Source organism: Scyliorhinus torazame, chromosome 2, assembly GCF_047496885.1.
Source record: "Scyliorhinus torazame isolate Kashiwa2021f chromosome 2, sScyTor2.1, whole genome shotgun sequence".
In the NCBI taxonomy this organism is placed as follows: domain Eukaryota; kingdom Metazoa; phylum Chordata; class Chondrichthyes; order Carcharhiniformes; family Scyliorhinidae; genus Scyliorhinus; species Scyliorhinus torazame.
In genome coordinates, this window is record NC_092708.1 from 358,699,838 (window position 1) to 358,903,382 (window position 203,545).

The 203,545-nt window shown below is 48.9% G+C and overlaps 2 protein-coding genes across 2 annotated transcripts; both read right to left on the reverse strand.

The window, feature by feature from the left end:
* Positions 1 to 2,494: 2,494 nt before the first annotated feature.
* Positions 2,495 to 138,468, reverse strand: gphb5 (glycoprotein hormone subunit beta 5). Its single transcript, XM_072494957.1, has 3 exons — positions 138,340 to 138,468; positions 4,724 to 5,020; positions 2,495 to 2,683 (listed from the first exon to the last, which is right to left on the reverse strand). The coding sequence occupies exons 1-3, from the start codon at positions 138,466 to 138,468 to the stop codon at positions 2,495 to 2,497; spliced, it is 615 nt and encodes a 204-aa protein (XP_072351058.1).
* A 14,075-nt stretch (positions 138,469 to 152,543) lies between these two features.
* On the reverse strand, positions 152,544 to 202,674 carry LOC140403900 (serine/threonine-protein phosphatase 2A 56 kDa regulatory subunit epsilon isoform). The gene is made up of 12 exons (XM_072492124.1): positions 202,457 to 202,674; positions 188,352 to 188,453; positions 187,076 to 187,158; positions 183,075 to 183,215; positions 178,472 to 178,531; positions 175,961 to 176,069; positions 173,367 to 173,420; positions 173,219 to 173,269; positions 167,789 to 167,908; positions 160,765 to 160,892; positions 155,457 to 155,558; positions 152,544 to 154,708 (listed from the first exon to the last, which is right to left on the reverse strand). Exons 1-12 carry the CDS (start codon positions 202,580 to 202,582, stop codon positions 154,615 to 154,617), a joined length of 1,170 nt encoding a protein of 389 aa, XP_072348225.1. The 5' UTR covers positions 202,583 to 202,674; the 3' UTR covers positions 152,544 to 154,614.
* Positions 202,675 to 203,545: the final 871 nt, after the last annotated feature.

The window sequence follows — 203,545 nt, forward strand, 5'->3', positions numbered from 1 at the left end:
TGTATCTCAATACATAGAATCCAAGAGCAAGGACATAACAGTGAACTTGTTCAAGATATTAGCTAGCTCCCACCTGGAATATTGTGTGTGATTTTTGTCACACCAGTATTGGAAGGGTATAAAAGTAGTGTGACATAGATTCACCACTAGGCTGTTACTGTGGAGGGGCTAGAGCACAGTTGGCTAAACAGCTGGCTTGTAATGCAGAACAAGGTCAGCAGCGCAGGTTCAATTCCCGTTCCGGCCTCGCCGAACAGGCACTGGAATGTGGTGACTTGGGGCTTTTCACAGTAACTTCACTGAAGCCTACTTGTGACACTAAGCAATTATTATTATTATTAGAGATATGGAATGTGAAGAGGGATGTGAGGGGGGTGGTCGAGGAAGAATTTTAAAAAATAAAGCAGAGAAAACTAAGGAGATACTTTAAGATCATTAAGGGTTAAATAAATAGACAAAATGAAAGATAGTTTCCACTGGTTGATGCCTTCTCATTACCAACTTGTCAATCTATGATATCTTTAAACAAGAAAACCTGTTCAACATTCCATGTAAAACTCGTTACAAGGTAAGTACCAACTGAGAGGGCTTCTAAAGATTGAAATGTAGCATTATAACCAGAAACAAATATTGCACTTCAATCCAGTCATTGAAAAATTCATGCATTTGCACATCCTGACCAGTAGGTGATGCTGGTGCATACATATACAGATACCTCGAGCAGAATATCTCAGGATGGCCCCGGGCTCTAGTTATTTCTCAGAAAGACACTTATCCCCTCAATATCATTTCCTCTTCCTAATTCAACATTAGCAACCATCAAATTTGAATAGTGCCAGCCGAGCTTACATCCAGACCTGGCAGTAGTGCCCCTGGCTTCAATGAAAAGTGGTGGCAGAGTCTGACACACTTAACTCTTTTTCTCAGCTTTTGCTTTCTTATTCATGCTCCATCCCATTTTCTCTTCTCTCCACCCCTCACTTTTCCCCATTCCTGCCCACTTCACCATCCATCTTCCTCACTTGCCTCCCTCTTCTCCTCCTGCCCCACTTTATCCCTATTCTCTCTCTCTTTTCTTCTTCAGACTTTCTTTCCGTGCTCTGAACCCATTTGATTGGAATATAGCACTTGGTCTGGGTTGAATGAGTGAGTGGGATTAAACTAGGTGGCTCGTTGAGAAAAATCTAAATGTTGTTCTGATGAATGAACTCTGTTTTTCTCTCCCTAGATTATTTTAAAATTTGTTTATGGGATGTGGGTGTCGCTCGTTAGGCCAGCATTTATCCCTAGTTGCCTTCAGAAGATGGTGGTGAGTTGCCTTCTTGAAACGCTGCAGTCCTTGAGGTGTAGGTACACCCACTGTGCTAATAGGGAGGGCGTTCCAGGATGTTGCCCCAGCGACAGTGAAGGAGCAGCGATATATTTCCAAGTCAGGGTGGTGAGTGACTTGGAGGGAAACCTCCAGCTGGTGGCTTTCCCAGGCATCTGTTGCCCTTGTCCTTCTAGATGGTAGTGGTTGTGGGTTTGGGAGGTGCTGCCTATGAAAGCTTGGTGAGTTACTGCAGTGCATCTTGTAGATGATACACATGGCTGCCACTGTTTGTCAGTGGTGGAAGGGTTTGAATGTTTGTGGAAGGGGGAGCAATCAAGCGGGCTGCTTTGACGTGGATGGTGTCGAGCTTTTTTTTCATAAATTTAAAATACCTAATTATGTTTTTTTTCAATTAAGGTGCAATTTAGCGTGGCCAATCCACCTACCCCGCACATCTTTGGGTTGTGGGGGTGAAACCCACGCAGACACGGGGAGAATGTGCAAACTCCACATGGACAGTGACCCAGGGCCGGGATTTGAACCGGGGTCCTCACCGCCGTAGGTGGCAATGCTAACAATTGTGGTGTTGAGCTTCTTGAGTGTTGTTGGAGCTGCACTCATCCAGGCAAGTGGAGAGTATTCCGTTACACTCCTGACTTGTCCCTCGTAGATGGTGGACAGGCTTTGGGGGGGGGGGGGGGGGGGGGGTCAGGAGGTGAGTTATTCTCCATAGGATTCCGAGCCTTTGACCTGCCCTGGTAGCCACAGTATTAACGTGACTATTCCAGTTCAGTTTCTGACCAATGGTAACCCCCAGGATGTTTCCTCACCTGCATATTTTCAGCATTTTCTATCTTTTATCTAAGTGTAGATGTAATTGGGCAACTGGCCTGTTTCTGTGTTTTCTCTTTCTACTGTGTTCATTACAAAATGCTAAAAATAATGGATACTTTTTAAAGTAGATCTTTGCAATTTTTTTGAACTGGTGCCCATGTAATTTTCAAATATTTTTCTTTTGCTTCCAATAAAATAATCTTTCTTCTTCCCATGGGAAAAATTATCACTGTGTAAGGTTAATTAAGGATATATATGATTTCAGCTTTTAATAAATCAGAATACTTTTAAAAAATGGCTATTTTCTGTCAAGTTTGCTTTTGAGCTTCAAGTAAAGGTGGCGGAGTGTTATAGAGTCTCACACTCAGTAGTTGCAGTTGAGCAAACGCCACAGTCACATCGGACTGCCACAGGGTAGGTGTAGTATGGATCAATCCCCGGTCGACAATTGGGTAGTTTCACTGTGATGAACCTGGTTTCGTTATAGGTACAGACTCGATGGTGACCGTCGATATACGGAGGGTCGAGAACCGGTTTCTGTGAGCAAAAGCATAGAACAACACTTACAAAATAATTCTGGGGACAGTAGGAGGAGGAACAATGTACTATCCGGATGCATTTATACAAAACAAAGGCAAACTAACATTAAAACCCCTTCTGCCCTGAAGCTGTTTGGTCTGCCTTTTGTTGCCAGGGTCAACAAATCCCTCTGTAAGGGGTGAAAAGTTCATTGATACACTCGGAATATTGCTAATACCAGCTGGGTTATAACGCATTTCCCCAATTCATACACGTGCCAGTGCTGTTGGTGAGGATTAGTAAACTGAAAAAGATACCCGCAGAATTTAGCCATGATGGTTTTACGTATGGGCGTTGTTACGGAGGAGAAAGTGATTCTTATTTAAATCAAGATGGAAATGAGAAAGATTACAGCAAGAAAGGAAAACAGATTGTGATTTTTCACTCACAGCTGTCACTTGGGAATTGAAAGTCATCAAAGAAAGCGAGTGAAGTAGACTATATATCTGGAGAAACAAACCATAACACGCCTGGAGGGAGGTGGATTTAGTGATTTGGTGAGAGGCGGATAGCAAATGCTCTTTTCTTGTTCCCCATAATCTCGTGTTCTAATGTGAGCTGCAGTCATTTCATGCATTTTACATGTGGTGGAAATCAGCTGTACATAAGAAGGTGATAAACAGGAGCCAGCGGCTTAACCTCCCCTCACAATTGTGTCTTGTTCATTGAAGTCACAGCTAAGCTTCTGCATCAAGTCCACTTCCCTGGCCCATCGTTACATCCTAAATTTGCTGAGTGCCTACAAATTAATCTCGAGTCATCAATATGCTGAGTGACTGAGCCTCCAAAATCCAAAGATTCACAACCCTCTGAATGAAGAAACGTCTCCTCATCACAATCTTTTTTTGTAAATTTAGAGTACCCATTCTTTTCCAATTAAAGGGCAATTTAGCGTGGCCAACCCACCTACCCTGCACATCTTTTGGTTGTGGAAGCGAAACCCACACAAACACGGAGAGAATGTGCAAACTGCACACGGACAGTGACGCAGAGCCGGGATCGAACCTGGGGTCTCGGCACCGTGAGGCAGCAGGGCTAACCCACTGCGCCACCGTGCTGCCCTCCTCATCACCATCCTAATAGATGAGCTATGAGCTGCCGGTTGTAAATTCTCTAGCCAACGTAAACAGCAGCAGCTGCCCTGTAAGAATGTTGCACACTTCAAAGAGATCACCTCTCATTTGTCTAAACTCCGAGAACACATTCAACGCGAACTCTACCAGGCTTGGCAAGCTTCTCGTCCTGGTGAATTTCTGCTTCACCCTCTCTGAGGCAAGTATCTCCTTCGTTAGATGAGGAAGCCCAAACTGTACACAATGCACAGGTGAAGCCTCAGCAAAATTCTCAACAACTGCAATAAGACTTCCTTATTCTTGTACTCCAAAACCCTAGTAATGAAGGTAACGTATTATTTGCCTTCCTAATTGCTTGCTGTGCTTGCATGTTAACTTTCTGCACATCATGTACAAGATCACCCCAATTCCTCTGAAAACCTAGTCCCTCGCTACTTTAAAAACATTTTTTTTTAAAGCGGCATTTTATGAGGTTGCTTTCATAATCACCACCAATAGAAATAAAGTTATGACTTTGTTCAGATTGAAATAATAGTGCTGGTTATTATTAATATTATGCATTGCATATTAAAGTAAAGTTTGTGAAATGTTAGAGCAGCTGCTGGCAGCTGTAATAACATCAAAAATGATCGATTGTTGAAAACCTCTCATTTCAAGCATTATTGCAGTGTTTATAAAATAATACCTCTCACGTCTATTTTCACAGGATCTGCCATGACGTAAATTTACATCAGTGGTGCCAAACATGTTAAATATTGTGTTAATATTGTAATCATTTTTTTAAAAACCTATTTCTAGTTTTTAGAAAATGCCATTGCGCATCAAGAACATTACGGAGAAGAGTTCACATCTTTATTCATTTTTACATTTGTCTCCAGCTGAGTAAAACAAATTGGGTTTATGAGCAAAATGTTCCCTGGCTCACCTCCCAGGTCTCACATCGTCCCCAGCAGGCATCTGTGCTGACTCGTAACCCTTTACAGCCAGGTTTCTTGGCCAGGAATGTAAACTCTCTTACAGCACAACCGATGAAGGTCCGCAAGCTGATGTTGGAGGCTGGAAGGATATTCACATAAACAACCAGCAGCTGAAGAATGAGGCTCCCCCAGATTATGTGGTGAAGATTCAGTCTAAAACAAACCAAACATTTTTGTCTGTTAATACTAATGAGGTTAAAATTGATAAAATAGAAATGATAGCTTATGACCAAAATGGCACCAATCTAGTCTCTCATGTGATTCTCAGTCTAAGAGAGAAAGAGATAGGAACAAGGTAAATAAACAATATTGCAATGATGCACTTTCAAATACTTCATTCGTGAACAAAGGGCGGGATGTTGCAGCCGCACCCGCCCGGTAACTGGAAATTCCCGTCCAAAGACAACGGACCATAACATGGTCCCCGTCCCGTCCGTGGCGACGTTGCGGCGGGCATAGCCGAAAAATCCAGCCCAAAAAAGGAATTTATTTAATGATCTTCAAGAGTAGCAGAATATTTGCAGCTAGTTCTAAAATACCTCTGCCTAGGGGAAATCCTCCCCACTGGGGCGATTCTCCACTCTGAATCCTGATTGGTCACCCAGGGCAGGTGACCCTTACTCTGCTGTGTTGCCCTTAAAGGGACAATCACCACAATATTATTATGATTATTGGAAAAAAACTTGGTGATCTTAATTATTGCTGTACAATGTACTGCAGATATGTCACTTGTGCTCCTCTGGTAACCTTAAGGGACAACTGAGGTTGGTCCTTAAGTGAATACCATACAAACTGTAGACCTGGGGTAGAGTGTAATTTTTACCTTGAAAATTGGCCCTGTGTACATTTTGAATCTATGCCCCATGGCCTCATTGTGTATTTGTGGTGAATGTAAATACAGTTAATTCACCAGTTATGTTCTATGTTATTAACCCTGTGGGTTTTATCTGTGGGCCATTGTATGGCTTCACCCACAGGGGGAGATGTTGGAGGATGTTGGAGCATGTACGGGCTCAGCCCATGGCTCCCCCCTTTGAAGGAGTATAAGAGTAGCTGGCCTGTGGGACTGTCCTCAGTATGTACCAGTCGCAGGCAGGCAAAGTTAATACTTAATTAAAACCACTGTTTTACTCCGACACGAGTCCTTGAGTGAATTGATGTTCGCATCAGTATTTCTAATTGATTCAATATATGGATAAACGCCAGCCTGCCACACTTAAAGCTAAACTGCTAATATGAATTTAATTACAAGAAATAAATTCATACATAAGCGAAATCAATACAGTGCGAGTAAGTTAAATTTGCCCATTCCTAACTTGAAAAGTAACAGAAAAGCCTAGAAATTTCTTTATGCTCAACTTCAGGCACAAGTGACAAGCTGTCACACCGAAACCAATATGTAAGGTGATCATGTGCAATAAACCATCTTGCGCCATCTGGTTATGACTGAAGAAGATGGGCAGCATGGTGGCGCAGTGGGTTAGCCCTGCTGCCTCACGGCGCCAAGGTCCCATGTTCGATCCGGCTCTGGGTCACTGTCCATGTGGAGTTTGCACATTCTCCCTGTGTCTGCGTGGGTTCTACCCCCACAACCCAAAGATGTGCAGGGTAGGTGGATTGGCCACACTAAATTGTCCTTTATTTGGATAAAATGAATTGGGTACTCTAAATTCATTTTTTTTTTTAATGACTGAAGAAGATAACCAACTAGCTGGCAGAGACATTGGCACAGGATCGACAGTGGATCCAGAGGGGGTGGGGGGAGGAGATCAACAGCCGGGTGGGCGGTGACCTGAGCAATTCACAGGTTTAACAGCGCACCTGCCCTTCCTCCGACATTTAGGTCAGTAACTGTCATCATTCCTTACAGGCAGTGTGCGAGTGTAAGCTGGGAGGCAGGAGCCGAGTGTGACTCTCATGTGCAGTGTAAAGTGAGCTGGTTGCCACGTGCAGAAAGGGAGCACGCCTGTTGGAGCATTGAGAACAGCACGAAAGTAAATACCTGTTTTCGTAAAAGTATCATTAAAAACATCTATTTCATATTGTAAGTATTACATAATATTAGAATTTAGATTGGGGAGGCTGTGGTTATTAATCAGCTAGAAAAGGGTCCTTGAACCTTCAAATAGTTTGAGATCCATTGTGCTTTTTGCCTGAGTAAATTGTCCACAACTTGCACAGTGCAAACTGCAGCCAGTCAGGAACCAAATCCGTAAACGGCCCTGAGGTTTGCACATTGCACACGCAATGGGCCTAATGCCAATTTCTAGGTGTCCTGGGCAATTACAGGGCACATAATCTATGTGTTGTGGTTTTGAATGAGGGCCTGCACACTGTGCACTTGTGACCTCTTCATCACCTGCTTATCCAATGACTGGAGCACAAGGTTTAGGCTGATATCTTAGTGTGGTACCTTTTGAAATGCTGGGTTAGAAATACAACAGCACCAATTCTGCCATACATGAGGGCTGCAGTTCACAGTTTTCCTGTCCCTTTCACGTTCCAGTGGCTGAGACATAAAATTGGTCGACACACTTCATCTGTGTAATTTCAATGCTTTTATTTTCACCTGCAGTTCTGTGGCGGAATTCTCCCCCCACCACGCTGGATGGGAGAATCGCTGGGGTGCCGTGCGTGTCCCGCCATGCCGCCCCGACACCCGCACGCGATTCCCCCACCCCCCCAAACCGGAGCGGCCAGAGTCACGGCTGGCCGCTCGGAGAATCGGCGCTCGCCGTTTGCAACGGGCAAGCAGCGATTCTCCGGCCCGGATGGGTCGTGTGGCCTGCCCAACACGACGGGTTCCCGCCGGTGCCATCCACACCTGGTCGCTGACGTCAGGAACAGCGCGGGAACTGTGGGGGGCGGCCTGTGGTGGGGGGGAGGGGGGAGGGGGTTCCTGCACCGGAGGGGGCCTCAAATGGGGTCTGGCCCGCAATCGGTCCCCACCAATCGGCGGGCCGGCTTCTCTGAAGGAGGACCTCCTTTCCTCCGCCGCCCCGCAAGATCCATCCAACATCATCTTGCGGGGCGGCCTCGGGGAGGACGGCAACCGTGCATGCGCGGGTGACGTCATTTACGCGGCGCCGCTTTTACGTGGCACCCACGTCCAGCGCGCGTAAATGACGTGACGCCGCTCTAGGCCCCCGGGGGCAGGAGAATAAGGGGCTGGGGGCGGGCTCCGCGCCGGAGTGAAACTCCGGCGTCAGCACTTAGACACCCGATGGAAGAATTGCGCCCCCCGATGGAAGAATTGCGCCCAGAGTCTTTTCTCAATACTGCCGGCGAGCTCTAAACCTGGTAGGAGATGTTGATCGCATTGTTTACAGATCACGTGAGAAGGCCAGCTAGCTATTTTTTTTAAAGGCATGGTGCCCCTTAAAGTGAAGGGGGAAAAAAGATTGTTGCAATGGAAATTATTATGAAGTGAAGACCAGGGAATACACAGAGATCCAGACTGACAGGTGTGATGATGGAGTGGTGCAGGTGGGCAGGAGGAAAGATGTCATGATCCCGCAGTAGGCCTCGAGACCCTGAAGGAGCGGGAGCAAGTGGCCAGGAATCTGGACCTGGGAATGGGCCAGCCACGCAAGAAGAGGTTTAATGGCCTCACAGAGGTGGTCAATGACAGTAAATGCATTTTCACATGTAACTCCCACTCACTGGACCACTGACTCTTACACTGCTCAATGCACCTCAACCCATCTGTCCTTTCTGGCACTCGAACTCATGCCTAACAACCAAATAGCTCACCTTGCCCTCACATACCAACTAATGCTGCCATTCTCATAACCACCTCACTTTCTACACATGCCTCCAGTTAGTGAGCTATGACAGGCATGTTATCACAATTCCAGGAAATAGTGGAAGGAGCAGTGCCAGCTGGGGACGGGGACTCCAACATCTCCTGAGCCCTACTGAGGGGTTGGTTCTCTGCATCGCGGTGCTGGCTGCGATGTGGCCTGTGGCACTCGACATTACTCAAAGCATTGATGATGATGGCACCTTCCTACTTTATGCCCTTTCTCAACACCCAGCTCTCCCTCATTCTGTTGTGGGCATAATGAGCAAGCTGCTGCTGGTGTCACCATGGATCTCCTGCTTTCCACCTCAACCCCTTTTCCCTCACTCCAACCTGACACTCCAGACAGCAACGAGCCTTCACCTGCCCAGCCACAGGAGCCGAAGAAAGAGGAGAGGGAGAGCAGCAGCTGAACAGCAATGAAGAGACACTGCCATTCACTCTGACCCCCACAGCCACCAGCTCAGGTGTGGGGCTGCACATGCAGTATCATAGAATTTACAGTGCAGAAGGAGGCCATTCGGCCCATCGAGTCTGCACCGGCTCCTGGAAAGAGCACCCTACCCAAGGTCAACACCTCCACCCTATCCCCATATCCTAGTAACCCCACCCAACACTAAGGGCAATTTTGGACACCAAGGGCAATTTATCATGGCCAATCCACCTAACCTGCACATCTTTGGACTATGGGAGGAAACCGGAGCACCCGGAAGATGTGCAGACTCCGCACAGACAGTGACCCAAGCCAGAATCGAACCTGGGACCACTGGAGCTGTGAAGCAGTTGTGCTATCCACAATGCTACCGTGCTGCCCAGGGGAGTATAGAGATCCGATCTGCATGCGGTGACTCACTGGGAGAAAATGGATGGTAAGCATGCCAGGATGATGGAGTGATTTGTTTGCCAACTCAAAGGAGGGCCAAGTGACAAATACTGCTGCAGAGGACTCAGATGAATACCTCAAAGGGACACTTTGCAGGACAGCACTAAATGGGCATGCACACCGAGGCGCTTAGCATAGCCAATCCACCTAACCTGCACATCTCTTTGGGTTGTGGGGGTAAAACCCACGCAGGCACAGGGAGAATGTTCAATCTCCACACAGACAGTAACCAGGAGCCGGGATCGAACCCGGGTCCTCAACGCCGTAGGCAGCATGCCAACCACTGCGCCACCGTGCCGCCCTGTCTATTGGCTGGTTCACCAGGCAGCATCCTGTCACTGTGATGAAGCATGCAGGAGTCTGACTCCTAGTTGGTAAAGGATATCATGTGGAGCCTGCTTTCTCCGCAGCCTCTGTTCCATCTCCATGTTGCAAATCCAGAGGCATCGCCACGGCTTCGCCCATCCCTGGAGCAGCCTTAACTTGCACAGGCCACGGGCCACCTCTTACTCTGCCATTCCTGAAGATAGGGCAATGATTTCTGGTAAATTGATCAAAACACCTCCAAAGTACATTCAGACACACTCCAATCAAGAAAGTTCCATAAACTTAACTTATCCGTAGTCAGGATGCCTGGCCCTTTAAGGAATGCTACTGCTTCATTCTTCAGTAGCAAAAATAGGAGAGCAGATTATTATTTTAATGGGTGTAAATTGAAAGAGGTGGATACATAGTAAGACCTTGGTGTCCTCGTTCATCAGTCACTGAAAGTAAGCGCGCAGGTACAGCAGGCAGCAAAAAAGGGAAATGGTATGTTGGCCTTCACAGCAAGAGGATTTGAGTATAGGAATAGAGATGTTTTACTGCTGTTATATAGGGCATTGGTGAGGCCACAAGCTGGATTCTCTATTTTTGGGACTATGTCCCCACGCCGTCGTAAAAACTGTGGACTTTCATGCCAGAAAAACTGACGTGAAAGGGCCACATATTCCTAGCCCTGCAGGGGGCTAGCAGGAAACCAGAGTAAATCTAGCAGCTTTTGCTGCAGATTCGGGCCCCCCGCACTTCTGGGTCGGAGGCCGTGCTTGCGCACAGCGGCGACCTCCAGTGGCCGCGCTGTGCTCCATGGTGGTCTTGAACCGTGGGACTGGACCCTAAAAATAGACCCCCCCGATCGGCCGGGCGCCCGACCCTGACTGAGTCCGCAGCCGCCACGCTGGTATCCCGACCAGCTGGCCCATGTTCGATCTGGGACATCGGCCGGTTGGGGGCGTAAAATGGCAGGGCAGGCCTCCAGCAAGGCCGCAGGTAAGTGATGTGCGGCTAAAAGGATCAAGGGATATGGGGAGAAGGCGGGATCAGGGTATTGAACTTGATGATCAGCCATGATCAGAATGAATGGCAGAGCAGGCTCGCAGGCCCTCCACCTGCTTCTATTTTCTATGTTTCTATGTTTAATTTTTAATTTCTGGACAATACAGGCATTGTCAAAATATGTGTAAAAATAATTTTGGTATCCTGACATCACATCAAATTTTTGCACTGTCTGAAATTAAAATATCACCATTTCCAAGACAGATACATCCGTCACTATCCATATCAAAGATGGATGTTGCCTGTTGGACTGGGTGCTCCGCAAATTAATTTAGCAGATGCTGTCTATTGAATGACGCATTAAACCAACCCCTCTCAGGTGGATGTGAAGACACTATCAAAGAAGAGCGGAGGAGTTCTCCACAGGGCCCTGGCCATTTATCCCTTAACTAACATCACTAAAATGGATTATCTGGTCATCATTCCTGTCATAATATACACCAGTATATCATGGTGCAGACACACACTGATGGACACACAGTGGGACCAATCAACACACACAACACCGCAGCCAATCACCAGTGAGAGCACACGCACTATAAAGACAGGGGGCATCAGAGTTCCCGCTCATTCGAGTAGCAGCTAGCTAGGAGCACAGAGCTCACAACCTGCAACACAGACATCCACCATGTGCTGAGTGCATCGACTGGTTAGGACAAGGCAAGGGTCTTTAGTTAAAGCTGGTATCGTATTTACCCACAGTTCAAGTATGTTTCAATAGTTAACCTTTTAATAAAATAATGTTGCACTACTTCAAGTGTTGGTGACCTGTATGTGATCCAGAACACCCAACACATCATGATACCAGGAGTGGTCGCATACTAGCTCTTCTTAGACCTACCTGCAAGTGATCTGCCTTCTGCCAGCATTCCGTCATTCTGCAACATGGACAACATCAGCCCGCCGCTGCCGCTCCGCGTCGCCGGCAACCTCGGAGCCAACTGGAAGATTTACAAACAGCGCTTCTAGCTCTACCTCGAAGCCACGGACAGGGAGAGCGCCTCGGACACCAGAAAGATTGCTCTTCTGCTCTCCACGTCCGGGGACCATGCCATCCACATTTTGAACTCTCTCACCTTTGCAGATGACGAAGACAAGACGAAGTTCAAGACGGTTCTCCTCAAATTTGACACTCACTGCAGCTTAGAGGTGAATGAAAGTTTTGAACGCTAGGTGTTCCAGCAGCGTTTGCAGGGTAAGGACGAACCTTTCCAATCCTTTTTAACGCACCTCTGCATCCTTGCGCAATCTTGCAGCTACGGGCCCACCTCCGACTCCATGATACGTGACCAGATCGTTTTCGGTGTTCAGTCGGACCCCCTACGTCAGCAGCTCCACAAAGTAAAGCAACTCACCCTAGCGACCGCCATCGAGACCTGTGTCCTACATGAAAATGCCACCAGTCGGTATTCCCACATATAAGTGGCTGAAACGGCGCGGCAAGGTCCCCACGAGGCGGAACGGGTCCAAGTGATTGAACACCTCCAGGGCCTCAGCCTGGATGAGGGCAGCCATTTCGCGCGCTTATCGCAGACTCCCACGCTTGTACGCACCAAACGAGGGGACGGCGACATGAAGGAACATAATGCGCAGGCGCACACCACGCAGGACCGCACCGTGCATGCGCGGTGGCACAGCGAACGTGCTGACGTCACGACGAGCAGCAACTGTGGCTCCACTAGGTTCCTGGATGGTCTAACCGTCCCAAAATTAGGCAGGGGACTAGTAGACGGGCTGGGAGCCCCGATTAGAGTGGAGGAGGTATTGGGGGGCCTAAAGGCCATGCAGTCGGGAAAAGCCCCGGGACCGGATGGATACCCAGTTGAGTTTTACAAGATGTTCTCGGAGATAGTGGGACCGGTCCTGACAAGGGTTTTTAATGAGGCAAGGGACAGAGGGACCCTGCCTCCGACGATGTTGCAAGCCACCATCTCGCTGATACTAAAGCGGGACAAGGACCCGGAATCCTACGGGTCATACAGGCCAATTTCCCTGATCAATGTGGATGCCAAGCTCCTGGCCAAGGTCCTGGCGATTAGAATTGAGGACTGCGTACCGGAGGTGATTGGGGACGATCAGACAGGGTTTGTGAAAGGCAGGCAGCTGACAGCTAACTTGAGAAGATTGCTTAATGTGATCATAATGCCCCCGATGGGCAAGGAGATGGAGGTAGTGGTGGCAATGGACGCTGAGAAGGCCTTCGACCGGGTGGAGTGGGGCTATTTGTTGGAGGTGCTTGGACGGTTTGGGTTCGGAGAGGGACTGGTTAATTGGGTCAGACTATTGTACCAGGCCCCAAAAGCTAGCGTTAGAACGAACAGGATAATGTCAGATTATTTCAGACTACACCACGGGACCAGACAGGGGTGCCAACTCTCCCCGTTGCTGTTCGCGCTGGCCATAGAGACGTTGGTGATTGCGTTGACATTTGCGAAGGGGTGGAAGGGAATGACTAAGGAGGGGGGTGGGGCATAGGGTCTCTCACTATGCGGACGACCTGCTCCTGTACGTGTCGGACCCACTGGCCGGGATGGAAAATATACCGGAGACATTGAGGAAGTTTGGCCGGTTCTCAGAGTACAAATTGAATATGGCCAAGAGTGAGATGTTTGTGGTGCAGGCAACTGGCCAGGAGAATAGACTGAAGGAGCTGCCATTTAGGCTGGTGGAGGAAAGTTTCCGGTACTTGGGGATACAGGTGGCACAAGACTGGGGCAGGTTACACAAGTTGAATTTGACTAGAGTGGTGGAACAAATGAAGAGGGAGTTTCGGAGATGGGATGGACTCCCGCTGTCACTGGCGGGGAGGGTGCAGACTGTAAAGATGACAATCCTCCCTAGATTCCTGTTCATCTTCCAGTGCCTCCTGATCTTTATCCCACGGTCCTTCTTCAAAAGGACCGGCAAAATCATCATAGCTTTGTCTGGGCGGGAAAATCCCCGCGGGTGAAGAAGGCAATGCTTGAAAGGAGCCGTAGCGAGGGGGGACTGGCATTGCCGAGTCTGATCAACTACTACTGTGTGGCTAACATAGCCATGATATGGAAGTGGATGGTGGGTACGGGGTCTATCTGGGACCGAGTGGAGGCGGCTTCGTGCAGGGGCACCAGTTTGGCAGCCCTGGTCACGGCTTCCCTACCGCTCCCGCCGGCCAGGTACTCCACCAGCCCGGTAGTGGGGGCAGCCCTGCGGATATGGGGCCAGTAGAGGTGGCATGTGGGGGGGAAGGGGGGGGGAGCGTCTGCGTGGGCTCCAATATATGATAAACATCGATTCGCCCCTGGGAACATGGATGGAAGGTTTCAAACATGGCGGCGGGCGGGGGTGGGGAGGGTGGGCGATATGTTTCTGGAGGGGAACTTTGCAAGTTTGAGGGGCTTGGAGGAGAAATTTGGGCTGGTAAGGGGAAATGACTTTAGGTACATACAGATGCGGGACTTTGTGCGCAGACAGATCCCATCCTTCCCACGCCTCCCGCCAATAGGGATCCAGGACAGGATAGTCTCTAGAGGAGAAGGAAGCGAGGGTAGAGTCTCGGATATCTACAAGGTGCTCATGAAGGGGGAAGAGTCCCAGACGGAGGAACTGAAACTCAAATGGGAGGAGGAGCTCGGCGGGGAGATGGAGGACGGGGTATGGGCGGAAGCCCTGAGTAGGGTAAACTCAACTGCAACATGTGCCAGGCTCGGCCTGATTCAATTTAAGGTCATTCACCGGGCCCACATGACGGTGGCTCGGATGAGTGGATTCTTTGGGGTAGAGGACAAGTGCGCTAGATGCGCGGGAGGACCAGCGAACCATGTTCACATGTTTTGGGCATGTCCTACGCTTAGGGGGTACTGGGAGGGATTTGTGGGGGTCATGTCCCGGGTGCTGAAAACAAGGGTGGTGATGAGTCCAGAGGTGGCAATGTTCGGGGTTTCGGAAGACCCGGGAGTCCAGGGAGAGAAAGAGGCCGATGTTCTGACCTTTGCTTCCCTAATAGCCCGGCGGCGAATACTGCTGGCATGGAGGGACTCAAAACCTCCAAAGACCGGACTATGGCTTTCGGACATGTCAAGTTTTTTGGGTATGGAAAAAATTAAGTTTGCCTTGAGGGGATCTGTACTGGGGTTCGCCCGAAGGTGGCAACCATTCATCGACTTCTTCGCGGGAGAGTGAACGTCAGCAGGGAGGGGGGGGGGGGGCGGGGGGGGGAGGAAGAGGGGGAGAAGGGGGAGATTAGGGTAGAGTAGGAGGGATAAATAGGCGGGTAGTGTCTAGGGGAGAGGAGCGGGCATGTGCAGTATGGTTTGATTGAAATAGTGGTCTTATATTGATGGTTTTATATTGATGTTTGCACATTTCTGTTAGCTGTAACTGTTTACAATGCCAAAAAAATACCTCAATAAAATTGTTTGTTGAAAAAAACTGTGGCTACACCCATTTAAAGCGACAACGCCCTGCAAAATCTTGACAATGCCTACGATGTGGAAGACTTGACCACTATGCTGCCTGCTGTCGAGCAGCTCAGCCTTCCAATACATATCGCTTCAGCCAGCCTCGCAGGAATGTTCGGGCAATTCAACTCACGGTCACCGAGTCCGATTCCGACCTCCCACACAGCAGTGACACCGAGGACCCGAAGGCGCCTTTTCGAGTCAGTGTCGGAACGAAAAACAGGCTGTCCCCGAAACAAAGACACCAGCCGCTGTCGGTATACAGCATCGATCCAGACAATGAGTGGTGTGCCACCCTGACGGTGAACCGGTCCCAAATACGATTCTGCCTGGACACTGGTGCCTCCGCCAATCTCATAGCGTGGTCTGCTTTCCAAAGCCTTCGTGTCAAACCAACCATTCTCCCTTCGGCCTGCCAGCTATTGGACTACAATGGCAACATTATTCCTGCTACCGGCTCATGCCAACTCGAAGTGACGCACAAGTCACGAAAAGCCATCCTTCCCTTCGAGATCGTGGGCTCCTCGAAGGACTCTCTGCTTGGCGCACAGGCGTGCAAATTGCTAAACCTCGTTCAAAGAGTTCACTCTCTCTCTCCTGATGACATGTCTGCATTCCAGGATGCTAACTTCAGGGCGCAACTCAACGCCATCATCAACCAGCACCGCGACGTCTTCGAAAGCATGGGCATGCTCCCATATACATACAAGATCATACTCAAACAGAATGCCACGCCTGTGGTGCATGCACCTCGTAGAGTCCCAGCACCCCTCAAGTACCGCCTCAAGCAGCAGCTGCAGGACCTCCAAGTCCAAGGAGTGATCTCCAGAGCTACGGAACTAACCGACTGGGTCAGTTCCATGATGTGCGTAAAGAAGCCTTCCGGCGAGCTCAGAATATGCATTGATACAAAGAATCTGAATCGCAACATAATGAGGGAGCATTACCCAATCCCCAAGCGCGAAGAGATCACATGCGAGATGGTTCGGGCCAAGCTCTTCACCAAACTTGATGCCTCGAAAGGATTCTGGCAAATTCAACCAGACAGATCCAGCAGGAAACTGTGTACCTTTAACACCCCTTTTGGCAGATATTGTTACAACACGATGCCGTTTGGGATCATATCGGCTTCAGAAGTATTCCACAGGATCATGGAACAAATGATGGAGAGCATTGAAGGTGTTCGCGTCTATGTCGACGACATAATCATTTGGTCCACCACCCCGCAGGAGCATATCAGTCGCCTCCAGCGCGTGTTCAAACGCATACGGGAGCAGGGCCTACGCCTCAACAGAGCCAAATGCTCCTTCGGCCAGACGGAACTCAAGTTCCTAGGGGACCACATCTCCCAGTCGGGTGTGCGGCAGGATGCGGACAAGGTAGCTGCTATCACAGCTATGAAAAAGCCAGAGGACAAGAAGGTGGTCCTCCGATTTCTGGGCATGGTCAACTTCCTAGGGAAGTTCATCCCTAACCTCAGCTCTCATATCACAGCTCTCAGGAACCTGGTCAGGAAGACGACAGACTTCCAATGGCTTCCTGCCCACGAGCACGAATGGACAGAACTCAAAACCAAACTTACCACGGCCCTGGTATTGGCCTTTTTTGATCCAGCGAAAGAGACAACAATTTTGACCGATGCCAGCCAATCTGGCATTGGGGCAGTGCTCCTGCAACGCGATGAGGCCTCATCATGGGCCCCCGTTGCATATGCGTCACGCGCCATGACCCCCACGGAACAGCGCTACGCGCAGATAGAAAAGGAGTGCCTGGGCCTGTTGACCGGTGTCGTCAAATTTCATGATTATGTGCACGGCCTTCCCCAATTCACCGTCGAGACCGACCATCGCCCGCTGGTCAATATAATACAAAAAGACTTGAACGACATGGCGCCTCGCCTCTAGCGCATTCTGCTCAAACTCCGGCGATACGACTTTCAGCTCGTATACATCCCGGGCAAAGACCTGATCATAGCCGACGCTCTGTCCAGGGCCGTCAACACCCCATGTGACCCAGCGGGATTCGTCTGCCAGGTTGACGCCCATGTGGCCTTCGTGGCATAAAATCTACCGGCCACGGATGAAAGCCTCGCCCAAATTCGACGCGAGACTGCGGCTGACCCCCTGCTACAGCGTGTCATGCGCCACCTAACAGACGGGTGGCTCAAGGGCCAATGCCCGCAGTTCTACAACATCAGAGACGATCTGGCGGTAGTCGATGGTGTCCTCCTGAAGCTGGACCGTATTGTTATCCCGCACAGCATGCGCCAGCTCATCTTGGAACAGCCACACGAGGGCCATCTTGGCATGGAGAAGTGCCGCCGACGGGCCCGAGAGGCAGTGTACTGGCCCGGCATCAATGACAACATCGCCAACACAGTGCTCAACTGCCCCACCTGTCAGCGGTTCCAGCCAGCCCAACCACGTGAGACCCTACAGCCCCATGAGTTGCTCACGTCCCCTTGGTCCAAGGTCGGCATCGACCTGTTCCACGCGCTGGGCAGGGACTATGTTCTGATTGTAGACTATTTTTCAAACTACTCGGAGGTGGTACGTTTGCACGACATCACATTGTCTGCAGTCATCCGTGCCTGTAAGGATACCTTTGCTCGTCACGGCATCCCACGCACTGTGATGTCGGACAATGGCCCCTGCTTCGCAAGCCAGGAATGGTCCAACTTTGCCAGGAGGTACAACTTTGTGCATGTGACATCCAGTGCCCTGTACCCCCAATCCAATGGCAAAGCGGAGAAGGGCGTCCACATAGTCAAACGGCCGATGCGGGATCCAACTTCTACCTCACCTTGCTGGCCTATCGTTCGGCCCCACTCTCCACGGGCCTGTCGCCAGCCCAGCTGCTCATGGGTCGCACCCTGAGGACGACGGTGCCGTCCATTCACGTCCCAGACCTCAACCACGTTCCTGTCCTTCAACGAATGCAACTGTCTCGTGCACAGCACAAGGCGGCTCATGACACCCGTGCAGCTGATCTCCCTGCTCTGGCTCCAGATGAAAACGTCCGTATCCATCTTCCGGATGGTGGCTGGTCTGCAACTGCTGTGGTTCTTCGGCAGGTGGCTCCCCACTCGTTCCTGTTTCGTTTACCGGATGGTTCCATTCTGCGCCATAATCGGCGTGTCCTTCGTCTCGTTCCACGCTCGCTACGTGATCCTCCGCCATTGCCACCCCCTCCTGTTGTCCCTGACGTGGACTATGCAGAGATTCCGGTTACTCTGCATCCTCCTTACTCTGACGCAGTCCAGCCCGCTCCTCAGCTGGTGGCTCCTGACCCACCCAGAATTTGTCGCCCACCTCAGAAACTTGATTTGTGAACTTTGCACTAATGGACTCTCTGGTCTGTTCTGTTCTTCCGTTTAATCGTTCAAGTGGTTTGTATATAGTTGTCATCTCGTTATTTGTGTGACACACTGTTTTTTTCTGCACCAGGCACCTTCCCATGTAAATAGCTTAGTTTTATGTACATAGTCCTGTAAATATTTCGCACACACGTAGTCAGGAACATTCACCACACACTATTTATTGTCACGCATGCACATTTTTTTATATAAAAGGGGGGATGTCATAATATACACCAGTATATCATGGTGCAGACACACACTGATGGACACACAGTGGGACCAATCAACATACACAACACCGCAGCCAATCACCAGTGAGAGCACACACACTATAAAGACAGGGGGCATCAGAGTTCCTGCTCATTCGAACAGCAGCTAGCTAGGAGCACAGAGCTCACAGCCTGCAACACAGACATTCGCCATGTGCTGAGTGCATCAACTGGTTAGGGAAAGGCAAGGGTCAACAGTTAAAGCTGGTATCGTATTTACCCACAGTTCAAATATGTTTAAATAGTTAACCTTTTAATAAAATAGTGTTGCACTACTTCAAGTGTTGGTGACCTGTATGTGATCCAGAACACCCAACACATCAATCACATTTGTGGGAACTTGCTGTGAACAAAATGGTTGTTGTGTATCCTACATTACAACAGTGACTACATTTCAAAAGTATTTCATTGTTAAGCACTTTGAAACATTCTGAGGTGACAAACGGGGCCATGTAAGTGCAAAGCACGCTTACTTTCTTCTGTGGGCAAGTTGTTTGTCGAAGATGAGCATCACAAACAAGCTGGATGTGGTGCTTATTCCCATCTGTGCATTTGCAGACTTGATGAGCGAGTCACTGGGTAGTGATTGGGAATAGAAATTAGGACTGATTTAATATTTATTTGCCCTGGAGTCTCCTCAGCCGTGGTCTGACAGGGAGAAGACACAAAAATCAAGCATCCTGCTCTTAGAATTTAGACTTAGACCAGCAGCACGGTGGTGCAGTGGTTAGCACTGCTGCCTCACGGTACCGAGGTCCCAGGTTTGATCATGGTTCTGGGTCACTGTCCATGTGGAGTTTGCACATTCTCCCCGTGTTTGCGTGGGTTTCGGCCCCACAACCCACAGATGTGCCGGGTAGGTGCTTTGGCCATGCTAAATTGCCCCTTGATTGGAAAAAATGAATTGGGAACTCTAAATTATTATTTTTTGAACTTAGACTTAGAATCCCTACAGTGCAGAAGGAGGCCATTCGACCCATTGGGCCTGCACCGAACCTACCAAGCGCACCCTACCTCAACACACTCCCCCACTCTATCCCCGTAACCCCACCTAACCCGCACATCTTTGGACACTAAGGGGCAATTTAGCATGGTCAATTCACCTAACCTGCACATCTTTGGACTGTGGGAGGAAACCGGAGCACCCGGAAGAAATCCACGCAGACTGAGGGAGTACATGCAAACTCCACATGGTCACCCAAGGCCGGAATTGAACCCAGATTCCTGGTGCCATGAGGGAGCCGTGCTAACCACTGTGCCACATTGCCATATGCTCTGCAGGACTCAATCCCACATCAACTAGTGAATCTGACCACAAGGTTTTTGGGCAATGTTAAAAGGTTGCTCAACAAATGCATCTGTGTGAAATGTGATTGTACACAAATGACTTGTAATTAAATATTTGTTTTAAGTTTACCCCCTATTAAAGAAAGCATCTATTTGTTGCACTCAATTTAAAAGTCTGGAGTGATTTAAGACTCTTACAATAAAATAAACATTTGCTGAAATCATAGTTTCAACTTTAAAACCAGCAGCTAATTGTGTTTGTCAAAACATTTTAAGCGATGGTTATAATACAATCGTGATGAGCACTTTAATTTTAATGAACATACATTGACTTGGCATGTTTCCTCAAGGACGTAGTCTTGCATTTTGGTTTCACACCAACTTACAGCATAACTGGAACTAGTGGCTTTTGAAGCTTAAACCTTAAAAGCAAGTCAGTGGGCCCAATGAATCCTCTTTAAACAGCTTATAATAATACAACAAAGTAGCTCTTTCGCAACATTAAAGTTGATGAATGTTAAGCGAAGTTCTGTGTGCACATATACAGAGTGGCTTCCCTTCAACTACTGCACGAGCACCCAATGCTATTCATTTGTGTTGTTCCAAAATGGTAACCTTAGCCCACACTACCAAATGTAAAATTGCATTATTGGGCATCACTTGGTCACTGTAAAAGTTTTAAAAAAACATGAGCACCGAAGGTTAAGTAATGTTTATTTAACTTTGCAAAATCAAAATATCCCAAACTAGGGAGAGTGTCACTTACCTGTAACTCCACATCTTTTGATCTTTATCCTGCTTTTCCTTCTCTTCGAAGAGTTGAGATTCTTCAAGTTATTTCTCAGTCTTCGCGATACACAAAAGCTTCACCTTTTACACTCACTCATACAAACACAGGCGACCCTTTATCTACAGATTGATCAACATTATCGGCACCCCGACGCTATGTCTCTCGCTGCGGGTTCTGAAGCTCTCGCAGTTTTGAAATATATGGAGAAAGCAACTGTCAATCAGTCTCAGCGACCTACAGTTCCTCCCTCCAACCTGTCACAGGTATCACCCTGCTCAGATCAACAGTTACCTGACCTGCCATGTTACAGCCAAAGACAAAATTGAGACGGCACGGGCTCAGTAAAGATAACGAGCATTAGGTTCCGTCTTACTGTGGGCGCAGTATTTTTGGAAGTATAGTTTTGGAGGAAATAGAGCAGGTATCAAGTACTGTAATAAAATGTTAAACATAACTCAAAAGTTCTGTTCATATAAGCAAGGTTTGTAATCCATAGTAGTTAGTAGCCCTAAGCTACTAAAGGTTTTGTCAGGTTGCTACATTTTAAATGTCAGAGGGGCTGGAGCTTACCCGTTTTTACCAAATTAAGCTCAATATAACTGTGAATGTCTGCCCTGATCTCTACAATGGCTAAATTTGATGCAATCTGTAACTCTCTTTGTCATGTGATGATTAATGATGGCTTAAAGCCGCAGTCAGAGAGAGCAAAGGAAAGGGTTGAATGGGCTTATTTAAGTCAGGCAACTGCCGTTTTAGTGGGATTCCAAATCCATGTTTGTTTCTTTAACAACGTCATCAGATAATTTTTAAAAAACAATAAAGATGAGATTTGCTGTCAATGTTTATTTTCTTTGGTAATAAGGAATTGAGCCAGCAGGGGAACATCGTTAACAAGATGAGTGGCATTGACAGGATAGATGAAGCAAGCACACAAGGTAAGCATAGACATTCAAGAATTCAAATACCAATCAGCTGAAAAGAGTAATGATTGAGATAAACATTTTCCCCCTCACAACATAAAGGATATGTGAAACAGGGTTCAAAGCTTTTCCATAGCCACTCTTGTGGGCTCTCACACACTTGACTTGCCGTTCTTCCTATATATAGACTGCCTGACATATTTACAGGGCTTAGATCTTCTCATAAAAAGAGCAACTAAACTCTGCAGCTGACAGCAACATTGACAACAAAGCTTTGAAATGTCATTTTCGCTCCAGGCACTTGGTTGCTGACTGCGAACCTAGTTCAGTTTGAGGTAAAAACAAGTGCGCTTAGGATCTGAAGACTGTGGCTGGTCTGCGTGGTAACGATTGGGATGTGTACAAACCAGATTTCCTTTACACACCATCCACCCTTCTCCTTCAGGTACCACACCCTAAAAAAGTACTGGTACCATGGGCTTCTATGGATTGGTCTGTGTTGATGCTGGGCAAAGCACCACAGTGATTTGCATTGCCTTCGCCAGTGTGGCTGACCAGGAAACTCTCCTGTTCTTGTCACCTGCCATCAGGAGCATTGATAATCAACCTGTCTGGCCTTATTATAAACACATCTCCCGTGGCCATCAAGTACTGAAATCCTGAAAGCCACTGCGCAAGAAGACCTCCAGTGCTTATACGCTATAAAGAACCTAGAAATTGGAGCTGAATACATCTGCGTCAAAAATTCAACTGCTGATTAGATAAAAGCATTACTCTTCAAAAGCAAATGAGAAATAGACAAATCAAAGTAGCGGCGAAGCGTATGTAACAGTTACATTTTGAATCTTCTCGCTTGTGAGTTTAGCTTAAGGCCAAAAGATCGGCTTTATAAAAGTTAGAGCAACACTTTATGTGCCACATTTTATCTGCTGCTCACTTTGTACAATAATGAAACTAACCCAGAGAATATATTACCTGTGTCTCAGTTCTATGGAATCTATTGTAATTATCCATCACAAACATGGATTTATCACTCACAATCTAATAGCTAGAAGGTGATTTTACCAGGCCTGAGTAAGGTGCCAATGGCTATTTGGAACAAGGTACCCATTCCAGCCGGCTGATCTAATCTTACCAATCTATACATTTTGAAACACAAAAGGCGGTGAGGCAGAGTTTCTGCTTCGGGTGCTGTTGGTGATTTGTCTGCAAGTTGCATCCAAAATGTTGCTCATTTTGTGAAGTGTTTTTTTTCCTCTTAGAGTTTCCATTCAAGCTCATTAGCATATCACAGATCACAAAAATCTGCAAAGAATCAGCACAGCTGGGCAGCATTTTATAACTTTAAAAAAATTAAGGTATTCCTCATCTGCTTTATAGTGGGAACTTGATGCAATTTGACTAATATAACTGAAAATGGGTTCTTCACAAAAAATACATTTTTTAAAATCAGTGTCGATCCATCACCCGTGAGTAAGCTGATCTTAAATGATTGAACGTGACACACCACAGAATCACATCATTTTTATTTTTCCTTTTGCACCATCTGGTGGGTCTGGGAAATGCGATTTGCTCCCTTTCTTCCATAAGTGGAAGCAGACATTCTGAGTAATAATACCAGGTTAACTAGCGGGGGCGTAAACCTCAAAATCATTTTAAAAAAATGATTGAATGAATGCAACAATGGTGGAATTGGTGGGATGACTTAACATGGGTGTAGTGATACAATGGTTGTGTTGTAATTCACCGACTGACCACTAGGAGTCCCATTAGTATATAAGTGAACGTTAGAGTCAGGTGACCTCAGGCTGACTAAGGAGTTGGGAAAGAATCAAGAATCATAGAATTTACAGTGCCGAATGCGGCCACTCGGCCCATCGAGCCTGCTCCTTGGAAAGAGCACCCTACTTAAGTCCCATGCCTCCACCCTATCCCCTTTCTCCCCGTAACTCAGCAACCACACCTAAACATTTTGGACACTAAGGGCAATTTATCATGGCCAATCCACCTAACCTGCACATCTTTGGGCTGTGGGAGGAAACCGGAGCACCCGGAGGAAACCCAAGCAGACACGGGGAGAACGTGCAGACTCCGCACAGACAGTGACCCAAGCCGAGAATCAAACCTGGGACCCTGGAGCTGTGTAGCAACTGTGCTAACCACTGTGCTACCGTGCTGCCCTGCATTACTTGTGCATGTTATTACTGTTATTCATCTGTTGTTTTGTATATTTTTGACCCACAGTTAATGTTAATAAATCATTAAAGCTTTAGCTACAAGTGTTCTTGTAATATAAATCAGGCCATCCGAGAAGAACATGACAATGGAGAATTATAGATGGAACCCCATCTCCTAACTGTCTAAAATTATTCCTATTTTATGGAAGAATCATATGGATTGAGGGTTGGTGTTTATGGGTGACTGCTTGTGCTGGATTACCTCTGAACATTTAACAATAGAAGTTTTTTTAATGATGAGTTCTAACAATAACCGTATGCAAAATGCTTACAGGTGGCTGTGAATTAAAGTTGCATGTGTTTCCAAGTTAGTTTGACATTCAAGCAAGCCCAATAAAACAGAATTCATCTCTAATTGATCCTTTCTACATCATTGCCTTATGTAAAGTAAATAAATTCCTTCTATTCTGCAAAAAGTAGCTGTCATTTATTCAGTATATGTGTTTTTCACATGAGGTAATTAGAATGAACAACATGACATCTCAGCTGTATCTGACAAGAGTAAGTCCACGGGTGGGTGCGCGGAACCGGGACGTGGGACTGGCCTAGAGAGGGTGATGGCTAGTCGACAGGGGAGGGGGGCAGGCAGCCCCCCAGTTCGGCTGATCACGTGGAACGTGAGAGGCCTAAATGGGCCGATTAAAAGGGGCCGAGTGTTTGCGCACTTGAAAGGACTGAGGGCAGACGTGGCCATGCTTCAGGAGACGCACCTGAAGGTGGCGGACCAAGTTAGGTTAAGGAAAGGATGGGTGGGACAGGTGTTCCACTCAGGGTTGGATGCAAAGAACAGAGGGGTGGCCATACTGGTGGGGAAATGGGTGTCATTCGAAGCTAGGAACATTGTAGCAGACAGCGGAGGCAGATATGTGATGGTGAGTGGCAGACTGGAGGGAATGGAGGTCGTGTTGGTTAACGTATATGCCCCGAATTGGGATGATGCGGGATTTATGAAGCGGATGCTGGGACGTATCCCGGACCTGGAGGTAGGAAACCTGATAATGGGAGGGGACTTCAACACCGTGTTGGACCCAGGGTTAGATAGATCTAGATTTAGGACCGGAAGAAGGCCGGCAGCGGCTAAGGTGCTTAGGGGGTTTATGGACCAAATGGGGGGAGTGGATCCGTGGCGATTTGTTAGGCCGATGGCCAAATAGTTCTCCTTCTTCTCCCATGTTCACAAGGTGTACTCCCGGATAGATTTCTTTGTTTTGGGAAGGTCACTGATCTCGAGGGTGGAAGAAACTGAGTACTCAGCCATAGCTGTTTCAGATCATGCCCCACACTGGGTGGAACTGGAACTAGGAGAGGAGAGGGAGCAGCGTTCACTCTGGCGACTGGATGTGGGATTACTGGCGGATGAGGGAGTCTGCGGAAGGGTGTGGGGATGTATCGAACGGTACCTGGAGGCCAATGACGATGGGGAGGTCCGAGTGGGAGTAGTATGGGAAGCACGAAAGGCGGTGGTCAGAGGAGAGCTGATCTCCATCAGGGCCCACAAGGGGAAAATAGAGGCCAAGGAAAGGGAAAGACTACTGGGGGAGATTTTGAGGGTAGATAAAGAATACGCGGAGGCCCCGGAGGAAGGACTATACAGGGAGAGGCGACGACTCCAGACGGAGTTCGACCTGTTGACCACAAGGAGGGCGGAGGCACAGTGGAGGAAGGCACAGGGGATGAGATATGAATGTGGGGAAAAGGCGAGTCGCCTGTTGGCCCATCAGCTGCGAAAGAGGACAGCGGCGAGGGAGATAGGAGGAATTAGGGATGAAAAGGGAGCTACGGTGCGGAGAGCAGGGAAGATAAACGAGGTGTTTAAGACCTTTTATGAGAGACTATATAGGTCCCAATCCCCAGAGGGAAAAGAGGAGATGCGGCAGTTTTTGGACCAATTAAGGTTCCCAAGGGTGGAGGAGCAGGAGGTGGAAGGCCTGGGGGCGCCGATTGGGGTGGACGAGGTTACCAAGGGGCTGGGGAACATGCAGGCCGGGAAGGCCCCGGGACCAGATGGGTTCCCGGTGGAATTCTATAGAAAATATGTGGACTTGTTGGCCCCGCTGCTGGTAAGGATCTTTAACGAGGCCAGAGAAGGGGGGACCCTACCCCGACAATGTCGGAGGCGACGATATCGCTAATCTTGAAGCGGGATAAAGATCCGCTGCAGTGCGGGTCCTATAGGCCTATCTCACTGCCAAATGTGGATGCCAAGTTGCTAACAAAGGTGCTGGCAACGAGGATAGAGGATTGTGTCCCGGGGGTGGTGCACGAAGACCAGACAGGGTTTGTAAAGGGAAGACAACTAAATGTCAATGTGCGACGGCTATTAGGGGTGATAATGATGCCCCCAGCAGAGGGGGAGGCAGAGATAGTGGCGGCAATGGATGCAGAGAAGGCATTTGATAGGGTGGAGTGGGAGTATCTATGGGAGGTGCTGAGGAGGTTCGGGTTCGGGGACGGGTTTGTCAGCTGGGTTAAACTCCTCTATGGGGCCCCAACGGCAAGTGTGGTCACAGGTCGGCAAAGGTCGGAGTATTTTCGACTACACAGGGGAACAAGACAGGGATGCCCGTTGTCCCCATTACTGTTCACGTTGGCAATTGAACCACTGGCCATAGCGCTGAGAGACTCCAGAAAATGGAGAGGGGTGATTAGAGGGGGAGAGGAACACCGAGTGTCACTCTACGTGGATGACCTACTGCTGTATGTGACGGACCCAGTGGGGGGGATGACAGAGGTCATGCAGATATTGAGGGAGTTTGGAGATTTCTCGGGATTTAGGCTTAACATGGGAAAGAGTGAGCTTTTTGTGATACACCCTGGGGACCAGAGTAGAGGGATAGATGGCCTGCCTTTAAGGAGAATGGAAAGAAACTTCCGATACCTGGGGATTCAGATAGCCAGGAGCTGGGGAACCTTACACAAACTCAATCTGACTCGACTGGTGGAACAAATGGAAGAGGATTTCAAAAGGTGGGACATGCAGCCGCTGTCACTGGCGGGCAGAGTGCAGGCAATTAAGATGATGGTCCTCCCGAGGTTCCTATTTGTGTTCCAATGTCTCCCTATACTGATCACTAAGGCCTTCTTTAAAAAAATAGATAGGAGCATCCTGAGGGTAAGGAGGGGGTTCCTACAACGTAGCAGAGACAGAGGGGGACTGGCGTTGCCGAATTTGGGCGACTACTACTGGGCCGCCAATGTGGCGATGATTCGTAAATGGATGATAGAGGGAGAGGGAGCGGCGTGGAAAAGGTTGGAGATGAAGTCCTGCAAATGGACGAGTTTAAAAGCGCTGGTGACGGCGTCACTACCGCTCTCCCCAAAAAAATTTACCACGAACCCAGTGGTGGCGGCAACATTAAGTATCTGGGGGCAATGGAGGCGACAGAGGGGTGTGCTGGGAGCCTCGGTGTGGTCCCCGATCAGGAACAACCATAGGTTTGCCCCAGGGAGGCTGGACGGAGGATTCCAGAGCTGGCACCGGGTAGGAATCAGGAGAGTGGGAGATTTATTTATAGACGGGACGTTTGCGAGCTTGGGAGCGCTTGAGGAAAAGTATGAGCTGCCCCGGGGAAATTTCTCAGCAGGTGAGAGCGTTCACGAAACAACTGGTGAGGAAATTTCCGCTGCTCCCGACACAAGGGATCCAGGACAGGGTGCTTTCGGGGGTGTGGGTCGGGGAGGGCAAAGTGTCAGAGATATACCGGGAGATGAGAGAAGAGGGGGAGGAGTTGGTGGGCGAACTGAAGGGAAAATGGGAAGAAGAGCTCGGGGAGGAGATTGAGGAGGGTTTGTGGGCTGATGCCCTAAGCAGGGTAAATTCCTCTTCCTCGTGTGCCAGGCTTAGCCTGATCCAATTTAAGGTGCTGCATAGAGCACACATAACGGGAGCAAGATTGAGCAGGTTCTTTGGAGTGGAGGACAAGTGTGGGAGGTGCAGGGGAAGCCCGGCGAACCACACACATATGTTTTGATTGTGTCCGGCACTGGAGGGGTATTGGAGGGAAGTGACGGGAGTGATCTCGAAGGTGGTGAAGGTCCGGGTCAAGCCAGGCTGGGGGTTAGCCATATTTGGAGTAGCGGATGAGCCGGGAGTGCAGGAGGCGAAAGAGGCCGATGTCGTGGCCTTTGCGTCCCTAGTAGCCCGGCGTAGGATTTTACTCATGTGGAGGGAGGCGAAAACCCCCGGACTGGAGGCCTGGATAAACGATATGGCGGGGTTCATAAAACTAGAGCAGATGAAGTTTGCGCTGAGAGGATCGGCTCAAGGGTTCACCAGACGGTGGCAACCGTTCCTCGACTACCTAGCGGAACATTAGAGGGAAGATAGACGGCCAGCAGCAGCAACCCAGGGGGAGGGGGGGTGGGTAAATTGTTTGGGTTTTTGGAGGGGGAGAGGGGGCGGGGGGGAGTATTACTTCGTGTTATTTGGTTAGTTTACCATGTTAGTTACACAATGTTATATTGCAGTTATCATGTTACCTTTATTTTTATTTCTTTGATTTGTAAGGGAAAAAATTGTGTTTGAAAACTTTAATAAAATATATATTTTTTTAAAAAAGAGTAAGTCCATAGTTACAGAAATATAAAAATGGACATTTTTGCATAAAATTCACAGGTTACATCATTCTTAAGCAATACAAGTATGTAAAGTTGTTTACACGTATACAAGCTTTTGCCTGGTTGAATGGAAAATGGGGACAGATCTAAAACAGTCTGCCGACTCACTATCATCCACTTAGTCTATTGCAGAAAATCAAAATGACCCCCAATTCCTGGCATATTGGTGCAACCACATGATTGTGCATTTCCACTTATCTGATCAAACATTTTAACCAGGGTAATAATCTCCCGATGAAATTAAAACAGCAAACACTAGAAACATGCAGCAAGGTCTTGCAGCTTCTGTAGAGGGAGAAACAGAGTTACTGTAGCGCAACAATTACTCACTCAAGTTGAGAAGAGATGAAATCAATCGAGGCTTTATTAAGCAAGACTTGTTCCCCAGCAGCTCAGTTACAGAATGCGGCTGCTGGGAGAACTCGAGCTCTTATACTCCATCTTCAGGGCGGAGCCAGAAGGCGGCAGATCCAACCAGGACCCGGGACCTGTCAGCCAATAGCCTCTTGGCTTCACAGGTACCGTATTACCCCTAATACATACCACCACATCCACCCCTTGTTAAAAAAGAACCCGGCGGGGTGGTGGTTCGCATGGTGGTAGGGGTTTACAAAGGCTGGTCCTGGAACAAATTTCGAACAGTGGATATGCATTTAGCCCAACCGTTAACTATGTACAAGTTCTGTCAGAATTATTATGCACATGTTTGTCAGAATCATTATGTACAGGTGTTGTCAGAGTTATTTACAAGTTTTTCTGGTGTCACGCGGATTCCACGAGTCGAGCGGGTGCCCTGGTCATCCTTGTCGATTGCCTCAGCCCCGGTGGTGGTGCAGGTGCTGGCTCTGGCACTGACGTCTCTGGGAGCGTTGCGCTGTTCGTTCCTGTTTCTTTACTCCTCGGCGGGCACGGGAGGAGGACCGATCCACCCGGGAAGGGGGCGGTCGTGGGGTGCGCCGGGGGCAGGGAGGGGGTGATCGGTGTTGGGAGTGTGTGTGTGTTTCCGGCGGGCACCAGGTCCCGCAGGGAGACCGTGTCCTGTCGGCCGTCGGGGTATGCCACATAGGCGTACTGGGGGTTTGCGTGGAGAAGGTGAACCCTCTCGACCAACGGGTCCGATTTGTGCGCCCGCACATGCTTTCGGAGCAAGATGGGTCCTGGGGCTGCCAGCCAGGTCAGCAGCGACGTTCCGGAGGAGGACTTCCTAGGGAAGACAAGAAGGCGCTCGTGAGGCGTTTGGTTAATATAGAAAATACAGCACAGAACAGGCCCTTCGGCCCACGATGTTGCGCCGAACCTTTGTCCTAGATTAATCATAGATTATCATTGAATTTACAGTGCAGAAGGAGGCCATTCGGCCCTTTGTGTCTGCACCGGCTCTTGGAAAGAGCACCCTACCCAAACTCAACACTTCCACCCAACACCAAGGGCAATTTTGGACACTAAGGGCAATTTATCATGGCCAATCCACCTAACCTGCACATCTTTGGACTGTGGGAGGAAACCGGAGCACCCGGAGGGAACCCACGCAAACACGGGGAGGATGTGCAGACTCCGCACCGACAGTGACCCAAGCCGGAATCGAACCTGGGACCCTGGAGCTGTGAAGCAATTGTGCTATCCACAATGCTACCGTGCTGCCCTTAAGAACAAATAAATCTACACTATATCATTTTACCGTAATCCATGTACCTATCCAATAGCTGCTTGAAGGTCCCTAATGTTTCCGACTCAACTACTTCCACAGGCAGTGCATTCCATGCCCCCACTATTCTCTGGGTAAAGAATCTACCTCTGACACCCCCCCTATATCTTCCACCTTTCACCTTAAATTTATGTTCCCTTGTAATGGTTTGTTCCACCCGGGGAAAAGTCTCTGACTGTCTACTCTATCTATTCCCCTGATCATCTTATAAACCTCTATCAAGTCGCCCCTCATCCTTCTCCGTTCTAATGAGAAAAGGCCTAGCACCCTCAACCTTTCCTCGTAAGACCTACTCTCCATTCCAGGCAACATCTGGTAAATCTCCTTTGCACCTTTTCCAAAGCTTCCACATCCTTCCTAAAATGAGGCGACCAGAACTGTACACAGTACTCCAAATGTGGCCTTACCAAAGTTTTGTACAGCTGCATCATCACCTCACGGCTCTTAAATTCAATCCCTCTGTTAATGAACCCGAGCACACCATAGGCCTTCATAGGTTCGTGGTGGTTCACAACAGCGACCGGATGGAGTGGAGCGCATCTGGGAAGACTTCCTGCCACCGGGAAACTGGGAGATTTCTGGACCGTAGGGCCAGTAGGACGGTCTTCCAGACCATACCGTTCTCCCTCTCTACCTGACCGTTCCCCCGGGGGCTGTAGCTGGTCGTCCTGCTCGAGTCAATGCCCTTGCTGAGCAGGAACTGATGCAGCTCGTCGCTCATGAAGGAGGACCCATTGTCGCTATGGATGTACGCGGGGAAACCAAACAGTGTAAAGATGGTGCCGAGGGCTTTAATGACTGTGGTCGCTGTCATGTCGGGGCAGGGGATGGCGAAGGGGAAACGGGAGTACTCGTCCACCACGTTCAGGAAGTATGCGTTGCGGTCGGTGGAGGGGAGGGAGCCTTTGAAATCCAAACTGAGGCGTTCAAACGGACGGGAAGCCTTTATCAGGTGCGCTCTATCTGGCCTGAAAAAGTGCGGTTTGCACTCTGCATAGATTTGGCAGTTCCTGGTGACTGTACGGACCTCCTCCACAGAGTTGGGGAGGTTGCGGGACTTCACAGAATGGTAGAATCGAGTAACCCCCGGGTGGCAGAGGTCTTCGTGGAGGGCTTGGAGGCGGTTTACTTGGGTGTTGGCACATGTGCCGCGGGATAGGGCATCGGACGGCTCGTTCAGCTTTCCGGTACGATACAAGATCTCATAGTTATAGGTGGAGAGCTCAATCCTCCACCTCAAGATCTTGTCATTCTTCATTTTGCCCCGCTGTGCATTATCAAACATAAAGGCTACCGACCGTTGGTCAGTGAGGAGAGTGAATCTCCTGCCGGCTAGGTAATGCCTCCAATGTTGCACAGCTTCCACTATGGCTTGGGCTTCCTTTTCCACTGAGGAGTGGCGGATTTCTGAGGCGTGGAGGGTCCGGGAGAAAAAGGCCACGGGTCTGCCCGCTATGTTGAGAGTGGCTGCCAGAGCTACGTCGGATGCGTCGCTCTCGACCTGGAAGGGGAGGGACTCATCGGTGGCGCGCATCGTGGCCTTTGCGATATCCACTTTGATGTGGCTGAAGGCCTGGCGAGCCTCTGTCGACAGGGGGAAGGTATTGGACTGGATTAACGGGCGGACCTTGTCTGCGTACTGGGGAACCAACTGGGCGTAATATGAAAAGAAGCCCAGGCAGCGTTTCAGGGCTTTGGAGCAGTGGGGAAGGGGAAATTCCATGAGGGGGCGCATGCGTTCGGGGTCGGGGCCTATCACTCCATTGCGCACTACGTATCCCAGGATGGCCAGACGGTTGGTGCTAAAAACGCATTTTTCCTCATTATAGGTGAGGCTCAGGGCGTTAGCGGTCTGGAGGAATTTGCGGAGGTTGGCGTCGTGGTCCTGCTGGTCATGGCCGCAGATGGTTACGTTGTCGAGGTATGGGACCATGGCCTGCAAACCGTGCTGGTCAACCATTCGGTCCATCTCCCGTTGGAAGACCGAGACTCCGTTCGTGACGCCAAATGGGACCCTTAGAAAATGGTAGAGCCGCCCGTCTGCCTCGAAGGCCGTGTACTTGCGGTCACTCGGGCGGATGGGGAGCTGGTGGTATGCAGACTTGAGGCCCACGGTGGAAAAGACCTTGTACTGTGCAATCCGATTGACCATGTCGGATATGCGGGGGAGAGGGTACGCATCTAGCTGCATGTACCTATTGATGGTCTGACTATAGTCTACGACCATCCTCTGCCTCTCCCCGGTCTTCACAACTACCACCTGGGCTCTCCAGGGACTATTGCTGGCCTGGATTATGCCTTCCTTCAGCAGCCGCTGGACTTCGGACCGGATAAACGTCCGGACCTGGGCGCTGTATCGTCTGCTCCTAGTGGCGACGGGCTTGCAATCCGGGATGAGGTTCGCAAACAAGGAAGGCGGTTCAACCTTGAGGGTTGCGAGGCTGCAGATAGTGAGTGGGGGTATTGGGCCGCCAAATTGGAACGTTAGGCTCTGGAGGTTACACTGGAAGTCTAACCCCAATAGAGTGGGAGCGCAGAGTTGGGGGAGGACGTAAAGCCTATAGTTTTTAAACTCTCTCCCTTGCACCGTTAGGTTCGCGATGCAGGACCCTTGGATCTCTACTGAATGGGACCCCGCAGCCAGGAAAATCTTTTGAGTGCTCAGACGAATGGAAAGAAAACAGCGTCTTACCGTATCCGGGTGGATTAAACTTTCCATGCTCCCAGAGTCGATCAAGCATGGCGTCTCGTACCCATTGATCAGCACTGTTGTTGTTGCCATCTGGAGCGTCCGGGGCCGCGATTGGTCCAGGGTCATCGAAGCCAGTCGTGGTTGTTGCATCACAGCGTTTTCTTCAGACCCCGTGGAGCCATCTATGCTGGGGTCCTTGGCTATCAGCCAAGATGGCGGCGTCCATGGATCGCATGCGGTCGGGGGTGGACAAAATGGCCACCCGCATGAATCGCACGTGGCCGGGGGGTCACAAGATGGCGACGCCCATCCTCCCCTCGTGGTGTCCAGGACCCAAAATAGCAGCGTCCGCGGGCCGCACATGGATTGTTGGGGGGGCTGAGTCTGCTGTCCCCGTTCTCCCCCAGGGATTGCGGCGACCCCCCGGGACTGGCACACCGCTGCGTAATGCCCCTTTTTGCTGCAGCTCTTACAAATCGCTGAGCGGGCCGGGCAGCACTGCCGGGGGTGTTTCGCCTGCCCGCAAAAATAGCAGCGGGGCCCACCGGGATGGTCTGGTGCTCTCGCCGCGCAGGCTTGCGGGCGGGGGGAGGTGCCGGGGAGTCGGTCACAACGGGGGGTCCACGGAGCCCAAGGGGCAGCCGCGCGGTCGGGGCCGTAGGCGCTGGTGTTTTGTGAGGCGACGTCGAGGGAGGCCGCAACGGCCCGTGCCTCTGTGAGTCCTAACGAGTCTTTCTCTAACAGTCTTTGGCGAATTTGAGAGGAGGTCATACCTGCCACAAACGCAACTCTGATTAGTAGCTCCGTGTGCTCGGCCTCGCTCACCGATGGGCAGTTGCAGTTCCTCCCCAAAATCAAGAGTGCGCTGCAGAATTTGTCGAGCGATTCTCCGGGGATTTGCTGTCTCGTCGCGAGTTGGTGGCGTGCATAGACCTGGTTTATGGGTCGAATGTAGACTCCTTTCAGCATGGCGAGCGCCGTCGGGAAATCCTCCGCGTCTTCGATGAGCAAGTAGATCTCTGGGCTCACCCTGGAATGCAGGACTTGCATTTTCTGATCTTCCGTGGTCCGGCCGGGGGCCGATCGAAGGTAACCTTCGAAGCATGCTAGTCAGTGTTTAAACACGGCTGCCGAGTTTGCTGCATGGGGGCTGATTCGCAGACACTCCGGGGCGATCCGGAGCTCCATAGTCTTTTAAGCTTGCTTAATAAATTGTAGCGCAACAATTACTCACTCAAGTCGAGAAGAGATTAAATCAATCGAGGCTTTATTAAGCCAGACTTGTTCCCCAGCAGCTCAGTTACAGAATGCGGCTGCTGGGAGAACTCGAGCTCTTATACTCCACCTTCAGGGCGGAGCCAGAAGGCGGCAGATTCAACCAGGACCCGGGACCTGTCAGCCAATAGCCTCTCGGCTTCACAGGTACCGTATTACCCCTAATACATACCACCACAGTTAACCTTCCCGATCTGTGAGGGACGATCTAATGGCCTCGTCGCACCCGACTCGGTGATGCGGCAATGTTCTTAAATCCCTCGAGAGTATTGAAAGTCAGAGAGATCTAGGTGTACAGGTCCACAGGTCACTGAAAGGGGCAACACAGGTGCAGAAGGTAGTCAAGAAGGCATACGGCATGCTTGCCTTCATTGACCGGGGCATTGAGTATAAGAATTGGCAAGTCATGTTGCAGCTGTATAGAACCTTAGTTAGGCCACACTTGGAGTATAGTGTTCAATTCTGGTCGCCACACTGCCAGAAGGATGTGGAGGCTTTAGAGAGGGTGCAGAAGAGATTTACCAGAATGTTGCCTGGTATGGAGGGCATTAGCTATGAGGAGCGGTTGAATAAACTTGGTTTGTTCTCACTGGAACGACGGAGATTGAGGGGCGACCTGATCGAGGTCTACAAAATTATGAGGGGCATAGACATAGTGGATAGTCAGAGGCTTTTCCCCAGGGTAGAGGGGTCAATTACTTGGGGGTATAGGTTTAAGGTGAGAGGGGCAAGGTTTAGAGTAGATGTACGAGGCAAGTTTTTACACAGAGGGTAGTGGGTGCCTGGAACTCGCTACCGGAGGAGGTGGTGGAACCAGGGACGATAGTGACATTTAAGGGGCATCTTGACAAATACATGACTAGGATGGGAATAGAGGGATACGGACCCAGGAAGTGTAGAAGATTGTAGTTTAGTCGGGCAGCATGGTCGGCACGGGCTTGGAGGGCCGAAGGGCCTGTTCCTGTGCTGTACATTTCTTTGTTCTTTGTTTGTTCTTTGAGAGGCCTCTTGCGAGTTAGTGATGTTCGGAACGCCACGCGACTTCTACCGAGATCTGGTGAAACGTCGTGGTCTGGATCTCACCCTTGCTGAGCGAGATCCAGATTAACATACTTAAGTGAGCTGTTAGGCTCAGTTAAATATATCTATGCTGGATTCTCCCGGGGCCCGGGAAATAACGACCACGCCTGGCAGACGTCGCCAGGGTGATGTTTAACGCTCGTCCACACAAACGTGAACCAAGTGTATTGGCACCTAGGGGAGTCTCCCAGGCCATTTGAGGCCCCTGAGTGATCGGGCTCTGGGCAGGGTGGTACTCTGGCACTCCTGCTGACACCCAGGCACCTTGGTACTGCTATTCTGGCACCTTGGCACTGTCACCAGGCCCCCTGGCAATGCCTGTGTGGCACTGCCAAGCTGGCAGAGGCACTTCCAGGGTGCCAGGCTGGCAGTGCCACATTGTGCCCAGGTGCCCAGATGCCTGGTTGCCCATGCCAGGGATCGGGCCTGGGGTGCCCTGCCCTTAAGAGGTGGGGTGAGGGGGGGGGGGTGGCTTGCGGACCCCCTATGAGGTACATTAGTGCAGTGGGGGGGGGGGGGGGGGGGGGAGGCTCAGAGACTGCGGTGGGATCCCTGAGGGGAGGGGGGTCAAAATATCAGGGTGCCATTTTTAAATGGCGCCCCGATCCATGAGCCAAATGATGTAAGCGTGGCCTCGGTGGGGAGTTCCTGACCCAGGTATGGAAGAAAACAGAGTGCCATTAGACAGGAGGGCATTCTCGGTGCTGCAGGTGCCGATGAACACCCTGCCATATGAGCCCAAAATGGGACTGTGTTTGCTCATTAAATTACACCTGTGACCTTTCATCAGATGGGTATTTCCATCATTTTTCATTTCCGCTTTCCAGTATCTGGGCTGTTTTGCTTTTGGAGTAATATCCCTTTGTTGTGGAACTTTACTCGTGCCTTATAAAGAAGCAAATAATGCAACAATACAAAAATTAACAGCTGCCCTAGATCAGACCTATAGTCCTCTTACTCATCCTGAATATTAGCGTGCTTTTTTAAAAATACAGAATAATTTATGAATTTTGAATATTTTAGAATGGAATATAAATCACTAATGGTAAACGTCAACTTGGACATTCTTGCTGTAAATTCTTGTGAAAATAAATGGATTTATCACAAATGCCACAATAAGTAAAAAGACTGGTGCAATGTGCCAATTGGAGTGGCTTATTTCTGCAACGGCCAATTAAGAAGCTTCCCTATCTTGGTTCGCCTCACGAGGTTGAGCTATTGAGTCCAGTTATTCTTTCCCACTTCCACATGATGAGGTGGAACTTTGAAAGAATCATTGAGCTATTTTCACACATCACAAAGAAGCTGGTTACAGAGTAATACTGCCAGAGGATTGGAGAAGGCTTCCTGGATATACTTTTGGCATGGAGGTCCGAGACAGGAAGAGAAAAATTTAATTATGCTTAAACATCCAATAACATTTGCATAAAATAACGACCTTGGATTAAAATTGCTGTTAGGGTGCATTTGTATACAAACAGTCACTGAGTAATACAGAACATAGAACATGGAACATAGAACATTACAATGCAGTACAGGCTCTTCGGCCCTCGATGTTGCGCCGACCTGTGAAACCACTCTAAAGCCCATCTACACTATTCCCTTATCGTCCATATGTCTATCCAATGACCATTTGAATGCCCTTAGTGTTGGTGAGTCCACTACTGTTGCAGGCAGGGCATTCCACACCCTTACTACTCTCTGAGTAAAGAACCTACCTCTGACATCTGTCCTATATCTATCACCCCTCAATTTAAAGGTATGTCTCCTCGTGCTAGACATGACCATCCGAGGAAAAAGGCTCTCACTGTCCACCCTATCCAATCCTCTGATCATCTTGTATGCCCCAATTAGGTCATCTCTTAACCTTCTTCTCTCTAATGAAAACAGCCTCAAGTCCCTCAGCCGTCCCTCATAAGATCATCCCTCCATACCAGGCAACATTCTGGTAAATCTCCTCTGCACCCTTTCCAATGCTTCCACATTCTTCCTATAATGCGGCGACCAGAATTGCACGCAATACTCCAAAGTTTGAACATTGTTGAAAATAGAGGCATATTGCTGAAGCTTTTTGGCTCGTACTCATCAGGACAAATACAAGAATGCCAAATTTCAAACTAATAATAATAATCGCTTATTGTCACAAGTAGGCTTCAATGAAGTTACTGTGAAAAGCCCCTAGTCGTCATATTCCGGTACCTGTTTGGGGAGGCTGGTACGGGCATTGAACCCGCGCTGCTGGCCTTGTTCTGCACTACAAGCCAGCTGTGCTAAACCGACCCCCGTGTACTATCACAACAATTTATATTAGAGGAGAAAAGCGTACTGATTGGTTGACAAGGCGACACTGATTGGTCAAAACATTGCGATGGGGCAAGCAACAGGGAAACATCAGCTCCCCAAACATTTCTGATGGAATGAAGCAGATTCCTTACCTCATTCAGCCTCTGAAACCTCCTCGGGAGTATTTCCCACCCAACAGGGAGCCAAGTCAGTTAATCAGACTGACTTCTGGGTGGGACAATAAAGGGCACACTGAGGGGATAAACCTCCACTCAGTGTGTAGGCAAATCGACAGAAGCTGAGCAACCGTCCCCCACCCCACCACCACTGCCCCCGTCACCACCACCAGGGTTACACAGCTGACCTGGGCCAACGTCAGGGCCACCTGCACAGATTCTGCCCGGCCTGTTGAGTATTTCCAGCATTTGCAGTTTTTATTCTGCAAAGTACTTGTTAAACTCCATCTTATTCTGGAGTGGAAGATTCAGGACGAGCACAGACAGTCAGCCAAATGTTGAAATTTGTGAAATGTAATGAAATGAAAAAATGAAAATGTTCATGATCGATAGCAATACACAGCTGTTTGGGGTATGTACCAAGTAAGTCATTTGCATGGATTCTTACGCAGTAATATTATGCAGGGAAATCCGGTGGCGGCTACGAGCGAAGTGGCCACACAAAGGTTTGCTCCAGCATGGAAACCTGTTTTTTGGACCTTTTTAACTCGATGAACGAGTCGCAAAATTGAAAAAAATCTGACAAAACATATCCTCGTCAATATCTCTGCTGGTTGGGAATGCCAGCAGGCGAGCAAATGAGACGCAAAGGGAATAAAAATAAGCAGAGCGAAACCCCCGCGTCGGAGACAGTGGATCCACGGGACAGCGCAATGAAGAATACGGCGGACTCTACAGAGCCGTCGATGCCATGCCAGTCCTCAACGGAGAGGCTGATGGAGTTAATCACAGTAGAACTCCAAAAACACAGAAAAGCAGGGAAGGAGGACCTGTTGTTGGCAATGGAGGCTCCCCTCTGTAGGCCAATGGACAGGGTGGAGCGGCGGCTGGAGTCGCATGGAGTGACGATCCTGGAAATGGAGAGGATGATCACGGAGCATGATGGACGAATTGCCCCGTTAGAGGCTTAAATAACGATATTGGTGGTGGCCAAAAAATCTGGGGGTTGATTCTCCAATATTGGGCCCAAGAGTTCGCGCCATCGTGAACGCCGTCGCGTTTCATGACGGCGCGAACCGGGCCCGGTTATGTACGATTCTGGCCCCCACAGGGGGCCAGCACAGCGCTGGAGTGGTTCACGCCGCTCCACCCTCCTTTCGTGGCGCCAAATGGGCGCCGCGCCAACCCACGCATGCGCAGTTGGGCCGCGCCATTCTGCGCATGCGCGGGGGACTTCTTTAGCAAGCTGGCCCCGACTCAAGATGGAGTCGGTGTTCAGGGGCCGGCCGCGCCAGAAAGTAGGCCCGGGGGGGGAGAGGCCGGCCCACTGTTCGGTGGGCCCCGATCGTGGGCCAGACCCCATCGGAGGCCCCCCCCCCCGTTGAAGGAGCCCCCCCCCCCCGATGAAGGAGTCCCCCCCCATACAGGCCACCCCCCGACCGTTCCTGCAGAGTTCCCGCCAGCAGTGACCAGGGGTGAACGACGCCGGCGAGACTCTGTTGTATCAGCGCAGCCGCTCGGCCCATCTGGGCTGGTTAATCGGTGGTCCCGCCGATTCCAGTGGCCCATGGCCGGCGCCGCACCAAACGTGCCAGCGCAAATGGCGCCGATTCTCCGCACCTCAGAGAATCGTGCACCGGCGTCGGGGCGCGGTTGTGGCGATTCTCCGGCCTGGCACGGGGCTGGGAGAATCGCCCCCCTGAAGTCCAGAATTGATGGCCAGGAGAACCGATTCCAATGGCAGAACCTTCGGGTCGTCGGACTACCACGGGGCACAGAAGGTAAGAGCCAAACCAAGAGCACACCTCAAAGATGCTCAGGAAGCTGGTCGGAGAGGGGGAGCGAGATTCTCCGACCCCCCAGCGGGTCGGAGAATGGCCGTTGGCCGCCGTGAATTCCGCCCCCGCCGTCCGCCGAAGTCTCCGAAGGGAGAAAAGTCGGGGGGGGGGGGGGGGTCAATGGCGCCGCACACCTCAGAGAATGGCACAGGTGGGCACAAGGCAATGGATTTTGGGGCTGCCGATATCCTCCCATCCGGATGGGCCGAAGTCCTGCCGACGTGATGACGGGTCACGTCGGCGTAAATTAAACCACCTTTCAATCGGCGTCAACCAGTCCTCAAGGTTTACGCCGACCAGCGTGGAGGTGGGTGACGGCCTGGGGGGTTGGCCGCTGGAGAGGCGATGGCGTGGCCGCAGTCTGAATGTGTGGGCGAGAGGTGTGTGTCGGGTTTTGTGTGTGTGTGTGTGGCGGGGGGGCTGGTTAGAGTGGGCTGGGCTCCGGTGGAGTGCTGGGAGGGGGGGGTGAGTGCCGGTGAGGAGGATGGGGTCCGTGCCGGGGAGGAGGATGGGGTCCGTGCCGGGGAGGGGGATGAGGGGGGGTCCGTGCCGGTGAGGGGGATGGGTTCCGTGCCGGGGAGGGGGATGGGGTCCGTGCCGGGGAGGAGGATGGGGTCCGTGGCGGGGAGGAGGATGGGGGGGGGGGGTCCGTGCCGGGGAGGAGGATGGGGTCCGTGCCGGGGATGGGGTCCGTGCCGGGGAGGGAGATGTGGTCCGTGCCGGGGAGGAGGATGGGGTCCGTGCCGGGGAGGGGGATGGGGTCCGTGCCGGGGAGGGGGATGGGGTCCGTGCCGGGGAGGGGGATGGGGTCCGTGCCGGGGAGGGGGATGGGGTCCGTGCCGGGGAGGAGGATGGGGTCCGTGCCAGGGAGGAGGATGGGGGGGGGGGGTCCGTGCCGGGGAGGAGGATGGGGTCCGTGCCGGGGATGGGGTCCGTGCCGGTGAGGGGGATGGGTTCCGTGCCGGGGAGGGGGATGGGGTCCGTGCCGGGGAGGAGGATGGGGTCCGTGGCGGGGAGGAGGATGGGGGGGGGGGGTCCGTGCCGGGGAGGAGGATGGGGTCCGTGCCGGGGATGGGGTCCGTGCCGGGGAGGGAGATGTGGTCCGTGCCGGGGAGGAGGATGGGGTCCGTGCCGGGGAGGGGGATGGGGTCCGTGCCGGGGAGGGGGATGGGGTCCGTGCCGGGGAGGGGGATGGGGTCCGTGCCGGGGAGGAGGATGGGGTCCGTGCCGGGGAGGAGGATGGGGTCCGTGCCAGGGAGGAGGATGGGGGGGGGGGTCCGTGCCGGGGAGGAGGATGGGGTCCGTGCCGGGGATGGGGTCCGTGCCGGGGAGGGGGATGTGGTCCGTGCCGGGGAGGAGGATGGGGTCCGTGCCGGGGAGGGGGATGGGGTCCGTGCCGGGAAGGAGGATGGGGTCCGTGCCGGGGAGGAGGATGGGGTCCATGCCGGGGAGGAGGATGGGGTCCGTGCCGGGGAGGTGGATGGGGTCCGTGCCGGGGAGGAGGATGGGGTCCGTGCCGGGGAGGAGGATGGGGTCCGTGCCGGGGAGGAGGATGGGGTCCGTGCCGGGGAGGGGGATGGGGGTGGGGTCCGTGCCGGTGAGGGGGATGGGTTCCGTGCCGGGGAGGGGGATGGGGTCCGTGCCGGGGAGGAGGATGGGGTCCGTGACGGGGAGGAGGATGGGGGGGGGGTGGGTCCGTGCCGGGGAGGAGGATGGGGTCCGTGCCGGGGAGGGGGATTGGGTCCGTGCCGGGGAGGGCGATGGGGGGATGGGGTCCGTGCCGGGAAGGGATGTGGGGGGGGGGGGGGGACAAGTGAGTTGGTCCACCTGGCCAGGTGCCAGCCTCCAACAGTCGGACCCATGCGGTCCATGCCACCTGACTGGGGGGATGAGCAATGATGACATGCCATCGTTTCCCCCCCGCCCCCCCCCCCCCCCCCCCCCCCCCCCACCCCCCCAGGCCGTCGTGTTTTCCGATCAGCCAGCGATGTTGGCCGCCGTGGCGGCAGCCGCTCATGTCTATGTTGCCCTGGATGAGGAGGAGGAGGAGGAGGAGGAGGAGCGTGCCAGATAGGCGGCGCAGGCTGCCGCAGAGGGGCTGGCGGCAGCCGACCAGGCTGGAGGGACACCTGACTGACAGGACGAGGAGGGGGAGGAGTATGTCGCGGCCCCACGGCAACGGAGGCACCCGAGGGCGCCCCGTGTGTACCGGCCCCGGCAGTCATACCAGGACCTCACGGACCGGGAATGCAGGAGGAGACTCCGGATGAGCCGGGAAACCGTGGCACACATCTGCCACCTGCTGGCGCACCTGTCACCGCGTGGCACTGGCGGGGGACACCCTCTCCCCGTGTCCGTCAAGGTTACGGTGGCCCTGAACCTTTATGCAACGGGGTCATTCCAGGCACCGAGTGGGGACCTGTCCGGCATATCGCAGACATCGGTGCATCGGTGCATCCGGGCAGTGACAGATGCCCTATATGCCATGGCGCACCGCTACATCCGCTTCCCTGTGGACCAGGCCAGCCAAGATGCCCGGGCCGTGGGCTTGTCTGCCGTGGCCGGGTTCCCCATGGTCCAGGGCGCGATCGATGGGATGCACGTCGCCGTGCGGCTACCTGCAGATAACAGGGCCGTGTTCACCAATAGGAAGGGGACCTATTCGATGAACATACAGGTGGTCTGCGACCACCGCATGATGATCCTGCACGTCTGCGCCCGTTACCCGGGCAGTGTACACGACTCATACGTGTTGTCGCGGTCATACATCACCGGCATGTACGAGGGACGCCATCCCCGGCTGATGGGCTGGTTGCTGGGCAACAGGGGCTACCCATTGCGATCGTGGCTGATGACGCCTATACGGGGGCCACGCAATGAGGCGGAGAACCGCTACAATGATGCCCATGTAACGACAAGGGGAGTGATCGAGGGGTGCTTTGGCGTGCTGAAGATGCGTTTCAGGTGCCTGGACCTCTCTGGGGGCGCCCTCCAGTATCGGTCAGATAGGGTCGGCCGCATCATTGTGGTGTGCTGCGTCCTGCACAATATAGCCCAGCAGAGGGGCGATGTGCCGCAGGCAGAGGACGGCGGAGTGGAGGAGCAGCAGGAAGAGGCCCAGTCCTCCCCAGATGAGGGGGATGGGAGCAATGGTCAGGGCAGACGGGCTAGACACGGGTGGGTGGCTGTCCACCGTTACCGGCTGGCCCAGCGGGCACGGGACAGGCTGATAGCCGCCCGCTTCACTGACTAGATGGGCGTGGGAATCGGAGTAGTATGGCCACAGACCGCACACCATGGCAACAGCCGACCACCCACACCCCACTCCCATCCACCCACCAGCACCCTCACCCCCCGTGCTGGTATCGACAGGGGTCTGCAGGTTTGCAGCCATGGAGCTCAGGGGATTGGCAAACCATGTCTGTGACTGTGCGACGCCGGCTCGCACATGGGCAATGGCGCTGATGCCCTCAGCGATGGCCTGCAGAGACTGGGCCATGGACTGCAGAGACTGGGCTATGGCCTGCAGAGACTGGGCCATGGACTGCAGAACTGGGCCATGGCCTGCTGAGACTGGGCCATGGCATTGAGTGCCTCTGCCATCTGCCGCTGGCGCTGGCTCATGGCCTCCTGTGAGAGGGCAGCCATGTCCTCGGCCACAGACACCGCCTGCACGGAAAGCCCCAGGCCTCGCAAACCGTTCCCCATGTCTGACACCGTCGCACCCATTGCCTCCACTGCGGACGCCACCCGTGCGGTGTCGGCCTGGGTGGCACGCATGACCGGCACCACTCCCAGCTCCTGGACGCGGGTGGACTCCTCCCGCAAGCTGGCCGTCACCTTCTTCGCTCGTCTCTGGTTCGGTGGTTGCATCGGATCTATGGGTGGGTGTGGTAACTCCAGGAGCCCGGGATCCATCTGGGCGGCAGATGTTCGCTTGGGCTGGGCTGCCCTCCGACCGCCCAGCCCCTCTGCTGCTCCTACCTCCACCTGCTGTACCGGGACGGCTGTGTTGTGCGCACCAGTGAGTGTACCAGACGCCTCATCACTAAAGTGCCCAACCGAAGTGAGCGTCTCTGCGATGGTGGAGGGTGTTGGTGACAGCAGTGGCGTTGTGTCGTGCGCATCGTCCCACTCTGAGTCCATGGCACTTTGGGGTGGAGGTTCGTCTCCGCCCATCCAATCTGTGTCACTGTCCTGTATTTCAGTTTCCTGGGTAGGGGTGTCCTGGGTAGGGGTGTCCTGGGTAGTGGTTTCGTGGCTCGGCTGTGACGGGGGCCTGTGGCTGCCCCTCTCGTCGCTGGGTGGCACACGCCTGCGTCGTCACACCCGCACGAGACGGGGGTGTCGTCTCCCTGTTGCTCCAGGTCTCTCCATCTCCAGTGGTCTCCGAGGGGCATCCTGCGGGCATCGCATGCCAGAGGGTCCGGGTCTCTCCATCTCCAGTGGTCTCCAAGGGGCATCCTGCGGGCGTCGCATGCCAGAGGGTCCGGGTCTCTCCGTCCCCCGTGGTCTCCGAGGGGCATCATGCGGGCGGTCTGCATCTGCGGGGTTGGGTGCCTGGACGTTTGGTCCTGCGATACACAATGAAGCATGCATGGTTAGACATGCAGGCAGTGATCAGGTGATATGGGGGAGGGGGATATAGGGGAGGGGGGATATGGGAGGGGGATATGGGGGAGGGGGGATATGGGGACGGGCTGTCGGTGGCTCACTTGCTGGTGGGCCCCCGACCTCTGCATCAGCAACCACCCGGTCCTCAGGTCCGCCAGCCAGTTCCGGGGCCCTTCCCTCATGTTCGGTCAGTGGCCTCTCATCAGCGGGGCCTCCTCCAGTCCTCACATGCTCCCTGGTGTTGTGTGCACGTTTCTCCTGTGGGGGGCGGGGGTGGTGGTGGCAGGGGTAAAAGGCAACAGTGTTAGACAGGTATATGAATGCACGCCATCGGTTGCGCGTGCATTGCAGAGGTTAAGGTTAGGGCTGGATTCACTTGGGGAAATGGGGAAAGGCGGATATGGGGGAGGGGGGATATGGGGGATATGGGGGAGGGGGGATATGGGGGATATGGGGGAGGGGGGATATGGGGGAGGAGGGATATCGGGGATATGGGGAGGGGGGATATGGGGAGGGGGATATGGGGGATATGGGGGAGGGGGGATATGGGGGATATGGGGGAGGGTGGATATGGGGGACATGGGGGAGGGGGGATATGGGGAGGGGGATATGGGTGAGGGGGGATATGGGAGATATGGGGGAGGGGGGATATGGGGAGGGGGGATATGGGGGATATGGGGGAGGGGGGATACGGGGGATATGGGGGAGGGGGATAAGGGGGATATAGGGGAGGGGGGATATGGGGGATATGGGGGAGGGGGGATATGGGGGATATGGATATCGGGCGGGGGGTAGGCTCACCCTGGCTGCTCTGACGAGGTCGTTCACCTTCTTGTGGCACTGGATGCCTGTCCGTGGTGTCAGGGCCACAGCGGTGACGGCCTCTGCCACCTCCCTCCACAGACGCCGGCTGTGGCGTGGTGCAACTCTGCGGCCGTGCCCGGGATACAGGGCCTCCCTCCTCTGCTCCACTGCGTCCAGGAGCGCCTCAATGTCACGAGACTGGAACCTCGGGGCTGAGCGGCGGGCGGCCATCCGGTCGGGCGTTCTGGTCGGGTGGGGGGAGCAGCGCGTCCTTAATGAGCCATCACGCCGTGCGGCGTGTATGACGCCACACGGCGTGAACCACGTGAGCCAGCGCGGATAGCGTCACGTCGCTGCTAGCGCATTCCGGGCAGGAGACTTTGTGACGTTTTTGGCGGCGTGATGCAGGTGGGATTTGCGCCGTTTTTGCCGCCAGTCGGCGGACTTTGCGCCGATAATGGAGAATTTCGCCCAGGGTCTTCATTAAACACCCCCCCCCCCCCCCCCGAGGTGGACTGGGCCCATAGGTTGCTTCACCAGAAGCCCAAGACCCGGGGAATCACTGCAGACTGTAATCATCAGACTCCACAAGTTTCAGGACAAGGTACATATCCTAAGATGGGCGAAGACCAAGCGGACCTGTGACTGGGAGGGACACTCCACTCTTATATGCCAGGGCATTGGGCCCAACTGGCTAAACCCTGATCAGAATTTAATAAGGCCAAAGCGGCACTATTCAAAAGTAAAGTCCGATTTGGCATGTTGTACTCAGCGAAACTTTGGGACCACTTCTTTAACACGCCTGAGGAGACAAACAACTTTGTACAGAAGAATGGACTGGAAAAGAACTGAGTGAGGGGGCCCAATGTATTGGACGTTTTGTGTTTGGGCATTTATACATGTGTTTGTTTCGTTAATTCTCCTGTTGGTCTTGGCGGTTGTTGCTGTTTGGTGGTCTTGGCGGTTGTTGCTGTTTGGTGGTCTTGGCGGTTGTTGCTGTTTGGTGGTCTTGGCGGTTGTTGCTGTTTGGGGTTACATGGCTGGACCTTGCAGGTATTGATGTGCATCCACCTGGGCGAAGGGGAGTCTGGACCTCCTCTTTGAGCTTCTATTCCGTTCCTCTTCCAACTCGGCAACTTAAAATGGGGAGAGTGGGAGTACAGGGCTGCTGGGGATCATTCACATCGGGGTTTTTGGGCTTCGTTTCCGAGTTGGGGGACACCATGCCAGCAAGCTAGTAAATGGGAGTATTGTGAAGGGGGCGCCACGGCAGGTATCGCGAGAGGGGATGGCATCTGGCAGGTTGGGGGGTAAACCAATGTGCTGGGGCTGGCTTGTTCCTTGGGGTACTGGGAGGACGGGAGGGTAGGAAGGGTGGGGCCTGTAGAAAAGGGGCTTGGCAAAGACAAGCCCGGGCATGCACTGGCATGTCCAAGAGAAGGGGTGCAGAGAACCGCCATTAGGATGGTCACCTGGAACGTGAGGGGGCTTAACAGTCAAAAGGTCCCGAGTCTTCTCCCACTTAAAAAGCCGGAAGGCTGATGTAATCGTTTTACAAGAGACACATTGGAGGGCCAAGGATCAGATGAGACTAAGGAAGAATTGGGTGGAACAAGCGTATCAATCATATTTTGACATGAGGGCAAGAGAGGTGGCCATCCTGGTTAATAAGTAGGTAATGTCTACGGCAACCAACACGGTCACGGACCCGGGGGGCATTACGTAATGGTGAGTGAAGCTATGAAGGGTGCTGTGCTGGTACTGATGGAATGTGCGTGCCCCAAACTGGGATCATGCTGAATTTATCAAGAAAACATTGGCGGCGATCCCCGACCTCGACTCCCACCAACTGATCAGGGGGTGACTTCAACAGTGTCCTGGACCCGAGGGTGGACAGGTCAAGTCCCAGGTCATGTGCAGGGTCGGGAATGGTGAAAGAGCTGACTGTTTTCATGGAACAGAGAGGGGAGGTAGACACTTGGAGGTTCAGCCACCCAAGAGAGAGGGAGTTCACCTCTTGCTCACATGTTCATGGGGCATACTTCCGAATGGTCACGGCTCCAGAAGAGATCAATGGTGCCTTTGGAGTCTCCTACAGAGGGCTGTACACACCTGAGCCATCGGAGGGGGACGCCGAGATGAAACAATTTCTGGACAGGCCAGACTTTCCGGTGGAGGAGGAAAGAAGGAGCAGGGACTGGAAGCACAGTCGGGTCTGGAGGAGGTCATGGGAGTGTATCAACTACATGCAAACCAATACGGCGTCGGGTCCAGATTGTTTCCCGGTGGACTTCGACAAAATGTTTACAGCGGTGCTGGCTCCACACTTGCTGGATGTTCAACGACTCGCTGTCGATGGAGGCCTTGCCGCCCACATTGGCACAGGCTTCGATCTCATTGAATCTGAAGAAAGACAGAGACACGGTGGAGTGTGGGTCATACAGACCTATATCACTTCTGAATACTGATGCAAGAGTTTTAGCTAAGGTTCTGGCTAGTCACTTTGAGAGTTGCTTGTCAGAGGTAATCGCAAAGGACCAAACCGGGTTAGTCAAAGGCCGACAGGTGTTGGCTAACATCAGGCGACTGCTGAATGCTGTCCCCAGCCCATGTCCCATCAATGGTGAATACACCTGAAGTGATCATATCTAAGGACGCAGTGAAGGTCTTTGAACGGGTGGAATGGAAGTACCTTTTTGAGGTACTGGAATGGTTTGAGCTTGGGCCAATATTCAACTCGTGGGTAAAACTGTTGTACTGTGCTTCCATGGTGAGTGTCTGGATGAATGCCATGAACTCAGACTACCTTCATTTGTACAGGGAGGCGAGCCAGGGATGCCCACTGTACCCGCTGTTGTTCGCTCTGGCAATTGAGCCACTGGAGATTGTGCTCAGGTCATCAGGTGGGTGGAGAGGCATTGAGAGAGGAAGCTGGGAGCATAGATGTCCCTCTCTGCGAATGATCTGCTGCTCTACGTCTCGGACCCCTTAGCCAGCATGGAAAAGATAATGGAGCTCCGGAGGGAGTTCAGAGCCTTCTCAGGATACAAACTAACCTGAGTAAGAGTGAAATCTTCTTGATTAACCCCCGGGGAGGGGAGGCGGAGCTGGGAGTGTTACTGTTTAAGTTGGCCCAAATGAAGTTTAGGTCCCTGGGGATCCAAGACTGGAACCCTCGCCACAATCTGAATCTGACTAGTTTGGTGGAAGGTGTGAAAGGAGATTTGCGAAGGTGGGACTCACTCCCGCTCTCCCTGCCGGGGAGAGTGCAGACAATAAAAATGAACATCTTACCGAGGTTCCTGTTTGTGTTTTGGTCGTTGACGATTTCCCTTCCCAAATCATTCTTCACTAGTTTGGATAACCAGATCTCAGCCTTTGTATGGACGGGCAAGAATCCCAGGATGAGTAGAGGGGACGGTGCTCAGGAGGTCTGGCACTGCCAAACCTTATGTAATGCTACTGAGCAGTGAAGGTGGAAAGGGTGTGGGGTTGGCTTGGAGAGCCAGGGGCCGAGTGGGTACAGATGGAGGACGCATCATGAGTAGGGACGCGTTGTGGGCACTGGTTGTTGCCCCTCTCTCATTCTACCTGAAAGGTTCTCGATGAGCGCGGTGATGGTAGCATCATTGAAAGTCTGGAACAAATTCAGGCACAATTTCAGGTTGATGGGGCAAGTCCATCTCGGCACCCATTTGTGACAACCATAGATTCATTCCAACGGGAATGGACCCTACCTACAAAACATGGAATAGGGAGCAGGAGGTTCCGGGACATGTATGTAGGTGGTAGGTTCGTAAGTCTGGAGGAGCTGGCAGAGAAATTTCAACTCCCTAGGGGGACATCCAGATACAGGACTTTCTCCACAAGGAGGCACCATTATTCCCTCAGTTGTCAAAGCACACCTTACTAGACAGAATGCTATCGCAGGATGAGTTGGGAGATTGGAAGGTCTCAAACATGTAGAGACAGCTGCAGGAGCAAGTAAAGGCCCCACTGAATGAGACAGGGAGAGGTGGGTGGACAAATTGGGCCTCGAGCTGGAAGGAGGGCTTTGGTGTGAGATTCCGCACAGAGTTAATCCCACTTTGTCTTGTGCTAGACTGATGCAATTAAAGGTGGTACATTTGACAAATGTGCGCATGAGTGGGTTCTTCCCTGGGGTGGAGGGTAGATACGAGCAATGCCAGAGCGGGGGGATGGGTGAACCACTCCCACATGTTCTGGTTCTGTCCAAAGCTGGTCGAATTCTGGACCTCGTTCTTTGAGACCATGTCGGGAATCGTAGGTGTCAGAATGGAGCCCTGTCCACTGGTGGCAATCTTTGTGATGTCGGACTTGCCGGAGATGCTTGAAGGGAAGAGGACCGGCATTTTGAGCTTTGCCTCTCCGGTAGCCCAGCGACAAATCCTGCTTGGGTGGAGATCAGCGGTGCCACCAAGGGCCTCGGACTGGCTGGCAGACTTGGCAGAACTCCAAAGATTGGAGAAAATCAAGTTTGCTAACAGAGGGTTGGAGGAAGAGTTCCACTCCAGGTGGAAGCAGTTCATCGCCATCTTTAAGGATCGTAACCAGCAATTGGGGGGGGTGCGGGAGGGGGGGGGGGGGGGGGGGGGGGAGGAAACAACACAAACTGTTGCGCTACATTTACCCATTATATTGTTAATTGTGAGTTTTATTTTGTCTTTGTTTTGTTTTTGTTACTTTTGGAAAAAAAAAATTTAATATTATAAAATAAATCTTAAAACTCTAGTATGCAATATAATGATAATGGTTTGAAATATAGGTTATGTTTAATTTCATCCAGTAATTGCTTTGAAGCAGTTAAAACCCTGAGTAGCAGATGATACTGGAGGAGTTCCTGTCATCCCATTCTCCCTTTCACACATAGCATTCCCAAATGTGTAACTGTTTGATGGAACCATTTTTTAATGGGAAAACTCCAATAAAAGGCCTGCTTGTCTGAGCTTCTGCTCTAACTGAGCAGTGGCCACCAGTGTGACAGTACCTACAGTGAAATAAGTCATTGTCAGACGAGAGGTGTTTGGAAGAACTGTCATTCAGAGTCTCTAAGGATAATCCTGGCATTTTCCACACATTCATGCAAGCATGAGTTATTATTAACACTTGCGCAGCATGTTATCCATATACGGGTTTGCCTTCTGGGAACCTATCGTGCACAAACCACCATTTATTCCTAAACTGTATTAAAGAACATCTTACATGGCAAGCTAGGAATAACAATTTCGACCCTTACGTTTTATTAGGGAAGAAACACAGTTGATTTTAGACATTATACATCCATATTTTTGGGTACTACTTACAAAGATGCATCAAAGCTCTGTACCCAAAACAAGTTTTACGAGGTATTTCCATCAGTATTGAAGTCCAAAATTATGGTGGTACAAATGTATTTTTTAAGAGTTTATTCCATTAGATTTCAATCTCAAGAAACCTGTGAAATTTAGATGTCTCGGGTCTCAGCCTAGCATACATAATAAGGCTTGGCTGCGAGCCCAGAAAAGCATTCGAGTTCCAAAACACCTGCTCCCCTCCCCCCAGAGGAAAACATTATTTGATTGACAGCTCTGGTTCCCTGATCTCTGGTGTCAATTTCACAATGTTTGTTTACAAGGTTAATTGGTTTCAAAGATTTGTGGTTTTTGCTATTGATACTTTAGAGGGTCTGGATAATGGACACTTTTATTAGCTTGTATTGAGATTTTTTTTCAACATACGAGAAAGTTATGAATTAATTACTTTTTTAAAGCTTTTTTCCCACATTCCACAGTACACAGTCGGGTTCATTTGTTATAGATTGTGGATAGTGTGTCAATGGGCATATAAGTGCCACAGCATGGCACAGGGGTTTGATGAGCCATAGAGGATGATTGGAAGGGCATAGATTGGCATAGGGACATGTGGGGTCATAGAGGGTCAATGGGGGTCCTTAACTTGGCAGAGGAGACATGGAACAGATCTTCTGAGCTTACTTTTTAAAAGGTGCCCTCATTCCGATTAAGGCACACAACGTCTCTCGACAAAGATCGGAGTATTTCCGACTATATAGGGGAACAAGACAGGGATGCCCGCTGTCTCCATTGTTGTTCGCGTTGGCAATTGAACCTCTGGCCATGGCGTTGAGAGACTCCAGGAAATGGAGAGGTGTGATTAGAGGGGGAGAAGAACACCGAGTCTCGTTATACGCGGATGACCTATTGTTATACATGTCGGACCCAGCGGGGGGGATGATAGAGGTTATGCAAATTTTGAGGGGGTTCGGGGATTTCTCGGGGTATAGGCTAAACATGGGGAAGAGTGAATTATTTGTGATACATCCAGGGGACCAGAGTAGAGAGATAGAAGGCTTGCCTCTAAGGAAAGTGGAAAGAAACTTCCGATACCTGGGGATTCAGATTGCTCGGAGCTGGGGAACCTTGCACAGACTTAATCTGACACGGTTGGTAGAACAAATGGAGGAGGACTTCAAGAGGTGGGACATGCAGCCTCTATCGCTGGCGGGCAGGATGCAAGCAATTAAGATGATGGTCCTCCCGAGGTTCTTATTTGTATTTCAATGTCTCCCTATACTAATCACCAAGACCTTTTTTTAATAAAATAGACAGGAGCATCACGAGCTTCGTGTGGGCAGGGAAAGTTCCGAGAGTAAGGTGGGGGTTCCTTCAGCGTAGTAGGGACAGAGGAGGATTGGCACTACCGAACTTGGGCGATTACTATTGGGCCGCCAATGTGGCAATGATACGTAAATGGATGATGGAGGGTGAGGGAGCGGCGTGGAAAAGACTGGAGAGAAAGTCCTGTAAAGGGACGAGTTTAGAGGCGCTGGTGACGGCGCCGCTACCGATCTCACCTAAAAAGTTTACCACGAACCCGGTGGTGGCGGCAACATTGAATATCTGGGGACAGTGGAGGCAACAGAAAGGGGTGTGGGGAGCCCTGGTGGGGTCCCCAATCAGGAACAACCATAGGTTCGCCCCAGGAAGAATGGATGGAGGATTTCAGAGCTGGTACCAGTTGGGAATTAGGAGGGTGGGAGATTTATTTATAGATGGGACTTTTGCGAGCTTGGGAGCATTGGAGGAAAAGTATAAGTTGCCCCGGGGAAATTTCTTGAGATACATGCAGGTGAGGGCGTTTACCAGACAACAGGTGAGGGAATTTCCGTTGCTCCCGACACAGGGGATACAGGACAGGGTGCTTTCAGGGGTGTGGGTCGGAGAGGGCAAGGTGTCAGAGATTTACCGAGAGATGAGGGAAGAGGGGGAGGAGTCGGTGGGCGAACTAAAAGGAAAGTGGGAAGAAGAACTAGGGGAGGAGATAGAGGAGGGTATGTGGGCTGATGCCCTAAGCAGGGTAAATTCCTCTTCCTCATGCGCCAGGCTTAGCCTGATTCAATTTAAGGTGCTACATAGAGCACACATAACGGGAGCAAGATTGAGCAGGTTCTTTGGAGTGGAGGACAAATGTGGGAGGTGTGGCGGGAGCCCGGCAAACCACGCACATATGTTTTGGGCGTGCCCGGCACTGGAAGGGTATTGGAAGGGAGTGACGGGAGTGATTTCGCGGGTGGTGAAGGCCCGGGTCAAACCAGGCTGGGGGTTAGCTCTATTTGGAGTTGCGGAAGAGCCGGGAGTGCAGGAGGCGAAAGAGGCCGACGTTGTGGCCTTTGCGTCCCTAGTAGCCCGGCGCAGGATCCTACTCATGTGGAAGGAGGCGAAACCCCCCGGACTGGAGGCCTGGGTAAATGATATGGCGGGGTTCATTAAGCTGGAGCAGATAAAGTTTGCCCTGAGAGGATCGGCTCAAGGGTTCACCAAGCGGTGGCAGCCATTTCTCGACTACCTAGGGGAACGTTAGAGGGAAGACAGATGACCAGCAGCAGCAACCCGGGGGAAGGGGGGGGGGTTTAGTTTAGTTTAGGTCAAAGATAAAGGGGTTTTGTTACTTGTGTATTGTTAAAACTTTCTGTATTGTTATTGTTGCGTTTGCTTTGTAAGAGGGGAAAAATTGTTGTTTGGGAAAAAAAATTCAATAAAACATATATTTTTTTTAAAAGGCACACAACCTCTCTTAGGGGCCATGAACCATGGCTCTTCAAAAACTTGGCCCAATTCCATGAAAATTATGCAAGAGTAGGAAATGCCTATTTCTGCAATGGAGCTGGTCAGGTCAGGACTGCGGGTGTGGGCATTTGACGGCAACAGGCTGCACCTTTTAAAGGCACTCCCAAAAATCAGGCCAACTGGGAATGGGGCCGGACATCTCAGAATTGGGACCTGCCTGCCATTTTTAAAAGGACTCCCAACAAGTCATCCCGACACTGTGAAAATCCAGGCCGCAAACTCGGTTTCTCTCCACACAGATACTACTGGATGAATTGGTTCATTTTGTGGGTTAGTTATGGATAAGAAAGCCTGCATGTGACAGCTTATGAGTTCCACCTGCAATGTTAACTCTTCACCTGAAGGATTCAATATCAGATTGTGGTCTTGCCTGACACTTGAACTTATTATCATCAACAGTGTCATTGCAGAGAAAGGACTTGCATTTACAAAGGACATAGCATTGGCAAAACAGCATGTCCCAAAGTGCCGCAGCCAATGAAGTAGATGTATGGAATGTAGGAAACACAGCAGTTACTGTGCACATAGCAAACAAAAATGCGGTAGTGATCTGTTTTTGTGATGTTGATTGAAGCATAAATATTGGCCAGGACTCTGGGGATAACTCTCCCTCTCTTCTTCAAAGTGCCGTGAGATCCTGAAGGGTTTTAACAACTCATCTGCAAGGTGGCAGTGCCAAAAATGCACTGCACTGGAGTGTTAGCTTTGAATCCAAATGGGCTCAGTTTGAAATCAATTCAGACCTCTGTTTACCTGTTTTTCTCAGAGAAATACAGTAATAGATAACCTTGTGCCACACTCCCAAATTTTCATTTGTACTTCCAATAAATAAAGAGCAAGGGCATAAATTCACAGTTTAACACCACTTATCACTGTGGCCGTACTCAAGCCCTGGTTGGTGAGAAAACATGAATAATACATAAATACTGCAGTTCTTATTCTGTTAGTTACTCTGAAGAAAATTATTCTATGCTTTGTGCTCTTGAATATGCAAGTTAAACTTCCTTTCTGAGAAAATTACATTCAAATCAATTATTCATTCAAATAGATCTAGATGTTAATTTGAACAGATCTGTCCTTAGGCTTATCCTTATTGGAGCATATATATATAAAAGAGCGTCTCTCAGGACATTGCAAAGAACTTCACAGCAATGCCACCAGTTTAACATCTCCTCCAAATGATGGTATCTGTGGCAGTGCAGCACTCCCAAATGAGAGTGTCAGCAAAGCAACCAGATTCTTCTTTCATTATGATGCCTTTACTTCACCCGCTCTTATTGTCCCGCTGGGATCAATCCTAGTGCAGGAGTCCGACTTCTGAATTCCTCCTTCACCTTTTGGAGTGGAGCTCTGCTTGCACTGGGTAACTTCCTTTTACTTACAGTCCAAGTCATATTGGGAGTCATTGGTACAGCAAACCACAAGTTTAAACCATGTCCTCTCAGTTTTTAGCACAACGCATCGATCACGTTGCTGGAAAATACTATCAACTGCAGCAAACTTAACATTACCACACAGCTGGATGCAGTAAAGATTTGGTCGCGGAAGATCATAGGATTAAATTTCCATTACACAAGCCTATAATTCTCAGTATTGTTCCATCCATGAGATGCTATCCGTTGAGAGCACCTTTGGGTGTAAATAACCTGTTCAGTGCTGCACTATCAACCTTCCGATTCCCTTTGATGTATAGGTGAGGGCCAGCATACGTGTCAAATGAAAGCTTATCATAGAATTATCATAGGATTTACAGTGCCGAAGGAGGCCATTCGGCCCATCAAGTCTGCACCGGAAAGAGCACCCTACCCAAGGTCCACACCTCCACCCTATCCTCATAACCCAGTAACCCCACCCAACACTAAGGGCAATTTTGGACACTAAGGGCAATTTAGCATGGCCAATCCACCTAACCTGCACATCTTTGGACTGTGGGAGGAAACCGGAGCACCCAGAGGAAACCCACGCACACACGGGGAGAATGTGCAGACTCCGCACAGACAGTGACCCAAGCCGGGAATCGAACCTGGGACCCTGGAGCTGTGAAGCAATTGTGCTATCCACAATGCTACCGTGCTGCCCTGTTGTAAAACAAAGTGAAGCGTCTGTTATAGCAGGTGGAGGTCTCCAGATACTCCCTCCTTGCAGTCTAAATGTGTGATTTATCATGAACAAACGGTCTGACAACCTGTCAAGTCAGTAATTAATATCACTGTACTTCACTGTTAATAGTCGATGCTTAATTCTCAGTACGAAATGCCATTATGTAAGTGTTGCCATACAAAAGAAGAGTATTAGACCATATACCATAAGACATAGTAGAAGAAATAGGCCATTCGGCCCATTGAGTCTGCTCCACCATTCAATCATAGCTGATATGTTTCTCATCCCCATTCTCCTGTCTTCTCCTCATAACCCCTGATCCCTTTATTAATCAAGAACCTATCTATCTCTGCCTTCAAGACACTCAGTGACTTGGCCTCTGCAACCTTCTGCCCCAAAGAGTTCCACAGATTCACCACCCTCTGTCTGGAAAGATTCCTCCTCATCTCTATTTTAAAGGATCGACCATTCAGTTTGAGGCTGTGCCCTCGGGTTCTAGTCTCTCCCACTAGTGGCAACATCCTCTCCACATTAATTCTATCCAGGCCTCTCAGTATCCTGTAAGTTTCAATAAGATCTCCTCTCATCTTTCTAAACTCCATTGAGTACAGACCCAGAGTCCTCAACCACTCTCAAATATTGGTTTTTATCAATTAACTTATGCTTATACTTTATTTACAACTTTTGGAAAAACCCCTTAGTTAACAATTTCGAAATATTTTAAGGCTGGACCTCTTTTATATATTGTAAAAGCTTTAAAAGATGCATTTAATGGCATTCAGAGAGCAGAGCTCTTTTCTGCGAGCTGACAGAATGTGAAGCCAACAATATAACTTGGATCAGATATACTTATCTGAAATGGCCAAAATGTGTGGCATTAAAACTGACTTAATCCAAGCAGTTCATTTGATAAGAAGACTAACCATGACCTGGTGCTAACCTCTCTGATAATCTCAGTTCCACTTTATCCCCTTGTATGTATGTATGGATCGACGGATAGATAGATAGACAGACGGATAGATAGAGACAGGCAGGCAGGCAGACAGATAGACAGACACAGATAGATAGATAGATACATACGCGTACGATTAATACCACCGGGAACCCAGCTGACAATACCACTCCAACGCCACATCCCCAAACTAACCTTTACTTGTGGCTAACACATTAAAATATTCTTTTTACTGCCCTAGTTGAAAAGTGGCCAAAGTCTCACTGACAAGAGAGCAGACAAATTGAAATATCATGTGCCTGGGATCCATTAAGAAGTTTCCATTTGGAGTGACACAACTTTATCATAATTTCTCTTTTTAAGTTGAGGAACTCTTTGGATTTATGCTGCTGTGTGTATCCAATTAACCTGGCTATAGAGAGACGGTTCGACAAAAATAACACACTTGACTATCTGAACTGCTTTTAGCTAATGGAAACTTGATAAAAGCGGATGCCTTTGTGACAGTATGATCAGCTATGAGATAACCCCATAATCCCCTCCTGCAGGCTGTGCAGCTACTTATGGAACTTCATAATTAGGCTGCATCATTATGTGGAGAACATTTGTCTAATTGTGAAACATTTTGTGTTGTTAGCGGTCAGATCTCAGAAGCATTCTTTCACCGTGCGTCATCTTTGTTTAGCGGTGATATTTTGCGATTACCTAGGTGACACGGAAAATTGAAGTTATGTTATGGCGAACTGGGATTGATTGTGTTTTAGGAGTTTTGAGTCATTCCACCGTTTGCACGGAAGGGCATAATTATGTGGCAGGTTTTGTTAAAATGCACCACTGCTTTTGCAGTCCAGTCGGCCAAACGACAATCAAGATGTACCTGGATGTAGTGCAATTTTTCACCTTGACATTTTAAGAGCAAACGCTTTACCTCCATCAACCCTAACATTACTTAGAAAAAGTGACATAGACTAAAACTCTTCTCTATTCACTACAGCAGAAACCACAAAGTCAATGAACGTGTTTCTTTCATCTCAAGGATCTGACTTTGCCTGTAATCCCCTACTTGGACAGTTTTATCCAGGTAGGGTGTGAAAAAGCTGAAATGATACAGTAATGCAGCACAGTATGTCCTTTTCTAAGACGGTGGCACAGTGGTTAGCACTGTTGCTTCACAGCACCAGGGACCCGGTTTGATTCCTGGCTTGGGTCACTGTCTGTGCGGAGTCTGCACATTCTCCCTGTGTCTGTGTGGGTTTCCTCCGGGTGCTCCGTTTCCTCCCACAAGTCCCGAAAGACATGCTTGTTAGGTGAACTGAACATTCTGAATTCTCCCTCAGTGTACTCAAACAGTACTGTGCTGACCAGTAACTTCATTGCAGCCTACGTGTGACACTAATAAAGATTACATTATTATTATTATTTTACAGCCACTCTGGAAGCGCTTAATAATCAAATTGGGCACCAACAGAAAAATATTTCTTCTTTCTCCCAGTTGCCTTTCTCTTGCTTTGATGAGCAAGACATTTATAAAGCAGAAATACTTAAAAAGCTATTAAAGTACTAAATTTGTTATATGCAACTTCAAACTGCAGGATACCCATTTAGATATTAACTGCAAACATAAGGCATGACATCACTGACTACTGTCAGTGTGGATTGGCAACACTGTAATATTATTGGCTTGAGGCATCAGAACTTGTTGGACCCTTATTGTTTTAGATTCTATTTGGAAACAAACTGAATGACAGATCGGCTTCAATCAATGAATGAAGTTGGGTTCAATGGTTTTCGCAGTGATCATGTGGGCAATATGTTAGCTTAGTAGCAACAGTATACGTGAGGTGAAGAGAGGGGAAGAGAAATACACAAGGAACAATGGCCCAAAAAGGGTTGGTTAAATAGGCCAATGACATAGCTTGCGCCAAATGTCAAACAATTTTTGAAAATACTACTGAAATGCTTTGAATAGAAATGTTTTTAATTGAGACAAATATTAGATCAGAAGTTGCAGCTGAGACCATGATATGTCACAGAATAGGTTTTAATTGCTTCAGAATGGGAGTCTTTTTTTTGTTTATTAAAATGTGAAGCCTGAACAAAGTAAATTACAGCACAAGATCAATTGCCTGTTATATTGACCTAGGTAGGCAAAATGTGTGTGTTAATAAAAGTAGTACCGAGCATTGGTGAATATGCAAAATAGAGGAGACATCGATGATTGACTGGTTTATTTATTTTAGTTGAATAGTCCATAAGCTGTTTCTTTCTTTCCAAAGCCCAAAGAACAAAACTTGTTCCAAAATGGTAAACTTATCCGTGCTCTCTACATCTCAATTGACTGAATTGCATCATTATACTGTTAGAATGTGAGAATATTGAAATCACATCAAATGCCACTGGAAGCAGAAAGCAAACTTAGAAAGAGGCACAAAGGAGTTCAATGATCCAAAGTCAAATCGAGCAAGCTCCATCCCATAAAAAAAAAGATTAAAAACCAGAGGAAATGAGAAAATGTATCTAAATTTGTCCATGAAATGAAATATGAAATGAAAATCACTTATTGTCACAAGTAGGCTTCAAATGAAGTTACTGTGAAAGAATGGGGCTACCTCATGGGGCAGCACGGTAGCACAGTGGTTAGCACTTGCTTCACAACTCCAGGTCCCAGGACGATTCCCGGCTTGGGTCACTGTCTGTGCAGAGTCTGCACGGCCTTCCCGTGCCTGCGTGGGTTTCCCCCGGGTGCTCCAGTTTTCTCCCACAGTCCAAAGATGTGCTGGTTAGGTGGATTGGCCATGATAAATTGCCCTTAGTGTTCAAAAAGGACACTTTTTGGGGTTACTGGGTTATGGGGATAGGGTGGAGGTGTGGGCTTGGGTAGGGTGCTCTTTCCAAGGGCCGGTGCAGACTTGATGTGCCGAATGGCCTCCTTCTGCACTGTAAATTCTATGATTCTATAATCTAGACCCCTCTACAGAGCTGATATTCCAATCGGGTTTGCACCTCATGAGGGGCAAAGGTCACAAGGAGTGCTACTGAGGAACTCATGGGTCCATGGGATCTTATTCTTGAGGCACGATCAATTTGGCTGGAGACAAAGTTGAATTCAAACTGAGGCTTTATTAGTATCTGAAGTGTGGCCTCCTACAGCAGCTGACGAAATGGCTGCGAGCTGAAGGCCACGCATATTTATAACCCGGATTCAGGGCGGAGCTAGCATGCAGGGGCCCAGGTGAACCTGTAGTGCAGGTTCTACCGTACAACCCTTAATATAGGAACACAGTGGTTTACCACATTCACCCCCTGTTAAAATTGAGTCCGGCGGGGGTGGTGGATAACTATATACAATCCACAATCTTTAATATTTACAGAACAGTGAAAAGAAATGTCTCTGGTCATCCGGTGGGCCGGTCAGAGGTTCAGCCGGTCCAGCGCCTTGATCGTCCTCTGGGATCGACGAAGTCGAGCCGGCGATGTTGGTGCTGTCATGGTCGAAGTTGACTCCGGGAGCGTGCCAAAATCCTCTTCATCAACGGTGGTGGGCAGGGGGAGGACGGACAGTCTTAGGTGGGGTGATGGGGGTGGCGGGGGAGGGGAGGGTGGCGCCCGGGGCAACAGGGGTGGTGTGGGGGCGGAACCTGCTGGTGCCAGGTCCCTGAGGGAGACGGTATCCTGGCGGCCGTCGGGGAACGCAACGTAGGCGTATTGTGGGTTTACGTGGAGCAGGTCCACCCTTTCCACCAACGGGTCCGCCTTGTGGAGCCGCACATGTTTACGGAGAAGCACAGTTCCCGGAGCTGTGAGCCAAGTTGGGAGTGATACCCTGGATGTGGACTTCCTGGGGAAGGCAAAAAGACGTTCATGCGGTGTACTGTTAGTCGCAGTGCAGAGTAATGAGCGAATGGAATGTAGTGCATCAGGGAGGACCTCTTGCCAGCGGGAGGCCGGGAGATTTCTGGACCGTAGGGCCAGCTGGACGGCCCTCCATACCGTCCCATTCTCCCTTTCTACCTGTCCGTTTCCCCGGGGCTGATAGCTCGTCATTCTGATGGAGGCGATCCCCCTGCTGAACAGGAACTGGTGTAGCTCATCACTCATGAATGAGGATCCCCTGTCACTGTGGATGTAGGCGGGGAAGCCGAACAGAGTGAAGATAGAATTAAGGGCTTTAATGACGGTGGCAGACGTCATGTCGGGGCATGGGATGGCGAAGGGAAAACGGGAGTATTCATCGATCACACTGAGGAAATACGTGTGTCGGTCGGAGGAGGGGAGGGGGCCTTTGAAATCCACGCTGAGGCATTCAAAGGGGGGGGAGGCCTTCACCAGGTGCGCGCGGTCCGGCCGGTAGAAGTGCGATTTGTACTCCGCACAGACCTGGCAGTCCTTGGTGATCGTCCTTACTTCCTCGACGGAAATTTTGTGCCTTAATGAAGTGGTACAACCGAGTGACCCCGGGTGACAAAGGCTGTTGTGCAGGGTCCGTTGTCGGTCTACCTGTGCGCTGGCACATGTACCTCGGGATAGGGCGTCTGGGGGCTCGTTGAGTTTGCCAGGGCGATACTTAATCTCGTAGTTATAGGTGGAGAGCTCAATTCTCCACCGCAAGATTTTGTCATTTTTGATCTTGCCCCGTTGTGTGTTGTTGAACATGAAGGCTACCGACCGTTGGTCAGTGAGGAGAGTGAATCCCCAGCCAGCCAGGTAATGCCTCCAATGTCGCACAGCCTCAACGATAGCCTGGGCCTCCTTTTTGACGGATGAGTGCCGGATTTCGGAGGCATGGAGTGTGCGGGAAAAGAATGCCATGGGTCTGCCTGCCTGGTTGAGGGTGGCAGCAAGGGCGACGTCCGATGCGTCGCTTTCTACTTGGAAAGGAAGTGTTTCATCTACAGCGTGCATTCCAGTTTTGGCAATATCAGCTCTGATCCGGGCGAATGTCTGTTGGGCCTCTGCCGTCAGGGGGAAATGAGTGGACTGTATGAGTGGGCGGGTCTTGTCCGCATAGTTTGGTACCCACTGAGCGCAATACGAGAAGAACCCCAGGCAGCGTTTGAGGGCTTTGGGGCAGTGGGGGAGGGGGAGCTCCATGAGGGGGCGCATGCGGTCAGGATTGGGCCCCAGAACTCCGTTCTGGACCATGTAGCCGAGGATGGCTAAGCGGTTTGTACGAACACACACTTCTCCTTGTTATACGCGAGGTTGAGGAGAGTGGTGGTGCGGAGAAATTTAGCGAGGTTGGCGTCACGGTCCCGCTGATCATGGCCGCAGATGGTGACATTGTCTAGGTACGGAAACGTGGCCCGCATGCCGTACCAGTCGACCATTCAGTCCATCTTCCTTTGGAAGACCGAAACCCCATTGGTGACGCCAAAGGGGACCCTAAGGAAGTGATATAGCCGGCCGTCTGCCTCGAAGGCGGTGTATGGCCGGTCCGATTTACGGATGGGGAGCTGGTAGTAAGCGGATTTCAGGTCCGCTGTTGAGAAGACTCTGTATTGTGCAATCTGGTTAACCATGTCAGATATGCGTGGGAGGGGGTACGCATCGAGCTGCGTGTACCTGTTGATGGTCTGGCTGTAGTCCACGACCATTCGATTTTTCTCCCCAGACTTAACCACTACCACTTGAGCTCTCCAGGGTCTGTTGCTGGCCTCGATGACTCCCTCCTGAAGCAACCGCTGGACCTCGGACCTGATGAAGGTCTTATCCTGGGTGCTGTACCGTCTGCTCCTGGTGGCGATGGGTTTGCAATCTGGAGTTAGATTGGCAAAGAGAGAAGGAGGATCAACCTTTAGGGTCGCGAGGCCGCGCACAGTGAGGGGTGGTAAGGGTCCGCCGAATTTAAGTGTCAGGCTCTGGAGGTTGCACTGGAAATCCAGGCCAAGGATAAGTGCAGCGCAGAGGTTAGGGAGGGCGTAGAGGCGAAAACCGTGGAACTCTACGCCTTGGACTGTGAGCGTGACCATGCAGTACCCCCGGATCGCTACGCGATGGGATCCGGAGGCCAGGGAGATACTTTGATTGGTAGGGTGTACCTTAAGGGAGCAGAGCCTTACCATATTTGGACGTACAAAGCTCTCGGTGCTTCCGGAGTCCAGTAGGCAGAAGGTCACATGGCCATTGACATTCATGCTGGTGGATGCGTTGGTTAGAGTGTGTGGTCTGGACTGGTCGATTACCATGGATGCGAGTCGTGGCTGATCGTCGGGTAGTGAGGCGGCCGCTGCGTCGTGGTCCTGAAACGCCATTGGTCTCCATGTGCTGCGGGGTAGACAAGATGGCGGTGCCCGGAGGTCCTGGGGGGGTCACAAAATGGCGGCGCCCATGAAACGCACGTTGCGGGGGTGGAGCAAGATGGCGGCACCCATGAAACGCACGTGTGATGCGGGGGAGAAGATGGCAGCGCCCATTGCTCGCACATGGCCTAGGGAGGAGGGGAGGATAGCGGCGCCCATTGTCCGTGACCGGGGGGGTGGGGGCGACCGCTGCCGCTGAGCGGGCCTGGCACACCGCTGCGTAGTGGCCCTTCTTCCCGCAGGCCTTACAAAAGGCAGCGCGGGCCGGGCAGCGTTGGCGGAGATGTCTTTGTTGGCTGAAAAAATAGCATCAGGGCCCCCCGGAGATCACTGGGCTATTGCGTAGCGCAGGTGTATTGAGTGGGTAGCTCCCCCGCTGTGGCAGCTACCTGTGGGGCCCATGAAGTGTAGGAGGAGTGGGCCGCGCGGTTTGGGGCGTAGGACTGGACATTGCGCAGGACGACCGTCATGGAAAGCGCTAGTGTTTTAGTCTCTGCGAGGTCGCGTGTGGCCCGTTCTAGGAGCCGCTGCCTGATGACATCAGACCCAATCCTAGTTACAAAAGCGTCCCTCATAAGGAGATCTGAGTGCTCCTTAGCTGTAACGTCCTGGCAGTCACAGTCCCGAACTAGTGGGATTAGGGCCCTCCAGAAGTCCTCGATTGACTCGCGTTGCGAGCGTGTGTCTGGCGAAGAGCGTGTTCATCTTCTGCTCATAACTCTCTTTGAGTCGAGTCGTAGCATCAGCGTAATTGGGCGCATCCTGGAGCAGCGGGAAGATTTTAGAACTGAGTCTGGAGTACAAGATTTGAATCTTCTGAGCCTCTGGAACAGGGGTCGGCCCCGCGTTGATATACGCTTCAAAACAAGCTAGCCAGTGCTGGAAGTCCTTTCTGGCGTCGCTTGCGTGTGGATCCAGCTGCAGGCGATCTGGTTTAATCCGGAGATCCATCTTCTGAATCAGATACTAATAAATTGAGTCACGATCAATTTGGCTGGAGACGAAGTTGAATTCAAACTGAGGCTTTATTAGTATCTGAAGTGTGGCCTCCTACAGCAGCTGACGAAGTGGCTGTGTAGCCACCTGGGTTGGCCACTTCCCGAATTAAAATGGAGAACCGCAAAGGCTGAAGGGAAATTCAGCCAACACTAGCAAGTGCAGAAATCATGGGCGTCATTCTCCGACCACCCGCCGGGTCGGAGAATGGCTGTTGGCCGCCGTGAATCCCGCCCCCACCCCCGCCGAAGTCTCCGGTACCGGAGATTGGGCGGGGGCGGGAATCGGGCCGCGCCGGTTGGCGGGACCCCCCGCTCAATTCTCCGGCCCGAATGGGCCGAAGTCCCGGCCAGAAATTGCCTGTCCCGCCGGCGTAAATCAAAGCTGGTATTTACCGGCGGGACCAGGCGGCGTGGGCGGGCTCCGGGGTGCGGGGTGATCTGACCCCGGGGGGTGCCCCCACGGTGGCCTGGCCCGCGATCGGGGCCCACCGATCCGCGGGCGGGCCTGTGCCGTGGGGGCAATCTTTCCCTTCCGCCTCCGCCACGGCCTCCACCATGGCGGAGGCGGAAGAGACTCTCCCCACTGCGCATGCGCCGCATTTCCGCGCCAGCTGGCGGGGCACCAAACGCCATTTCAGCCAGCTGGCGGGGCAACAAACGCCATTTCCTCCAGCTGGCGGGGCGGAAATCCCTCCAGCGCCGGCCTAGCCCCTCAATGTTGGGGTTCGGCCCCCAAAGATGCGGAGCATTCCGCACCTTTGGGCTGGCGCGATGCCCGTTTGATTGGCGCCGTTTTTGGCACCAGTCGGCGGACATCACGCCGTTGGGGGAGAATTTCGCACCATGTATATTGAAACCTGCAAAACAACCAGACAGCACTGAAACCAGCAGCCATCTGCATAGTAATGTGCGATTCCCAGGCACAATGGCAACAGTTAAGGTGAATAAAGCCAAGCCAGACTCCTCGGCGCCAGCAGGAGCCAAGACAAAGGAAGGCCAACGGACACTCAGGGACCACCCAGCGATCAGGGAACAACTCCAGAAATGAAAAAATCAATCCAAGTGATCGGAACGCAGTCCAATCACTTGGAACCAGGTACGGGTTCCGCCCTGAAGGGCGGGAAGTCCCTGGGGACCATAAAGTAAAGCCCCCAAGTTCAAATCGTCCTTCTTTAGCAGGGTCACTCAGTAGCTCGAACCAACCCTTGACAGTGACCTGCCTCGCTACCGCCAACCAAGTAAGTCTCAAGTCAACGCTCGCTACGAGATAGGCGCTCCTAGTTACCAGTCCATACCAGCTTTTGAATCCTGCAGACTCAGGACCTGAATGAAAGGCCATTTGTTCCCCTGACAGGTGGGCCAGTCCGAAGCTAAGTATTGGCCTTTTAGTGATAGGAATAGTCTAGAAAGAGAGTTTATGCATGAGTAGTGATTTACTGTGTATGATAAATGTGTTTTGATTTGAATCTTACTAATTGGTGTGTTGAGTTATTGATCATTACTTGAACTTGAACCTCGTGGCGGTATCATAAAGATACCTAGCGACTCTAGAGCAAAGGTTAAACAAACAGAGCAAATTACGAATTAAGAGCCAACCAAAAGTTAGCAACATATTACTGGCGACTCCGCCGGGACACATCACCGCCCCCGTACCCATTCAAATCGGCAACATCACCACCAAGCATGCCAGTCTTAGTCGACCTGCCCCACACAGCAGAACACATTTTGGGCATCGATTTTATGAATTCCCACAACCTGTCCTTTGATCCAGTCAACCAATGTGTTTGGAAAATGGCAAAACCCGCAAGAGCCTCCGCAACGCTTACAATAGGAGAATAAGCAAACAAGATTAGCGCAGTCGGCGAATTCTGGTTTGACCCGACCACAATTAGCACAGACAAGCAGGTTAGGGCAGTTCTGCAGAAACACAGGACAGCATTCGCGACCCACAAACACGACTGTGGCCGGATGACTGGTTCCGTTCAATCACAGGACCTGACCCTAGACCCCAAAAGCAATACGGATTTCCCCAAAAGGCAGAGGGAGAAATCGCAAAAGTTATCGACAGCTTATTAGAGCAGGGCGTACTCAGATCAGTAGCCTCCACTAATAATGCCCCGATTTGGCCAGTGAAAAAGCCCGATGGATCATGGCGACTGACCATCTCTTACCGAGAACTCAACAAAGTCACCCCCGCAGCAGCCCCCACGGCAGCCACAAGTCCCGAAACCATGCTCAAACAGGGACTCAACTCACGATATTTTACGGTTTTGGACATCAGTAATGGATTCTGGTCCATTCCATTGGCAAAAGCGTGCCAATACAAATTTGCCTTCACTTTTAAAAATCAGCAGTACACGTGGAGATGCCTTCCACAAGGATTCCACAACTCCCCCTCTATTTTCCACCGACAGCTGGTAAATTGTTTGTCAAAATGTTCTCACCCCGAATGTCTGGTCCGGTATGTGGACGACCTATTACTGCAGACAGACACCAAGGCAGAGCACATCGAGCTTCTGTCCGAACTGCTGGAACTCCTACAGAAAATTGGTTGTAAAGTAAACCCCAAAAAGGCCCAGATTTTGGAAAACAAAGTGATATATTTCGGTACGATTATCATGCATGGTAAACGCGAGATCGAGCACAAAAGAATTGACTCGATTGCCAAATTGCCCCTTCCCCAGAATGTTTCAGCCCTCGGTCGTTTTTAGGACTGGTTGGCTACTGCCGAAACCATATTGATGGTTTCGCCAACAAGGCAGCACCTCTCTCGGAACTCCTAAAGAAAGGAGCCCCCTGGGAATGGCTTCCGCAGCATAGGGATGCTGTGGATGATTTGAAAAGAGCCCTCATTGCAGCCCCCGCACTCCAATTTCCAGACCCACTTTCCCCTTATGCTATAGAGATAGCTAGCACAGACCGCACCCTTTCGGCCGTGCTCCTCCAGGAACGGCACGGACAGTTAAGGCCCATGGCTTACACCTCCAGACTTTTCGATCCTGTGGAGCTGGGATTTTCGGCCTGTGAAAGGCACCTGCTCGCAGTTTTCTGGGCAGTTCAGTATTTTTCTTACATAACCAGACAAAACCCCATCACAATCCTCACAGAACACACCCCCACCCAACTTTTACTTGACGGACGACTCAAGGACGGTACAGTTAGTCAGATTAGAACAGCTAGATGTACCCTTCTTTTGCAGGGATGGGACATTACTGTTAAAAGGACCAAGACCCACACTTTCTTAGCCCATAACCTTCAGTACCCAGGCACCCCCCACGAATGTGAAATCATCTCACTGCACCACAACACAGGCCCCTTTATTGCGAAAACACCCCCCAGAAAGATAGGTAGTTCACCCCAGAGCCCCCAGCACAGACATGTGCGCACCTTTAAGGATATATGTGGATGGTTCTTCCACAGTATTAGAGGGAAGCACATTACAGGATGCGGCATTTATGTCGAGGACGCGTAGGGACGCGCCCTAGAAGAAATATCACTAAAGCTACCAGGCCGCTTAAGCTCGCAGGCGGCAGAACTAGCAGCCGTGCGTACATTGTGGATCACCCAGATTCCTTCCCCAGAGCAGCAGACATATACTCGGACAGCCTCTATGTCTGCAATAGCCTTACAGAATTCCTACCCCTGTGGAAAGCAAGAGGATTTGTTTCCGCAGACGGAAAACCCCTCCCTCAGCCGCATTGCTCCACCACATTTCAGAAAAAGCACAGACAGGACATTCGTAATCGTTAAAGTTCACAGTGACCACCGTTCCTCCCCCCCTGGAAATGTAAAAGCCGACGCACTGGCCAAAGCAGGTTCCAGGCACGGATATTTTTGGACACCCCCCCAAAAGCGCACCAGTGAATGCAGTTCAGGTCTCGCAGGCTAATATCGAGGATTTAGTGCAGGCCCAGAAGCAGGATAGCAATCTCAGGGAGATTTTGAAAGGACAATTTCCAGCACCTTACGTTAGATTTAAAAATGCACTGACCACACACAACGGTGTGGTGTTAAAAGACACCCTTTATGTGGTTCCTGAACAGGACAGGAATCAACTTATTTATTTATTCCATGACAGTCATGGACATCAGGGAATTGATCCCACTACAGCCCACCTCAGGCAGCTCTGTTGGCGGCCAAGTTTAAAAGAAGACGTAACGCACTACGTTGAGAATTGCCTTATCCGTGCCCAGAACAATCCGGACAGATACGCAAAGAAAGCTCAACTTAGTCACACCCGCCCCGTTAATGGCCCCTGGACTAACCTCCAGATTGATTTTATAGGACCATTGCCCCCTTGCAGGAATGGTTACAAGTACGTATTAGTCGTCATAGACACTTTTACGAAATGGGTAGAGGCATTCCCATCCAGACCTAACACGGCAAAGACCACAGCCAAGATCTTAACCCACCACATCTTTACAAGATGGGGACTCCTCCGCAGCATTGAATCCGACGAGGGTTCCCATTTTACGGGATGTGTCATGAAGAACGTCCTCACGATATTTGGCATTACCCAAAAATTCCACATCGCATACCACCCCCAGTCGAGTGGTATCGTGGAACGCATGAATCGGACCCTAAAATCAACCCTCAGAAAAATGGTCCAACAAAACAACACCACTTGGGATTCAGTTCTCCCTTTTGCGCTGATGTTTTTGAGAAATACTGTCTCAACTTCCACAGGATACACCCCACACACTCTCATGTCCGGACGCCCCATGAAAGGCACAGAATTATTATTAGGATTGGACTTGACCAGCCCCGAAGTGACGGCCCTCACACATGAGAACGCAGTAAAGTAGTTAGTGGAAAATGTAAAAACGGCCCAGCTAGCAGCCGCAGTAAGATTAGGCACACGGAAGAAACAGAGCAAGGCCTGTTTCGACAAAACAGTGCATGCGACTGAGTTTGAGGTAGGACAGCAGGTCATGCTCTCCATCTATAACCCCAGCACATTCCTGTCACCTAAGTAGTCGGGTCCGTACTCCATTGCGGACAAAGTCAGCCCCTCCGTCTATAAAATTAAGTACCCCAACGGAAAGACTGCGTGGTTCCATATTAACCAGCTTAAGGCATATGGCCCACAGTCTAACCACGCACATCATGTCATGCTCGACGCAGCAGACCACGCCCCGCCCACAGCCAACGTATCCGTACCCTCCCCCAACATGCCCACCACATCCACGGACTCGCCCTCGACTCCACCCCCGACCTCTAGACTCCGCCCCGAATGCCCACAGACAGCAGCAGCAGCAACAGCGACTGTGACTCAGACAATAGCCACAGCACGCCTCCCTACTATCCCCATGCAACAGGACCCACACCCAGCGAATCTCACCACGATTCCAGTGATCCCTTCCTTATCACTTTCCTCAACAAACCCCACCAAAGATCCCCGCCCTACGATGACGAATCCGTCCCCACAGAATTAGACACCACCTTTTGGCACCGCGACAACTCATACAGGCTCGTCTGGAACGACGAGATGGACCCCAAATCATACCATGCAGCCCTATCAGCCCTTATACATTCGAGAGTATGGCATCCGGGAGAAGATGACGACTTTGAGTCTGACTCCCAAAGCGAGAACCCCTTTGCGACCCTGTTCGCAACCGATAACTGAGATGTCCAGATGATGTTTTAACAAGGAACCGCTTGGGCAAAAACGGTATCCTTTCTGATGGAACCTGCAGCATGTTGTTTAATATTGTTTGTTACTGTTAGTGTTACATGTTGTTTGTAAGATCGGAATTTTTTTCCACGGCCCCACGCCTTATTTGTCTGCAGAAACCTATGAGAACTTGCCCGCACGCTCATCGGCCGAAACCGCTGAGAGGCTTGCCAGCCCCCGTTTATAACTGCTCTTCTGGTTCGAAGGAAGAACCAATACGGCAACCCCCCCCCCACGATTACTACATTTTTGACAGTTCTTGCCGGTTGCTCAGGCAGTGGAGAAACGGCATTGGTCTCCGTCCTGCCTGAGGAACCCCCCCTCTGGTCAGCTACGCTCGGGTAGAGCACATACGGCACTGATCACCGTCCTACCCAGGGATTCCATCCAAATCTTACCCGCCGCGGCCCATACGCACCTCATTTCGGCACTCTTGGTTCAAAAAGTTTGTTTTGTTTTACGACAACCCTTAGGTTGCCATCCCTATCCTATTTACATCCTCAAACATTTGGATGGTAAATCGCACAGCCTGCGAGACAGCTCGCACTCTTTCAGTATTTTTAAGCGTGTCTTGTCCTGAATATTCGGTTTTAAAAAATATTAAAAATGAGGGAGTCACACATGGTGACAAATTGTAAAGGGAGAATTGGCACTGAAGGACAGACATACTAACGCACAAGATATTAACCAAGATAGTAACAGACACTATGCTTGATCCCACAGAACCCCAGAAGCTCCAGGAATAGAGACAAAATGGAAAAGAAGAGAAGAGAAGAGAACGAAGAAGACAACAATGAAGACGGCATACGTGTTTTTCATTATTGCAATGTGTACCCGGTTGCGCGCGAACACGAACCCCCTGACCCCAACCACCCCCAGCCGTTAATGATTCACTTCCCCATAGCACACAGAACCCCGAGATAGTCTCTGATACACCATCATGGTGTGATAAGCTCATAACGTGGTACTCCCTTTCCTATGTAGTCAAAACCCTATTAGCATTGGTGATACTCTGCAGCATCGTGCAGACTATCCGCATGAGGAAATGGAGAAGGAAAGCCTACCGCGCTCGAACCCCGGTATACAGAATAAGATCCCCTATGTTCAGTTATCCCCAGGACCCAAACCCCTCGTTCTATAATAAAGGACATTCGTTTGCGTTCTTCTGTAAATAAAGAAATGGAAAGATTGTACAACCCTGTGCTTGACTGCCAAGCCAGGAAAAATGTAAATGCTGCTATCATTTTGTATTGTTTAGGAAGTTAATATGATATAATGTTTAGTGAGTGTAGTTTATTGAAGGCAGTTAGAGGTACCGTTTTTTAAATTTTGTAATGCATGTCCCTGTTTTGACATAGCGCCACTTAGAATGTTAGTTAAAATTTTTCTTGCATAGCCATGGTCAGTGTAGAGGCCATTGAAGAGTGCTCGCCGGGTCAGGGAATGAAGACAACGCAGTTATGTGATCCTTCACGCTTCTCGTTAGGGATCACAAGGAGGGAGTGTAGCCACCTGGGTTGGCCACTTCCCGACTTAAAATGGAGAACCGCAAAGGCTGAAGGGAAATTGAGCCAACACAGGCAAAGACTAGCAAGTGCAGAAATCATGTATATTGAAACCTGCAAAACAACCAGACATCACTGAATCCAGCAGCCATCTGCATAGTAATGAGCGATTCCAAGGCACAACGGCAACAGTTAATGTGAATAAAGCCAAGCCAGACTCCTCGGCGCCAGCAGGAGCCAAGACAAAGGAAGGCCAACGGACATTTAGGGACTGCCCAACAATCAGGGAACAACTCCAGTATTGGAGAAATCGATCCAAGTGATCGGAACGCAGTCCAATCACTTGGAACCAGGTACGGGTTCCGCCCTGAAGGGTGGGAAGCCCCTGGGGACTATAAAGTAAAGCCCCCAAGTTCAAATCGTCCTTCTTTGGCAGGGTCACTCAGCAGCTCGAACCAACCCTTGACAGTGACCTGCCTCGCTGCCGCCAACCAAGTAAGTATCAAGTCAACGCTCGCTACAAGATAGGCGCTCCTAGTTACCAGTCCATACCAGCTTTGAATCCTGCAGACTCAGGACCTGGATGAAAGGCCATTTGTTCCCCTGACCTGGTGGGCCAGTCCAAAGCTAGTATAGGCCTTTTAGTGATAGGAATAGTCTAGAAAGTAGAGTTTATGCATGAGTAGTGATTTACTGTGTATAATAAATGTGTTTTGATTTGAATCTTACTAATTGGTGTGTTGAGTTATTGATCATTACTTGAACTTGAACCTCGTGGTGGTATCAGAAAGATACCTGGCGACTCTAGAGCAAAGGTTAAACAAACAGAGCAAATTACGAATTAAGAGCCAACCAAAAGTTAGCAACAGCTGCGAGCTGGAGGCCATGCATATTTATAACTTGGCTCCTGGGCGGAGCGAGCATGCAGGGGCCCAGGTGAACCTGTAGTGCAGGTTCTACCGTACAACCCTTAATATAGGAACACAGTGGTTTACCACAACTCTGTATCCATTCCGTAGAACGGCCTTTCTACTTGCTGCACCCTGCAGTGGGGCAGGCTGCTCACACCCAGAAGGGAAGTGGGACAGATGCCGACACATGTCAAGGAAGTCTGTCCTGCAGCCATACCATACAGTGATGTGGAGATGCCGGCGTTGGACTGGGGTGAGCACAGTACGAAGTCTTACAACACCAGATTAAAGTCCAACAGGTTTGTTTCGATGTCACTAGCTCATGTGAATGAAGAGGTCTGTTCCAGAAACACATATATAGACAAATTCAAAGATGCCAGACAATGCTTGGAATGCGAGCATTAGCAGGTGATTAAATCTTTACAGATCCAGAGATGGGGTAACCCCAGGTTAAAGAGGTGTGAATTGTACCAAGCCAGGACAGTTGGTAGGATTTCGCAGGCCAGATGGTGGGGGATGAATGTAATGCGACATGAATCCCAGGTCCCGGTTGAGGCCGCACTCATGTGTGCGGAACTTGGCTATAATCAGTTGCATTCTTGGACACACTCGTCTCCATCAAGGACGGTCACCTCAGCACTTCGCTTTACCGCAAACCTACGGATAACCTCATGATGCTCCACTTCTCCAGCTTCCACCCTAAACACATTAAAGAAGCCATTCCCTATGGACAAGCGCTCCGTATACACAGGATCTGCTCAGACGAGGAGGAGCGTAACAGACATCTACAGACGTTGAAAGATGCCCTCGTACGAACTCGACTCATCGATCGACAGTTCCAACGCGCCACAGCGAAAAACCGGACCGACCTCCTCAGAAGACAAACATGGGACACAACCGACAGAATACCCTTCGTCGTCCAGTACTTCCCCGGAGCGGAGAAACTACGTCATCTTCTTCACAGCCTTCAACACGTCATTGATGACGATGAACATCTTGCCAAGGTCATCCCCACACCCCCACTACTTGCCTTCAAACAACCGCGCAACCTCAAACGAACCATTGTTTGCAGCAAACTACCCAGTCTTCAGAACAGTGACCACGACACCACACAACCCTGTCATGGCAATCTCTGCAAGACGTGCCAGATCATCGACATGGATACCACTATTACACGTGAGAACACCACCCACCAGGTACGCGGTACATACTCGTGCGACTCGGCCAACGTTGTCTACCTCATACGCTGCAGGAAAGGATGTCCCGAAGCGTGGTACATTGGCGAGACCATGCAGACGCTGCGACAACGAATGAACGGACATCGCGCAACAATCACCAGGCAGGAATGTTCCCTTCCAGTCGGGGAACACTTCAGCAGTCAAGGGCATTCAGCCTCTGATCTCCGGGTAAGCGTTCTCCAAGGCGGCCTTCAGGACCCGCGACAACGCAGAATCGCCGAGCAGAAACTTATAGCCAAGTTCCGCACACATGAGTGCGGCCTCAACCGGGACCTGGGATTCATGTCGCATTACATTCATCCCCCACCATCTGGCCTGCGAAATCCTACCAACTGTCCTGGCTTGGTACAATTCACACCTCTTTAACCTGGGGTTACCCCATCTCTGGATCTGTAAAGATTTAATCACCTGCTAATGCTCGCATTCCAAGCATTGTTTGGCATCTTTGAATTTGTCTATATATGTGTTTCTGGAACATACCTCTTCATTCACCTGAGGAAGGAGCAGCGCTCCGAAAGCTAGTGACATTGAAACAAACCTGTTGGACTTTAACCTGGTGTTGTAAGACTTCATACCATACAGTGGGCAGGCTAAATTGTTTAATAGTGTGGCTTCCGTCCTTCAGTTTCAGAAGGTCCCGCCCTCGAGAACTGCCAGCCAATCTTGGCCAGTAGTTCCATCAGTCCACCAGTGCCAGAGCTCAACAGTGGGAACTTCCAGAACTGAAAGAAGAAATCCGATGAGGATCATGGCTTCCCAGCATAGATAAATCCAGGGATGTCAGGGTTCACCCGAATGAGGTGTTTCCCCACCACCCCACCACCCCACACACTTTCTCTCCACCTTTTCTCATGTTGGTCTTAGAAAATGGCCCCTGCCCACTGCCACCGGTCTGTGCGGGGCCGTGTATTATTCAAGTCAATAATCTTGCTATTAATCCTGTCTGACTTTTAATTATTCCTTTAAATATGGGTAGGCTGTCGATTAAGTCGCCCACCCATCTAAAGTATTATGGGGACCGTGTCAGCTAGTGGGCAAGATTGTGGTGGGCTAGCCACCTATTTTACCTGTCCCACCCCTCCAATGCCCCCCCCCCCCCCGTGCCCCTCCCCCAGCCAAAAACACACCCAACAGGGCCACGTAAAATCCAGCCCCATGTGTCTAATTCCATGGGCTGGATTCTCCGATTGTGAGGCGATGTCCTCATGCCGGCGTGGGAACGGTGGCGTATTACACCCGAAAATTCAGCGCAAAGTGGCCACCGATCCTCCATGTAGCTGGGGGCTAGCATGCCGGCAGTATAGAGCACCCGGCTCTAGCTGCCGATACGGCCCGGAGAATTGCCGGGTCCGTGGCCGCGCATGCGCAAGGAGGCGGCGGCCGCTCGCAGACCCGGCCTGCAAAATAGTGACCCCACTTTGGCCGGCTTGCGACCCCGGGCCATGCCCCCACAGTGCCCGCAGCCCCTGACGAAGTCCCCCCCTGCCCACGGATAGGCCCTCCCCTGACTGTGGCGGTGCTGGACTGAGTCTGCAGCCGCCACACCGAGTTCCCAATGAGACCATGACCCTTTCGCATCCTCTCGCTGGCATGTAGCTCGCTGCCGGTAAGGGAATGGAGCATCGGAACAGGGTCAGTGCCAGGCTGATGCACGATCAATTACAATTAAAGACGAGGTAGTAACATAACTGAAGGCTTTAATAGACTAGAACTGTTCCCCAGCAGCTTCTGTACAGAATGAGGGCTGCTAGGGCGGCACCGGTTCTTATACGCTGCCTTTCAGGGCGGAGCTACATACCAAACAGCCAATGGTAAACTCCTAGGTTTAACCAATGGTCTTCAGCCTCTCGGGTACTGCAATACCTGATAATACCACATTCACCCCCTGTTAAAAAAAAGAGTCCGGTGGGGGTGGTGGCCAGTGGTTACAATTGCAATTAACATGGTATGATCAGGTATGGAGGTACCGTGATAACTCCATGGCAGCTTCGGCACCCCTAGACGGCGCTGGTGGGGCAAATGGTTGACACGAGAGGGGGTGCCTCTAGGGGGCGTCGGTGGGTGGGAGGGCCGAGGCAGGAGCGGCAGGATGACTGATCCTCCTGTGAGGTGCTGTGGAGGAGGGGGGTGGGGGTAATGGTTCGGGTGCGCGTGGGGTTCTGGCGGGCGCCAGGTATCGAAGGGAGACTGTATCTTGTTGGCCGTCAGGGAATGCCACGTAGGCGAACTGGGGGTTAGTGTGCGGCAGGTGGACCCTCTCGACCAACGGGTCCGACTTGTGCGCCCGCACGTGCTTCCGGAGCAGGATGGGTCTGGGTGTTGCTAGCCAGGTTGGTAGCGAGGTCCCGGAGGAGGTCTTCCTGGGGAAAACAAGCAGACGTTCATGAGGTGTCTGGTTTGTGGTTGTACAGAGCAGTGACCGGATGGCGTGGAGGGCCTCCGGGAGGACTTCTTGCCAGCAGGAGACTGGTAGGGCCCTGGACCGAAGGGTCAGTAGGACGGTCTCCTAGACCGTTCCGTTCTCCCTCTCTACCTGCCCATTTCCCCGGGGGTTGTAAGTGGTCGTCCTGCTCGAGGCGATGCCCCTGTTGAGCAGGAATTGACGCAGTTCATCGCTCATGAAGGAGGACCCCCTATCACTGTGTATGTACGCGGGGAAACCGAACAGTGTAAAGATACCCTGGAGGGCCTTGATGACGGTGGTTGTGGTCATATCTGGGCAGGGGATGGCGAATGGGAACCGGGAGTACTCGTCAATCACGTTCAGGAAGTACGTGTTGCGGTCGGTGGAGGGGAGGGGGCCTTTGAAGTCCATGCTGAGGCGTTCAAAAGGACGGGAAGCCTTTATCAGGTGCGCGCTCTCTGGCCGGTAGAAGTGCGGTTTGCACTCCGCGCAGATTTGGCAGTCCCTGGTGACCATCCTGACCTCCACGATGGAGTAGGGCAGGTTGCAGATCTTAATGAAGTGGAAAAAACGAGTGAACCCCAGGTGGTAGAGGTCCTCGTGGAGGGCTCAGAGGCGGTCCACTTGTGCAGTGGTACATGTGCCGCGGAACAGGGCATCAGGAGGCTCGTTTAGCTTCCCAGGACGGTGCAAGATCTCGTAGTTGTAGGTGGAGAGTTCTATCCTCCACCGCAAGATCTTGTCGATTTTTATCTTGCCCCGCTGTGCATTATCGAACACGAACGCCACCGACTGTTGGTCAGTGAGGAGAGTGAATCTCCTGCTAGCCAGGTAATGCCTCCAATGTCGCCACCTTCTACTATGGCTTGTGCCTCTTTTTCGACCGAGGAATGGCGAATTTCGGAAGCATGGAAGGTACGGGAGAAGAAGGCCACGGGTCTGTCCGCTTGGTTGAGGGTGGAGGCCAGAGCTACGTCGGACGCATCGCTCTCGACCTGGAAGGGGAGGGACTCATCGATGGCGCGCATCGTGGCCTTTGCAATGTCTGTTTTGATGCGGCTGAAGGCCCGGCGAGCCTCCATCGACAGGGGGAAGGTTGTGGACTGGATTAGGGGTCGGGCTTTGTCTGCGTAGTTAGGGACCTACTGGGCGTAATAACTGAAAAACCCGAGGCAGCACTTCAGGGCCTTGGGGCAGTGAGGGAGGGGGAACTACAGAAGGGGACGCATGCGTTCAGGGTCGGGGCCTTTCACTCCATTTCGCACTACGTAGCCGAGGATGGCTAGGCGGTCGGTGCTAAATACTCATTTATCCTTGGAATGCGAGCATTAGCAGGTGATTAAATCTTTACAGATCCAGAGATGGGGTAACCCCAGGTTAAAGAGGTGTGAATTGTACCAAGCCAGGACAGTTGGTCGGATTTCGCAGGCCAGATGGTGGGGGATGAATGTAATGCGACATGAAGGACGGTCACCTCAGCACTTCGCTTTACCGCAAACCTACGGATAACCTCATGATGCTCCACTTCTCCAGCTTCCACCCTAAACACATTAAAGAAGCCATCCCCTATGGACAAGCGCTCCGTATTCACAGGATCTGCTCAGACGAGGAGGAGCGTAACAGACATCTACAGACATTGAAAGATGCCCTCGTACGAACGGGATATGGCACTCGACTCATCGATCGACAGTTCCAACGCGCCACAGTGAAAAACCGGACCGACCTCCTCAGAAGACAAACATGGGACACAACCGACAGAATACCCTTCGTCGTCCAGTACTTCCCCGGAGCGGAGAAACTACGTCATCTTCTTCACAGCCTTCAACACGTCATTGATGACGATGAAAATCTTCCCAAGGTCATCCCCACACCCCCACTACTTGCCTTCAAACAACCGCGCAACCTCAAACGAACCATTGTTTGCAGCAAACTACCCAGTCTTCAAAACAGCGACCACGACACCACACAACCCTGTCATGGCAATCTCTGCAAGACGTGCCAGATCATCGACATGGATACCACTATTACACGTGAGAACACCACCCACCAGGTACGCGGTACATACTCGTGCGACTCGGCCAACGTTGTCTACCTCATACGCTGCAGGAAAGGATGTCCCGAAGCGTGGTACATTGGCGAGACCATGCAGACGCTGCGACAACGAATGAACGGACATCGCGCAACAATCACCAGGCAGGATTGTTCCCTTCCAGTCGGGGAACACTTCAGCAGTCAAGGGCATTCAGCCTCTGATCTCCGGGTAAGCGTTCTCCAAGGCGGCCTTCAGGACCCGCGACAACGCAGAATCGCCGAGCAGAAACTTATAGCCAAGTTCCGCACACATGAGTGCGGCCTCAACCGGGACCTGGGATTCATGTCGCATTACATTCATCCCCCACCATCTGGCCTGCGAAATCCTACCAACTGTCCTGGCTTGGTACAATTCACACCTCTTTAACCTGGGGTTACCCCATCTCTGGATGTGTAAAGATTTAATCACCTGCTAATGCTCGCATTCCAAGCATTGTTTGGCATCTTTGAATTTGTCTATATATGTGTTTCTGGAACAGACCTCTTCATTCACCTGAGGAAGGAGCAGCGCTCCGAAAGCTAGTGACATCGAAACAAACCTGTTGGACTTTAACCTGGTGTTGTAAGACTTCGTACTGTGCTCACCCCAGTCCAACGCCGGCATCTCCACATCACATTTATCCTTATTATACATTAAGTTAAGGATTTTCACGGTCTGGAGAAATTTTCGGAGGTTGTTGTCGTGGTCCTGCTGGTCATGGCCGCAGATGGTGACGTTATCAAGATACGGGAACGTTGCGCGTAAGCCGTACCGGTCAACCATTCGGTACATCTCGCGTTGGAAGACCGAGACCCCGTTAGTGACACCAAAGGGAACCCTTAAAAATTGATAGAGCCGCCCATCTGCTTCGAAAGCAGTGTATTTGCGGTCACTAGTACGGAGGGGTAGCTGAAGGTATGCGGACTTGAGCTCCATCGTGGAAAAGACCTTGTATTGCGCGATCCTGTTTACCAGGTCAGATATGCGGGGAGAGGGTACGCATCCAGCTGCGTAAACCTGTTGATGGTCTGACTGTAGTCAATGACCATCCTATGTTTCTCCCCGGTCTTTACCACCACTACCTGAGCTCTCCAGGGACTGTTGCTAGCTTCAATGACCCCTTCCCTCAGTATCCTTTGGACCTCTGACCTGATGAAGGTCCGGTCCTGGGCAATGTACCGTCTGCTCCTGGTGGCGACGGGTTTGCAATCCGGGGTGAGGTTCGCAAACAGGGAAGGCGGGTCGACCTTAAGGGTCGCGAGGCCGCAGACAGTAAGGGGGGGTATAGGGTCGCCGAATTTGAAGGTCAGGCTTTGCAAGTTACATTGGAAATCCAACCCCAGGAGTGTAGCCGCGCAGAGGTGCGGCAGGACATAAAGGCGGAACTTGTTGAATTTCCTGCCTTGGACAGTGAGGTTTGCTAAGCAGAACCCCTTTATCTCCACCAAGTGTGACCCGGAGACCAGGGAGATTCTTTGGTTTACAGGGTGGGTAACAAGTGAACAGTGCCTTACCGTGTTGGGGTGTATAAAGCTTTCCGTGCTCCCAGAGTCGATCAGGCAGGATGTCTTGTGGCCGTTGATGAAAACCATCGTCGTTGCTGTTGCGAGTGTCCAAGGTCGATTTTGGTCCAGAGTCGCCGAGGCCAGATGAAGTAGTTGCGGGTTTTGATCGGGCAGCGTGTAGTCGGCCGAGCTGGGGGCCTGGGGCCCCATCCAAGATGGGGTCTCCCATGGGTCGCACATGGTGGTCGGTTATGGACAAAATGGCGGCGGGGTTGGACAAAATGGCGCGCCCATCCGTCCAACGTGGTGTCCGAGGGGCCAGTTGGCCACGCCCGTGGGTCGCACGTGGCCCTAGGATAGGGGGGTGGCGGTGAGCGCTGGCCGTCTGGGGCCCGAAGGGAAGGTTGCCGCGGCGGTCTGGAGTCGCTGCAGACCGTGGCCACGGCTTGTGCCTGGCAGACCCCCGCAAAATGGCCCTTCTTGCCGCACCCTTTGCAGGTGGAGGTGCATGCCAGGCAGCGCTGGCGGGGGTGCTTTGCCTGCCCGCAGAAGAAACAGCGGGGCCCGAAGGAGTTAGCGGGCTGTCTTACAGCGCAGGCCTGCGGGGACCCGGGGAAGGTCTGTGGGGCTGCCGCTGCGGGATGCCACGCAGCCCAGGGGGCCACCACGCGGTCAGGTGCATAGGACTGCGCGTTTCTGGAGGCAATGTCCATGGACCCTGCCAGGGCCCGTGCCTCTCTAAGTCCCAGGGTGGCTTTCTCTCAGAATCTTTGGCGGGTCTCTGAGGAGCTCATACCTGCTACGAAGGCATCCCGGATTAGGAGTTCCATGTGCTTGCTCCCCGAAACTTGCTGGCAGCCACAGTTTCTGCCCAGCACCAGTAGCGCACAGTAGAACTCCCCGGGACTTTGCCACCTAGTTGCAAGTAGGTGACATGCGTAGACCTGATTTACAGGGCAGATATAATGTCCTTTTAACAGTTCGATCACAGCATCGAAGTCCTCCGCCTCCTCGATGAGGGTGTAGATCCCAGGGCTTACCCTTGAGTGCAGGAGATGCAGTTTCTGTTCTCCTGAGGGGGTGCCTCCGGCCGTCTCGAGATAGCCTTTAAAGCACGCCAGCCAGTGCTTAAATATCGCCGCCGAGTTCTCCGCATGGGGGCTGAGTCTAGACACTCCGGCTTGATTCGGAAATCCATCCTTTCAGCTTAAGTGTAGTCTATTAAATTGATGCACGATCAATTACAATTAAAAATGAGGTAGTAACATAACTGAAGGCTTTAATAGACTAGAACTGTTCCCCAGCAGCTTCGGTACAGAATGAGGGCTGCTGGGATGGCACCGGTTCTTATACCCCGCCTGTCAGGGCGGAGCTACATACCAAACAGCCAATGGTAAACTCCTAGGTTTAACCAATGGTCTTCAGCCTCTCGGGTACTGCAATACCTGATAATACCACACAGGCACCGATCCCATTTTTAGGCCAACACTCCATGCTCCACCACATTGGGAACCCTGCTAATGGCGGCAGGTGGCTGAGAATCCAACCCATAGTGCGGGCAATGAGAAACAGAAGCTACAGCAGGGGAACAATGGAGAAGGCACGTTTACATGGAGCTACAGGTGTATAATAAAATCAAAATGGATAGGTATGCAGCAGAGATTATGATTTGGAAAATGCCACAGCTATGTTTCAATTTTGCCAGTTCTGACCAGATCGTTTAACAAGGTTTATTAAAGAAGTCGGGCAAAGGAGTCTCTGAAGAACCTGCCAATAAGACCATTGTGAACCTAGCTAAGGAGATTCTGCAGAAGTGTGCCATTTGGTTAATGACTATCTCCGTGGGAGACTCAGATGGTAGGAAACCACCATTGAGTGTGATTCAAGGACCAAATCCTTTGCATTAGAAAATTGAGAGGTTCTACATTCTGGAAGTCAAGTTGGAAAGTCTGTGAGGCTACATGGTTGTATCATATCTGTGTGGGGAGTGATACAAATGCTTGTAATTGTGTGTAATAGTCTTTGTTGTATATGCTTTATTCCATGTGTAATGAAAATGGCTTATTGTCACGAGTAGGCTTCAATGAAGTTACTGTGAAAAGTCCCTAGTCGCCACATTCCGGCGACTGTTCAGGGAGGCTGGTACGGGAATTGAACCGTGCTGCTGGCCTGCCTTGGTCTGCTTTAAAAGCCAGCTATTTAGCCCAGTGAGCTAAACCAGCCCCAGTGAGCTAAACCAATGAAAAGTTTGACTATAATTTTCCTGTTAATTTCTTGTTGATTTACATGAATTCTGATTTGTGTTAAAGTAAAAGCTATATTAGTGACGATTTCTTCATTTGGTGGTCATTCAGTAAATGTGGTTATTTTAATTTACAGTTTGCCATTTGGATCATAACAACAGCATGTAGGCAATGAGGCTGTTCTGTTACAACTATCCATTACATTTAACCTGAGGGTCCACCCCATCTCCTGCGATGGGCAAGATTGAGAAGGAAGGGCTTTCACGGACAACATCTGCCGGTATGGGAATTTAACCCGGGCTGTTGACACCACGAGCTAGCCCTCCAGTGAACTGCGATAACTGAGCCCCATGACCACACACTATGAAGCAAATACTATCCTTTTTAACAATCTGCATCTCAACACTTGCTTAAACAGGCCATTGTAACAGTCTATGCCTGTACGCAGTCTAGGAACACCCTGACACAGTGAGAATTCTGTTTGACTGGATACCAACAAGCAAAGCAGATAGGTTTCTTGTCAACTGTTTGCTACATTGATACCAAGTCAGACAACCTTCCTCCATGTTGCCCTTGTATCTGATTAAAAGCTCCATGCCCAGGGCAGCAGAGTGGCGCAGTGGTTAGTACTGCTGCCTCAGGGCACTGAGGACCCGGGTTCGATCTGGGTCACTGTCCTGTATTTTGCACATTCTCCCCATGTCTGTTTTTGGTCTCGCCCCCACGATCCAGGGATGTGCAGGGGAGGTGGATTGGCCACGCTAAATTGCCCCTTAATTGGAAATGTTTTTTTTAAAAAGCTCCATGCCTTTTCCCAACTCTATCCTTTTCCTTGTCAACTTGTTCTAGATGAACACAGTTTCAACTTGGTTAATAATTAAGATAATTTTCATACATCTTGTGATTCACACTTATCACTATAACTCAAGTGAAATTTTCTCTGAATAATGCAGTTTGTAGGTGATATCACATTAAAAAGAAAGAAAAGATTTTCACAAATTTCTTGGGACAGTAGCCTGATTTTAAAATAATTTTCTGGTCGATGATTTGAAACATAACCAGTTTGAAATAAGTGAGAAAAAACATTGATTGTTAAATTCAAATTAGCAAGTAACTGAAATTGAGTGAGTTGCACCCAAATTTAATCAGTCTAAACGTGCTAAAATTGTTTATTATTAACTACTTCTACAAGAATTTTTTTCCCCTCCTGCTTGAGGATTGTGCCATATTTTTAGTTTTCATATACCTTGGCTGTTGTATGCAAGATGACCATATTTACAGATGAGGAAAGTTATTGGACAATCTTAGTTCACCAATCCAGAAAGATTTCAGCTTTCAATATCCTGCGCCTTCTACTGTTTTGACAATCCAGTTTAACATTCTGCTGATGTTGTTGACTGCTACTTTTGTTGGTTGGACATGTTGAGAATCAGATCCACTAAATCTACTGAGCCTCTTTTGGTTTCAACCTTGGCTATTATTGCCTATGTATCCCAAGTTTATTTTTTAAAAATTCTGATCATTCAGGTAGAAGATTGATTAGCACATGAGGAGGAAGGGAATGGACGAGTATTCTGATAGTTAGATAAGGGAAGGATGAGAGGAGCCTTGAGTAGAACATAAATGCTTGCATGGATGGGATGGGCCAATGGCCTTACTCTGCTGTATAATTTTTTTTTAAATTTTAGAGTACCCAATTATTTTTTTCCAATTAAGGGGCAATTTAGCTACCTTAAGTAGCCAATCCACCCACCTGCACATCTTTGGGTTGTGCGGATGAGGCCCATGGAGACACGGGAGAATGTGCAAACTCCACACAGACAGTGACCTGGGCCCAGGATCGAACCCGCGTCCTCGGCGCCATGGGGCAACAGTGCTAACCTCTGCACCTCCATGCTGCATATTCTATGTAGTTTTTAGATTGCTAGACAGAGAACCATCCTGGATTTTGGAAGAAATGTAAATGTGTAGCACAGTAGGTAGCACTGTTGCTTCACAGCTCCAGGGTCCCAGTTTTGATTCCTGGCTTGGGTCATTGTCTGTGCAGAGTCTGCACATTCCTCCTATGTCTGCATGGGTTTCCTCCGGGTGCTCCCACAGTCCTGAAAGACGTGCTGATAGGTAATTTGGACATTCTGAATTCTCCCTCTGTGTACCCGAACAGGCGCCGGAATGTGGCGACTAGGGGATTTTCACAGTAGCTTAATTGCAGTGTTAATGTAAGCCTACGTGTGACAATAAAGATTATTATTAATTGCTCAGGACTCCTTTAAGTGTGCCAAAGCTATTTTGCGTGAGCCAACATCCCAATGTGACTTCTGTCCAGATTACCATATTGTGAAGCTGTGTTCAATCATTCCAACCTCACAAACTAGTTTCTCTAGATGTAATGCAGTATCCATGGGACTGTTGCAGAGAAATGTTTGATAGGCTTGTACAGGCGATCTCTGAGTTCAACTAACTACTGTGGATCGCAATAGAGGCAAGTAACTATTAGAGATAATGGCTGGAATTCTCTGGTTGTCAGCATTCACTTTTCCTGCTGGCAGTGCCCCCCTGCCAGTGGGTTTGTGGTGGCCAGGGGTGGTTTCAATGGGAAATCCCACTAACAAGCAGCGGGAGGATAGAATCCCACCATCAGCGAATGGTGCGCTGGCAAGCAACACATGGCTCTGAGTTTGAGCTAAGTGCAGGGGCTAGGAGTTCACTGTTTTGGGAAGACCAGAAAACCCCGCTCAGTATTTCTAACTATGCCCAATATTAGCATTCTGAATAGATTTTTTTTTAAATTACTTTAATTGCAATAACTTTCCCAAAACAGTGAACTCCCAGCCCCTGCACTTAGCCCAGACTCATAGAATTCAGACCAACCTCATATGAAGAAAAATAAAGCCAGCTTCTGAGGATTTAATTTGTGTTTTTTGAAATCACGGTGAGCATTTTTGCCAGATTTGAATTGGCCGTCTTTTTTCTAGATTTCGGAAACAGTGAGCTAATCGCAAGTTTAAGGTGCAGCTTGTTAACCTGCAGCTGTAAAATGATACAAATAAAAGAACTGGCACCACATAGAGTGAAAGTAAATGTGATTTAATAGCAAATAGAAGGATATAGATTTGGCAGGAGAGTTGAGTCTGTCTGAATAGATCCAGAACATGAAGCAATTGTAATGCAAAAGAATAAGTAAATTGCTTTTTTTTCATTATCACTTTTCTAATGCTCTTATGGGATTACAAAGATTATAGGATTCTCTGCAAAATATGCCAATTTTGTTCTCAATTTAATTTTTCCATTATTATCTCCAATCATTTCCCTGTGTAAAACCAAACTGATTTTTAAAAGGTAGCGATAAAAATGGGATAAAACGGCTTTGGATAACTAATACATATGTTCAGAAATTTTAAAATCTTTCCAACCCTAACATAGCTGCATGTTAAAATATTTACGCAATTTAATCAGGAGGGAAATTATGGTTCAAACTGATCTGAACCTTGCCCAGATGAACACACATTTTCCAGCAAGAGTCAATGGATAATTGTCAGGTTTGGAAATGTGGCTGACTTTTATCTGTACTTGTTCTGAGATATTAAGAGCAGCTTAGTGCCACCAGAAAACATGTTCATCAGCAATCAGAAACTAATTAATATGGAGTCCTTCTTATTTGCATGCCTCAACATTACATCAGGCAGTGTGTGTTGACATCCAAATGCAAAAATAACATTTCCGCCTGGAACATCTGTTTAGAATGCCCTCTTTCTAATCACCAATCTCGAAGGTAAAGATCAAAAGGCACTATGCTCCGGAAGTCTTAGAAGAGAGTAGAATTTACAGTGCAGAAAGAGGCCATTCGGCCCATTGAGTCTGCACCGGCCCTTGGAAAGAGCACCCTACTTATGCCCAAACCTCCCCCTATCCCCGTAACCCAGTAACCCCACCCAACCTTGGACACTAAGGGCAATTTAGAATGGCCAATCCACTTAACCTGCAAATCTTTGGACTGTGGGAGGAAACCGGAGCACCCGGAGGAAACCCATGCAGACATGGGGAGAAAGTGCAGACTCCACACAGATAGTCACCCGAGACTGGAATTGAACCCAGGTCCCTGGAGCTGTGAAGCAGCAGGCTAACCTCTGTGCCACCGTGCCGCCCTATAGTTTTTCAATGTATGAACCTCTCTGGAAGATTACGTAGGCTGCGTAAAGGATTCAGAAGCAATGCCAGATTTGGGACTACCATCCTTTCTTTCAAGCGCAGGTGATTATTAACACTGAACGAGTTCTCCTTTAATCTGAACCAGATCGATCTAAGAATATAAGAACATTAGAACTAGATGCAGGAGTAGACAATTCGTCCCCGCAAGTTAGCTCCGCTCTTCAATTAGATCATGGCTGATCTATTTCCTGCAGTGGCAATGTTATTAACAAACAGATAAAGGAATTGATGTGTTGGGTGTTCTGGATCACATACAGGTCACCAACACTTGAAGTAGTGCAACACTATTTTATTAAAAGGTTAACTATTTAAACACACTTGAACTGTGGGTAAATACGATACCAGCTTTAACTAAAGACCCTTGCCTTGCCCTAACCAGTTGATGCACTCAGGACATGGTGAATGTCTGTGTTGCAGGCTGTGAGCTCTGTGCTCCTAGCTAGCTGCTACTCGAATGAGCGGGAACTCTGATGTCCCCTGTCTTTATAGTGCGTATGCTCTCACTGGTGATTGGCTGCGCTGTTGTGTACGTTGATTGGTCCCACTGTGTGTCCATCAGTGTGTGTCTGCACCATGATATACTGATGTATATTATGACATCTCTCCCTTTTATATGAAAAAATGTGCCTGCGTGACAATAAATAGTGTGTGGTGAATGTTCCTGACTACGTGTGTGCGAAATATTTACAGGACTATGTACATAAAACTAAGCTATTTACATGGGAAGGTGCCTGGTGCAGAAAAAAACAGTGTGTCACACAAATAACGAGATGAACACTATATACAAACCACTTGAACGATTAAACGGAAGAAACAGAACAGACCAGAAAGTCCATTAATGCAAAGTTCACAAATCAAGTTTCTGAGGTGGGCAACAAATTCTGATTGACCGCCTCAAGGGTGGGTCAGGAGCCACCAGCTGAGGAGCGGGCTGGACTGCGTCAGAGTGAGGAGGATGCAGAGTAACCGGAATCTCTGCATAGTCCAGGTCAGGGACAACAGGAGGGCGTGCCACTGGCAGAGGATCACGTAGCGAGCGCGGAACGAGACGAAGGGCATGCCGATTACAGAATGGAACCATCCGGTAGACGAAACAGGAACGAGCGGGGAGCCACCTGCCGAAGAACCACAGCAGTTGCAGACCAGCCACCATCCGGAAGATGGATGCGGACGTTGTCATCTGGAGCCAGAGCAGGGAGATCAGCTGCACGGGTGTCATGAGCCGCCGTGTGCTGTGCACGAGACAGTTGCATTCATTGAACGACCGGAACGTGGTCGAGATCTGGGATCATGAATGGACGGCACCGTCGTCCTCAGGGTGCGACCCATGAGCATCTGGGCTGGCAACAGGCCAGTGGACAGTGGGGCCGAGCGATAGGCCAACAGGGCGAGGTAGAAGTTGGATCCTGCATCGGCAGCCTTGCAGAGGAGCCATTTGACTATGTGGGCGCCCTTCTCCGCTTTGCCATTGGATTGGGGGTACAGGGGACTGGATGTCACATGCACAAAATTGTACCTCCTGGCAAAGTTGGGCCATTCCTGGCTTGCGAAGCAGGGGCCATTGTCCGACATCACAGTGCGTGGGATGCCGTGACGAGCAAAGGTATCCTTACAGGCACGGATGACTACAGACGATGTGATGTCGTGCAAACGTACCACCTCCGGGTAGTTTGAAATATAGTCTACAATCAGAACATAGTCCCTGCCCAGCGCGTGGAACAGGTCGATGCCGACCTTGGACCAAGGGGACGTGACCAACTCATGGGGCTGTAGGGTCTCACGTGGTTGGGCTGGCTGGAACCGCTGACAGGTGGGGCAGTTGAGCACTGTGTTGGCGATGTCGTCATTGATGCCGGGCCAGTACACTGCCTCTCGGGCCCGTCGGCGGCACTTCTCCACGCCAAGATGGCCCTCGTGTAGCTGTTCCAAGACGAGCTGGCGCATGCTGTGCGGGATAACAATGCGGTCCAGCTTCAGGAGGACACCATCGACTACCGCCAGATCGTCTCTGATGTTGTAGAACTGCAGGCATTGGCCCTTGAGCCACCGGTCCGTCAGGTGGCGCATGACTCGCTGTAGCAGGGGGTCAGCCGCAGTCTCGCGTCGAATTTGGACGAGGCGTTCATCCATGGCAGGTAGATTGGAGGCCACGAAGGCCACATAGGCGTCAACCTGGCAGACGAATCCCGCTGGGTCACACGGGGTGTTGACTGCCCTGGACAGAGCGTCGGCTATGATCAGGTCTTTGCCCGGGGTGTATACGAGCTGAAAGTCGTATCGCCGGAGTTTGAGCAGAATGCGCTGGAGGCGAGGCGTCATGTCGTTCAAGTCTTTTTGTATTATATTGACCAGCGGGCGATGGTCGGTCTCGACGGTGAATTGGGGAAGGCCGTGCACATAATCATGAAATTTGACGACACCGGTCAACAGGCCCAGGCACTCCTTTTCTATCTGCGCGTAGCGCTGTTCCGTGGGCGTCATGGCGCGTGACGCATATGCAACGGGGGCCCATGATGAGGCCTCCTCGCCTTGCAGGAGCACTGCCCCAATGCCAGATTGGCTGGCATCGGTCGAAGTTTTTGTCTCTTTCGCTGGATCAAAAAAGGCCAATACCAGGGCCGTGGTAAGTTTGGTTTTAAGTTCTGTCCATTCGCTCTCGTGTACAGGAAGCCATTGGATGTCTGTCGTCTTCCTGACCAGGTTCCTGAGAGCTGTGGTATGAGAGGCGAGGTTAGGGATGAACTTCCCTAGGAAGTTGACCATGCCCAGAAATCGGAGGACTGCATTCTTGTCCTCTGGCTTTTTCATGGCTGTGATAGCAGCTACCTTGTCTGCATCCGGCCGCACACCCAACTGGGAGATGTGGTCCCCTAGGGACTTGAGTTCCGTCTGGCCGAAGGAGCATTTGGCTCTGTTGAGGCATAGGCCCTGCTCCCGTATGCATTTGAACACGCGCTGGAGGCGACTGATATGCTCCTGCGGGGTGGTGGACCAAATGATTATGTCGTCGACACAGACGCGAACACCTTCAATGCTCTCCATCATTTGTTCCATGATCCTGTGGAATACTTCTGAAGCCGATATGATCCCAAACGGCATCCTGTTGTAACAATATCTGCCAAAAGGGGTGTTAAAGGTAAACAGCTTTCTGCTGGACCTGTCTAGTTGAATTTTCCAGAATACTGTTGAGGCGTCAAGTTTGGTAAAGAGTTTGGCCCGAGACATCTCGCATGAGATCTCTTCTTGCTTGGGGATTGGGCAATGCTCCTTCATTATGTTACGATCAGATCCTTTGGATCAATGCAGATTTTCATAGAATTTACAGTGCAGAAGGAGGTATTCGGCCCATCGAGTCTGCACCGGCTCTTGGAAAGAGCACCCTACCCAAGGTCAACACCTCCACCCTATCCCCATTACCCAGTAACCCCACCCAACACTAAGGCAATTTTGGACACTAAGGGCAATTTATCATGGCCAATCCACCTAACCTGCACATCTTTGGACTGTGGGAGGAAACCGGAGTACCTGGAGGAAACCCACGCTCTCACGGGGAGGATGTGCAGACACCGCACAGACAAAGACCCAAGCCGGAATCGAACCTGGGACCCTGGAGCTGTGAAGCAATTGTACTATCCACAATGCTACCGTGCTGCCCCTCTGAGCTCGCCAGAAGGCTTCTTTACGCATACCATGTAACTGACCCAGTCGGTTGGTTCCGTAACTCTGGAGATCACTCCTTGGTCTTGAAGGTCCTGCAGTGGCTGCTTGAGGCGGTCCTTGAGGGGTGCTGGGACTCTGCGAGGTGCATGCACCACAGGCGTGGCATTCTGTTTGAGTATGATCTTGTAAATATATGGGAGCGTGCCCATGCCTTCGAAGACGTCGCGGTGCTGGTCGATGATGGCGTTGAGTTGCGCCCTGAAGTCAGCATCCTGGAATGTAGACATGTCATCAGGAGCGAGAGAGAGTGAACTCTTTGAACGAGGTTTCGCAATTTGCACGCCTGTGCGCCAAACAGAGAGTCCTTCGAGGAGCCCACGATCTCGAAAGGAAGGATGGCTTTTCGTGACTTGTGCGTCACTTCGAGTTGGCATGAGCCGGTAGCAGGAATGATGTTGCCATTGTAGTCCAATAGCTGGCAGGCCGATGGGAGAATGGTTGGTTTGACACAAATGCTTTGGAAAGCAGACCACGCTATGAGATTGGCGGAGGCACCAGTGTCCAGGCAGAATCGTATTTGGGACCGGTTCACCGTCAGGGTGGCACACCACTCATTGTCTGGATCGATGCTGTAAACCGACAGCGGCTGGTGTCTTTGCTTCGGGGACAACCTGTTTTTCGTTACGACACCGACTCGAAAAGGCGCCTTCGGGTCCTCGGTGTCACTGCTGTGTGGGAGGTCGGAATCGGACTCGGTGACCGTGGGTTGAATTGCCCGAACATTCCTGCGAGGCTGGCTGAAGCGATATGAATTGGAAGGCTGAGCTGCTCGACAGCAGGCAGCATAGTGGCCAAGTCTTCCACATCGTAGGCATTGTCAAGATTTTGCGGGGCATTGCCGCTTTAAATGGGCGGAGCCTCAGTTGCCGCACATCGTGATGTCAGCACGTTCGCTGCGCCACCGCGCATGCACGGTGGGGTCCTGCGTGGTGCGTGCCTGCGCATTACGTTCCTTCATGTCGCTGTCCCCTCGTTTGGTGTGTACAAGCGTGGGAGTCTGCGAAAAGCGCGCGAAATGGCCGCTACCATCCAGGCTGAGGCCCTGGAGGTGTTCAATCACTTGGACCCGTTCCACCTCGTGCGGACGATGGCGCGCCATTTCAGCCGCTTGTATATGGGAGTACCGACTGGTGGCATTTTCATGTAGGACACAGGTCTCGATGGCGGTCGCTATGGTGAGATCCTTTACTTTGAGGAGCTGCTGACGTAGGGGGTCCGACTGAACACCGAAAACGATCTGGTCGCGTATCATGGAGTCGGAGGTGGGCCCATAACTGGAAGATTGCGCAAGGATGCGGAGGTGCGTTAAAAAGGATTGGAAAGGTTCATCTTTACCCTGCAAACGCTGCTGGAACACGTAGCGTTCAAAACTTTCATTCACCTCTATGCTGCAGTGAGTGTCAAATTTGAGGAGAACTGTCTTGAACTTCGTCTTGCCTTCATCATCTGCAAAGGTGAGAGAGTTGAAAATATGGATGGCATGGTCCCCGGCCGTGGAGAGGAGAAGAGCAATCTTTCTGGTGTCCGAGGCACCCTCCCTGTCCGTGGCTTCGAGGTAGAGCTGGAAGCGCTGTTTGAAAATCTTCCAGTTGGCCCCGAAGTTGCCGGCAATGCGGAGCGGCGGCGGCGGGCTGATGTTCTCCATGTTGCCGAATGACGGAATGCTGGCAGAAGGCAGATCACTTGCAGGTAGGTCGAAGAAGTGCTAGTAAGCGACCATTCCTGGTATCATGATGTGTTGGGTGTTCTGGATCACATACAGGTCACCAATGCTTGAAGTAGTGCAACACTATTTTATTAAAAGGTTAACTATTTAAACATACTTGAACTGTGGGTAAATACGATACCAGCTTTAACTAAAGACCTTTGCCTTGGCCTAACCAGTTGATGCACTGAGCACATGGTGAATGTCTGTGTTGCAGGCTGTGAGCTCTGTGCTCCTAGCTAGCTGCTACTCGAATGAGCGAGAACTCTGATGTCCCCTGTCTTTATAGTGCGTGTGCTCTCACTGGTGATTGGCTGCGGTGTTGTGTATGTTGATTGGTCCCACTGTGTGTCCATCAGTGTGTGTCTGCACCATGATGTACTGGTGTATATTATGACAGGAATGACAGGGCAGCACAGTGCCACAGTGGTTATCATCATTGTCTCACAATGCCAGGGACCCGGGTTTGATTCCAGTCTTGGGTGACTGTGTTGAATTTGCATATTCTCCCCTTGTCTACGTGGGTTTCCTCCGGGTGCTCCGGTTTCCTCCCACAATCCAAAGATGTGCAGGTTAGGTGGATTGGCCATGATAAAATTTCCCCTCTGTGTCCAAAAGATTAGGTGGGGTTACTGGGTTGCGGGGATAGCGTTGGGGCGTGGGTCTAGGTAGGGTGCTCTTTCGGGAGGTCGGTGCAGACTCAATAGGCTGAGTAGTCTCCTTCTGCACTGTTGTGATTCCATGATTCTATGACAGGGTTGCTCCAACCACTAGAGTGCACATCTTGTGCTACGTGGGAACTCCAGGATGCTTCCCATGTCTTGGATAATCATTTGTGCAGAAAGTGACATCAGTAGGAGCAACTTGAGCTCTAGGTTTTAGAACATGAGCAGCAGCTGTCCTCATTGCAGTGCATCATGAGGATGAGGTTTATAGCATGTCTATAGATGTGATCACACTGCAGCTTAGGAATGTGCAGGGAGAGAAAATGGGAGACAACCAGACAGTCAAAAATAACAGGCAGGTAGTACAAGAGTCTCTGAATGCATCTCACTCTCCAACTAGTATTCAATTCTGAATACTGATGAGAATGATGCTTTATCTGTGGAGTACAGATGGCTCACCATGGATGGCTCAACTGTACAGAGTGATACAAAAAAGACCGGAAGAGAAATAGTATTAGGTGATTCGACGCTTAGGAGAACAGATAGGTGTTTCTGCCACGGCAGATATGAATTCAGGATGGTGTGTTGCCCCCCTGGTGCCAGGGTCAAGCATGTCACTGAACATATGCAGAGCACCCTGAGGGCGTAGGGTAGTACACATTAGTATGAATGACATAGGCAAACAAGGAGTGTGGTCCTGCAGTCAGAGTTTAGGGAGCTGGGTAAGAAATTAGCAAGCATAATGTCGAACATAATATTACGCCCAGTACCAAGTATGAGCATAAAATTTGGAGAATAAAGCAGATGAATGCATGGCTGGAGAGATGGTGAAGGAGGGAGGGTTTTCAATTCTTGGGACATTAGCATAAGGGGAAGATGGGAATTGTATAGGCTGGTCGTGGTTGCACCTAAACAGAGCTGGAACTAAATTCCCAGTGAAGCTAGTGCTATTGAGGAGGGTTTAGGCTAACTTGGCAATGGTGTGGAAACCATGAGAAATAATCAGAGAGGAATACCAAGGTGCACAGAATACGTGGAGGGATAGAGTAGGGAATAGAAAGTTATTAGGTGGGGTCAGAGGAAGGGAGAAAGTATCAAAGTGCAAAGCAGGGCTAATGTCATCATAGAATCCCAGTGCAGAAAAGGCCATTCGGCCCATCGTGTCTGTACTGACCCTCTGATAGAGCACCATAGCTAGGCCCACTCCCCCACTCTATCTCCGCAACCCCACCTAATCTACACATCCCTGGACACTAAGGGGCAATTTAGCATGGCCAATCCACCTAATCTGCATATCTTTGAACTGTGGGAGGAAACTGGGGCACCCGGAGGAAGCCCACGTAGACACAGCGAGAAAGTGCAAACTCCACACAGGCACTCACCCAAGGCCGTAATTGAACCCAGGTCCCTGGCGCTGTGAAGCGGCTGTGCTAACCCTTGTGCCACCCAATGTGCATGTATGTGAATGTTTATTCCTTAGCTCAAGCCACATTTGTTTTGTTCTTGACCCTCCGGCACATCTTCCTTCTCCAGCACTGCAATGCATATGATCTTCCCTTAATAAATCCATATTGACTTGCCTTAATTTATCTGCAAGCGTCCATGTGACTATTCATTTTGTCCCAAATTATTGTTTCTCCACTACCAAAGTTACACTGATTGATCTGTAGTTGCTGGACTTATCCTTACACGCTTTTTTGAACAAGGGTGTCAATTTTGAAATTCTCCAGACCTCTGACATCACCACCAAATCTAAGGAAGGCTGGAAAATTATGGCCAGTGCCTCTGCAATTTCCACTCTCACTTCCCTCAGTGTCCTTGGTTAATAAGATTAGTGCGTCATAGGCATGGATTGACATGTGGAACTATGATCTTTTGGCTACAACAGAGACCTGGAAGGGGAGCACTGGATATTAAATATTGCTGAATTCAAGGTGTTTAGGAACGATGGGAAATAAAGAAACAGAGGAGGTGGGGGGGGGGGGGGGGGGTTATTGATTAAGGAGAACATTGCAGTGCTGGAGAAGGAGGATGTGCCGGAGGGTCAAGGCCAGAACAATTTTGACTTAAGCTAAGGAATAAAAAAGGTGCAATTGCATTGCTCGGTGTAGTTTGTAGGCCACCAAGTAGTGAGTAGAATGTAGAAGAACAAATCTGCAAGTGAATTCCAGAGAGGTACAATAGGTATAGAGTAGTTAGAATGGGAGACTTTAATTATCTGAATACAGGCTGTAATAGTAACAGTGTAACAGGATAGCGAAGGGCAAGAGTTGCTAGCGTGTGGTCAGGAAAATGTTCTAAGGATGTGGACAAGTCAATAGAGAAAGCCAGGAGGATAACTGAAGGAGGAGGACTTAATCTTAAAAGACTAAGATTGCCAAACAGAATTTCAGTTGTATGTGCCAATACTTAAATACACAAAGTATTCTGAATAAAGCTGGAATGATTGAGGCATAAGTTGCCATGGGATACAAATACAAATTGCCATGGCGCATGATATTTCGCATGTCGATTTCGGCGGGAGAACAGCTGGTGAGTCAGTTTCAGCGGGAGCAGTGCGGAAGTGGTTGCTGGGAGGTAAGTCTGTCCTTTAAAAGCACTTGTCTTTGAAGGGGCAGGCCAGTCGATTTCGGCGGGAGAACAGCTGGTGAGTCAGTTTCAGCGGGAGCAGTGCGGAAGTGGTTGCTGGGAGGTAAGTCTGTCCTTTAAAAGCACTTGTCTTTGCAGGGGCAGGCCAGTCGATTTTGGCGGGAGTGGAGCTGGCTGGTTAGTCAATTTCAGCAGGAGCTGAGAATTTTTTTTTTTTAATTAGTGTTTTAGGCGGGAACAGGAAGTCGACCAGCGGACGTCTGGGAAGACCCTCACCAATAAATTCTGGTGGAGAGGAAACCCGAGACACCCGCCCTCCTCCTCTAACCTAATAATAAAACCCATTGGTCTGAGGTAAGTACCATATTTTATTATATTATTATTATTTTTTATAAAAAATTTAATTTAGTTGTTAGCCAGATCTTGGTAGAAAGTTAGAGGAATGGCAGGGAAGGGAGTGCAATGTTCCTCCTGCAGGATGTTTGAGGTGAGGGATGCAGTTAGTGTCCCTGCTGATTTTACCTGCAGGAAGTGCTGCCATCTCCAGCTCCTCCAAGACCGAGTTAGGGAACTGGAGCTGGAGTTGGAAGAACTTCGGATCATTCGGGAGGCAGAAGGGGTCATAGATAGCAGCTTCAGGGAATTAGTTACACCAAAGATTGGAGATAGGTGGGTAACTGTAAGAGGGACTGGGAAAAAGCAGTCAGTGCAGGGATCCCCTGCGGTCGTTCCCCTGAGAAACAAGTATACCGCTTTGGATACTTGTGGGGGGGGGGACTTACCAGGGGTAAGCCATGGGGTACGGGCCTCTGGCACGGAGTCTGTCCCTGTTGCTCAGAAGGGAAGGGGGGAGAGGAGCAGAGCATTAGTAATTGGGGACTCTATAGTCAGGGGCACAGATAGGAGATTTTGTGGGAGCGTGAGAGGCTCATGTTTGGTATGTTGCCTCCCAGGTGCAAGGGTACGTGATGTCTCGGATCGTGTTTTCCGGGTCCTTAGGTGGGAGGGGGAGCAGCCCCAAGTCGTGGCATTGGCACTAACGACATAGGTAGGAAAGGGGACAAGGATGTCAGGCAGGCTTTCAGGGAGCTAGGATGGAAGCTCAGAACTAGAACAAACAGAGTTGTTATCTCTGGGTTGTTGCCCGTGCCACGTGATAGTGAGATGAGGAATAGGGAGAGAGAGCATTTAAACACGTGGCTACAGGGATGGTGCAGGCGGGAGGGATTCAGATTTCTGGATAACTGGGGCTCTTTCTGGGGAAGGTGGGACCTCTACAGACAGGATGGTCTACATCTGAACCTGAGGGGCACAAATATCCTGGGGGGGAGATTTGTTAGTGCTCTTTGGGGGGGTTTAAACTAATGTAGCAGGGGCATGGGAACCTGGATTGTAGTTTTAGGGTAAGGGAGAATGAGAGTATAGAGGTCAGGAGCACAGATTTGACGTCGCAGGAGGGGGCCAGTGTTCAGGTAGGTGGTTTGAAGTGTGTCTACTTCAATGCCAGGAGTATACGAAACAAGGTAGGGGAACTGGCAGCATGGGTTGGTACCTGGGACTTCGATGTTGTGGCCATTTCGGAGACATGGATAGAGCAGGGACAGGAATGGATGTTGCAGGTTCCGGGGTTTAGGTGTTTTAGTAAGCTCAGAGAAGGAGGCAAAAGAGGGGGAGGTGTGGCGCTGCTAGTCAAGAGCAGTATTACGGTGGCGGAGAGGATGCTAGATGGGGACTCTTCTTCTGAGGTAGTATGGGCTGAAGTTAGAAACAGGAAAGGAGAGGTCACCCTGTTGGGAGTTTTTTATAGGCCTCCTAATAGTTCTAGGGATGTAGAGGAAAGGATGGCGAAGATGATTCTGGATAAGAGCGAAAGTAACAGGGTAGTTCTTATGGGAGACTTTAACTTTCCAAATATTGACTGGAAAAGATATAGTTCGAGTACAATAGATGGGTCGTTTTTTGTACAGTGTGTGCAGGAGGGTTTCCTGAAACAATATGTTGACAGGCCAACAAGAGGCGAGGCCACGTTGGATTTGGTTTTGGGTAATGAACCAGGCCAGGTGTTGGATTTGGAGGTAGGAGAGCACTTTGGGGACAGTGACCACAATTCGGTGACGTTTACGTTAATGATGGAAAGGGATAAGTATACACCGCAGGGCAAGAGTTATAGCTGGGGGAAGGGCAATTATGATGCCATTAGACGTGACTTGGGGGGGGATAAGGTGGAGAAGTAGGCTGCAAGTGTTGGGCACACTGGATAAGTGGGGCTTGTTCAAGGATCAGCTACTGCGTGTTCTTGATAAGTATGTACCGGTCAGACAGGGAGGAAGGCGTCGAGCGAGGGAACCGTGGTTTACCAAGGAAGTGGAATCTCTTGTTAAGAGGAAGAAGGAGGCCTATGTGAAGATGAGGTGTGAAGTTTCGGTTGGGGCGATGGATAGTTACAACGTAGTGAGGAAGGATCTAAAGAGAGAGCTAAGACGAGCAAGGAGGGGACATGAGAAGTATTTGGCAGGAAGGATCAAGGAAAACCCAAAAGCTTTCTATAGGTATGTCAGGAATAAGCGAATGACGAGGGAAAGAGTAGGACCAGTCAAGGACAGGGATGGGAAATTGTGTGTGGAGTCTGAAGAGATAGGTGAGATACTAAATGAATATTTTTCGTCAGTATTCACTCAGGAAAAAGATAATGTTGTGGAGGAGAATGCTGAGCCCCAGGCTAATAGAATAGATGGCATTGAGGTACGTAGGGAAGAGGTGTTGGCAATTCTGGACAGGCTGAAAATAGATAAGTCCCCGGGACCTGATGGGATTTATCCTAGGATTCTCTGGGAGGCCAGGGAAGAGATTGCTGGACCTTTGGCTTTGATTTTTATGTCATCATTGGCTACAGGAATAGTGCCAGAGGACTGGAGGACAGCAAATGTGGTCCCTTTGTTCAAAAAGGGGAGCAGAGACAACCCCGGCAACTATAGACCGGTGAGCCTCACGTCTGTAGTGGGTAAAGTCTTGGAGGGGATTATAAGAGACAAGATTTATAATCATCTAGATAGGAATAATATGATCAGGGATAGTCAGCATGGCTTTGTGAAGGGTAGGTCATGCCTCACAAACCTTATTGAGTTCTTTGAGAAGGTGACTGAACAGGTAGACGAGGGTAGAGCAGTTGATGTGGTGTATATGGATTTCAGCAAAGCGTTTGATAAGGTTCCCCACGGTAGGCTATTGCAAAAAATACGGAGGCTGGGGATTGAGGGTGATTTAGAGATGTGGATCAGAAATTGGCTAGCTGAAAGAAGACAGAGGGTGGTGGTTGATGGGAAATGTTCAGAATGGAGTACAGTCACAAGTGGAGTACCACAAGGATCTGTTCTGGGGCCGTTGCTGTTTGTCATTTTTATCAATGACCTAGAGGAAGGCGCAGAAGGGTGGGTGAGTAAATTTGCAGACGATACTAAAGTCGGTGGTGTTGTCGATAGTGTGGAAGGATGTAGCAGGTTACAGAGGGATATAGATAAGCTGCAGAGCTGGGCTGAGAGGTGGCAAATGGAGTTTAATGTAGAGAAGTGTGAGGTGATTCACTTTGGAAGGAATAACAGGAATGCGGAATATTTGGCTAATGGTAAAGTTCTTGAAAGTGTGGATGAGCAGAGGGATCTAGGTGTCCATGTACATAGATCCCTGAAAGTTGCCACCCAGGTTGATAGGGTTGTGAAGAAGGCCTATGGAGTGTTGGCCTTTATTGGTAGAGGGATTGAGTTCCGGAGTCGGGAGGTCATGTTGCAGCTGTACAGAACTCTGGTACGGCCGCATTTGGAGTATTGCGTACAGTTCTGGTCACCGCATTATAGGAAGGACGTGGAGGCTTTGGAGCGGGTGCAGAGGAGATTTACCAGGATGTTGCCTGGTATGGAGGGAAAATCTTATGAGGAAAGGCTGATGGACTTGAGGTTGTTTTCGTTGGAGAGAAGAAGGTTAAGAGGAGACTTAATAGAGGCATACAAAATGATCAGGGGGTTGGATAGGGTGGACAGTGAGAGCCTTCTCCCGCGGATGGATATGGCTGGCACGAGGGGACATAACTTTAAACTGAGGGGTAATAGATATAGGACAGAGGTCAGAGGTAGGTTCTTTACGCAAAGAGTAGTGAGGCCGTGGAATGCCCTACCTGCTACAGTAGTGAACTCGCCAACATTGAGGGCATTAAAAAATTTATTGGATAAACATATGGATGATAATGGCATAGTGATGGCTTTTGTTTCGGTGCAACATTGTGGGCCGAAGGGCCTGTACTGCGCTGTATTGTTCTGTGTTCTATGTTCTATATAAAAGCATTATCAACTAGGGAAATAAAAGAAGGGACAGCAGTATTAATTAATGTTGCCTTCACAGCACTGGAATCCAAGGATGATGTAGCAGCTGTGCAAAAGCTAAATTTATCTGGTTAAAGTTAATGAATAATGGAACTGTTCATCTCCATGTAGATCAAACAATGAACTGAGGGAGAGATATGCACAAAACTAAGGAACAATAGGGCTATAATAATGGGTGACTTTAATTCTCCAGAAATCGACTCTGTATAAGTAATGCGAGTGCCAACGCGTGGAGTGTTCAGTATAACTTTCTTGTTCAGTATATTTCAATCCAATAAAGGAACAAACAATGCTGGATGGCAGCCCTGGAAAAATAAGCAGAGTTAAGGGTGGGAATGTCAGGATACAGAACAAACCGACTGTCAGCTAGTTGTAAAAATGTTAAAGGACAATTTTGAGCAGTTCTCTCTGAAAATGTTGAAGAACACTGAACAGTACAAGGTGAAGATACTTGACTTTAAAAAGTAAATTTCAACAGAACGGAAGAACTCTGGTCATTTCTGGTGGCGGCAAGTAGGAGGAGGTCGCATGCTGGGTGGCGCCTGCTCAAGGCTTGATTTTTAGGAATTTAATGGCAAGTCTCAGGAGCAATTTTTCATTAAATAAGTGCTGGAAGACATAAGGAAGGAGGAGGATGTCCAAGAACCAAAAGAAAGCCGCCGTGAAGAAGGGGGTGAGTGAAGGTCCACCATCGAGCGAAAGGGTTGGCTCGGCAACTGGAAAGGTGGCGGAGGCTGGGTCGTTGGGTGGGCTGCATTGCTTCCTGCAGGAAAGATGACCGAGGTGATGGCTTCGGAATTTGAAAAACAGTTCGCTAAGCACATGGAGGTGATGAGGAAGGAGATGATGGCGGCGCTGAAGTTGCTGGTGGAGGAGGCGATTGCCCCGGTGAAGGCGGCGGTGTTGAAGGCATCGGTCGAAGTGCGGGAGCAGGGTGAGAAATTGAAGGGAGTGGAGGAGGCCTTGTCGCAGCACAGCGATCAGCTCACCTTGATGGGTGAGGAGCTGCAGAGGGTGGCGGAGGCCAACAAGGGTCTGCGAGCCAAAGTGGAGGACCTGGAAAACAGATCTAGGTAACAAAATCTGAGAATCATGGGCCTGCCCAAAGGCGTGGAGGGTCCGAGGCTGATGGAGTACTTTGCCAAGATGTTGGCGGAGCTGTTGGGAGAGGGGGAGATCCCTCCCGGTACGAACTGGATAGGACTCATAGGTCGTGGAGGCCTAAACCAAAGGCGAATGAGCCGCCAAAGGCGGTGATTATTTAATTCCGTAGGTACCACGTGAAGGAGAAGGTCCTGAGTTGGGTGAAGCAGAAGCGGGAGGTGCAGTGGGCAGGAGCAGGTACACACATATACCAGGACTTAACCATGGAGTTGGCGAGGAGGCGGGCGGCGTTTGGCCGAGTGAAGACGGCATGTATAACAGCATTGTGAGGTCCGGCATAGTGTACCCAGCTAAGTTGAGGGTGACCTACAACTCCAGAGACTTATTTTTTTTTTACAAAACATTTTATTGAGGTATTTGTGATTTTTGTAACCATTGTTTTTTAAATTTAGAGTACCCAATTCATTTTTTCCAATCAAGGGGCAATTTAGCGTGGCCAATCCACCTAGCCTGCACATCTTTGGGTTGTGGGGGCAAAACCCACGCAAACACGGGGAGAATGTGCAAACTCCACACGGACAGTGACCCAGAGCCGGGATCGAACCTGGGACCTCGGCGCCACGAGGCAACAGGGCTAACCCACTGCGCCACCGTGCTGCCCCTCATGATTTTGTAACAATAACAGAAGAAACAGTGTACATACAAATATAAACATAGTGCAAAGGCCGTTTTCCTCCCTCACAGGTCCCACCTTTCTTACACACTAATCTAAGCTAACTCCCCCCCCACCCCCCTTTGCTGACGGTTAATTTTCTCTAAGGAAGTCGAGGAACGGCTGCCACTTCCGGACGAACCCTGACATTGACCCCCTCAGGACGAACTTGATTTTCTCATGACAGAGAAAGCCAGACATGTCAGTGAGCCAGGTCTCTGACTTCGGGGGCTTTGAGTCCCTCCAAGCTAATAGTATTCGTCTCTGGGCTACCAGGGAGGCAAAAGCCAGAACGTCTGCCTCTTTCTCCTCCTGGATACCCGGATCCTCCCACACCCCGAAAATCGCTACCTCTGGACTCGGTGCCACCCTTGTTTTTAACACCTTGGACATGACAGCCGCAAACACCTGCCAGAATCCACTAAGCTTCGGGCATGCCCAGAACATGTGGACATGGTTTGCTGATCTTCCCACACACCTTGCACACCTGTCTTCTATTCCAAAGAACCTGCTCGTCCGGGCCACTGTCATGTGTGCCCAGTGAACGACCTTAAATTGTATCAGGCTGAGCGCATGATGTAGACGCTTTGACTCTACACAACGCATCCGCCCAGAGGCCAGTCTCTATCTCTCCTCCTAACTCCTCTTCCCATTTGTATTTCAGCTCCTCGGTCTGCGATTCCTCTGACCCCATGAGTTCTTTATAGATGTTCGAAACCCTCCTCTCTCCCACCCACACTCTGGAAACTACCCTGTCCTGTATCGCCCTTGGTGATAGGAGCGGGAAGGTTGAGACCTGCCTGCGTAGGAAGTCCCGTGCCTGCAGGTACCTAAACTTATTCCCTCCCGTCAATTCAAATTTCTCCTCCAACTCCATCAAGCTGGGAAAGCTCCACTCTATGAATAGATCTCCCACCCTCTCGATCCCTGCTCTTTGCCATCTCTGAAACCCTCCATCCAACCTCCCCGGGGCAAACCGATGATTCTTGCAGATTACAAATCAAACCGATGCTCCCTCTGCTCCCACTTGTTTCCTCCATTGCCCCCAGACTCTCAGGGCCGCCACCACCACGGGGCTGGTGGATTACAGTGCCGGCGGGAACAGCAGAGGCGCCGTTACCAATGCCCCCAAACTCATACCCTTACATGAAGCCGCCTCTACTCACTCCCACACCGACCCCTCCCCACCCCCACCCCCACCTGCTCTACCCCCCCTCCCCCATATGATTGTTGGAGGGAGGTGGGTCATCTCGGGGGTAGTGCTCGTGAACTTGGAACTTGGAACCAGGACCTCTAGAAGCCATTTTCGGGGTGGCGGACCGGCAGGGGCGGCAGGCGGGTGCAGGAGCAGATGTTGTTAGCCTTTGCCTCAGTGATTGCCCGGATCCGGGCAGGGCCTGTCGGGGTGAAGGTCAGCTTCTCCGCCCTCTGCCTCGGCTTGGCAGGGGGACCTAATTGAATTTTTTTCTGTACTCTCGAGAAGGAAAAGTTCGAGTTGAGGGCGATGAGGGAAGGATCTATAATTCATGGGGACTGTTTATTGTACACATTCGAGAATTGGTTGCCATTGAACATTACGGGAGGACGGGGGGGGTTGAGTATTGTTGTCTTTGATTACACTGTTTACTGATTGACTGTTAATTGTTGTTTTAACCTGGAATGTAGGGGTAGATGTTTTGGTCTGTATATTGAGCAAGGTGCTGTTTGTGTGTTGGGATTGTTCTTATATTTGTTTCTTTTTATTTTTTTCCCTTTGGTTGTTTATTTGATGACACTGTTGAAAATGAGGAGAATAAAGATTTTTTTTTAAATGGAAGAACTCTGTAAAATGAATAAAAATAGTTGCCATTACTCAATGGGTAAATACAGGAATCTTTCAAACAAGGATATATGATCAGCAAGGGTAGAAGATGAGAAGGTGGAGCTATTAAATAGGATCAGTATAGCTAAGGAAAAAGGCAGCATGGTGGCACAGTGGTTAGCACTGCTGCCTATGGCGCCGAGGACCCGGGTTCAATCCTGGCCCCGGGTCACTGCCCATGTGAAGTTTGCACATTCTCCCTGTATCTGCATGGGTCTCACCCCCACAACCCAAAGATGTGCAGGGTAGGTGGATTGGCCACGCTAAATTGCCCCTTAATTGGAAAAATAAAAAGATAAATAAAAATTATAGCTGAGGAAATAGCCTTGAAAATAGATTGGAGAAACTCAAAAGCAAAACAATGCCAGTTCCTAATGCCATGTGTTCTAGAAGACTGAGGGAAGTTGGAGGAAGTTGCTGAGGTTCTGGCTACTATCCTTCAAGCATTTCTTTGTTGATCCAGGAAAGGAGTGAAGGATGATAAATTTGTATCAAACGAGGAGAAAGAGATACAGCGGGAAACTACAGATCAATGAGCCCAACTTGTCCAGAAGACATGGGTTAATAAAGGACAGCAGCAAGCATTTACAAATGGTAAACTGTGCCTGACAAATGCAATGAAGCCCTTGAGAAAGAAATGAAATGAGGTGGATGTTTGTGTTGGGAATTTTCAAAATAATTATTGCGGCGCAGAAGGCTTGTTGATAAAATGAGGTTGCATGGAAACGTGGCAACATGGATAGAAAATTAGCTAGAAAGTGGAGACTACTGGTCAATTACTTTGATTTTTTTGGACAAGAGGGGTTTAAGCAGTGATGCTCCACTGGGCTCAGTGTTAGGACTGTTCCCTCAGTATAAATAAATGATACGGACTTTGGTTGTTGTAGACAGGACAACAAATGAGACTAACTTAACATCTCTTTAACAGGGCCAGGGTGGGTGAAATGTCTTCTTTCTCTGCTATGGTTATATTCGCCAAACAATACTGCACAAGTAAACTAGTTCAAGACTGTACAGTTTGGCAGAGTTGTGCTTTGAATCCCAGAGAGATGATTCCATCCTAAGAGTTGCTGCTTTTGGAAATGACTCATGCTATGGATTAGGACAGATGAAGGGTCTGGATTACTCACATTTAGATTTAGTACCATTAGTTTTGCAATGGCTATACCCTACACACCTTAACTCCCACTCTAATCCCTCTTTGAAATAGGCCGAAATTCTTCAAGTTCACGGGTAGAATTAACACCTCTTCAATAGTTAGTTGTTAATGTATAGCTACAGATAGCCATTTAATTCACAAATGCAAGTCCAGAATTTTCATAGTCCACTTTACTCTGCATCAAACTGTTGCTTCATTGTATGTTTGAACCCCTGCATGCAAGAAATAGAATTTCAGACAATGGGTTCTGCAAGATCATATCAGATATTGCTGTATATAAACGTCTTTTCTTCTTTTTGTTGTTGTTTTTCAGCCTGTTCAAGCTAAATTAAAACAAAGATTATGTTCCATTTTAACAGGTAGGATTTCTTTTTTTTTCATCCATTTCTGGGAGGTGAGCTATGGTTGCATGACCTACTATTGTTTCCCATCTCTAATGTTGCCCTTGGATAGGTAATGATGAGTTGCCTCCTTGAACCTCTGCAGTTCCATCTCCTAAAGGTATACACACATTGCTGTAGGAAGGAAGTTCCAGGATATTGACACAGCGACAATGAAGGAACAGTGATATCATTCCAGGTCAAGTTGGTGTGTGGCTTGGAGGGGAAACTGCAGGTGGTGGGGTATTCGCATGCATCTGATGTTCTATGTTCTATGTTCTATGATGTCCTTGTCCTTCTAGGTGGTAGAGGCTGCAGTTGTGGAAGGTGCTGTTGAAGGAAGCTTGGCAAGTTGCTTCAGTGCATCTTGTAGATGGTACACACCACTACCACTTTGTGCCAATGATAGAGGGAATTAATGTTTAAGGTGGTGAATAAGGGGTGCCATTCAAGCAAACTGCTTTGTCCTGGTTGGTGTTGACTTACACTAATCCAGATAAATGCAGACTACTTGATTAAACTCTTGATTTGTCCCTTGTAGATAGTGGACATGCTTTGGTGAGTTGAGGTGAGTTACTTGCTGCAGACTTCCTAGTCTCGGAACTGCTCTTGCAGCCACAGTATAATGGCTGGTCCACTTAAGATTCTCATCAATGGTAACCCCCAGTTATGGTATTGAATGCCAAGGGGAGGGAGATAATCATTGTCTGCCACTTGTGTGGTGTGGATGCTACATGTTACTCATCAGCCCAATCTGAAAGTTGTCCAGGTCTTACTGCAGATAGGTGCAACCTGCTTCAGTAACTGAGGAGTCATGAATGGTACTGAACACTTTGCAATCATCAATGAACATCCCCATTTCAGACTTTATGCTGGAAGGAAGCATCTGAAGATTGTTGGGCCTAGGAGACTACCCTGGGGAATTCCAGCTGTGATGCCATGGGGCTGAGGTGATTGGCCTACAACAACCAAAATCAAATTCATTTGTGCTAGGTATGACTCCAACCAGTGGAGATTCCCCCCCCAATTGCCATTGACATCAATTTTCCTTAGACTCCTTACTGACACACTCAATTAAATGCTCGCTTGATATCAAGGTCACTCTCATCTGACATTTGGAATTCAGTTCTTTTGTCTTTATTTGGACCAAGTCTGTAATGGGATCTGGAGTATATTGGACCGTGTGGAACTCAAACTGAGTATCAGTTGGCAGGTTATTGCTGAGGAGGTGCCGTGATAGCACTGTCAATGACACCTTCTAACAATTTGCTGATGATTCAGAGTAGACTAATGGGACGGTAATTGGCTGGATTGAATTTGTCCAACTTGTTGTGGACAGGACATACCTGGGCAAGTTTCCCCACTATTGGATATATGTCAGTACTGTAGCTGTACTGGAGAAACTTCATTAAGGAACTCTGGAATTACGCCCCCTAGTATCTAAAATCCAAAACAGAGTTATTGAGCCAGAGCTATTGAAGCAAATGATCTGTCTGTTTGCATCTTGGTATGATTTATTGGTCACAAGGATTATATTTATAAGATACCTTGTTATAATTACCTGAGCTGAGTTGATTGATTCAGGACAAGGTAATACTTCCCTGGTGGTTCTGCTGATGATAAGAAAACATTGACATTTTGTTTGAGCTATTTAGGGTTGAATGTGGCTCACTGTCAGCAGTGTATTATCCTAGGTGTTACGTGGCATTATTTTGATTTAATGATAAAATGCTTCCGTGGGCCACATATAGTGAAGAAGAAACTTTTATGTATTAAGGTGCCATGTGGTTAGAAAGCATTGCGTTTTAAGGGCAATAAAAGGGCAAACCCATTTAGCATGTTCAAGTGTCATTAGGCTATAGATTTTCCAGCTAAAGTTTACAAATTATCCAAAGGATCCACAAAGTCTTTGTCTGCTCGATCAAATTTCTATTTTGCTTATGCATTGACTGATTGGTATTTTTGACTGCTGTACGCCAATTAAAATATTTTCTGCATGGTGACACCACTTTCCTTTCGATAACTATTACTATATTTCAAAGATTCAATGGGGAATGGATGGGGGGCGGTTGTGCTCCCTGCGTGATGTGAACTATTTTGAGTATCGTCCATACAATGCAATTTAAGAATCACTAATATAGGCAAGTATCCAAAGTAAACCTCCACAATATACTCATACATATTGGCTTTGGAAATGTTTACAATATGTGGAATTGTTGATATCTGCCCCTCATCATAACAGCCAAAGCATTTTAATACATCAAGAGTAACACCTCCCATTGATGCTGGTGCTAACATAATTGCGCTGTTCAAAAGTAAGTTGTGTCTGGTACATGATCCACTCTTTACCTAAAACACCACTTATCAGCTCAACATCACCTTCTCAAGGGCAACTAGGGATGGGCAATAAATGCTGGCCTAGCCAGCGACAGCAATATCCTGTCAAATGAATTTTAAGAAAAGGAGGATTGACCGATTTTAGTCATACTGAGTGAATTCTTCTCACCGTACTCTTGCAGGTTGGTTTAAATGGTCTATCAGCTCTTCTTTTATTGCTGTCAGGATGTAACCCAAGTGATGCAAGGGTTAATTAGTAAATTACTTGCTCACTGGTTATAAAGCCAAATGGTAAACTCCCTTTTAAAACCATGTTAATACCTGTATCTATTCAATCCTATTAATGTCACAGGTATTTTTCCATTAAACTAGCAATCTTTTCTGATGTCAAAGGAGTTCACATTTGTTTGTTGCGTTTTTCGTAGATAGGGAGTTTGAAAATGGTTGTTAGGGACTAAAGTCTTTCGAGGTGAATAGAAAAGATATTTACAAAGCATTTTGATCCCGCTGGAAATTTCTTTTCAAACACAGGAAGCATTGGCTTAGAGTTTACTGCAGCAGGACATCTAATGGTGCCTGCTGTTAATTAGACTTGCCCTTGCACATTTTGGATTTTGTGGGGCAATGTGTTGAATGTGTGAGCTGCCAATGATGCAGCCAGCGAAATGGAGCCTCTGGTACTTGAGCAAAGAGGGCAAGTAACCATGTAGCTCCATACCCAGTCAGACTGAAGATATAAGAAATAAACAGCACGAGGACTCAAAAGGAAGGTGAATTAAAGAGGATAATTCAATGTGAAATCAGGTCTGGAGGAAAGAGACAAAGGAAAGTTAAAAAGGCCTGAAAATTTTAACATTTTACATTTTTGAAATCTCCAACCACATTAAAAGCTAAAAGAATGTGACTCCACACCATTAATAAATAATAGCAATGCATTTTCTTCATAGTAATTAATGCTCAGCAAATTTTTAAACAAGGGTGCTTGAATTGGAAAAGATGAGGCTTTACTTTGTTTCTGCTAATCAAATATAGCAACTTTCTGGAATTTGATGTATTCAGTGGTGAGGCAGGCAGTGAGATGTTGTTTTCTTGAAGCTAACAGTGGAGTGGTGCAGCGTGGACAGCAACGCTGGCGTTTAGATGTGCATCTGCTCCTCACCTGAAGGTGCTGTACCATTTGCACATCAATATCAGGTAAGTATCATGAGCCCAACTATTAATATGACAGTCAAATCTGCCCCATTAATCGTACCATATCTTTGTAGTGTTACCGATAATTCAAAGCATGCTGGTAGCAAGTGAAATTAGCAGCTGCCTCTCAAATGTTCAAGTCACAGAGCCAACTGTCAACTGGACCCTTTTGCAACTAATAGGAACAATGTTTGGCGGAGGTGTTAGCTGATCGAATAAGCATAACACCATGATATGATTTTCCACATTGACCAGTCAGACATAACTGATGGTCACTTGATCCTGATGTAAATGCATCTGTGAACATGGGCTGCACTGAGTTTCTGAGTGTCAGTGATGGCTCAGTTAGTGCCTCTTGGCTCTGGGTTCAGGCTTTGAGCATAAAGAAAATCGAGACTGACACTGCAGTGCAGTACTGAGGGAGTGCCGACTGTCAAATTAGCTATTTCTCAGGCTAGACATGAAACTGAGGCCTCATTCCCCTCTCATAAGTAAATATAAAGTATCTCACTGCACTATTTTGAAAAAGGACAGGAGAAATAACTCTTGTGTCCTGGCCAGAGCACATCCCTCAATATATAATATAAAAGTGGATTGTCTGGTCACTATCACATTGCTGTTTGTGGGAGCTTGCTGTGCACAAATTGGCTGCTGCATTGCCTCCATTGCAAAAGTGAGTACACTTGAAAAGTACTTCATTGGCTGTGAAGTCCTTTGGAATGGGCCTGTGGTTGTGAAAAATGCGATATAAATACAAGTTTTTCTTTCTTTTTCCGAGCCAAAAGGACTTTTTTGGTGACAACTTGGTTTAATAAAAGGGTACACGGAGCAAAATCGGAAATATAAAATTAAAAGAAAGCTTGAAAACATTTTTGAATACAATTTTAAAAATTCAAAAAAGCATCTATTAATCCTGACTCACTTTACAGCTATGAATGGGCTGAATGGTATTTACCTTTGTTTAGATTAAGACTGGCCCATTAATATAATAATAATCTTTATTATTGTCACAAGTAGGCTTACATTAACACTGCAATGAAATTACTGTGAAAATCCCCTAGTCGCCACACTCCGGCGCCTGTTTGGGTACACAGAAGGAGAATTCAAAATGTCCAATTCACCTAACAAGCACGTCTTTCCGGACTTGTGGGAGGAAACCGGAGCACCCGGAGGAAACCCATGCAGCCACGGGGAGAACGCGCAGACTCTGCACAGTGACCCAAGCCGGAAATCGAACCCAGATCCCGAGCACTGTGAAGCAATAGTGCTATCCACTGTGCCAACCGTATACTTGCCCATTCATCTATTAAATGTGAATGCCATTCTGTGAATTAAATCTAGGGAGTATAAAAATTTTGTTTTGGTTTGTACCGTAAAATTTGTGTCAACAAACGAGTGTTTGCACTGGCTCGGTGCTAGCGCCATTGCCTCTCGGGCACAGATTCAAATCACACTCCAGATAGTTGAGCAAATAATCTCGGCTGACATTTCTGGAGGAGTGCTGCGCTGTCAGAGGTGCTGCCTTTCAAATCAGACATTAAACTGTGATTTCAGTGGGTTTGAAAAGATTCAATGGCACTATTTCCAGAAGAAAATTGGAGTTCTGATCATCTGTCAACCAATGCCACTAAACAGCAAAATATCTGGTTGTTATATCAGGGAATGCATTTCAAAATCATTTCATTGGCAAAGTGCTTGGAACAAACTGAGCTTGTGAAAGAACAAAGAACAAAGAAAAGTACAGCACAGGAACAGGCCCTTCGGCCCTCCAAGCCCGTGCCGACCATGCTGCCCAACTAAACTACAATCTTCTACACTTCCTGGGTCCGTATCCCTCTATTCCCATCCTATTCATGTATTTGTCAAGATGCCCCTTAAATGTCACTATCGTCCCTGCTTCCACCACCTCCTCCGGTAGCGAGTTCCAGGCACCCACTACCCTCTGTGTAAAAAACTTGCCTCGTACATCCACTCTAAACTTTGCCCCTTGCACCTTAAACCTATGCCCCCTAGTAATTGACCCCTCTACCCTGGGGAAAGGCCTCTGACTATCCACTCTGTCTATGCCCCTCATAATTTTGTAAACCTCTATCAGGTCGCCCCTCAACCTCCGTCGTTCCAGTGAGAACAAACTGAGTTTATTCAACCGCTCCTCATAGCTAATGCCCACCATACCAGGCAACATTCTGGTAAATCTCTTCTGCACCCTCTCTAAAGCCTCCACATCCTTCTGGCAGTGTGGGAACCAGAATTGAACACTATATTCCAAGTGTGGCCTAACTAAGGTTCTACACAGCTGCAACATGACTTGCCAATTCTTATACTCAATGCCCCGGCCAATGAAGGCAAGCATGCCGTATGCCTTCTTGACTACCTTCTCCACCTGTGTTGCCCCTTTCAGTGACCTGTGGACCTGTACACCTAGATCTCTCTGACTTTCAATACTCTTGAGGGTTCTACCATTCACTATATATTCCCTACCTGCAATAGACCTTCCAAAATGCATTACCTCACATTTGTCCGGATTAAACTCCATCTGCCATCTCTCCGCCCAAGTCTCCAAACAATCTAAATCCTGCTGTATCCTCTGAAGTTTCAATGTTAATGCAAGTTCTTTCTTTTATTTGAAATAGTCACACTTGGCGTTGGAAGAATTGATCATTGTTAATGTTTGTAGGAGAGACAATTAATAATAATAATAATAATCGCTTATTGTCACAAGTAGGCATCAATGAAGTTAGTGTGAAAAGCCCCTAGTCGCCACATTTTGGTGCCTGTTCGGGGAGGCTGAACTGGTTAGGAGTAGAGATGGGTGCATCCCGGGTAACGTGACCAAGGAGAAATATTGACAGCACCTACAGGGACAGGGCACTCTATCAAACAATTTTGAATATTGTTGGATTTTAATCATATTGGGTATATTTTGTTTTGCATCCAGATGTCCTACTTCAATTGGTGAATGAATTATTCAGACTAGGAACCACAAAAACTTTTCAGTGAGCAGCTTGCTGGGATTTTCCACTTCAGCACTCCTGTTTCAGCATTGGCGCTGTTTAGCACAGCGCTAAATCGCTGGCTTTGAAAGCAGACTAAGGCAGGCCAGCAGCACGGTTTGATTCCCGTAACAGCCTCCCTGAACAGGTGCTGGAAATGTGGCGACTAGGGGCTTTTCACAGTAACTTCATTTGAAGCCTACTTGTGACAATAAGCGATTTTCATTTAATTTCCTGGTGTATTCCAGAAACACATATAAAGGATATGCATACACTCAACCTGCGACTATCCCAACAGTAATTCTAGCGTTGGAGAATCTTAGTCTGGGATGCACAATTTCCTGAAGTTCACTCCTAGAATGCGTGTGTCAGGAGCACAAAAGCAGAAAGCTTTGGCCAGCTGTGACTGCCACTTGGCTTGAATTTTAATCTAGAGCATATGAATGAGTGCTCAACACCTTACTATTGCACAACTGGGGCTGGTATAGCTCAGTTGGCTGGACAGCTGGTTCTTGATGCAGAGCGAGGCCAGCGGTGTGGGTTCAATTCCCATACCGGCTGAGGTTATTGATGAAGGTCCCGCCTTCTCAGCCTTGCCCCTTGTCTGAGGTATCGTCATCCTCAGGTTAAATCACCACCAGTCAGCTCTCCCCCTCAAAGGGGAAAGCAACCTATGGTCATCTGGGACTATGGTGACTTTACTACATAACCACTTTGTAAAGCTAACGTTGTTGATTTGAAATATTGTTAGTTTGCAACTGCTTCCACTATTGGTCTTTTACATCTGAGCTAATATTTCACACAAAAAGAAAACCAATTCACCTGACCCCATCCTCCCTGACCCCCACTCTAACCGTTTACTAGTTATTCTGCTTAAGAATTTCAACTGTTAAGTGATAGATTTTGCATCAAGACAGTGCTCCTGGTGTAAAAAAAGAAACCATGAAGTGTTTGGCTGGAGAATCTGTACCCCAGTCTGGATAGAGAGTTACTGTGGCGGGAGGAAAAGATACCGAAGGTATGGCTGAAGAGGCAAACAAAAGTCAAATGGTTTTAGGAAGAGGTTTCAAAGATTAGGATTAAAATAACTGAAGGATCAGTTCAAATGATTTCTCGTTTCCCACTCGCATACTGATAGTATCTGACTTGAAATGATAGTGGCACTTAGACCAGAATTCCAGCCAAATTACACACCACTTAAAGTTATCCTTTAGTAAAATAAGAAAAGTTTCCTTTCAAACTCATTTAAACAAGTGCTCTGTGATAACCTGTTAGTAGCAAAATTAAGAGTCACTTAAAATATTCCGTTTCTACAAAGGAGATTGTGTGAATCTAAGTAGAATTTGTCTTGCAGGTAAAATGTTTATTTGTAAAGTGCACCTTTTATTAATATTCAATGTTATTTATTACTTTGATTATTGTTTAATGTTTGTATTAGTTACAAGTTTATTTTGTATCCAAAGTGTATTCATCCCCCTGAGTTACTCTCCATGAACCAGTAAAATAATCAAGGTAGCATAGGAGAACTGTACAGATGGAATTGCCCAATTCAGTATGAAGTCATGCACTGTATTGGCTGAGTGAGGATTGGCTAACTGCTTGAAGGACAAAGCCATGGATTAAGTTCTTCAACCGACAAGTTCCTCACCATAGTACACACCTAGGTAGGTCATTTGCTGTTCGATCCCACCTTCAAAATGTTGAATCACTTCCTTGAAGAAACTTCATTTTTCTTTTTGTTTAAAACTGGTATGCAAAGACACGTCCAGATGCTACCCATCCCCCCTGGGAATCCTCAATTATATTAGGGCATCCAGAATCCAACATGATTCAGGAGGCCACTATATTGTGAGATTTTCCATAGATACAACTGGAACATTTTACAGATGTCTTTTGGAAAGGTACAGAAACACAGCAGTGATCTTGTTGCACATGTTTTGTATTACCACAGCACATTTTTCTGTCAAGCCCTTAAGAATTAAGTAAGACTAAAAGGCAAAATTTAAAGCACAGTCCAATAAAAATACATGTATACCTAATACAGTACGCAAAGCAGTCTCCATACTTCATCATTGCATAATTTTTAGTCGCAGTTAGAATCCACCCATCCCTTTTTCATGTTAATCACACATTTGATAAAACATCTCCTGGGGAAAAAAATCAATGTTATTTTGCAAGCTGTCTTGTATTTTTTAATGTTACGAATACCTGGCTCATAGCAATAATTTTGTTTTTATAAATTTAGAGTACCCAATTCAATTTTTTCAATTATGGGACAATTTAGCGTGGCCAATCCACCTACCCTGCACATCTTTGGGTTATGGGAGCGAAACCCACACAAATACGGGGAGAATGTGCAAACTCCACACGGACAGTAACCGGTCCGGGATCGAACCTCGGACCTCAGTGCCATGAGGCAGCAGTGCTAACCACTGCACCACCGTGCTGCCCGTCAAAGCAATAATTTAGAGGTAATTTTTAGTTCTGGGAAGATAAAGGTTTAACTGCAGAAAATGGGATAAATACAACTAAAGCAGTTTGAAGACTATTATACTTAAAAGGTTGGGGCCATGTTGACTGAAGTGGATAACAGCTGGAAAGGTAAAATCATAAAAGAGCAGGTGGGCTTACTTAATTGGAGACTTGGAGATGAGGGGCGAGATTCTCCGACCCCCCCGCCGGGTCGGAGAATTGCCGGGGGCTGGCGTGAATCTCGCCCCCGCCGGTTGCCGAATTCTCCGGCACCGGAGATTCCGCACCTTTGGGGCGGTGCAATGCCGGACTGATTTGCGCCGTTTTTGGCGCCGGTCGGCGGACATCGCGCCGATACCGGAGAATTTCGCCCGAGGTGTCAACATTGCTTGCAAAGGAACGCAGACTAGAGGGTTGTCTTGCTTTGGGCGGTAGAGCTGCAATTAATTCAAAAGCAATCAGTGAGCCCTATATGACCACATCATCATGGTTGGTGCTTAAGAAAGTTCTAGGGTTTCAATTTATCAGTGTGTTTGCTGGGGGACTGAATCGTCTCAGGCCATACCAAAAAGATGCTGCTGTTAGCAGGCTCTAGGCAGCAAAGGAGTTACTGTTAGATGGCTCTGGAAATCAGGAGTCTGTATGGTTAGGGCTCAGGAGAGCTGAGAAAGTGGCAGAAGCTCATTGGCTTTGTGCTGGAAAGGGTTAGGGATCAGATGAAGCCCTGGGAAAACTGCTAGCTTGGTGTAACTGGGGAGATTGGAACTTGGTGAAATCCAAGGGCAGTGCCAGCCCAGTGAAGCTAGCTGGCTATTAAAGGGCTGAAATTACACTGGCATGTAGAGACTGGAGAACGACTTGGAAATCCATGGGAATGGAGTCTCAGGGGACAAGATTGAAATCCTGGGAGTTGTGCAGTCACTGAGACAGTACGGGTTGGAATGGCTTTGAGGACATTTAGACGTTTGACCTTTGAAAGTAAAAAGTCTGTAATCCTAGATAAGGGATTTAGAGTTTCAAAGAGTTGGTTGCCTCAGTGTTAACTGACATCTGGGTGCATTGCTGAGAAATCCATGGTATCCAGCTTGGGTGCATTTGCTCTTTATTATACAATGTGGTGTGTTCGATCACAGTTTCCCTGTTAATTCTCATGTACCTCATAAACTCTAACATTCAGGGTTAACAAGATAGGTATTTTAAATTGTTTTATCTTTTTCACCTTGTATAGTGAAGTTTATTTTTGCTTGTTAAAACCCATTAAAACTTGTGGCTTTGAACTATAAGCGAGGGTCTTGATCCTTGAACTTTGTCCACTTCAAACTGGTCCCTTACTGGATCATACCAAAAACTTGAAGGCATTCTGAAGAAGAATCGTACGGATTCAAAACATTAAGTCTGCTTCTCATTGCACACATGCTGCCAGAGCTACAGGGTTCTTCCACCATTTTCTGTTTTTATTTCCAAAACGTGGGTGTTGAGTCAAGGATCATAATATTATCCAAGTTCCCATCCACAGAGTGTTTTTCAAAATGCTATAAAGATTTTCACACTATGCTTTGAAATTTGTAAAGAAACAATCTTTAAAGATGAAATTGTTTTGCCTTTCCAAGATGCTGACATGGCTGTAGATGGCGGGGATGAGGGGGTGGTGGTTGCAGGGGACAGGAGAGGAAGGGATGTGTGTGTATGTAGGTGGCTATTATAAAACATGAATATTAATAAATAATGAAAGTATCGATCAGAATTTCAACAGGAGAGTATTGTTATTTGGTTTTAAACTGTAGTCAGATAATTGATGCATTATGACCCATAAATAAAGAATATAACATTCTATTGGCTGACTTTTTCACAGACATTTTGGAAGCCTAAGTGAGATATTTTCAAAGGCCACACAGGTGCAAACATGGTGACACAGTGGTTAGCACTGCTGCCTCACAGAGCGCCAGTGACCCAGAATCAATTCCAGCCTTGGATGACTATCTGTGTGGAGCTTGCACGCTCTCCCCATGTCTGCAAGGGTTTCCTCTGGGTGCTCCAGTATCCTCCCACAGTCAAGGATGTGCAGATTAGGTGGATTGGCCTTGAACAGGAGTATGGTGATAGGGTGGTGGAGTGGGCATAGGTAGAGCATTCTTTCGAAGGATTGGTGAAGATTCGATGGGCTAAATGGCCTCCTTCTGCACAGTAGGGATTCTATGGAAACAAGAGTTTTATTGGAAAGGTGTTTACTCTACAGGCTCTTAGGGTAGATTGCCTGTGGGAACATCTTGTGACGTCATCAATATGTCACAAGACTGCACTCTTAAAGTGACCATGTTCCAACTAGGAACAAACATGAATACACAACACTAATGTTCTTGAAACCATATCCCCAAATCTTGTCCCTCAATCATGTGCTGAACAGATTCTTTGGTGATTAAATAAATCACAAACAACAAATTAATAAAATGTCCATTCCCGTGACAATGGGCTGATTCTCCCATCCCACCTGCATGCATTGGTTGGTCGGTGAGAGTGGAGAATTTAGCCAAATCCAAAAAGTCAGAAACTGGCTTGCGTAAAATCACATTGCAATTCTCCCAATGGTGGGCGAGGGCTCATGATGGCAGGCGCAGGGGCAAGTAGGTAGATGAAGAAGACGAGCAATGGAAGGTAGAGGGAAGACTGAGAGGAGGGAAGTTGGACCCCAACAAGGCTGCATGAAAAGCTCACAAATAAGGGGGTCAAAAGGATATCACACATTTTACTGGAAGGGGATGCACAAGGTCTCCAGCTGCAGTGTGTAGAGGTCCAAGTGGGGCACATGCACCTCGCAAGAGATGGGCTCAGGAGGAGGGCGGTTGAATCGAGGAACAGACCTCTTCTTGTGGCTACTCACTTTTTGCTTCTGGGTTGCTGCAGGGTCTGGTGAGGCCAGATAAGCTGGAGGAAGTGATGCAAATGTGCTGGACTGGTGTTTAAATATGGCGGCGGCACCTTTGAAATTGCCAGCTGACGCCATGCGGACGAATCATCTGCTGGCCTGTCAGGTATTCAGAGGGAAACCTGCCTGCGCATAATTCAGGAGTGCAGAATATGGCACGGGATCCCGCCGTTCTGGCAAGTGGGAAGGTGCTGCCGGAGTCGCCCGCACCCGAACAGCAATGCACATAATTTTGAAAATGCCAATAAAAAGATTTTTTTTTTAAATGGAGGATTTCACCCAATGTTCTTTCTTTCATATAGGAATCTGTTGTACTTATATGTTTATCAAATCAGTTCGGGGTTTGGGTTCTGATTTATACACACCGGAAATATTTTGTTTAAATCTTCAAATATCTAGGACAAGTTTTTTTTGTTAAAATGGGGAACCAATATTTGCAGCATTTAGTGACTACAGTGTTAACATTTAGCTGAGTGTGGTGAGCCACGTATGGCTACGTAAGGCTGTTGTATATACGTTTTACTGTTCTATTAGTATTGTTATCTCCACTGTTGTATATACTTATTGTTATTGCTGTTCTGTTATTGGTTGTTGCTGTTGGAATGTTGTTATTGGTGCTGCTGTTGGCTCTGCCTGTGGCTCCGCCCAGCTGTGGAGGTATAAAGCCTGTTGACCTGGGTCAGCCCTGCAGTGCGGGAGGAGTTACAGGTCGGCACATATTTAGCTTATTAAATTGATAGACATCAATTCAGACGAGACATTGAGAAGCAGTGAACCGATTCTTTAATCTACAGCCTCCGTATACGAGCCCGCATCGCGGATTAACTGGAAGATCGAATGCGGGCTCGTATACGGAGGCTGTAGATTAAAGCATCGGTTCGCTGCTTCTCAACTTCTCGTCTGAATTGATGTCTATCACTGACCAAAGGTTTTTATAGTAACTTTAGAGACAAGATTCCACACACATACAGTAGCTTATATAAGGAGCAAGTCTTATTTTGCCATCTGACCTGTCCCTCTGGTCTCCAACGTTCCGTTAATTCAGTCCAATGCACAAAACCAAAATATTTCATCCTGTCTGTGCTAGCTTGTAACGGCATTTTCCGTATATTTCCTTGGAACTTTAATGTCTTTCTTTGCCTTACTCAATCTTTTCAAAGCCTGATTGATATAAAGTTAGAATAAGAATGCTCTTAACTCTGTTAGTCAAAACAAATTTGTGTGCAGGAAAAAGGCACACACATTTTGGGCGGTGTTTTGCACTCTGTGCACAGAGTGCCGGAGTATCTGGAGAGAAAACCCGGCTGTCCGGCTTGTCCCGCCTCAGTCAGCACTCTGCGCACAAAAAACCTGGAGGCTTGGCCCACACTATCATGGTGGCGGGGCAGAGCCTGATAGAGCCAGCAACATTCGGCTCCACAGAGATTTTAAATGTTGCCTTGATCTGCCCTAAAACGAACCTCCCCCCCCGCCCCCCACCAGTGTTCTGCCCAGCCTCCCCTCCCCCGGGGGCTATTCCCACCTGGTTCACATTTTTCAAAAACTGTTGTAAATGCCGCTGATGTGATTTCACAACGGTGAGGGGGGTGTTTGTAATGTGCGGGGGTACACATGACGGGGAAGCCCTTTACTTTCATTAGAATCTATGGAAAGGGTGGGAACTTTGTTATGTCACTGGTGTGAGGCGGGATTTTCGGAAAACGGAATCTTGCCAACCTGGGTCAGAGAATCGCCAGGGCACTGGTTATTCGGCGCGGGCGGGCAGGAATCACGCCGCGCCAGTCAGCGGGCCCCCCCCGGCGATTCTCTGACCTGCAATGGGCCGGTCCCGCCGCCGTGAATTAAACCAGGTATTTACCGGTGGGACCAGGCGGCGCGGGCGGGCTCCGGGCTCCTGGGGGGTGCGCGTGGCGATCTGGCCCCGGGGGGGGGGGGGGGGTGGTGGCCCCACAGTGGCCTGGCCCGCGATCGGGGCCCACTGATCTGCGGGTGGGCCTGTGCCATGGGGGCACTCTTTTACTACGCGTTGGCCATGTAGGTCTCCGCGATGGCCGACGTGTAGGAGATCCCCCCCCTGCGCATGCGCGGGGATGACGTCAGCTGCCGCTGACGCCCCCGCGCATGCGCGGACTTCCGCCGTCTGGCGGAGTCCCTTCGGCCTCGGATGGCGTGGCGCCAAAGGCCTTTCCCGCCGGCTGGCGGGGCGCAAACCACTCCGGGGAGGGAGGATTCCCGCACCTTTGGGGCGGGCTGAGACCGGAGTGGTTCACTCCACTCTGTCCCACCGGGAACCCCCGCCCCGCCGGGTAGAGGAGAATCCCGCCCCAGCCTGATTCCCGTTTTCTGAATCTCGAAAGGTTTTGCACCCATGTTGCCGTTTGTGCTCATGGCAAACCCAGGCCAAAGTCACCCCCTTTAAGTTCCATTATCACTTGAAATATTGCCATTTCCTGAACAACTGTCCAAAACTGTGATTTCTGAAGGAAAAAGTTTCATGGATTGTTTTTTATTAATATGGTCAGACAATGAGATAAGAGACAGCTGTAAACAGACAGAAAATGTGTTTGCAACACAATACAGCAGGATGGGAGAGCTACAAAAGGCAACACAGGCATACAGAGAAAGTTAGACATACAGAAAATAACGTGAAAAAAATTATTGCAAGGAATATTAAAGCGGAACAGCAAAGGTTTTGATAAATATAGTAAGAAACATAATATTAATGGGGGTTGTGGGCCATTTGAAGAGGCCGGTGTAGTCAAATCTATAACAATAAGATGGTACACTTGTCTTATGAATATTTCCACATCTACTCTTGCAGGAATAGGACAAAATAGAAAATAATTTGGGGAAGTATGAAATCGTCCACTTTGAATTTGTTTTTAGAATATTACTTTAATGATGAAACACCAGGAGCTGTAGGAGAGGACTGGGATTTAGTATCAATATCCACAAATCACCAGGCCCATATAATGATCAAATGACTAATGGAATGTTGGCCATTATCTCAAGCAGGTTGGGATTCTAAGGTGAGGAAATTATGTTTGTTGTATAAAGCCTTGATCAGAAATTGGTCAGGTTTGAGCACTAAACTTGGAATGGGTACAATGTAGTTCCACCTGAAAGTTAACAGGATTTAAGCAATGAATAATCAGGAACACTCATCTAAACCTGGGTTACATCTCCTGGAGATTAGAAGGTATTTTAAACAATAGAGGGATTCATTAATGTAGTTATAGGAAAAGAATGTCCTCTTGTGGGGGATTACAATACAAGGGGGCATGATCGTAAAAGAGAACTAAGCCGGTTAGGATGAAATAAGGAAGCACTTACACAGAAGGTAGTGGAAATCTGGAACTCTCTCTCCTAAAATGTAACTGGTCTGATTAGTAAGTTTGCGGACGACACAAAGGTTGGTGGAATTGCGGTAGCGATGAGGACTGTCAGAGGGTACAGCAGGATTTAGATTGTTTGGAGACTTGGGCGGCGAGATGGCAGATGGAGTTTAATGTGAGGTAATGCATTTTGGAAGGTCTAATGCAGGTAGGGAATATACAGTGAATGGTAGAACCCTCAAGAGTATTGACAGTCAGAGAGATCTAGGTGTACAGGTCCACAGGTCACTGAAAGGGGGAACATAGGTGGAGAAGGTAGTCAAAAAGGCATCCGGCATGCTTGCCTTCATTGGCCGGGGCATTGAGTATAAAAATTGGCAAGTCATTTTGCAGCTGTATAAAATCTTAGTTAGGCCACACTTGGACTATAGTGTTCAATTCTGGTCGCCACACAACCAGAAGGATATGGAAGCTTTAGAGAGGGTGCAGAAGAGATTTACCAGGATGTTACCTGGTATGGTGGGCATTAGCTATGAGGAGAGATTGAATAAACTTGGTTTGTTCTCACTGGAACGAAGGAGGTTGAGGGGCGACCTGATAGAGTTTTACAAAATCATGAGGGGCATAGACAGAGTGGATAGACAGAGGCCTTTCCCCAGGGTAGAGGGGTCAGTTACTAGGGGGCATAGGTTTAAGGTGCGAGGGGCAAGGTTTAGAGGAGATGTACGAGGTAAGTTTTTTACACAGAGGGTTGTGGGTGCCTGGAACCCGCTGCCGGAGGAGGTGGTGGAAGCAGGGACAATAGTGATGTTTAAGGGGCATCGTGACAAATACATGACTAGGATGGGAATAGAGGGATACGAACCCCGGAAGTGTAGAAGATTTTAGTTTAGACAGGCAGCATGGTCGGCGCAGGCTTGGAGGGACGAAGGGCCTGTTCCTGTGCTGTACTTTTCTTTGTTCTTTGATCTTTGTTGTGGATCAATTGAAAATTTCAAGACAGAGATTGATAGATTTTTGTTGGACGAGGATTTCAAGGGATATGGATCAAAGGCAGGCAAAATTAAGTTGAAGTCGAGATTAGCTATGGTCCAACAAGAAACGGAATTCTCTTGAAGAGACCAATGCCCTCTCCCTGTACTTATCTTCCTAATGTTCCTGCCAACAGCAATAATGAATTTTGGCTGCACTGCTTATCTTGTAACAGAGCCCACGGAATGAGCATCTGAACATCTCTCCCTTTAACTATTCGTGCTATAGCACCACATAGATCACTTCAGCCATTACTTAAGGATAATAAGGCTGACTATATTTCACACCAATTGGTAATGATGGTGACCGTTTATTCATCTATAAATGGTGTTTATTTTAAATAGTTTAAATTACCGATTTCCATTTCAGAGATTTCATAGAATTTACAATGCAGAAGGAGGCCATTCGCCCATCGAGTCTGCACTGGCCCTTGTAAGGGGCACCCTACCTAAGCCCACACCTCCACCCTATCCCCGTAACCCAGTAACACCACCTAACCTATTTGGGACACTAAGGGCAATTTATCATGGCCAATCCACCTAACTTGCACATCTTTGAACTGTAAGAGGAAACCGGCGCACCCGGAGGAAACCCACACAGACACGGGAAGAATGTGCAGACTCCTCACAGACAGTGACCCAAGCGGGAATTGAACCTGGGACCCTGCCGCTGTGAAGCAACAGTGCTCACCACTGTGCTACCGTGCCACCCACTCAATTGCATTATGGTTACTTCAAATTGGAATAATCTGGACTGACATGTGCTATGATGATTTCCTACCCAACAACTTCTTCCAAAATTGTTCTACCTAAGTAATCGGCAAAGACTGTATTGAGCCATTGAACAATGTCCAAGAAAATGTTGCAAAAGGCTCATTGGGTATGGCAGAAATATTAAGCGAACACATTACATTTTTCTCCAACATTGATGATGCTCAATTATTAGAATGTAATGATTTTAATAATAAAACCAATAGTTTTAAATTAGATGAACATATTGTTTTAAAAATAATTACAAATTAAAATTAATCAACCGCGACAAATGATATTCACCCGAGGGTCCTCAGAGAAGTGGGATAAATATTGCGTGAGGCACGAGCCAATATTTTTAATAGATCACTGCACTCTGGAATCCTAGAATAAGGCTAACATGGTCGTCATCTTTATAAAATTCCTCACCTGAGGCAGGAGCAGCGCTCCGAAAGCTAGTGACATCGAAACAAACCTGTTGGACTTTAACCTGGCGTTGTAAGACTTCGTAATATCTTTATAAAAGGTGACAGGACAGATCTAAGTAACAAAAGGTACATTAGTCTGACTGGAGCGCCACTGTGGTGCAGTGGCTTGCACTGCCAAGGACCCTGGTTAGATCCCGGCCTCGGGTCCGTGTGGAATTTGCACATTCTCATGTCCGCGTGGGTCCCACCCCCACAACCCAAAGATGGGCAGGGTAGGTGGATTGGCCGCACTGCATTGCCCCTTATTTGGAAAAAAAATTAGTCTGACATCAGCAATAGGAATGATGCTTATGAGCATAATTAGTATTGCTTGGATGGAAAGAGATAGGTGAGGGACAACCAACTATGACTTCAAAGTTGGTGTATGAGGGTGGTCCAGTTGACATTGTCCACTTAGACTTCCAGAAAGCTTTTGAAAAGATGGGGCTGTTTAGCACTGGGCTAAATGGCTGGGTTTGGAAAGCAGACCAAGGCAGGCCAGCAGAATGGTTCAATTCCTGTACCAGCCTCCCCGAACAGGCGCTGGAATGTGGCAACTAGGGGCTTTTCACAGTAACTTCATTTGAAGCATACTTGTGACAATAAGCAATTTTAATTTCATTTCAGGAATAAAGTCTCATTTACTAGTGGTAAAATATTTAGCTGGATTGTTCAGAGACAGTGATGGCCCACAAGAATTGGAACTGTTGCACTTTTCTATTGTTATCAATGGTCTGGATTTAGGTTTTGGAGGCACGATCTGCAAAGTTGCAGACAATACAAAGATCTGTGAGAGTGTAAGAATTGTAGATGCGTCTTGTTTGCTTCAGGCACAACTTAATGTGTTGGGAGATTGGGCTCAAGGCTGGCAAATGGTGCTTCACTTGGATACGTGCAGGTCGAAAGCTCAACATTCATATATTCTTCAGGGAAAAGCATCAAGGAACCTCGAGGAAGAAAGAGATTTGAGCATTCCATAGTATACTTTTCCGAGGTACATGAACAATGCCCTGAAGTGACAGCTAGAGCATGAAGAGTGTTGTGGGCATTTATAGGACAATTGAAGACAAGGCATTAGTTTTTTGTCTTGCGAAAGACCTTGGTCAGGTCTCACTTGAACGTTGTGCTGGTTCTGGTCTCTTCATGTTGCGGATCAGATTGAACTTTTGGGAAAGGTGCAGGGAGGGGGCACTGGTCAGAAAGGTCAGAGTTGAAGGCCGGCTCCAGAGACTTGAGCATAATATTTAGTCAGTGAAGCGAATGTGCTGCTATAACTGTGCATTTATGTAGCATCTTTAAAATAATTAAATATCCCAAGGTCCTTCACAGAAGTATCAACAAATAAACTTTGATGAGGCGCCATATCAAGAAATATTAGGACTAGAGATCATAGATCTTTGCGTTTGCGGAGTGAGAGGAGATCCTCCAGACAGCATTATTCGAACATTACCATCAATAGAACTTTCACCTTTTTCAATAATAGCATATTGCAGAAGGGTGCATTGTAACCTCTTGATCTGTCCTAATTTCTAATCATGACTTGTTGCTCCTTAAAACTCACTTTGATCAATCTCCGGTCTTAGGAAAGAGATAGCGAGGTGGAGAGTTTTCAGAAGGGAAGTCCAGAGACAGTGCCATCAGAGTGCTGTCCTTTCACTAGGTGTTAAACTAGTGCCGACCTTTGCCACTCAGCTGGATGTGTAAGAGTCTGAGGAAGTAATTGGTAAAGACATAGAGTTCTAGGTTCCTGGTCAATATCTATTCTTCAAAAATAATGCTGATACTGACAAAACAGCTATTTATTTGTGTTACATTGCTGGGTGCGAATTAGCTGTTGTTTTGAAGTGTAAAGTGCTTCTTTAGCTATGAAGCACTTTGGAAGATTCTGGGGGTGTGAAAAAGATGCAAGTGCGAGTTCATGCTTTCTTCATACATTCTTTTCCATGTTGCACACCACTCCTTACACTTACTTAAAGGTGGCTGAATTTCTCAAGCAATTTAATGTAAATATACAGCCCCTGCTCCTACTGACTTCCAATTACTACTTTTTAGTTGTAGGAAACCGCAGTATTATTTGGATTTCACTGCATCAGATGGTGTACCCCAGATGTCAAAATATGCCGCAGGTACTTCAATCTGCACATCACCAATGAATTTTTGGAGGCTACAAGTTAATCCTGGTACTTTAAACCTTTCTGTAGCTTGCTTTATATCGGAAAGCTGTTGTAACTAGTTGGGTGACAAGATAATGACATAATCCAGTTAAAGCAGGTTCAAGTGTCTTTGAAACATTTTTATTAGTCCTTCAAAGGTCACCAAGTCAAATTCTATTTGCCCGAAAGGAATTGCTTTAATTTATGCATAACATATTTAGGTCTTCAAAAGTTATTTTCCACTTTCCCTCTTAACCTATTGATAACTGGTAGCAGGTTCACTCATAGTGAAGATTGAACAGGCAGCCCCCATTATCACAGGGTGTTGGTGGGCTCAGTTGGCTGGACGGCTGGTTTGTGATGCGGAGCGACGCCAACAGCACAAATTCAATTCCCGTACCAACTGAGGTTATTCATGAAGGACCCGCCTGTTCAACCTTGCCCTTCACCTCAGGTGTGATGGCCCTCAAGTTAAATCACCACCAGTCAGCTCTCTCTCAAAGGGGAGAGCAGCCTCTGGGATCATGGCAACATTTTATTTCTATTATCACCAAAATAAAATACTGCAGATGCTGCAAATCTGAAATAAAAACAGGAAGGACTTGGGTCACTGTCTGTGTGGATTCTGCACGTTCTCCCCGTGTCTGCGTGGGTTTCCTCCGGATGCTCCGGTTTCCTCCCACAAGTCCCGAAAGATGTGCTCGTTAGGTGAATTGGACATTCTGAATTCTCCCCCAGTGTACCCGAACAGGCGACTAGGGGCTTTTCACAGTAACTTCATTGCAGTGTTAATGTAAGCCTACTTGTGACCTGATAAAGATTATTATGATTATTATGAAATGTTGCAGGTCAGGCTGCATGGTGGTGACTAAACCAGAGTCAACATTTCAGTTGAACAACCGTTTATCAAAATAGGAAAATGTTAGAGAGAGTCCATGGATTTTAGGCAAGTACAGAGGGAGGGGTTTCGGTGGAGGTGGGAGGCCTGTGCAGGAGTGGTTAAGTAACAAAATGCAAGCCCCCTCTCCCCGCTATTATTCACCCTTACGATAGAGCCGTTGGCCATAGTGCTGCGACCTTCAAAGAACTGGCAGGGGTTGGTTCGTTGGGGGGGGGGGGGAGCATCGGGTCTCGCTCTATGCGGATGACCTGCTCCTGTATATTTCGGACCCACTAGAGGGGATGGGAGAGGTCATGCAGATTCTGAGGGACTCTGGCAATTTTAAAAAAAAGGGGGGGAAGGGAAACGGGGGGGGGGGGGGGGGGAGGAAAACAGGAGGCAGGGTAATGTTAAATAAGGACAGGGAATTTAGTATACAGGTAATTGGGGACAGGGGGGAGAAGTGGGGTACGTGGTTTATTGTTTATTGTTCTTTTAGGAGGTATTTTATGCGGCGACCCGCGCGGTTGTTTCAGAAATGTCAACATGTTAAACTGTGAAAATCACAAATGCTTCAATAAAATATATTCCCCCCCCAAAAAAATATAGTGTCACAAGTAGGCTTACATTAACATTGCAATGAAGTTACTGTGAAAATCCCCCTAGTCGCCACACTCCAGCCCGCCTGTTCGGATACACTGAGAAATAATTCAGAATGTCCAATTCACCTAACAAGCATGTCTTTTGGGACTTGAGAACAAGACAAGTAATGTTAAAAAGACAAGCTGAAAGACTTTGGGCCTTAACGCGCAGAGCATTCACAATAAAGCGGATTAAATAATTGTGCAAATAGAAGTAAACAAGTGCAATATAATCGGGATTACGGAGACATGTCTGCACAGTGGGAATTGAATTCATGGGGTATTCAGTATTTAGGAAGGACAGATAAAAAGGAAAAGGTGGTGGAGTGGCATTGCTGGTTAAAGAGGAAATTAACGCAACGGTGAGAAAGGATATCAGCTCTGACAATGTGGAATCTGTCTGGATGAGCTGAGAAATACCAAGGGGCAAAAAATATTAGTAGGCATCATATATAGACCCCCAAACTGCAATGGTGATTGTGGGAATGGCATTAAACAGGAAATTAGAGATGCATGCAATAAGGAAACACCTATAATTATGGGTGATTTGAATCTGCATGTAGATTGGACAAATCCAGTAGCCACAATACCTGGAGTGTATAGGGATGGTTTTCTGGACCAATACGTTGAGGAACCAACTAGAGAGCTTGCCATTCTGGAACCAACTAGAGAGCAGGCCATTCTAGACTGGATATTGTGTAACCAGAAAGGAATCATTGGCAATCTAGTTGTGCGAAACCTCTTGGGGATTAATGGCCATAGTATGACAGAATTTTTCATCAGGATGGAGAGTGAAGTAGTTGATTCTGAGACTAGGGTCCTGAATCTTAATAAAGGAAGCAACAATAAGGCGTGAGTTGGCTTTGATCGATTGAGGAACGTTAGTTAAAGGGGTGACAGTGGACAGGCAATGGCAAACGTTCAAGGAGCGCATGGGAGAACTGCACCAATTGTTTATTCCTGTCTGGCACAAAAGTAAAACGGGAAAGGTGGCCAAACCATGGCTACAAGGGAAATTAGGGATAGTATTCGATCCAAGAAAGTAGCATACAAATTCACCAGGAAAAACAATACACCTGAGGTTTGGGAGCTGTTTAGAATTCAGCAAATGAGGACCAAGGGATTGATTAAGAAGGGGAAAATAGCATACAAGAGTAAGCTTGCAGGCAACATAAAAACTTACTGTAAAAATAAAAGAGAAAAGATTGGCGAAGACAAATGTAGGCCCTTTACAGTCAGAAACAGGGCACTATCTATATAGGGGACAAAGAAATGGTTGTGCAACTAACCACGTCCCTTTGGTTCTGTCTTCACAAATGAGGACACAAATCAGATCCCAGAAATGTTGGGGAACGTAGGGTTTAGTGAGAGGGAAGAACTGAAGGAGGTCAAAAGTAATAGAGAAATGATGATGGGGAAATTGATGGCATTGAATGCTAGTAATTCCCAGGGCCTGGTAATCTACATCCCAGAGTAATTAAGGAAGTTGTTCTAGAAATAGTGGTTGCATTGATGCATTCAGGATTCTATAGACTGGAACAGTTCCTGCAGATTGGAGGGTCGTTAATGTAACTTCACTATTTAAAAAGGAAGATAGAGAGAAAATAAGGAATCATAGATCAGTAAGCCTGACATCGATAGTGGGGAAAATTCTAAAATCCAACATCAAAGATTTTATAGCTGAGCACTGCGAAAATAGTGGCAGGATCTAACAGAGTCAGCATGGATTTATGAAGGTGAAATCATGCTTGATAAATCTACTGGAATTCTTCGAGGATATAACAAGTAGAATTGACGAGGGGGAGCTAGTGGATGTGGTATGTTTGGACTTTCAGAAGGCTTTTGACAAAGTCCCGCATAAGAAATTAGTGTGTAAAATTAAAGTGCATGGGATTAGGGGTAGTGTATTGAGATGGATAGAAAACTGGTTGGCAGACAAGAAACAAAGAGTAGGAATTAACAGTCTTTTTCAAATTGGCAGGCAGTGATTAGTGGGGTACCGCAGGGATTGGTGCTCGGTTCCCAGCTATTTGCAATATATATTAATGATTTAGATGAGGGAGCAAAATGTAATATCTCCAAATTTGCAAATGGCACCAAGTTGGGTGGGAGGGTGAGCTATGAGGAGGATGCAAAGATCCTTCAGTGCGATTTGAACAAGTTGAGTGAGTGGGCAAATGAATGGCAGATGCAGTATAATTTGGAGAAATGCAAGGTTATCCATTTGGGTAGCAAAAATGAGAAGGCACTCTATTATCTGAATGGGCATAAATTAGGAGAGGGGAATGTGCAACGAGACCTGGGTGTTCTTGTACACAAGTCACTGAAGGTAAGCAGGCACTAAAGGCGGCCGAAGGAATGCTGGCCTTCACAGCGAGAAGACTCAAGTACAGGAGCAGGAATTTCTTGCTGCAATTTTACAGGGCTTTGGTGAGGCCACACCTGGAGTATTGTGTGCAGTTTTGGTCTCCTTATCTGAGGAAGGATGTTCTTACTCTTGAGAGAATGCACAGAAGGCTTACCAGACTGATTTCTGGGGTGGCGGGCCTGATGTATGAGGAGAGATTGAATTGGTTAGGATTGAATTTTCTGGGGTTCAGAAGAATGAGGGAAGGGGGGGAAACCTCTTACAAATCTTTAAAATTCTAACAGGATTAAACAGGGTAGATGCAGGAACGACGTTCCCGATGGTGGTTGGGTCCAGAACCAGGGGTCACAGTGTGAGGATACGGGGTAGACCATTCAGGACAGAGGTGAGGAGACATTACTTCACCCAGAGAGTGGTCGGCCTGTGCAATTTGTTACCACAGGAAGTAATTGAGACCAAAGCATTGTATGTTTTCAAGAAGTAGTTAGATATAGAACTTGGTGCGAAGGGGATCAAAGGATAAGGGGGGGAAAGCGGGACTAGGCTGTTGAGTTCGATGATCAGCCATGATCATAATGAATGGCGGAGCAGGCTCGAAGGGCTGAATGGCCTCCTCCTGCTCCTATTTTCTATGTTTCTATGGTGGAGAGGTTTTTTTGGGGAAAATCTTTTTATTGGCTTTTCTCTCTTTTCTTGCCCATGCTAATTTACTTTATTTTACAGCAAGGTTTATTTTCCTTCATTTAACTAACTATGTACATATTGTTGCCCTCTGGATCGGTCTATGATTCCCCCCCCCCCTTCCTTCAACCCCCACTAGTGGGCATGGCTTCCCCCTCACCCCCACAACCTTGGACATTGCCTCGGAGAAGGCTGTCCAGAACCCAGCAAGCTTGGGGCAAGCCCAAAACATGTGGGTGTGGTTGGCCGGGCCCCTCTGGCACCGCTCACATTTGTCCTCTACCTCTGGGAAGAACCTGCTCATTCTGGCTCTGGTCAGGTGCGCTCTGTGCACCACTTTGAGCTGTATTAGGCTGAGCCTTGCGCAGGAGGAGGTGGAGTTCGCCCTGCTCAGTGCTTCGCTCCAGAGTCCCCATCCTACCTCTGCCCCAGTTTATGGTGGAGAAGGTTGAGACCGTTTCGGCGTTTGGAACGTTTGGGCATCATTCGGCCTGTGCACTTTGCTAATTGGGCGGAAGCCGGACAAAACAGTCTGCCATGGCGGAGACTATAAATTGATGGTGAACACGGCTTTGAGGTTGGACCTTTACCCTTTACCGCTCAGCGAGAGTTTGTAACATTGGACGGCGGCTGTACATTCACAAAATTGGGCATGAGCAATGCTCATCTACAGATAGAGCTCAATAAATTCTCCTGGAAGTATTTCATTCTTGATACCCACAAGGGACTCTGAGTACACCCAACCCGTGTTCGGAGTATCCTCGTGTGTGCAGTATTCCAATGCACCATGGAGAACATCCTATGTGGTTTGCCGCGTGTTGTGGTTACTTAGGTGAAGGGTTAGTCACAGGGGTCACGAACCAAGAACGTCGAGGCGGCGTTGAAGCAGTTTTCAGAATATAGGGTCCGCCTGCATTGCGTGAAGTGCATGTTTAATGCAAAAGAGGAGGCATATTTGGGGATATTGGGTGGACAGAGACAGCCTGCACCCAGTCGGCGAGAAGATATGGCTGATAAAAATGGCCCCCGCTACACGAGACACCACAGAACTTTTCCCTTTTCTTGGGCTCGTTAATTACTTGATTAATTCCAAATATAGCAACCGTCCTAACCTCCCCTCCACTTGCTCTTGAAGAAGCACCAACCTTGGGCTTGGGGCCAAGCTCGGGATGTGGCGTTTATGAAGGTGAAGCAGCAGTTGTCTTCTTCGGGGTGTTGTCTCTTCAAAACCAGGGCATGTTACATGCGATGCTTCCCCGCATGGCATTGGGGCAGTTCTGTCCCATCAGATGAGTGACAGCCTTAACCGTCCGATCACTATTGCCTCCTTGGCCGAGGCTGAGAGAAAATATGCCCAGATTGAAAAAGAAAATCTGGTGGTCCTATTCGGTGTAAATCCTTCATCAGTACATCTATGGCTGCCATTTCTTTTATTGTCATCGATCACAAGCCGTTGCTAGATCTCTTGAATGAAGATAAGGTGATCCCGCCAAAAGTATCTGACAGGATCCAGTGCTCGGCTTTGTTATTGGCTGCTTACAAACACTCTTGAACACCGTCCAGGGACCCAGATTGCGTAAGTTGATGCGTTGCGCCATCTTCCCTTGCAGATTGAATCTGCGAATCCCCTATGGCAGATAAAGTAATTGCTGTCCTCAATTTCATGGGCTCCTTGCCCGTCACTGCCTCGTGTGTTCATGACTGGACACAAACCGATCCTGTACTTTCCAAGGTGTGATATCTGGTAATATACGATGGGCAGCAGTGACAGCTACCAGGGGAATTGGAGGCTTTCTCCTTGTTGTTCTGGCGGAGGGCCAAGCAATCGTGTTGAAAGTTCCTCACAACAGACATCCGGAGTGTCCAAAATGAAGATGCTGACGTGAAGCTACGTCTGGCAGCCGGGTCTCATTAGATATCGAGACATTGGCCCAGAAGTACTACATCTGTCAAGAGCTCCAGAAGCTCCCTGTGCCGGCACCGCTTACACTCTTGGGTGCGGCCGGGGCACCCTTGGGCTTGCGTACACACCGATTTCGCCGGTCCCTTCTTGCGTTTGATGTTTTTCGTCCTGGTGGACACCCAATCAAAGTGCCTGGACGTCCACAAAATGGCACTGATCACTTCCCAGGTGGCCAGTGAGCGATTGCACATTTTACCACCCATGGATCCCTGGTGCTCATGACCAATAACGGGGCCTCTTTATGAGTGAAGAATTTGCCACTTTTGCAAAAAGCAACGGGATTCGCCATGTCCCCAGTGCCCCATACCATCCGACATCGAATGGTTTGTCAGAGAGGGCCTTGCAGATAGTTAAACGGGGGGGCTCAAGAAACAGGCGTCACGCTCAGTGGATACAAGACTAGCCAGAATTTTACTCTTCGACAGGACCAAACCGCATGCAGTAACTATGGTAACCCTCGCTGAGATGTTCATGGGTCGTAGACTTTGTACACAACTGAATTTGGTTCTACCAGACATCAGCACGAAGGTGCGCCGTAACCAAGATTTGGGATGGGGAATTAAAATGACAGGCAAACAAATGTTTGTGGACTGAACAGATGAATTCTGCAAAGCTGTCACACAATCTTCCTTTGGTTTCCCTTATCTATTGGCTGCTTCATGAACAGGGGGTACACTAAAGTAAAGCAAATTGCTGTTTCACCTGCAAACTTTGTTTTGGGGGCTTAGGTGGTGGAAAGGGAGGATCTTAAAAAGGGCAGTTGTTGCATCTCCTGTGAAAGCAAGAGAAGGGCTAAGGGTGTTGAGGGTGATTGAGAAGGGGGAGAGCGTGTTGTGGAGAAAATTATGGCCTCAGAAATGGCAAGGGAGGTGAAAGATGTTTTTGGTGGGGAAAGATGTGTTTGGTGGTGACATCATGCTGGAGATGGTAGAAATGAAAGAGGATGATCCACTGAATGTAGAGGGTGGTGAGTAGAATGTGAAGGACAAGGAGAAGCCTATCATGGTTCTAGAAGGGAGGGGAAGGGACAAGAGTAGGCGTGCAAGAAATGGGGCGGACACAATCGAAAGCCCCGTCGACCATGGCGAAGGGAAATCCTCACTTGTATTCCACACAAAGCTTTCAAGTACTGATAACATTTTAACAATGCCAATCATGAATTATACATTTTTTATTACCCCTTTCAACTTGAAGGAGCTGGTGCCAAGATTTAAGGATTTTTTAATTAAAAGTCCATTAGGCAGGATAAATAAATATGGTGACAGTCAAGATAAATGGAATTTTATTGTTCAAGTATCCGCGAATACGTTCTTACTGGCTCTGAGTCTCGTGATGCGTAGTGACTTCAGCAGAGTGTTTGCATGGGCTTTGAACAGATCGCCATCTTGATTGTATAAATATTATTTAATAAACCCCTCATCGTGTTTTACAAGAATCCCAGTGGGCACCGCCACAGATTTTATCTTTGCAGCAACAAAGAAATCTAACTACTTGCCTTTGTGCTGCTTGTTTCCAGTATGGAGTTTGTATTGTTTCAATTTAGTCTGCAAATACTCCATGATTATTTGAATTGTTCTCCTTTCAGAAGCAACTGCCAATGAAATTTCCATCTGAACTGGAACTTATCAATCCAAGGACTGTGTTTCACCCACAGCCCTTCTCTCTTTTGATTCTTGTGCTTAAATTTCTCATTACAGGATCCTACTTGTAACTGCGTGGATCATATAAATCCACAGGAATTGTGGCACACTTACCATAAAACAGATGGAAGTGCAAAAGAGGGCAGACAAGTTAGGCTGGGTCCCAAATAAATCAACTCCTGGCCTTTCTCAGACAGAACCTTCATTCACGATATCACAGCAGAGTGCAGATTCTTGAGCTGGGAGCCCTTCAGCTTTGAATTGAGGCTGGTACGCCAGCCAGTGATAATTAATAACAATAATCTTTATTAATGTCACAAGTAAGCTTCACACTGCAATGAAGTTACTGTGAAAATCCCCACACTCTGGCACCTGTTCGGGTACACAGAGGGAGAATTCAGAATGTTCAATTCAGCACGTCTTTCAGGACTTGTGGGAGTAAACCGGAGCATGCGGAGGAAACCCACGCAGACACGGGGAGAACTTAAAATGAAAGTTTAAATTTGGTTACAATTTCATCAATAACTTTCATCTTTTACTTGCATTTTGTCAAAAATGTGTCACTAGAATAAACATTAAATCCCAAGGGCCTAGAATTAGGATCAGGATGCATTTCCGATGCAGCTCCCCATGGCTCTAATCTGTAGCTGGGAGGAACACTCCTCTTTCTACCGACTTTGCAACAAGGGAAGTTAAAAAACACATAAAACTTAACCATTTTGAGGCCAGTCAGTCTCCATGGACCATTCTCGATCCTCTGAAATAGAGGCCTCAGTTGTTGCTGAGCTCCAAAAGAAATGCAGGCAATTAAAAAAAATCTTTCATCAAGTATGGACATCTCTGGCAAGGCTAACATTTGGTACGCATCCTTAATTGTCCTCAAAGATTCTTTCTGGCTTCTTAAGGGTGCCACTGGAGCTTCAGAGTAACTTTGCAGTGGGTTGGAAATTGCCTCCCACATTGCACACCCTCAACCCCTAATGCAAAGTGGACCCTCTCCCATTCGCATATGCTTTGTGGCACAAATACATTGTATTTAAATGACGGCACCTTCCATTAGTTGTGGTTCATCATGGAATCCGTCCCAAGGTTCAAGGACCTCCATATTCTTCTTTTATCCCCAAGACTTTCTTTTGGGGGGGGGGGGGTCAAAATTGTGTTGCATTGGGTGTGTTTTACAGATAGCTCATGGTCCTATGTGATAGACAGTGTATACACAATCCACATCAGAAATGCACAGTTGGCCATATTGATGAGGATTTCTCAGTACATCTTCATGGTGCCCAACAGAAGGGCATTACATCCGATTTCCATTTGCAATGCCCTTAACACCTGTTTGAGGGCATTTTGTAAAATTGAATTGTGAATAACTAGAGCTCATACAATATGCATTGGCTCATTCCTTCTGGGGATCAGCAACAAAACCAGGAATCTTTAAGTGGGCCGAAGGAGACTGGCCTCGAAAAGGTTAAATGTTTTTTCTTTCCCCACCTTATTGAAATGTTAGTAGAAAGAGGAGTGTTCCTCTTAGCTGTCGATCAGCGCCAGAGAGAGCTGAATCAGAAACACACCCTGATCCTAATTCTAGGTCCTAAGGATTGTTAAAATCAGAACATTTAATTTAGTGGCACATTTTTGATAAAATATAGTAAAAGATTAAAGCTATTGATGAAACACTTGCTACTGCTTTATTAAATTATCCAAGCATCCTATTTTTCATTTTCTGTTTTATAACTTCTCTATTAGCAGTAATTGCAAATAAATGCATTTGCTGCTCTTTATTTTAAATCTCTGAAAGGGTGATTCATTACTCATCTGCTTATTCAACATATTTTCCATTTATGGAGCAGTGTATCACTATTGCAAATAAAAGCACTAAATTATATTTCCATATCTTTGTGCAATATGATTAACATAACATCTTGAGCAATCTATTTCTGATTTTGGAATTCAGGACCTCTTTGGAATACTTTCCAACTTTGTTTCCAGCCACAAGCAATCTGTCCCAGCTCAATATTAAACACAAGTTCAACAAAATAGCTGCATTACTGAGTTCTTCTATTTTCCACGCGTACGATTTTTGAGATTGCAAGTTAACCTTTTTTTAAATTTGATTTGATTTATTATTGTTAAATGTATTAGTATACAGTGAAAAGTATTGGTTCTTGCATGCTGTACAAACAATGCATACCGTACATAGGGAAGGAAGGAGAGACTACAGAATATAATGTTACAGTTATAGCAAGATGTAGAGAAAAGATCAACTTAATACGAGGTAGGTCCATTCAAAAGTCTGATGGCAGTAGGGAAGAAGCTGTTCTTGAGTCGGTTGGTACGGGACCTCAAACTTTGATATCTTTTTCCTGACGGAAGAAGGTGGAAGAGAGTATGTCTGGGGTGCGTGGAGTCCTTAATTATGCTGGCTGCCTCGGAAAGGCACAGTGGTTAGCACTGCTGCCTCATGGCGCCGAGGACCTGGGTTCAATCCCGGCCCCGGGTCACTGTCCGTGTGGAGTTTGCACATTCTCCCTGTGTCTGCATGGGTCTCACCCCCACAACCCAAAGATGTGCAGGGTAGATGGATTGGCCAAGTCAAATTGCTCCTTAATTGGAACAAAAACCTAATTGGGTACTCTAATTTTATTTTAAAAAACAGTTTAACCTGCCTCACTTTGAGAAGTTGCAGACATACAAAAATGCAATGTTTCATTCATTTATATTTTAACGTACTCCAGAAACAAATTATTCACCATAGTGAAACTGGCAGCAAAGCTCAGATACATTTTTAGTTGATCAGATTTTCTGCTTTAGTTATTCCTAAACAAATTGATCAAACAGTCAGGTGTTATTTTTATCTTACAAACTAATTGAGCAATATCATAACATAAAATACCATTTATTTAGAAGATTTATAATTATGCAGCATTTGACAATTCAATTATATAATCAGCTGCTGGTATGACAGTTAATATTTTTCAAAAGGATCTTTACTGCCCTCACATGGTACCAAAGAAAAGACCATCATATAATAGCCATCAAATTAATTTAAGCAAGGAAACATTAGTGGCCTCAGTAGGTTTAAAAGAATGCTTGTCTTTTAGTAAGCTTCTCGAATCTCAACTACCCTATGTACCTTTATTACTTGAGTGGTTGGGGAAGGTTATAAAGTGACAGGAAAATGTGAAAGTAATTCATTCCAGTGATATATGATGCATTGCATTTGGAGAGGGCAAACAAAGGGAATACGCAATAAATGGTTATTGAGAAATGTGGAGGAACATTAGAGTGCATGTTCATTAATCTCCGACAGACAAGATGGCATGCAGAATAATTTATTGGTTAAGGCAGAAGTATAAGAGCAAGAGTATGCTAGACCTGTTAACATTAGTTAGGCAGCAGTTAGAGTACCACATACAATTCTGGTCATCATATTACAGGAAGGATGCAGTCAAGCCAGAGAGGGCTCAGAGGAAAATAAGGATGATGTCAGGGCTGCAGAATTTCAGCTGTCAGGAAAGATTGGACAACCAAGGGTTGTTTTCTTTGGGTCAGAGAAGGAGGAGATTGAATTGAGTAGTATAAAATTATGAAGGGCCTGGATAGAATGGGTAGGAAGACTGCTGTATTATATGCAAAGTTTCATCATCTGCAGGGAAGCTTATAGAAGGAGCATCGATACATAGAACATAGAACTGTACAGCACAGAACAGGCCCTTCGGCCCTCGATGTTGTGCCGAGCATTGTCCGAAACCAAGATCAAGCTATCCCACTCCGTCATTCTGGTGTGCTCCATGTGCCTATCCAATAACCGCTTGAAAGTTCCTAAAGTGTCCGACTCCACTATCACAGCAGGCAGTCCGTTCCACAACCTAACAACTCTCTGAGTAAAGAACCTACCTCAGACATCCCTCCTATATCTCCCACCCTGAATCTTATAGTTATGCCCCCTTGTACCAGCTACATCCACCCGAAGAAATAGTCTCTGAACGTCCACTCTATCTATCCCCCTCATTATCTTATAAACCTCTATTAAGTCACCTCTCATCCTCCTCAGTTGCATGGATAAAAATATCCCCCGCCTAGAAAGTCAAACAAATGAAGTATACTGAGAAAGACTAGAAGAATTTTATTTGTAGATGCTGGGTAGTAGTAAATAATGATAGGTGAAGAATGCTCAGCAATCAAAACAGACTTTATTCCAAAATGTCTGGTTGTGGAGTGTTTAATGGATTAACTAGTCCTGTATAAGCCTAACTGTGGGAACAACTGTCCAACAGTCAAGGCCAGATTAGAAGAAGCAATTGCATCAATTAGTTTAGAATGCTTTCTTTCCCCAATCAAAATTAGATTAAATTTTAATGCATTTTCCAAAGATTAGAATCAGTAACATCTGATATTAGAGATGGACAAGTGATGTACTTAACACAGTCTCTGCAATCAAGACACTTTATTAACATTGTTTTGACTCAGATTTAAAGGGAATTTCAATCAAGTTACTCTGCAGTATTTTTGTTTTCAGTAACACTCACATCTTCTCAGACCCTGAAGCAGTCCATGTCCTGGAATACTGTGAACAGTTTTTGGCCCCTTATCCAAGAAAAGCTATACTGGCATTGGAGGCAGTCCAGAGAAGGTTCACTAGGTTGATCTCAGGTATGGAGAGATTTTCTTACGAGAGTTGAGTAGGCGTTTAGATGAGACGTGTCCTTATTGAGGCCTAGTGGGGGCGATTCTGAGCTCACATTAGCCGTGTGCAGGATTGGCGAAGCAGGCGCAAAATCCAGAGAGAATTGGGAAATGTGATTCTTTCCAAAGTGATCGCATTTCCCGATTTTCCGCACCTTTCATCAGCGATGTCACAAGGTTGATGGCCTTTTATTTGAATAGATTTTTATGAATTTAATTATTGACAGGCCGCCGCCACATGAATTCGCACTAGGGTCCCAGGTTCGATTCCCGGCTTGGGTCACTGTCTGTGTGGAGTCTACACATTCACCCCGTGTCTGCGTGGGTTTTCTCCGGGTGCTCCGGTTTCCTCCCACAAGACCTGAAAGACGTGCTGTTAGGTAATTTGGACATTCTGAATTCTCCCTCAGTGTACCCGAACAGGCGCTGGAATGTGGCGACTAGGGGCTTTTCACAGTAATGTCACTGCAGTGTTAATGTAAGCCTACTTGTGACAATAATAAAGATTATTATTCCCCCTCACTTAAATATTCATACTTCACTGAAGTGACAATAGGTTTGGCCAAACAGGAATCAGTCGAGGGGATCCATCCGGGGGCACAGAGGTAAGTGTAGCCCTTTTTGGGGGGGGGCGGGGGGGGGGGGGAGAAAGAGAGAGAAAAAGAGAGAACCAGGGGAGGGCCATGGCCCCCAGCCAGATTGGGAGTGCCAACGTGTAGCAAGGGCAGACCCTAGTGGGAGCCCCTTGGGGGGGAGGTTAAATTATGTGTGGAGGTGGGGGAGAAGAGTGGGTATGGGAGGGGGGTGCCGGAATCACCTCCACGGTGGTGGGATACCAACAATGATTGTAAGGGGGGGGGAGAGAGATGCCCAGGTGCCTCTGTGGTGGGGGCTGGGGGCCGTTATGTCTCTGTGCTGATCGGGGTGCCCTTTAAAGTTGGAGGTCCGATTTTTGTGGATCCATTTGCCAGCTTTACCAGTGATGGCGTAAACCATACCCACTGTTTTTTTAAAAGGAGACTCAATATTTGGAGAGAAAACTGGTCTGTGCAACTGGAGAGCGACACGCCAGTTTTCAGTCTGAGCCGGACACTTTGCCAGATTCTGGCACGATTCCACCCATAGGATTTACAGGAGGCTTGACAGAGTAGCTGCAGAGAACTTGTTTCTCCATTTATAACAGATGAGGAGGAATTTATTCTCAGAGGGTGCGAATCTGTGGAATTCTTTACTGCAGAGAGCAGGCTGGGTCATTATGTATGTTCATGGCTGAGATAGACAGATTTTTAATGAACAAGGGATTCAAGGGTTATGAGGATAAGGCGGGAGAGTGGATTTGAGGATTATCATATCAGATCAGTCATGATCTCATTGAATGGTGGAGCAGACTTAATGGTCTACTTCTGCTCCCAAGTCTTATGGTTCTATTAATTAAGCTGAAAACATAATTCAAAAGGAAGGGATTTACACAGACACACAATGAAGCCAGCAAGGAACAAAACTTCAGTTGTCAAAAATACCACAAAAAAAGTGAAAACAGCTTTAGTCTACCACTTAGGATGGAAGATATTAATGCAAGGGCTGGTACCCTCAATCCTCTGCCAAGTCAGAAAGGGTGTGGGTAGGGGAGATTGGTGTCCCACAACTTTCCAACTCTCACATGACTCCAAGTAGCTGGTTGTGCCAAACGCCAGGATCCTGACTCTGTAAGTGAGGGGCCTATCAGCTTTGGCTGGCAGGTGCACAAAGACTCCTTCGTAGTGATAGAGAGAGGGAGAAAATATTTACTGTAGAGACCAGAGAAAATTATTATTATATTACGTAGGTTCCCAGAGTCATAGTCCAATGCGGTACTCCTTCACTGAGGTCAGTGGACTGAAAACTGATGCTGGATAATTCACTTTTCGGGTTGTGTGGACTTCACACAATGAGATAAGTGCATAGAGGTGAATCAATTTTGTAGTCGTAGTGCAGACTTCCAGAAACAGGATAGATGGGGCCCTCTACCATCCTGCTCCTGCCACACAAAACTACCCCTAATCATCAGGATGCACGTTGAGCCCTTAACAATGCGGATCATTTCCCATACCTCGGGAACCTCCTCTCGGTGCAAGCAGGCATTGACGATGAAATCCAACATTGATTCCAATGTAGTCTTCAGACACCTGAGGAACAGCGCATTCAAAGACAGAGACCTCAAACCCAGCACCAAGCTCATCGTCTAGAGCTGCCGTGGTCCCTGTCCTCATGTATGCATCAGAAACATGGACAATGAACAGCAGACACTTCAAATCCTTGGAGATACCACCAATGCTACTTCTGCAAAATCCTGCAAATCCATTGGCAGGACAGGCATACCAAGGTGAGCATCCTCTCCCAGGCCAATATTCCCAGTATCGAGGCACAGGTCACATGTGACCAGCTGCTATGGGCGGACCACATGGTTTGCATGCCTGACACAACACTCCCAAAACAAGTGCTCTACTCCGAGCTCCACAATAGCAAGCGATCACTAGGAGGGAAGAGGAAATGCTACAAGGACACTCTGAAAGCCTCCATATATAAATGTAACACCCCCACTGACATAGGGGAATCAGTTGCCTTGGAACACAAACTGGAGAAAAAGCATCTGCAAAGGTGCCAATCACCGATGTTGTAGGATGGAGCATATGGAGGCCAAACGCAAACAGGGAAATGAGGGCGCAGAATCCAGTGTACCACCTACCCACCTCATCAAACGCCACCTGCCAAACATGTGGCAGAGTGGCGGAACCAGGATTGGACTCTTCAGTCACGGCAGAACACACCTCCCCATAGTAGAAATCATCCTCGACACCAAGAGCCTGCCCAAGAGAGGAGAGTACACCCTGGGCCAGAGGTCCTTCAGTGTGACCCCCTTGTCAGATGTTAAACAGCAGACTGAGCAGTTCAGCAAGGCAATAGTAGTTGTGCCACAAGACAGGGGCCTTGATCAGGTGCCTTTACCTCTCCACAGTGTCTTCAACAAGCATGTTTATCTAATGGCTGGAAATTGATTGCATTTTAAGCTGATGTCTCAGCCATTATGGGTTAAAAAAAATGTTTGAGAAGTCATTGTCACAATAGATGTTACACTCTGCTGCCCAGGCCAAGTTAGCAAGTACAACTAGCCTTTATTTGGCCCTTTTTGAAGTTGCACCGTGCAGTCCTCAGGATTAATAAACTTGCCCGTTTTCCAAAAACTACAAAACGGCTTCTTTTTTTTTTTCAAAGGTCTAACAGATACAGTTTCAGCCATTTTACATGTTTTTGTTCAGTTTTAAAACATTTTTAGAAATATGTAGGGAGGTCTTTTAAAAAAAAAAATTCATAGTATCCAATTCATTTTTTCCCAATTAAGGGGCAATTTAGCGTGACCAATCCACCTACCCTGCACATCTTCGGGTTGTGGGGGGTGAAACCCACACAAATACGGGGAGAATGTGCAAACTCCACACCAACAGTAACCCAGAGCCAGGATCAAACCTGGGACCTCGGCACCGTGAGCAGCAGTGCTCACCACTGCGTCACCTTTCTGCCCTTATGTAGGGAGATCTTAGATCCTCACAATACATCACTCCTTTAAGTAGATCTTGCAACTATTATGATCAGTTTAAATTTACTGCACACCATCTAGCCCTCATTCAGGTTATGGCTTTTTCCCCTCAAAGGTTCGGTTTATAGAAATCCCCAGAAGTCCAATGGCACCCCATCGGTCTGCGTGTAGACTTAAATCCGCATCCAGTAGGGCCTTATTTTTCTCAACCTTTTAAGTTGTCCGCCTGTGGTTTCCTGCATCACCATTTACCTTCTCTCTACACTCCCGAGCCCCCATTCCTTCATTCCTCTCTCCAGCATCACATGCAACACCTTCAGCCAGCTGGCCTTAATTACATTTTTGAAACTTTCTTTTCTGTTTTACATTTTAACATAATGCACAACAGTACAAAAACTAACTTACTCTACAATAATTTATCAAACTTAAGAGTGTAAGAGAAAGGGGAAAAATAGAAGAAAAAAACCTCCCTAGATACACCAACCCCCGCCCCCCCCCCCCCCCCCCATGGAGACAATCATAGGACAGATATAGTTTCACATGATACAATATATACAGCCAAGAGCCATAGATCCTCAAACTAAAATAGGAAAGGTTGCCAAGTTACATAAAATCCATCAAAGGAGCCTCTTATAGTTGTCTTCATTTTCTCATGTTAAGATTCTGTACAAGGTGATGCATCTAATTCATAAAAGAGTGCAGGGCAGACTGGTTCCAATATATTGGAATAATGTCTAGCTAATAGCGGTGTGCATCAGTCTGAATTTTTAAGAGAGAGATATCATTTGGTTCCATTTCAAAGAGTGCTATAATAGAAGGTTTGATGTTACCACTAAAAATGTGAAAGCGATATTACTTTTTGTCCAAAATAAAACCAATTTAGGACTTGACTTGTACATAAGAATTAGAGGGGCTGGAAGAGTGTGGCATTTGTCACAGGTTGGATCAAAATTTGGATAAATTTGAGATTTAACTTTGGATTGATGGATACTATGTAGGATTTTAAATGATAGCACATACAGATGAGAAATGCACATATAGACTTCCAGCTATGTTCAAAGTCGAAATTAAAATCTTGCTCCCAGAGTTTTTAAGATAGGAAGTGAAGGGCAGTGTAGTGACAAGATTAGAGAATATAATTTGGAAAATAACCCCCTAACAAAAGGATTAGGTCCAATATAATAACTAACGGTGATTTAGGGGACAATAAATGAAGCCGCTATTTTTTTTTTTTACATGCAAAATCTGCTTTGTAAGTAGTTAAAATGCATGTGGGACAGATAATATTTCTGAGTCAAAAGAAGCAAAAAGTATCAAGATACAAGTTAGCAAGCCTCTTGCGTGCTAGACTTGAAAGGCAAAAATAAATAATTTACAATAGGGCTACATAAATTGAGTGATTGTAGCCCGACCTGTGTTCTGAACTGGGTCCAAATCGTGACTGTCTCGGGGCTGGTTTAGCATGGTGGGCTAAACAGCTGGCTTGTAATGCAGAATAAAGCCAGCAGCGTGGGTTCGATTCCCGTACCAGCCTCCCCAAACAGGCGCCGGAATGTGGCGACTCGGGGCTTTTGACAGTAACTTCATTGAAGCCTACTTGTGACAATAAGCGATTATTATTAACGGTAGGGTTTGAAGAAAAGTTTGAGAGGAATGGCACACAAGAGCAGGCAGAGATGTGGATTGACAAGAATTTGCTTCCAACTGCACCCACGCTAAACATGTCAAGTCCAAATGAAACCCCAAAAAAATCTTACAGATATTGGTAGACCAATAATAAAACTTAAAAGTTGGCATAGTGCCAAACCACCTAAATGCTTGGGTCTTTGCAGAAAAACTTGACAAATTGGGAGTGTTTTTTTAATTACACATTGAGGAAGAGATTAATGGGTCTATTGCAACAAAACAAATGCTTGGGGATAAACAATGGAAAGCATGGAAAATATTTTTCAAACAATTTAGAGTACCCAATTTTTTTTTCCAATCAAGAGACAATTTAGCGTGGCTAATCCACCTAAACTGCACATCTTTGAGTTGTGGCGGTGAGACCCACGCAGTCATGGGGAGAATGTGCAAACTCCACATGGACAGTGACCCGTGGTCGGGATCAAAGCCAGTGAGGCCGTGGGGGGCTGCCGTGAGGCAGCAGTGCTAACCACTACGCCACTGGGAAAGCACTGAAATTAGTGTATAGATTTTGGCAAAATATTAATCATTACAAAATTTATATGAGCAACTAAAGGGGTAAATTAGATCAATATGCTAAGTCCTGCTTCATATGTTCCAGCACAGGGTCAAAGTTGAGCTAAATAAGCTCTCCATGGGGTTGAGTAATTACAATTCCTAAATATTTAAAAGTGTTTATTGAGACCTTGAAGGAGAGGGGAGAAAGAAGGTAACTCTTGGCAACAGAGCTAATAGGAAAAAATTCACTCTTTTGCAAATTAATTTTAAAACCTGACATATTACCAAATCGCTCAAGACTATAGAATCTGTGTGGGAAAGGTGAGGATGGATCAGAGATGCAGAGGAGCAGGTCATCAGCATACTATGAGAATTTCTGTTCAACTACACCCCGTGTATCGCCACAGGCTCGCAGTGAAATTGCCTAGTGGTAATAGTGAAAAATAGATCAAAAAGATTGAGTGGGGGTATTATTTGTAAGTATGAAGTAACTGGGGAGGAATACCATAATTTCATTCATTTTATAAAAATGGATCCAAAACCAACATTTTGAAGAATGAAGAAAAGGTAGTCCCATTCCACTATCAAAAGCCTTTTGGAACACTTTTTAGCCCATCATGCTACAACTCTTCTCACGTTCTAAAGCCTCTATTCAAACACACCTGCAGCCAAATCCCCTAATTTCCTCTCATACTCGAGTAGGTCTGTCCAAATTGGTGAAATGCTAATGGTGTGATGAAAATACAAGTTATGGCACGGCTACTCCCTTTAAACTTATGCCTTTGTTACCTCCAGTAATATTGCTTATGCACCAAGGTGGATACCCAAATGCACATTTTGTCCACCCACTACAACTAAAAACACTATTGAACACATACATAATTGCACAAACTTCTGCACCTGATACTAGTCTCCCCACACAGACATAAGGTAACATGTTGGTACTTTGCCAAGCATATTCTGCCTCAATAATGCTACTCCCATGTAAACACCATGCAATTAGACAGCCCTGCATTTATAAAACAAATTATTTATGACACATAATACAGAAAAGGGCAGTATCCTTGTTTTGAGCTCAAGCTGAATTTTGGCACAGTGAATTACATTCAACGTATTGAATGTAGCATAGCTGCATGTTAGTTTACCGCCATCATTTAAACCTTAAAGTTTAAAAGAAACCCAAGTAGCCTATCAGTGTATTTAACTAGGTGTAAAGTGGGATCAGCTGTACTGATGTGAAACAACAATCACAAAAAACAAACATCTAGATTTGACAGGACAACACTAAGAATGGTAGTTTTATCTCCAACACCCAGTTTGATTCCACCGCAGCATGGAGAAAGTCTCAGTCAAAGAAAATCCAGTTCCTCCTTGGTGAGTGCTATTATCAAAAGGCTCAGCTTAGTTTAGTGTCATCCGTACTCAGCAGCGAGTGGAAGGAAAAAGAGCTTTCAAGGTTGCAGTTAGACACACTTTTCCAGCCTGTGTTTTAACAGAGGAAAATCTGTATGCAATAGCCTTTGAAAAAGGCAAGCAAAATGGCTCCATTCCCCAAAACAGATTCTGATTTTAAATTCAATTTTATGTTTTGTTGGCGTATGTGAATGTATTTACATGTGAATGAGTCTGTCTAACGTGACTGACGGAGGACAACAGAACAGAGCAAACAAAACAAATGTTAACAAGTCCAGTCTCTGAGGCTTGCGTCTGATCCTGGTCGACCGCCGGAGAGGTGGCGGAGGAGACGACGGCGACTTGACAGGCGGGACAGAAGCCTGACTGGTGGCCTTGTGGTTCGAGGTATCAGGAGATGGCAATACAAAATATGTAAATGGAGGAGAAAGTGGTTGCGGGCGGGCAACATGTGCAGTGCCCGTCGATTCCTTCGCACGATGGAGCCATCAGCTATACGTACAACATAAGAGCGGGACGCGGCCTTTCGAACAATGACAGCCGGGGCAGACCACCCACCATCCGGTATCTTGATCCGGACAGTGTCTGCCGGGGATAGCATGGCCAGATCGGTGGCATGGGCATCATAGCCCTGCTTTTGACGGTCTCTGAGCTGCTGCATCTTCTGCAACACTGGGATGTGATCCAGGTTGGACAGGTGTATGGCTGGAAGCATTGTCCGCAGGTCCCTGTTCATCAGGAGTTGAGCCGGCGACATGCCAGTGGACAATGGAATTGCCCTGTACACGAGCAGTGCAAGGTGTATGTCGGAAGCAGAGTCCGCGGCCTTGCAGATGAGCTGTTTCACAATGTGCACCCCTTTCTCGACTTTTCCATTGGACTGCGGATAGTGCAGACTGGAGGTGACATGCTGGAAATTGTATGACCTGGCAAACATGGACCAATCTCGACTGGTAAAGTACGGGCCATTGTCGCTCATGACAGTGATTGGGATGTCATGCTTTGAGAACATCTCCTTATAGGCTTTGATGACGGTCCGAGGGGTGAGGTCCGGGAGCTCCAGCACCTCAGGGTAATGAGAAATAGTCGATGATCAATACGTAGTCGCAACCATTCGCATGAAAGAGGTCGATGCCAACCTTGGACCATGGAGAGGTCACTATGTCATGCTGTTGGAGCGTCTCCTTGCTCTGCGCTGGCTGGAACCGCTGACAGGTAGCACAGTTCATAACCATGTTCGTGATGTTCTGGCTGGTGCCAGGCCAGGAGACAGCCTGCCGGGCTCTGCATCTGCACTTCACGACGCCCAGGTGTCCCTCATGAATCTGGCGCAGCACCAAGCTCTGGAGACTGAGTGGAATGACAATCCTGTCCAGCTTGAGGAGGATACCATCAATCACCGTCAGGTCATCCTTAACATTGTAAAATTGTGGGCACTGCCCTTTCTGCCAGCCATTGGTGAGGTTGTGGATGACACGCTGCAAGAGGGGGTCTTTGGCTGTCTCATCACGGATGAGAACTACCTTCTCATCTGTCGCCGGGAGAGTGCTAGCACACAGCTGCACCTGCGATTCGATGTGCTGGATGATCTCCATCGGGTCACTGGGCGAGGTGACGGAGCGGGACGATGCATCAGCCATGATGAGCTCCTTGCCAGGTATGTACACCAAGTTGAAGTCATACCTCCTAAGTTTAAGCAGGATTCTCTGCAACTGAGGCGTCATGTTGTTCAGGTCCTTGTGGATGATGTGGACCCGAGGCCTATGATCCATCTCGACAGTGAATGTCAGCAGGCCGTAGACATAATCATGAAATTTGAGGATGCCGGTGAAAAGACCCAAGCACTCCTTCTCAATCTGAGCATATCTGGTTTCAGTGGGCGTCATTGCCCTTGATGCATAGGCTACTGGTGCCCAGGATGATGTGTCACCTCATTGAAGCAACACTGCCCCAATGCCATCCTGACTCGCATCTGTGGATATCTTTGTCTCCCGGTCCGGGTCGAAGAATGCCAGGACTGGTGTAGTGGTGAGCTTGTTTTTCAGCTCCAGCCACTGTGTCTGGTGTGCCGCCTTCCACTCAAAGGCAGTTGACTTTTTCACCAGGTTGCGTAGGGCCGTGGTGTGTGTGGCCATGTTTGGAATGAACTGGCCCAGAAAATTGACCTTACCAAAGAAGCGCAGCACTGCCTTTTTTGTCCTCAGGGACCTTCATCGCCTAGATGGCCTTGATTTTATTTGTGACCGGGCGCACACCATGCTGTGAGATCTGGTCGCCTAGGAACTTGAGCGTCGATGTGCCATAACAACATTTGGACCTGTTTAACTTTAGGCCGTCGGCATGTACACGGCGGAATACCTTCTGGAGACGGGACACATGTTCTTCAGGGGTCGTGGACCATATGATGATGTCGTCCACGTACACACAAAGTCCTTCAATGCCTTCCATCATCTGCTCCATGATGCGATGGACTATCTCCGATGCCGAGATTATGACAAATGGCATGCGATTGTAGCAGTATCTGCCAAAAGGTGTGTTGAAGGTGCAGAGCCTTCTGCTGGACTCTTCCAGCTGGATTTGCCAAAATCCCTCTGATGCATCCAATTTGGTGAAGAAGCGCACATGTGCCATCTCACTTGTGATTTCCTTTTGTTATGGGATGGGGTAGTGTTCCCGCATGATATTCTTATTGAGGTCCTTGGGATCACTGCAGATGCGCAGGTCCCCCGAAGGCTTCTTTACACACACCATTGAGCTGACCTAGTCAGTCGGTTCGGTGACCTTGGATATGATGCCTTTTTGCTGAAGATCCTTGAGCTGTGCCTTCAGGCGCTCTCTCAGTGGAGTAGGAATACGTCGTGGTGCGTGGACCACTGGCTTGGCATCAGGTCATAGCAGAATCTTGTATCGATACAGCAGCGTGCCCATCCCATTGAACACATCTGGATACTGGGTGAGGATGACGTTGATGCCGTGCTGAAGGTCCACATGGGAGGATGTTGTGATGTAAACCCTTTGAATGAGGTGCAGCTGCTTGCAGGCGTGCGCACCTAGTAGGGATGCCCTGTCCGGCTTAACAATTTCAAAGTGTAACCGTGCTTGTGTATGTCGGTTGGATTCGTGCAGATGGCAGGATCCCAGTGCCGTGATGGCATTCCTGTTGTAATCCAGGAGCTTGCAGGCAGCTGGAAGGACCGTGGGGGGCTTCTTAATGCGTCTGAAGTCTGTCTGTGAGAGGAGGTTGGCAGAGGCACCGGTGTCCAGCTTGAACTGGGTGGGGCAGTGGTTGACCTTCATCACTGCTCGCCATTCGTCCTCGGAATCAACAGCTAGGATGGATCGGGCTTTCGATGTGTCTGCTGTGGCATATTCACACGTTGTAATAATGCCCACACGGTAGGCGTTGTCCAGGCTTTCATCATCTGGATCCGTTGCACTGCCGGGATCAGAATCCTGTAGGCGTTGTTGCACACTTGCAGGGCAGTGTTTCTTTAAATGGGCGGTGCCACAGTTCGAACACGTCACGACGTCGGCGTCCTGACGCTCCGTGCGTCGTTGCACATGCGCAGTGCGGATTTCGGCCACTTCGTTACCCCATTCGCATCGCGCATGCGTCGGGCCCCGGGAAGAGTGTGCAAAATAGCCACTTTCGTTAATGTTGAGGTGCTGCATCCGGGAGATGGCCTGCACACTTTCCACCTACTGGGAGGCTAGTTCATCATTTTCTGCCGTTTTGTACTGGGAATAGCGATTTTCAGCATGCTCATGCACTGTGCATGTTTCAATCGCGACTGGCAGGGTCATATGCTGGATCTTCAGTAACTGTTCTATCAGAGGTCCTGGTCGATTTGGTCTCTGATCATGGAGTCAGTGATGTCACCAAAGTTGCAGGATTGCGCTAGCAGTCTAAGGTTAGTTAAATATGAGTTGAAGGATTTGTCTTTACCTTGCAATCGCGGCTTGAATATGTAGCGCTCGAAGTTTTCATTGGTGTCCACCCCACAGTGGCTGTCAAACTTGTCCTGGATGGTCTGAAACTTTGTTTTGACCTGGTCTTCGGCGAAGTGAAAGGACTTGAATATTTGCAAGGCGTGATCACCCGCTGTGGTGAGGAAAAGAGATATCTTACGTGCATCAGACGCACCATTGAGGTCTGATGCTTCGACATAAAGCTGAAATTTCTGCTTGAATGTCCGCCAGTTGGCACTGAGATTGCCGGAGGTCCTGAGCTGGTGTCATGTGGGAGTACCTTTAAGAAATGGATGTTTAAGCAATGTACCTTTAAGAAATGGAGCTGATCATATTACTGAAGTGATGTCAGAGGGTGGGGGGAACTGAGCTCACTTCTGCTTTTTACTTTCAGCTTGAGAACGCAGCTGGGAGTGTCTGGGTGTTTTGCTGTGAGCTGCATAAAGAAACAGAGTTGGTCTGTTGATTTCTGCAATCCAAAGACTATAAATGTATTGAATGTAACCTAATGTGCTCCTATCTTTGAAGGTTTGAAGTCTTTTGGATGTTTAAAGGATCAGTTTGAAGGATTATTAAGCGTTGTAGTCTTTTGGGGTTATCTTTGAAGTAATGGGTGTTAAGATATTCAATGTTTGTTTTAAAAGGGTTAACTGGAGTTCATAGAATAAACATTGTTTTGTTTTAAAAATCACTTATCCATTTCTGCTGTATCACACCTAGAGAGAACGCCGTATGCTTCCCACACCACAATCTATTACAAGTTGTGGGTCGGTTGATCTCCATGAAACACTCTGGGGTTCTGTAAGCCCGGACCTATAACACTGGTGAGGAGCCGGAATCTTTTCTATTGTGCCGGTATATATTCGCTGGTCATCACGGCTCTTGCTGAGTTGAACTAACCAGATTGAACAGACTCTCCTGGTATCATGTTGTGTTATGTAATTTGGAATAACACAAGCTGCCACTTGATGCAGTTTTGAGTAAAAGATGCTCCAGACTTTGAAGTGAGTTCAATGTGTTTTATTGAACTATTCGCAGTTCTCAATGAGGTCGACTCTCTGCTAATCTAACTGTAGTAACTATCTAACTGAACCAGCCTCGCTCCAAGCCACGTGCTGGGGTGTGATGCTGAGGATACACCATGTCTCACTCTGTAGCTGTTGGTCTCTGGAAAGAGGCGGGGTGTGAGTGCCTCATCCCTTTTGTAGTGAGATACCACCCCCGAGTGTACTGACTGTTCATTGGTCGTGTCCTATTCTATGTGTTCATTAACTGCATGCTTGCATATGACAGGGCACACCAAGGGAGAATTCAGAATGTCCAATTCACCCACAATGAAATGAAAATCGCTTATTGTCACAAGTAGGCTTCAAATGAAGTTACTGTGAAAAGCCCCTAGTCACCACATTCCGGCGCCTGTTCGGGGAGACTGGTACGGGACAAGCACATCTTTTGGGACTTGTGGGAGAAAACCGGAGCACCCGGAGGAAACCCACAGACACAGGGAGAACGTGCAGCCTCTGTACAGACAGTGACCCAAGCAGGAATCGAACCTGGATCCCTGGTGCTGTGAAGCATCAGTGCGAACCACTGCTACCGTGCAGAAGAGGCAACTGAAGAATTAGATAATTTCTAAATCTCATGTCTCTCTGGTGAGTTCTGAATTTTGTACATGGCCTGAATGGTCCCTTTCTGAGTCATAAAGACCATGACGTCCACATAAGCTTATAATATGCTTCCCACCCAATCAGCTGGACTGTGGCACCAGCTTTTCTTGTTTCTCAAAAATTTGATTATGTGAATATCAATTCTCTGGATGTCCTTTGCTTACAAGTAGATAAATTCATTTCTGTAGCATTGTAATGTAGATTTTTCAGAGTGATCCAGAACCTATAAACTCATTATGTAGTATCAATAGCTTGCAGGTTAAGCCCCAAGAAAAATGAATCATTCAAGCAACCCACCTCATCTTTGTATATGCAATACATCAATATAAAAAAAGTAGTCTTAAGAATCAAGGATTACAATCTTGATTTGATTAGACATGCTATATTTCCAACAGCAAAACGCTGGAAATCTGAAATAAAAACAGAAAATACTGTTAATACTCAGCAGGTTTGGCAGCATCTGTGGAGAGAGAAACAGTTAATGCTTCCGGTCTGATGAAAAGTCCCGAGAAAGGAAATAGGCACATTTAAAAAGAAACAAATCAGCTTACTATTTGGAAAACCAGTAATAAATTACTTAGTTATTGCAATGAAACACCAGCTCATTTTATTGGGTGGGTGGGGGGGGGGGTTAAAGATATATACCTGATAGAGCTCTTCAAAATTCAGAGAATGCAAATAATTCAAAGAATAACTTTCACTGATTTTCGAGATGGTAACAATATTAAAGCATACATTAAAAACAAGAGTTGGACAAAATGCAGAATTCTCTGCACAAACCAATATTAAAGCAAATCCCATGTGTTCTTTAAACAGAAACTTGATTGCATGAATAAAAGAGGAAGTATTAAAGAGAATTCAGAGCTTACAGTTTTTGCTCGATCACATTTTTATTCATTAGTATCGACCAGAATTTGCAGCACTCTACCAATTGGATGTATCATACGTAAAGGTGTTGAACATTTTGCAAAGAGTGAAATTTACTAAACTTTTCAAACCAAATTCACAGAAAAGTTGCTTCATTACCATCATTAAAAGGTTCAAGTGTTGTACAGAAAGCCCCATCCCCGTAACCCAGTACCCCATCTAACCATTTTTGGACACGAAGGGCAATTTATTATGACCAATCCACCTAACCTGCACATCTTTGGACTTTGGGAGGAAACCGGAGGACCTGTAGGAAACCCACGCAGACACGGGGAGAACGTGCAGACTCCGCACAGATAGTGACCCGTGCTGGAATCGAACCCGAGACCCTGGAACTGTGAAGCAACTGTGTTAACCACTGTGCTACCCAGAGTATTGGGACCTGTGTGCTCACTTAACTTTAGGACATCTTTTCCAGCATTGTTTCACAGCAGGACCAGAGTGCATCACCCAATAAGCTAGCCCCCTGATCACAGACTCTAATCCATTCACCGGGACACTCTCTTGTCAACTCTCCCATGCAGCTCCTCCTTCTCGTAAGCCCTCATTCACAGCGAGGAAGCAGAGCAGAGGTAGGAGCAAGAGATACTCTTTATATTTTTATGTTAGAAATGGTTTCATTTACGAATGTAGGAATGTGCAGTATTTCAACTGACAGGGTATAACATTTTAATGATTCTCTCTCTCTTCCCGCCTCCCAAGGTTCCACAGAATGTAGCTGCAGCTTTTACATTGAATGCAATGGGGAAATCTGATTTGCTTAAAGTTGTTTCACAAGGTTGCACTTCTCAGGAATGGAACTACAACTTCACAGTATTAGGGAAGTTTAATTGAAATTAGCTTTTATTTAAAAAAATATTTTAGATGACAAATGAGTGTTTATAGATTTATATTAGTATGAATGTTTTCCCAGTGCAGTTATGCAGTTAGTCCTAACAATTTTCATAGAATCATTGAATTTACAGTGCAAGAGGCCATTCCGCACATCGAGCCTGCAACTGCCCTTGGGAAGAGCACCCCAGATCTCCACCCTATCCTCGTAACCCGGTAACCCACCTAACCTTTTAGGACAATAAGGGCAATTTATCATGGCCAATCCACCTAACCTGCACATTTTAGGACTGTGGGAGGAAACCGGAGCACCCGGAGGAAACCCACGCGGACACAGGGAGAACATGCAGACTCCGCATGACAGTGAATCGAACCTAGGACCCTGGAGCTGTGAAGCAACAGTGCTAACCACTGTGCTGCCATGCCGCTCATTAAATTTATCTTCGTACTGTTTATCTCAAACTGGAAAAATTAATAGTCTCCCACCCACCATAATCAGCTTCCACCACAATTTGTTCCCATTAAAAATGTTTAATGAAAGGGGTGCTTATAAAATATGCTTGACACAAATTTTTGATATTAAAAATCTGCCCAATGCTCCTTTTCCAGTGAACTTAGTTTTTTTCCCAAAGTTCAAAATCAGATCTTAGTAACATCAAACTTCAAAGTGCAAAATGTTTATCAGCCATGAACAAAGGTGACCTACTTAGAAAACGTTATCAAAACAAATTGCATTTTAACTTAGAATTTTAGCTGCTGTCCCACGCGCCGAGGACCCGGGTTCGATCCCGGCCCCGGGTCACTGTCTGTGTGGAGCTTGTGTGTGGATTCTCACCCCCACAATCCAAAAAGATGTGCAGAGTAGGTCAGCTGGCCACGCTAATTGGAAAAAAATAATTGGGTACTCTAAATTTTTAACACAAAAAGGTTTTATCCATTTTAAGTTTTATAAAGTGTTCCTGTCAGCCAGTGACATCACCATAATTTCAAATTACTTGACACAATATTTAATTATCTGAAGAATTTGCCATTTTTGACCATTACACAATTTCTCCTGGCGTTTAATTTCACAAAATACCTCCTTGACTTACCTTGTTTCATGACTTTTAGTTTCTTTGAGGAGCAGTTGCATCATTAGCATTTATATCAGAAAGTTGCGACCGACCATACTTTATTCAGCTTTCTGCACATATTGTATTGAAGCAATTTTTATCTGATCATTTAGTAAAGAATGTAGGTATAATACACAAAGTACTATATTATAGGAAAACCACCTGGATTTGCATTCCAATATTTAATTTAAATAAAATCTGACTTAAGTCTGTTATTGATCTGAGTGACACCCTGAAAATATATATCTAGTATTTGTGTAGAGTGCTTCTGAGGTGATATTAGATGAGAACAGCATCTTAACATAAACTGATACAGGTGCTAATATTTTACATTTAATGCAATGTCATTTTGTTGAAAATATTTCTTATATCAATGGATTTGACAAAGAAAGAAGATTAATCTCAGTTTTAAGAACATAATTTACAGAATGTATTTGATCCATTGCTGTACAATTATGCAACAATGTACATAACTTACACACTGTCAGGATTGTAGGAATACTGCTGACAGAAAAAGACATGAAAAATCTCAAGTGCACCTTCCGTACAAAGAATACAAAGTGCATAACATTGTCTTTTTGCGTTTTGCGTCTGATAAAGAAAGTAACACAAGAAATTCATTGGTAAGATTTATATTTTAAAACTCCTCAGTCAATACATGAGCTTCTGATTACAGCCTATTTACAGTACGTGGTCAAAAAATGAACCTAAGGGTGTTCACAGTAATCTGTCATGTAATACAGTAACTGCTTTGTGTTGGTATAAAAACCATCGTATACTGCCATTGTACACAGTAAGCAACACTGGTTGCTCCAACAAAGATGGTTATTGACTAGAATGCATCACATTTACCATTTTGAAAGTACAGTGGAGTCCATTTAAGACAGTCTTAACTTGCTTTACTAGTTAACTTTCATAAAAGTTGTAATACATTTCTTTCATGGCCCACTCATCCCTGAAATACATCTTATTTCTGTTTTAAGAACATGTTTTGCTTTAGCGTATCATCCAAAAAACATCAAATATCTGTATGTAGCATACCTACATCAGTTCTCAGGTTACTGTAACACCTTCAAAGGTGCAGTTCAGAAGTGCAGCATCCACTGAATAGTAACTGATGCTAGCTGAGTGCAAATATCTTGTATCAGTATTTGAGCCAACAAGTGATTATTCAACAGTACATATTTCTTGATGAGGCAGTATCTTGTTTGACCCATCTAGCCCTTTTTCAAAGCTGAAAGAAATCAAATTTACACACTCTGCCTGTTGTCTGATTTAAAAGGGACAACTCCTGGTTAGATTTTGTACTGATATTCCAACACTTTCCAACGAGCAAAAAGATTGAGGGCAACCTGCAAAAAATGGCCATTTAATTTTTTGTTTGAAGCGTGAAGTTAGTTTTCTTAAAAAAGGTTGAGAACAGAGCAGGATGGTGCATGTCCGATCTGCAGTAAAATCAAAACTACCAAACAAAAATTCTCTTTTAAAAACAAAGTTTCATACCATACACTTTCCCACACCTGGTGGGATAAAAGCTGTTTATCAACAGAGTGGTGTAACACACGGAGCAATATAACACTGGTCGTGTAACAATCCAACTGGATTAATACAGTGCATACTACGCCATAAAACATTATGGCTTATTTCCCTACTAATTCAATAAAAATGCTGAGGTGTATATGGCATTGATGACCCCATGCATTAGTCACATACACAATCCCAACAATGTTAGTCTTGTATCATGTTGCACTGACTATATACCAGAGGAAGCAAACTCTCCCACACAATGTATAATGCAGTTATGCGCATGGAGTTAGGAAGGGTGCTCATTGCTCTACAGGAACCTTCAAGTTAAAGTTTTTTGTCTGAATTAATTGGTGATGTAAATATGAAATACAGCAGGTGGTTATGTAGCTTATACTGCTAATGAATAAAATTTTGTACAACTAACTTACACTTTGGTTAGTTATTGGATATATCTTGCTTACTCAGTTTTGTTTCCCATCAAAACAACTTTGTATCTTTAACAGATACTTTAATGTACAATACTGCTAAAATATCCGCAAGGTGTACTTTAATACACTACTACCAGTACAAACGTTATGAACTGTATCTTGATGCACATGTACACTAACCTTTACACAACCAGTGTGCTGCGTGTAGAGGTATTTTAACACCACAATAGGTTTAAAACCACCAAATTAAAAACAAAACTTTGACAAACTTGTAAGAAATAACTTCACCTTAAGTATAAATTAAAATGCAGCAAAGTCTCAGGGTCAAGCAGGAACACAATCTTCAGTCTAAAATATATTTGCTTGCAGTCTGCCACCAACGAGTCGGGAACTCTTGATCTAGGTGTCCTGATATAGCTATCTTCTTGGGTGTTTCCATGCACCCATAAGGATGTTAAATTATTTTTTCTTTTTTTTGAAAAAAGGTAAGACAATGACTACATTTATAGAAGAGCTCAGACATCCATCTACTGTACATATTTTGTACTGACGCTCTTCTTTTTGACATACCATTTAAATGTGAAGAGAAAAGTTATATACAATACTGTTACAGACTGTCATTGATAATGAAACAGATGTGAAATCTACTGTAAAGTAGCACAATACAGAAAACTGTTGCTCCACCTCTTACTACATCAATGTATACCATGGGAATATTAGCACCATGTTTCTTTAAGATTGCATCCCTTTTCTCACGCCTTTCTTTATTTCAAGAGCCCTCAACTTTTTCCAAAGCTCTTCCCGCTCCTTTTCTTTCTTCTTTTCCCTGAAAAATCATTTAAAGAAAGTGAAGACCATTTTATGTGGTGCAGTCTCCTTCTGCAAGTTGCTATTTTATTTCAATGTACTGTTACAGATAATTTTAGGAATCATCACTCCGAGGCGTTATCCCAGTTTGAATCTAGCTATTAACATGGTCAAAAGTTGACCGTTTGGATTTGCAGAGCAGAGGGACATTGGTGCCACCCAGAAAACGTAAGCAACAGGTAGCATTATTTGAGGAGGCATCATGGTCTCTAGACAGTCAAAAATCAAGAACAAAGAAAATGAAGGGTATCAAACCTCATCATTATTTTGTCTGTTTTTACAGTTCTTGAGGTGGGCAGACAGGGGGCTGAATAAGGGAAAGAAGTCATTTGTGTTTAAATTTGAATAAAATTGCATTGCAACTCAACCTTTATTTTTATTGCGACTTCAAAGTCCATCATAAAACCTATTATTCCACCCGTGTATCAGGTGCCAATAGAAGTCACCAAGTGCCTGACACATTCTTCTTAGCTTCAAACTGTTGTCAATTTTCCTGGTTCTCCATTATTTCCCACAATCCATTCAGAAATATGATACTATGATTTTTGAATAAATTCACATTATAATTGTGCTTCAAGGTACTATGATATCACACAAATCTATAAGGCATGGGATGTGCTTAATTTATGGTAACAGTAATTAAGAAAATCCTATGTTCAATATCACCATTAATCAATAAGCCAAATGAAAGGCAGTTAAAGTCTTACTTTTGGCGATCTGACTTGTAGGTTGCCGTCAACTCATCAAATAAAGGGCTGTTCATTTCCATAAAAGCCTTCAGTACATTGTAGACTAATGCTACAATTGCCCTGCACAAAACAGACCTATGCTTAGAAAATACATTTTAACCAAGTTACATGTGCATGAATTTATGCTTAGTAAAAAATTTGGTGGTGAAAATGATGCCAGCATTGAAGAAATATTGATAAATCCCAATCGTGATTATCAGAAAATAATATGACTAGCGACATGTGTCACAAACATGTTACAGATTTTAACGGATAACTGTTTTAACAGCACATTATTTTCTAAATTGAAGTATAGACAGACAACATGGTACCTTGCAATGTTTATTCAAACCTAGTCAGAATCATATCTCTAGACCTGGCTAGGAAGAGGCATTAAAAAGGCAAAGATCCCTCATGGGACAGCTATTAAATTCTAAAAGATGCGAAAAGTTCTTTTTACTTCTGATGGAACAGGAAACAGGAAGGGACTTCAAAGGACCTCAACACTTCTTTCTTTAAAATAAATTTAGAGTATCTAATTACTCTTTTCCCAATTAATAGGGCAATTTAGCATGGCCAATCCACCTACCATGCACATCTTTTGGGTTGTGGGAGTGAGACCCACGCAGACACGGGGAGAATGTGCAAACTCCACACGGATGGTGACCCCAGGGTCGGGATCGAACCTGGGACCTCAGTGCCTTGAGGCAGCAGTGCTAACCACTGCGCCACCGTGCTGCCCTAACATAACTAACTTCTTTGCCTAGTGGATCCATGCTTCATCAAAATTAACATAGCAGACATTTTAAGTTTCAGAGCTGCATAAAATCTGTTTGAGAGCACCCATTTTGTGCCCCTAGAAGAACTCAGAAACAACATCAGAGGTGGCTCTTGGCCAAGGGAGAACAAAGAGGAATGTATGAGAAATCAACTGCTGAAAAAGCTCAGACAATTTACAAGGGCCATAATTGCAGATTTAGTGATGAATAGGAAACCTCCTCTCTTTCCCCCAAAGAACACCCCGAGTCCACCCAAAAAAGGCAAATCTTGACTGGCCGTTTGCAAAGCCATCACGGCTGCTAAACTGAACCTCAAGTTTCCTTCACTTCAGAAAGCAGGAAACCAAGCATCAGGCCTGCAATATCATCGCCGAAATGGCTTTGAAATCTCATCCTCAAGTCTCTTTTATCTTTATCTGCTTTTAATCTTAGTCTCTGTATTTTAGTTAATTTCAACCGCTTTAACCTGAATAAATATCAGCAATAATTTTGTAATAAACAAATGTATCTTGTTTAAGACTAAAACTTACCTCTGTTGGGTTATTTCCAACTTGCTTTTGGGGGGGGGGCTGGTGAAGGAGCTACATACACACACAAGTTCATGGACCACTTTAAGGAAATGCCTTTTCCGTAGTCTTTACATGTGTATACAATTTCAACGAGTCATTAAGCCTTCAGTATTTGCACAAGCATAATCTCAAAGTACCGTGGCTTTGCAAAGAAATCATAGAAAGAACTTCAATAAATTTATTAGCTCCTGCATTGCTGAGATCTGCTACAAATAAAATCCAAAAATGGATGTTGCACAAAAAGATGACCTTAGGGTACATTTATGCCGATAATTTGTGTTTCAAAAATAATTGATTGAAATTAAATCAGGGAGAAAAATTCAGCTAAACGATTATTCAAATTACAACTGCCTACACATTGTTCTTATCATTTAAAGTAAATGAAATACATGGTATAACAATTCAAATTGTAACAAAAGATACATCAGACAGTATTGCTGTATGCTGTTTTCTTCCTATAGAGGGTGCTGTTTCTAAACATTAACCATGTCTCTTTGTCACCTCAAAACCAAGCCACCTGTTCCTCAGGCTCTCATTTCCATGTGCGAGTTTTGTGAACACTTACCTGGACTGTTGTTTCCCCGAACTTGAGAAAATTGTGTGTGCCAGTCAGTACGCAACTAGGTACACGTGCATAGAGGCATCAAAGCCTTTTTCTGCACTGATTTAGCACTCATTAACAATAAAAATCAGGAAGAGATATATTTAATTCATTCTATATCACATCTTTTGTATCGTGCAAGCATACCACAGATGAATCTCTTCAGGCGGAATAGTTACAGAATTCAATGATCTGCTATAAGCTTAAGCAGATTAATATTTTGAACAATTTTGGCGATCAATATAAATAAATAAGCTACCGATCTACATCCTTAAGGCTCTTTAACTCAGTGGAAGAATTGATCGTGGCATTTGTGTGTGTGTGTGTGTTGGGGGGGGGGGGGGGGGGGGGGATTCCTAGGATCCCCAACTAAGTCCTGCAGAGAACAAGCAGCATCGGGGGCCTAGCTCTCCTAAACCTGCAATGTTATCACTGGGCAGCAACAGCAGAAACGAGTGGGTAAAGGAGCTGGAGGCTGAATGGAAAAGAATGGAGGGCAGCTCCTGCACGGGGACCTCCCTCCGGGTCCTGGCCACTGGCTCCCATCCCTACCGACCAGGCACTCAATGAGCCCAGTGGAACCAACTACGACAGCACTTTGGTTTAATCGAGATGTTCATTAAGGTCCCCATCTGCAACAACCACAGTTTCACGCCAGCCGAAATGGATGCCACCTTCAAAAGGTGGAGATAGGATGGAGGGACGTTGACAGTTAGGGACTTCTACGCAGACAACAGACTGGCAACACTAGAGGAATTAACAGAGAAGTTCCAACTGACCGGGGGAAACACATTAAGATATACGTAGGTCAAAGGTTTCTTACGTACGGAAACAAAGACAGACCCATGGCCACCGCAGCAATCGCTATTAGAGGACCTACTGGACACGGACAGCCTAGGGAGGGAAAACTGCGGCGCTCTGTATGGGTGACAACTCGGAAGGGCATGCACACCACTGAACAAGGCAAGGGAAAAATGGGAGGAAGACCTAGGGTTTGAAATAGGGTGGGACTCTGGAGCGAAGCACTGCACCGGGTCAACTCCACTGCCACATGTGCAAGGCTAAGCCTAATACAGTTGAAAGTGGTACACAGAGCTCACTTAACCAGAACCCAAATGAGTAGGTTCTTTCCAGAGGTGGTGGACAAATGAGAACGGTGCCAAGAAGGCCCAGCCAACCAAACCCACATGTTCTGGTCATGCTCCAGACTTGTCGGGTTCTGGACAGCCTTCTTCGAGGCAATGTTCAAGGTTGTGGGGGTGATGGTGGTGCCATGCCAGAGAGTGGCTACCTTCGGGGTGTCAGAGCAGCCAGAACTCTTCAGTTTGGGGGGGGGGGGGGGGGGGGGGGGGGGGGGGAGAAGAGGAGGAGGAATTGGGGGGGGCACCGCGGCACCACCCAAAGCTGCAGACTGGCTGTCCGATCTGTCGGAATTTCTCCAAAAAGAGAAAATTAAATTCGGCATCCGGGGATTGGAAGAGAGCTTCCACAAAATGTGGGAGCCATTTACCAATTTGTTCCAGGACCCGTTTGCAGCCAACAGCCAATAAACCGGACAGAGGGGGGGATCCACACAAGAACCGTGGGCAGAAACAATGGGGGGGGGGGGGAAGAGAGAGAGAGAGAGAGAGAGAGAGAGAGAGAGAGCGAGAGCAACAAAGAGGCATAGAGCCCATAGATGATGGCGGATAGGAGGGGCTGAGGGGTTAGGATAGTTACGTGGAATGCGCGGGGTTTGTTGGAGGGAGGTTTTTCAGGGTCTTCTCGGGGTAGTGTTCGTGAACTTGGAATCAGGGGCCCTAGAGGTCATTTTCGGGGTGGCAGACCGACTGGGGCGGAGGCGGGTGCAGATGTTGTTAGCCTTCGCCTCGCTGATTGCCCGGAGGCGGGTCCTGCTTTTTTTTGGGGGGGGGGGGGGGGGGGGGGGGGGGGGGAAAGAGAAGAGAAGGTCAGCTTCTCAATCCTGTGACACGGCTTGGCGGGGGGAACTACTTGAATTCCTTTGACACTCCGGAAAATGAAGTCGCAGCTGAAGGGGATGAAGGAACAGTTTCACAATTCATGGGGGCTGTTTATTATGCACTTCCGAGATTTGGTTGCCATTGAACATTGTGTGTGTGTGTGGGGGGGGGGAAAAGAGAGAGAGAGAGAGAGAGAGAGAGAGAGAGAGAGTCGGTGGTGTTGTTGTCTTTGGTTACACAGTTTACGGATTGATTGTAATTTATGTTTTTTTACCTGGAATGTACGGGTGGATGTTTTGGTCTGTATAGTGAACAGGGTGTGGTCTGTGTGTGGGGTTTGTTTTTGTATTTGTTTTTGTTTGTTTTTTCTTGGTTGTTTATTGATGAAAATGTTGAAAATGAGGACAATAAAAAGATGGATGATAACAGATGTATATATTTTCTATGTTCACACTCATCTTGGCTCTTTATAGAAATAAAAACCCTTAATAAAAACATTTGATAAATAAATAATTACGCAAGCAAGCAATGGCCAAAGACAGTTATCATCTAAAATATGCCAATACATTTTGGTTCCCTGCTTTTGTTCAATAAATCCTCAATTAAATAATTTTAATGACTTCACCATGTCTAATTTACACAATAATACTAATGTAATGTCCTAAGGTGTTTCACTGGTGTGTCAGATAATCAGCAGCGGCTAGAGGGACTGCTGGGAAGGTGAGATCAAAGTGGCAAATTTCAAAGAGCCTTTGAAGGAGAGAAGAAACTCTGCACAATGAACAACATAGTTGGCAACCTGATAGGTTTGGAAAGGCTGGAAAAGTGTGGTGGTACAAGGCCCTGAAGAATTTGTCAATGTGGAAACTGCAATCAATATGCTGTGAAGTGGTACGCGGGGAAACCAAGTACAACTGACCTGGAATGGTGGAGATGGAGGGCAGCAAATTGGCGAGTATAATTTACCAAAGGATTGCGCTGTTCTGCATGAGGTGGAGTTTGTGTGAAGAGGAGATGGGGACTCCAGTCAGCGAGGGAATTGGAGAAATGATGATTATGGACAGAGTTCTGGTGCCTGCAGGGATGAGACAGAGTTGGAGGTGGGTAGGCAATGGTAGAAATAAGCAGACATTTTTGGTGATGGACCTATGCTTGGTCTGAAATCTACTTGAGGATTAACCAAGACACGAGGGTAAGCACCACTAAGCTCTGTCAGTGAGCAATCGGAAAGGTGGATAAAAATGGAAGGTAAAATGCAGGCTTTCAGTTCTGGTTAGAAGAGAATAATGCTGGCAGAGTCATTGCTGAATTAGAGAACGTATGCAGAAAATTTCTCAAAGGCAACAGAAATATTTTAATTAAGGTCAAAATACATACGGGTTCCAATGTTCTTTAGAGATTCTGTATAGGCTAGGAAACATGATGGGCAGGATCACAGCAGAGTTCTCCTCTATGAGACTCATAATGTATTCATTGTTCCAGTAATAAAGTGCCCTCTCAGCCACCTTAAAAGACAAAGAATAATATGATTTCCAGCAATATTTAACCAAAACCTTTCCACTGTTCTATAAACGCAGCACAAACACGAGGAAGAGAAGTTGCAGAGTACCCTCCAAACAGGTTTTGCATTTGTTATAGTTACTGGTGACTTCCCATGCAACAATCAGGAAAAAAAAAAAAACAATTTTCAAAACTAAAATCTGTTGGAAGAGATAGGTTCTGTATTTATATTTATTTAAACTCAGCTGAAATCACCACTATGGAGGCTGTTAACAGTCATGAACACATTCCCTGGACTAGAGTGCTGGCACTTAGCTGGATTGTTTTCCCAAACTTTAGAAAATTTGTGCACAAGTCACCAGTTAGGTGCACCTGCATTTGGCATCAAAGTCTGTGTCACTCATTTAGCATTCATTTACACTATAAATCAGGATGAGCTACATTTCATTCGTACCATCACATCAGGGGCAGCACGGTGGTGCAGTGATTAGCATTGTTGTCTACAGCGCTGAGGACCCGGGTTTGATTCGGGCCCCGGGTCACGCTGTATGTTTGCACATTCTCCCCGTCTCTGCATGGGTTTCACCCCCACAACCCAAAGATGCACAGGTTAGGTGGATTGGCCACACAAAATTGCCCCTTAATTGGAAAAAAATAATTGATTACTCTAAATTTTAAAAAAAGCACCCATCACATCTTTTCATAGAAAAATCCCTACAGTGCAGAAGGAGGCTGTTTGGCCCATTGAAACTGTCCTGACCCTCTGAAAGAGCACCCTACCCGCCCCACCACCGGCAACCCCATCTAACCTTTAGACACCAAGGAGCAATTCAGCATGGCCAATCCAGCCAACCTGCACATCTTTGGACTGTGGGAGGAAGCCGGAGCAAACCCACGCAGACACGGGGAGAACGTGCAATCTCCACAGCCACCCACGGTGGGAATCGAACCTGGGTTCCTGCCGCTGTGAGGCAGCAGTGCTAACCACTATGCCACCCCTTTTATTTCATGCAAGCATACCACAAGTGAATCTCTTCAGGTGGAGAAGGAAATAATTATTCTCTGGAATTTAATGACCTGCTATAAACTTAAGTAGATTAATCAGGCAAATAATGATTTTTGTGATCCATAGAAATAAGCAATGGCCAAAGACATAGTTGTAGGCTAAAATGCACCAATACATTTGGTCCTTCACTTTTATTCAATAAATGCTGAATTTAATGACCTCATCCCCTCCAATTTACACAATGTAACTTTAACGTAATGTCTTCTGGTGCTTCACTGGAGCAGCAGATAATCAGCGGGGGTTGGGAGGAATAGCCTGTGGGAGTTGGCATCGGGAAGAACTTTGGGCCAGATCGCTCTCATCTGTGAGAAGTATTGCAGTAAGTCTCACAGGTGCAAATATGGGGAAGCTCTTGGAGAACTAACCGGCTTCACCACCTTTAAGTCAGCAGAAATATGTTCCCATAGAAGCACAAAGCTCGGCACGGTGGCACAGTGGTTAGCACCGCTGCCTCAGCGCCAGGGACCCAGGTTTGATTCAAGCCGCATGACTGTGTGGAGTTTGCACTTTCTCCGTGTCTGCCAGAGTTTCCTCCGGGTGCTCCGGTTCCTCCCACATTCCAAAGATGTGCAGGTTAGGTGGATTGGCCATGATAAATTGCCCCTTAGTGTCCAAAGGTCAGGTGGGGTTACAGGAATAGGCTGGGGATTGGGCCTAGGTAGTGTTCTTTCAGAGGATCGGTGCAGACGTCATGGGCTGAATGGCCTCCTTCTGCACTGTCAGGATTCTATGATACATGACATAGAAAAAAGCCATTCAACCCATCCTGCCGATGCCAGCCAAACAATAAAAAACTAGCCACCCATTCTAATCCCACCTCCCAGAACTTGTCCCGAGCCCTGCAGGCTACAACACTACAGGTGTAGATCCAGGCACCTTTTAAATGAATTGAGGGTTTCTGCCTCTACCACCAAACTGAATTCCAGATACCCACTACCCTCTGAATTAAGAAATGTTTCCCCTTGTCCCCTCTAATCCTTCTACCAATCCCCTTGAACCGTGCCCCTTCGTAATTGACCCCTCTGCTAGGGGAACAGCACATTCCTGTCTACTCGATTGAACCCCTCAATCAAGTCGCCCCTCAGCCTTTTGTTCTGAGCAAAACAACCCAAGCCGATCCAATCTTTCCTAATAGCTGCAATTTTGAAAATTTGGCAACATTTTGGTAAATCTCTGTACTCTCTCCAGAGCAATTGTGTCCTTCCTGTAATGTGGCCTAACCAGCATTTTGTACAGTTCTAGAATTACATCACTGCTTTTGCATTTTACATCTTGTTTAATGAAGTAAAGCATTCCATATGCTTTATCGCTTTATCCACTTCTTCTGCCACCTTCATGGGCCTGTGGACATGTGCTCCAAGATCTCTCACTTCCTCACCCTTCTCAATATCTTCATATTTATTGAATATTCGTTTTTTTGTTTGTCCTCCCCAAATGCATTGCCTCACTTTTCCAGAGTGGACTCAATTTGCCACTTCTCCGCCCACACAATTAAACCACTGATGTAATTCTGGAGCCAACAGCTATCCTCTTCACAATCAATTATATGGCCAGTTTTTGTATCGCCTGCAAATTTCCCAATCATGCCTCCCACATTTAAGTTCAAATCATTAATATATAACAAATAGCAAGGGTCCCAACACTGAGCCCTGCGGAATGCCACCGGAAGCTGTTTTTCATTTGCAAAACCATGCATCAACCCTTTGCTTCCTGTCAGGGAGCCAATTTTGAATCCAACTCACCACATTCTCCTGTATCCCATGGACTTTGACTTTTCTGATTGGTCTCCTAGGTGGAATCTTGTCAAATGCCTTACGGAAATCCATGTAGACAACACCCACTGCACTACCCTCATCAATCCTCCTTGTTACTGCCTCAAAAAATTAAATTAAATTAAGAGATGACCGTTCCCGGTTAGGGAAAACCATGCTGACCAACCCTTTCGAAGTGAAGTTTATTCTGTGTTTCAGGTTTGATTCTGATAATTTGCCCTCTGCTGAAGTCCGACTGACCGGCCCATAATATTCTGGTATCCCTCGCACCCTTTTTAAATAATGGCAGGGCAACACGTCGGTGCAGTGGTTAGCACTGCTGCTTCATGGTGTCGAGGACCAGAGTTCGATCCCGGCCCCCTGTCCGTGCGGAGTTAGCACATTCTCCCAGTGTCTGCGTGTGTCTCACCCCCAGAACCCAAAGATGTGCAGGGTAGGTGAATTGGCAATAGTAAATTGTGCCGTAATTGGAAAAAAAATAATTGGGTACCCTAATTTATATTTTAAAATATATTTAAAATAAATAAAATAAAGGTGCACTGTTCAGACTTCAATATTCTGGTAACTTGCCTGTATCTAGTGAGGTTTTGAAAATGATCCTCACTGAGTACTTGCTATTTCCTCCCTGGCTTCCTTCCACTCCATCCCATCCTGGTGATTTATCCACTCTTAAGGATGACAGTCCCTCTAGTACTTCCTCTCTCATTATTCTTCTTGTATCTAATATTTCACAATCCTCCTGTAACTAGAACTTTCCTTTCTGAAGACAGAGACAAAGTACCTTGCCCACATCTGCCCTGTACATCTCTGATGGGTTTTATCCATACATCAGAGGAGGATAACTATGGAAAGAGTAAAACCTATTTAGGTTTCCCTCGATTATCCCTGCCAATATTTTTTCATAGCCTCTCTTTGCTCTCTAAATTTCCTTTATTACTTCACCTCTGCACTTTCTATACTGCTCTCGGCTTTCTACAGTATTACGTTTTTTGTGACTGACATAAGCTTTCTTTTTCTGCTTTATCTTACCCTGTATGCTTCTGGATAACCAGGAGCTCGAGATTTGGCAGTAGCACCCTTTTTCTTTATGGGGACAAGTCTACACTGCGCACATAGAATTTCACTTCTGAATGTCTCATTGTTTCCTTTCTGTAATCTGTCTACTTCCTCCAGATAACCTCAACTTCACAAATTTGTCTTTCACCAATTTAGAAATTTTACCCCTGTTCTATCTTTATCCTTTTCCACAATTATGCTAAATCCAACTGCATTATGGTTACCACTTCAGAAATGGTCATCCACTCCACTTGCCCAGCTTCATTTCCTTGGACTAAATTTAGAATTGCACTCCCTCATGTTGGGCTTGTTACATGCTGGCTAAGAAAGTTCTCGTGAACGCAGTTCAAGAATTAAGTGCCCTCTGTGCCCACTACACTTTCCGTGTCCCAGTTGATGTAAGGGTAGTTGAAGTCCTCGACTATTATTGCTCAATTGTTTTTTCACTCAGACGTTTGCCTACATATTTGCTCTTCCTTTGCCCTCTCACTGTTCGGGGGGTCTCCTCTAGTAGTGCGGGTGCCCTCCTTTTTTTTAATATTTCTGAGCTCAACCCAGATGTCCTCATTTGATGATTTATTTAGTACATCATCTCTCATCACAGCTATAATTGATTCTTTAACCAATAATGCTACCCCACCTTTTTTATCCCCCCTCTCTATCTGGTCTGAAAACCCCATATCCAGGGATGTTGAGCTGCAATTTTGTTTTCCTTTTGGCAATGATATCATGCTGCCCTCAACTCACCGGTTTTGTTTGCTAAATACCTTGCATTTAAATAAATATATTTTAACATGGGGTTTACAGAACAGGAATTTTACAAAACAGAATTTCAATTTTAAAGTGCCCAATTAAATGGAATCAGTAGTTAAATGGAATGCTGGAAATATTCAGGAAATCAAAACCATTTAAAACCAGGAAGAGATTTATTCAAACCAACATTATTTATTTATGCTAAAAGGCCTATGATGGAAGACTTAGGTTAGTGATAGTCCAATAGTAGGACATAAACATGTCATTCCAGGACCTGTATTGGACCCCTTGTTAAAAAGGATTGCAATGTTAAAAGGAGTGGAAATAGTGGCATGCCTAAGTATTGGTACTGGGTAACACGTGCCAAGAGTTCACCTCTTGTCATCTTCTCATTCATGCCATCATCCCATTGGAGGAGAAAGACCAGTTCAACCGTGCCACTTATCAAAAATAAGGTCATATGAACACCACAAACATAGATTTTAATACAACTGATCTATACATTTAATCTGGACAAAGGGGGATGGTTGTGGTTATTGAAGGTCAATCATTTGAGTCCAGGATGTCGCTGTAGAGGTTCTACAAGGCAATGTCCTCAGGCCAATCATATTCGGATGCTTTAATGACTGTTCCTCCATCATAAAGTCAGAAGTGGAGGAGATGTTCACCACCATTCGCAACTCTTCTAATACTGAAGTGGTCCATACCCATATTCAGCAATACCTGGACAACATTCAGGCTTGGGGCTGATTTGTGCCATTCAAGTGCTGGGCAATAATCACCTCCAATAAGAGAGAATTGAACCTTCTCCCATGACATTTAATGGCATTAGTACTGTGGAATCCCCCACTATCCACATCCTTGGGCGACCATTGACTGGACCAGCCATATAAATACTGTGACTGCAAGAGCAGATCAGAGGCTAGGAATAACTCTCCAAAATCAGTCCACCATCTACAAGGTACAAGTCAGGAGCGTGATGGAATACTCTCCACTTGCCTGAATGAGTGAAACTCCAATACCACTCAAGAAGTTCAACACCATCCAGGTCAAAGCAACCCACTTGGAGAACGCCCTATCCACCACCTTCAACATCAACTCTCTCTACAAGGTGCACTGCAGCAACTCAACCAAGCCTTTTCAACAGGAACTTCCAAACCTGTGACCTCTACCACCTCGAAGGACGAGGGCAGCAAATATATGGGAACACCACCTCCTGCAAGTTTTCCAAGTTGCACGGCAGCCTGACTTAGTGCCATTCTTTCACTGTCGCTGGGTCAAAATCTTGGAACCCCTTTTCTAACTATGGGTGTCCACGCAGACTGCAGCATTCAAGAAGGCAGCTCATCACCGCCTTCTCAGGAGCAATTAGGGGTGGACAATAAATGCGTGCTCACATCCTCTGAACAAATATATATGAAAATATTGATTCATCCATTGTTGTTAATTTGATATATATCTTGGGAGTTTCATCCTAAATTAATATCACCAATTTATGTCAGTCACAGGTGCCTATTCAAACCACAATTTAATAAATCAGTGATCTAACAATACTGAATTCAGTAAGTCTACTGAATTACCTTTACAACCACATGTTCATTCTTAAGCAACTTAATTGTTATAATTTGGGTAACACTGTCCCTCACTATTTCTATTAATTACTTGTATACTCTAAGTCTAAATAGTGATAATTATCATTTTGTAGTCAATGGATAGTAGGTAGTGCATGATTTATACTCTGACTTCTGTGATCATTCCCCCCCCCCCTCCCCCAACCCAAAGAGTTTCTTAATTCATTCAACAATTCATGAACATCCCAATTGTGAATTGGCACAGCAACTTCAAGCTCAACATAATTGGTGATGGAAATTGGCTAGCCAATTTAAGCTTAATTAATTTCTGGACCTAAACTAGGCAGTAAACTCCAGATATCACCATAGTGAGGTGATGTGATTAAAGGTTTAAGGATTGGTCTGGTCCCATAATATGTCAGGATACCAAACCCAGTGCTCCTGCACCAGGGAAAAGGACCAAGCTCAAACAAAATATCAGCATCTGGACTACTATTGATTTCCATTACTCATGGATTTATTTTACAGATAACCAAGATCTCATTGCAGCGTGAAGGCGTGAATGTGATGTTGAGATTAATGCACACACCAGGAGCTTTTCACAGTAACGTCATTGCAGCGTTAATGTAAGCCGACTTGTGACAATAAAGATTATTTTTTTTAAATTTAAAAAAACTTCTAACCTGGAAATGGGGACTGGAAACACATCTGGAAATTTGTTTGAAGAGCGGGTCCTGAATTTTTACAAACTGTGTAGGCTCAATAACATCCAAGATTTCCTCTAACTCCCCAAGGAACATGACCTGGTTTAAAATAAATGTCATTAATTTCAATCATATTTTCACAATACAACATATTTTCATGCTTTATAATTGCTGGAATATAAGTCATTTAACTTTATATGCTTGTAATTCAAAACGTCAATATTTTTGTAAATTCTGTACATTTGAATTCAATCATTTTTCTTTATTATATTAATTTCCTTCCCTGTCCAACCCTTCCCGAAAGTACCCAACATGAGAAGGTACCGTTCTACATATGCCACAAACTAACTGCCACCACTGTTACCTCATTCAGGCAATCTTCAATGCATGTGTGCTGTTGGCAGATTGTTTGACTAAGTAGAGCCTAAACATCCCCACACCCAACATTCACTTGCTACTGACTAGTTGATACTTCCCCCTCTACCCCAGGAGTAAAAAGGTCAATTATACTAGCACTCGTATTGCCACACTGACCATGCCCTCAGCACAGGCCAGGAAACAAACTCAGGATCTGCAGAGTTCAAATGCTCATAATGGCTGAGACATTGGGGAATGACAGAACATCACATAGCCTTCATTTTATTCAACGCTTTGAATTATTCCAAAATACCGTATTGCTTCTAAAACATCAATAACTTAAGTGCTGATGTTCTGTGCATAATGTTTCAGTTTTCAGAGAAGCAATTCTAACAGACTAGCAAAAGGGAATGTGTTTTTATTTGCTAATCTGCATAACAATCATAAGACATTATCTCAATGCTTCTTTCGTCAGTCCTCATTTTATCATGTTGGCCACCCATAACTTAATTTCAATGAGCTTGGGCAATGAAAGAGAGAGCTGGGTATTAACAAAAATACAATACAAAAGAAAAAGAGTCATTCCATTTTAACACCTTCTACAATTTTTGAGGAAATCTAAAAATTAGCATTATACAAGGTGGAAGCACTTAAGAGCATTTCTTGAAGTAATTCTCTAATGCTGAGTTTGATAACATGAATTCTTTTAAATATAACATTTGAAATGATTGCATTATTTTGAAACATGTGGTAGAAAAATATAAACGTGCAACTCATTGGAAAACTTGAAAAAAATTAAGGACCTAGCCCCTCAGTCATAATACATCGTGGCACAAAGGATCTCTAAATTTTGCTTCTACTAAAGTTAAAAGGCCTGCCTCTCAAAATAACAGGTGGAATTTTTAAGTTTGGCAGAAGTGCGAAATGGGTGGCAGTGAATTGACTACCCATTATAAACCCAACCCTATGTAAGTGGAAGGAAAAGAGAACTGTGTTTGGGTTTATTGTAGGTGACCAAATCCACATCTGCCATTGTCAGAGTTGAAAGTTCCACAACCATTTTTGTTTTACATTGCCAATTATAATATAGGTCAATAGGTTTTTCCAAATCCAAATAAAACTCGAGCATATGTATTTTATCTGACCATCGCTTCTTGTACACAAGTTTAAAAATACAGTTTCCCAGAGTTTAAATACAGTCTCTCAAAAACCTACAATCTGGAACACAAAACTAGTCAAGCACATTAAGGATTTGATTTGTTTACAGATGAATAGTCCTAGATATGGTTAATTTAGAAAATTCTACTCCTCGTGATGCAGAAAAGAAAAGTAATAAGCAATCTTACTACTTCACCAGGATCATTATTTTGTCAAAGTCTTGGGTGCTGCTGTGACCCGAATAAGCAGGCATGCCTGTCCCCATATTCTGACTTGGAAACCTGGAATATGATTGGTTCAGTGTCAGAGATGACTGGCCGTCAATCATACCTGACACACAGAACATAGAAGATCTCACTGTGCAATGGGGAAGTGGGAACAGAATGAAATTGTGACACCAGGATATGTGTGCATCTTAGAAAAATAATTTTGAGGCACAAGCCTATGAAATGGTATGAATATTTTTTTTAAATGTAAGTTTCTATGAAGCAAAGCTTATATAAGTTTATGGAAAAAGAAACAAAATGTTTCAAAACTTTAAAAATTATAAATTTGGAAACAAAAATGAACATTTTATACATCAAAACATGAAAATTGGTCACAGCATACCAAAATCTGTCAGGCTTTCATTAGAAATGAGAGACTGTGTACATTAATTTAATCAATTGAAGTCTGGACTTCACTGTTAGCTATTCTCCCACTTGCTGATTTACTTGCATGCAACCTGCAGATTAGTTCATATCCATGTTAATATCCAACAGCAGAACTAATGTGGTCACTGCTCATTCACCTGCATGAATTGCTAAAATGCTGCAGTCTGCCCAAAACAATACTTTCAATTAATAATCATGCTACATTTTTAAATAATGGAAAATAGAACCAGATTATTGGTGACTATATTCAGTTAAACTTCTGACAATGCTTCAATAATAGTTGCTACATATACACAGGAAAGTAAAACATTTAAACTACCAAGAAAGAACGGAAGCCAAAGTTGCAATCCTAATAATGGTATCAGAAAGAAGTTGTGTGGGGGTGCTGGGTGTTTTCATAGAATTTACAGCGCAGAAGGAGGCCATTCGGCCCATCGAGTCTGCACCGGCTCTTGGAAAGAGCACCCTACCCAAGATCCACACCTCCACTCTATCCCCATAACCCAACTCAACACTAAGGGCAATTTTGGACACGAAGGGCAATTTAGCATGGCCAATCCACCTAACCTGCACATCTTTGGACTGTGGGAGGAAACCGGAGCACCCGGAGGAAACCCACACACACGGGGAGGATGGGCAGACTCCGCACAGAGTGACCCAAGCCTGAATTGAACCTGGGACCTTGGAGCTGTGAAGCAATTGTGCTATCCACAATGCTACCGTGCTGCCCTGGTGGGGTAATTGGCAAACGCTAGGGGACTACCTGATGAGCTTAAAATGTTTATGGAGGTGGTACTGGGTAAGCTGTCTAGGCAACGGCACACCAGGACCAGATGAGCACAGTAGAATGGCAGGGCAGCACGGTAGCATAGTGGTTAGCACAATTGCTTTACAGCTCCAGGGTCCCAGGTTCGATTCCCGGCTTGGGTCATTGTCTGTGCGGAGTCTGCATGTTCTCCCTGTGTGCGCGTGGGTTTCCTCCGGGTGCTCCGGTTTCCTCCCACAGTCCAAAGATGTGCAGGGTAGGCGGATTGGCCATGATAAATTGACCTTAGTGTTGGGTGGGGTTACTAGGTTATGGGGATAGGGGGGGAGGTGTGGGCTTGGGTAGGATGCTCTTTCCAAGAACCGGTACAGATTCGATGGGCCGAATGGCCTCCTTCTGTACTGTAAATTCTATGAATTGAGATGCATTCACAGACAGCGGGAAGCGAGAGTGGAAATTGCGGAGCACTAGCCATAATTTTCCGATTTTCCTCAGACTCGGAAGTAGTTCCAAAAGTCTGAAGAATTAAAAATGTTCAACAAAAAGGTGGTAAAAGACCAGCAATTACAGGACAGTCAGTTGAACATCAGCGAAGGGGAAACTTTTAGAAATGATAATTCAGAACAAAACTAATAGTCACTTGGACAAATGCAGGGAGACCAGTATAGATTTACGGGCAACTAGTGTGTAACTAACTTGTTCGAGTTTCTGATGAGACAGCAGAGAGGATTGATGAGCTCTACGTGCACTTCCATTAGGCATTTTATAAGATGCTGAGCAAAGTTGGAGCTCATAGAATAAAAATGACAGTAGCAGTATGAACTTGAATTTCGCAGGACAGGAAACAGCAGTAGTACATTTAACAGAGGTTAGTTATTATGGTTGGTTTGCAGAGCGGAGGAAGGGTTCCTGGTGGAGTTCCCCAGTGGTCTGTGTTAGGATCCCTTCTCAAGACATATTAATGATCTGGACCTTGGACTACTGGGCACAGTGCCAAAATTTGCCAGCGACACGAAACTTGTAAGTATTGTAAACTTCAAGGTAAGCGTAGATCTTCAAAAGGACAGATAGGTTTGTGGAAGGCCAGAAAAATGGCAGATGAAATTTATTGCAGAGAAGTGTGAAGGGGTTAATTTTGGTAGGAAGAACACAGAGAACATAATAGAAATGGTACAATTCTAAAGCAGTAGAGGGACCTACGCATTTACACACAGAAATCATTGTAGATGGAAGATAGGTTGAGAGCATGGTTAATAAAGCAGATGGCATCCTAGGTTTATAATTGTTGCATAGAATACGAATGCACGTTAAACCTGTAGAAAACACTGGTTTGGCCTCAACTAAAGTACTGCATCTAGATCTGGTCACCATCCTTTAGGACAGATGTGGAGGCATCACAGAGAGTGCAGTGAAGATTCAAGAGAATTGTTCTAGGGATGAAGAACTTCAGTTACATAGATAGATAAGAGAAGTTAGGACTGTTCTCTTTAGAGAAGAGGAGGTTGAGAGCAGATTTGATAGAGGCATTCAAAATCATGAGGGGTCTGGACAGAATAGATAGAAAGAGACTGTTCCCTTTCGTGGAAGGATTGAGAACTAGATGATACAGATTTAAAGTAATTGACAAAAGCAGCAATGGCATCATGGGGAAACGCTTTTTCATAGAGTGAGCGGTTATGATCTAGAACACACTACATGAGATTCTGGGAGGCAGTTTTAATCGAGGCTTCCATAAGGGAATTGGATTATCCGAAAAAGAAAAATGTGCAGGACTATGGGGAAAAGGCAGAGGTATGGGAACAGGTGGTTTGCCCCTTCAGAGGGCCAGACATGGCAGGATGAATGGCAGCCTTCTGTTCTTTAACCATTCTATGATTGTGCTTTTATCTGATTGCTTCTGTATTCTTACAGAAGCAGAATTATTTTAAAATTTGCACATCCGTACAACAGATCTGCGAATTGCGAAAAATTCAAAATCAGTATTGAAGTGGCAGCATTCAACCTATATAGGAAACGATATACGTTGCATGCGATATGCTCAAAACAGGTCTTCATGGAAGACACAAGAATGTAGTAGCTCCATTACTTTTTAGATCACTTAATTTTCAGATTGTAAATACATGGTAATGGGATCCTAACAAATATTTAAGTGTATCGGTTATTAGATCCCTTATTCCGTATCCTGATCTACAAGAATGAAAAAAAAAAGTACATTTTAAACTTTCCAATAGGCTGTTTTGAAATGAGAGTTTATGCTTTGAACAATAATAGAAATATATGAAGAACACAATTTTTAAGATATTCTGAATCAGTGCATTTAAGTGCTAAGCGTGCTGTGGAGGCAACTTGAGTGGCTTAACAGTGAACAATCAAATTTCATTTTTGTAATCAAAGGTTTGCATAATTAAAAATTAGATCACCCTATAACCTTCTGTTCACTTTTTAGGCAAGCGTGAGTTTAAACTGTTTGCTTACCTCTTTTTGACTGCAGGTTTTTGGCCAGAACTTTAGTAAACCCCTGATGACCTGAAGAAGCATACAGGACAAACATTTTAAGATCAACACACTTCTTTTATTAGAAAAAAAAGCAAAGCATTAATTGAGAAGCATTAGTGAAACGTACCGATTCAGTTAACGCTGGATCTTTTTCTAGAAACTGTACAATGCAATATGCCAACTGTGAAAGAGAAGTAAAATGACTGTTAAAAATTAGTAAATAGAACAGCTTTTTTTAAAAAGAAAAAAAAGAATATTCACTGATTCTATCACATCCGAGCTAAATGGCTGAACTACTTTCGTGCAATATAGAAAATCCATTAAGGGAATGGCAATCTGTCATGAATCAATCAGACTTGGCCTTAAATACCTGCCCATGCTGGAGTTTACAAAAGTCAGGAGATGAGAAAGAAGAGAAATGAAAGTGGATTCTGATATTCTTCTGCAAGGTATTGTCATTGAACGGTCATTGAATAGTGTGGTATTAAGTCTGCCAGCCATACTGAGGCACAGGGTGGAGCAACTGACCTCCACCCCAGTAGGATCTGCCACCTTGCCACCACCAAGGGGAAGGCCAAGGCATCTGCCCTCGCCCCTGTCTGGAGCTCTGGCAAATCTGAATATGGCCCCCAGGGGAGTGGGTTCCAGGTCCAACTGTAACATGGTGCTAAAGTGCTGCCCCAGAACTTCCTCAGTTTTAGACACGACCAAAACATACTAGCTAATTTTTGAGTCTACACTTTTACCACAACTCGTAATTATGATCAAGTATCCACACATGAAGTGTTAATCTGTCTGATAAATCTTGAGATAATAACAGATCTTGTGACATTTTCTGACACTTCATTTTCCTTTAATGAAAACAAGGGTCATGGGGAACTTCTAGATTATCCAAGGTGGTTTCACCCCGTCTGCGTGGGTTTCTCTCGCAAAGTCCCGAAAGATGTGCGTGTTGGGTGAATTGGACATTGAATTCTCGGTGTACCCGAATAGGCGCCAGAGTGTGGCGACTAGGGGATTTTCACAGTACTTCATTGCAGTGTCAATGTAAGCCAACTTGTGACACTACTAAAGATTAATATTTTGAAGCACTTTAAACTAGTGTCTTCAATATAGGCAAACATTCTGAAGCATTTCACAAATTACTGTATCACTGGTTTAAAGGACAATTACAGACCAAATGGAAGCAAAAAGAAAATTGCAGACATTTAATGCTAGTAATAAACTAAAGAAATACTCTTCAATTTGTCTATCTTAGCTTTGGTGCTCCTTATTTTTTAAGCAGTACAAAAAAAAAAGCATATTGGTGTCATCTCAGATGTAAAATTCATCCAATATATCATTCCTTCAAAGGAAATGTTTCTTTGGGGTGCGCATGTGCGAGTGTGCATGTTGGTGTGGGCGTGTGCACGTGTGTGTTTGTGTGTGTGGGGGTTTAGTCCAGAAAAAGGTGAAAATTTTAAACTTGAGGATGCTAAACAAAGCATGTTTGCTCCACCATTACATGAAGTTCATCAAGATTAGAATTAGCAAAACTTAACTGGGAAAAAGTTGTTCTTGTAATTAGACCCCCAACTTGCAATTTAAACCATGGACTTACCAAGGTATGTGCTGAGTCAGCAGATTAAGTGGTATCTCAGTAAGCTCTAATTAGTCCCTTCCTTCTTTCTCACCCTTTATAGAAAAACTGTTGTTTGCAGAGTCTTGAATACATTGTTCAAGCATATTTGCCATGTGCCAACCTGAAAATGCTCAGAACAGTTCTGTGGGCCAACGTTCTGAGACAGTACCACAAACTGAGTGCAGATGAAGGCCATTATAGAAATATCCTCACCTAATGCCCTCATTTGTTTTTTATAAGATACAGGCAGGATGCAGTGGGAATATTGATGGGTCTTGACCTCAAATTAGAGTCACAGGATGACTACATCAAACAACTTGAAAGACTGCATTGGTGAAAAATACCAAGAATAACTTAAGTTAGCCCAAAACTTAAAGGATCATTGCAGAATGATTCCAGAATTGTAACACTGGAATTAGTCCCTTCATTGACAGAAGAGGTTGCGTGGAACTCAAAAGGAGTCATGGCGCCTTTTCCTATCTCAGCATCCAATGTGGAGCATTCCTGTGAATATTCTCAATTACATTTTATTTATTTCGGAAAGTATCAGGCTCAGACTTCCCAGAATAACCTTACAAATAAGTTCCAGGCATCACACTTTTGACCAGTCATGAGACCATGGAAAATAAAGAAAAGTGCTATTTAAGTTGATGACTGGGAAAAATCCACAACAGACCCAGATTTGTTGCAAATGACCAGCGGGTAAGTTGTAGTCAAATTGAACAAGAAAAGCTGCTAAAGATTAGCTTTAGTGTCAGAGAATGCTGTCAAAATTTTGCAAAAGAGAATGAAAACATTGCAAAAGATTGTCAAAAGAATTGATATAGGCTATATTCCATGCCCTACATCCCTAGCTTTGCGATAAAAGCTTGATCGTAGTCTTTGACAAAACAAAATAATTAAAATTGGATCACAAAATTCAGGCTTAACATAGTGGATGAGAATGATCATGACTGCCATATATGGTGCAAAGTTCCCAAATGCATGGTATCCATGTGGATTTTCTCCTGTGGATAAGAACAATTTTCTGACTGGATCTGGATGCTGAAAAATTGAGTTCCAAAAAATCAGAATATAAATGGATCGAGCAACATTCTTACCTGTGCATGAAAAAGCGATAATGTCCTCACAGTGTGCAAAGGAATCAGAACCTTAACCAGAAATTGTTTGTGCTCAGCCTTCAGAGGCAATGCAAACCCATTTATTATACTGTCAACAGAAAACGAAGAAAGATTATCGACCTAATAAATTACGTATAAATAAGTTCCCTTTCTCTGGGAACTTCATAGAGGATCTATATTAAAAAGGAAAGAGCTCCAATTTACAGAAATGATCTCCATATGCAAGGCTCAGGATTCATATTTTTAAGCATATCGGGTATTGCGAAGGGGCTGGTTTAGCACAGTGGGCTAAACAGCTGGTTTGTAATACAGAACAAGGCCAGCAGCGTGGGTTCAATTCCCATCCCACCTATACATCCAAACTTGTTACAGCCAGAAGCTAAGTACATGTAACATTGTAGTAAGTAAGAGTGACAGGTCATAATATTAATGTGAACATTTTCAATGTCATTTCACAGATACGAAAATATAAAGATTGCAAAAATGCTCATTTTAACTAGCGATAGTTTTAGAACATAACATTTTAGAAAGACAGCTACAGGATGACATGGAGAGATCTTTAGTCCATCTTCACTCCATGAAGTGAGAGATCTTTGCACAAAAGTACACAGGTCCCTAAAGGCAGCAGTTCAAGTAGACAAGGTGGTTAAGAAAGCATATGGAATGATCTCCTTCATTGGCAGAGGTATAGTATAGAAAAGTACAGATATAATGTTGGAATTGTATAAAACACTGACTGGTGAGCCCACAACTGGAATAGTGTGTGCAGTTCTGGTCATCACATTACAGGAAGAATGTTATTGTTCTGGAGAGAATGCAGAAGAGATTTACAAGAATGTTGTCAGGGCTAGCAAAGCGTAGCTATAAGGAGAGATTGGATAGGTTGGGGTTATTTTGCTTGGAACAAAGGCGGCTGAGGAGTGACTTAATTGAGGTTTACAAAATCATGAGGGGAAAAGATAGGGTGGACAGAATAAAATTGCTTCCCTTGGAGAATTCTAGAATCAGGGGACATAGATTCAAGATAAGTGGCAGAACGTGTAGGGGGAACATGAGGAAAAACACTTTGATGCAGAGGGTAGTGGAGTCTGGAATTCGCTGCCTGAGTTGGTGGTGGAGGCAGAGACCCGAAACTCTTTTAAAAAGTACCTGGATCTGCACCTTATGTGCTCTAAGCTACAGGGCTATGGACCGGGTGCAGGAAGATGGGATTAGGAAGGGCAGCAGGGTGTCCTCGGGCTGGCATGGACAAGATGGGCCAAATGGCCTCCTTCTGTACTGCAACTTTTCTATTCTATATGGCTCTCTCTCCCATCCTGTGGTTTTGTTCCTTCCCAATCCCATAAAGAGATTAGAAAGTTTTGGATGCAGAGGAGAAAAATGAAGGCCAGCTAATCTCATAAAACAAAGCACTATATATATGTTTTTAAGACTAAAGAAAGCAATGCATATTTTTGTAATTTGAGCTGGAGTAGTTATGGTACTTAATCATTAAGGTACAGCTATGTTCAACATCGCCTGACCCTTTGAGGCTACTGCCCAAATACGTCCCTGGCAGAACAGTGTTCTAAGAAAGCAGGAACAGTTAATTGCAGCTGCTTGCACATCACTGAAGCTATTTAGAGATCAATGTATCTGCTTGTAAATATCTGGCTACAGCTCAGAACAACTCAACCAATTTATTTTACTTTACATCTGTAACAAGATGCAACATCAGGAATGAGAGTGTGAGGGGTGGCATGGTGTTGCAGCGGTTAGCACTGCTGCCTCACGGCGCTGAGGACCCGGATTCGATCGCGGCCCTGGGTCACTGTCCGTTTGGAGTTTGAACATTCCCCCATACCTGCGTGGGTCTCACCCCCAAAACCCAAAAAGGTGTGCAGGATAGGTGGATTGGCCATGCTAAATTGCCCCTTAATTGGGGGAAAAAAAATAATTGGGTACGCTTAAATTTTAAAAAAAAAAGGAATGCGAAGGATACACACGTTACACAAATCTTGGATGGGGTGGCACAGTGGTTACCACTGCTGCCTACGGCACATAGGACCTGGGTTCGATCCCGCCCCCGGGTCACTGTCTATGTGGAGTTTGCACATTCTCCCTGTGCCTGCCTGGGTCTCACCCCCACAACCCAAAGATGTGCAGGGTAGGTGGATGGGCCACGCTAAATTTCCCCTTAATTGGAATAAAATAATTAGGTACTCTAAATATATATATTTTTTAAACAAATCTTGGATAAAAATGTACCTCAGTGCACCGAGACTAGAAAGGTTACCTCTGATTACTGCTTAAAAATGAATTTGTGTAGCTGTTTGCAAGGCTTTGGCCAAGATGCCCCGCAACCAACTAATTAACTAATACTGCTAGAGTTGAACTTAAAGAAGTCACTTGGGGCGGGCATCAAAATGCAACTAAATTGTAAACCTGGTTGATTCAACAACTTCAAGACACGAGTGGGGAAATGAGAAATGTTGAAATGTGGCTGCTTACCTTCCTAATATTTCCAGAAGCTCTGCTACACCATTAAAATGCTCTGTTTCATAAACAAATCTGCAAAGATAAATGAAGTTAACGATGTGTGCTTAAACAACAAACAGCACATGCACTTTTATTAGGAAAAATGAGGAAATATCAACACAGAACAAACTTTGCAAATATTATCAAAACAATTTAAAGGCACCATTTTTATATTCTTAAATAGTGAATTCAAACTGAAATGTTACCTGCAGAATGTTAACAATCAATAAATTGCTGAATCACAAATGTAATTCATTAACAGCACATCATATTTTTTACTTGGCTCACTGGCCTTTGAGGATAGAGTAAAAATAAAGCTCCTTCTTGGTTTGTGATGCAGAACAAGGCCAGCAGCACGGGTTCAATTCCCGTACCAGCTTACCCAAACAGGCGCTGGAATGTGGAGACTAGGGGCTTTTCACAGTAACTTCATACTTGTGACAATAAAAGGTTATTATTATTCTTATTGCTGCTACCTCCTCAGATTATGATTTTCCAAATTCCCCAGATTCTAGAACGTTTCTAATCATATTGGAAGTTAGCAAATGTTCAAGATTCAAGAAAGGTGGGAAAGAACATAACATAAGAACATGAGAAGTAGGAGCAGGAGTAAGCCATGCAACCCCCTTGAGCCTGCGCCGCAATTCAATAAGATCATGGCAGATCGGATTGTGGCTTCAACTCCACTTTCCTATCAAACCCCCATATCCCATGACTTCCTGGTCAATCAAAAAAGAGAAAACAGGAAACTACAGGCCAATTAGCCTGACATCAGTCATTGGGGAAATGCTGGAATCTATCATTGAGGAAGTCTTGACAATGTACTTAGCACATCATTAGATGATCAGATAAAGTCAACATGTTTTTACAAAAGGAAAATAGTGCTTGATAAATTTAGTTTCTGGAGGATTTAACTGGCAGGGTAGAGAAAGGGTAACTAGTAGAGGTAGTATACTTGGATTTCCAAAAGGCACTGATAAGATTCTATTTAAAAGGTTAATATGCAAGATAAGGGTAGGTAATACTATAAATAGAGGATTGGTTATTAGACAGGAAGCAAAGTATGGGGATAAAGGAGGCATTTTCAAGTTTGCAGGATATGACCCATGGAATGCCCAAGTATCAGTTCTAGGGCCTCAGCTATTTATAATCACTATGACTTTGCTATAGTTATACAGGGAGTTGGTGAGGCCACATCTAGGATCTTGGTAGGCTTACATAAAAAAGGATATAAATATATTAGCAGATCAGCTAAGGCTCACTCAACTGATACCTGGAATTGGGAAAGAGGGAGGGTTATTTTACAAGGAAAGGTTTGACAGGCTGGATTTGAATGCTTGGGAGTTCAGAAGATTCAGAGGTTACCTTATTGAAATATACAAGATCCTGAGGGGACTTGGCAGGGTGGATGTTGAAAGGGAGTGCACTCCCTGTGTGGGAGAAACTCATGTTTGCAGAGAGGGAAATGAAAAATTACGAGTCTCCCATTTATGACAGATATAACAACTTTTTATCCTCTCAGAGCGCATGAATCTTTGGAGCTTTCTTCCCCAGACAGCAGCCAGCGGAGGCAGGGTCAATCAATATTTTTAAGGCAGGAGTAACAGCATTTTTGACTAACAAGGGATTCAAAGGTTATGGGGTAGGCGGAATGTGGAGTTGTGTTCACAATCAGATCAGCCATGATCTTCTTGAATGGTGAAGCAAGGTCAAGAGGCCGAATGGCCTACTTCTGCTCTTAATTCAAAGAGACTGAGTGCAATGCGTTTACATTTGACAACAATACAAAGCTAGATGTAAGCTGTGAGAAGGTTAGAGGTTGCAAAGAGATATAGGTAGGTTGAGTGGGCAACAAGGTGGCAGATGGAGTGTCACGTGGAGACGTAGGAGGTTATTCACTTTGGTCATAAGATTAAATAAGCAGAATTTTAAAAAAATTTTTTTTTTTTAAAGGAGTCAAACTTGTAGGCTGAAATTTTACAGCCCTTGGGCTAACGGGTGACCCAGCAGCACAGTGGTTAGCACTGTTGCTTCACAGCACCAGGGACCCGGGTTTGATTCCCATTTGGGTCACTGTCTGTGCGGAGTCTGCGCGTTCTCCCCGTGTCTGCGTGGGTTTCCTCCGGGTGTTCCGGTTTACTCTCACAAAGACGTGCTGTTCGGTGAATTGGACATTCTGAATTCTCCCTCAGTATACCCAAACAAGCGCCGGAATGTGGTGACGAGGGGATTTTCACAGTAACTTCATTACAGCGTTAATGTAAGCCTACTTGTGACACTAATAAAGATTATTATATCCTCTGGGGTTTCGAAGAATGAAAGATGGTCTCATGGAAACATACAAGATTCCGAATGGACTTGTCAGTAGACACAGAGGTGGTTTCCCCGGCTACGGAATCTGGAGCACAGGCCAGACTCAGGGTAAGAGGCTCATCATTTAGGACTGAGATGAGGAGGAATTTCTTTTCTTGGAGGGTTGTGATTCTTTGGAATTCTCTAACTCCGGAGGTTTGTGGATGTTCCACTGGTGAATATATTCAAGGCTGAGACAGAGATTTTTGGTATCTCAAGGAATTAAGGGATATTGGGAAGCGAGCAGGCAAGTGGAATTGAATCCGAAGATCAGTCATAATCGTACTGAATGGTAGAGAAAGTTCTAAGAGCCATATGGTCTACTCCTGTTGTTCCTATTTGTGCGCAAATTGCAATTTATTGACACTGCAAAAAATAAAAAGGCCCTGCACACCAATATTTTAATGGGAACATTGGCCAATAGCATGGGGAAATACATAGAACATACAGTGCAGAAGGAGGCCATTCGGCCCATCCAGTCTGCACCGACCCACTTAAGCCCTCGCTTCCACTCTTAACCCCGTAACACAATAACCTCTCCTAACCTTTTTGGTCACTAAGGGCAATTTATCATGGCCAATCCACCTAACCTGCATGTCTCTGGACTGTGGGGAGGAAACCGGAGCACCCGGAGGAAACCCACGCAGACACGGGGAGAACCTGCAAACTCCACACAGACAGTGACCCAGCAGGGAATCGAACCTGGGACCCTGGCGCTGTGAAGCCACAGTGCTATCCACTTGTGCTACCGTGCTGCTCCAAACGTGGAGTACATCAGTAGCTGTAGTGAAATGATAATGAATGGAGGGCCAAGGACCATGTAGATGAGAGTTAGAGGACCGCAGTCAGCAATTATATGGTGGAGAGATTCAGGAAGGAAGTGGGGTTCCTAAAAGATAGTGGTTATGGGTGATTAGGGTGAAGGAAAGGTGGAGATAGAGTGTCAGGATAAATTTGTAACTCCCTGGTTAAAACTCCCTAGTTAGGGCAGCACGGTGGTGCAGTGGGTTAGCCCTGCTGCCTCACGGTGCCGAGGTCCCAGGTTCGATCCCGGCTCTGGGTCACTGTCCATGTGGAGTCTGCACATTCTCCCAGTGTTTGTGTGGGTTTCACCCCCACAACCCAAAGATGTGCAGGCTAGGTGGATTGGCCACGCTAAATTGCCCCTTAATTGGAAAAAATTAATTGGGTACTCTAAATTTATTTTAAAAACTCCCTCGTTGCAGCATTGATAGCATAGTTCTCTGCCTTCTCTCAGAAGGATAATAATCCTGATAGCCTTGAACCATTGTCAATTTAACAGTCCTATCAAAGGAGTACACCTACGTGAGCAAACCCATGTGTAGTCGACAAACTGCTAAACGGCTCAAGGCCTTTTCAACTTTGCAATATCAATCAAATGGAAAACAAGCAAAATAAAATTGTCAAAAAATAAATCCTGGGAAAGCAGTTGTTCAAGGAAATATTGACAATGCTACATAAAACAATTTCATAAGAACATGCTAAAATTCCGAAATTTTAACCGATTCTAAAAAAGCCAAGTATGCATTTTAAAGATTTTTGAAAATTCAATACTTCAAAACCTCAATGACACTTAAGAATTTTTTTAAAAAGCACTTAAGAGTTTGCATCAGAATTAGACTGAAGTAACAATTTTTAGAAATTTAATATGAATAAATTATTGGTAAGTGCTGCTATGCAAATCCAGACAGATCCCCGAACCCCACCCATTTAGTCTCCCTGACACAAGGAATCACTCAGCTAAAACAAAGGATAATCTTAATCAGTCCCGATTCCCTTACAGTATTACTTGTCCAGTAAGTTAGTGAAAACTTTTGTAACCATATCCTGTTGCAATTTTCCTCATGGAAAGCACTACGAGCAATGCACAAGGCAGGTAATTTTGGTGAGAGTAAAGGCAGTCATCGAGATTTTAAATTAGTGTTGAGCATTAGGCAACAGTCTAATACTTCTCTCCTTAACTTCCTTCACTGGGTACTAAAAAAAAATACACTTGAGCAGAATACTTAATAATATTCAAAGGAACCTCTCCCCATATCTGCGTGGGTTTCACCCCCACAACCCAAAAGATGTGCTGGTTAGGTGGATTGGCCACGTTAAATTGTCCCTTAATTCGAAAAAAATAATAATTGGGTATTCTAAATTTAAAAAAATATATATTCAAAGGAACCGTTGCCAGAATAGGCAATCATCGCACACTTACTGTAGAAAAATATTGTTAATTTGCTTCCGGATAAATGCTCGAAGTCCAAGAAACTTTCCATAAATTCTGTGCAATACAGTTTTCAGGTAGTCTCGTTCTCGGGGGTCCTCACTGTTGAACAACTCTAAAAGCTGAAAATAACCAATCAGGAAAAAAAAAAAAATCACTTCAACTTTGCTGTAAAGCTCTTGCCTAGATCACAAACACAATGGAGTTAGTATATTTTCTCTTGCACTCACCATCCCTTCAGCTTTATATCACAGAAGCTCAACACTAAATGCTTTGTAATAACATGCTAACATGTTCAGATCCCAAGAACCATTTTATAATTCTTATGATTATTCAGAAATCGAATTTTCATTCAACTGACTGCACGCCAGGGACCCGGTTCGATTCCTGGCTTGGGTCACTGTCTGTGCGGAGCCTGCATGTTCTCCGTGTCTGCGTGAGTTTCCTCCGGGTTTCCTCCCTCAAGTCCCAAAAGACATGCTTGTTAGGTGAATTGGACATTCTGAATTCTCCCTGTGTGTGCCTGAACAGGCGGCGGAATGTGGCGACTAGGGGCTTTTCACAGTAACTTCATTGCAGTTTTAATGAAAGCCTACTTGTGACAATTATAAAGAATAGTATTATTCATCCCCGTTTTGAATTAGAAGATCCAAATGTATTTTGAGAACACTTTCTTCTGAGAATAATGTGTGCGCAATTTTATCAAAAGATGGGCGTAACAATCCAGGATTGGAGGACACCCATCCTGCTATTCAAGGTGAATAGCGAGAGCCCAAAAACGGGGCTGGCGGCAAGCGCCGAGTGATCACGATTTCCCCGACCTGTTGTGCCAGATGCAATCTGTATCACACCCTCGCTGGGCGTAATCCAGATCAGCACATTTAAATTACATAAAATTCATATAAATATGTGCAGTCCGTTCGAGGCTGGAATCTCCTGGCTCCTGGGATTCACCAGCCCCACTGACACAGCCGGAGGCCAGCGTCAAATAGTGCTGGCTTCCAAAATCCAAAACTAGACGTGAAGGCCAAGCTGGGGAGCCCGGACACCATTGGAGCCCCTGGGTAATCGGAGACCCTCAACTTATGAGATCTGGGCACCCTATCTCGGAGGAGCCGGTCTTGCCAGAGTCTTTAGTTCCCCAACCAAGAAAAAATTCCAAGTGTAGGATGATCGAGTGAGAATCTCCTCAAGCTCCAAAAAAAAGACTAGGCATGGGTGAACAGCAGTTTGGATCGCGCCCAAACACCCAGCAGGAATCACCCAGGGAAACCTGCCCAAAATGACAGTCACACCTGACAATTTTAAACATAGATGCGTATGAAGAATCCAATGTACTGAATCAGGGTATATTGCTGCGTTTCTTGAATCTTCAAACTTATCTTAAATTGTGTTCAGACCAAAAATATTAATAGCAGATAAAAATCTTTGTGAGCACTTAGAAAAATTAAACGTGACACTGCACTTAACATTGGTGGGGAGGGTCCAAGTGGTGAAAATTAATATTCTGTCGAGGTTCTTGTTTATCTTTCAGGCTCTCCCGATCATTATACCAAAGGCCTTTTCTTGGAAAGTGGACACAATCATCTCTGACTTTGTATGGGCGGGGAAGGTGCCGAGGGTGGGAAGGGCCCTGCTACAGAGGCAGAGGCAGAGGCAGCTGGGGGGGGGGGGTTGGCATTGCCTAACTTGCTTCATTATTATTGGGTGGCGAATGTGGACAAGGTGCGGCGGTGGTGGGAAGGAGAAGGGGTAGAGTGGGTTAGGATGGAGGAGGAATCTTGTAAGGGGTCTAGTTTGAGGGCTATGGTGACGGCAGCATTGCCAATGGCTCAGAGTAGGTATTCAGGGTGCCCAGTGGTGCAGTCCACGGTGAAGATATGGAATCAGCTGAGGAGGCATTTTAGGGTGGAAGGGATGTCGGTGCTAACACCGCTCTGCGAGTATCATGGGTTTGAGCCGGGGGGATGGATAGTGTATACACGAGGTGGAGGGAAGTGGGGCTGGTCAAGGTGAGGGATTTGTATTTGGAGGAAGGGTTTGCCAGTCTGGAGGAGCTAAGGGAGAGGGTAGAGCTGCCGAGGGGTAGTGAGTTCAGGTATCTACAGGTTAGGGACTTTGCACGAAAGGTCTGGAAGGGCTTCCCTAGATTGCCGGGATACACCCTGCTTGAGCGACTGCTGCTTCCGGATGTGGAAAGGAGGGAAGAATTGGGGATATATACAAGTAGCTGGGGGAGCAGGGAGGCGGTGCGGGTGGTGAAGATCAAAGAGAAATGGGAAGCAGAGTTGGGAATGGAGATCAATTGGGGAGTATGGAGTGAGGCACTGCGAAGGGTAAACGGGACCTCCTCTGGTGCAAAAATGAGCCTGATACAGTTTAAGGTGGTGCACAGGGTGCATATGACTTGGGCGAGAATGAGTGGGTTCTTTCAGGGGGTAGCAGATGAGTGTGAGAGGTGTGGGCAGGGGCCAGCGAATCATGCACACATGTTTTGGGGTTGTGAAAAATTGGGAAGATTCTGGGCAGGAGTGTTCGCGGTCTTAGCCAGGATAGTGGAGGAGGGAGTGGACTCGGACGATATTTGGGGTTTCAGAGAAGCTGGAGCTCATGGAGAGGAGGAAGGCCGATGTCTTGGCCTACGCCTCTGATTGCACGGCGACGGATTTTGCTGGAGTGGCGGCCGGCATCGCCACCAGGGGTAGCAGCATGGTTGGGTGACCTGTGTGACTCCCTGCGGTTAGAGAAGATAAAGTACGAGTTAAGGGGCTCAGCAGGGGAGCTTTAAGAAAAGGTGGGGGATGTTTGTGACCGTGTTTGAGGAGCTGTTCGTCGGGGGGTGGGGGGGGGGGGGGGGGGGGGGTGGGGGGGACTGGGGTGAAAAAGGAGAAAAATCTGTACAAACTGTATAGCTGATTGTTGGGAACAATGTTTCCCGGGGTGTTTATTTGCTGTAACCAACTTTGATACAAGTTTGAATCAAATGCGTTTAAAAAAGAAAAATTAAACTTGGATAAATTTAAGGAAGGCAAATACCGAACTTAATGCCAAACAGATGAACCAAAATTTTGTCAATATTCGCCTTATAGACCAGTCAGAACCTATTCCAGCTTATGTACTTGAAGCAGCTAATGCAACCTTAAAGAGAAATCAATAGCACAACAACGAATGTTTACAAAAATTTATGTTTTAAAGGATATTGAACATAGGAGGCGGGATTCTCCCAAATCGGCACGATGGCCCGACTGCAAAGTAAAAAACGGCGCAAACCACTCCAGCGTCGGGCTGACCGGAAGTTGCGGAATTCTCTGCACTTCCAGGGGTTGGGCCGGCGCCGCACCAGCCAGCGGCGAAGGGACTGCGTGAGTTAGCGCATGCGCAGAACCGCCGACGTGGTTCCGCACATGTGCAGACCAGCCGGCGTATTCTGGTGCATGCGCAGGGGGGTGTCTTCTACGCGCTGGCCATGGCCTACAGGCCCGCCTGCAGATTGTTGGGCCCCGATCGCGGGCCAGGCCACCGTGCCCCCCCCCCCCCCCCTGGGGTCGGATCCCCCGCACTCCCCCGAGGATCGCACCAGCCAACTTACGTGCCAGGTCCCGCCGGATGGGACCATGTCCAATCCACGCCGGCGGACTGGCCAAAAACGGGCGGCCACTTGGCCCATCGCAGCCCAGAGAATTGCCCGGGGAGGGGGGGGGGGGCGCTGCCAACAGCCCCCGACCGGCGTGGCGTGATCCCCGTCCGAAAACCGGCGCCAGAGAATACGGCAGCCAGCGTCGGAGCAGCAGGACTGGATTCACGCCGCCCCACGGGGATTCTCCAACCAGACGGGGGGTCGGAGAATCCCGCCCATCAGCTATACTCAAATTTATAAATATATTGCCAGAGTATATTGTTGTACTGTTTGATTTCTCAGCAACATGAACAGTTGGTTACTAGAAAGAAAGGCAAATATCTAGTAAAAAAAAGCTTATACGCACCTGCAATATAAATTTTGATCTACATATTTTTTGGCAATACTAGGTTGGAATTCTTGACTTTCCAAAAATCGAATGAAGAATTCATATACAAGCTGCAAGAGATAAATTAAATTACAATAAGGTAAAAACATTTGCACCTGAATGGAAAACTGTCCACTCCTCCATTGCCCCAAATCATTCATCCTCCTCACAGGGCACTTTCCTCTGCAATCACAGATGATGCAACACCTGCCCCTTTACCTCCCCTTCCTCACTGTCCACGGACCCAAACATTACTTTCTGGTGAAGCAACATTTCACTTGCACTTCCTTCAATTTGAACTACTGTATTCGCTGCTCCTAATGTGGTCTATTCTGCACTGGGGAGACCTAAACGTGGGCTGGGTGCCCCGCTTTGTGGAACATGTTCGCTCCATCTCCAAACATGAATCCAACTTTCTGGTTGATTGCCATTTCAACACAGCACCAACGCTCTCATGCTTACATGTCCATCCTAGGCCTGCTGAAATGCTCCAGTGATGTCCAATGCAAACGGAAGAACAACGCATCTTCCAATTGGATCAGAGAGTGGGAATGCTACAGTGAGTAACTCATCTCCCGATTCCCAGAATTTGCAACAGTGAAATAGGATACCATCCACCACAAACAGTCCACTTGCTCAGCACCTCACCTACCACCTGAAAGATAGACTGCCTCCACCACCAACGGACAGTGGCAGCAGAGACCATCATCTGTATTAAAGCAATGCTCCAGACACCTCTTACAGCACCTTCCAAACCTACAACCGTTACCACCTAGCAGGCGGGCAGACGGTACACTGGAACCCCAACGCCTGCAAGTCCCCCCCCACTTACAGACTAGGGAAATATCACCATTCCTTCAATGTCAAAATCCTGAAACTCCCTCCCTCACTGCACTGTGTGAGTACTTATACCACATGACAATCCATAATCCAAAATGAAAACTGAAAATTCGGGAAGTACTCAGCAGATCAGGCAGTATTTGCACCCCCCCCCCCCCCCCCCCCCCCGAGTCCAGCCTACACGTCACTCCAGGTCCTGAGAATATGGGTGATTCTTAACTGTCCTCTGAAATTGCCTGACAAGCTATTCTGGGGCAATTAGGGAAGGAATTTAAAAAAAAAATCAAATTTCAGGTCTAATGAACTTAGATTTTAGGAGTTATGAATCCTAAACACTACCATTAACATTGTATTTTTTAGTATAAATTTCAGATAATTGAAACATATTAACCAGCTATTTTACATATGAACTTGCAATGTTCACCTGTAAATGAGGCCAGGATGCTTCAAGTGATGGTTCATCTTCTTCTGGATCAAACTCTGAAGACTCCGAAGGTGGGAGAGTCCTAAATATATTGAAAGAAACCTATAACAAAATAGAGTACTAAATTAAAGGTTGAATTCTCACCTTTTAACCCCATCCGATATACTTCAATTAGAGTTATGTACTGACAAAAAACATTGTGCAACTACTTCAACAGCATCTTTGTGCTTCCCTGTCAAAGTTCCATGTATTAAATACTGAGGAAATTAATTTGTGTTCTAAATCACGACTAATAGATGGACACAGAAAATCATGGAAGTAATTCAACATAATCTAACTGTCAAGAATAAAGTACACATGGGAAACTCAATGAACACCAAATATAAACCAATATTTAGATGTTTTCTGAAGATACTGTTTTTTTTGATTAAATATCTCAAATGAAATATATTGGACTGATTTTTAGTTCTTGCACTGAGGTTTCTGAACAGATAAAAATAACCAGGTAGACATACATGAGTTCAAGCAAATACATTGCTTTCCCCTGCCCTGAACAGCACGGTTTTCACACTCAACATTATTTTTTTGAGAAACAGAAACATATGAAAAGGAGGAAACCGTGAAATTGAAATAGTCTGAAGGCAATTTTGTATAAAAGGAATAAGCAAAGAGGAGAAATAGATGTCTCGATGAAGGGGAGATCGGTTTGGATACTACCTACTGGATGCACTATACCAACGTGCCAAGACTTCAACAGCATTTCTCAAACAACTTGGCCTCAATCACTTATTTCATAGAATTTACAGTGCAGGAGGCCATTCGGCCCATCGAGTCTGCACTGGCTCTTGGAAAGAGCACCCTACCCAACGGCACACCTCCACCCTATCCCCATAACCCAGTAACCCCACCCTATACTATGGGCAATTTTGGACACAAAGGGCAATTTAGCATGGCCAATCCACCTAACCTGCACATCTTTGAACTGTGGGTGGAAACCGGAGCACACGGAGGAAACCCATGCACACACGGGGAGAACGTGCAGACTCCGCACAGACAGTGACCCAAGCCGGGAATCGAATCTGGGACCCTGGAGCTGTGAAGCAATTGTGCTAATCACTATGCTACCGTGCTGCCCACTTGGAAGAACAAAGACAGGAGATGGATGGAAAAAACAGTTTTACGTCACACACCTTCTTGACTTGGACATGCACTCCTTTATTATCACGGGGCTCAATCCCACATCATTGTGAAAGCACCATCGTCAGATGGATTGCAGTGGTTCAATAATGATCATCATCTTCTCAAATGCCACTTGGAATGGGCAATAAATGCTGGTCTTACTAGCTATTCCCAAATACTAGGTACAAATAAGTTTAAAATATTGCAACTGTGCACCTATATTCACCTGTGCAAGTGGAATTGATTTTGGAGTGACATTGTGCAGTCCTTTTGGCTTGGGGGTCAAATGGGGAAAAAAGTATAGCAGAGGTAAAAAAAAAAATAACAGGATGAGAAAATGCACAATGAGTCGGTCACTCGGCCCTTCGAGCCTGCGCCGCCATTGGAACATCAACTCCACACTCCCACCTACCCCTGATAACTTTCACCGCCCTTGCTCATCAAGAGTAATCCTACCTCTGCCTTAACAATACTCAGTTCCACCGCCTTTTCCACCCCCCTTGCTCATCAAGAGTAATCCTACATCTGCCTTAACAATACTCAGTTCCACTGCCTTTTGAGAAAGAGTCCCAAAGACTCATGACCCCCCTGAGAAACAATTTCTCATCTGCCTTAAATGGGCGACCCCTTATTTCTAAAGTGACCCCTAGTGCTGGGTCCTCCTTTCCACCTCCACCCCATCAAGATCCCTCAGGGTCTTATATATTTCAATCAATTTGCCGTACCCTTCTAAACTCCAGCAGATACAAGACGAGCCCGTCCAACCTCTCCTCTTAAGACAACCTGCCCATTCCAGGTATTAGTCTAGTAAACCTTCTCGGAACTGCTTCTAACACATTTACATTCTTCCTTACATAAGGAGACCAATTCTGTACACAGTACTCCAGATGTACTTTTGTATTCAATTTTCCTTGCAATAAACAATATTCTATTAGCTTTCCTATTTACCTGTTGCACCTGCATACTAATCTTCTGAGAATCATATGCTAAGGTTCAGAAATCTGCAATCTCTCACCATTTAAATAATGTGCTTCTTTTTTATTGTTCCTGCCAAAATGGACCTCATTTCCCCACATCATACTCCATTCGTCGGATCTTTTCAGAAAGATTTTGGGGAGATTTTATATGATCAAATGTTAGAAGAGATGCGGCAATAATAATAATCTTTATTGTCACAGTTGGGCTTACATTAACACTGCAATGAAGTTACTGTGAAAAGCCCCTAGTCGCCACATTCCGGCGTCTGTTCAGGTACATAGAGGGAGAATTCAGAATGTCCAAATGACCGAACAGCACATCTTTCAGGTCTTGTGGGAGGAAACCGGAGCACCCGGAGGAAACTCAAGCAGACACAGGGAGAACATGCAGATTCCACACAGTCAGTGACCCAAGCAGGGATCAAACCTGCGACCCTGGAACTGTGAAGCAACAGTGCTGCCCACTGCTACAACCAAAGGATGTTGAAATACCAGAAAAAGAATCCAGGAAGAAAGGTGCGAGCGATAGTTCACCAGCGAGCTGGGTGGAGAATTCAGTGGCAGGAGCAAGCTCGCTAGGTGGGGCTGCGTCCATAACAATGGATAAGCTGGCCGAAGTGATGGTGGGGTATTCGAGCGGCCGTTTTCCAAACACTTCGACAGATGATGGCCTCGTCAAAGGGGTGGGTGGATCAGACTCTTGCACAGGTATAGGAGGCTTTGGCAAAAAAGGGTCGACAGAAGTGCAAGAGCAAGAGAGGTGCTGAAGGGGGTGGAGGAGGCATTATCGCAGCAGTGTCCAGTTCAGAGAGGCAGAGAGGGGGCGAAGGCGGGGAGAGGGGGCGAAGGCGGGGAGAGGGGGCGAAGGCGGGGAGAGGGGGCGAAGGCGGGGAGAGGGGGCGAAGGCGGGGAGGGGGCAGAGGGGGCGAAGGCGGGGAGGGGGCAGAGGGGGCGAAGGCGGGGAGGGGGCAGAGGGGGCGAAGGCGGGGAGGGGGCAGAGGGGGCGAAGGCGGGGAGGGGGCAGAGGGGGCGAAGGCGGGGAGGGGGCAGAGGGGGCGAAGGCGGGGAGGGGGCAGAGGGGGCGAAGGCGGGGAGGGGGCAGAGGGGGCGAAGGCGGGGAGGGGGCAGAGGGGGCGAAGGCGGGGAGGGGGCAGAGGGGGCGAAGGCGGGGAGGGGGCAGAGGGGGCGAAGGCGGGGAGGGGGCAGAGGGGGCGAAGGCGGGGAGGGGGCAGAGGGGGCGAAGGCGGGGAGGGGGCAGAGGGGGCGAAGGCGGGGAGGGGGCAGAGGGGGCGAAGGCGGGGAGGGGGCAGAGGGGGCGAAGGCGGGGAGGGGGCAGAGGGGGCGAAGGCGGGGAGGGGGCAGAGGGGGCGAAGGCGGGGAGGGGGCAGAGGGGGCGAAGGCGGGGAGGGGGCAGAGGGGGCGAAGGCGGGGAGGGGGCAGAGGGGGCGAAGGCGGGGAGGGGGCAGAGGGGGCGAAGGCGGGGAGGGGGCAGAGGGGGCGAAGGCGGGGAGGGGGCAGAGGGGGCGAAGGCGGGGAGGGGGCAGAGGGGGCGAAGGCGGGGAGGGGGCAGAGGGGGCGAAGGCGGGGAGGGGGCAGAGGGGGCGAAGGCGGGGAGGGGGCGAAGGCGGGGAGGGGGCAGAGGGGGCGAAGGCGGGGAGGGGGCAGAGGGGGCGAAGGCGGGGAGGGGGCAGAGGGGGCGAAGGTGGGGAGGGGGCAGAGGGGGCGAAGGCGGGGAGGGGGCAGAGGGGGCAGAGGGGGCGAAGGCGGGGAGGGGGCAGAGGGGGCAAAGGCGGGGAGGGGGCAGAGGGGGCGAAGGCGGGGAGGGGGCAGAGGGGGCGAAGGCGGGGAGGGGGCAGAGGGGGCGAAGGCGGGGAGGGGCAGAGGGGGCGAAGGCGGGGAGGGGCAGAGGGGGCGAAGGCGGGGAGGGGCAGAGGGGGCGAAGGCGGGGAGGGGGCAGAGGGGGCGAAGGTGGGGAGGGGGCAGAGGGGGGCGAAGGCGGGGAGGGGGCAGAGGGGGCGAAGGCGGGGAGGGGGCAGAGGGGGCGAAGGCGGGGAGGGGGCAGAGGGGGCGAAGGCGGGGAGGGGGCAGAGGGGGCGAAGGCGGGGAGGGGGCAGAGGGGGCGAAGGCGGGGAGGGGGCGAAGGCGGGGAGGGGGCAGAGGGGGCGAAGGCGGGGAGGGGGCAGAGGGGGCGGGGAGGGGGCAGAGGGGGCGGGGAGGGGGCAGAGGGGGCGGGGAGGGGGCAGAGGGGGCGGGGAGGGGGCAGAGGGGGCGGGGAGGGGGCAGAGGGGGCGGGGAGGGGGCAGAGGGGGCGGGGAGGGGGCAGAGGGGGCGGGGAGGGGGCAGAGGGGGCGGGGAGGGGGCAGAGGGGGCGGGGCAGAGGGGGCGAAGGCGGGGAGTTGGCAGAGGGGGCAGGGGCAGAGGGGGCGAGCGGGGGCAGAGGCGGGGCGGGGGGGCAGAGGGCGGGGGCGAGGGGGCAGAGGGCGGGGGCTGGGGCGAGGGGGCAGAGGGCGGGGGCTGGGGCGAGGGGGCAGAGGGCGGGGGCGGGGGGGCAGAGGGCGGGGGCGGGGGGGCAGAGGGCGGGGGCGGGGGGGCAGAGGGCGGGGGCGGGGGGGCAGAGGGCGGGGGCGGGGGGGCAGAGGGCGGGGGCGGGGGGGCAGAGGGCGGGGGCGGGGGGGCAGAGGGCGGGGGCGGGGGGGCAGAGGGCGGGGGGGCAGAGGGCGGGGGCGGGGGGCAGAGGGCGGGGGGGCAGAGGGCGGGGGGGCAGAGGGCGGGGGGCAGAGGGCGGGGGGGCAGAGGGCGGGGGCGGGGGGGCAGAGGGCGGGGGCGGGAGGGCAGAGGGCGGGGGCGGGGGCGCAGAGGGCGGGGGGCAGAGGGCGGGGCACAGAGGGCGGGGCGCAGAAGCGGGGGCGCAGAGGGCGGGGGCGGGGGGCAGAGGGCGGGGGCGGGGGGGCAGAGGGCGGGGGGGAGGGGGCAGAGGACGGGGGGAGGGGGCAGAGGACGGGGGGGAGGGGGCAGAGGACGGGGGGGAGGGGGCAGAGGACGGGGGGGGGGCAGAGGACGGGGGGGAGGGGGCAGAGGACGGGGGGGAGGGGGCAGAGGACGGGGGGGAGGGGGCAGAGGACGGGGGGGAGGGGGCAGAGGGCGGGGGGGCAGAGGGCGGGGGCGGGGGGGCAGAGGGCGGGGGCAGAGGGCGGGGGCGGGGGCAGAGGGCAGGGGCAGAGGGCGGGGGCAGAGGGCGGGGGCAGAGGCAGAGGGCGGGGACAGAGGGCGGGGGCAGGGGGCGGGGGCAGGGGCAGAGGGCGGGCAGAGGCAGAGGGCGGGGCAGAGGCAGAGGGCGGGGCAGAGGCAGAGGGCGGGGCAGAGGCAGAGGGCGGGGCAGAGGGGGGGCGGGCCGGGGCAGAGGGGGGGGCGGGGCAGAGGGGGGGGCGGGGCAGAGGGGGGGGCGGGGCAGAGGGGGGGCGGGGCAGAGGGGGGGCGGGGCAGAGGGGGGGCGGGGCAGAGGGGGGGGCGGGGCAGAGGGGGGGCGGGGCAGAGGGGGGGCGGGGCAGAGGGGGGGGGCAGAGGGGGGGCGGGGCAGAGGGGGGGCGGGGCAGAGGGGGGGGCGGGGCAGAGGGGGGGCGGGCAGAGGGGGGGCGGGGCAGAGGGGGGGGGCGGGGCAGAGGGGGGGGCGGGGGCAGAGGGGGGGGCGGGGGCAGAGGGGGGGGCGGGGGCAGAGGGGGGGGCGGGGGCAGAGGGGGGGGCGGGGGCAGAGGGGGGGGCGGGGGCAGAGGGGGGGGCGGGGGCAGAGGGGGGGGCGGGGGCAGAGGGGGGGGCGGGGGCAGAGGGGGGGGCGGGGGCAGAGGGGGGGGCGGGGGCAGAGGGGGGGGCGGGGGCAGAGGGGGGGGCGGGGGCAGAGGGGGGGGCGGGGGCAGAGGGGGGGGCGGGGGCGGGGCGGAGGCAGAGGGCGGGGCGGGGGCGGGGGCAGAGGGCGGGGGCAGAGGGCGGGGCGGGGGCAGAGGGCGGGGTGGGGGCAGAGGGCGGGGTGGGGGCAGAGGGCGGGGCGAGGGCAGAGGGCGGGGGCGGGGGCAGAGGGCGGGGCGAGGGCAGAGGGCGGGGGCGGGGGCAGAGGGCGGGGGCGGGGGCAGAGGGCGGGGGCAGAGGGCGGGGGCGGGGGCAGAGGGCGGGGGCAGAGGGCAGAGGGCGGGGGCAGAGGGCGGGGGCGGGGGCAGAGGGCGGGGGCAGAGGGCGGGGGCAGAGGGCGGGGGCGGGGGCAGAGGGCGGGGGCAGAGGGCGGGGGCGGGGGCAGAGGGCGGGGGCAGAGGGCGGGGGCGGGGGCAGAGGGCGGGGGCAGAGGGCGGGGGCGGGGGCAGAGGGCGGGGGCGGGGGCAGAGGGCGGGGGCGGGGGCAGAGGGCGGGGGCAGAGGGCGGGGGCAGAGGGCGGGGGCGGGGGCAGAGGCGGGGGCAGAGGCGGGGGCAGAGGGCGGGGGCGGGGGCAGAGGGCGGGGGCGGGGGCAGAGGGCGGGGGCGGGGTGGCAGAGGGCGGGGGGGCAGAGGGCGGGGGCGGGGGGCAGAGGCGGGAGGGCAGAGGGCGGGGGCGGGGGCGCAGAGGGCGGGGGGCAGAGGGCGGGGCACAGAGGGCGGGGCGCAGAGGGCGGGGGCGGGGGGCAGAGGGCGGGGGCGGGGGGCGAGGGCGGGGGGGCAGAGGGCGGGGGGGCAGAGGGCGGGGGGGAGGGGGCAGAGGACGGGGGGGAGGGGGCAGAGGACGGGGGGGAGGGGGCAGAGGACGGGGGGGGAGGGGGCAGAGGACGGGGGGGAGGGGGCAGAGGGCGGGGGCAGAGGGCGGGGGCAGAGGGCGGGGGCAGGGGCGGGGGCAGGGGCGGGGGCAGGGGCGGGGCAGGGGCAGGGGCGGGGGCAGGGGCGGGGGCAGGGGCAGAGGGCGGGGCAGAGGCAGAGGCGGGGCAGAGGCAGAGGGGCAGAGGGCGGGGCAGAGGGGGGGCGGGGCAGAGGGGGGGGCGGGGCAGAGGGGGGGCGGGGCAGAGGGGGGGCGGGGCAGAGGGGGGGCGGGGCAGAGGGGGGGCGGGGCAGAGGGGGGGCGGGGCAGAGGGGGGGCGGGGCAGAGGGGGGGGCGGGGCAGAGGGGGGGGCGGGGCAGAGGGGGGGGCGGGGCAGAGGGGGGGCGGGGCAGAGGGGGGGGCGGGGCAGAGGGGGGGGCGGGGGCAGAGGGGGGGGCGGGGGCAGAGGGGGGGGCGGGGGCAAGAGGGGGGGGCGGGGCAAGAGGGGGGGGCGGGGGCAAGAGGGGGGGGCGGGGGCAAGAGGGGGGGGCGGGGGCAAGAGGGGGGGGCGGGGCCAGAGGGGGGGGCGGGGCCAGAGGGGGGGGCGGGGGCAGAGGGGGGGGCGGGGGCAGAGGGGGGGGCGGGGGCAGAGGGGGGGGCGGGGGCAGAGGGGGGGGCGGGGGCAGAGGGGGGGGCGGGGGCAGAGGGGGGGGCGGGGGCAGAGGGGGGGGCGGGGGCAGAGGGGGGGGCGGGGGCAGAGGGGGGGGCGGGGGCAGAGGGGGGGGCGGGGCAGAGGGGGGGGCGGGGGCAGAGGGGGGGGCGGGGGCAGAGGGGGGGGCGGGGGCAGAGGGGGGGGCGGGGGCAGAGGGGGGGGCGGGGGCAGAGGGGGGGGCGGGGGCAGAGGGGGGGCGGGGGCAGAGGGGGGGGCGGGGGCAGAGGGGGGGGCGGGGGCAGAGGGGGGGGCGGGGGCAGAGGGGGGGGCGGGGGCAGAGGGGGGGGCGGGGGCAGAGGGGGGGGCGGGGGCAGAGGGGGGGGCGGGGGCAGAGGGGGGGGCGGGGGCAGAGGGGGGGGCGGGGGCAGAGGGGGGGGCGGGGGCAGAGGGGGGGGCGGGGCAGAGGGGGGGGCGGGGGCAGAGGGGGGGGCGGGGGCAGAGGGGGGGGCGGGGGCAGAGGGCAGAGGGCGGGGGCAGAGGGCGGGGGCAGAGGGCGGGGGCAGAGGGCGGGGGCAGAGGGCGGGGGCGGGGGCGAGGGCGGGGGCGGGGGCGAGGGCGGGGGCAGAGGGCGGGGGCGGGGGCAGAGCGGGGGCAGAGGGCGGGGCGGGGGCAGAGGGCGGGGCGGGGGCAGAGGGCGGGGCGGGGGCAGAGGGCGGGGCGGGGGCAGAGGGCGGGGCGGGGGCAGAGGGCGGGGCGGGGGCAGAGGGCGGGGCGGGGGCAGAGGGCGGGGCGGGGGCAGAGGGCGGGGCGGGGCAGAGGGCGGGGCGGGGGCAGAGGGCGGGGCGGGGGCAGAGGGCGGGGCGGGGGCAGAGGGCGGGGCGGGGGCAGAGGGCGGGGCGGGGGCAGAGGGCGGGGCGGGGGCAGAGGGCGGGGCGGGGGCAGAGGGCGGGGCGGGGGCAGAGGGCGGGGCGGGGGCAGAGGGCGGGGCGGGGGCAGAGGGCGGGGCGGGGGCAGAGGGCGGGGCGGGGGCAGAGGGCGGGGCGGGGGCAGAGGGCGGGGCGGGGGCAGAGGGCGGGGCGGGGGCAGAGGGCGGGGCGGGGGCAGAGGGCGGGGCGGGGGCAGAGGGCGGGGCGGGGGCAGAGGGCGGGGCGGGGGCAGAGGGCGGGGCGGGGGCAGAGGGCGGGGCGGGGGCAGAGGGCGGGGCGGGGGCAGAGGGCGGGGCGGGGGCAGAGGGCGGGGCGGGGGCAGAGGGCGGGGCGGGGGCAGAGGGCGGGGCGGGGGCAGAGGGCGGGGCGGGGGCAGAGGGCGGGGCGGGGGCAGAGGGCGGGGCGGGGGCAGAGGGCGGGGCGGGGGCAGAGGGCGGGGCGGGGGCAGAGGGCGGGGCGGGGGCAGAGGGCGGGGCGGGGGCAGAGGGCGGGGCGGGGGCAGAGGGCGGGGCGGGGGCAGAGGGCGGGGCGGGGGCAGAGGGCGGGGCGGGGGCAGAGGGCGGGGCGGGGGCAGAGGGGAGGGCGGGGCGGGGCAGAGGGCGGGGCGGGGGCAGAGGGCGGGGCGGGGGCAGAGGGCGGGGCGGGGGCAGAGGGCGGGGCGGGGGCAGAGGGCGGGGCGGGGCAGAGGGCGGGGCGGGGGCAGAGGGCGGGGCGGGGCAGAGGGGGGCGGGGGCAGAGGGGGGCAGAGGGCAGAGGGGGGCGGGAGGCGGGGGCAGAGGGGGGGGCGGGAGGCGGGGGCAGAGGGGGGCGGGAGGCGGGGCGGGGGGCGGGGGCAGAGGGGGGCGGGAGGCGGGGGCAGAGGGGGGCGGGAGGCGGGGGCAGAGGGGGGCGGGAGGCGGGGGCAGAGGGGGGCGGGAGGCGGGGGCAGGGGGGGCGGAGGCGGGGGCAGGGGGGGCGGGAGGCGGGGGCAGGGGGGGCGGGAGGCGGGGGCAGGGGGGGCGGGAGGCGGGGGCAGGGGGGGGCGGGAGGCGGGGGCAGGGGGAGGCGGGGGCAGGGGGAGGCGGGGGCAGGGAGGGGCGGGGGCAGGGAGGCGCAGGGGGCCGGGAGGCGCAGGGGCCGGGCGCAGGGGGCCGGGCGCAGGGGGCCGGGCGCAGGGGGCCGGGCGCAGGGGGCCGGGCGCAGGGGGCCGGGCGCAGGGGGCCGGGCGCAGGGGGCCGGGCGCAGGGGGCGGGCGCAGGGGCGCGCAGGGGGCCGGGCGCAGGGGGCCGGGCGCAGGGGGCCGGGCGCAGGGGGCCGGGCGCAGGGGGCCGGGCGCAGGGGGCCGGGCGCAGGGGGCCGGGCGCAGGGGGCCGGGCGCAGGGGGCCGGGCGCAGGGGGCCGGGCGCAGGGGGCCGGGCGCAGGGGGCCGGGCGCAGGGGCCGGGCGCAGGGGGCCGGGCGCAGGGGGCCGGGCGCAGGGGGCCGGGCGCAGGGGGCCGGGCGCAGGGGGCCGGGCGCAGGGGGCCGGGCGCAGGGGGCCGGGCGCAGGGGCCGGGGCGCAGGGGGCCGGGCGCAGGGGGCCGGGCGCAGGGGGCCGGGCGCAGGGGGCCGGGCGCAGGGGGCCGGGCGCAGGGGGCCGGGCGCAGGGGGCCGGGCGCAGGGGGCCGGGCGCAGGGGGCCGGGCGCAGGGGGCCGGGCGCAGGGGGCCGGGCGCAGGGGGCCGGGCGCAGGGGGCCGGGCGCAGGGGGCCGGGCGCAGGGGGCGGGCGCAGGGGGCCGGGCGCAGGGGGCCGGGCGCAGGGGGCCGGGCGCAGGGGGCCGGGCGCAGGGGGCCGGGCGCAGGGGGCCGGGCGCAGGGGGCCGGGCGCAGGGGGCCGGGCGCAGGGGGCCGGGCGCAGGGGGCCGGGCGCAGGGGGCCGGGCGCAGGGGGCCGGGCGCAGGGGGCCGGGCGCAGGGGGCCGGGCGCAGGGGGCCGGGCGCAGGGGGCCGGGCGCAGGGGGCCGGGCGCAGGGGGCCGGGCGCAGGGGGCCGGGCGCAGGGGGCCGGGCGCAGGGGGCCGGGCGCAGGGGGCCGGGCGCAGGGGGCCGGGCGCAGGGGGCCGGGCGCAGGGGGGCCGGGCGCAGGGGGCCGGGCGCAGGGGGCCGGGCGCAGGGGGCCGGGCGCAGGGGGCCGGGCGCAGGGGGCCGGGCGCAGGGGGCCGGGCGCAGGGGGCCGGGCGCAGGGGGCCGGGCGCAGGGGGCCGGGCGCAGGGGGCCGGGCGCAGGGGGCCGGGCGCAGGGGGCCGGGCGCAGGGGGCCGGGCGCAGGGGGCCGGGCGCAGGGGGCCGGGCGCAGGGAGCCGGGCGCAGGGGGCCGGGCGCGCAGGGAGCCGGGAGGCGGGCGCGCAGGGAGCCGGGAGGCGGGCGCGCAGGGAGCCGGGAGGCGGGCGCGCAGGGAGCCGGGAGGCGGGCGCGCAGGGAGCCGGGAGGCGGGCGCGCAGGGAGCCGGGAGGCGGGCGCGCAGGGAGCCGGGAGGCGGGGCGCGCAGGGAGCCGGGAGGCGGGCGCGCAGGGAGCCGGGAGGCGGGCGCGCAGGGAGCCGGGAGGCGGGCGCGCAGGGAGCCGGGAGGCGGGCGCGCAGGGAGCCGGGCGCGCAGGGAGCCGGGAGGCGGGCGCGCAGGGAGCCGGGAGGCGGGCGCGCAGGGAGCCGGGAGGCGGGCGCGCAGGGAGCCGGGAGGCGGGCGCGCAGGGAGCCGGGAGGCGGGCGCGCAGGGAGCCGGGAGGCGGGCGCGCAGGGAGCCGGGAGGCGGGCGCGCAGGGAGCCGGGAGGCGGGCGCGCAGGGAGCCGGGAGGCGGGCGCGCAGGGAGCCGGGAGGCGGGCGCGCAGGGAGCCGGGAGGCGGGCGCGCAGGGAGCCGGGAGCGCAGGGAGCCGGGAGGCGGGCGCGCAGGGGGGGGGGGGAAAGGCGGGCGCAGGGAGGAGGGCGCAGGGGGGGGCGGGAGGCGGCCGGGAGGCGGGAGCAGGGGGGGGGGCCGGGAGGCGGGCGCAGGGGGGGGGGGCGCCGGGAGGCGGGCGCAGGGGGGGGGCCGGGAGGCGGGCGCAGGGGGGGGGGGGGGGCGGGAGGCGGGCGCAGGGGGGGGGGGCGCCAGAGGGGGGGGGGCGGGGGCCAGAGGGGGGGGCGGGGGCCAGAGGGGGGGGGGGCGGGGGGCAGAGGGGGGCGGGAAACCCGGGAGGCGGGCGCAGGGGGGGGGCGGGAGGCGGGCGCGCGGGAAACCCGGGAGGCGGGCGCAGGGAGGCCGGCGCAGGGAGGGGGCGGGGCCCCGGGAGGCGGGCGCAGGGGGCCAGGAGGCGGGCGCAGGGGGGGGGGCGGGAGGCGGGCGCAGGGGGGGCCGGGAGGCGGGCGCAGGGGGGGCCGGGAGGCGGGCGCAGGGGGGGGCCGGGAGGCGGGCGCAGGGGGGGGCCGGGAGGCGGGCGCAGGGGGGGGCCGGGAGGCGGGCGCAGGGGGGGGGCCGGGAGGCGGGCGCAGGGGGGGGCCGGGAGGCGGGCGCAGGGGGGCCGGGAGGCGGGAAGCCCCGGGATGCGGGCGCGGGGGGGGGCGGGAGGCGGGCGCGCGGGAAACCCGGGAGGCGGGCGCAGGGGGGGCGCGGGAGGTGGGCGCAGTGTGCCGGGAGGCGGGGGGGGGGCGGGAGGCGGGCGCAGGGGGGGCCGGGAGGCGGGCGCAGGGGGGGCCGGGAGGCGGGCGCAGGGGGGGGCCGGGAGGCGGGCGCAGGGGGGGCCGGGAGGCGGGCGCAGGGGGGCCGGGAGGCGGGCGCAGGGGGGGCCGGGAGGCGGGCGCAGGGGGGGGCCGGGAGGCGGGCGCAGGGGGGGCCGGGAGGCGGGCGCAGGGGGGGCCGGGAGGCGGGCGCAGGGGGGGCCGGGAGGCGGGCGCAGGGGGGGCCGGGAGGCGGGCGCAGGGGGGGCCGGGAGGCGGGCGCAGGGGGGGCCGGGAGGCGGGCGCAGGGGGGGCCGGGAGGCGGGCGCAGGGGGGGCCGGGAGGCGGGCGCAGGGGGGGCCGGGAGGCGGGCGCAGGGGGGGCCGGGAGGCGGGCGCAGGGGGGGCCGGGAGGCGGGCGCAGGGGGGGCCGGGAGGCGGGCGCAGGGGGGGCCGGGAGGCGGGCGCAGGGGGGGCCGGGAGGCGGGCGCAGGGCGGGGCCGGGAGGCGGGCGCAGGGGCGGGGTGCCGGGAGGCGGGCGCAGGGGCGGGGTGCCGGGAGGCGGGCGCAGGGGCGGGGTGCCGGGAGGCGGGCGCAGGGGCGGGGGTGCCGGGAGGCGGGCGCAGGGGCGGGGTGCCGGGAGGCGGGCGCAGGGGCGGGGTGCCGGGAGGCGGGCGCAGGGGCGGGGGGCCGGGCGCAGGGGGCCGGGAGGCGGGCGCAGGGGCGGGTGGCCGGGGCCGGGAGGCGGGCGCAGGGGGGGCCGGGAGGCGGGCGCAGGGGGGGGGCCGGGAGGCGGGCGCAGGGGGGCCGGGAGGCGGGCGCAGGGGGGGTTGGGAGGCGGGCGCAGGGGGGGGGCCGGGAGGCGGGCGCAGGGGGGGGGCCGGGAGGCGGGCGCAGGGGGGGGGCCGGGAGGCGGGCGCAGGGAAAAAATTTAATCCAGAGGTTAGAAGAGCGCTTCCACAAAACATGGGGGCCATTCACTCATAGATTTCATAGAATTTACAGTGAAGGAGGCCATTCGGCCCATCGAGTCTGTACCGGCTCTTGGAAAGAGCACCCTACCCAAGCCCACACCACCCTATCCCCAGAATCCAGTAACCCCACCCAACACTAAGGGCAATTTTGGACACGAAGGGCAATTTTGGACACTAAGGGCAATTTAGCATTGCCAATCCACCTAACCCGCACATCTTTGGACTGTGGGAGGAAACCGGAGCACCCGGAGGAAACCCACGCACACACGGGGAGAACGTGCAGACTCCACACAGACAGTGACCCAGCCGGGAATCGAACCTGGGATCCTGGAGCTGTGAAGCAATTGTGCTAACCACTATGCTACCGTGCTGCCCTCACTCAGTTGTTTGTTTGTAGCCAACAGCCGAAGAAAGGGAAGAGGGTAGCCACAGTATAACAATTGGGAGGGTGGGGAGTAAAGTGGCATGGAGCCCAACCATGTCCAGCAAACAACAAAATACACAGCATCAGGCCAACCCAAAAGGAACAGGATATAAGAGCTGAGATATGAAAAATGGTCCCATCTGCAATAACCAGATTCAGGCTCGTGACATTGGACACCCACCTTCAAAAGGTAGAGGCAGGACCGGGTTTGTGGGGGGGGGGGGGGGGGGGCATCACGCCAACCCAAATGGAACAGGATACAAGAGCTGATGGGGGAAGAAGGCCCGCCAGACGGCTAGGAGGCAAGGGGGAAGATCGAAACAGGGGAACCAGCCAAAACTAAATGCATACTGGAAAACGGTTGTAACCATTGTAAATAACGAAAGCTAACCAATGTAAATAACAGAAGACGACCGATGTATATATATTTTACTTCAGTTTTCAATGTATGCCCACGCTTACCTTTGTTCTGTATATTACAAAATAAATCCTCAATAAAAACATTTTTGAAACAAGCAAAGGGAGGACAAGGTGCCAGAAAGGTTAGACTTGAGAAGAGAGCTTGTAAGGCAAACACTTACCATTTTAACGACTTCAGGGTAGTTCGGTTCTGTCAAAATTCCTCGACCTACTGCGACAAAGTCCACCAGTTCATTAAGGGTAGAACGCTTGTACTCCTTCATTTTAAGATCTCCTAATGAATCCATGAAGTCAAATACAACACAACACTGTTGTAATTTCCTCTGGAAGAGCGCTGCCTTTTCAGTCGAGGAAACGTCTGGAAGAGGGGCAAGAAACAGTAAACTTTAGAATGCGTTGAATTGGAGCAATTTTCCTAGTTGAGAGCAAGAGTAGCTTCATTTTGAAATACAATTTGAATTTCAAAATATAATTTGCACTAATGCAAGCAAAAAATTAACATTGCGTTCAACAAATAAACAGAAAAGCAACTCAGCAAACCTGCGCATCTTCCGGTTGTGGGGGACAGACACGGGGTGTGTATGCAAACTGCAAACAGACAGTGACCCAGGGCCAGGATCAAACCCGGTTCCTCCACACCGTAGGCAGCACTGCACCAACATGCTGCCACCTCAGCAAAAACAATCCTAGACTAAATTTCTTGCTCTTCAGAAATGTATAAATTAGTTCAGCAAAATACTGTGAATCTTATCTCTACACTAGAGCAAACTATATAAAAGTATACCAACATCCAGCTTGCTTTCAAAAGTACTTTGCTCCTGTAGAGTCCCCAATTCATTTTTTTTTTCAATTAAGGGGCAATTTAGCGGGGCCAATTGAATTACCCTACACATCTTTTTGGGTTGTGGGGGTGAGAACAATGCGGACACGGGGAGTGTGTGCAAACTCCATGCGGACAGTCACCATGGGGGGCCGGGATCGAATCTGGGTCCTAGGTGCCGTGAGACAGCAGTGCTAACCACCGCGCTGTCCCCAGCTACTGTAATACTTTTCCACTGTTCTAGATTAACCCGCTCTTCAATCCCCCCCCCAAGCTAAAATTACTCAGTCTGTATCAAACTTCACGAGTGAGAAAAATATGCAAACATGGTCCCCGAAGCAAAAACGGTTGAACAAGCCTGCATTACGGTAATGTTATCCGAAAACCACATTCAAGTTGGATAGAAAAATCCTGTATGAAATCCTAAAAA

Coding starts and splice junctions, on each gene's coding strand:
- LOC140403900 (XM_072492124.1), bottom strand. CDS start 202,582: ATGGATTCATTAGGAGATCTTAAAATGAAGGAGTACAAGCGTTCTACC. Junction 178,532..183,074: donor ATTAACAATATTTTTCTACA/GTAAGTGTGCGA, acceptor TTATCTTTGCAG/ATTTGTTTATGAAACAGAGC. Junction 160,893..167,788: donor TTTCCAGTCCCCATTTCCAG/GTTAGAAGTTTT, acceptor TTGTCTTTTAAG/GTGGCTGAGAGGGCACTTTA.
- gphb5 (XM_072494957.1), bottom strand. CDS start 138,468: ATGAGCTTGGTGCTGGGTTTGAGGTCTCTGTCTTTGAATGCGCTGTTC. Junction 5,021..138,339: donor ACCGAGAGGAGGTTCCCGAG/GTATGGGAAATG, acceptor ATGAGAGACTAG/ATTGGTGCCATTTTGGTCAT. Junction 2,684..4,723: donor GACGATGTGAGACCTGGGAG/GTGAGCCAGGGA, acceptor TTTTGCTCACAG/AAACCGGTTCTCGACCCTCC.